At 38.0% G+C, this 288358-nt stretch overlaps 3 protein-coding genes across 15 annotated transcripts; 1 reads left to right on the top strand and 2 right to left on the bottom strand.

The window, feature by feature from the left end:
* Positions 1-94879: 94879 nt before the first annotated feature.
* On the bottom strand, positions 94880-109000 carry SLC66A1L (solute carrier family 66 member 1 like). The gene is made up of 9 exons (XM_032225619.1): positions 108826-109000; positions 107225-107324; positions 102185-102510; positions 101091-101220; positions 100796-100886; positions 99373-99497; positions 98786-98881; positions 97728-97913; positions 94880-95360 (listed from the first exon to the last, which is right to left on the bottom strand). The coding sequence occupies exons 3-9, from the start codon at positions 102364-102366 to the stop codon at positions 95265-95267; spliced, it is 906 nt and encodes a 301-aa protein (XP_032081510.1). The 5' UTR covers positions 102367-102510; positions 107225-107324; positions 108826-109000; the 3' UTR covers positions 94880-95264.
* Positions 109001-116420: 7420 nt separating this feature from the next.
* Positions 116421-260649, top strand: VEPH1 (ventricular zone expressed PH domain containing 1). 13 transcript variants are annotated; one of them, XM_032225405.1, is made up of 14 exons: positions 119493-119554; positions 120075-120141; positions 126083-126358; positions 136114-136329; positions 141144-141318; positions 158737-158903; positions 166041-166250; positions 185477-185697; positions 197201-197595; positions 227920-228059; positions 231662-231796; positions 242907-243024; positions 254429-254565; positions 259496-260649. In XM_032225405.1, the coding sequence occupies exons 4-14, from the start codon at positions 136312-136314 to the stop codon at positions 259730-259732; spliced, it is 1953 nt and encodes a 650-aa protein (XP_032081296.1). In that variant the 5' UTR covers positions 119493-119554; positions 120075-120141; positions 126083-126358; positions 136114-136311; the 3' UTR covers positions 259733-260649. The 13 variants fall into 13 exon arrangements, with proteins under 13 accessions (XP_032081294.1, XP_032081295.1, XP_032081296.1 ...); XM_032225401.1 differs by lacking the exons at positions 119493-119554; positions 120075-120141 and adding exons at positions 127430-127540; positions 136479-136619 and having other exon boundaries at positions 126173-126358; XM_032225397.1 differs by lacking the exons at positions 119493-119554; positions 120075-120141 and adding exons at positions 127368-127540; positions 136479-136619 and having other exon boundaries at positions 126270-126358.
* On the bottom strand, positions 143544-152881 carry PTX3 (pentraxin 3). The gene is made up of 3 exons (XM_032225412.1): positions 152152-152881; positions 151305-151844; positions 143544-147271 (listed from the first exon to the last, which is right to left on the bottom strand). Exons 1-3 carry the CDS (start codon positions 152282-152284, stop codon positions 146652-146654), a joined length of 1293 nt encoding a protein of 430 aa, XP_032081303.1. The 5' UTR covers positions 152285-152881; the 3' UTR covers positions 143544-146651.
* Positions 260650-288358: the final 27709 nt, after the last annotated feature.

Raw genomic sequence — 288358 nt, 5'->3', positions numbered from 1 at the left:
CCAAATCCTCCCCACTCCAGGGGTAGGATACTATGAAATCCCCCAAATCCTCCCCACTCCAGGGGTAGGATACTATGAAATCCCCCAAATCCTCCCCACTCCAGGGGTAGGATACTATGAAATCCCCCAAATCCTCCCCACTCCAGGGGTAGGATACTATGAAATCCCCCAAATCCTCCCCACTCCAGGGATAGGATACTATGAAAGCCACATTCCCTCCCCACTACAGGGGTAGGATACTGCAAAATCCCCAATTCCTCACCACTCCAGGGGAAGGATACTATGAAATCCCCAATTCCTCCCCACTCCAGGGGAGGAAATAAATATTCAAAAACATTATTGGTATCTATTTTTATTTTTGAAATTTACCTGTAGCTGCTGCATTTCCCATCCTAGGCTTATACTCGAGTCAATAACTTTTCCAGGTTTTTGTGGTAAAATTAGGTGCCTCGGCTTATATTCGGGTCGGCCTATACTCGAGTATATACGGTAATTTAAAGGAAAGAAATAAGGAAAAAGGATATCTTCTCCTCCTCTGGGGAAATGATCAGTAAAACAGAACAAACAATTGTTTTCTTTGATGATAAAGAAACAATATGTGATAAAGAACAAGAGATGTTGTCTCACTCTAGTATGTGAATTCAAGAAGGTTTTAGTTGACCATCAGATGATTAGGCTAAAACAAATGGTTACAGGAATTGGGTTTGTCTAGTTTAATGAAAAGAAGGACAATGAATGACATGATTGCTATGTTCCAATATTTGAGGGCACTACAAAGAAGAGGGACTCAAGCTATTCTCAAGAGCACCTGAAGGCAGGACAAGAAGCAATGGAGGAAACTAATCAAAGAGAGAACCAACCTAGAACTAAGGATAAATTTCCTATCAGAAAGAACAATTAATCAGTGAAATGACTTGCCTCCAGAAGTTGTGGGTGCTCCAACACTGGAGGTTTTTATGAAAAGATTGGACAACCATTTGTCTGAAATTGTATAGGGTTTCTGCTTGAACAGGGAGTTGGCTAGAAGACCTCCAAGGTCCCTTCCAATTCTTTTATTTTATTATTTATTTGAGCAATTTGTATAGTTGCCCATATTACATGGATGACTCTGGATTGTCTTCCCAGATACAAATCAAAAACTACACAAATGATCAAATAACAAAAGACATTTAAAGCATTAAAACACTAAAAACATAATTGTAGGAGTATGACATTCATTTGACATGAAATGTTGTAATTAATATGGTAGAATTAATATACCGTACACTATACGATAAGATACAATACTATACTACAGTACACCACACTATACTATACTATTTAATATAAGATAATATACTCATGTATTTTATAATCTATTAATTATGAACCAATATCCAAATATGACAATGCACCAGTTTTTTTTCTCTCTTGTGGGCTGCCATATAGTGATAATGAGGTGGGCTCATTTAAAATTTGTGACTTTTCTAGAGAGAAATTCTGAATTGGCCAAAAACAAACAAACATTGATGGTAAAATGACAATAGAAAAAGAAGTTGTATTTTGCTCTTTTCATGTGCTACATAATTCTTCTCTGTGATTCTTACTGCAATAAATCTCAAAGCTGTGATACTGTATTTCCCCCTACAACATTGAATGGAAGCTTGGTTGATCATTCAATAAATTTCCACTATTAAAGGGTAGATTTGAAGCTGAGTTTCCCTAATCCTAGATCAACTTTTTCATTAATACAACATTGGTTTTCCTAAAGAAAGAGCAGAGTTTTGTTCTTTTGTATGTTTTGGCAGATATGGGAGCTGTCTGTTTTGTACTACTCTCAGCACTGAATTGTATATGACAATTGTCATTCATGTCTAGTTATTACATAGAAATCCTGCCTTATCTCGTGGAGCTTACAGAATCTGTTCCAAGTGGGCCATTTCATCTAAGATTTGGAATTTGGCCCAATTCAACTCATACCACTAATGGCTGGTTTTGCATGTTCAGCTGAGTGATTGACAGCACCCTATTCAGGAAGCATGGCCTTAAATTTAGTCTTCTTCTGATAAGTTAATAAGCCCTTTTATCCATATGAAAAATAATTTCCAAGCCTGTCTCAGAAAATAACCTTATAAGCACCAAATAAATGTCACAAAGCAAGGAATGGGGCTGGCAGTGGCTTCCTATGATAGGTGCTAGAGAATGAAGTACTTAAAAAAACTGTAGACAGAATGTTTCCTACAGACTATTCTGGAATAAGTAACCCAGAGGACTTCCATGTATTAAGAATTCTCCCCTGGTTTGAATCATTTTCCCTGCAGCCAATTCTCCCTTCCCCAAATTCTGCTATGCTGCTTCATCAACAAATTGTAAACCACCCAGATGCACTGGGAGTCAGACAGAAAATACATTTAATAAATTATTATTAATCTTTTATTTGGTCATAACTATGTAATTATCTATTACATCAACTGAATTGTGCATCTGTGTTAAACTGTTTCAGTCAGCCATCCTGGGCTATATAATAGAATACTGATAGTCCTTGACTTACAACAATTCATTCAGCGACTGTTTAAAGTTATAACGGTCCTGAAAAAAATGACTTATGACTGTTTTTCACACTTATGACCATTGCACTATCCCCAAGGTCACACGATCAAAATTCAGATGCTTGGCAACTGGTTTATATTTATGAAAGTTGGAGTGTCTCGAGGTCATGTGATCAACTTTTGCCATCTTCTGACAAGCGAAGTCAATGGGCAAGTCAGATTCACTTAACAACTGTGTTACTAACTTAATAACTACAATGATTCACTTAGCAACTGTGGCAAGAAGGGTCATAAAATGGGACAGAACTCCCTTAACAAATTTTTCACATAGCAGCATGAAGTGTGATTGTACGCTGAGGACTACCCGTACTCAGAATCAAAATAATTCCATTTGTGCAAATTACTAATTCCTACTATTATAGTTTAATTATTGAAGCATTGAATTGGTTTATTTGGTATGTTATTATATTATTAATATATTTATTTTTTTGTTCAGGTAATATATTTTTGTCTTTAGTTTATAGCACTTTTTCCTTCCATAGAAGTATCTCTGAAGTATCTCTCCAGATTCTCAGTCATCCAGGTCAGGATTGTCCCAAAGTTGCTTTTGTTCTAGAGGCAACTGGATGGTCTTGGGTGTTTGTTTGTTTGTTTTTTGAAGATGGTTCCCTTCTCATCCAAGAAGCTTCTTCATACAGCTGATGGAAATGACCAGCTGTCTGCAAGGAATATAAATCCTTCTATTCCCTACCATCCAGTCAGAGCTGAAGAAGATTCTTGGATGAGAAGCGAAACGTCTTCAAAGAAAAAACAAGAAAGTTCAGTTGCCTTCTCTGTGGCTGCTCCAGCCCTCTGGAATGATCTCCCCGTGGAGATTCAGACCCTCACCACCCTTCAGGCTTTCCGCAAAGCCGTTAAGACCTGGCTGTTCCGGCAGATGAGTTCCCAGCCCCACTCGAATTGTTGCGGCTGCTGATGAGTTTTTTAATCTGTTTTTTGTATTTTGTTTTGTCTTGTCTGTTTGCTTTGTATTGCCCCTTCCCTATTTGGTTTGTTAGCCGCCCTGAGTCCCCTCGGGAGTAGGGCGGCATACAAGTTTAATAAACTAACTAACTAACTAACTGGCCTCTAGAAAAAGCACCTTTGGGATATCTCTGAAGTAGAATGCAGAGAGAAAGAAAAAAATTGGTCCAAAATCACCCATTAAGGTTTCATGGCTGACTTGAAGGACATTATTGAAGGGTAGTTGCCTAGCTTGTGCATATTTTAAACCATATATGCTTATATTTTTAATGGAGGCAAATATTGCACTTGAAACTGCATTACACTGAAACAAACCATTGGTGCATCTAGTTCAGTATCTCTTCCCATAACTGTCAACTGATAAATCTCCATGTAAGTCTTTGCTAGCGCTATTACATAATTGTTCATTTGGATGCACTGGCTGCTGATTGAATCCGGAACCTTCTACATGAAAGAAAATACTTTATATGTGAGTGATGGGCTTTCTCAAATGCATGTTGATTTTGATTCCCACAAATAACTCCAAAGACATATCTCATATCTTGATAGTTGCTTAACTGTAATAGCCATTTTGGAGACAACTTGAGCAGAGCATTCTGGGAACTTTCTGCTCTATGAGCTGTATTCTAAAAAGCAGTTTTCTAAGGACAAGCAAATGATTTATGTCACTGTGTGACATTTTGCTATCTAATTCTTGTAAACTCTGTGATTATAGAAGGAGAAAGTGACAGTTAAGTAGGAGGTGGGTGGGATTTATTTTCACATTATGTACTTTACGGCACATTTGGTTCACAATAAATCTCACTAAACTGACCAGAATAGAGACATACAGGTGATGAACTACCAATGGAGCTAGATGAAACAGATTATGTAGACTGAGTAGTTTTAAAAACTATTGCTCATCCCTCACATCTAGCCCTGAACATTTAATGAGATCAAAAGAAGTCCATTCAACAGAATACTTTTTGCTAATTCTTTCTTTTTCCTTCCCTCTCTAATATTCACAAATATTCATTAATGCCTCATAAATATATTGGATATAAAATAGAGGATATAGGATAGCAGATATCTTAATGTTGCAACAGAGCTACAACCTCTTACTAGCTATTGTCAATTAATATTCTTTGTGATGTTTTGTACAACTGAATTTGTGTAAATAAAATGTTGATACAATCTTACACTGTCATATAGCACTATAGCATTAGCACTTAGACTTATATACCACTTCAGAGTGCTTTACAGCCCTCTCTAAGCAGTTTACAGAGTCAGCATATTTTCCCCAACAATCTGGGTCCTCATTTACCCACCTGGGAAGGATGGAAGGCTGAGTCAACCTTGAGCCTGGTGAGATTTGAACTGCCAAATTGCAGTCAGCCGATAGTCAGCAGAAGTGGCCTGCAGTACTGCACTCTAACCACTGCACCACCACAACTCATATAATCATCAATTCCCACATTGAGCAAAAACCCCAACTCTTAAAACTATGATTCCATGGAGAAACAATTTTATTCAAGGTACTGTTCCCAGTTCCCACACAGGTGTGAGTAGAACCAAGCTGAATTCATCACCACTATGGGCTGGTCCTGCGAACTTTAATTCCACTCCATGAAAACAGAAAGTACAGCAGAAAATGCTGCAGTATGGGCTTTCACCATGATTGCTGAAGGGAATGGGATATGTCTGACCTAGAGATATGCTGAAGAGAGCTATTGAGATAACAATCTTTTAGGACCACAAGGATACTGTCTCTGTTATGTAATAGATGGGAGTTGGTTGTCTGATTCTCTAGGTAGTCAGATATCTTGAATTGCTTCTTCCTTCAGAGTATTGAGCTTTTAACATCTTTCCTTCATGAATCCTTGAAGGCAGGTATAAAAATACAAAGGCTTAGCCCATATGGGGCTGTGTTTAGAAACACTGCCCATGTTCTACTCTACCATCTTCTTTATAGAGATGATAATAGAATCTTGATATCCCCCAATATAAAAAGTATCATTTGCTCGGGATGAATTATATGACAGTTATCCACCTATAAATACGATTCTAATATTTCACAGTAGCAGAAAAATTGTGTCTGGTAACATGTTGAACATAACAGATACAAGGAACAGCACAAAATATAGTAAGGTGGGACTTATGGGAATTTATATTGTTCTGTGCAATATTATATTGGCCTGTGATTGTAATAAAATGACTGATCGTATAAATGATAACGAGGTTTATATCTTAAGTATTCTGATATTTTTATACCTTATGAATTCAGTACTTTTATAACATTTTTACTACAAGTTTTAATTACAGTAATAAAAGTTAATTCCCATTTAAAGAAAAGAAAAATGGAAAGGGAGAATAAAACATAGAAGAATGCAAATTAGAAAGAAAAAGAGCAATTTTACTATATCTTCCTATCTTTACTGCCACTTCATAGTAATGTATGTATGTATGTATGTATGTATGTATGTATGTATGTATGTATGTGTATGCATGTTGATCCTAGGTTGGAAAAGATGTTGTGTGCATATGGGAGGGCTTTCCTGCCTGGAAGTCTCCTAGGATGGAGCTGAAAGGCAAAATGGAAGCAGTATGCTCCCTCCCATATTTGAGCATACCAGGTGCTTTGACATAATACTTACTTACCGTGTTTTTCAGACTATAAGACACACATTTTTTCCCTCAAAAAAGAGGGTGAAAATCTGGGTGCATCTTATACATGGAATACAGCATTTTTGGCCTCCTGAAACCCTGCCCCCTTCACCAAAATGGCCATGCAGACCCTTTAAGAGGCTTCCAGAGTGCTCCTGGGGGCTGGAGCGGGCAAAAATGAGCAAAATGCAGACTGTTTTTTGCTTGTTTTGCCACACACCCCCCCCCCAGGCCCCAGGAACACTCTATAAGCTTCCTAAAGGCTATGCATGTCCTTTTTTTGTCAAAAAATGGACCCATTTTCAGGAGTTCTGCAGAGTGCAAAAACGTTGTTGTTGTTTTTTTTAAAGCCTCTTGAAAATCTTGGTGCATCTTATACTCAGAAAAATACGGTATTTCCATTGCTCAGCTGATAAGAGAGGAGAACATGTGGCTTAGTGGCTAATACAACTTCCTAACATGTAAAAACAGCCAGGTTCAAATCCCAGTAAGGGTATGGCTAGCTGTTAAGAGCTAAATAGCTTGAAATAGATCTATACTAGTCTTCCTTTATTTATTTATCAGCACAAATGCAACACAAAAAATGGTTTCCTGCCTGGAAGACTCCTAGGGTGGAGTTGAAAGGCAAAAGGGAAGCAGTATGCTCCCTCCCATATTTGGGCATACCAGGTGCTTTGACATAACACACACACACACACACATCTTTTCCAACCTAGGATCAGTAGAAAGTTCAAATAGAGCAAAAATAACTTATTAAGAGATTTAAAACTCATAATTCCATATCTTGACTCAGAACCACCAACAAAACCAGTACACAGTGTCTTTTCAATTCAGATGTCAGCACGTCTAGAAAGAAACCCCCTCAAAGCACAACCTATCCCATTTTGTCCCTGAGCAAATAATCCAAGTTTATGTTCTTTTTTTTACAAAAAAAATACATCTTGCTCTTAATCCATTCAAATGATCTTCATCACTTGTCTCAAATTTCTTCAAAACTTTAAGAAACCTCTTTTGTAATTTCAACCCTGAGCTACATAAATTCTCCTTGATTGGTACCTCCTTTGTCCAATATGAAGAAATTATTCAAATTACTCTCTTGAATTGGCACATTTATTTCCTTCTTAAGTTTTAGACCCTCATCTGATTTTTTAAATGAATATTCAGTGATAAATTATTGCTGTTCTCCAGAAACATGTCAGTCAGATTTTGTTCCAAATTGTTTTTTGTAACAACACCTTCTGGTGTAACAGTTTCTTCTGGGAATAGAATATTCATAAAAATATGCAAAATTGTTGATATTGTTGATTCAAAATCCCATTGTCATTTCTCCACAATATCTTTGATGTTATTTATCTTGTTACGTCTCCAATATCAAAAACATTTCTTCTTTCCCTGAAAATGCACTTCTTCTTAAAAACTAGTTTCAAAATTTTAATATTCAAAATCAAATTTTCTGAGCCCTTAATTGGTTTAAACATTTCTATAGCCAAATCCTTGTCTTACTTTTTGCTTTTTATTTTTTGAGTTCTTAAAACTGGTAAAGGCACAGTTTTATTTTCTTATATGAAGAACTGAAGGCATTCACCTGGTATTTTTCTTTTGCAGGTGTCTAACTTTTTTAAGCAGTTTATAGGCAATTTCTGAAGGTGTTAGCAAAAGAAATGTGAATTGAGTTTCCGTTAAAGGCTGTAACAATGGCTGGAGCAAAAAGGTAAACTGCCTCATCTCCCACTTATCTCACCCTCTGGAGATCCTGTCTCCTCGTGAGGAACAACCCTTTCACCTTGTGTCAAGTCACTAACCTGCATTGCAGTGTTGTTCCTTGAGAATCAGTTTTATTTTCACAACTTTGTCCTGAATTATAGACCTCCTACCCTTAATATATTTGTTCAAATAACTGTTTTCTACTAAGTACAATAGCATATTTTATTTCAAAAAGCTTTCATTTTTTTAAAAAAAAATATTGAAATGGAAGATTTTTACCTTGAAGCATCATAATGAGTAGCAATCTCTCTGACTGTTGTCTGCTTTAATATGTGTGTGTGTTTTGTGTGTGTGCTCTTATCAACAATAAAATAACAATGTATAAATAGTTCTCTCAGCCACACTGTCAACGTTCCAAATATCATCCAAAATTAAATCAGAGTCCAAGGAAGAACTTTCCTCAAACTTCCAATTTCTTAAGAGAGACATGTTGGTACATCTGTGAAAACCCAAATCTGAAAGCTTCCTGGGTTTTCCACCCAGTTGCAAGTTCATGATCTTGTCCCCACACCCACAATCCCATCACATGGTCCAATCTTCCTCTGCCACGCTGGCATTTCCACCCATCCACTTCCGGTCAGGTGCAGAGGTGCAGAGACAAAGAATGACCTTGATTTCTAGAAAGGACTTTTTTATTTTGAAAACAACACATTCTACACCTTACTATTCCCCTTCCCAATTCCCCACTAATGAAACAGCATAGTAAAGAAAGAGAGAGTGTGCAGCAGGCCAAAGATACTAAAAGGAACCAGCTGCAGGCTTGACACACAGATGCACAGCTTCCCAGAGTCATTTTGTGGTTGAAATGGGTGGCAAATGCATTTAATAAATAAATAAAATCCCATCCACAGGAAGGGCAAGAAGATGGAATGATAGAGGTACACAAGAAACAAAGTAAGAAAATTATCCAGCCATGTTCTTGAGGTGGCCAGCAGTCTGGACTGAAGACTTTAATGTTATTAGCAAATAATTTTAGTTAAGGCAGATTTTTCTAAAATCCATTTAAGCTTGTTAGTATAGATGTACAGGACAGGAGCAACTTAAGCTTGAAGTACATATAAAGGGAGGAACAAAGAAACACCTTGTTTATTATCACTACTACTAGTGCTTTTGGTGATCAGGATGATAAGAGGCATAGAGATGATTCTTCTAGAGTTGCAATTCCAGACTTCACTCAAGAGTAGGGCAACTAGGAGTTTGTGGAGTTTGTTTCTCCAGAAGAATAGAATTTAGGGCTATTGAAGCAATATAAAAATGTTTGTTGACATAATATTATATGTGTGTGTGTGTGTGTGTGTGTGTGTGTGTGTGTGTGTGTGTGTGTGTGTGTGTTTTCTGAGGTTTTTGCGGGTGTTAGTATGTAGGTCTCTAGTTATTCGGGTTTTCTCCCACATAAAATTGGAGATGTCTTGGTGACATTTCGACGAAGTCTCATTCGTCATCTTCAGGCTACTTCAGGCTTGGTGCTTCCAGGAGCAATGTGAGGGAGGAAAAAGGAAGAAACAGCCGAGATCTCACATTGCTCCTGGAAGCACCAAGCCTGAAGTAGCCTGAAGATGACGAATGAGATTTTGTTGAAACGTCACCAAGACATCTCCAATTTTACGCGGGATAAAACCCGAATAACTAGACACACACACACACACACACACACACACACACACACACAAATAACATACAAAAAAAGTATATTTACTTTTCTGGAAATATAGTTCAACAGATATCAAGGCTTATCAGATATCAACCAGATAAAATGTACTTGCTACCTTCCCATTCTAAACAGTTTTATAATTCTATAAATTTAGGCCCAACACATCAGGTACAAGAAAGTACTAGTTAGGGGAAGAATGCTTGATTAGCCCTAAATTAATTCTTCACGAAATATTTTGTTGTTCCTTCAGATTCTTTCTCAATGGACGCCTACATTTTTCAGATCTTGTGTGGCTATTCCATGGTAATTTATCTTCTGCTTTCCATCCTGTCTGAGATGGCAAACCTCTTTCTTATCCAGGTCCTAAATCCTTAAAAATACTGTCTTATGGGTTGCCTGCCAGAGGTTTCACAGCCTAATAAGGCTCTGGACTAGTCATAAATCAAATCTACGTACAATCATAGTTGCTTGTGAAGTCATAAATCAGACTATAATGTCTGAGTTGTGAAGAGCCAGGTAATGACAGTGTCTAAGACAATTTGAGTGCAAACTCCAACAAGCAGTCAAATGAAGTCAGGAAATTTTCACAAGTAAGCCTCTTATAATTGCTAGCTTCAGTCTAAGGGTCCACAAAGCCAGGTACCAACTAGACCAGAACATATATGCCAGTCAGGCCAGGTCTGAACTGATTACAAATCTGAACTGATCACTGATGGGAAAATGTAAAAACGAACGGCTTCCAAGGACTTTCTATGACTGAGTTGAGGATATATGCACCCCTTAGAACAGTTTGCTCATGCCCTAAATATCTTCTGTGTATTGCAGCTCACATGCATCCCACGGAATATGCATTTACCTTCTTGGAAAGCTATAGACTTCTGAAGACCTTCTTGAAAAGCTAATTTTGCAAAATTTTGGGAAAGATGCTTTGCCTGGCCTCTTTTCATGCTACTCAAAGCAATAAGGCAACCACATTCCCCCAAGCAATAGCCCAACATGGTTCCTCCAAGCTTTCTCTGATTGACTTTCTATGTGCATGTTCATATAGTCATGTATTATGTAGAGTTTCAGAGAAAGCATTGTCTGGGCATAAATCTTTAACAGAGTCTTTAACAGAGGCTCATGAACCTCCCAAAAGATATGGCTCCTTTAATACTAAGGAGAAGTGCTTCTCTTCTGCCAATAAACTTTGTAAAGCACCTCTTTCGAATGTATTCTGTAGTGTTGAAATCTATAGTTAAATGAATATTTTCATGATGATTTCTATAAAGATTTAATATTGGCATTTTCCATTTAATTTCTTTAAAAAATCAACAATATGTTAATATTATGAATTTTTTCTACAGCAATTGTGAACTTCTGTAGCTGTAAAGTAAACTATCTCAAGTTATGCTGTTACAATATGTACTCTTTTGTGTATCTTTGTGTTGAATCAACAGTTAAGATGTCTAAAGCAAAGGTCACCAACTCCCAGTCGGTGAAGAAACTGGACTGTGCAAAAAAGCGAAGGAAGCCCCATCTGTGGGATGCAAGAAGCATGCAAAACCATGCTCCCTCCAGTCCGTGGAAAAACCTCCCCCCATGGAACTGGTCCCTGGTGCCCAAAAGGGGCACCGCTACTTTAAGTATGCCAAAGATATGCAAACTAAAAATGCCTAAAATGGTTGTTACACAGAAAATGCCTAACTGATTGTTCATCTAGAAAACTGGTATCTAGTGCTTTTCGTGAAACTTGTTTCTCTTTGTCAGGCCTTGTTGAATCCTTATCCCACCTCAATCCAGAAGAAGAAAATAGCTGTCATTCTGTATCTCTGGATGTTGGTTTGTCTTATGTCATTTTGGGCACAAGATGTCCCAGTGATTTGTCTCTGCCCCATGACAGACTTGTAAACTTATTGGAACCCCTGAGTCAACAGTGTTCATGATTGTGTGACTCAACATGTCTTATAATGTTAGGACTTAAATACAGATAATAGAAATGTAGTTTTTGGGAGCTCTGTGATGTGAATTAGTTCATCATGGTCCGCTAATGAACTAAAATTAAATATATATGTAGTGAGGAAGACATATTTCCAATGCTTATGTAAAGTGAATTGAATGAAAATGATAATGTTCCATTATTGCAAATATAATACAATATTCTTTTTCCCCCTGTAGGTAAAAGAAAACAAGGTTTGATATTTTTACAGAGATAGAAGCAAAGTAATTTCATTTATTTTCAGACAGGAAGGCTTTCCCTCTAGAAAATGTATGAAAAGATAAAATTAAATGGTAATAAAGATTGTCATTCCTTAAGTACATTTTATCAGATTCTTTGCTCATTCCTTTTTTAAAAAGCCAGTGTCTTGATACAACAATGTTAAAATAAACACTTGCCAGTTTATGACAATTCCATACATTTTTGTAGTTCTATCAGATATGAACAGAAGGATCTTGACAAACTTGAACATTGGGCACTATCTAATAAAATGAAAATCAATGGTGAAAATGGGTATGTCTAGTTTAATGAAAAGAAGGACTAGCGGAGACATGATAGCAGTGTTCCAATACCTCAGGGGTTGCCACAAAGAAGAGGGAGTCAAACTATTCTCCAAGGCACCTGAGAGTAGAACACAAAGCAATGGGTGGAAACTAATCAAGGAGAGAAGCAACTTAGAATTGAGGAGAAATTTCTTGACAGTTAGAACAATTAATCAGTGGAACGGCTTGCCTCCAGAAGTTGTGAATGCCCCAACACTGGAAGTCTTTAAGAAGATGTTGGATAGCCATTTGTCTGAAATGGTATAGAGTTTCCTGCCTAAGCAGGGGGTTGGACTAGAAGACCTCTAAGGTCCCTTCCAACTCTGCTATTGTATTATATTATTGTATTGTGTTGTATTGAAAAGCCTCTTTCGGTCTAAATGAACTCAACGTTGGTGCTTTTATAAAGTAGAATTTAGTTTGGGTTTGATAAGACTTCTTTGAACAGTTCCCAGGCTCATGTCACAAACACATAGACACACAAAGAGGCAAAATAAGAGGATAGTGTGTATGTGTGTGGTTAGGTATGTATGTATATGTCCTAACATAATACACTCACAAAGAGAGAAAGAGAGAGACAGAGAGAGTACACTGAAGGCTCATTTAATTAATGTGTCTAATTAACCACAGGAAAATTAATGTTATTTTGTAGCTGCTCCATTGGTTAACAATAGCAGAATGAAATGTCAGATGCATTACATATGAGCTATGACTACTGCTTTTCCAGAACAGAAGGTTATCTCAGTCTTGTTTTAGCTGAACATGAAATTTGATGTCTCTGTCAATTTTGGGCCAGCAATCTATGTGATTCTATAATTACTTTTGCCACTTTGCTTTGGTGTAATCATTCATTATGAGGCCATGCTTATCTTGTCATACCTTTGTGTCATTAGCAATGCTCTAATGCATTAGTGACCAAACGCAGGTTTCCCAGACAAGTGATTAGAGCCGCTGCATTGCCAGCTGAGTGAGTGATGCTTGAAATATCAGAATTGTTCTACTAATTTCCATCAAAATAATAACAGCGAGATGTCAGCATGAAAAACTAGCGTAGATCAAGGAAGGTACAATGTCTGGATATGGTGTTGATATTGACATTGTAATGTCTCCCTTCTGGTACAGCTTAAATGAATTAAGAACTCCTTGCCTGTTTCCTTCCATATATAACCTCACACCTTTGTTTAAAAATATAGTAGTGCTACATTGTTGTGGACAATATCTAAAATACATAATTACATTATAGTTTCCTGGGGTCAGGAGGAATCTACCAAACTGTTACATGGACCTGTGCACATGCACACACAAAAACTTACACAATTGTTATCAAATGTTTTTATTATGCTGTTATCACTTATGCTGCCCATGCATTTAGCCCCCAAAATGGCACTGGAGTAACAGATGGCATAACACCGATGAAGCTGAACAAGTCTAGTCTCAGAATGCCTCCAGATGGATGGCTGCCAATAAAATTATTTGTCCTGCCTTTCTTCTTTTCCTCCTTAATGAATTTTGTGCAATAAGGGAAAAGAAAGAAAGAAAGAAAAGAAAGATAGGAAAATCCAGGAAGGTTGCAAGTGGAATATTATAAGACTAGCCGATAATGCGATGTTGCCCGGGTATTTATTTATAGGGGGAAAATGTCTGGACCAAACATAATTTCTAATGTTGGATTTTCCCCCTTACCAGATGGAGCCCCCTTGAGGAGTACTGTGAAGCCATTACCATGGCAACTCCGTGGCACTGTACAGTAGAAGCCATTCTATGGCAGTCAGTAGAAGCCATTTAAAGGCACAAGAGGCTGCATTTTAACAGATCACACACTCCAAGGGGTGTTAGGGATGTCTTACCCCCCACAGTATTTGTTTCCAGAGAGTATGTCATCTGTGTGCCAAGTTTGGTTGAAATTGCTTGAGGCGTTCCAGAGTTATGCTGGAACACAAACAAACACACACACACACACACACACACACACACACACACACACACACACGTTTTATATATATATAAAGATAATAAAAGCTCATTCTGGATACACTAATAATAAACATTTGTATTGATACTATTCTGAGCTAGGATAGATTTTACCAATATCTATAACAGGCTTTCCATAATAGCATCTTGAAAAAGAAAAAATGGACAGTGCGTGGATGGTCAGTTGTTGCCCTAATTTAGTCATTCCTAATGATTAAAAAAGGTTTCATGTATGAGTGGAAATAATAATAATTAACCCTTTCCTTCCTTTTGTTTACTATCTGCTCTGTTGCTTTGGCATTAAGCAGCCTCACTAATACCCAGCTTTATTTCTCTATCCTATGCCCAATAGGAAGTGTAGTAAGTACCTGATGACCATGAAGGAGTGGATGGACCAGAAAGGCCAGCTGAATTTGAACAATATAGAGTTATCATCCTCTGGTTTTCTGGATATTCGTAACTTGTCATGTCATTTCTGGATAGGGTGGTACTTGTAGGAGAAAAGCAGGCTGAACTGGATGGTGGGGTTAAATGTGTCATCAGTTTGGAGAGATCACATTGCAACAAGAAACATAAATGTGATCCCCTGTGAATTCCATTGACCCCTATCTAGTGCCAATTTAGCCTTGACAGTTAGTTGACTAGATTCTTGCATATAGGTAGTAATAATAAACTTTTGTACTGTGAACTCAGTGACAGTACTCCCCTGAAGGCGCATGTATTTTATTAGGGATTCATGGTTGTAGTACATTATTTCTGGAATATTTGTAATGCTGTTTATCATGGTAAATGTCAAGCACCAACGAAATCAGAAGATCCAGGAAGTTCAAATGGGTATAAAGATTTATTCCAAACTTAAGCTCTCTACAAGAATCTGAACTACTAACAGTCAAAGCAATTTGGAATTCAAGGTGGGCTGAGTTTAGATTGAGGATGCAAATGGACTCATGATTGATGATGCATTTGAGCCTTCCCTTTGGCTCAGCTTGGTTATCTCCTACACTAAATTGATGTTGTAAAGTAATCCAGATATTAAAATTAATTGAAAAGCATGCATCTGCATAGCAAGATCCCCACTGATATAACTTAACTATGACACAATATCCTTAATTTCCCATGCTTGCAAAATAATGCTTAGGATCACTGTGAATGCAGGTTAGAACTATACATGGAAAAGGAAATTCTAAAAGTTCAATCTGGTTTTAGAAAAAGCTGTGGAACAAGAAGCATTATTGCTGATGAATGCTGAAAAATTAAGAAAGCCAAAGCAGGAAGTCAAAAAGGCCTTCAGTTGAGTCAATCATGTCCACATTTAGAATGTACCTCCAAAAATGGAACTCTAAAACATCTCATTGTCCCCTTGTGAAACCTATATAGGTTTGGAAACCTCTGAGAGACTTTCGTTTTTAGCTCTTTATTGAAGTTTTATGTTGGCTTCTATATTCCTTACTCATCAGAGCTCTTAGCCATCGTGCTAAGGATAGCACATCCTGAACTTCTTCTCCCATTAGTTCCTTGTGACTTGGGATCCTCATCATTGATTATGCTCAGTTTTAGTTTTCTTTACTCCAGAAGAGTGGAAATTACATAGAGTTTCTCCTAACATTCCTCCTAATCACTCTTTCTCAACAAGCCTTCCCCCTCTTATGCCAGGAATTTGTGAATTTCTAACATTGTTGATGTCCATCCTGCATCTCTTCGCTGTGGAAAGAAATAGCACTATCTGTTTAAGCAAATTTCATGCAAGGTCCTTGTATCAGATCTTCAGATCAGATAACTGTGCTGCTGTACTAAAAATCTTCATCTAATCCTGCCTGTTTATGCACTGAAACCACAAGAAAAAAGTATTTTAATTCTTATGTTCTGCGCAGCATTACAGAAATGAAAAGCAAAACAAAACAAACAAAACCATATTAAAATGCCATTTATCCAGTGTGCATTTTCAACCTCCTACACAAAAATGAAGACAGAAATGTATAAATGTAAATTGAAGACACACCAAGTTGCATAATTAAATAAATAAGGTGTGCATAATTTATGCACCAGATAAACTTTTGCTGAATTGCATTATTTTCCCCTTAATGCATTTCCCTTATTGTTGTAATAGGAATTCAGTTGATGCAGTACAATATATGGATGCATAATTACGTTGCATAAGATTATTTTATGGGGATGTATTTTCATTGGTAAGCAATACATACAAAACATAGCCGAATCCATTTACCATTATCTACATTTCAACTATGCTCACCAATATCTGCCCTTTCTTCCAAGGTTCACTTTTCTAGCAGCATGATTATCTTATACTTTCTCCATCCCATTGCTTCAGCACATGGCACATAACCCTTAAAGTCTTTTGTTAAAGAAGCAAATGTTAGTGAGATTATTCTAGTTCTGTTACTCTGCTCTCAAGTAATTGCAGGCATCTGCTTTTACAACTACCTTTCTTACTACATCTTGTAATATAATATCTACATAAGCAGTCCTTGATTCCTGCTTAGCTCCCTTCCTGTCCTTCACATCATCCATGTTCAGCTCTGTCCTACTCATTCCCCAAAACAGACTTTCCCTCTTTTCATTGTGGGCCAAAATGTCAGCCCAGTGGTAACAAGAAACCATCAAAAGAGGGCTTCTTCATCCATCATTGTGGTTTTTTCTATCACACAGACTAAAAAGTAACTAAAGCATTGTTTTTTAAGTCTAAAACACAGATTAAAATACAATGTCATTTAATTTCTAAAAGGCTATAGAAAGGAACACAGCTACATCCTGCAACATCTTATAAATACAATTAACATAGAAGAGAGAAAAGCTAGTTTTGCATAGTTATACTACAGTTTGAACACTGTAAATCCAAATTATATGAGTTTATACAATGAGCTAACACTAGATGTGTTACTTGTAAACCAAGTTGTGCTGTTGCCTACTGTTTCCCTCCCTCCATTCCTTCCTTCCTTCTTCCCTTCCACATGACCACTATTCAGCATACAATTCTGGATGCAAAACAGCTTTAAAAAGTAACAGGAAAACAACAAAAAAGCAGTTAAAACATATCAGATTCAGCTCATATAACCATAAGGCTGACTGCTGAAAACTAACAGTATATTTTTCTTCCATTTTGAGGTGGAGACAGATGAAAGTTGTTGCTTGACTGTTATAACAAGTATGACAGCACTCAATATCTCACCAAAATATATTCTATCTATGTATGATGTGGCCTCACTCCTCTGTAGTTCTCCTAAAGTTATATGTGATTGTTCCTGATCAAAAGACTGCTCGTGCTTTCTGTGCGCCATTACCTGCAACTATATAATGGCTGTGTTGCTACAAAATGCTAAGTCAACCCCAGCCCTCAATTTTACACACTCTATATTATAAGTTAATGCAAAGTGTTTGGGAGGTGGTTGCAGTGGAAAAGGTTTGGGTGATGTGGGCATTTCCAAACAACAATTTATCTCTTTTTGAGGGAGGATTTTGATGTCGCTGTGAAACAGACAGACAATCTTGGGGCTCCAAGATTGCTACCAAATTCCAGCCGCTGGACGGTCCAACTTGGACCTAAACCGTCCCGAAGAGACGGTGACAGGAGGGGGCACATCCTGTCAATCCTGGAGACACCCGCAAAGTCTCTGGTGATTCAGGAAAAGCTCGTGTTGCTGGCGGTAATGAAGCAGCCATAAAAGTCGCTGAAACTTCTGACAGCTCCATAAGTAAAAGAGCAGGAGACAAGCATGCCATTTTTGGTGAGAGTTTTACATTTTTTCCTATTTGAGAGAACACCCTAATGAAGAGTCTTAAGTTAAATGAAGACTGATGAGAGAGTAAGCGGCGGATTTTAAGGGATAGTCAAAGTGAAAGTTTCCTCTTTTTTCCCTCCTTTTTATTGCTGGAAGCTTGACTGGACTTTCTATGTAGTGCAGTTTTAAATGGAATTGGCTTATTTTCTTCCTTTTTTCCTTTCCATTTGGACTCTTTGACAACTAAACCTTACTATTTGAGAAACTCTTTTTCTGTTTAGTGTATTATTGCATTTTTTTTCTTTCTTACCATTTGGCTTTTTATTTTATTTATTTATTTTTTTACCCAAGGCAGAGAATGCAATACAGAGAGGGAAAGTGGGAAATAAGTAACACTGCCATCTAGAGACTTTGAAACATTATTTCCATTTTTTTATGGATGTTTGGAGAAAGGCTATTCTTTCCAAAGCCATGGTGATTAGCCAGGGATTGATAGGAGATGAGCACAGTTATTTATACAGGTGCCCACTTTAAAATCCTTAGTGTTCGAAACTTTGCCTGGAAAGTATAAATAACAATTTTTGGAAAAGCTTTCATTTTTTAAAAGTTCTGAAACTTTTTTTTTCTGGTGGCAGTGTGTACCCCTCTCTGTTGTGAAAACTGTGTTTCCTCTATGGTTGTTTTAATTTTTTGCCCTTCTCTCATCCTTTGGAGACACTTGCAATCTTGTTTTGGTTGAATTGGACTGTGGGAGAATTTAAATATTTTTTCTTCACAATCCTTGCTTTTACACATTGCGATACTTTTACCTTGGGATTGTTTCTCTTTCTCTTTTTCCTCTTTTTCTTTTTTCCTCTCTCTGCCTTCCTTTTTTATTTTTTTAAGTGGATCTAATTGGACAAGGGCATAGAAGAGGTCAAAGATTTTTATCTTTACCTTGTTTTCTCTTTTTCTTTTCTTTTTTCTCTTTTTTGATTTTCACAGTAGGTCTGCTCTCCTTTTCCCTTTTGTTTTTCTTTTAGGCTTTTTCCTTTTTTTTTGGCCCAACTCTTCTTTTTATTTTTTCTTATTTTTGACCACCCCATGGTCACATTGGATTACAATTAATTCCCACATTAAATGGAATATAATATAGAAGAAATTGAAGATGAGTAGAAAAATAACAACCACTGGTTCAGCAACAACAACACCCTCCTCCTCACCAGTAGGAGGCCAAAGATCAATTCAAACAACGTTGCAGCAGGAGAAAGAAAAGGGTGTTAAATTAGAGATGATTATGCAGGGAATCCAGAAGTTACAAGTAAAGACAGATATCATTGAGAAGAGAAAAGAGAACATGAAAAAAAGGATTGAGACAATAGAACAACGAACGAGAAACATTGAACAACAAATGGAAAACATTGAACAAAAGCACTCAAAACTGATGAAAAAAATGATAGCATTCAACAGATGATATTGAAATATGAAGACAGATTACAGAAAATTGAAGAAAAAGGTGACCAAAGAGAGAAGAAAATTGAGGAGATTGATAGTAGACTGAGCGTGGTGGAAAAAGACAACTGGGTTGAGAGGTTGAAAGGTCAGAATTTTTTTAAGATTTCAAAACATAGAAGAAGAAAAAGGAGAGAACTTGTTACAAATAATGACAGAAATTCTGAAAGATGTCCTCGAGATAACCCAGGAGAAGATGGCGGATGCTATAGACGAGGCATTTTGAGTTTATACAAGATATGCAGTGAGAAAGGATCTCCCAAGGGAAGTTCATGTAAGATTTACTAAGAAAGCAATTAAGATGCAAATACTTCAAAAAGCAAGAGACAGAAAATTTGAGTACAAAGGCAAGGAGATTGTAGTCTTGAAGCAAATTCCAAGAAAATTGAGAGAGTCGAGAAAAGAATATCAATTTCTGACTAAAATTCTACTCAAAAAAGACATTAACTACAGATAGCTGATGCCAGAAGGTTTAATGTTTGTATGGCAAGGACAAAGATACAGAATAGACTCAACTGAAAAAGCAGAAGCATTTTTTTGCAGAACATTTGAGAGGGAAGGCTGAAAATGAAGAAATTGTGAAAGAACTCCAAGTGGTGTCTCCAGCTGTGACCGAGAAAGAAGAAGGAGCTGTAGGTGGGATTGAGATAGAAAAAGGTGCCGCAGGTGGTGTGGACTTTAGAGAACTATGAGAACCGAGATCCACTAGAGCAATAAATCCTACGTATAAAACAAACATGAAAGAGAAAAAAATGATCTCAATTAATATAAATGGACTTAATACAGCAAATAAAAGAAGGAAAATATTCCACAAACTAGGAAAACTATAATCAGATATAATTTGTCTACAAGAAGTGCATATTCAGAAGCAACATGAACATTTATTAATGCAACCAAAACTTGGGAAAATATTTACTTCATTGGCAAGTTGCAAGAAAAGAGGAGTGATCCTTTATATGAAAGACACAATCCCAGTGGAACAAATCTATACAGATGATGATGGAAGAATTTTAATGGTGGAAATTACAGATAATAATAAGAAAATACTTTTAATAGCAATTTATGCGCCTAATGATGAACAAGATGAATTTTACAGAAAACTACACAGGAAAATAATTGATTTGGACTACACAAGTTTTTGCATGATGGGAGATTTCAATGGAATTGTAGATAAGAATATGGACTACACTACACAAAAAACAACAAAGTTAAATAGAAAGTTACTCCCCAAATCTTTTTTAAAAATTATCGATGAAATAGGTCTAAAAGATATTTGGAGAGAGAGAAAACTTACTAAAAAACAATATACTTTTTTATTCAAATAGACATTTATCCCATTCCAGAATCGATATGATATGGGTAACAACTGAATTGGTTCGTAATATACAGGAAATTGAGATTGAAACAAGTACTTGGGCTGACCACAATCCAATGACAATTAAATGGAAAGGACAAAGAAAAAGATCTAGGTGGACGTTAAATAATTCTATATTAAAAGAGAAAGACTTTGTACAGAAAATGGAAAAGGAATTGAGCTTCTTCTAAGAAAATAGAAAAGAAGATACATCAATGCAAAATCCCTGGGATACAATGAAGGCCTATACCAGAGGCTTGATAATTGACTATACAAGGAAGAGAAACATAAAGAAAAGACAAATAATTAAAGGGCTAGACAATGACCATAAGGGTCTTGAAAAAGAATTACGGAAATCCCCACAAAAGAAGGATATTAAAGTAAAAATGGACATGATTAAACACAGAATGGAACTAATGGAAAAGGAGGAATTAGCTCAAAAATTAGGGGTGCTAAACAGAATTATTTTGAAAATGCAAATAAACCAGGTAGACGGCTGGCATATAAACTGAGAAAAGAGAGAGAATCAAAGAAAAGACTGCAGTGAACAGATGACCAAGGGCAAACCTGTTATGGGAATGAAGAGAAGAAAAAGATTATACAAGACTACTTACATACATACATACATACATACATACATACATACACACACACACACACACACATAAACACACATATGTAACAGACACAGATCATCGCAGATACAGGTCACATCATTCAATACCTTGATAAATATTTAGTTCATTTCATAAAATGAAAACAACATCTTCGTTTTATTTTTTTAATGATCGATCTTCTATCCACTAAAGACCATCTTTGTTTGCTCAGTCTGCCTACTGAACGAAGATTCAGTGGCTTCATAAATGATATTAAAATTCTAGATTTTGCAAGTAACAAGCAATTTCCTTTAAAGTCTACAATGCACAAGCACGAATGGAGAGAGGAGGGGAGATCTAATTTAGCCATTGTCCACAACCTACCTCTTGAAGCACCTTCCCAGGGCAAACTCAGGGCAATGCCACAACAGATGTCTCTTTTTTTGAAAGTGGGTCCTTGTGGGCAATTGGTACACTTCCAGATTCTAGCAGGAATGTAAATATGGAATGAATAAACTTTTTCCACATTTTGTTTTGCAGCCCTTTAATAAAGAACAGATTTTCCGTAGAGGAAATTAAATATATATATATAATACTGAGAAACTAGAGACGGAGACAGCTTTTTCCCTCGTACCATCACTCTGCTGAACACCTAATTCCCACAGTAGTGTCTGATGTATAAGTATATTTACCCATGTAGTATGGCTATGTTATTATCCTTCTCATCTTCTCTACTACCTTCTCTTATTGGTATCATTATTATGATTATTGTTACTCTGTTGTTTTGCAGGTAAACTGAGAGCTTCTGCATTGGAGACAAATTCCTTGTGTATCTAATCATTCTTGGCCAAATAAAGTATTCTACTATTCTGCTAATGTTGCAACCATTTTTGCTATAAATAACTGGTATTTTCCCCCTGTAATGCAGTGCAACTTTTTTCTCCCAATTACTTCTAGTTTTCTTTGAGAAACAATTATCACAGAGCCCTAAAATAACTTTTCCCCAAAGAGATGTGTATCATTATGATGAAAATCTTTTATGTCGGTTCTTGAAATTGTACTTCCTTGTAAAAAAATGGCTAAGCATTGATTTAATAAATACACTTGATTTGTGTATATTGTTTAAATTAGAAAAAGGCACTGCATAACTTTGGTTTCCTGTAAAATTGTGGATTTTTGTTCTTGTTTCATTTGCAGTTGGAATGATCTTTAACAAAATAGAAAAGGGGGGGTGACGTACATTAGCATTTGGTTCGCATTTCTTTTTTTGGATGGCATTCTTTTGAGTGATTTCTAAAATAATCTTTCTTCTCAGGGCATCTGTAAACATCTAAAAACAATGATGTTTGATTAAGACCAACTGCAATGACTGGCTTAAAAGAAAAAGAATCCCAAAACTTTAGGCAAAATGGTTGCTGCATTGCCATCCAAACGTAAACCACATGGAAAGCAGATGTTGTAAATATGCATCGAGACAAACATCTATTGATCGTTTAGAACAGTAAAAACATTTCCTCCAGTTAACAGGCCTTTTCTACAGGCATTCAGAGGATTCTTTCGCATTTGCAATGTTGACCCTGGGTATTTGTACAGATCCTTTCCTTTTCTGCCCTGACACCAAAGGCAGAACCTTTTTGTGATTAGTCTCTCTGCTGAATTTTCTAACACCAGATGAGTGGGGATTTATCGTAATAGCATGTGTTTTGTTTCCTTTATTTCTCCCTCAGGAGAAGCGGTTGTCAGGTCAGCTCCTATTTTGGAGCCTGGAGCCATGCAGAGAAGGGATATCGTGTTTGCCTTGTTCTGAGGGAAGCTTTTCCTGCCGACGGCATTGATCACATATATACCTACAGGCCAGTGCCTCTGAGTCATCTGTGGGTGACCTCACTGACAATCCACAGCCGCAAAAATGCAGCTTATGAAGTTCCCACTAAAGCAGTCAGGCCAAATTGAAGCAGTGCAATGTCAATAAACAAAAATGGACACGGTCCAAGCTGAACATTTCCAGAAGAGCATGTAACTAATTTCGAAGAATAATGGTGGTATAAAGCTCCTTGAGGTACGTTCAGAACACCATTACCTGAAGCACTTTTCAATAAAATCCAAGGTACTTAATGGAATTTTCTCTTCAGGGCTCTTTCATCTTTTAATCTGTAATAATAATGGCTAGGAACAATGTAAAATTTAACAAGCAAATGCATTTTGTACTTTTTCATTGACAGCCGATATCCCAAGAGACGTTTTGAATATGTTCTTCATATTCAAACCCAGAAAAGCAAGACTCTGAGCATTATTTTCTAGAGCTTTTCTTTCTTTCTTTCTTCCTTTCTTCCTTTCTTCCTTCCTTTCTTTCTTTCTTTCTTTCTTTCTTCCTTCCTTCCTTCCTTTCTTTCTAAATCTCCCTGAATCCCTTTCATTTGAAAGGTAAATACTAGTCGGCATTTCTCTTATTTACGTGTTATTTAACATAGTACCTGAATATTCAAGTATACCAACATGCATATTTCTGCAATAACCAGAATATTTCTTGGAGCCAGCCAAGCAGTTATACTGTTTTAAAAAGAATGTCAGGTTTTGCTAAAATATAAAAATAGATCAGAATTGCATTTTATTTTATTATTTAATATTTTTAACATTAAAAGGACATTATTTGCTTATACCATGTCCCAGCCATGCTAATTACCTAGTAATACAATGCAATCTTAATCCAATATATTGTGGGACAGGTTTTACTACTATTTTGTATTGCTTTTATCTCAAAATACCAAAAATATGCACCCAAAGATACGTTTAGAAGACACTCTATATAGCATCTTGGTCTAAATAATTTAGTCCCTTCTGCCACTAAGCTCTTCTTTTTTAATCTGATATCTTCCAGATGTATTAGGATCACAAATCCCAAAGCTTCCCTAAATTATAATTCAAGACTAGAAATTGAGCGCTCTAGGCACAACTAATACCAGATAAGTTGCTCGAGACACCGAGCTGCTTATTTTTAACCTAGCAGTGAGGTTATTGGGAAAATATAATCATTGACATTTGCTATATCTACAGCCAGAACCCAGGAAAATGAAATTTATTACAGAAATTAGCCATTCAGCACACAGCTAGCCATGTGATGGATCATAGGACTTTCATTGTCTCTTCAAATTTTTAATAGGACTCATTTTCCATATGACATCAAATTATGTAATAAACTCTTAATGTGACAGAGAAAACTTGAAACTAAAAATTGAGGGAAGGTGGTTATCTAAACATTTTAAGAAATAGCATGGTAAGAAGAAGGTTGATATAATTGAATCTTTCTTGTGCCAGGACCCCCCCCCAATAAGTGTCAAAACAACGATGGAAGTGGTTTTCCGTTTCCTTTTTCTATAAATCTATGGAGACTCTTAGTCATCCAGATCATGGTTGTCTCAAAAGTGCTTTTTCAAAAGGCAACTGGACTTTGTTTTTCATTGAAAATATTTCACTTCTCATTCAAGAAACTTCTTTAGTTCTGATTGAATGGTGGTGGATGGAAGGATTTATATTCCTTACAATCATTTGATGATTGGCACTTATTCAGAGATTCGTTGAGGCCACTTGGAGGTTTATCTGTGCCCTCAGGGTCACATGAATAGTGCAAGTGTCTGTGAAACCTTCTTGGAACTGCTGAAAGAAGGTTCCCCACCTATTGACACTATTCAGGTGACCCTGAGAGCACAGGTAAACCTCCACGTCGCTTGAATGAATCTCTGAATGAGTACCAATCATCAAATGATTGTAAGGAATATAAATCCTTCCATCCACCACCATTCAGTCCAGTGGTGGGATTCAATTTTTTTTACTATGGTTATGTGGGCTTAGCTTGGTGGGCATGACAGGGGAAGGTTACTGCAAAATCCCCATTCCCAGCTGGGACTCCAGAGGCAGAGAGTAGATGGGACGGGGTCAGTCAGAGGTGGTATTTCCCGGTTCTCCGAACTACTCAAAATTTCCACTACCGGTTCTCCAGAACCGGTCAGAACCTGCTGAAAACCACCTCTGATTCAATCAGAACTGAAGAAGCTTCTTGGATCAGAAGTGAAATGACTTCAAGGACAAACAAAGTCCAGTTGCCTTTTGAAAAAGCACAGTTGGGACTTTTTCTATAATAATAAGCAATTTGGTGGTCTTCCAAAAAAGCATTACCATTTCTATTTCAGATGACACCTCCAAGCCAAAACAAACAAACAAACAATAGCAATAGCAGTTAGACTTATATACCGCTTCATAGGGCTTTCAGCCCTCTCAAAGCAGTTTACAGAGTCAGCATATCGCCCCCACAGTCTGGGTCCTCATTTCACCCACCTCGGAAGGATGGAAGGCTGAGTCAACCTTGAGCCAGTGAGATTAGAACCACTGAACTGCAGATAACAGACAGCTGAAGTGGCCTGCAGTACTGCACCAAACAAACAAATAAATACTGAAGGGCCAGACTATGCAGTGATTTAATGAATGGATTTGGTTTGTGCAGGCTTAAAATCTTACTCTCTACAAAGAGATTTAGATTAAAGGAAATCTTAGCAATATAGTTTATTCTATATTTTCTTTCTACATCCCATACAATTGAGAGGAGTTACGTGATGGCTCATATACAATCCACGTTACTGCTGCCTGCAATTCAAAATGCTCAGTATGTATTTCTCTTTCTCTAATACAAAACAAAAAAAAATGTTGTGCCACATTTTAATGATTGTAACGATTGAATATTTGCTGCTTTTGGGCTCAATGAAAGAGCAGAATCATAAGTGCAATGATAATCAGCCCTTACCATGTCCTAATGAACATCCCAGGTATTGAAAAATAAAACACACAGACTATTTAAAACTAATTATATGCAAGCTATGGTAACAGATTTATGTTACAAGCACTGAACTATGATCCTCATTTATAATAACATGCTTAAAGGAGGGGGGGGGCATCTTAACAAGACAGATAGCCCAGGACTACAAGAGGAAAAACAAGCTTTTGTTTTGAAATGCTGGTAACTGTTTAGTTATTTATAAATAGCTTGAACAAGAAGAAAAGGAATGGAATTAAAGATTGATTGGAGCATCATATGAAAACCTCCATCCTCATTTAAGTTCTTCTGCTGTAGGACATCTTAAAAGGGAAATTAGAAGCTACCTTAGGACACAATTATATATTTCTAGACTTTTCTGGAGTTGTTTTCTTTATTGCTTATAATGATCCCACTAATTTAGTTCTGAGACTGTAGTCATTCTGGAAATTTAAGCACTCGTTCATTTAGAAACAAAACATTTTTCTGGTGCATTTTTCCAATCTGTGACATCTAAAAAAACTCAAATTCTGGGACGTATTCTCAAAACATACACTATATTGCCAAAAGTATTCACTCACCTGCCTTTACTCGCATATGAATTTACTGTAAGTGACATCCCATTCCTAATCCATAGGGTTCAATATGACGTCGGCCCACCCTCTGCAGCTATAACAGCTTCAACTCTTCTGGAAAGGTTGTCCACAAGGTTTAGGAGTGTGTTTATGGGAATTTTTGACCATTCTTCACACACTGATGTTGGACAAGTTTACGTGGCCTACCACTTCGTGGCTGAGTTACTATCGTTCCCAAACACTTCCACATTCTTATAATATAGCTGACAGTTGACTGTGGAATATTTAGGAGTGAGGAAATTTCACTACTGGATTTGTTACACAGATGGCACCCTATCACAGTTCCACACTAGAATTCATTGAGCTCCTGAGAGCGACCCATTCTTTCACAAATGTTTGTAAAAAAAGTCTGCATGCCTAGGTACTTGATTTTATACACCTGTGGCCATGGAAGGAACACCAGATTCTGATTATTTGGATGGGTGAACGAATACTTTTGGCAATATAGTGTATATAGAACACAAGATTGGACAATGATGGTTTAGCATATTAGAACATAAACACTGACAGCCATCAAAACATCTTCACTGCCTCTTCTCTGCCCAACTGCTTCATATTCCTGTTCTACCGGCAAACCTTCATTGTTGAGCTCTACAGAGATATAGAAACCACTTATAGGAATTCATAAATATTACTTTGATTTTTCTATAGGTTAGAATGGGCTCCCTTATATAAACTGAAGATGTATAAAAGTAATAACTCACAATGGGCAACTGTAAACATTCCAGAATTTTAAAATGTTTTTTGTACTCTTAAGCAGAGGTGGGTTGTTCCTGGTTCGGCCCAGATTGGGCAAACCGGTAGTGGCGGTGGCAGGAGGTTCAACCCACCTGCCCGGATGCTTCTGTACATGCAATAGTAAACTGGTAGTAAAAAAATGGAAACCCAGCACTGGTCTTAAAATTACATCAACAGAAAGATTGGTGTAAGTCTACAAGGAGCTGAAAATGAGATCAAGCATTTTATACAACAAAGCTACATAGACATCCTATCCATAGAGATGTGGGACACCAGATTTTGTTGGAAGACAACTGCTTCATCCCTAGCCATAGGCTACGCTGCTGGTTGCTGATAGGAATTAAAGTCCAACAATATGAAAAGATCTGAAGGTCCCTATGAACTCTATTTTTTTCTGTTTCTGTCATGCTATATTTTTGAATTCTGAATTTCTTTTCCTCACTTCTCAGCCCCATCATTCTACGTCTCAGATCATTTGCTGGGATGTCTTTAGGGAGCTAACCATATGGCTTGGCTTCATCTCACATTTAGATTACTCAACCTATGGGGACAGTCATGAGATAGCTCACTGCATATTTAATATATATAGAAGCAGCAAGTAAGAGAGAGAGATGCAATTTGTGAGATTCTCCAGTGTTCACAAAAGGAAGCTACAGGGGGATAAAAACAGTTTTCTGACAGCCTTTTGCACACAGTTAAGTAAATTAAATTAACTAATTAAGTATCCTTTGGGAACAATCCAGTTAACGAATGCTTGGCTTAATAATTATTTCTGAATACAGTTAGAACAGGCACAAAAGTAAACAAAATGTGGTTCTGTCTCCTTATTAATCTAATGAGTCATTTACTAAGCATGCCGGTTAAAATACCACTAAAATTACATTTTGTTTTGTACTGGTGATGAAAACCATAAAATACTGTTATATTTTCTGACAGATGGACTCTGGATGTTAATATCAGAATATGGCAGCTGGGGAGAAATGGATGAAGTTGTGAATAAGACCAAACCAGTAGTGTTCCATGAACTCCTTATAAATCCACTGACACTGGCTTGACTTGTCCTCCTCAGACATGTTTTGAATTCAGCAATATTTGCAAAAGACACACTCATACGAAAATGTTAATATGTGGACACTGACATTATGATACACTAACATTTTGCTCTCTGACACAAGTACTCCTTGCCCTCTGCACAGATCTCCAAACATAGGCTGTCTTGGTCTGGATGGTGAAAACTGGTAAAATGTTTATTAGCCTTTAAAACAAGGTTTTTTTTAAGTGACAAAAGTGATGGGCAAAATTATTACTTGCTAAATACATTTGACTCATAATAATTAAGATAGAAAGTGCATTGAACAACTTCTTTGCCTTTTCAGTAACAGAGAAATTGCCTGGGGCCAGGGGTATGAGCAGCAAGTTGAGATTTTGTTACAAGGAACACAAATTGTGATGCCACAATAAGCTCTTCTGTATTGGAATGCAGGTACAAAAGGGGTGAAGATGAGTTATGGTATCACAATGTACATTTCCTTATTTGTCTCCCTTGTTCTCCCCTGCTTAGCAGATGCATAGGATAGGGTCCCCCCCCTTTCAGAGCAAGAAGGGCTGGGATCCTCTGAGCCGGGGTGAAATCAACTTAACTTTACTACCGGTTTGCAAATGTGAGTGCATGCGCCACCTTCCATGCATGGGCAGGACCTTTTGCGCATGCACAGAGCATAAAAACAGGATGTGATAATGTCCGGGTGGATGGACAGAGCCACCTGCCGCTGTTGCTACTGGTTTGCCTGAACCGGATAGAACCGGCTGAATTTCACCATTGCTCTGAGCCCATAGCAAGTCATGACATCTGCCAATGGACTATCTCAGATTGACTGGAATAAACATTTCTTTATATTACTTATGTCTATGTTAGTGTGGGAAGCCTCGCCCCTCCTAAACGAATGAAATATTTTGAAGAATATTTTTAAAAGGCAGAATATTATATTTCCCTAAATGAGAAAGGGAGAAACATTTTTTTTAGAGACAGAAAGCAGACTCAGTCTTTCTTAATAGCCCCAGCAGATACTTTGTGCCCATTAAGAAAGATTGGGCCAGCCTATTCAGAAACCAGACCCAGTTTCCCTGCCCCAAGCAGAAACTGAGAAAGTCAACTTTTAGAAATGCAGATTTGGTAATCCATTCAAGACGAAAGTCATTAGGCACAATAGGAATTGCCCAACACCATTTCAGAACACAAGCTCCTTCATTGCACCATCCCAGAGCACTCCAAATTTCACCTCAAACACAAAGCCCAAAAGAAGGTATAACACCCCTAACACCCCTCCCCAACTTCATTTGGTCAGCTGCCCAGAACCAAAAACCAATGTGGTTCGGCTTCATCATTAAACCATCTTTTCAATCAGCTTCCATGTTTCCAGTGTCTTTGTCCCAGCTTTGAACTGAACCAGATGGATATTTCTTCCAACATTAGTTCAATAGAATAGAATAGAATAGAATAGAATAGAATAGAATAGAATAGAATAGAATAGAATAGAATAGAATAGAATAGAATTCTTTATTGGCCAAGTGTGATTGGACACACAAGGAATTTGGCTTTGGTGCATATGCTCTCAGTGTACATAAAAAGACAAGATACATTCATCAATAATCATAAGGTACAGCACTTAATGATAGTCATAGGGTACAAATAAGCAATTAGGAAACAATCAATATCAATATAAATCATAAGGATACAAGCAGCAAAGTTACAGTCCTGCAGTCATTAGTGGGAGGAGATGGGGGGGGTCGCAAGTGATGATCAAACAGGTGGACCTAAGTGGCTTATTGGTTCAACAAATTCTTCATCACACCTTTACAGTGATAATAAAACCCTAACGCCATAGTACTGCTCATTAACACATTGGAGTTTTCCTTGTCTCTTCTGTCCCCAAAGGCTCCATGAAACAACCCAATCATTACTAATTTATGGAATATTAAAAGAGAGGGAGCTGCTCTCAACTCAGGAGACCCAATATTCCACAAGGGAGAAGACCATTCAGGAACAGCCCACTTCTGAATTCCATCCCTCTGCACCTCATCAAGGATGGAAAGTGAGCATCCATGCTTTGCATGAAAATCTCGCTTGCACATATCCTACTTGGGCTAGACAAGTTTAAGGAAAAAAGACATACACCCAATACTACAAAATTTAAAAGAGGAGAAATTACTACTGTTCGTAACATTTTAAAATATAACATGTTGTCTTAGGGATCCTATTCTGTAGATGGTGGATAGATTAATGATAGATGTTGTGTCCTCCCTGCTCATCCTACTCCCTCCTTCCTCATCTTTTAATTATAGCTGGTAATTTTTAATTTTTATTTGATAGTATTTTAATTTTATTATATGCATGTTTTTGCATTCTTTTATTCTTTTTTTTTAAACATTATAGGCTGCCCAGGGACACTTCTTGGTGAGAGAGGGGGGCAAACAAATTTAATACACACATAACCTGAGATGTAATATGCAGTTCAAGGTTCAAAATACATACTAGAGAGAAAATAGAGATGTGGTCCAGTGGTGGATTGCTCTTACCGTCGCTACTGGTATGCTGCTCACGGGGCTGTATGTCCTGTTCGCACTGCGCACACATGCGCAATCCATTGCCCTTGTGACACCCAGCTGCTTGTTGGGGCTTGCGCAGGGACCACATGTTGTGCGCATATGCACAATTGGCCAGTTGCTTTAAAAACAGGTATAGAACATGGGCAGGTGGGTCAGCCAAACAAGCCACCATACTGGTACACTGTTGCTCCTGGCTACTACCGATAAGGCCGGACTGGACCGGGCTGAACAGGGAGGAACCCACCACTGTCCCAAATAAGAAGAAAATCAATTGGTTTTTCCTCAAATTTATATGCCACTATATCTTTTCCAATGAAATTCTCCAGTTTTTCCTCATCGTTTTGTTATCAGAGCGTCTTACTCCTGCTTCTTCATTGGGTATTACTTATAAAAAGCATTTGTGAAGCTTTAAGTAGGGTTAAGAGAAAAAAAAACACGTGAAAATGCAATACGTCTAATAGAACAGCAGCAGCAATTAGGCAAAAGAGGAAACTTACTTCCACACTCTAAATCTCTTACGTGGGATCACACAATCTCCTTAACCACTAATTTTGCATCCATCTTTAAATTACATTTAATGCACAAAATGTTGGTTTTCCTTTTCTTATCATGCCTGGATGGTTGTGTGGCACAGTAGTTGGCAAGTGAAAATGAGCCCTCAATCCATAAGAAGATGGCCTTGTGGTTAGACAAGTAAGATTCCCATAAATATTTGAGGCAGGGTCTTAATCCCTTTTTACTTTTGTAAAGACAAGCATAAGGTTGTAAGGGGTTCTTATGACACTACATTTCAACCTTTTGTTGAAGAGTGTTAGTTCAGGTTCTGCTTAATTCATACAGCCGTTTCTTACCATCCCTGCACACACACAAACGCACACACACACACAGAGTATATATAAAATTAAATTTGAATTATTGATTAAAGGATAAAAAAATCATAGAAGGCCAGTAGCGTGATTGGAATTAAACTGTCCTCAGATACGCTTGGGATTAAAATGTGGCAACCCCTTTTTTTTTTACTTCAAAAGAGGGAGAACAGACAAGGGATTCTGGGTAACTTTGAATTATTTCAAACCTCAGTCAATCATTTCCAGTTCTATTTGCAATGAGGAAAGTGTAAAAAAAAAATCAATTAGGAAACTCTTCCCAAATGCTAAAATCAAGTCTTTGTCCAATTTCAAAATTTATTCCGTACAAAGTATGGAATAAAGAAACAGGGAATTGGTGGAGTTGTGCTTTTATGAAATGGATTTTGAATTAAACATTGTCTCATGTTCAAGAGTTCGAGTCGTTTAAATTCATTTACCCTCGCCAACCCACCGTGGTTTTTGTTTTTTTGCTTCCTTAGCTCCTATCCAGCACCAGTTAGAACCCAGACTATAATTATCATGCAAAACAGTATCTCCCAGGCTCATTAATGCATTTCAGACTTTAAGTTCCTTGAAGTTCTGACGATTTTAAAATATTGATACTCATTCATGGAATGACTTCCTATGACATAGTGATATTTTATGGACTTGAACATGGTTGAAACAGCTAAAAAAAAGAGAGACCATGTCATAAGTGTTTACTCTTGTGAAAAACGATACCATGTTAATATATGCCAATTTCTTAAATTCTGTTAGCAGTTGTAAGGCAGTCAGATACCACCCATGGGATTGTGTGCCCTCATGAAACACAATTACAATGAGAATATCTCATTATCTCATTGGCTTTAGCTTACTGTTCTGTTACCATGGTTTCAAATACACTGAGGAGTCTGAAACTAAGAGTGCTGCTAACAAAGAACATATCCTTGTACAATGACATCAGATCATGTTAGACAGAATAGACTTAATTAAATACCCCCTGATGTAGCCCAAAATATAGAAGTTATGTATACCTTGTTTCCTCCCAAAAAGAAGCATGCTATTAAATGCAGCTGGGAAATACACACATACACACACAGAGAGAGGGAGAGAGACCCACAAATAAATAGAAAAAGAAAACTCTTGTGGTTATTGAAAGTTAAATGTATTGCAACCATTTATCGCAAGAAATCTATCACAAGTGAGGAAATAGAAACATAACGGAGGGATCAGATAAATTGAATGATGTATATTTCCTTGGTGAATGTAACTTGCTGTGGATGAAACGTGCACCACTTTTATTCTGGTAATTTAGATACTGGCATTCAAAATGGAAGTATAGGGACATGCCTGATTCATTATAATTTAAAAATAATTTAAAAAGACATACTTCTTGGACTATAAGTAAAAAGCGTATATATAGCCTATTTAAGGAAGAGTGTAATCTTTTGTCTTTATATTCATCTCTTAAAACTGTGCACTTTTTAAAAACTCAGTGAAACCAGCAGTACATAAGTACATGCATAAAAGTACTTGATTGTGGCCAAGGGTGGGGTTTTTTTCTTAATTTGGAAGAAGCCAATTTTGGGTGAACTGTGTGTCATTCCATATAGTTCATGCTATATGTCAGTTTTCCCTTGTCTTGTGCTCCACCAGATGTACTTGGCATGATGGCTTGAAATTCTAGTAGCCCTTATTGGTTCATAACCCTGAAAGAAGTGGTGCTTTGATTTATCTGTCTAATCCGGTAAGTTACCCTTGCAATGTTTTAAATACGGCCCATAATATTGTTTACAAATTTGGCTGTGCAAATGGATTGGGAAAAATACAAATGCAAAGCTGCCATGTAAGCCTGGAAAAAGATGGGAGTGCTTTTTAATGTTTCCAAAAGAGGTGCTTTGAAAAGAAGCCCATATCTTCCAAAGTACCTTTTTTGAAGGACTTGCATCAGATTATGAAGTCTTTACTAAAATTATTTGGGGGGGGGGGTCATTTCTGGAGGCAGAACAACTCATGGATATTTATTTCTTGCACAGATTAGTTTGTCTCAAGACTAAAACAGAGGTAGGTTGCCCAAAATCTATGATACATCATCTTCATCATCTGGAAACAGACACAGAGAGAATGCAACATGCATAATTCAGCCAAATCTCCAATGTTTTTGTTTCAGAGTCATGGCATTAAAAATTCCACAAATCATTTATTTACCCTGGAGGATATCATGTGACATAATGTGACAATAATGACTTCCCTTGTGGTGTTAATTGATTTTGTCCTGGTAGAGAAGGCAATTTGGCATCCATAGCAGCTTCCAGATCATGGACTTACTGATTGTCTGTCTAGGTAGTATTACTGTTAATGAAGAGAAAACACACTTTCCCCTTTAAACACAGTATGCTAATTAAGACAGACAATAGTGAGCCAGAGGTCATTTATTATTTTTAAAGTGAGCGTTAATTATAAACGATGGGCACCGAAATGCAAAATGATTGTAAATTAGTAAGTGTGATTCTGAACTCATAAAATCCAGTGTCATATTCTAACCATCTTAACATTTTAACATGTGAATAATTAACAGTCTGAAGTTGAACAATTGCCAGCTTGTAAAAGGTCTGATTGAAAGCAGCATTTATCATCTGCCAAATGAACACAGCTCATTAGGTCAACAATTTTTAATTAATGGCTTTCTGGTAATCTAACATATTTTTAGCATCATGGCTTTAAAAGCTTGTAGTTGTTTTTATATTTAATCTGCACAATAATTAAAAACTGTGCCGAAGCTTAAAGGATTTTCATAGCATTTGAATAACTGTTAGAAAGGATATGTCGTTCCATTCAATTTAATTTTAGTATATTTAGAAATTTTGTCCCAGCTCTCTAAGCAACCATGGCAGTGAACATGCATGGGGGAGAGACTTATTTAAGTGGCCCTTCCCAAATTAAAAGCTTCCCTCCCATCAAAAAATAGACAAAAAACATAGTCTAGTTTTCTAATTGCACAGTCATCTTAGAATAGAATATAGAATAACTGAGTTGGAAGGGACCTTGGAGGTCTTCTAGTCCAACCCCCTGCCAAGACAGAAAACCCTATACCGTTCCAGACAAATGGCTATCCAACATCTTCTTAAAGACTTCCAATGTTGGGGCATTCACAACTTCTGGAGGCAAGTTGTTCCACTGATTAATTGTTCTAATGGTCAGAAAATTTCTCCTCAGTTCAAAGTTGCTTCTCTCTTTGATTAGTTTAATCTTTTAATTAACATTTGATTAATAAGATCTCCTTGATCTTATTTGGTGTTATTATTATTTTTCATGAAAATTAGAGATGGTTAAATGTGATTATCTGCCCTATGTAGTATATCGTGAAGAAAACATGACCAGACAAGCTAATTCTACTTGATTGTAAAGTTAGGGTTAAGCAGAATCTTGCAAGTCTGAAAGTATATTTCTACTCTCCCCCACCCCACCGGTCACCCTCTCTTTTCAGCCCAAGAAAGTAAGGAGAGTCTGTTCTTAGCCTCTTTCACATTCTTGCTGCAAACTAAGCTGCCATTTTCCTGCATATTCCCTTTTTGCTCCATCTCCCAAGGACATCCCCACATAGCCCCCCCACATACCCCCCACATTCATTTGTCTGAAGTGGTGTAGGGTTTCCTGCCTTAGCAGGGGGTTGGACTAGAAGACCTCCAAGGTCCCTTCTCTGTTATTCTATTCTAGTCTATCATTATGTTTAGAAAATGTCCCATCAGACTGTCTGAATACTTCAGATGTGGGAAAGTTTCATTTAGATCTTTATGAATTCTGGGTTTTGGAGCTTCGGTTCAACTGTGGGACTTTAGAAAAACATAAAAACAAGGCAAATAAAACACATATGATAAAGATATCCAGAAAAATGTTAAAATATTCACATCAAGAAGTGGTCAAAATCTTGCCAGATAAAAAGAATCTTTACCAAAGTTAGTGAGTGTAAAAAAAATATTATTATACATATTTTTATGGAATCTGTTGTGAGAGTAGGAGAGGGCTTTGATGTCGTCCAAGCTTGTCTTTCAGCAATAATCTTCTGAATTATAGTCATGCTAATAAGTCTATTGCAAAATTTATTATAGTAAGAATTCAACCAAAACAACCCCACACAAAAATAATTGCAACAGATCATAAGGAAAGACTTCAGTAACAAATAAATGGATGATTGGTGTGTAAATCATCAGAGATCTGATGAAACAACACAGAGAATGCTAGATGTTTCGTGCCATAATCAAAACTAGGGTCCTCCAAAGGAATAATTTTTTAATGGTTTCCTTCTTTTCAGATTTATAATCTGTGATGTTATAACTATTAGATTGACCTGATGAGTCAATACTGAGGTGGACTGGGATTTTGATGCTTAGGTATAGCTTTGCTGCAGACAGAATGAGGCATATGTACCCATGCAGCTTTTGTCATGGTGTGTGTGTGTGATGGAGATGTGGAGGTGGGGCTAGGCTTTAATGATACGGATTCATAATTTATCAATAGAGTGTGTAAGTGATCATTTGCAATTTTAGGTGCACATTTTCCTTTTGAAGCTCCCACATTAATGTTAATAGGAACAGGGCTTACATTAAAAGGAGACCATCCCCCTTAGGTGTTTAACAACTGATTTATCGAGGCCTTAAACTGCATTGTGAATGTGACTTCTTTCACTTATCAAGATGCCTTTTTTTAATGCTTCTTTTATTTTAGCTGCAGAGCAAAAAGAGAAAGCAGAATAGGAGAAGCAAATACTTAATAATGTGAGAAAACATCATAGTTTAAATCTAGTTTTGGATTAAACTAAAAATAGGTCAGTAACCAAACCAACCAGTATATAGAGTCTTATAGCAGTGGTGGGTTTCTATTTTTTTTACTACCGGTTCACTCGTGCATGTGCAGAAGCGTCTGGGCAGGTGGGCGGAGCCTCCTGCCGCTGCCACTACCGGTTCGCCCGAACCAGGCTGAACCGGGAGCAACCTACCTCTGCCTTAGAGCCACAGAAGGAGTAACTTCTCAGATTACTGTTTTTCCATCTTTAACTTTGAAATCTACCTCCTCCCCGTGTTCTGTTGAAATGAATTTTGAATCTCTTCTCAATTCCATACTTTCAGTCAAATACATTTTAAAATAACTGTTCGAGAAAAACAAATTTCCCGACTCTTGACTGGAATTCATGACTTTGACTTCCTTATTTGCAATATTATATGTGGCCTTCAGTATTGCAATAGCAGATATGAAGCAGAAGGGGAGCTCAAAATGCCGCTCTCCACCTTTACCCAAGAGATATTTTAGCTAGCAAATCAAATTTCAAAATCCACTTGGCAAAATTGTTTTTGTAACAACACTATTAAAAGATGGTGCAAATGAAGATCATTTCTGTTTTCAAATTTTACATTTGAACCCGTCTATTGGATATGAAAATAAATAAATAAATAAATGGATTTTTTAGACATTCAGGTGAGAATCAGTTTTGGGATGGGGGGAGGCTCTACAAGTTTAAAAGTGGTGACCCTCAGATGCTACTGTTTCTCCTATTCTTCCCATCACAGCCCTTCACCACCAGCCATTGTTCTCACACAGGATAAGAAAGAGTAAGTCCAGGGCACAAAGGTATAGAGAGGAATAGTCAATGGTTTTGGTAAATATATCCATGTTTCCTTTACATTTTCTTATCTCGTGCCTTTAATTTCATTGTCTTACTATTTCTTACTCCTTTTCTATACTTTTTTATATAACATAGCTTCTCTAAAAAGGCATTTCATCAGGGGCGGGTTTACTACGCAAACCAGTACCGGTTCGTGCACGCGCATGTTTTGCTCAGTTCACTGTTAATGGTTGTGTGCATGCATGAAGAGCTAATAAACAAGATGCCAGCAATGGCAACGGAGCCCAGGGAACCGGTTCGGGGGTGTGGCCAGCCTGGGTTGCCTCCGGTTCTGCAACCCAGGCCAGATTACCACTCCGGTTCAGCCGAAGCGGACTGAACCAGGAGCAACCCACTTCTGGATTTTATGATGGGTACTTTAAACTGAATTTGGAAACAGATGAATTGTCTTATTATGATAGTAGTAGTCTAAAGGGGTAGTATTAAAGTCCCAATTAATAATCTGTCACACAGTTTCAAACTGCTTGCAGTTTCTGGGACATTTTCAAAGGCAGGACCTTATATCCCACACTCTAGTCTAGTTAATCCACAGTTGCATGCAACCTAGGGTATTAAGTATTATTATTGATTTTTTTAAAAATTGCTCCAAGTGCACATCAATGTTTGGTTCAGTGCAAAGCTAAATCTTTCCCCCCAGAGAATGTTGAAGATTGAGCTTAACATTCAGTGAGAAAACCTTCACAAAACTGCAAAGATTTTTTTCTCCAAAATGTGTACTGGAGAAGCCAAAGTAGCTAAATCAACATTAGCCCAATATAACATTGCAATATAATTGTGCTCTTATACTCAATTAGGGAATTATATATTCAAAGTTCTGGACTATGTCTTATCAATATAGAATGTTATTACTTTGGTGGATCCCTCTAACTCTTTTTATTTGTTTTATTTTTATTTATTATTTTATTCATCAAACTGGTATGCTGTCCATCTCTCTCCGAGGCAACTCTTTTCCTCCAACAAAGGAACTAACAAAGTGCATTTGAAAATATCTACTTTTACTGGAAGTTTGCACAATTCATTATGTAACAGTTTCCCTAATTTTTATTTGCTAAATGCAAGCTATAAAGCGTTGTCTTCTCTTGTTCATGTGTACCAAAGACAGCAATACGTGCAGTGTGGCTGAGATAAGTATACTGTGGAGGCCTGACCCAGGCTCATTCAATCTCACAATCACAATATTGCCTTAATGATAAAAGTTTGGAAGTGGCAGAGGTGGCTGGGTGTTGGAAGATAGCCTTCAAAAAAGCTGTGCAATTTCCTACAACACATCTGAGCATTTGGCATTCATCTCCATAAGTTTCTATGCTAGTTCCGACATTCCCAGCAAAAGAGAAATGTATTCTTCCCATGTTAATCATGCAAGAGGCAGAGTGGTCAGAATGCGGCTGTGCAATGAATTATGCATTTCAGCCCATCTGGGAGTTGATATTTACCATATCACACTGAAATCCATTATGTAGAACAAACATTCTATTTATACAACAAGTTGCAGAACTATTCATTTGACTAGCTCTGGGTTGGAAGACAGCCCCATCACATCCCCTGCAAAATATATATATATATTACCGTACATTGCAGCATCATTTTCTCAGAGCATAGGACAGTGTAGTCATTTCAAACAACAAACGGGCATGTTCTAATTACAGACGGTGGCCGATTGAACACTGTTTTCCTGGGAAAGGGCATATTAAACTGGGAGTGCTCAGTCCATCATGGCTGACAGAAAGGCGGAGTATAAATCTGACAAACAAATGATGGTAGAAAGAAGCTACCAGAAGACCACAATGCAATGATTGTGTTACCAAAGTTCCTTTTTTTCAATAGAATTACATTGCTGTAATAATCACAATTCCCATTTTTCTTATCAATGGAATAACATTAATATGAAAAAAAATGTCACTTATAAACTAACAGGCAGCCAGAAAGGGAGAGAGAGAAAAGAAATATGAAACCCCATTAACTCCTGGTTTATTGCTACCAATAAGACTAGAATTTAATTAATCTGTTAATCTGAATATCTTGAAAATGTCATAGCTTTGGGAGCAGAGCACTAAGCACATGCAGAAAAAATATATACTTGGCTGTATCAGAAGGAAATATCATTGTGTCTGAGGTTCTCAATTTCTGTCATTGACAGATACTTTCTCTACTGGGTTTGAGCGGGGATTAGAAAATGGCAGGGATTGTTCATTATCACCCAAAATGATTTGTTGACTTTTAAGGATTTTTTTTCTTAACAGTTTATTGGCAATAGAAAGCAAACCAAACAAGCCACGTTCACAGGTGTAGAAGAGTCAAATTCACCATAAAATTAAAACATAAACTTGGATGAGCAGAAGTCTAGTTTAATGCACAACAGGATTGGTTAATGTAAATTCTCAGTGTGAAAAACTATCTTAAATTTATTTAAAATTTTATAGTACAGATTTTTCCGAAGAAAATAAGATGTTGTTTGAGCCCCAGAGGAACAGGATAGCTATGCATATCTGTACCTCATTGCTGATTAGCCTTAGACAATGGCAGCCTTTACCCAATGCAAGGGAGGGAGAGAGAGAGAGAGGGAGGGAGGATATATATAAGAATTAAAGAGGCTAACTTCAGTCTAAACATCTGGATGACTGTGATAATAATAATAATAATAATAATAATAACAACAACAACAACAACAACAACAACAACTCCGCCGTTGCCAGTCCCAAGCCCGGATGAGAAAGGAAGAGGGTTGGGATCAGGTTGGCAACCTGGCCTCATAAAAAAAACCCGCCAACCCATACAATATGGTGAAAGAAACGAATAAAAATTTTATACCGCATCGGTCGTCGCGCAGGTTAACAAGGGCCACGGCAGATGTTGGGGTCCCTGGACATCCGTCGACAAGTGGGCTACAGGTGGACCAGCCAACAAAATGACAAAAATATAGTGCAGATGAAAACCGTGCCATAATGGCCTGTTACTACAACTCAGAGCCAAAAAAAAGAGGTTATTTAAAGCGAATGTATGAATTATGGAAACAACAATATCTAGATTCAAATGTTAGTGAACAATGACTAGCAGATCAAAGGCGATTTATTATACAGAATAAAGTGTTTAGTGAAGTTGAACTTGAGGAAATTCAGGCAAATTGCAAAACCAAAAAAACAATATCACAAGCGGAAATAACTGATATTCAAGACACAACTAAAGACATTATAGTAGAACTCCCAGAAGAAGTTCTCGGGGAGGAAATAATACCACCACCACTAGAACCAGTTATCACTGAACCAACTGATGAACTAACTCAAAAACAAAAAGAATTGAAGGATAAGATCATGGAGCATTTTCTGCTTAATGTGGAAAGGCAACGTTTACCATCACTAAAAACTGTGCGTAAAAATTTTTTGGCCCCCATCATGAAAAATGGTTAATGCAGTGTTTTCAACAATTGAATCGGGATCCATCTTGGAAACGAACCAGTTAATGTACAGTGCAGCAGTAATAGTCACTAATGAACTAGGCATTAAAATCAAAGTACCTAGTCACACAACAGAAAAAGCATCAAAGCCAAAGTGGAAAATCTGATTAGAACAAAAAGTCAAAAAATTAAGGGCAGATGCTAGTAACTTAAAGAACATGCATGAGCAATGGCTTAAAAACAACAAAATCATAGATCAGCTAATCAGAAGATATAGATTGGATACAAGAAACATCAATGAAGCTGTAGAGATTGTAAAACAGCAGATAACAGCAACAGCTAGAAAAATTGAAAGATATGAGGCACGAATCATCCAATATAAACAAAATCAGCAATTTCGATCAGACCAATGGCATTTTTATCAAAGTCTTAATGTGAATGGTGACACCAAAAGTGAAAAACCAGAAAAACAGGCCACAGTTGAATTCTGGAAAGAATTGTGGGAAAATGCAAAGGACTACAACAAGGAAGCAAAGTGGAGACATGACTTTGAGAAAAGCGTTGGCAACAAACAAATGCAAGTATTAGAAATAACAACTGAGATGGTCAAAAGTCGAGTTAAAAAGGTAAAGAATTGGACATCACCTGGAAAGGACCAATTACATGGTTTCTGGCTCAAATATCTGACCAGTTTACATGCAATATTGGCCAGGCAACTGAATGAAATTTTACAAAAGGGCCAAATTGATGAATGGTTGACAACTGGAAAAACATACTTGATTCAGAAAGATGCAACTAAAGGAACAACACCTGAAAACTACAGACCAATAACATGCTTGCCAACAACCTTCAAATTACTCACAGGCATTATGGCAGATAACATTATGGATTATTTGGAAACAAACAACATCTTGCCAGTAGAGCAAAAAGGCAACAAAAGAAGTAGCAGGGGCACAAAAGATCAGCTCATAATTGATAAAATGATATTAGAAAATTGTAAGAACAGAGAAACGAACTTGAATATGGTCTGGATTGATTACAAAAAGGCATTTGACTCACTGCCACATAGTTGGATCATAAAATGCTTAGAAACAACTGGCATTAGCAAAAATATTGCATCCTTTACTGAAAAGACAATGAAACAATGGAGAACTGAGTTGGCAGTAGGGAATGAGATCTACGGAATGGTTAATATCAAGCAAGGAATTTTCATGGGTGATTCACTTTCACCTCTTCTCTTCATCATCGCAATGATCCCACTATCAGTAATCTTAAAAAAAATGAAATTAGGCTACCAAACAGCCAAAGAAGCTGAAAAAAAATTCACATTTATTATATATGGATGATTTGAAACTCTATGGAAAGTCAGAAATAGAAATCCAATCATTGATAAACACAGTCCGAGTATTCAGCACCGATATTTCAATGCAGTTTGGCATGGAAAAATGTGCCACTGTATCCATAAAAAGGGGCAAAATCACTGCATGTGAGGGAATTGAAATGCCCAATGGCCAACTAATTAAATGCAACGAAAATGAAGCCTACAAATATTTAGGCATTCTGCAGTTGGATAACATCAAGCATGGAGAAGTAAAAACTATTGTCAGGCGAGAGTACACCAACAGAGTTAGGAAAATTTTGAAATCTAAATTGAATGGTGGAAATACAATGGCCATAAATACCTGGGCAATGCCAGTTATAAGATACACAGCTGGTATAGTTAACTGGACACAAGCTGATTTGGACATTTTGGACCTAAAAACCAGGAAACTAATGACAATGCACTACAGTTTACATCCATGTGGTGATACTGATACACTCTACCTGCCCCAAAAATCAGGTGGCAGAGGATTATTACAAGTGAAGCAAACAGTTGAAGAAGAAAAACATGCACTGGCTGATTATTTAAAAGAAAGTCAAGAACATCTATTAATCGAAGTAAAGAACAAAAATCTTCTGAAGGCCCAACAGACGAAACAAGAATACAGAAAAGATGTGATAAAATCAAGAATGGAGAGTTGGCAGAACAAAGCACTGCATGGCCAATTTCTGGAAAAAATAAAAGATAAAGTGGACAGTGAACAAACTTGGTTATGGTTAACAACAGATACATTAAAGAAAGAAACAGAGTCACTAATCCTGGCTGCGCAAGAACAAGCTATCCGCACAAATGCCATTAAGGCCAAAATCGAAAAATCCTCTGATGATGCCAAATACAGACTTTGCAAAGAAGCTGATGAAACTGTTGATCACATACTCAGCTGCTGTAAAAAAATCACGCAGACTGATTATAAATTGCGGCACAATTCAGTAGCACAAATGATCCATTGGAATTTGTGCAAAAAATATAATATTAAAAGAGCAACAAACTGGTGGGAACATCAGCCTGAAAAAGTCACCAAAAATCAGATGGTCAAGATGAAAAAGTCTGGATAATGGACATGGTAGTACCTGGAGATAGCAAAATAGAAGAGGAAGAACTGGAGAAAATAGCAAATTACAAAGATTAGCAAATAGAAATGGAACAATTGTGGCAAAAGAAAGCAAAGGTAGTACCAATAACAGTAGTCTCCTTGGGTACAATCCACAAACAACAGAGCAACATTTGAATACTATCAGCATTGACAAAATCACCATCAATCAATTGTAAAAGGCAGTTTCACTTGGAATACTTTATATCCTGTGACAATACCTTTAACACCATCAAACATCAACATCTCCCTATCCCAGGTCCTTGAGGAAGGACCTGATAGGTGGATAAAAAGCCAAATCGAGTTTGAACATCTGGCCGACTATGCAATGAGCCATAACTCAGATGTTACCTCAAGATCAGATGTTACCTTAGGTCCTTGATTACAGGACCTGAATTATTAGGCTTCTACCAGACTATGAATTGTAGATTACCAATAATAATAACAACAATAATCCAATAGCAGCCAGATACTAATTTCATGAAGTGTCAAATCAATCAGCAAGGCAATCAAGTGATAGACAAGTGGATAATACTGATTTAATAAATATGATCTCTGCCCTCTATAAATGCCTATTAATGTTGATTTGGTTCAGCTAGCTTCAAGCAGGTGCATTCATGATGAAGAGTGACAGCCAGGCCAAAATGGATGGAAGCGTTTGGAAAACAAATGCTATTCTTGGCATATTCACAAAACACTAATTGGTTAACAAGCTGGAGCTAATGCATTGCCAGCAACAGGGCTTTGTTTTCCAGAAGTAGTATGTTTGGTACATGTAAGTCCCAGCAGCAGTAAGCTGAGAAGTTCACTCACCTATGACAGTATTTCCCCAAATGCTCATGTTCTTTTTCCAGTTAATATTTGACAAGATTATGAGGGAAAATACATTCCATTCATAAGGTGCTTTATAGTAGCCTTTCACTTGGTTGATAATTTAAATCTTCTCTCAAATAACATTCTCTCTCCCTCTCTCTTTCTCTGCATGCAATGTGTGTGTAGATGTAACTCAAGAGAGATATTTAAGTGCAAGTTCCTAATTTATATTCCCATTAACAGAAATTTTCAATCTTCAAAATATACAAGCGCTTTGGGGATTATGTTCACAATGTAATTTTTGCTAAAACAGACATACCGACTCAACCTCAGTCAAACAGCAATTCCCAACTCAATTTTCCGACAGTTGTTGCTATAAAAGAGAGGACATACTGAGTAATGTCTATCAACTGTAGACCTACCTAATGAACATTTGCCCACATGCTACAAGATGAAATTTAGCTCCTTCAAGATTATGTAAACTCTAGCAGGTAAATTAGTACAGGTAATCTCAATTTACAACCACAATTGTGGCCAGAATTCCTGTTGCTAAGCAAGATGCTCAAATTTGCAACCTTTTTGCCATGGTTATTAAGTAAATTGTTGTTAAACGAATCTGGCTTCCCTGACTGACTACACTTATTGGAAGATGACTGGGAAGACCACATATGATAATCACATGATCCCAAGTTGCTGCAACCATCAAAAATGCATACCAATTGCCAATGGTTGTGAGTCAATGTCTACTTGTACCAGTGGTGGGTTTCAAAAAATTTTAGAACCTCTTATGTAGATGCGGACTGATTTGTGGGAGCGGCTTGCCGGCCCATGTGACTGGGTGGGAGAGGCTTGGCAGTCATGTGATCAAGTGGGAGTGGCTTGACAGTCATGTGACTGGGTGGGCGTGGCCAACTTGTAAAATGTGGTGAAACTCACTTAACAACGCTCTTGCTTAGCAACCAAAATGTTGACTCAGAAACTCTGGCATTTGAAGCATGCAAGTCTTAAAGCTGTCAAGTTACAAGACCCTTGCACCCCTAACCTTTTAGAAAAAAAACCCCCAGGGATGTTCAAACTTGACAGCTTTAAGACTTGTGGACTTCAACTCCCAGAATTCTTCCTCCAGTCATGTTGGCTCAGGAACTCTGCCATTGAAGCGTGCAAGTCTTAAAGCTGTCAAGTTACAATACCCTTGCACCCCTAACCCTTTAGGAAAAAAAAACCAAGGGTGTTCGAATTTGAAAGCTTTAAGAGTTTTGGACTTCAATTCCCAGAATTCCTCCTCTCGCTCTTCATCTTGATGATGTGCAGATGGGCAGGGGGGAGGGAACTGGAACCGGTTCTAAATGGCACTGTAGATTTGTGGAACCTCTTCTATAGAAGAGGTTAGAACTGGCAGGAACCTGCCCATGACTTGTACTTAAAGAGAATTTCTTCCATGTACTCCAGCAACACTAGGACTTTATACCAACTGTTATAGATATATGTCAATGTCAATACAAAGTTATATTCAATAGATTATATTCAAGCCAAATCTTGAAAGCAAAATTTTAGGAAATGAATTCTATAACGTTTGGGCGCTTTCTATACTCAATGAAGTGAAGGTCTGCATTACCAGAGGGACTTTGTGGGTTCCAAGGGCATTATCCAATTTTTAGGATGTAATCTTGTGAATTTTGTTTTTCCTTTATTAGCACAGAAGAATTTCATTTCCAGACATGGAGAAAACTACTAAAATCCCGTTTCCCCAACTTTTTTAAAGAAAAGCTGTAGGGCACAGCTGTCAAACTCCTGACCCGCAGGCTGGATGTATCACATGCCTGGTTTAGCGAAGGGGGGGATATGTCACGTGACACCACCATGATGACATGAGTTTGACACCACTGCTGTAAGGTAAGCATTTAAAAGTTAACTCTCCTATTGGCGATGTGAGTAAACTAAAATTGTGGCTTAAGTTATACTTATGCCTTGATATTTCTATAGTTCATATTCTTATGCCATATTTTGTATCTTTCTTTTTCAAACTTCCCTCACAAAAAGGGGAAAGAAGCAATTACTCTTGCTAAGGGTCTAAATGACTTCTTGCAAAAGACTTTGAAAGTAGGCCAAGAGCTGAATGAATTTAGGTTAAGGCTTCAGGCTGCAATCCCTAATATTGAGCAAATGAGATTCCTAGAAAGTTGGTCTTCCGAATCTGACTGCAAATCCATTGTACTTATCCAGGTTTCTTCCTTTCTTCCCATTGCTTAAGTTTCCTGGGTCACCTTGCGAAGGTCTTCATATTAGTTTCTGCATGCAAGAATTACAGAAGGAGAATTTTCACAGCAAACAGTTCTGTTGAAAGGTATATGTAACATCATAGCCATGTTTATGTGGTATGCACTAGGAATGTTTTTGAAGAGTTTCTCTCTTTAAGAATTTGTACCAATTAGAAGTCACCTAAATTTAACTATGACATTGCTATTAACATGGAAGCACATTAAATGTCACCAAAAGAAGAGAATATTTGTAGCTCAGGGTTGAACTGTGGAATCCTTGGTTCAATCTGAGCTTGATAGTTTTCTTGCAGACATTTCATTACCCAGCTAGGTAATCTAATCAGTGCTAACACATTAAATGTACTTATGAACGGAATAAAAACATTTTGGAAGTTCATTAAAGTATTTTTAAAATACTATTCACTCTCTCTCCCTCCTTCCTCCGTCTCTCCCATTCCCTCTCCCTGTCCCCCTCCCTCTCCCTCTCCTTCCCCCCTCCCTCTCCCTCTCCCTCTCTTTCCCCCCTCCCTCTCCCTCTTCCTCTTCTTCCCTCCCTCCCTCTTCTAGAGTTACCTGAGGCTTTCTAAGGAAGATCTTACACACTACGTCATATGTAAAAAAACAAAAGAAAACAAAATTGAAAAGATTTTTTATCTTTTTACACTATACATGCCAAACTGATTTGCCATATTTTTCAGAGTATAAGACACACCTTTTCCCCTTAAAATTTGCTTAAAATTTGAGTGCATCTTATACACTGAATACAGCATTTTTTTGCCTCCCAATACCCTGCCCCTTCACCAAAATGGCTGTGCACAGCTTGTAGGAGGCTTTCAGAAAGCTCCTGGGGGCTGGAGAGGGCAGAAATGAGCAAAACATGGGCCATTTGTTTGCTCAATTACCCCCCCAGCCCCCGAGAGCACTCTCTAAGCTTCCTAATGCCCCTTTTTGACAAAAAACGGACCATTTTTTGCTCATCCCCCTCCCCCCGCCAGAACACTCTACAAGCCTCTTAAGGGCTGTTCATGCTCTTTCCTTGAAAAAAAATGGGCCCATTTTTGCAAAAAAAAACAGGCTGTTTTGGGGAGGTTTGCACAGTGCAAAAACTTTTTTTTTAAATTTGCCTCTTCAAAACCTTGGTGCATCTTATACTCCAAAAAATATGGTATTTGTTCACAAGGATTATGAATCAGTCATACATTCCTATTTAGAATACTTTTAGCAAGCAAAAATTAAATGCAAGAAGACCAGCTGATGAAAATGCTTCCCATTTCAAATGAACTGTAAAATATTTACATGTACTAAAATATATATTTTAAAATCCCTGGTCATACTTGGACTTGCGATCTTGCAGGATTTGAATTTATCTCGGTGTTTTCATTGCGAAGTATACAGTTCAGTTTTAGGTAAAGATTAAAAATGTTTAAAATATCCTTTCCTACCAGTATAAAAAGACCCAGATTACAGGCAAAAAATAGATAGGAATAGGAGATGTTTACATTATTTAAAAAGTGGTACAGTCACAAATGAAAAAACTACATTTATCTAATTTCTGCCCTGAAAAATTGTCATTACAAAATTGTACAGCTAATATAGATTTCATTATATGAATGAAATTCCAATTGTTACATTGGAGAACCTCTTATTCATTCTGAGATTTGATCACACTTTACCTGGAGAGTAGAGGATAAAATAAAATCAATGAGAGTTTATTAGTTTTCCTAATAAGGCGATGCCCCATAAATTTATTCATATATTCTAATGATGATCAATAGTTTAGTGTGATACAGTGGTGGGATTCAATTTTTTTTTACTACTGGTTCTGTGGGCGTGACTTGGTGGGTGTGGCAGGAGAAGGACATCCCATTCCAGGGGAAGGATACTATAAAATCCCCATTCCCTCCCGATCAGCTGGGACTCGGGAGGGAGAGAATAGATGGGGGTGGGGCCAGTCAGAGGTAGTTGTTATAGCCCAGCAACAGCCAGTATTGTAACTTAAGAATGAAGACAGAGGCTCTGGTTCGGTAACGCTGTAACCAATTTAATATAACAGTAACTATTAACAAATTATCTAAGGAAGACCGGCTGTGAGCACGGTAGAAACAATTGTAACAAAGATTAGACCGGTAGTCTGTGGAGAAGAAGCAGCGAAGCAGTTCCAGGTAGACTGGTATGTTCGGCTGCCAGTTGAAGAATCAGTTGACAGTTGGAAGAGCCTGCCTTTTATATACCAGCAGCTCGGCAACTGACAGGCGCGTCTGATTGGCTAAGACGCATCTGGCTGCTACCGAGCTGTCATTCGTAACTGTGAGGACTTTCTATTCAGTATACAACAGTAGTATTTACTGGTTCTCTGAACTACTCAAAATTTCCACTACCGGTTCTCCAAAACTGGTCAGAACCTGCTGAATACACCTCTGATGTGATGTCAAATTTCTCCCACACCTTGGGTTATATCCCAAGTAGAAAACTCTGCAAGGTACATAAAGAAAGAAGCAACAATGGTTTAAAAAAACCGCTCCCTAAATCTTCCGGCTTTACTTTGTTAATATCATATGATCTCTCTCTCTCTCTCTCCTTCCCTAGAGCAGACCTTATTTCTTATAATAGGAACAGGCTCTAATGCTTTGTTTTATATGATATTTAAAAGGTCTTTGTAAGAAATAGAAGTCTTATGAGAGATTCCTTGCTGAAAATACCTTTCTGGGCCTTCTAAGTATAATCTTTATTGCCATTGTACTTAAATACAACGAAATTGGTTATAGCCGATTCCTATCATTACACTTGTCTCCAAGCTAGGAAGCATTAACAAAGTTATTCTCTTTCATTCTTTATGTCACTGAAGTGCTGGTAAATGGAAGTGGTACGTGGCATGTGTGAATACTGACTTAGTATAAAATTTAAGTAAATGTCAGGTCGAGTCAGACTAAAAAAAAAAAAATCTCTTGGGCTACAAATTAGTGATGAACCAGAATAAAAGATGCCCCAGATGCTTAGAACTGTTGATATCTGTTAACTTCTCATTGTATCAAAAGTTGAGCAGAAACTTTGGGCTGTGTGGAACATAGTTGAACTTTTCAATTATCTCCTTAAAATGTTAGAGATAATTAAGGAAGAGAGCAATACATGTTTCAAGATGTTAATGTGACTGTATCAAGCTTGGGAAAAGAAATGCTCTAGTCAGGGTAGAGTGGCAAAAAATTCTTCACACATACAAAATGGCCTTATCTCTGTGGTGCCAGGGTTTAAAGTCTGACGCTTTCTGAAGCTGTCAGGGAAAGTAATCCTTCAGTTTTGGATTAGATATCATTTAATATACTGATGATATCTAGTTGTACGCCTTCATCCCATTCCGATCCCTGTAGCTGAGGTCTTGTATCAGCATCTGGAGTCTGGAATGATCTATATGGGGAGGAGCGAGCTCAAGTTCATTCCTGATAAATGGTGTGGAGTTTTTGGACAACCTGGGTTTGGTTTAATCTTTGGTGGGGTTGCATTTCTCACTTAGGACTGATATGCAATTGGGAGGTCTTCCTAGAAGCCCAGCTCCTTCTGTGGTAGCTATGGCCAATGAGATCCCTACACAATCTACTGTACCCATTTTCTCCCTGTCTAAACCAAGATGTCCTTAACATAGTGTGCAACTTACAAAACACCCACCCACAGTTCCCAGTGCCCATCTGTGTCACTCCCCCATATCTCCATATTCTTTATCTAGGATCCCCATCTCTGGCCACCCAACTCTTCTAACTCCAGTTAGAACCGAAGAATGGATGAGAAGTGAAACATTTTCAAAGAAAAAACCCCAAGAAAGTCCAGTTACCTTTTGGAAAAAGCACCTTTGGGATACGCAGGGAACCTTGCTATTATTCATTTGCTGAAAGTTTTGCCTTCTTATTTGCTCCCAAATGTTTCTGGCTAGATTTACTTCTCGGGGATTGTCACACTCAGCAAGAAATCTTCTTCTGTCCTTCTTGGTTGCGTTCCTCAGAGGATGTCATGATGGATCTTTACATGGTTTATCCAGATTAATTTATGGTTACTGTGAATAATTTTTTTTTGTTTTATGTATTGCCTTTTCTCACAACATTCTGAGACAATCCTTTGATTGCATTTCTTTTTAGTCATGGTATCTTACCTATAGGTTGGTCTGTCGTTGCAAAGGGAGTTATGGTATCTGTACAGGCTTTATTGGCTTTGATGGATTAATTTTGATTTGTCTGTGAACTGATCAGTCATTTCCAGGAGTTTGGTGTTTGTTTCTGCAGGGATTATGTACTTGTTCCTATTATTTTCTTGTCTCTGCCAATTATTCTCCCCTGACCTTTCTGTTTCAGACTCTTGTCAGCCTTACGCTGGCCTTGTTTCAGCTTATTTCAGACTTTCCACTCATTGTTTCGGTTACGCAGAAAATGAGGACCATAACAGGTAGTCCTGGATGTTCTACAGTTCAATTAGTGACCATTCAAAGTTACAGTGTTACAATTGTAAAAAAGGACTCCTCACCATTTTTCACACTGACAAGTGTTGCAGCATCTTCATGGTCATATGATCAAAATTCCGATGTTTGCCAACTGGTTCCTATTTATGACAGTTGCAGTGTCCCAGGGTCATTTGCAATCTTCTGACAAGCAAGGTCAATGGGGAAGTCAGATTCACTTAACAACCCTTTTACTAACCTAACAACTGCAGTGATTTACTGCAAGTTGTTGTGGCAAGAAACGTCATAAAGTGGGGCGAATCTCAGTTAAAACTGTCTTACTTAGCAACAGAAAGTTTGGACTCAGTTATGTTCCTAAGTTGAGAACTACCTATAGTTAACCTACATTTCCATATTATACAGAGCTGAACCTAAGTTAAATGCAACGTATGATACTTCAGGACTGTGCAATACAGTATGCAGAATAGGTTAAAAGCACAACATCAATACCGTTTGTCCTAATATGTCAGTTATCTAGTTAATGAATTACAAACCCTTGAGTTAAGAACAGCCACTGGTTGGTAAAGACCAACAAATGTTTGCCAACATGAGCTACCTCTGTATCTCTTCCAAAGACATTCTTACCTGACTATTCTACTTCAGCAATCTGGCCAGGCACAATTATTGCTTGAAATCAAGGATTCTTCCCTGGGCAATGGGGGAATCTTATGAAACAACATCTCAGATGTTAGCCTTCTACATGCTAGTGGAACTGAAATGATCTAAGGCAGGGGTGTCCAAACTTGGGAGCTTTAAGACTTGTGGACTTCAACTCCCAGAATTCCCCAGCCATCCAGGCTGGCTGGGGAATTCTGGAGTTGAAGTCCACAGGTCTTAAAGCTCCCAAGTTTGGGCATCCCTGATCTAAGGACTTCTAATGCACCTGAAACAGAAAGTCTGCATCTCCTGTGTCTTAGAAAGACATAATCTTTTCACATGACCTAATCTCTGATACTAACATTGTATTTGAGACATTAAGAGGAACAATAAATATATCTGAACAGAACATTTCACACTGTGCTGCCTTTAACGCCATGAAGATGCTACCTAGAACAGAATAAATATGGAGCTAAGAAGACTACTGTATCAACATATCAACCATATCAACTTAGTGGCGATGTGCCCTGCAAAGTTAAAATCTATATACTACTAAAACTCTTGTTTTGTTTGTTTGTACCTTCAGTTACAAACCGAGGTGGCGCAGTGGTTAAATGCAGCACTGCAGGCTACTTCAGCTGACTGCAGTTCTGCAGTTTGGCTGTTCAAATCTCACCGGCTCAGGGTTGACTCAGCCTTCCATCCTTCCGAGGTGGGTAAAATGAGATTGTTGTTGGAGGCAATATGCTGACTCTGTAAACGGCTTAGAGAGGGCTGAAAGCCCTATGAAGCGGTATATAAGTCTAACTGCTATTGCTATTACTAGTTGGACAAAATTGGAACATATTGGGGAGCAATTATTGAACCAAAGTAATTCAAATGGACTAGTTTGTAGTATGCCAGGTTCCTTGACTCTTATGGCAATGCAATTTGGGGAAGCTGGGGCTGTTTTAGTATCACCAGGCTTTCCAATTGCACTTCCCAGAAAACCATGATTTGCATGGTGCAAAGGACTATGGGAAGGGGGTATATCTCCACCTATCTCTTCCCCCCTCCTTCTTTCCCCCTGTCCCTCTGACCACTGCATCCAATTGGTTCGTACTAAGGTCCAATGGTTGAGTGGCTATTGGATGCTTTGGAACCAAGGGTGAAATTTGAAATCTCTTCACAGTGGTGGCTTGTGAGGGAAGGATGAGGGAGCGACTTGAATGCCTATTGGTGAGATAGGGCAGACTGAGGGGCATCAGAAGTGAGCCTTCTTTCTTCTTCTTCCTGGAGACAGGAGGCCTTTGGGGACATGCTGGAATGGGAAGTGAGGGTGCAATTTGCCTTGCAGTTTGGGAGTCCCTTTGTTTCTCCCCCCCCCCCCCCCCAGTAAAGTGGTAGCCAGTTCCACAGGGCAGCAAAGGAGGAGGAAGTTTCATTGTAGCTCGCCTGAGGATCATGAGTGGAAGGCAAATAGTGCAAGTCTACATTATATGTAGAAAAGAAAATCACCCAACTGATCCTGGGCTCTTTAGTAAATAATAATACGGAAGAATGTTTAGATTTTTTTTGGAGGTACAACTCGTTTGGTAATTCCCTTTCTTTGTGTTAATAAAAAGTGATTTGTTATGATCTTTTGTTAAAAGATTGCACTGAGTTATCCTGTAGTTAAATTTTCCTTGTGCCTCATTTCCCCTTAAGGTCAGTCTATGTTTCTATTTTAAAGTCTTTTTACTTGGAATGACATGCTTTCAAAAGTAGGGGTGGGGGACAGAGAGCAAAACTTGCTATTTGGATCTGTTCATTATTCAACAACATTACTTATCAAACACATTAGCCTATTTAGTACTTTTCTGATTGATCCTGTAATTACGAAAAATTTGTTTAAAGTTGTTATACTACCTCCTTATTTGACACAATATGGCACAATTTTGTTAAAATATTGAAAACCAAATAAGACAACTGCAGCTGGTAACATTTCAAAGAGATACCCCCTTTAAGATGAAATCAATCCTGTTTCAAGTTTATTCCCCTGCTTTATGATGGAGGCTCTAGGGGTATATTTTGCTGGGAAAAAAAATGTCTTTTTGATTTTTGAGAAAGTCTTTGGATTAATATGCAGCTGTCATGGCCAGGCAAATCTAGATCTCCTTTCATGTGGCTCCCCTTTCCCGAGGCTGCAGCTACTGTCTACCTCTGCTGGAGAAGCACCCATTCATTTGCAACCGTAGCCCTTCCGAGCAGGTCATCATCACGAAAGGATTCATCAACTCATATTCATTTGAAATGTGTCGCCCGAGCCCTATTTACGTTAACTGAATCCACCGCATTTGCTTACAAGGTTCAGCATTAATCCTTTAGCAGGGACTTCAGCTCATTTTAAATGCAATGTTATGCCTGGGCAGGAAACCAAATGCAAAGTATATTTTATCCCTTTTATCCTTTGTATTACTGTTATTTCAAACATATCTTTTGAAAACACATTTAACTTGCAGACCATATACAGTTTTCTTTCTAGGGGCATACCGCTGAATAAATAAGCACGGGTGGCTGTATGTGGTGTTTACATTTATATACTCTACCGGTTTTTTCCTATAATTTGGAAACACGCAGTAAATACACACAGGAAAATGATGAGTTCCCCAAATTGTGAGGATAAGGACAAAGCAACCTGGGTTTTGTTTCTTTGGGAGAAGAAGGCATCAGGTATGCTCTGCTATGACCATTTTGGGAAATTTATTTCCTAGATTCAGTACCAGTAGTACAGTTTGGCAATTTCAAAAACTTAACACTGGATTTTTTTATTTGTTATACATCAGTCCCATTGTGCTTAAGAGCCCTGCTATTCTTCCACTGAGTGAGCTTCAGGAAGGATGTTTAGGAAATGGTCAAGATATTATTAAAGATTATGTTATTTGAGAGCAGGAAGCGGCACTTTGGTGTATTGGTTATAGAAACCAGGAGACTGTGAATTCAAGTCTTGTCTTAGAAGAAAGCCAGCTGCATGACTTAGGGTCAATTATTTTGTCTAAGACTGGGAAGGAAGGAAGGAAGGAAGGAAGGAAGGAAGGAAGGAAGGAAGGAAGGAAGGAAGGAAGGAAGGGGAAACTATTTCTGAAAAACCTGGCCAATAAAATTGCAGGGATTTGTCCTGGCAGTTGCCAAGAATCAACACAAGAGAGATGTGAAGAGATGTGCATGTGGGCACACACACATACATCTATGTATACAAAAATTCATGTATTGAAATGTCTGTGTACATATACATACATGCACACACACGGACAAAAACACATCTATATATCCTTTATACATACATATATTGTACATAAATATATTGTACATACATATACTATACATCTAGATATACACATGCACACGCACACACACACACACACACACATATAACCTATATCTGCAGACATATATGTATGTAAAAATGTGTATGTCCAGAACAGCATAAATGGAACAATGTCAAAAAATTCACTCAAGCTAACTCACAGTGCCCCAATATTTATATTCAAATTGTATTGTTAACACTTCTAGGCATTTCTAGTAATACAGATTACTCTTTAAACTAAGGTACTATGCTAAATTAGATCTAAGTTAGGAACATGTAATTTTCCAGCAATACTCCCAATTCATCAACTTACTATTGGTGAAACCTCTAGGAATTGTGGTTCAGAAAATATCTGGAGGACATAGATTTCCTCATTTGAACTCAGAGTGGGATTCAAATAAATAAATAACGGGGGAAATAGCAGGGGGAAACCCCTCTGTTTTTCAGGGGTATACAAGAATTTGTAGGTTTAATTTGATAATCAAATGCATGCAGATATTGGTTGTGATTCATAGAATATGCAATGCTTTCTGTCCCTATATAGTGGAAGGATACAATCTCTTCATAAAGTTCAAGATTGTCATTGAATTACTCCCCTTTAATATATGATTCTTTTTATATTTCTTATCAAGAGAACTGTGCCGGTTTCTTTTCTTTTTTTTTTTTTTGAAAGATGATTTTGAACTGGCCTCTGAAATGCTTATTTAACATTGAATTTTTAAAAAATAAATAAAAACCCCATGTTCTTCTAGATATTTCTAAATGAAAGATCTGTTATACAAATATTATTCTTTCATGAAATTTTAAGGACAAGAGGATATGATATTTTCTGTCCTCCATTTCAATTCACGAATGTTTTACTACTTCAGTCTTCTTTTAATCAAGATCCATCATAGGGGAAACCATGGCAGAATTTCATTGTTTTGATGGGCAATGCTGCCTTTCTCATTCGCATGTTTGTTAAACAAACTCTCTAAATTTTAAGTATAGACAGAGATTTTTCTGGCTGGAATCTTACTCAGACATTGGGGAGGATTTCCCAATTTTATTTTCCATTCTAGACAGTCAACAATCTCCCTTTAAATGTTGGGACAAATATTATTTCTAAGGTATTATAAATTATGGTTTGATTTTTTTAAAAGACTGGATTCAAGTCTCAGTTTACTTTAATTAAATAAAAGAAGTAAAGACTGAGATTCATATCTTGAATTGATGGTCATACCCTCATTCCTCAAAGATATGGAAATTAATATTTAAATATTAATTACATAGATTTATATTATAATATAAATAAGTGATGGTATAGGTTCCCCTCACACATATGTGTTAGTCGTTCCTGACTCTAGGGGGAGGTGCTCATCTCCTTTTCAAAGCTGAAGAGCAAGCACTTCAGCAAGCGTCTGAAGACATCTCTGTGGTCATGTGGCTGGCACGACTAAACGCCAGAGGCGCACACAAAGCTGTTACCTTCCCACCAAGGTGGTTCCTATTTTTCTACTTGCATTTTTACATGCTTTTGAACTGCTAGGTTGGCAGAAGTTGGGAGAAATAACAGGAGCTCACTCCGTTACGCAGCGCTAGGTATTCGAATTGCCAAACTGCCAACCTTTCTGATCGACAAGCTTAGCAGCTACTGGGCCACTGCATCCCTACATATTATAACATACTTACAAGATAAATATGTTAATAGCAAACTTCACAGAAGGGAAGTATGGAGGATTGCTGCAATGCAGAGTAATGTCTTCTGTCCAAGGCTGGGTTACTCAGACTTGGGAATAGGCCAAAATTACCTGGCAGCCAATAATAATGAGCCTCTAAAACAGATTTGCGCTCTCAAAAAGATATACAGAAGGTTGTCCAATCAGCTGGCTGGTATAAATAAAACAAGATACAGGAATTAGGACTCTACTGTAACTGATGCAAAAAAAAAGCCATACTAACTGAGACAAAGAAAAGGCATAAATTCTCAAGCACTCATCATAAATAGAGAGGAAAGCATAGAAATATTGATAATTGGTAAATTTGTATCATCATTTACGTTGCATAGCAGGTATCCTTAGCTGAGAGTCATTCTTACACACAGCTAATTGAACTAGGTTATTATGAAAAAAAATAAATGGATGCTTATAATTTATTATTGAACATAATGTAGCGTCCATATAGATGCACCATAGCAGGGTAATATGTTGTGAAAAAAATCATCACAGATAAATTTAAACTCCAACTGACTTGTGAATCAGTCTCATATGAGATGAAGCTTAAAGTAGTTTACATCAGTAATAAAAAATGAATTACTATCTGGTACTAAGTAGGCAATCTATGTTTTCTAGCAACATCTGAGCCATTAAAAGTCCAAATACTGTACCAGAGGTATGCGTAATTGGAAAATCTGAATTTCTGCACTACAAAGTGATTTCCAACATGGGTTTTCATCCAGATGGGCATATTATTCCAATATCTCTCCACAGCTTGAATGAGTGATATTATTTGAATTTAACTGGATAAGATACTATATGTAAATAATTAAAACTGAATTGGAGGGTAGCATTATAGCAATAGCAATAGCAGTTCGACTTATATACCACTTCATAGGGCTTTCAGCCCTCTCTAAGCGGTTTACAGAGTCAGCATATCACCCCCACAGTCTGGGTCCTCATTTCACCCATCTCGGAAGGATAGAAGGCTGAGTCAACCTTGAGCCGGTGAGATTAGAACCGCTGAACTGCAGATAACAGTCAGCTGAAGTGGCCTGCAGTACTGCACCCTAACCACTGCGCCACCTCATATTAGAGTTTCTGATACATCTGAGTACAAAGTAGTGGGAACAGGAGCGACCTCTAACTTCCTATTGGCTTCTCCATTGAGTTTCCTTGTGGGAAGATGGCAGGAAATGTCAGAAACCTTCCTTCCTCCCTTCTTTCCTCCCTTTCAAGCAGGCAAGTAAATGGCTGTTGCTGGGTTGGGTTGAGCTGGGAGGGAGCAAAATTGGCTTTGAAACTGTCACAGAATGTTGAAAATAAAGGTCATGTGACCCAGAGGGGGATTCCGGCAGGCATTACTGCTGCCGGTTCCAGCGATCCAGGCCCCCAAACCACTACTGGTTTGGCCGAATGGTCCAAACCGGTAGGAACCCACCACTGATATGACTTCAGCAGCAACGCAGCAGTGAAGCAGCTACAACTTTGCCAAGTTTCATACTCTTGTGAGTCATGGATTCTGGATTTGGGACAAATTCTGTAAATTAGCCCATATCTTGATTCAAAAAATGTTGCCTTATGATGCATTGTATTGCCCAAGTAAAGAACATAAAAACAAGATTTTTAGTACCATATAGATTTAAAGCATGTTTAAGCCATAATTTAAGTTAAAATTAATCCCTTATCCATCTTCAACACATATATAAAGCAAACCAATAACAAAATTATTAAAGCACAAAAACCAACATTTCAAGATATTGAACTGCACAACAGTCTACATTTAACCATGTAGGTCTTCAGTCATTTGAAACACTATTCTGGGATGTAATCTTATAAATAACTAGGAAAAGAGTTCCACAATTGGAACTCTTGCATGGACCATGCATCTTTTGGCTATATTTAGAGGGGGGCATGGTGGCTCAACGGCTAAGATCGGTAATTCAGCGGTCGGCAGTTCAGCGGTTCAAATCCCTAGTGCCGCGTAACTGAGTGAGCTCCTGTTACTTGTCCTAGCTTCTGCCAACGTAGTAGTTCGAAAGCACATAAAAATGCAAGTAGAAAAATAGGGACCAGCTTGGTGGGAAGGTAACAGCGTTCCGTGTGCCTTTGGCATTTAGTCATGCTGGCCACATGACCACTGAATTGTCATCAGTCAGGGCTGGCTCCCCTAGAGTCAGGAACGACTAGCACGTATGTGCAAGGGGAACCTTTACCTTTATATATTTAGATAATATAGTTTAAAGTTATTTTAAACCATTTGCTGAAAAGCAATTACTCTGTTGCTAAATGGTAAGGACCATTAGCCATTGCTATAGGCAGAAAGAGCTAGAATTGTATGCAGATTCCCTTCTGCATAAAGAATTAAGCCATGGCTTTTACTATTACTTTGGTCTCATTCTGTGCTCTTTTTCTGATATGGGGAATATATCCCTGAAAACAAATAAGGAGAATTTCTTTAAATATATTAACATAATATATTATAATAGAAAAGAGAAGTATTTATTGTTACTGCCACTAATTGTATTTATTTATTTGTATAGCTTACCCAAGTGATTCAATGTCTCAATAGATTTGGCTCAGCCCACCTAATGACCTAAAAGCCATAATTTGTCATCTATTTGTCCATCTTGCATATATTAACAGTCATACAGTTAGCATTGCCATTTATAAATGTTATTCTTGGCTGTGTTTCAGGGCTGTCAGCTTTTTGTAATGTAATGTGTGAATTTTGATCTCTGACATGTGGCTGGATGAACTACTAATCAGATGCAAGTAGTGTTTATAATGTTGTGCATTAATACATATTGTGAGTTTGTTATGCTGCTTATTAAGACAGAAGGAATTACATTACTTTACTGTTATCAAGGAGTTAAAGAGATTCCTGAGGGTTTCAAAGAGCATGTTCCAGCAACATTAAGCACATTGTTCTCCAATATTCCTTTGAAAAGATTGCACTTCCTAATATCTCTAAACAATGTACAATGTAAAATGATTCCCATTTATTTCATACAATAGATAACTGTGTCATTTAATTAATTTAAACTAAAGAGGAATGATCAGCATTCACTAACCACCTTTCCTTTGGGGATGGGCATGAAAAATCCTTGTTTTATTTGACAAGCAGAGAAAGAAAAAGACTTAGTAAGATATCACTTGCCTGGGGAGAAAAATATTTCAGTTTGCATAAGTTGTTCATGTGTCACAGTATTTAAAGATATGAAGGAAGAGGAGGTTCAAAGCCAAAGTGGCATAGCAATTAGAGTGTTGAACTAAAATTAGAAGAAAGCAATGTAGTCATGGCTAAGAATTCTGAAAGCTGAAGTCCACAAATCTAGACAGTACTATATCCAGATTTATGGACTTCATCTTCCAGAATTTTTAGCAATGATCACATTGCTTTTTTGTAATCTTAGTTCAACACTCTAATTACTATGTCACTTTGGCTTTGGGGGGAAATTGATGAGAGAATCTGGATTCCAATTTCTTTGGGTAACCTTTAGCCAGGGCTCAATTTTTATTCTAACTTAGCATTCTAACTTGTACCCTTTGTACAAGATTCCAGCCATTTTTTAACATTTCAATTTTTATTCAAACTAATACAATGCTACTAAATCTTATCTTTGCTCTAGTAGTTGTACATTTTATGAATCTTGCTTTAGGTTTCAGTATTATGTAAAAACAGCATGTATGGAAGGACAGACAGTTTCCAGGTTAAGTTCTGTTCCAAAGTCTGTCTTTAATTTGAATTTGTATGTTAAGTCAGAATTTACAAACTACAAACTCGCTAAAAAAATCTTTGCTGGGGATTGATGAACTGCTGAAGCTGTGCAACGTTTTCATGAACCACTAAAAAGTGCCTGTATTAAAATTGAGTGGCTTCAGCAGTTCATTGGTCCTGGTGACACATTGGTTAGAATGCAGTATTGCAGACAAACTCTCCCCACAGCCTCAAGTTCAATCCTGACAGGACTCCAAGTTGACTCAGTCTTGAAACCATAATTTTGGCCCCAAATCCCTTAAATGCGGGTAAGCTTCACTTAGCAACTGTTGAAAATTATGACAGTTCCCCCCCACCCCCAATTAAGTACTTATATCGTATCCAGCTCAAGATTGATTCAGGCTTCCATCCTTCCAAGGTGGGTAAAATGAGGACCCAGATTGATGGGGGCAATATGCCGACTCTGTAAACTGCTTAGAGAGGGCTGTAAAGCACTATAAAGTGGTATATAAGCCTAAGTGCTATTGCTATTGCTACAACCTGGTTCTGAAGTTCCGCCAGCTGCATACCCCTGCAGTCAGATGACCATAATTTGGGCACTTGGCAGTTGACTCACCTTTACAGTCAGTTGCAGCATTTTGTGGTCATATGACCATAATTTACAATTTCTTTGTCAGTTTCTGCCCTTTTCGGCCATTTTCCGAGAAAAGAACATCCATAGAAATACTGTCACATTCCAGCGTTCACGTTGCATACAAACAGAGATTCAGTTTGTTTGGTGAAAAACTTTTTATCTCTATCTAAGAAACTACGTGATAACCAGCACTAAATGACAATGATACAAAGGTAATCAAATCCAAGTTAATCAAGTTAACACCATCATCCATATATATATATATACCATTACCCCACCCAGCTCCATCCACAATTCCACCCAGATGACACCCACCCACCCACCCACCATCACCAATCACCACGACCCACACCCTCAGCCACACCCCCACTCAGTGTCATCATAGCCTCTTTCCTGGTTAGCTGCATCTGAGCAAAAGAGTTACATCAGAGTAGGCAATTGCACCTGAGTAGAAGAGCCACATGCAGCTACAGGCTCAATCAACACCCGAGAGGCAACATCAAAGTGGCAGCATTAGTGGCGTGGCCAAGCATGGCCAAGCAGGCATGGTGATGGACAGGTTCCCCCTGGATGGCAGCCTGAGGGCTGACAAATACATTGACTTGCTTAACAACCACAGTGTTTACTGTGTTTGCTTAGTGCAGTGGTTCCCAAACTTGGCAACTTTAAGACTTGTGGACTTCAACTCCCAGAATTCTCCAGCTAGCTCTTCTGGCTGGAGAACTCTGGGAGTTGAAGTCCACAAGTCTTAAAGTTGCCAAGTTTGGGAACCACTGGCTTAGTGTAAGATTAGTTCTGGTCATGTAGGTGCCTCGATTTATAACTTACATGACTTATAATGGAAATTCCAGGTTCCATTACAATTGTAAGTCAAGGAGTCATCTTTGTTGCCTTTATTTGGTTCTTTTTCAAAAAAACTTGGTGATTCTTGGCTATTTCTTTCAGATTTCTTTCTTCTGTAAGATAAGCATGCCATTCTGGCTTTGTTTGCTCCAACAATGTCCAAGTTTTGATGAAGCCTATCTGGCATTCTCAAAAGGTTTGACACACAGGTACTTCCTCTTCATTTTATATAGATTTATTAGCATAACAGCAATATATTCATTTTATCCACTTGATTTTATTTTCCTTAGTGAGGAGAAAGAAGCAAAGTTTTGACCTTCTTTCCAAGATGGCTGCCACCCCTTCAAAAGGATTTTCTATATATTTCTTAATTCTTGTGGGTCCTATCGGCAAATGAGATACTTGGTAAGTCTGCCAAGAACATTAAGGTATCTTCCTATATCCATTAAATTTCTCCTATTTAGACCTCCAATAACATTACAAAAGCATAAATGTTGTTATTCATATTATTCATTTTTCATCATCAGGACTTATTCATCCTTGATAATGAAAGATATCAAATAATTTAGAATGTTACTCCTAATAGAGCATTCTAATAAATTAGAACAGGCAAAACATTGAAAGAAACAATTTTTGTAGGTTAAACAGTGTTAGCATAACAGTGACAACAAAGGGAAGGGGGAAGTATACTTGCCCTGAACCTTACATTGTAGAAAGTCCACCCTGAGGAATAGTGACAATTGATGTCTTTTATTAGAAATCCAGTTTTCCCATGTGCATCTTCTTGAATTCAGGTGTCTTCTGATGATTCCCTTGGAGTTAAGATGGGTTATGACCAAGATAAATCTTTCCACAAAGGTCTTGCATTGCTAACTTTGCTGTCTTTTTCATACTCTCAGCCTTTTACTTACTATCAGTACAAGATGTGTTTTTATCTCATTCCTGCTGGCTTTATGAGATCTTAACATACATCCTTGTTAAAATGAATGGTTTTAAATAGATTGTTAACCATTTAGAATTTAGCCTCACTTCTCAGGCCTGAGAATAGTAATATGTATTGTCTAGAAATACGTAAGGCAAAGATACGCATTAGGAATTTAATTCTGTCTATATAAAATCTGAGACTTTTCTCACACTAAATCTTGAAATAGTGTTTAATGTCTATTGTACTGTATTTCTAATGAGTGTATTATATGTAAACCTCATAGCCGTCTTCCAGCGTGCAACTCTATTCTCCGATAAAAATGTCCAGTTTTATAGCTGAAGTTTTATGTAAAGACTCTTGTAATAAAGATTGTGTTTATTTTTCCTCTAAGAAAATCCTCTTTTGAAAAAAGGCAATCCTTAGAAAGGTTTACAGCACACATGGCAACCTAATACCCAGCAGCCTGGAGGAATCTGTAGCCTTGGCTTACTCGTCCCAGTAGAATCCATTTTTATATTATGGAAATTTCTCCAGACCTTAGGCTACGAGTATTGAACAACTTTCACCTTTTGTGGCTTCTCACTGACCTACGGAGCAATATAGGGGATTGTGAACATAAAAGAATAATTGACAACCATTATATTATTCCATGAGATTGCTTACCCATGTGGTAAGGAAAAAAAAACTTTCAAATTTACAATTAATTAGGAGTATGTTATTGAAGATATACCTTTGGTGCATTAGAGAGGCTCAGAAAGATGAATATACTTTCTCTGTCAATTCTTATTTTGATCTTTCTCATCAAAAGATGTTTTGTTTCCACATTAATACCACAATCTCATTTGCAATGTTTTTGTCTACCACAAAAGTTAAAGTCAGGCCAACTATTTCTGTAGGCAACCTTGCATTATAGATGATATTATATATGAATGATATATTTTCTACTTGAACCCAAAATATAAGCTTTCTAAAGCTTCTTTGCATGGCCTTTCACTCATTAAATGGAAGACAGTATTCTTAGAATGATTTTTCTTCATTTTTTATCTTATTAAATCTGCCATGTGAATTAGGAATTCAGGCTAGTCTAAGAATGTTCATAGAACTGAATTTATTTATTTATTTATTCATTAAATGTATTGGCCACCCATCTTCTTATCACAGGGAAACTCCTATTTGACAATAGCATCTTATTTCATATTAATAATATCTTATTTTAATTATTTGATATGGTTTAGTATATTATTAACCGATGATTGCTGTTCCAAAACTCATAGACATTTCATACATCAACAGGTATGCTTTAAGTAACAGTAGAACTTTAATGAAAAAATGGGAATCACAGAAGGAGCAATGAAATTCAAGAAATACTGGATTGGGATTTAAATTCTGTAAAGAAATGTGGATACAACATTGAGCTAGAATGCAAACTTTATTATTTTTACTTAAAATAACTCCGGGGATCTATTTAGCTCTAGATAGTTCTTCTGAACTTATCTGAAAACATTTATTTGCAAGATTCTCTCCCCCTCTCTCCCTCCCTCCCTCCCTCCATTTGTGTGTGTGTGTGTGTGTGTGTGTGTGTGTGTGTGTGTGTGTGTGTGTGTTAGAGCCAGGCTGAAGGTACCTATGCTTCTTCCATACCTTTTCATTTGAGACTTTTCCTCAGTGTCAGAGTTGCCAATAAAACAGCAACTTTGACATAGGCGTGGGAGGAGAAGGGAAGAGGGAAGAGAAGACATTGGTGTTTGAAGCTCTGCAGGCACCAGAAAACAGAGCAGTATAGCAGTAAAATGTCAGAAGGTGTGTGGGTTTTCTCTTTCAGATGAAGTGGACTTTACATAGAAAACAAAAGTATAAAGGCCAAGCAAGAAAAAAGACAACTTGGAAAGGTACAAGAGCTCTACCCGCTGGCTGTAAAAAGTGACAACAGAGAAGAAAAAATTGGAAGAAATCCCAAAGAGAGAGGGGGAGAACAGAATTAAAAAATAGTAATAGAATCTAGTACGGAGTAATAGGAATCACTCATATTAGGTAAATATGTATATTCATGTTATATGTGTGCATGTATGTTTGTTTTAGAAAATTAAAAGTTTCCCAATCCTTTATAGGGAGAAACTACCTGGTCCAAGGCCCAATGCTTTTGTGTAGTTTTTTTGAGTCTGGGTGAGTCTAATTGGGTATATGTTCAAAAAGAACCCATCGGGTGTTGGGGGTAATAATGGATGCAATGATTCTGTAAGGTTCCACACATTAGTTTTTATTTTAGTAAATCCATGCCCTCTTCCCTCTGACAGGCTTTCAAGTATTGGAAGACTGTTCTTGTATCTCCTCTCTCCTTCACCTTCTCTTCTTTAGACTAAACCTATCAAAACCTGTGCCAAGAGAAGACCTCACTTTAAGAATGGAACAACAATGTAACTCTCAGGATTGTCTCAATAGCAGGTTGAGAGTGAGATAGAAATGACACCATAAGCATATATTCTTTAGAAGTGTTTATCCAGGCAGCCTTGGGTCACAGTAAGTGGAATGTGAGGGTAAGTCTTTTTTCTTTCATATAACAGAAATAGCATTAGCGCTTGGACTTATATACCTCTTCACAAAGCTTTACAGCCCCCCTAAGCGGTTTACAGAGTCAGAATATTGTCCCCAACAATATTCATTCATAATGGCATCCATAGTTGGGGAGTTACAATGTTATGCACATAGTAGAAGTCCTGGCGGCTGACAGTCATTAGTCCACTGGTGTTGCACAGGTGCCCCACAAGAGGGAGAACTAGCTTCACACCAATTAGTTTGCAGCACTCTTAGAGGAAGTCACCTCATCCAGGATTTTGCTCCGCTGCTCCTCCATTGATTGTGTCGGGGTAGATTCAGCGCCGGTTCCAGCTCCCCGTGCAGAATGCAGCCAGCAGTTTCCCATCACCAAAATGGTGGTACCTATCTATCTACTTGCAAACAATGCTTTTGAATTGCTAGCTGGGCAGGAAGTAGGAACAAGAGATGGGAGCTCACCCCATCCCGCAGAGCTGGATTCAAACCACCAGTGCGGGCAATTGCTCAGCACATCCAGCATGATTAAGCCTCTGCACAGTCACAAATCTAGTATCGTTCACTAATTCTTTCCATTTCTTATAATAAAGTCAAATAGCTTTGCTTTTTAAAAAAACTTGGTCATGTGTATGGAAAGAGACTCACTGAGTCATTCAGTGTCACTCTTTCTCAGGCACACTATGGATGTTACTTTGAGCTCCCGAATGAAAGGCCGGATATAAATCTAAGAAAGAACAAAAGGGTGTCTCAGAAAGCATTCCTTTTTCCTCAGCTGATATTCATTCATTTTTGTATCTCCAAAACTGCCCAATCATTCTTTTCTGTATCGTCTCATTTTAATCCAAGTGTTCGAATTTCTTTTACTATTTTTCCTTTACACGTGTGCTTTTTTCTAAAGGCCAAAATTTGTAACTACTAAAACCTGGTTATCCCATATTCAGAACTTCTCATTTTACCAACCACAAGTAAAAAAACACATGTAATATATTCACTTAACGAAGGACATGCCTCAAATTAAGGCAATCATTTTCAGCATTCTTACTCTATCATTACTTCAGTACTGCAAGCTTCATAAATGATGCAAACCAGAGATTGGTATGTATACCAAGTAAACTTTAAGAATTTATGACATGCCTTTCAGCATCAAACTCTAGAAGAGTATGCAATTTAAAGCAATAATTCAATGAACAGAGTGAGCTTATACAGGTGGGGTATACAGCTAAATAAATACATGCAAAGAAAAATAAAATGATTACAACCAATGTATTAAAATGCATAACAACACAACTCAAATTTCTTTTTAAGAGGTATCTATTGGCATCTACTACTAACAATTCTTCTTCCCAACAGACCAATACAATATTTTGCATACAGATAGTCCTTGATTTACAACAGTTCATTTAGTGACTGTTCAAAGTTACAATGGCACTGAAAAAAGTGACTTATGACCATTTTTCACACTTACATTCATTGCAGCATCCCTGTGATCATGTGGCAACTAACTCATATTTATGATGGTTGTAGCATCCCAGGATCTTATGATCACCTTTTGAGAACTTCTAATAAACAAACCAATGAAAACCCAGATTCACTTAACTATGTTACTAACATTGGGCACTATCTAATAAAATGAAATTCAATGGTGAAAAGAGTAAAGTTCTACCTTTAGGCAAGAAAAATGAAATGCACAGATACAGTATAGGTGGGACCTTGCTGAATAGTAGTAACTGTGAGAGGGATCTTGGAGTCCTAGTGGACAACCATTTAAATATGAGCCAGCAGTGTGCAGCAGCTGCCAAAAAAGCCAACACGGTTCTAGGCTGCATAAACAGAGGAATAGAAACACTTTTACCTTCCCTATTTTTCTACTTGCATTTTTACATGGTTTTGAACTACTGGGTTGGCAGGAGCTGGGACAAGTAACGGGAGTTCACTCCATTATGCAGCGCTAGGGATTTGAACTGCCGAACTGCTGACCTTTCTGATTGACAAGCTCAGCATCTTAGCCACAGCCACCACATCCCTTAAACTTAAATTAATTCTAGATTTTAAAAATGGAATATTATGTTTATTTTATTTATTTTCTTTGAAAATGCTTCCTATTGTTGATTTCAATCTCTATGTTATGTTCAAACAGCACATGCATGTTCTGATATGGGTCAGGTTAATTGCCCTAGACTATGTGTAATTAATAGTAATATTTATGTTTTAAAGGATCAATATACGTACTTGACCTCAACGTATAATATAAGCTATTACTACATCACTAAATATGAAATGAACTATAATACATTTGAGAGACAAACCACTTATATCGAACCCAGTTAATACAGACGATGATATTTTATTATACCAAATGAAAGCAGTGTGGTTCCATTTAAATATTACAAATAAATGAATGGTATATTGAAAGATTTTTCCATCTTTAATTTACTGAAAGCACTGAGGAGGTTAATCAGTGCCCTCAGTATGCATTACCTTCCTGAAGAAGAAAAGCAAAAGTTTATGAGTGAAGCTCCTAGGCAAGCTGAACTTAGAATAAAAATAGTGTATTAATGTAGTCCTATTACAGAGTGTGTGTGAATGTGTGTGTTTGTGTATGTATGTGTGCATGCACGTGGGCATAATAGTACATGTAAGAAAATATAAACTATAAAGCAGAATAAAGGTAGGTAGATTTCACTTTTAAGATGCTACCTCATATATCTTTTTATAGGCTTTGGAAACATTAATAGTGAACCCACAGAATATTCAAAACCACCCTTTTCCTCAAGGCTACAAGATAACCTTTTGACTTACAGAATTTTTCCCATATGTACTAACATAAAGCATGTGTGCTTTTATTTACTAGACAAGAAAAACTTATCAGAAGATTTTCATTAGTTAAAAAATTAAACTAAACCAGTAAAAATCAGAATTACGTTCATCTGATATATTAGTTCCTACTGAGTAGACAAAGACAACTAACTGTACATGGTAGGCCAACTTGGGGGGGGGGGGTTAGGCCTCTAACAGCTGTACATTGTAAATCTTCTTTGACTTTTTATACATTTTCATCAATGTACAGAGTGACTTTTGAAAAGGAGAAATTATTCTATATCATTATAATGTATTTGTTGCTTTCCATTATTCAATTGCAATTGTAATTCCATTACTTTTATTGGCTCCACTGTGTTCAAATTCAACATTTTTGAAATGAGGTGTTTTAAACCAGCAAAGGCAGTTCCAAAGCATAGTCTGTAGAGAAACAGACGGAAACTAACTCAGAATCATATTAATGTTCCTGAAGAGTTGAAAAATGATGTACAGTCCATTCCTAAGGTCAAGCAAATCTTTGAATCCTAAACACATTCAACAGGATATGAGAACAAGAGAAGAACTCTCCTCACCCCTGAAGCCATTTCCTCTTGCCTCTGAGACAAGGCTTTCTTCTGCCACAGAGTTATTATGCAAGAATAAAGAATACTATTAAAAAGTGAAATGAGGATTTATGGATTGAAAAACATGAGAATTTAATAAGGGATTGAAAGGATTTCTGTAAGATATAATAGGGAGGGTAACAATGGCTTTGTCAATATCTGTTGATGAGAAGGTCAAAAGCAATTTTTTTTAGCTTTAGTTTTTTCCCCATAACATTTTCTTCTCTTTTTTTTCTATCTTTTTCTTTAGATTTGTCTTTTACTTAATGAAAAATGTTCAATAAATATAAATAAATAAAGAAGCAGATACTACTAAATCACCAGTATGATTAACTAAAAAAAACCTTCATTTTTGGGGGAATGGGAAACTTACCCCCCCAAAAAACGGAATAGATGATAGATAGATAGATAGATAGATAGATAGATAGATAGATAGATAGATAGATAGATAGATAGATAGATAGGTAGATGGCGCTTGCTATTAATATTAATAAAATTGACAACAAAACACCACTATTATATGAACAGTTTAGGAGTAGAAAATCAGCTAAACTGTATAGGGTTACAGATTCCTAAGCAAAAAGGGTCTTTGGAGGACCTATAGTTTTTGCCTAATATTATGCATCCACCAAGTAAAACAAGAAATAATTTGCTTTGTATGCACATTCTGTTATGTATGTGTCGTTGCAAATTTTGTCCTTGAATCTCTTGTCTGCATAGCCCTAATAAAGAGGGAATGGTAAGGTTGGACGATAATAAATTTAAAGCACTTCTGGTGCAGAATTATGGCAGGTTGGTGATGCTCTTCAAAGGAGTGGAGAGGCATTGCAGCTAAGAGCTTCAGCTGGAAAAGAGCTTTTGAATGGCAGAATCTCCCTGGATCGAAAAGAGATCATGAGATAAACCACATGCATTCTGGATGTTCCTTGTTAGTAAGCTGCAAAAATGGAAAGGTGGCTTGAGAGTTGAGCAGCTCAGAATCTCAGGATTCCATCCATGCTTAGAACTGTAGTGTAGCCTATAAAGACATTAAAATCTGCCTTCTTCATTTCTTAATCACTTTTGCAAGGAGCTCAGAGATATTTCTTCAGTAGTAAAGATAAAATTCCTTACAGTCAGTCAAATCTTCTTTTGGAATTGCAGAGCAAAAAGCTTAATAAAGAGGTTTATGAAAATTGTAAACTCCCCCCCCCTTTATTTCTATTATTTTTACTTTTAATGAAAGTGCTTTGGTATAAATTTGTACTGAACAGATCTTCATTGGAATGCTTTTTGTTTATTGTTAAAGATTGCATCTAACTGGCAGACTCTACATTACAAAAGATATAGTAATGAACTAGACTGTGATGTTTTGTTGCCATAGAGACATGGCATGTGTTTTGGTTTGAAGTTAAGAAGAGCCATTACACTGAAAGTATTAAAGTACAGAAAGATAAAAAGAATAAAAAAAGGCTTGCCTGTCCCCTTTGCCAGCTTGAGATACTTTCACTTTTGGATTATAATATACAATGGCAACTATGAGGAAAAATGGAAACAGAGGCTAGATGTCACTAGAGCAACAGGCAGAAAAATAGTTACAACAGATTTGCTTCAGAAATTATTTGAACAAATGGGAAATAAATGGGGGGAAATGAATGAAGGACTTGTAAAGTTGAGAGAGTGAAAGCAGATATTAAAAAGATGGAAAGTTCTATAAAGCAAACATCTGGAGATGTAAAACACATCAATGAGAAAGTGGAAATTTTAGAGAATAAGATAGAAGTTATGAATAGAAAATTGGAAAAAGAATTAGATGAAGTGGCCTTATAGGAACTGAGAGAAAAAGAATTTTGAAATTCAGAGCTATTCCAGAGGTTTCAAACAACAATATTATGGAGACAGAAATTGATAAATTCTATAGGATAAACTCTAGATTTGCAAGAACAAAAAATGCCCCAAGGGATATTTTGGTGCATTATTTTTTTTGCAAAAATACAAGGGATCAGACTCTGCAGCAGTATTTTAATAGAAGATTAAAAATGGATAATAGAAATATAATTGTTTTGAAAGAGATTATCAGAATTTTACGTAAAAGAATATTATTTTGCAGCTGAAAGAATGAAACAAAAGGATTCTATTGCAGTGTAATAAATTGGAAAGTGTGGTTTTTATTATTTGTAAACAGCAGAACTTTAGATTGAATTCTGTTCAGAAGGCAAGAGAATTCTTAGAAAGATTCAAAGGAGAAATACAGAAGATAAAAACAGAAGGCTCAGAGGAAATCACAATGGCTACAACAGGAACTAGAAATATATGATACTAAATTAAAGCTATTGGTTTTATCTTACTTATGTATTGTGATTTCTGTGTACCAGTGTAGCACACAATTAAAATTAGAACTTGTATCTGATTGATCAACATGGCAGGAAGTTGACACCAATGGATTTGTGAGGCAGCTATTAGATAATAGATACTATCTAATTAGATAGGGTATGTAGCAGAGGATTGAAAAGGCAATGTCATTCAAATTGTGTTTTATTTGCTTGTTTGTGTTTTAAGAAAGAGGAATTCAAGATGGTCCAGAAATTTGTCAACTAATGTACTAGCATCTGTTCCTGGGTAAACTGATAGAAAATGTTGAGAGTAAAATTATGCAACAGTACAAAACTAAGGTTTATTGGAAAAGGGAACTCATCTTCTCTGAAGATAACATCTTTCATTTTTTTAAAAAGTTTCAGGAGATCAACTGTAATGTTTGTTTACACTTTCAAAAAGTTTTTGGGCGATACCATTCATGGAAGACTCCTGAGAAATCACACCACAAAACAGCAATACTGTAGATATTGTCAAGAGCTGGATCACATCTATTGGTAAAGGTAAAGGTTCCCCTCGCACATACATGCTAGTTTTTCACAACTCTAGGGGGTGGTGCTCATCTCCATTTCAAAGCCAAAGAGCCAGCACTGTGAGTCGTCTCTGTGGCAATGTAGTCAGCATGACTAAATGCTGAGGGCGCACAGAACATTGCATTTTTATATGCTTTTGAACTGCTAGGTTGGCAGAAGCTGGGACAAGTAATGGTAGCTCACTCCATTATGCTGTGCTAGGGTTTTGAACCGCCAAACTGCTGACTTTCTGATCAACAAGCTCAGCATCTTAGCCACTGAGCGACATCTATAGATTCTATCTAAAAGGTCACATCTCTAATGATTGTGTACTCAGCAATAATATAAAAGAAAATCTATAAGCATACAGCTAGGCATCAAATGGCTCGTTGTTGTCTCTGGAGAAGCTGCTCCATTTCAAATGGGTGACTGAGAAACAATTAATAGGCTCAGTGCAGCAGATATGAATAATAGAAGATATGGGACTTGGAGTGGCAGACAGATCCATTCATTTCTTAAACCTTCTTCCATCCTTCCTTTCTTAATGCCATGGACAACCAAATGGCTTGCTTAACACAGCACAATCATTCAAGGCCAGTTTAAAAACAGAAACCCTTGAGAAAGAATGTTGCCCAGAAGTAATGTTCAGCACCTGGACAGCACTCTCGGCAGGAACATACTTCAGTTTGCCAACTTAATGGTATTGTAATTCTATATACAGATTTCATGAGAATCCATGAGCTTTCTAGTAAAGTAATTAACTGGAGATCCTTTGTAAGAAATGAGGCAGTAATGAACCTCTTTGAATTTCTGGGGTCTTTCTATCCTTTATTTGTGCCAACCAGGAATATGTGGATAGTTTTTAGGATGTCTTGGACATATATGTATATTCCAACTCTCCACTCCCTTCAAAGTGTATGCTAATAATAATTAAACAGGAACATATTTATCTACATCACAAGAAGATATGTGCTCTAAGTTTCCAATAAACAGTCGAGTAGCTTTCTTCTCATAGAAACTATCCTGAGAACAGCCCCAAAGTGAGGCAAGGCTGTCCATTCTTCTCCAAGTTCTGAAGTAGCAGATAATCAATGTTAACAGTCCAAATTGGAAATAGTAGCCTCTTAAGCCAGAATTTTTTTCATGTTATGCCTCAGACAAAATTACTCAGGGTGAGGAGAGTGGCGGGGGGGGGGAATGTTAAGTTACAAGAGAATCAGTTTGGCTTTCAAAGAATAAGTGTAGCCCCAAGTGAAAAACCTGACATAAATTCAGCAAGATGGCAAAATAAACAATGCCTGCTATTCTGAAGTTTCAGAGGGTATTCATCATTGTCAAGACTTTCTGTACAGTAGAACCATTACAGCACTTCAGAAAAATGGCAGGTCATCTCAGTTTTTCTATGTTTCTATATCTTCAGGTTATCCTTTTCAGACTTGGGGGAAGGGAGCCAAGAGTACACAGAGAGAAAGCTAAAGCATTTATTCCCCTCTTTGAAAAGCAACTTCTCCCCCTCCCCTTAAATCTGATGTCTTAAAATAGGAAAATATTGATACCCACAGGACAGCAGGAAGGAGGTAATGTCAATGTTAGCAACATCAAAATGGGCCCCCAAATACTGGTTCTTTGTCCTCATTAAAGGATCAGAATTACCTGATATATTTCAGCTCTTTCCCCAGGTAACATAACAAAATGGCCATTATTTGAGTAAAGAAATTTCTGAGGAGTAATCAAATTAATCTCTTGCTGCTGGAAATGCAAGTAATATAAAGATATGTTGTCAATAAGTAAAATATACCTAGATTCACCAATGAGTGAATAGTCAAATTCACCAGAATTATCAAGAACTGTAGACCTTGAGAGAGATGCCTAAAGTAAAATCACTTTAATTTTGATAGGATGGGGAACTCTGGAGAGGATTTAGATATTTTTGGAGGAATGTCAAGGACCAACAGAGGAGGAACAGACTAAAATTCCTTGGAGAGAGAGAAAGACAGAGATGATTGATTTCCAAAGTCTTGGTATTGCCCTTCAATAAAACCCCATCTTAGCTAGTCCCCACCTAATATTTTATATTGTGAAAGGATATGAAAAAGAATTTCTAAGGGAGAACTTCAACCAAAGGTAAGTTGATTGTGAACAGACAATTCTTAAGTCACTTGGAACCACACAATTTAAAGGGACCTTTCTCAAACTAGCGCTAACCAAATATATGGGACTTCATCTTCAATAAACTCATGTCAGCAGAGCCAACATCTAAGATTCATAGGATTTGAAATTCCTTATATATAAAGAGTACCAATTCACTGAGTCATCTTTCAGTACCACCTTCTTCACATGATTGATCAAATTGGAGAAGACCATTCCATATGCATTGCCTTGAGTTGCTAGAAGAAACACAAGATATATTTCAAATAAATGGAATTAAACAAAATTTAATTTAATATCTATGGTGTGGATAGGTACTTAGAGCTTACCTAACTTCTTGTTCTTCTGAATAAAAGCATCTGCTGAAAGACAACCTCAGTCCTTCTCTTTTCTAATGTGGCACTAATGAAGTGGTGTTACAATTCATTCTTGATTGGATCACCAGTGAGATTCAGGTTATTGGAAACTGTGCAATTGAGCGAGGTTGCAAAGATCATTATTCCCTTCTGTATATTAATATTGATAATAGAATTCTATTATTATTTGGGTTATCGCTCCCATGCTATTTTCCCTGCTGTATAAATACTTTGCACCAATTAACTTGAAATATGTGTGCTCCCTCTATAGCTGCTGTATAGCTACAGTTCTATAAAAAAAGGAAGTATCAACATTAGAGCAGTTGCACCACCAAACTCCTGCATTGAGAAAAGCACCTGTAACAAAATGAATGCACGTATCTAAAGACGAATACAAAAATATCTATAGCTCTTACATCCAAACTGTTAGCATATTTTAGATCTGGAGACAATTGTACAAGAGTCAAAATACTGCATCATCAATTCTTACACCCAAACATTTTTTATTTAATTAGGTATAAGACACCCAGGTGCAACGTGTATTTGAATGTGTAATAACCATTAAAGCAGTGGTGAAATTCAACTTTTTTTACTACCAGTTCTGTGGGCGTGGTTCAGTGGACGTGGCAGGGGAAGGATATTGCAAAATCTCCGTTCCCACCCCACTCTGGGGCCAGCCAGAGGTGGTATTTGCCGGTTCTGCAAACTACTCAAATTTCCACTAGCAGTTCTCCAGAACCTGTCAGAACCTGCAGAATTTCCTCCCTGCATTAAAGGTTCTTGATCTGCAGTGAATAACTCCTGAAAAAAGGAGATATTGTTTTAAGAAAATCTATTCTACTGCATTACGGTCAATTGATGTAACCATCAGCAATCCAGAAAATTTCTGAAACCCTTTTCTGGGGACAAAGAAACTGTACTGCTAGTCATTACATCCCCCTATAATCTCACCTAGTCTTCCACCAATTAGGACACAACGATCCCTGATGGTGTATAATATGTAGCTTTTCTTTCACCAAACTGAGTTAATGTAATTATTTCTGATCCCTAGAAATAATCCACCTCCTTTTTATAAGAAGTATCCCTTTTCTCTTTGATTCACTAAAAATCTCCAATTCGAGCAATTGCGAATTGTCGTAGGTGGGTGTTTGTCAAGCTTCACAACTTTTAAGACAAGTGGACCTCAAGTCCCAGAATTCTCCAGCCAGCATGCCTGAAGTCTACACAAAGTAAGGTTGACAAGTTTGAAAAACACTGCCCTAATTCATATATATCTTTCCTTTAACAGCTTTGCATTCATGGAAGGGCAATTTACATCTTCCACAAGAATGTTATGTGAGATAAATTAGATAAATTAGAACAAGAAATCTCTTGTTCAATTTTTTTGACTTACTTGTAATCTTATGTAAAAATTCTTTCTCAAGATATTGCAGAATATAGGTATAGAATAATAGAGTTGGAAGGGACCTTGGAAGTCTTCTAGTCCAATCTCCTGCCTAGGCAGAAAACTAGTTATTATTATAGATAGATGATTATAGAACCGAGAGCCTCGGTAACGTAGTGGTTAGAGTGCAGTACTGCAGGCTACTTCTGCTGCCTGCAATTTGCCAATTAAAATCCCACCAGGCTCAAGGTTGACTAAGATGAGGTCACAGCAGAAAAGATTTTTCTCCTTGACCCCAACTGCCAGAATTCCTTAGCAAATTCCATAACAGGCCTCTTCCACTAGGGCAAATGGAATAGGCTTGTCCCATTGGGGAGAGATGGCTTCACAGATAGCCTGGATCCATGTGATATAAGGCTTTAAAGGTAACAAAAGGGTAAGGGTAAAGCAGTGGTGGGTTTCAAAATTTTTTAGAACCTCTTCTGTAGATGTGGCCTGCTTTGTGGGAGTGGCTTGCCGGACATGTGACTGGGTGAGAGTGGCTTGGAAGTCATGTAACTGGGTGGGCGTGGCCAACTTGTAAAATGTGGTGAAACTCACTTAACAACACTCTTGCTTAGCAACCAAAATGTTGGCTCAGAAACTCTGGCATTTGAAGCATGCAAGTCTTAAAGCTATCAAGTTACAAGACCCTTGCACCCCTAACCCTTTAGAGAAAAAAAACAGGAATGTTCAAACTTGACAGCTTTAAGACTTTAAGGTTTAGATAGGACTCTTAGAGGCGGGCGGGGTGATTGGTGAGCCAGCCAATCAGTGAGCGATGGATAGGGCAAGCACAGTGCGGGCAGTCGGGGGGGGAGCTGGAACCGGTTCTAAACAGCACGGTAGATTTGTGGAACCTTTTCTATAGAAGAGGTTAGAACTGGCAGGGACCCACCCCTGGGATAAAGGTTCCCCATATGTGCTGGTCGCTGCCGACTCTAGGGGGCAGTGCTCATCTCCATTTCAAAGCCAAAAAGCCAGCACTGTCTGAAGACGTCTCTGTGGTCATGTGGCCCGCATGACTGAATGCCGAAGGCTCACGGAACACTGTTACCTTCCCACCAAAAGTGGTCCCTATTTTTCTACTTGCATTTTTACATGCTTTCGAATTGCTAGGTTGGCAGAAGCTGGGACAAGTAATGGGAGCTCACTTTGTTACGCGGTGTTAGAGATTCGAACTGCTGAATTGCCGACCTTTCTGATTGACAAGCTCAGTGTCTTATCCACTGAATCACCGTGTCCCTGAATTGGATCTGAAAGCTAAGCAACCAAGCCAGCTCACGCAACAGCAGTGTTATTTGTGCCATCCTACAGGCTCACAGAAATATGTGTTCGCTGCATTCTGCACTAGGTATACCTTCTAAATACTGTCCAAGGTTGGTTGTTCTCTTTATTTTCTCTGTGTTTCTAAGAGTGCTTCTATATAATGCCTTCTTATGAAAACTTTGCATAGAGTATTGAAGGCCACTGTAAAGATTAGTGAACTGGCATGTATAGACATATTATGACTGCAGCTCCCAGAATTCCTAGCCAAGACTCCAAACACAGAATTTTGGAAATTTCCAAAACCCATGAAGCATTCCAGGCTGAGGATGACCATGGTAAGCTGTTATAAATAATATTTACAGTGCAAATCTGTCTACCTTATCAGGTATACAAGTCCCAGTAAAATAAATTTAATTGTGGCACCACTAGTCCCATAAATTATATTATTCAAACATTAATTGCATGTCATAACACATTTAGCTCTTTCTGGTATTTGATCTCAGTTATTACAAACACAAACAGGATATTATAAGGCCATCTTTCCATTCAAATGACTTATTCATTGACACACTGAAACTCAATTTCATTTTAACTAATAGTTTGAAAGCTAAGCTATCAGTGTCAATTAGACCCTCAGTCTCTGAATAATTACACTGCAATTGGCAAGGGTTAATTACTACTATTGTAAATGAAATGCTACATGCAGGTCTGAGATGTACTTGAATTGTTTGGTAAGGTAAGTTCTGAAATTGTGGCTCTTTTTCACATATTCGAAATAATATAGAATGTCTGACAGTCCATCGTTTCTGTGGATACTAGAGATTTCTATCTTAGTTACCAATTCCTTCCTTCTAGTAATCAAGAAACAACAAGAACAGAAACACAACAACAGTAATAGTATCCATTTTTAAACCACTTAAACCTAATCCCCAGTATGACCCAAATGAAGCTGTTTCTTCCTTGAATATGTTATCTTTATTTATTTTTTAAAAACACAACAATATGTTCAAATGTTAGGAACAACATACTGTCACTTAGGTGTGAGTGAAAATAAGATTAAGGTTTAAATCATTTGACAAAGGTTTTCTAGGCAAATCCAAATGTCTCTGCTGCATAACACATCCTATGACAAATCATCTGTTGTTTTGGTAAAGTTGCTATAGAAATTAATTATTGCATTCTTTGGCAGCTGGCATTTCCCAATATACAGGAGGTGCTGTGAAAGCAGATATTTCCAGTGTCAAAAATGTATTGCTAGAGTTCTCCGTCTGTATGTGCCCACACTGCCTCTTTGCTGGGCTTTTTCCCATCAAAGTGAAGTGGGTGTGTAGAGACATGTGTGCAAACAGATAAGGTGTCAGACGCAAGAAATAGAGAGTCAAGGACAGGACAAAATGAGTGCAAGTTTATTTCATGCTATGTCTAAACAAGAACCTGAACTACTAATGGTCAAAGCAAATCGGCGATAGATAAGAGTCAACGGAATTCAAGGAGGGCTGATTTTAAAAAAAAGCTTCTTCCAACATGTTAAAAACAAGAAAAGGGTTAAGGAAACAATTGGTCCATTTCTGGGAGAAAGTGGCAAGAAGGTGACAAGCAACGGGGAGAAAGCAGAACTATTTAACTCGTGTTTTGCATCCGTCTTTACACAAAGGGATAAAACAGTCCAACCTATCAAAAACAGCACCACAAAAATCAGATTAGGAACACAAGTTGAAATAGGGAAGAAAATGGTAAGTGAGCACCTGTCTACCATAGACAAGTTCAAATCACCAGGACCGGATGGATTACACCCCAGGGTTCTGAAGGAACTGGCAGACGAGATCTCAGAACCACTGAACTATATCTTTCCGAGATCCTGGAGCACCAGGGAACTGCCAGAGGACTGGAAAAGAGCTGATGTGGTTCCCATCTTCAAAAAAGGGGGGGGAAATAGATCCAGGAAACTATAGACCTATCAGCCTGACCTCAATACCAGGAAAGATTCTGGAAAAGATAATTAGTAATGAATTAGTGAATACCTAGAAGTAAACAAAATAATAGCCAAAAGCCAACATGGGTTTGTCAAAAACATATTATGCCACACTAATCTTATTGCATTCTTTGACGAAGTGACAAAATTAGTGGACCAGAGGAATGTCATCGATATAGTTTACTTGGACTTCAGTAAGGCATATGATAAGGTAGACCATAACCTACTACTAGATAAAGTAGAAGAATGTGGGTTTGACAGCATCACCACCAGATGGATTCGTAACTGGCTGACCAACCGCACTCAATGTATAGTCCTCAATGGAACTGCATCTACATGGAGGGAAGTATGCAGTGGAGTACCCCAAGGCTCTGTTTTAGGCCCAGTACTCTTCAACATCTTCATCAATGATTTGAATGAGAGAATAAATGGGAAATTCATCAAATTTGCAGATGACACCAAGCTGGCAGGGATAGCCAACACTCCAGAAGATAAGCTTAAGATACAGAAGGATCTTGGCAAGCTTGAACATTGGGCACTATCTAATAAAATGAAATTCAATGGTGAAAAGAGTAAAGTTCTACATTTAGGCAAGAAAAATGAAATGTACAGGTACAGTATATGTGGTACCTTGCTCAACAGTAGTAACTGTGAGAGGGATCTTGGAGTCCTAGTGGACAATTATTTAAATATGAGCCAGCTGTGTGCAGCAGCTGCCAAAAAAGCCAACACAGTTCTAGGCTACATAAACAGAGGGATAGAATCAAGATGACATGAAGTGTTAATACCACTTTATAATGCCTTGATAAGGCCACACTTAGAATACTGCATTCAGTTTTGGTCGCTACAATGTAGAAAAGATGTGGAGACTCTAGAAAGAGTGCAGAGAAGAGCAACAAAGATGATTAGGGAACTGGAGACTAAAACATATGAAGAATGGTTGCAGGAACTGGATATGTCTAGTTTAATGAAAAGAAGGACTAGGGGAGACATGATAGCAGTGTTCCAATATCTCAAGGGTTGCCACAAAGAAGAGGGAGTCAAACTGTTCTGACGGTAGAACAAGAAGCAATGGGTGGAAACTAATCAAGGAGAGAAGCAACTTAGAACTGAGGAAAAATTTCCTGACAGTTAGAACAATTAATCAGTGGAACAGCTTGCCTCCAGAAATCGTTAATGCTCCAACACTGGAAGTCTTTAAGAAGATGTTGGATAGCCATTTGTTTGAAACGGTATAGGGTTTCCTGCCTAGGCAGGGGGGTGGACTAGAAGACCTCCAAGGTCCCTTCCAACTCTGCTATTGTATTGTATTGATCTCTTGTGGGCATGAAGGGACTCCAAACTGATTACATGCTTGGCCCCTCCCTTGGGTTCAGCACAGTCATCTTCAACACAAGGCTGGCTTCTGAAGCAGCCAACGGAAGTGCTACAAAAACTACAGCTGCTCTAGCAGGCTAAAAGGAAATCCTTCATAGCTATTTGTCCAGCTCTACTGAATGCTTATACCTCTACTTCTCAATATTTTGTTAAGGTTTGGGTAATCTCTACAGACTTGGCCCAAAGGTTAGAAATTTCCAGTGCCTGTTCTTGGATATAATCCAATTGTTTCTTCCCATTCCCCAGTCAATGAGAAAAGCTGAGTATGAAGATTTGGTACAATGACATCACAAAGTATATAGGCATAGCTAGTTGTAACTTGCATAACTGATAACCTGCTGCCTTCCATGGGATTACGGCACTTGATCTCAAGTTTTCTAAATGTTGATGACCCTGATCATTTTTTGCACCTGGAAAAGGTGGGGGGGGAATCACAAACTAAAACAATATCATTTGGTGTGTAAAAGAAGATTTTTTGAAAAAAAAATCATTGAAATCTTTAAAGCAAGCTGCAACAATATCCATGTCATAAAAGGAAAGCCTTTTAAAATAAGTAAATTTCAGCTTCTTTCTCTGCACAAGTTACCATTCATAAGTATGATTTATCTGATTTCCACATGAAGTTTTCTTTTTTAATTTTAAAAAAGTTTGCAGTTACATTTAAATGTATTATTGTGAACATTTATTCAAACATACACAAATTTGATCATATTTATTTAAAATATTTGTATGGCTGTTCCTCTTAAACACATATTCTTGCTTAATGTTTTTATGTTTTTGACAATTTTAAAACGCGAAAAACACTTGTACATTATTTTCAAGGATCTAAGGATCCTGGCCAATCCTTTTGCCTAAATTATTTTCTTCGTTTAAAAATAATGTATTTGTTTTTGTAAAATTCAGAAAATTGTGCTCTCAGGATAACTAGGTTTCTGCTTGGGTCAGAATTCAAAAATAACTTTAGGCTTGAATGCAAACTGGATTTATTGCCCTCCTCCCACGTTTTCTAAGTAAATTCCTAATGAGAATGAAATGTTCTCTAGTAGTTGAATAGAAGTGGTTGTCTCTTTTGGGGGATACTGAGTGGTGAGATTCAAATAATTTAAAACTGGTTCTCTGCCCTAATGACCAGATGGATAGGCATGGCTCGGTGGCCATATGACTGGGTGGGCATGGCCAACTCAATGTCATTCATGTCGATGGGCGTTTCACCTTAGCTCTTACAATGTAATAAGGGTTAACTAGAAACTACATCAGAATGTTTCCTTCTTCCTGCCTTCCTTACAGGATTAGCCCTGTAAAGTGGTTTAAAAAAAAAACCAAAATGAGATTTCTTCCAACAACCGGTTCTCTGAATTGCTTAGAAAGTTAATAACCGGTTCCCCCGAATAGGTGAGAACTGGCTGAATCTCACCACTGGGGATACTGCCCAAGATGTAAATGGATTTTCTTTCCGAAGCTCCACAATTGCAACGAAGATTATATTTCAGAGAAGGGATGGAGGGCTTGCAAGAGAGACCAATGCAATAGCTTTTGGTGGAGGTCATGTCAAGGGTGATGTTCATCTTTTCCATAACCTGTTCACTGCATACTAGCTCAATTCATTATGATGATGTGATCGGTCTCATTTAAGCACTAAGCACTAACCTGGGAGATTTAGTTAACAAAAATTTGCTGAACATTGTGGACAAAAATATGACCAACTGACAGACAGTCAGCATCTTTCCATGTGTGTGGCATGGCATAGCTGTCTGACTTTTCTCAACAGAACAAGAGAAATATATCTCTTTTATTAATGTAGTGGAGGATTTATAGGCAGAATTGCTTTTCTCGGGACTAAATAGCTTGAATCACTTCATAAGCAAACTTACCATTTCAGAATCACAAGTGCACCATCTAGTGGTCCACTAGTTTCTTTACCGACCTTTCAGTCTGCTGTTTCTTAGTAATGTTTTACAATGCTTCTCCATTAAATCACTGAAGGCGTTGTTTGTTTGTTTAATAAAAAGCAATCTTGATTTTACATTTGTAAAGAGCTTCAGGAAAAATACAGTTTATCCCTTCATCTTTCATATTATCATTAAAATGTCTTGAGTTTCCTACTTCACTTGCTTTACTTGACCAATAGGAATTATATTTATTGCCTCACAAAACAGCCAAAACATTACCTACACAATTATGAAAAGTTTAATATTCACCAATAGGATAGATTACAATTAGCATTCAAACTATTCAAATATGAATAAGCAAACCATTATGTCCCTCTAAGGAGCAAACAGCTTGTTGCCTAATTTCCACAATCTAAAACATAGTAAAAATCTCTCTCTCTCTCTCTCTCTCTCTCTCTCTCTCTCTCTCTCTCTCTCTCTCTCTCACACACACACACACACACACACACACACACAGACACACACACACACACACGAGCAGAAAGGAAAGCACATGCTGCTGCATGGATCAGAATGGCAGGAAATAAAACTAGCCTTGTGCAGTATAAAATATGGGTTTCTGTATGCATAATAACTATAAATGTATACTCCATAATAAGTGTAAAAGAAGAGAGTTGGCTGTCCAGAGACACACATCTGATTCAGTCATAATGGAGTGTTGGTTGAATCAGCCAATGCTAGTTAGTAAAATAATTAAATCCAAGCAATAGTATTTGCATAAAATAATTTCTGAGTAAAAAGAATCTGTTGTTTCTTCTTCCCAGCAACTTTTATGGAGAACAACACTACACGGGTATGCTAAAGTGTCACATATACTAGGACCACCAATTATAGGCCACCCAATCCTGGAGGACTCTGGGCGGCTTACAGAAATAAGAAATATTAAAAAGGATTAAAACAAATAAGACATAACAAATTAAAAGAAACATAACATGCACCCAGTCTAAGCGTTCTATTTCTCTGGCTTGTCAGTAAAACAGTCATTTTGGCATGTAGTCCTATATAGACTATTTATACAGGTCTGGTGTCAGCTTCTCTCCCTCTCTCTCTCTCTCTCTCTCTCTCTCTCTCTCCTCTCTCTCTCTCTCTCTCTCTCTCCAACCCCCTCCCTTCCCATCTCTCTCTCTCTTAGAAAATGTTATTTAGCCTAACCATACTTCAGTCTGTTTATCTTCCTCCCTATAGATTTGTCTATTTTTATAAAACTGGATTCTAATTTTAGTTTGCCTCTTCTATTCACTCTTAATCAAAATACTTTTTTCCCTGCACCCAACAGATACAGATCCTGGATGGGAAACTATGCTCCAATCCTTTTAAATCCCTAATGTTTGCAGTAAGAACACTGCCCTATTCTCTAAGGATCCAGCACCAGGGGGCATCCACCAAGGATTTGGGATAGTTTTCATTTATAGTTTGCAAAGGGGGAAAAAAACATGCTATCAACATCTATCAATTCTAAGAATGTACAAATTATTACATAATTTAATAATTTTTTTTGTGTATTTATTAGACATTTATAGGCCGCCCTTTTCCCTGAGGGGACTCAGGGCGGCTTACAGTCAAAAAGGAAAGGGAGTGTAGGACAATACAAAAAGAAATGTGCACAAAAGTAAATTAAATAGTAAAACTCAACATTCACTCAACATTCGGGAGGGGCAAAAGTAAACTTATCCCCAGGCCTGACGGGCTAGCCAGTTCTTGAGGGCTGTGCGGAAGGCCTGGACGGTGGTGAGGGTACGAATCTCCACGGGGAGATTGTTCCATAGTGTCGGAGCCGCAACAGAGAAGGCTCTCCTCCGAGTAGTCGCCAGTCGGCACTGACTGGCGGATGGAATATGGAGGAGGCCAACTCTATGCGATCTGATGGGACGCAGGGAGGTAATTGGCAGAAGGCGGTCTCTCATAATTTAATAATGATGGCAGACATTAAAAATAACTGTCCAGAAGGAAGTGTCAGAAGGCAGAGTTTTAATTCCAAAGTGCAGAACTGAGAACTTTTGCCTTGCTACTTCAAAAGTGAGATTAACTTTCTAGGTAAAATAAGATTAGTGTAAAAGGAACAGACACAAAATGAGCCATTTTTATTAGCTGAAGTAATTCCCCTATACCTCAAAAAGGAGACATTTTTAAGCAGCAATCAGTTTTTACCAAGAAAGAGATATTTTAAGACTGCATCACATATTCACCTATTTTAATTGTTAGGGCAAAAACAAAAGTTGCAGGGAGAAGAAGCTAAATTTTATTTTTTTTAGATGCTGCCTATTTCACCTAGAGGCAACTCTGGGTGGCTTAAACTATCACTCAGACCCATCATGATTTATCTCTACATCTTTGTTTAAAATTGTAATTCATTTTTTCTCAGCCTCCATTGGGGTTTATTTCTCCTTTGCCAAGTAATCTCAGCCAACCAGCAGTGAATAAAAAGACTTTTTGTGGCATTTGACTGCTGGTCAGATTTGTCTGTGTAACAACGTCAAGGGAGGACAAATGAAGTCAACTGAGATCAAAGGAGTGACCTCATGATCTCAGCTGCTTAGATGGTGTCACTCAATTCCTCAAGTTTATCAAAAGCTGGATTGCTTCTTCCTATGGTTAGAAATAGTTAGGAAGATGTTTTATCTTAGCCCTCTATTCCCACAGAAACCACTGGCAGATGAATAGACTACAAAATGTCCTGATGAATGCAGCTTAGAAAAACATGGTCTACTACTAAATATTTCAGATTACACCAATCCCTTCTGGCTAAGCAAGGCTAAAATAAGAAAGACTGACCTCCAGACTGAGTAAGGCTAAAATAGAATATTATGGGAATTGAGAGAACAAGAACCTTAACTTTTCTAGGTTTTTTTTTCTTTTAGAAGTTATCCTGTCTTGCCATTATACAATGCTATTTCAAACAAGTTTTTCCTTCCTACAAATGTATACAGGTATTTTACTTTTTGGTTGCCAAAATTTAGCAGTATTAAGAAAAGAACTGTGAATATTCCCCAGAAATATTCTCAGATACAAATTCTACTCAATAGCTTATGTATCTTATATTCAACACTTTTTTTTCATGTAAAATGAAAGAAATGCCTATCTATATAGCAGAAGCTTCAGCAGTTGCAGTAGTTACATTACAAACAGAAAATTAATAGCTGTTGACATTATTGTAGCAAGGTATTTATGTAATTTCTTTAAATATATAAAAATATTAATTTCTTCTTATCTGTAATTCTTATCTGTAATTTTCTGTAATCCTTAGTGCTACATTTTAATGTACATGTCACATAAGTAAAATCGTATGATAATCCTGCTGATTTACCAGCACTTAATATAACGGCAACAAATATATAATAATACAATAGCCTTATGCTGTTGCAATTCAGAATATCTCATTCGATATTCACATAAAACTGGAGAATTTGTTTTTGAAAGGGGAGGATTTGATGACCTAAATTGTGGCCTGCCACAAAGTTGCACAATGCATTTGGATGACACAAAACCCTAAGTAAACAAGTACAGCATAACCCTAATTGGTTTTGGTAGAGAAGGTCTGCCAATGTGCAATTCATGTTAAGAAGTCTGGTAAATAAAGGAACGTGCAGTTATTGTAACTACCTTATCAAACGCGGTCCCAGGAGTGGAACTGAAGTGGGGGAAAGCTTCACCAGTTACACTGATAAGCTTCCTAAGTGAATGAACAATGAAATTTTGAGCAGGAGACAGCTTACCCTGATTTAGTCCAATTAAGTTCAGTAGGATTAGAGCCATCTAAGGTGTCTGAGAATTACCCTAGAGATCCTCCCTGGGCTTACTTGAAAGGGTCAAGTAATGCAAGCTGTTTTAAAGACATTATCAAAACAGACATTTCCATTTCTGAAAAGTTCATCTTCTCCAAATTTCAAAAAGTCTGCCTTAGCAATGCACGGAAATCTTTTCAATATGTCAGGTGACAAGATCTGCTGATGAGACAAAAAAAAAAAAGAACCCTTACATTTTTTTTTCTACTTTAAATGATGATTTTTGCCTTTCAGAAATCAAATGGAATGTAGAGAACTTGAAAAATATTGATTTACTGACAGTTGTTGAACCAAGCCGCAGGGTTGGGAAAGGCTTTGTTTATTTCCATTACTATTGGATGCACTGTTTTTATTTGCCTTTCATGAATTCAGACAACAATCTTCAAGCATTTGAATATGCATTTGCTGTTTCATTTCCTGTTAGTACAGTGCGGAGGGCCAAAGTCTGAGTTACCTCATCAAATGTTTCTGTCCAACTTGAAGTGTTTGCAAGGAAAAATAAACTGATGTTTGCAGATAGGATGGAAAATAATCCTTGCCCTTCTATCAGAGGTGGTTTTTCAGCAGGTTCTGACTGGTTTTGGAGAACTGGTAGCAGAAATATTGAGTAGTTCGGAGAACCGGCAAATACCACCTCTAGCTGATTCAGCCCCCATCTATTTGCTGCCTCCCGAGTCCCAGCTGATCGACTGGGTCTTCTTTTGCTGTCCTGCACAGGAGAACATAGCTGGAAAGCAAGTTAGTGGGGTGGGGAGGGAATGGGGATTTTACAGTATCCTTCCCCTGGAGTTGGGTGGAAATGGAGATTTGCAGTATCCTTACCCCAGGAGTGGGGAGCGAATAGAGATTTTACAACATCCCCTGCCACGTCCCACCAAGCCATGCCACACCCATCAAGCAAGAACCAGTAGTAAAAAAAAATGAAGTAGAGTAGAAAATGATGGAGGGAAGAAAGGATGTAGAAAGGGGGAGGAGAGAGGGGGAAGAAAGTGTCAGATAAGGTATAAATATGGTGTATGGAGAGCAGAAGAGCCAATAACTGGTTTTTTTTTTCTCCCTTTGGTAGTTGATGGTAAGATGAATTGATGTAATTACTTAATAATACAAGATGATATTGACTATGTAATAGTGTACATGTGATTATATGCTATGAAAAAGGAAAATGAAAAAAAATTTCTATATAGAAAAAAAAATGAATCCCACCACTGCCTTCTACCATCTGATTCTGCCTTGCAAATGCTTTCTTCTCACTTCTGCCTTCTGAATGTAACCCCCCAGTGGAGCCATGCAAACCCCATGAACTTACCCATGACCAGTCTGTAGCCCACGGGACCACTCCCCCAATCATGAAACATGCAGTGCCAAACTTTCAGTCCATGTTTTTTTTTTTTCTCCAAAGCACCCTAAAGAGCAATAATAGCTGCCCAGAGGTATCCATTCGTAAGGCACCCATTATTTCCTTTAAAAATAACACACACACACACCGCCGGATAACTGGTCCCCAAATTTGGAGTCAGTCACACCAATGATGTCATAATGTTGCTGACAGCACATCTTAACAGCCTTCAGAATCCTTTTTTTTAAAGGGAAGGTTCCAGTTATAAGAACATTTTGTATCATTGGGTAGAAATGCTGCCTAAGCACAATTTCACCGAGAATGTACACAATCATTCAATTTTAAGTCCCAAAGGTGTTTTACTGGACAGCCAGCTAAACATGAACCAGCAGTGTGCAGTGGCAGCCAAAAAAGCCAATGCAATCCTAAATTGCATTAACAGAGGGATACAATCAAGATCAAGTGAGGTACTAATACCACTCTATAAAGCCCTAGTAAGACCACTCTTAGAGTACTGCATCCAGTTTTGATCACCACATAATTTTTAAAAAATGATGTTGAGACTCTAGAAAAAGTGCAGAGAAGAGCAACCAGGATGATTGGGGGACTGGCGACTAAAGCATATGAAGAACGGTTACAGGAACTGGCCATGGCTAGTCTAGTGAAGAGGAGGACCAGGGGAGACATGATAGCAGTGCTCTAATATTTGAGGGGCTCCCAGAGAGAGTAGTGGGGGAGGGGGAGGCTATTTTCCAAAGCACCAGAAGGCCAGACAAGGAATAATGGATGGAAACTGACCAAGGAGAGATTCAATCTAGAAATAAGGAGGAACTTTCTGTCAATGGGAGCAATCAACCAGTGGAATACCTTGCCTTTGGAAGTTGTGGGGGCTTCATCGCTTGAGACTTTCAATTTTTCAGAACTGGTGTAGGGTCCCCTGCTTGAGCAGAGGGTTGGACTAGATGACCTATAAGGTCCCTTCCAACTCTGTTAATCTGTAATAAGTGAAACATTTTCTAAGAGAAAACAGAAAGTCCAGTTGCCTGTTGAAAAAGCACCTTTGGAGCAACCATGACCTGAATAACTGAGAATCTCCATAGACATTCAATTTTCAGGTTACTGTTGTTGCACTATTACCTGAGGATAAGTGCAACTGAACACAATAGGGACTTATTCCTAAATAAACATACCTTGGATTGTTATTCTACAAAATTCTTCTTATATTCGGAGGTATTGATGATTGTATTCCTCTTGGTTACTTTTTCCCTGCTAATCTTCTCCTGCCCTGAAGTTCTATTTTATTATACAGGCACTTTTCCCAATATTTACTACCAATGACCTTTTCTTTAAGGAATTTATAGATGGGGATATTGTATGGTTTTTACCTCCCTATCCCCAGACCTGCAGGTAGGGAGCAGAAGGCCCAGGTGTCAGCCCTCAGGCTGCCATCCAGGGGGAACCTGTCCATCACCATGCCCGCTCGGCCATGCTTACACGCCACTAACGCTGCCACGTTGATGTCGCCTCTCTGATGTCAATTGAGCCTGTAGCTGCATGTGGCTCTTCTACTCGGTTGCAACTGCCTACTCTGAAGTAACTCTTTTGCTCGGATGGGGCTAACCAGGAAAGAGGCTATGATGACACTGTGTGGGTGTGTGGCTAAGAGTGTGGGTCATGGTGATTGGTGATGGTGGGTGGGTGTCATCTGGGTGAAGTTGTGAGTGGAGCTGGGTGGGGTAATGGTATATATATGTGTGTGTGTATATATATATATGTATATGTGATGGTGTTAACCTGGTTAGAACTGACTTGATTTGATTACCTTTGTAATGGTCCCCTAGCTCAAGTCTGATTTTCTCTGTAATCTGGGTAGCTGGTGCCCCACCCAGCACTGACCCATCTACTTGTTCAAACCGTAGGGAACGGGACAGGATTCGAACTTTTATCCACAAAACTCCCTCACCGTGCTTAGACTTATGAGGCAACGAGTACTCCCAGAATCAATTAAGACGTCATACGTCCGACGCCTCTGAGCATTGAGGATAACAGGCACCCAGAAGGGTTTTATTGGCCTACTCACCATAGGGTCATTTTCACCCTCATCAGTTTTGCACCCTTCCGCTGGAGGACTTGCATATGCTAGATCTCGAGAGTCATCAACCCCCACTGTGGAGTTTTCAGTGGCAGCTTGCTGAATGCCCCAAGATGTCTCTGGCATTTTCCTCATGGTTTTCCAGGCCGTACTAGGTGGAACTGGACTCGCCTGGACTGGCTTAGGCTGTGCGGCATTGTGGTCTCTTTCTGGATGCCCTCTGAGAGTGTATTAGCAGTATCTTCTATAGGTTTATCCGGGTATTGACGATGGAACAGGGCGATCAGGCGTAGTGTGTGCACCTCAGTTGACCTCACCCACGATGCGTCTGTAAACAGGTATCCCTTCCAAACTACTAAATACTGTAAAGTACCATGATGACAACGAGAATCTACTATCTGTTTGATTTCATAGTGACTTCACCATCAACCTGCACCGGAGATGGTGTTGGTGGTGTTGGAAGATTACGCAGCCCAGCAGTGGTCACCGGTTTGAGTAAACTGCTGTGAAACACCGGATGGGTTTTCCCCAACATGGGAGGCAGCTTTAATTCTACCGTGACTGGATTAATTACTCTGACTCCAGGCAGAATATTTGGAAGCCTTGCTGAAGCGTATGAATCTTTCTGTAGCCATATTGCATGTCCGTATTTTATGAAATTGACATTTTTGCAAGTGTTGCAATTTATATTCATTAACAATTGTGCTTGCATTAAATTGACTTTTTTTTTTTTGCACTGGATTGTCTGCACACAAACACACAACAAAAAATAACTTTTTGAAAGTGGATCTATACTACTTTTCCTTTGCTGCTTGGTCTGTTTCACCCCAAAAATAATCCTAACCTTAATCCCATCTGCTTCCTTGCCATCAAAACATTCAATTGCTTTGTCTAGCATCTTGTCTTCTGGATTTAATGTCCACATCCTCCCCCCCCCCCAAAAAAAAACAAATAGTTCCATGACAAACAGATATAAGGAATTATTTAGGCACTCCTGACAAACTAAAAGTTTCAGTGAATTCCTAAATAAACAAGTAGCTCACAACTCTCCATACAATATGACAACTGCAAATCTACAAGTATATTTACTATTTGCATGTTCATAAGAAAATGAGACAAGAATGCATTACATTACTATGTGGACCAGATTTAATGTTAAGCTTTATTGAGTAAATGCCATACATGTGTTTGGGGGAGGGGTGTGAATATTTCAAATATATATGAAGATTGGTTGCAAGTGATATCAGTAAAGTTTACATGAGTTGAATGAAATGAGTTTTGTCTGAAATGGTATAGGGTTTTCTGCTTAGGCAGGGGGTTGGATTAGAAGACCTCCAAGGTCCCTTCCAACTCTGCTATTGTATTGTATTGTATTGTATTGTATTGTATTGTATTGTATGGTATGGTATGGTATGGTATGGTATGGTATGGTATGGTATGGTATGGTATGGTAAGGTATGGTATGGTATGGTATGGTATGGTATGGTATGGTATGGTATGGTATGGCATGGCATGGCATGGCATGGCATGGCATTGAAATGCTTAGTGAATGATTCAACATATCCAGGGAGAACATGTAGTGCCCCCTTGTGGTGTCAGAAAAGATAAATTGGTTGCAATGTGAATGCATCCCAACAAATCTTCACATTTGTTTCCTGTCAACCCAAATGATCTGCATCAAGTACTGGATGAATAACACAACAAAGAGACTGGATCTAAATATTAGTTTATCAGAAACTAAAACTCTGTGTTAGTGGAGGTAGATGGCACAATCCTCCATTTACATTCAAATAACTAGTAAATGCTTCTCTGACACACAAAACTTTCAAAATACTTTTTCTCTCCTCCCTTTTCTAAATCTCTCCCTTTATTTATAAATCCACATTAGTTCTGTGTGACTGCTAGCAGTTCTGGACTACAAGAATCTGGACCAGGTTTTGCATTTCTTGGCTGCCCTCTACTGGTCCTCCAGAATGGAGATGTATATGATAGTTCTAGCTTCTACATTGCTATTGCTATTGCTACATAGGTTTTCAGAAAACTCCCACTGGACTGCAGTAGACACAGGAGAACACACCTTCTCCCCGAGACAGATTGAAGCGAATTGTCTTTCTCTGAAATTCCTCCTTCCCTTTCCACTGTCTGCCTTCCCTTGTGCATTTAGGGAAGAAGCAAGAACAGTTGCTAGCTAAGCCAGTGAGAAAATGACATGTGCAGAAATAGACTTTTCTGGAGTCCAATGCAGCCACATGGGTCCAATTTGAGCAAAACAGCTTAGTCAGATGCTCATTCTTTGCTCACTATCAGTATTATGTTTACTCTCAGAAACTGGGAAGATTGGAGACCAGGCAGTGGATACTTAATGTTTTTGGTTCTAGCAAGTCTCTGTTAAGATGCACCATGATCTCCTTTAAGGCCGTGGGCAATGTCTCCTTCTGCAGCAAGGCATTAGCAATCTCCCAGATCCAGGAACCAATTGTTTTCCCAGGAAGGGCAAAGATCCAGCCCACTGATGAGAAAGCACCCTCTCCACTGTCAGAATAGACCAAAATGCATCCCAGATGACATCACCAAACAAGGCCTTACCCTAAGCCTGGGGTCTCCAACTTTGGCAACTTTAAGACTGGGGACTTCAACTCCCAGAATTCCTCAGCCAGCTCTGCCAAGGTTGGAGAGCCCCTGCCCAGGTTTTGCCCATGTAAAGTCACAACTCAAGTGAATCTGAGTGATTGTATCAGTAAAAAAACAACTAATTAGTGGCCAAGTAGGAATGAGAAGTTAGTCATTATAAATACATCTGCTGAGCAGCAACCACTGACATATAAGAAAATGTGTTTTATGGAATAGGTCTGAATCTGCATCTGAAACTATGCTGAAATCAGATTTATTTTTTACTTTTTCCAGTGATGGTCCAGACATCACTTGTACTATTACATCTCCTAGATCCCTCAGTAAACCAAGAAACCATTCAGAATCTGAAGCCTTGGCATGGGATGGGATGGGACGGAACAGATTTTTCTGTCCACTTAGGACAGAAGTGGGAAGAGTTTGGTGCAGTTTGAGGAACTATTTTTGCCAGCTGTTTTGAAGTAATTCCTTTTCTGGAACTTCCCTCTCCTTACAATCATGTACTCAGCCATTTTGACAATATGTCACATACATTTGACAAACGTTAAATCATCTCCCATTTCCAATTGACTATATTTATTAAAGAACCAAGGAAAAAGTCAGATGCTTTAAGATTAAACTAAAACATAGAAGTAGCTAAAATAATCAAACTTACTAGGAATTTGAAACCTGGCTAAAACAGGTTTCAGAGTTGCCCTGGGTATGTTCTTGACTTTGCCAACAGCTGAAGGATAAAGGAAGACCTCATAGTTTCTGCAGGGATGGGTAATATTAACTTCCAGAAAAAGACTGAAAGGGCCTACCTAATCAATACTTGGAATGTCATGGTGATGTTGATGTTCCTTCAGGTGATTTCTATTTACATTTAACATAAAGTTGAGGTTTGGGAAATAAGGAAGAAATCAGTTTTCAACATGTAGTAATGATCTTTTTTAGTCTGGTACAACTGGGTTGGAAACCTGCAAGCATATTCTTTGACTGAAGACAGAGACTAGTAAGAGACAAGGAAAGGTTGTGTTTGTCACAAAACCTTGCGTAGCATGATGACGAAATACTGACCTTATAAAAACAGGATTTATGTAAGTTAAATACAAATGATATTTAACTTAAATGAACATGGACAGAACAATTTTTAAATATTTTTGGATATTAATTTACTAAGAAAATAACGTACTTCTACTGTTTTGATTAGACAGCTGTTCTGACCCCTCTTCTCCGTCCAGGAATGAAAGCCAAAAACCACGTAACTAAAAAGGTTTCTTTTAATCAGTCCAAGCTCTTGTTGGCTGCAAGCTCAAATAAACAAAGATAATAGCTCCGGCAGAAAGTCCTATAACTCATACCCCAATGCAAACCCGGCTTCTCTTATCTCAAACCACTTATCCAAGTTGGCTTCTCTTGGTTTGTGAACGCGAACAAGAACAATCACTAGAACAGGAACGGAACGTTGACTTCTGCAACCAGGGTGTGGCACCAGCAGTCTCTTTATACTCAGGAGAGGATCCCAATGAGCAACAGCTGCTCGCAATCATCTCCTGTAAGTACTCAGTTGTTCCTTCCGTTGAGTAACCCTTCAACGGGGTGCATCCTGCAACAACTCCCAAGTGCTTCCCTGAACACTCGCTCTGATCCAATGCTCTGCCGCCACCTGGTGGCCAACGGCTCCTGCCAGGCCACAACAGAAAGCCAAGGTAAACAAAGATAAACTCTGCAACGTAAAGACTTCTGCTATTATTTTGTCCAAAAGGGTTTTATAACAAATCTAAATATAAAGTCCAACAAATGAGGAACAATTCAGTTGAAAAACCCAATATCAAGTGAAAATAAAAAGTCTAATATGCACCTGAATAAGTTATTAAAAAGATCTTTTCCCATTAGAGCAGAGGTGTCCAAAGGCAAGTTAGTCAAACTCTCCTTTTCCCTCTACCTGCCATCCTAGACTCTGCTCTTCAAGTATGTAGACGTGCTTAGTTAATGTATTAAATTAAAGTTCAATATTAATTAAAAGAAACAATGTTTTTGTGCACACATGCACATAGAAACATAAAATTTGGCAGTATGACCAAATTCTAGGCTGCTCAATTAATTAATTCTTTTAAAAAGTTGACTCAAACATCGCTCTGTACTTAATTCCACCCTCATCAGCAATACATAATAAAAACCTAAGTCTCATTAGATTAGAAGCATGGCAACCATCCAGAGGGACCAGCTGCAGCAAACCACAGTTCAAAACTTGCTAAGCTTTTACGGCAACTGATAACAGTTAGCAAATTTTGAAATTAAAACTCAAGAGAAAGAGTACACTTTTTTCAACGCGATGCTGCTGGGATGTGCTCCAAAGCACATTGTAATTCTTTTAGTGGGCTTTAAAATGAGTACATGTGGAACTAAAATTGATATTTGCACTAAAAAATATGGATTCAAGCTGCAAGTCTCATTTCAAAATACTGAGCACAGCATCTTTATTCCCATTGTTCAGATATTGGCAGGAGAATCCAAAAGTGTTAGGAATAAGTACTGACAGAAATGGAGCGCATGGAGTTCTTCAGCCTTGCTGCCTGCCAGCATGTGGCTTCCAAAACATTCTCCATGGATGGATGTTGCCGTAAGCCTCAACAGAAAGGTTTTCTATTCTTGCGGTAAGCTGTTCTTACTTTCATGGGAGATTTGGACTTTCAGTGCACTATTACTGTGAAATGTGGTTATCCATCTAAAAATCATTATGAAATGCTAACTCCAAAAGGAGTTATCATGATGGTTTCTTTCCCTTCTTCCTATGTTTCGTTGTTCAGCAAAACAAGGGGGGGGCGGAATACAGTATTGGAAGCATTTTAGCGAACGATATTACATTGACCATGTTTATTATGCATTACATTGTATAAATTGTCAAGAAATATATATATATATATATATATATATATATATATATATATATATATATATATATATATATATATATATATGCAACTGTAAATTTGTTTAACAATTAATAACAAGAAAAAAGGAAGTTACAATAACTGGTATCCAATATTCCAAAAATTGGATAATATCTAAGAATTACAATTCTTATAATCCAAACAATGTATTCATCCTGAAACTTTTAGTTTTGGCTTCGTTACTTGTTACAATAATTTAAGAGTAATCATAAATCAGCTTTAAGACTAATGTTAAGAATGTGGCAATAGTTTAAGAATCTAATTAGCACCATTCTCTGCTTACAAGAAAAAAACCTTTTAAAGCTTTAGAATGAACATATTGGCAGGGATCCAGAATTGATCTATTCTATGCAAGTCAACAAGATAGTTAACTACAGATGCAAGTTATTCTAAAAGAATGAGAGACCAAAGAAATGTGCACATTAAGAATCTTCATTTATGAGCAGGGGTTCCACCTCCAGGGCCACTGAATCAAGTCTCTTGGTTTGTGGTCTGTATATAATAAATTGTGCAGTGATCTGGATGTACAGTTAAGAGAAATATTATTGAGGTCAAACAAAAACAACTTGAAAATGAATAGGGCATAATTTAAACAATCAAACAATTACTCTTACCACTTATTTATCGATGATTTATTGAGTTTGTTGCAAAACACTGTAGAAACATTATGAACACATAAGATATACATGAGTATTAATATTTTAAAAAAGAAATTCAATCTCATGTGTGTATAAATACAATAGGTATAGGTCCATGATGGCAAACTTATGCCACACGTGCCACTGGCACACAGAACCGTATCTGAGGGCACGCGGGGTGTTGCCCTATGTCAGCTCCAGCACGCATGTGTGTGCTGGCCAGCTGATTTTTGGCCTTCCAGAAGGCGTGGGGAGGCCATTTTCACCATCCCCAGGCTTCAGGAAAGCCTCCTAAAGCCTATGGATGGTGAAAAATGGGCCCAACAGTAGTAGGTTTCTACTGGTTTGGCTGAACCGGTGGTGGAATGGCGGTTCCCTGGTCTCTTTTGCAGTCACCGGCATGTTTCTGTGCATGCGCAAAACATTTTCAGTCAACAGCGCATGTGCAGCAACATGTGGCGGGCGCGGATGACAGCAAAGAACATGAAGAGAAGACGCAAAACACCCTCAGTGCGAACCAGTAGTAAACCCGTTAGGAACCTACCACTGCCAATGGGCCCACCGAAAGCTAGAAACGAACTTCCGGTAGGCCCATTTTTCGTCCTCCCCAGGCTTCAGGAGGCTTTCCAGAAAAGGCTTTGGAGCACAGAGAGAGCAAAAAACGGTCCTACCGGGCCTACTGGAAGTCAGGATATGGGCCATTTCCAGCCTCCGGGGGGCCTCCGGGAGGCCGTTTTTGCCCTCCCCAGCTCCAACCACAATTGAGCCCAAAATTTCTGTTGCTAAGTGAGACTGTGAGTTCTGCCCCATTTTATGACCTTTCTTGCCACAGCTATTAAGTGAATCCCTGCAGTTGTTAAGTTAGTAACACAATTGTTAAGTGAATCTGGCTTTCCCATTAACTTGGCTTGGCTGAAGGTAGCAAAAGGGAATCACATGACCCTGGGACACTGCAACGGTCATAAATATGAATCAGTTGCCAAGGCTCTGAATTTTGATCACATGAACCATGGGGATGCTGCAATGGTCATAAATGTGAAAAATGATCCTGTCATTGTTTTCAGTGCCATTGTGACTTTGAATGGTCACTAAACAAACACAAGTTTGTTGTGAGAACTACCTATATAGCTTCATGACTTTTTGATTCTTGCTTAAACATAGCCACTTAATTTCTATATTAACAATTTCCAAAATAGCCTAGGGGAGGGAAGGATATGATACTTCAGTAAACTTCTTTGCATTAAGTGGGATAGGATTTTTTTGCAAAATGAAAGAATAAACTCTTTTTATTGCCTTGCTATGAGAAAGAAATTATTGCAACAAGAAGGATGAACTGAACAAAATTACCTGCTACCAGCTGCTAGAATATAACAATTACAGTGTGGACTACAAGAAAAATGCATTGAGTTATACAACCCATTAAATATAATTTATCAATAAGCTATTGATAGTTATTTTATGAAGTGTTAAGACAATGGGAAAGGGGAAAAAACAGTTTGAATATTCAATTATGTTTTAAACATTTTACTTATAAATTACAAGCTAGGGATTCAGCACTCAAGACCTTAGTTTTTTGCATTATGCTAGATTTATGTAATAAGGGAGTTTAAATCTGAGGATATAAATGTTAGAATAAAGCTAATTTGCAGAACCACGCTATATTATTAAATGTTCATTCAGAAATTGTTCAGGTAAGGCTTTCCAAGTAAATACAGGACTATTTGTGGATAAACCCTAAATAACGAAATGTTATTAAGAGTTCCTAAGGAGATGTGGAAATAATCACCAAAGTCAAATAAACATTTATTATAAGAATTTTTTTAGGTCCTTGTTAAAGTAAAGAGACAATGAAAATATGTGAACATGAAAATGAATTCACCCAGATTTTATAATTTAATAAGAATTTAGGCTTACTTCCCAATAAATGTTCTTTTTTATTTTATAGCTATAGGATACAAACATTTTTTTAACTCAAAGATTAGCAGATTCAAACTATATATAAAAACAAGTTCTTGTCTTAACTAAAATGTCTACATACATATTCTGTTCTGCAACAACAATAAAGCTTATGCCAACTGGTCAGAAATCTGATAAAGAAAACCAGCAGCCCTCCTTATCAATTACTATTACATATAAAACCCTGAAAATATTTCAGATAAGTAACTATTACTTTATCATTTGTCAACAAAGTCCTATTAATTTAATTAAGAATTAGCAAGACTATCAATTTTCAATAGAAAAGGATACAAAAATATCTAGTAACAATACTCCAAAGCTCCCAATAAACCAAGGAAGATGATGCCAGAAATAAAGACTTATAAGATATTGTGTTGCAGGCATCTTTAAGACAAGACTCAGACCATATGTGCCATTGCCTATCATGGCTAATGCAAACAAAAGATAAGATGTCCCATCTGTCGATCGTCTTTGGAACTAAAGGATAATATAGCAAAGCAGTGTTATAAGTAATTCATCATATATCTGAAATAACTGTTTCATGACCATTGCAAGCTTTTGAGTTCATGTTCAGTTCCACAAAAATAAGAACACAGGAAGCTATATTAATCAAATATGGTGAAACTGGACAAAGATGAAGTTGGAGTCTAGTGTATCCTCTCTTAAAACATACAAAATTAAAAAGGAACCACCAATTGGAATTATCTTTATTATTCAATATTTAGTGGCAATAAATTGGTGTTCATTAAAAGAATGGAAAATTGGGGTAGTATTGAAAAATGACTGAGAAACTTGAATCCTGAATAAAAGCACTCAACATTGCAATGTTTTTTTAAAAGACTCCATTTTGTATTAAAAAAACATTTAAGATTAATCTCAAATGCAGATCTAGAGTCTTACATCTTTAATCTCAGGAATTTTTTAATGACTCAGCACAAATAATGAGTTGTATTAAAACTATCAGGTTTTTTGGATACTGAAGAAATTACTTTCATTATTCCAATCCTGTTTCTTCTTAATCAGTGAAATCTAGGCTTGTTCTCAATAAACTGAATCTACATGCAATAGAAGTCCCATTAAAACCAAAAGCAATTAGAAAATTCAGCTTATTTTAAACATAATTCAACCAATATTTCCATGCCAATTGCTTTGTTTCCTGATCATTTTCACAACTTTTAAAAGTATATCAACTGCAAATGGATGAAGTCATAAGTTTGGATATGTATTTTCTAGCTGATAATATGTGTGACATACTCCTTTTTGATTTTAGAAGTGAGATTGCAATTGATTATTCACTTTATCTATGAATGTTATAGGTAGGCACATTATCTTCAGAACCAATAACTTACATTTTTATAGAGCTGAGGAATTCTAGATCCCAAGTAAAACACACACGATAAATAGCCACAAACAAAGCCTGATATTTCAACCATGCCATGAGACTTCTGAAGAGTTTAAAAAAATAGAAAACTATTAACATTTGCAGAAGGCAATTCTAAAATAACTTGTGAATAGCATTCTATGTACTAAAACATGGAAATCCTTGTGAAAATTGAAAACTGAGTATTCTAAATATTGGGGATAGTATATGTTTTCTATATAATTTGAGTTTGTTACAATCTTTAGAAATATTTTATAGTTTATAAATATTAAGATAAGAACTCCCTCAGGTAGAGCTCATCTTCTGAGGACTATATTGATATATCTGCATGGTTTTCTTGGCAAAATATAAAAAGGGTTTGCTGCTGTCTTCTTCCAGAATGTTTTTTTTCAACTTCCATTGTAGCTTACATTATGGGATATCCCATCTGAGTACTAACTAGCTCCATTTCTGTATAGGGTTTTGTTTCTGCTTTCATTTGGGGAGATCAGTCAAGGTCAGCTTGCCTAAGGTATCTACATGGAAATTTGCCAGTAATTTAAAACAAGGATTTACCTCATTGGATCCCAAAATAGTATTCTGGACTTTATTTCTCATCAACATCTGAGTAGGTAATATTAAACAGAGTAGTAAGCATATCATGATCCAGGCTACACAAGAATACTTCATATTCATTCCGCCTTGAAAGACAAATGAAAAATAGGGCAAAGAAGTATTTGATTGCTTTAAAAAACTGTTTGCAATATAAATGGTACTATTCTAATACACGTGAGCAGCATGGGGTTTCTATATTGACTCAATTGTTTTATCATCAATGATCTTGCAGGATAAATCTTGCAATAACCCTATGTAGTACCAGTAATGTTTATTTTGTCAATGTCTATAACATTTTAAAATATATAACACAAAAGTAAATCCGAATGGATGAAATAAAATACCAACATAACAAGGAGGTTGAACAGATATAAGAAAAGCTACTATAATTATATGTTAATTAACTGTGCAGATGTAAATCTAAAATACTGCAATATATGAAATAAAAACACGTCACCTAAAAGTTGTAAATAAAATAAAGGCAGCTATCCCAGGGACCAGTTTTGCTTTATTTTCACTGTGGAACTCAAAATTTGTCTACTGATCAAATAATCAAGGATTTTGAATCATCCAGATGATTCAGATACAAATTATTTGGCCTTCCTTGTAATTTAAATATTAGGGGAAGAATATAAGGAGGCCTGAACTCCCTACAGAATTTACAGTGTAATAATACATGAAAAATAGGTTTGAATTCCTTGTCAATCAAATGGGCAGATTATGCTTGGCTAACGGGGTTTGAAGTATCTGTCTAGCACCAATGTGGATGGTAAAATATTATGCCTGGCTTGGAAAAATGCTATTCTCAACCTGGGGAAAGCTAAGCTTTTGTAAATAGTTTGCTTCTTCCCACACCTCTTTGTTGCACCCAATTTATGTCATATTGGGGCAACCTATGAATTTTAGTTTCTTCATACCCTTTATCCTTTACTTGGTCACATACTAAAGAAATTAGGAATACTCTGGAAAACCTGCACAATGCCAACCTCTGCTCCGCAACCTATTTCCAGGATTAAGGAAAATTATTCATTTTAAAGTAGGTGGATCAGTCCAACTCACTCCATTACGTGGCGCTAGGGATTTGAACCGCCAAGCTGCCAACCTTTCTGATCAAAACGCTCAGCATCTTAGCCACTGAGCCACCGTGTTCCTATGCAACCAGGTTACTGATCTGTTATTCAAGCTTTTAGCTTCATCTTTTTTTCTGCTGATGTTTCATGTACGCTATTCTAAAATTACAGAATTCTAAATGCAACAATCTTAACCTTACTCTGTAACTCCATCGTGCCATTTAATTTTGCATAGTTTGGGCAGTTTTAAATGTCACATATAAATATTCAAGAAATTACACATTACTACGAAGATCTCAACTGAAAATACTTACATTTTGTTATCTTCTGATTTTTTAACTTATAGTAGAGAAACTGAGATATCACAATTATGTCCGTGTTAATATAAAAAATTGCAGTTACAGTCTGGAAAAGAGTAAAAAGAATCAAGCCTAATTTTCTATATCAATTTATAGAATATATAATAATATGCATGTCAAAAGTTTTTCTCACTCAATCTTGTTCTTTTCTTTTAGAGAAGATTCAATAGAAAGAACATTCCAAAGTGCATATTGATATATATATTAGCCACTGTAAAGTGTTTAAAACTAAAACTCTAGTACAACTTACCTGTATTGGAAGTTGATTTGTCAAATAGCACCCAATAAAATTGGTGAGGTCTCCTGCAAGCCAGCACAGCAGAAATCCCAAGGAGAGTGCTTGCTCTACTTTTCCATTCTGGTAGGCTACATAGAGTTGACTGAAGGAGGAGGCGGGGGGGGAGGGGGGAGAAACAATTGAACTGTCCAGCAACTCAGAGTTCATAAAATGCATGTCAGTCAACTTAGATAAAAGATATACAGAAGGAAAGGAACGAGTTCTCTTAAATAGAACTGAACAGAACCATATAATGACTGTAATTATTTTCAGAGCACAAGAAAAACCTTCTCTGGCAGCTTATTAATTAATCTGTGAAGACAATTAGTAGTACAGGTAAGTCCTTGACTTACGACCATTCATTTAAGAACCATTCAAACTTATGGCACTGGAAAAGAAGTGACTTATGACTGGTCTTCCCACTTATGACCATCACAATGTCACATAATCAAAAATTGAGCACTTGACAGCTGGTGATTTGCTTAACAACTGTGCAAAAAAAAAGGATGTAGAATCAAGTACTGCTCATTTAATTGCTTAGCGACAGAAGTTTCAATTCCAACTGTGGCCCTATGTTGAGGACTACCTGTATTCCGATAGTACAAGCAAGAAATGGATTTGTTCCTCATGGAATCTGTCTTGTTTGGTGGCTAAGTCCACTTGATTTGTGTCCATAAAGAGCTTCAGGGAATACAGAGCAATGCATCCCCACATATGCTAAGAATGGTTATTTCTTGATTTTTCAAAGAAACAGTTGTGTATCCATTTTTCCTCCAAGATAAAGCAGGAGGAAACATTGCACCCACTACCCTTGTAGGAAAGAACTTCAGATGACATAGATTGGTGTTTGCAAGACACCACCACAATAGAATATAGCCAACTAATTTATCAACCATCACAGAATACTTTAAACAGAAGAAACATGCTGCTCTGGCTTATCTATTTATAATATGTAGAAAGGAACAGAAATCCATCAAAGAATAAACCAAACTGGCAATGTCTGAGTAAAGCCTCAGGCAAGATTGCTCATGTATGAAGCTGAAAAATACTTAAAGGTTTAAACTCACGGCAGCGCAGCAAACAGAAAGCAGGCAATGGAGATCAGTCCCAGCAGAATGCTCCAGTATTCCCATGCATTCCTGACACATTCTTCAAGAAGATGCCAAATCCAGGGTGTTCCATTCAGACACAGTTTTTTAGCTTCTATTGGAGAAATATTTAAAGCAGGGGGATGAAGCTGAAGAGCCATCTATTCAGGTTCAGGGATATTACTTCAAATTTGGCTCCGCTTCGAACCCCATACAAATCCTTTTATCAATTTTGAATACGTTCCTTCCCTTGTCCAAGCTCTCACACAGAGATGGATAATTTGCTTCCAACCTCACAGATGGCCCTGCAATTCAAACAAAATAACACACCCAGCATGAACACATCAATTTAAAAAGACAGATCCAAATTATTCTATTTGGACACATATGAAAGGCAAACTCAAAGCAAGGGAAAATTTGTAGACATTAACTGACAGTGCTGAAACATGTTTACAGATTGAAGTTGGACATTTTTGTACCGTTATTGTTCATTTTTAAGTACAGCACAAAGGTTTAAAAGGAGTTTAAAGCTCATAAAGCAGACGTCCCCAACTCCTGGTCCATGGACCGGCACTGGGCCGTGGCACGACAAAAACCGGACTGCAGAAACAAGCGAAGCCCTATAAACAGAATACAGGCAGCACACAAAACCACGTCCCCTCTGGCCCACAGAAAAACCTCTCTCCACAGAACCTGTCCCTGGTGCCCAAAAGGTTGGGGGCCACTGTCTTAAAGCATTCTCTCTGACCCCCAAAAAACCTGTATTGTTTCATGGTTAATGTGTGTGTGTGTGTGTGTGTGTGTGTGTGTGTGTGTGTGTGTGTGTGTAAAGGAAGTCAATCAAACAGACATTGTGGTTGTAGACAAGAACCAGAAGACAGCAATGGTGAAAAACTGGAGAAGTACTAGCGCCTGAAGGACGAACTAGAGAAGATGTGAAAAGTAAAGGCCAAGGAGGTCCCAGTGTAGGGGCGGGTTGCTTCGCACATGCGCAGAACGATTTACAGTGAACTGTGCATGCGCAGTCACTAAAATCCAAAATGGTGTCAGTCAAGTGGCAGCGAGGGAACCGATTCAGAGGCGTGTCAGGCCTGGGTCGCTGTCGGTTCTGCAACCCAGGCCTGAATTCCACTACTGGTTCAGCTGAACCAGTAGCAACCCACCTCTGTCCCAGTGGTGGTAGGATCATTTGGGCTGTGACACCAAAAGTGGTTCTAACGGATCCCAGGAACAACATCAAAGCTCTCTGTCCAGAAGAGTGCAGTTAGGAACAGCTAAAATAATTGTGTAGAACTCTCAACTCTTCAGCCTCAGGGAGAAATTTGAGATTGAGGAAGACATATACTACCCATATGGGTGGGAAGAGAATTTTTTAGAAAAACAGGAATATTACCAAATAGACATAATCTAAGAAATGAACAAAAAATTATCACATATTTTAATTTTTTTACAATAATTTGCCATTTTCACATTATAAGAATGGATGCCTGTTACTAATACATTTAAATGTATGGAATCAAATGACTGAGCTTTTTAAACAGATTTGCCACAGTTCTCCTGAGTTTAATTTACTACATTTGTTGTGTATGCGTATCATGTTGTATCCTTTTGACCATTATCCAAATGTTAATGGCATTTGGAAGGGGAAAGAGCGGAGGGAGAAAATTGTTATTTTCCTGACAGAAAGAGTTTGTAATTTCTTACTTCCTTCAATTCTTCTTTCCAACTAAGATCTTCCAATATAAAACAGCACAGCTAAGTAGTTTTCAGCATAAATACAGTGTTGTTTCTTGTACAAGCCTGGTTTATTTCATGCAAACCATTTTCAAGGAGTTTTATCCTTTGTAAAAATTGTATTCAGATGAAGTATCTTATTTTTTTTTAAAAAATATTATCATTTGTGAGCTGGCATTTGTAAAGTTGTTTTGGAATAATTTCCGGATAGGTAGTTACTCTGGAAAAATACTTTAAAATAAATAAATAACTCAAATAATTTTGTTTAGCTCATTTTTTGTCTTTATGGTGCTACAAAACTCTTCATACTAATATATTTAACTTAATATAATTTAACTTATATTTAATTTAATTTTTAATGCAAAAGAACTGATTTTTGACACACAGAAAAATACTTATCTCAAGGAAAAATAACACAGAGATATTTAGGAACAAATATGCATTAGAATGAAAGTAAAATTAAAACCCTTTATTTAAGATATGTTTATATTCTGTGTTTTAAAAATATGGAATCATTAGGTTCCACTAGGTTATATATTTACAATGATTATTATGGCTTAAAATTCTAGTTCTTGTATCCTGTTTTGTTGTCATATATTTTACCTAAAATATAAATAAGAGTAGCTAAGGGATTTTAAAAGCAATTCTCCATATTATATGAATATACATCCTATGTAACTAATTTTATTGAAAATTGAAAGATTGAATGAAACTTCCTAAAATTGAGACATTAAACTAATGAAATATGATTGCAATATATTTTGTACAGAAACTTTCCAAAATTCATTTGTATATTCAGTGTTATGAAACCAGAGCAAAGATTACAATAATGACCTAAATCTGACCTGACCCTCCTGCCCAATCTAGTGGGATGTGTAGAAATGCTATGAGTAAGATGGTTCCTCAAATACCATGACTACATGTCATGTAGGGTTTTTTAGGTAATAACCAACTCCTTGAATTACACGTGGAAGCAAACTGGAAATTAATGCAGCTTGCGGAGCAAAGATATAACACGGGCAAAGAAGGTACATCCCTAATTTTCCATAACCATCTCCAGGCTAGGAATCATCCAGAAGCCTACTCACCTGCCCCATCAAGGGGTAGCTACTCAGAATACCTTCTGCCTACAGCACTCAGCAGATCTCCTGACCTATCTGCTTTGCTCACCAGGCACTTATCTAAACAGAAGGATGATCAGAGACAAGTGCTTTTCCCTCTCCAGGATCCCACTGAGGCAGTGGATTTGTTCTCAGTAAGGTGGATGAACATGTACAGGTAGCTTCTGAAGCATCCATATAAGCTTTGTAAAAGATCCCACTATTCTAACAATTTTAGAAAATACGCTTTCACACATCTGCTTTCTTCTGAATACTTGCCTAGTGCAAAGTACATATCCCAAATATTTATATAAGTTACTGTATGAGTCACTAAATCTATTATCCTATATTCAATATTTAATAAAACATTATCTGAACCTGAGCATGAAACTGCATCAGCAAAAGTTTGATTCCTATGCTAAAATAGCACTAACTATGCTAGACTACTTTTTCCCAGTTAATAATTGTGAAAGACAGAGAGAAATATGGGATATTTGAGAAACAGTGAGATGGATTGATTTCAGAAAAAGTGGGATTTTTTGCACCTGCAATTTAGGTAGTACCTGTTATCTGTAAAAGATAGGATGTACAAGTATTAAATAGTAGACCTAGGACAGTGATGGCGAATCTTTTTGGCACTGAGTGCCAAAAAGGGAGTGCATGCTCGTCTGAGCCGCAACCTGAAAGAGGAGCTGCCCAGGGGGCATGCACACGCCAGAAAATGAACTTCCGGTTTCCAGCACAGGCCTGGGCACCGGGCAGCTAGTCTTCCCGTTACTGGTGTGCATGCGCACGACAATCAGCTGGGCGGCATGCATGCTCATGTTGGAAAACAGAAGACCAGCTCTTCCAGTTTCTGGCACTGCCGCACACATGAAGATCGCTGTGTGCGCATGCGTGCCATAAACCCAGAAGAGGAGCTGGTGATGCCACACGTGCCAGGTAACATGGCTCCGTGTGCCACTTTGGGCACATATGCCATAGGTTTGCCATCACGGATCTAGGATGTTGCTTCATTTTATCCTCACAATACCAGCTCTGTGAGATAATTTGGCTTGAAAAAGAATGTCTGGTCTAGAATCACTGAGTGAGTGACTTTATACAGCAGAAGCCAAACTTGACACAGATCTCCCCAGTCTTTCTTCAATACCTCAATATAATTTGATTTACTGAAGATGAGATTTTGTTTTTGGAATATATCTGTTTTTACTAGAATGCAGAGATTACCAGATGTGACTCAATTAATCACCTTTAAATTGGTTAAGTTTGTATCCTGTATTGGATAAATATTGGAAAATACTGCTTATACAGATATCAGATTAAATTTTATTTTACTTTTGGAAATTTAAACAATAGAAAACTTTTTCCTTTACAATTATTATTTTTTCTTTTAAAAATCTATAGAAGCTCAGGGAATTTCACATCTGTATGTGAAGATGTGTAGAGCCAAGGTGGCGCAGTGGTTAAATGCAGCACTGCAGGCTACTGCTAGATCAGCAGTTCAGCGGTTCAAATCCCACCGGCTCAGGGTTGACTCAGCCTTCCATCCTTCCGAGGTGGGTAAAATGAGGACCCAGATTGTTGGGGGCAATATGCTGACTCTCTGTAAACCGCTTAGAGAGGGCTGAAAGCCCTATGAAGCGGTATATAAGTCTACTGCTATTGCTATTGCTATTGTATATACATCATAGTATATGGCTCAATGATGTCACAGATTATTGCTGATTTATTATACTAATAGAAAGAGATTGCATTTTCCCCTAGATTGGAAAAAAAAGAATTTGAAAGCCATAGTAACATACTATACACTTTATTGCTGGTTATTTAACTAAATTTATCTGAGCTCCCTTCATTATTCAAAGTTGTATTGTTAATTTAATTAATTTGTCTTGCACTGCAATCTTCACATATAAATTCAGAATCAAAGCCTTTTGAGTTTGGTGGGGACCTTGTGTTAGAAAATTAGTACTTTTTCTTAAGTTCATTGTCTTAGTTCCAATGTCAACTCTGACAAGCACCTTTAAAAAAAGACTATATTTTATCACTTTTTTACAGTTTGAAATGAGACAAAGAATGTGAGATTGGGGGGGGAAATCAAAGTAAACAGCTGTAAAACTAAACCAGTAATACAGTGAGGGGAAAAAATCAATGCAATGCATTATTAAAGTAGAATACACTTCATTACCTCAGGGCCTGCATGTTCCTGAGAAGCCTCTGAGACAACTCAAACAACACAGTGAACATCAAACTGGCAGTGAATATTGGTAGAAATTAACATCTTGTATCTTTTAAGAAAAACAAAATAATTTGCTTCAGTCAAACAAATATTTTGATTATGATATCATATCTTTCCTCTTTTTCTTCTAGGAAGATGCCCAAATTTATTCAGCGATACTTATACCTTATTTTTGAAATTTAACTGAACATCTATAAAGCTTAGCTATAAGCAGTATTAGAGAAAGCAAGCAATACTGTTTATAAGGTAAGCCTTCTTATGAAAGTCTGGCCTTTGGCTTTCTGCCTTTACAATATTCTCCTTAGATTCCTATTATTCTGCTGTATGTTGCTAATTGATGTTTAGGCCATAGCAGCAACTGTCAAAAAATGATCTTACTATCACAAAAGTTTCATAGAAAACCTGTCAGGTGTGCTCATAACCAAGGTTGGCAGATACTTTTAACCCAAGTCTGCACCCTGACCTTTGGAGATTAACCATTAAAAACAATGGTTCATATTTCAGGCAAGAAGATTCAAAAATAATCTCCAAAGTAAACAATTTCCTACAATATAATTAACAGAAAAGAACTAGCCATTTCTCACCAGATATACACATGCAAAGAGAATGATCTGGTTCAGGCGTTGTTTTACACCATAATTTTGGGTTTTACAAACCACAGTGAATAATGTATATAAAACATTATGCCAAACCCACATCAGCCACATTATGATGTAATGTCATGTGTGAACATATCTCACAATCCCACTTTGCAAACAGGGAGCCTTCACAGGAGCTATTATACAATAATCACAGATTAATAGAGAAACTGGCCCACTCGCATCTTTCCACTGCTTCGTCATTTGTTATTGTTAGGTAATGCTACAGTTGCCAAATAAAGGTAAGTCCCATCAATTCCAGTTGAGCCTTTTTTCAAACACCCATGGAAAGCAAGAAAGAACTGTGGAAGGAGAAAATGCCTGCTATCTCAAATCTGGAGCTTCACATAAAGATTTGATTTTTGAAATGGTGCCTATAAGTTTAGGAACAGGACTAATGCACGGAGGGATGACATTCTGCACATTCACCAGCCCTTGGACACTGAAAAATTATTCCAAATATGTCAAAGGAAGAGTTATAACCAAATTCTCCTCTCCCTTTTCAGCTGGGTGCCCTCCAGAAGTGTTGGGTTCCCATGGAGAGCAATAATAAAAAGATGCTAAATTTCATGTTTCTATTTCACATTCTCTCTCTCCCCTCCCACCCTGTCTGGTGCCTTCCGGGTATGTTGGCCATCAATTCTCATAACTCTCACCCTAGCCTACCCTTCATCATCCTTAATGGGTGGGAACTCCGGAAACTGGAGTCCAAAATATCCGAAAGCTACCAAGGGTGAAGAATGGTGGCTTAAAAACCATCCTTAAACCAAGCTAGGCTGATGAAACGCTGGGAAGAACCAGGCAGATTGGTTGGCTCAAGGCTTTTGGGTCAGTGTTTGGAGAGGTCAGGGATGGTTCTTATCTGACCCGGGAGAAACCTCCCAAGGGCTGTCTCGAGTGGGAAGAGGGTACCCTGGTTTCCCAAATCGGTCTTCACTTCGGTCCCGCTGGCTGCTTTCTTCTACCGCTTGCCCTGCTTCCAGCCGCGGTCGAAACCCCCTCTGTCTCCTTCGAGTCGCCCAACAAAAGCAGGAGGACGGCGAAGCGCATCCCCGTGGCACCGAGCGCCGAGCGGCCGTTTCCTTCCTTCGGCCGCAGCGGAGGAAGAGAGAAAGGAGGCTGAGGGTTTGCAGCTCCCTCTGCTGCCCGCCAGCCGCCTTTTCGTAGGCGATCCTCCAGGAGAGGAGAATAGTTTCTCTCGTGTTTGTGTGTGTGTGTGTGTGTGTGTGTGTGTGTGTGTGTGTGTGTGTGTGTGTTTCTTGGTTTGTGTGTCTGTGTGTCTGTGTGTGTTCCAGATAAGTGGGGACATCCTGGGGGGAAAAATATCCATGTTATTATTTTATCTCCCCACCCCACCCCAGATCTCAATTTAAACCTGAATTTGCTTTAAAATGTGGCTCTCTCATACACACACATCCCTTGAGTATTCTATGAAATAAAAAAATGGGGTATAAATCAAACTTCCTGACAATTCATTATGGTTTCAATGCATATTTCCATCCTGTCCTTATTCTTTTTCTCATGATAAAACGGCTGCTCATGACCAAGGAAATGAGATACTGCTTTGCCTTTGGGGTTTTTTTTAGAACATAAGGCATCCCTATCAGTTACCTTGCGTGGTACCCTAGGCATGTACAAGTGCCACCCCACCCCCCTCTTTTACAGGATAATATGCAATTCAGCGAATACTGTATTAGATTCAGCACAAAAAAGTAATGAAATTTTTAAAAAGGCATTGCTTCTAAATGTTAGGCCTCTTACCGGAAATTATCTTCCACCAATAAGACCAAACAAACATATGTCTGCGTTTTATTTAAGAGTACCAAATAAACATTGTAGAATTGTAGAAAATTGTAGAAAAAAATAAAGAGGCCTGCAGGGAGTGATCAAGATGGCAGCTACAAGCATGGGATCAAAACCTGGCCTCATGATGGAAGCAAAAAGGGGCAGGACTTCAATCGCATGGAGGTAGCCACCATTATTACCATATACCATTACTTTGTTTGTTTGTTTGTTTATTACTTTATTTATTTATTACTTTATTTATTTCTCAAATTCATCTAGTTGACCATCACACCAAAGGTGACTATGAATAGCATACAGTAAATATTTGTTACTGTTACATTGGTAAATTAAACTATTACTTTTTGATTACTATTTTTGTTTCCCTGATTAACTGAACTTGTATTTCTATTTGTATTTATTAGTTTGTCAAAAATGTACAAGATAACAGGTATAAATATAAACATGGATATAAACGAAATAAATGAATACAAATAGATGGGGACAGTAGGACAAGGACGTTAGACAGTCTGGTGCACTTATGCACTCCACCTTTACGGATCTCTTAGGAATGGGGTAATGTCCACAGTAGACAGTTTAAGGTTTAAACTTTAAACCAGTTTAATTTTAATTTTTTACTTTTAATTTTTTAAATTTAAAATTTAAACCACTTTCTGATGTTACTTTTATTTGTAACTTCGTAGGACTAATGGCAGCAATTATTACGTGTGCATCTGTAGTATGTTCTCCATTATTAGTCTACCAGCGGCATTGACCACTTGCTTTAATTGATAATTAAAATGACCTTAAAATTCATGGTACAATGACTCTAGCTGTGATGATCAGTTAAGATATCAAGAGAGACATTCATGTTGAGATACACTTTCATATACCAGATGCTGGTAAAGAAAATAAGGGTTGGTAAAATTTTCATAGTCTTTGGCTGTGTATAGTAGCAACAGTATGTTTTGTGCTGTAACAAAGCAATTATTACTATATATGCTTCAAAATAATTTGGAAAATGCTTCACATCCTGAATGAGCTATAAAATCTTGTTCATTAAAACTTTATTTTTCCAAGCTTCCACATGAACTTGGAAAAAAAGAGTCAAGATAATTACATATAATTGAATCAGGTTTTACTTATAATAAATGCATGAATAAATGCTCAAAATCTTGAAGAAGCCAATCTTTGGATGTTTCAGTCCAAAAACAGAAAGATGCTTCAGAGTAGGCACATATGCTGTATCTTTCTTCATTAAAGAATTTTTCTTTCTGAAATACTAAATAATTTCTCTCATATTCATTTCTTCTTTTAAAAAGCTGCATCTGGTGGTAATTAGGCTCCTCTCCAGACTATAAAAGGACTGCTTGTGCACACGCCCCTCTTGCAGAAGTCAACGCAGGAACTAATGTTGAAGAACATTATTGTGAGCTTGCTGCCAAGCCTTATCTGTGCTGGATTGCTGCCCAAGCTTGTCATTGCTGGTTTGCTGCCAAGGACCTGTCTGTCTGTTAATGAAATGCCGTAACTTATCTTTGGCTTGGAGTGTGTGTTGGTGTGGGACGAGGGGGGTCAGAACAAACACCTATGTTTTCTTTAAAAATCTATTTTCAATATGATGTTTGTACAAACTTTCAACTCTGAAGTAACTGTTCACCCACCTCAAATTAGAACCCTTTAACATTCACGTCTTTTCCCGCCAGCAGCTTTAAGATGTAATACCAATCTTTAGAATTAGAGCGATAGCTGCACCAAGCTAAAGTGAGGAGTGAAGAAATGGGAAAGGAACTGTTGGTGGTGCAGTGTTGCAGACTAACTCTTCCCACAGCCCGGAGTTTGATCCTGACCGGCTCAAGGTTGTTTCAGCTTTCCATCCTTCTAAGGTCAGTAAAACGAGGATCCAGATGGTTAAAAGCAAACTGCTGACATTTGTAAATTGCTCAGAGAGTGCTGTGGAGTGATATTTGCTATTGCTATAGCCAATACAAACCATAAAACGACCTGGTATTTTCAAAAACTAAAATAAGAATCTGAATCTTGCTTAGTATGGCACTTTTTATTAGAATAAGATGATTCTTTCAGAATGATCTGGACCCCTATTTTAACGTGTATGGTCAAAATTCATATTCTGAAGCTTCATATGTATTGTTAACAAGTACAATACATGCAGAGAACTAGATTGTGAGTGCCACCTTGTGAGTGAAAAGGTGTGTGAGAGAGAAAGAGGATATGCAAAAAGGCTTGAATCTGCTCTGAATTGTGTGGTATGCTTCCCTAAACATCTGGAGCCACAATGTGTGTACACCCAAGCTACTTTTTACATTAATGTTAATCAAAATAACACACTCAGTATTGACAAGACTATTGCTAACATTAATTCTAGAAAATAGAATTACTAGAAAAATTACTGCCATAAGAAGAAACATTTCTTCACCTTTTTTTTATAAAGTTCTCTGAAGTAGAAAAAATAGCCTTTCAATAGAACAAGGAGTTGTTTTTGCCTTCTCATGGACAGATACATAGATGCATCAAGAGGAAGGTTGATATGTTAGGTCAGAACATTAGCTTTACTATTAAGTGTTAAATGCAAATAAAATTCAGTAACCATGTTAGATAAAACAATCACGAGTCTAGAAAGAAAAAATGCATTGTACATACATAACTAATACAGACAATTATTTTCCCTCTTAAAAATATTGTAAATATTTTAACTGTAAGACTATCTGCAGTTGTGATTAGAATATTAAATGAGTAAGGATACACAATATTACCTCTATGATCATTTTTATGCCGAAGAAAAGGGCAGGCAAATTCAATTCACTGCATTAGATCTCTAAATAATTCCTTCTTAGCACATAAATATGAAATGTTCATGTATTCTTTAAAAAAACTACGTTCAAAGTTCTCTTGGTTTTATGTACCATTATTTTTAAAATGCATCTGGTTTTTTTTTTTTTATCTTGTGCACAGAAGAGCAGTTCAGCCATTGCTCAGTCTAGGTCATTCAGCATTCAGCATCCCACAGTTGCTAACCAGATTTCTTTGTAAAGCACACAAATAAAGCAGAAAGGAAATAGCCCTACCAAAAAATACTCCAAAGCACATTCTATTTGAATCTGGAAGTGTGGTTTATAATAGAGTCATAATAGCAAGTGCAATTGATAAACATTTCCATCATGTTCTCATCTAGCCTGCCTCAGTGGACCAGGGGTGAAATTCAGCAGGTTCTGAGCGATGCTGGAGAACCAGTAGCGGAAATTTTGAATAGTTCAGTGAACTGGCAAATACCACCTCTGGCTGGCCCCAGAGTGGGATAGGAATGAAGATTTTGCAATATCCTTCCCCCAGGAGTGGGGTGGGAATGGAGATTTTGCAGTGTCCTTCCCCTGCCATGCTCACCAAGCCATGCCCACAGAATTGATAGTAAAAAAAAAAATGAATTTCACCACTGAATTGGACCAAAAGTGGTTTGTTTTTTTCAAGAGGCAACTGGACTTTCTGGTTTTTCTTTGAAAATGTTTCCCTTCTTATCCAAAAAGCTTCTTCACTCTGACTGGATGGTGGGGAATGGAAGGATTTATACTCCTTGCAGATAGCTGGTCATTTGCATTCTTTTAGCAAGTTGTTGAGGCTGTCTGGAGGTTTATGTTTGTCGTTGGGGTCACCTGAGTAGCGCAAATGGGTGTGGAGCCTTCTTGGAACTGTTGAAAGGAATGTGTTATAGAGTAGAGATAGATGATGTATCCTCTCTGTTGAGAGAGTTTATGGTAGTTCAGTTTTGACATAGATGGCCTTTTTGAGCGAAACATCTTCAAAGAAAAACCAGAAAGTCCAGTTGCCTCTTGAAAAAAGCACCTTTGGGACAACCATGACCTGGATGACTGAGAATCTCCATAGACTTCCAGTTTGACTGGATTTTCACGTCCATTTCTTAGATCAAGATAACTAATGTCTACACAGTGTGCTATGGAATTGGGTGGAGACATTATTAACCTGATTGAAGAAAGTTTATGAAGGTCCCATAATGAATTTCAGAGTGCAGTATCATGTATTTGATGTACAGTAAAGGCTTTTGATGAGTTTGCACATTTCAAAAATAAAATTAAATTTGGCTGAAATACCATTTATCTTTTAAAGTGTTAATCTGATTTATCTCTGTTTTGTGATCTTTCTCCCTAATGTACTTGACAGCAAAATTCAATCGCTTTTACTACTGAGCTGGGCCTGAAAGGCCAATGCTCAATTTTCTGTTTCTCAGTTTTTATGCAATGTGTAAACTTGGGCACTTGATAAATTCAGACCTCAGGGACAATGCTAGAAAGCTATATTGTGAATATGAGGAACCATTTCTTTGGTTTATATAATAGAGATTATTGGTTTATTTTTTTTAAACTTTATGAGAAAAATTGATTCTCTACAATATAGTGGAAATTTAGTTTGCTTTATTTCTGTTCAAGAAGTTTTGTATCATTTTAAAATAATGGCAATTTCAGAGAATAATAGTGAACTAACAATGTTTTTATCAAAAAGGAGTGTAATGAGATAGGGTTAAGATGGCAAGGGACAATTTTAAGACAGCAAGGGACAAATGTGGCTAAAATCTATATATCTGCAGTAGCCATTTTTTATTGGGCACCTTGTTTCTTAGGTAGATTTTGTTCTACAAGAGTAAATGTTTTTGAGAAGATGTTTGTTGCTCTACCCATTACTCTGAGATACTTTTGATAATGTCAGGTTGTCTGTCAATCTAGTTTAACACCTATGTTCTCCAAATGACACATTCTGTTTTTTATTTGAACCTTTTAACCATGATGTTGAGGTTTGAACTACGATTACAGGGGGTCTCAATTTACAACAGTTGGACTACAATTGAGTCTAAAATTTCCATTGCTATCTGAGACAGTTGTTAAGTGAGTTTTGCCCCATTTTACGACCCACCTTGCCACAGTTATTAAGTGAATCACTGCAATTATTAAGTCATTCATAGAGCTGTAAAGTGAATCTGGTTTCCCCATTGACTTTGCAAAAAATGAACATATGACCCCGAGACAGTGCAACCGTCATAAATCTGAGTCAATTTCCAAGGGTCTGAATCTTGATCACATGACCATAGGGACACTGGCAATGTTGTAAGTGTGAAAAACAGTCATAACTCACTTTTTTCAGCACTGTTGTAAATTTGAACGGTTACTAAATGAATTGTTGCAAGTCGAGGATTCTGTATAAAGCATGCAAAACATGCAATCTACTCCCGAGTTACAGGTTGTCATCTTAAACTGCTTGTTAATGGTTACCCATTTGAGATATTGTGGAAATAATATTTCACTTTTTCAGAAACCCTGCAGAAATTCTATAGAATATTCTGAAGTGGTAATATTAAGTGTCATCAACATACCTATAGTAGCAGCTACCTCTCGTATTTTCTACTATTTCTCTGTTTTTGAGCTCCATGCAGGGAGGGAAACATTCCAATTCCATATGAAGATATGGTATACCCATAGAAAATATTTATTTCTTCATCTTTGTCCTTTTTATTTTACTACAGTACTTAATACATACACATTGCGTGGGCTTTTATTTCAAAATGTTCATATGTATTCTAGCCATTTTTTTTCTTTCCAACATTTAGTAAAATTCATCAGTTTTCCTTAAAAAATTGTTTTCTATTCTCAATCTTCTTGAATTAAAAAAAATCTCAAACTCTTAATGACACCATCGGCTTCTAGAATTTAAACTCATATCATCCAAAAGTTGTTAATGTTATTCAATTTAGGCATTTTAACGACGTATATGCTTTTTTTCAATGTCATCCTTGAGTTTTTGTCTTAAGCATTACTTTTCAGGATCTGCTTTTTTTTTACATTTCATTTTTTTTAACCACAAAAAGTAAGAAATCAGTCAGATCAAGCTGTTTATTTGTCAACTTCATTTTTTTTAACCACAAAAAGTAAGAAATCAACCAGATCAAGCTGTTTATTTGTCTAGCCTAGTGTTAATTTTTCCAAAAGTTTTTGCTTGCTCCTTTAAACTGGGGACACTGGGGACTGAACCCATTATAAAGAGCTTGAAGCTATCTAGATCAGTGGTTCTCAACCTGTGGCTGTGGACCCCTAGGGGGCTGCAATGTCATCACAGAGGGTCCATGAAGTTTTGCAGAAATGTTATGATTTAAGTCGAGTTAACTCTTGGTGTGTGGCCACAAAAGGTATTTGTCAGTGGTGAAGAAAAGGTTCAGAACCACTGATCTAGATCACCTACCCCACAAATCAATAAGTCAGCTGTACAGCAGAAATAGCATTCTCTTAATACTTAAATTTTACTACTAACCTTAAGAGTATTTGTAAATGTTTGTTCAAAGCAGGTAGCCATAATGTAATTCCTGAAGTTTTTGGTTTTTTTTTACATCTATTAAGAAAAGTAAGCAACATTTTCATTTGTGAAGAATGCAGCAGAACTAGTCAAACATTCTGGTACTAAAGCATATATTTCAAGTGACAGAAAAGTTCAGCCTCTCCTCACAACCAGTTCCTTCTTAGCAGCCTAAGAATTCAGCAATCAAAAATGTAGTTTGGCTCAGTTAGCCCAAGAGTGCTCAAAAGATCAAGTATGCAGTTCAATTAACAACACTCTCTGGATTGGTAACACAAGCAAGATAAAGGGTGTTTCTCTTGGCCAATAGAATATGCAGCCTCAATTAGCTCCCCGTGCAGGTAGATAATTTCAGTATGTAACTTGATCTTGCAACCAGAAGACAGCTGACCAGCCATGCTTTCAGTTTGTTAGGAACATTTATAATTCTATGCTTATAGTTTTAATTGTTTGATATAATTTGATGTTACATGCACACTGAAAATTAGTGCTGTTTAACCCCATATTCCTGTCTAATTCAGAATTGGATCTACAATTTATATGGAGTCATCTGATAGACTTCTGATTTCAGATTGCAGGTGGGAACAATACTTTAAAATTATAGGGGCATGCTATGTTTTTAATGTGTTTTTTACTTATGATTTATTATAAATGCATATGTTATTTCCTGCTTTAAGTACTGTTAGGTAAAGAGAGAAACTAAGAATAACCAATCACTAAACACTTTTTTTTAAATCTGAAAAACAATGTTGTTAATCTTAGATTACTTTGTCCAGGGAGCATTTTTAATTATTTATTTTTAAATTGTAACCACCTTCTGAAATAGTATAAGCCAAAACTGCTCAGTGAAAATATTGCTCCTCTTATTGTATTTGTCACTTTTACCTCAGAACTTTCTACTCAAAACTTGAAGTTTAAATTTTAAAATGTCAAAAGATTATTGCTTAACAATGCATAAATAAAATTAACTTGGGCATGATTTGCCAGCAAGGTCTTATTTATAATCTTTACTTCTGTTTTCATTTTAATGTACTTACAGTAGTTACTATGAATTGTCTGAAATATTCTTCTGAGTAAATCTGGATTCTACTGAAAGAGTTTTTTCCCTATTTGAACAAATTCTGGTATGAATTCTGGTACATGTACTCTCATTGATAAATTGTAAAGATCCTTTGTGATAAACTCATTGGTCTATCTAGTTCAGAAAATTGGCAAATATTCCTCAGCATTTCTACAAGCTTCTTTCAAAGATGTGAGACATAGAATCTGGGACCTTCCATCCATAGAATGTGAATTTTAATACTCTGCTTTAGCCCTTCCTGTCCTACTAAAGTATTCAACCAATTTGACTAGCCTGGTAAGGAATTAATATATAGTTGAACATATTTGGATTTGGATTTTATTGGGTTTGTATGCCGCCCTATTCCCGAGGGACTCAGGGCGGCTCACAATAAGAAAGGGGAAGGGATACAAAAAAATAAAATAAAATAAACAACAATTTAAAATTATACAACAGCCGTAACCTCGAATGGGGCTGGATGACTCAATAGCCCCAGGCCTGCCGGAACAGCCAGATCTTAACTGCTTTGCGGAAGGCCAGGAGGGTAGTAAGGGTCCTGATCTCCACGGGGAGATCATTCCAGGGGGCCGGAGCAGCCACAGAGAAGGCCCTCCCCCGAGGAGTCGCCAGCCGACATTGGCCGGCAGATGGAATTCGGAGGAGGCCTAGTATATATAGCTTACCCCATAGGAATCTTGGTAATTTGCCTACTAAGGTGTATTTTATTATCTAAAAAATAGAAGCAAATAATCAAGAAGTGGGGCTAAAAGATTATTTTCTATATATAGGGTAAGTGGGTACCAATAACACTAGGGAAATTAACAATTTTAATATGTCCACCTTACAAAAATTATATCTTCTCTCAAGTATTTTTAAAGTATTTTATGTTAACCAATTAATTTCAATTTTGGGAAGAAACCTTTTCCAACTGTCTTTGGAGTCACTAGCTTCCCTTTCCAACCAAAACAATACATAAGAATGCATTGTTTTTACCCAATACTAAGCATTTAGAAAAAAAACAGTGGGTAAGTTCACCAATCATACAAAGTTTGAATGTTATGTTCTAGTACAGCGTGTTGACATATCCAATAGGGTGGAATGAGAATAAGTAATGCTGCCCCCACCCCACCCCGTCCATTCAATTGAGTTCAATTTGAAGAACAAGTTTTCTTGGCAAGTTTTTTCAAAAGTGCTTTGCCTTTACCTTACCTTCCTAAGGCTGAGAGAAAGTGATTGGCCCAAGGTGACTTTGTGCCTAACGCAGGATTAGAACTCACCATCTCCCGATTTCTAGCCTGATGCTTTAACCACTACTCAAACTGGGTAGTCATGCTTTAGTCCCACTGAAATCACTTAGATTTAAGTTGATAATGACAGCTTGGTCTAGTAATTTTATAAGGTTTAGGTTAATTTAGCTATATTTTATGTTGAAATGCATTCTTTGATCACACAGTAAGTACCGTATATCAATTAACAAGTATATAAACTTACTGTGTGGGCCAAGATAATACGAAGCAGTGAAATAGGATTTTAGAAAGTCCCTACAAAGATTTAAGAGTGTATCAGCACATTTGATGTAAAGGCAAATGTAAAGGTTCCCCTCATACATATGTGCTAGTTGTTCCCGACTCTAGGAGGTGGTGCTCATCTCCATTTCAAAGCCAAAAACCCAGTACTGTCCAAAGATGTCTCCATGGCCATGTAGCCGGCATGACTAAATGTTGAAGGCGCACGGAACGCTGTTACCTTCAAAGTAGTCCCTATTTTTCTACTTGCATTTTTTATGTGCTTTTGAATTGCTAGGTTGGCAGAAGCTGAGACAAGTAACGAAAGCTCACTCAGTTATGTGGTCCTAGGGATTCGAACCGCCCAACTGCCGACCTTTCTGATAGACAAGCTCAGTGTCTTAGTCACTGAGCCACTGTGTCCTTCTGCATCTGATGTACACCTCTTCAAAGAAATAGTCCCTCCTTATTGTGCTTCTAATGTTCTATGTGAATTTTCTCATGTGTTTTGACCTACTGAGTCTCTCAAGATTATTACCTTTTGGAATCAGGGCCATTGTAACAATAGACTTTATCATATTAAAGAATGTAAGGTTTCTAGACCTGTTTTTATTTTGAAATGCAGATTTGGCACAATTTCAAACAGTAATTTTGTGGGCTCTGTACCTTCCTTTTCTTTTAGCCTCACATATTTGTATTACCTATTTTTAACTTGTTTTGCTATTCCTAATAGCAAGCTCTGTGACTTATATTAACCTCTAAATGATCTTTGTTATGGTTAAAGGTTTATTCATTAACTGAATTGAGAACCTCTCATCTCCTTTTAGAAGGGGGAAAATAAAACTCCTAACAGTATCCCTAAAGTATTGCAACCACGTTAATTCATACTTGCAAATCAACTTCAGTGCTTGATTCATTTCAGGTACAAGTTTTGCAATCTGGTTTTTAAATAGAGGAATTAGGGAGAAATGTGGGAGAGGGTATTTATTTGCTTGATTCCACATGACAATGCCAGAATAATTGAATAGACTGTATAGTTAGTTTGACAAGGCAGAATATGAAATCAGCAGCCTCGCATACCAGAGGAAGGAGGTAGGCTCAGAGTCTCTGACAGTTATAATGAATTTTATCAGAATTTCTCCAAAGGCTGACTATTGTATGTTGAATTATTAAACCTTCCCTCCCCCCTTTCTGTGAGGTAATGAACAACTGTAAACCAACATGCATTTGTATTAGCTTTTTCAAGAATAAATAATTAATTGTGGGCCTGACATAGGAGATGTTTGGCTTCAAATGGCTGCATGTCAAAACCCATAAGCTGATCTCTGAGGCAGCCAAAAATCTAACTATAGTAATGGAGACTTGAGAGTTTTCATAGGATGGGATGTGCTATGGATACTTAAATGTGAACTTGCTGTATAGATGCTATTATGTTTTTATAGGTGGTGTCTGTAAGCAGTAAATTTTGGAAACACTATTAGAAGGTGAAGCAGGTTCTGATATTTCATCGTAAGTAGAGATAAATTGTGCCGAATTTTCCTTCAAGGCTTCAGGGTGCTATATTTATCTTTCACCATTTCCTGTCCAAAGTACTGAAATATGAGATTTTTAATACAGGGACAACTTTTGTTTAGGAGACCAAAAATTGTATTGTCTTATAATGAAGTTTCTGCAGTAGAAGCCCAGCTGGCTATGGACAATAGAACTGAGAGATTGCTATGAAACTGAACTCAAAGTAAACTCTGATGGGTAGAGTCGTACTCTTTTGAGTCACTCTCAAAATCTTCAGTATTAAAGCTTTTCTGGTATGCAAGGCTGTCTACAGATCTGGAACCTCCTCACCGTTCCTAATGAGCAAACATAAACTTAAGAGGTAATATCATCATATGCATTCTATTATTCTGGTCACAAGATTCAAGAATTTCATCACTAACATATATGAGGTTTGCTAGATATTATCCCAAAGATCTGTGATCTGCATGGTGGTATACTGTTATGACTGCAACATGTGGTTCAACATCCCATTTTTTAAATAGAAGAATGAACATTGAGTGATGTGCAACATACAAAAGTAGTGCAAAATTTAACATTTGTGATTCTTCTACCATTTCTCCAAATCTACCCTCATATGTACACTTGTTATTTAGTTGTCTGACTACTTTTAAGGAGCTACAGTAATATAACTTTAAGTCTAAAGCATCACTAGTGTCTATTTTTATTTAACACTTGATATTAAGCTTGATATTAATTGTAATATTTTAAGTAGAGTAACTGCATGAAAAAAAACCATGAGTACGACACTTTTAATTGGTGAGCTATAACTGCTGCAAAGATCTGATTTATCTAGCTAACAAAGATGCAAGAACCAAGTTCAGTGACCCCAAGTCAGTTGGGGTCAGGATTTAGTCAGTTCAAACTAGAAGTTCTAACATTTTTGTTTTTTAGGACATACTTTTGTTTTATTACATATTATTACATCTTATTGCATTCTTTGCGTTCTTAGTAGACTAGAAAAATGCTGTAGATATAATTTATTTTGACTTCAGTAAGGCATTTGATAAAGTAGACCACCACCTACTACTTATAAAACAGAAAAGTGTGGGTTAGACAACCACCACTCCTTCTCCCATTGATATAGTTATATATCTATATATTTTAACCAAAATTCTTGGACCATTTTATTACATACTGTTTAACTTGTTCTTCTTTTATTTCTAATTTCTGTAAAAGGTTGTACATTTTAAGAATCACTAAAATACTAAGCAATCTGTATTCCACAAAGATATGCATTATTTATTTATTTATTTATTTCTAAAGCACTTTAACAAAAACATTTCTCCCCTTAATCAATTCAAAAACTTTCTGAAGTTAAATTCTAATCCAGTGTTTTGCCATTCTTAAATTCTTTAAATTGTTGTTTTACTCTTCTCTTTTTTCTACAATGAAGTGTCTTTCGTCGGCAGTTTGTTATTCTTTTACAGAATTTTTAAGGGTGTTTAGGCCAAGATACTGTATAATTAAGGGTTTTGGTTTTTGCATGACTAGGATTCAATAATGAATCAAAGATTTGTAAGAGTTTACAGGTTAACTTTGCTTTTCATCTACATTTGTAGAAGACTCACAGACATATCTGTCCTAGATGATAGTCTTTATTGTAGACAAGAATGAAGCCTTACATAATAGTTGATTACCTGCTATCAGTGAGAAGATTACATGAACTTTATTGCCTTTACTTGGGGCTTCTTGATTACTGTTACAATATCCAGATATTGTGCTTTGTGTCCTTGGAGCCAAGAAGTTGTATCTATACATAATGGTAAACTCCAGCATGGGACTTGTTGGTTACTACTTTAGTCTTCACATGATGGCAAGTGTATTATCTTCTAAAAGGCACTAATAATAGACATAAGGAAATCAATCAGGAAATGCCTTCTTACAATAGACTGGCAGTCTTTCGTTCGATGAGTTAGGCAAAACATAAATTCTGATGACACTCTGCTCTCAGAAAATATATAAAACTGTATGTTTCACATCTGTGTCTTGAGTAACATAACATACACAAAGTAGGATTCCCCAATCCATGACTTATAATTTTATTATAGAGCACTCAAGAATTAATTTGGAAATCCTAAGTAAAATTGGGTACTTAGGACCACAGAGCTATATAATGAACACCAGGCAATATACTGAATGCTGGAAGAAGGAATAACACAACAAGAATGAGGGAGAATTCATCATTCCTTACTGTGACTTGGAACCTTAATTCTGACTGCCACACTGGTGAGGAAATCAGTCCATTCTCTGATACAACTTTACATGAAGTTGCCCATGCAGACATAGAACAAAAGGTTCCTTCAAGACAGATAAAGTGAATGTGTTCTCCTTAAGGCAAAAAAATAAAAATAAAAAATCAACAGACCAGCAAGTTAAAGAATGCATTAAAAAAAACTATCGTGATGTCGCAAAGGGAGATAAAATTCTTGTTCAGTTAATAAGAGGAGTTATTTTTGTTGCAAAAATAGGTACAAGTTAAGTATTAGGGGGAAGTTTGCATAAACCACATTTGGCAATGCATTATAATTCTGGAATGTTCACCTTTGACTTCTTATGAAACAGCCTAGTGCAGACACATTTTTGTTGCTATAACTGCAAAAAAAAAAATTTTTTTTTCCCCTGCCCTATTACCTTGGGCAAAACCTTTCAGGAAGAATGAAGCTGGTATATGAAATAATGTTCTCTCTGCTCTGAAGTTATAAGAGACGGAGAAACAAAACAAAACAAAATAAAATAAAAGCAAATAATTAAAATTTGGAATGTGGATTTTCATGCAAACGGCCCTATCCTTTTCACAGCCTGAAACCTATCATAATGGCCGTAACAAATCATTTTTACTTTATCAGTTTCCTTTTTCTAGTTTTAAGTGAGTGCCATATAGCTACAGGGGAATTAAGCTGGAAAAAATAAAACACAATAGATCACATCTAGCATCCCTAGCCATAAAAAGAAACACAATCTAGGTTTTGCTTTTGAATGTCCTCCCTTTTTTGATTTAGATTCCTGCTTCTTCTTATCCAATGTGTTATTTGATAGACACAAAAAAGCATACACATACACAAATGTATATTTATCTAAAAATATAGAATGATTTCACAGTGTACAAAACATTTATTATTAATGTCATTAATTTCAGGATCTTATTTATACATGTTCATAAGGAAAGGGTATGAGTAACTTCAGGCACACTTTGAATTTCTAGCAAAATTATTCTTTGGAGAAAATGGTCTTCTCCACAGTAGTTTCATTCATTTGGTTTCTTTAAAAGAACAATAAAAACTCATTGGGGTGTCTCCCCAGGAGAGGATAGTTTTTCACCAACAGAGAGCACTCTTTCATCCACATAAAAACAAAATGCTCACGTTGAAGACCTTTTGTAAAATTTTGTTGCAGGAACAAAGGCGTTCATTCAGATATAAGGCTTCTCTGCTTTTAGTTCTTTCTGGTCACCTGATCAAGCTCTTGGTAATTTTTAGGCTACTTTAGTCTGCATTCCTCAAATTCTTTATACTTGGCCCTGTAATTAAGTGCTTCAGGTTCACTGCCTAAAACGTTGATTCTATAACTTTCCACTTCTTGTGCCCTCAAACGCAAGACTAATGCAACGGTCAAAGCTGCACTCAACTCTGAGTCTCAAAACCAACCTCTTGAAGCTACAAAAAAAGCAAAAAAAAAGTCTTCATGTGAACGCTGTGGAGTCATAATCAGGTAAAACGGAGGCTTGCCATTTGTGTATATTTGCACAAGATTATTTTCTAAAGGATGCTTGGCAATATAAACAAAGCACTTCTATTTTGAATGTGATTTTTTTTTCATTCCACATAAATTGTATGGTTTCTGATTTTGGTGACCGTTAAACTAATCTATTATTATGTATTGTATTTATTATAAAATTGTGCTTGTTCCAAGCAAGTTGTATCATCATTTGTGGATGACTATTTGGTATAAAAGTGGGGATAAGGATGGCAGATGCCAAATTACGACATAGTAAATGATAACTTGTTGGTAATGGCATTTCTAGCCACTATAAGCATTACTACTGAGCATTTAAAATATTCTTGTACAAACAGCAAGTGAAACTAATGAAAGAAACCGTATAACCATATTACCTTTACACTTTCGCAGTCAAACTCAGGTGAAATACTATTTGGAGATTTGTAATGTGATCAACAGAAAAAGGCTCTTGATGTGCCATCTGGAACCCAAGGATTACTTACTGTAACTTTATGGCATTGATGGGGAATATGTGGCAGAATCTTTTTATACAGCAGGTCTACCAAAAAGCCTTGTTTGCCTTTTTTAAATGATGGTAAATTATGAACACTATCTATCTTGTGCACAAAAAGGAAGGTGCAAAGTGGGGATAGACTTTTTAATTTTTTTAAAAAATTAAAAATTCATTTTATTCTTAATTAAACTTTCTTGATAAGCTTGAAAAAGAAGTATAGAAGCTAAGTTATTACAGTTATTCTGGTCCTGGGCTACCACTGTTGTGCGTGTTTCAGAAATCTTTACAAAGCTTTTACCCACTTGAGAGTAGGCAAACATGTTAATTAATAATGAAATACACAACACAATACAATTTATTGCATCTATTGCTTCCTAAATGGGCACAAGCCAAATGTAAAATAAGAGATAATACAGTTCTAGCGTACATTATACATACATCTGGACGTGGGTACAATTGGAGGGCTGATCACTTTATAATACCGAGCCCTATGGCACATATGCCACATGGCAAGAAATAGTTTTGCAAGGATTCAATCCAGTCCACAGAACACCCCTACTATTTTATGTTACATTAAACACATTGCATCCTCCTATTTATTTTCCTGCACTTTTATCTCACCCATGACTAAATATATGTCATCCCTTTGAGGGTTGTTGTTATTTTAGACTAAAGTATAGGCTACTTTGCGGATATAGGGTAGAATAACAGAAACTTGCAACCTGCAGTGTTTCCCTTTCTTTCTGTCTTATAGCAGAGAGAATCAAGGGAGGGCAAACTTACGTTTATTTCTTATGCTTTCTTATTTTCCTGGACTAACCCCATGTTTTGTCAAGGGCCTCCATGTAACTTCTCTAAAGCCATCTCTGTGTTAACCCATAGTTCCTATGAAACCTGAATGCATTACACCACGGGTGTCAAACTCGATATGTCATGTTGTCATCACGTGATGTATCACAACTTTTTCCCCTTCACTCAACCGGTGGTGGGCGTGGCCAGCATGTGACACATCCAGTTTGACACCCCTGCATTTGACTGTTGTTATTAGTGGAGGTTTCTTTGCTACACATAAGAGATATAATCCAATGGAGCTTACACACCTTCATTTACTCTCAAAGCATGGGGAATGTCTCTTGGACTACTACTGTGCTATGCTCACTTTTGTGCAAATCAGTGCTGCCACTACCTTATCCTCTGTTATTCAGGTGTGAATATTTCAGGTATGAAGTATAGTGAATTTACCGTTACTATTTACAGTTTTGATCCAAAACTTACTATAAATTCCCTTTCAAAAGTTACAGATTGTATAGCTAAGCATGTCTTCAAATGAGTTTGGCGATGGAATATTAAAATATTGTAGGGTGTAACTCATTTTCTTAAAAATAAAATGTAGCACAGGTAGTCCTCAACTTTCAACCACAATTGAGACCAGAATTTCTAACTAAGCAAGTTGCTAAGTAAGGTGGTTGTTAATGAGCCGCACCAAAGTTTATGACCTTTTGTGCTACAGTTGTTAAGTGAATCCCTGCAATTAAGTGAATCACTTTTTTCAGTGCTACTGTAACTTGGAATAATTGCTAATTGAATTATTGCACATTGAGGACTTCCTATAGTTTACAAGCCAGTATATCAACATGCATCGCTAATGAGGTCCTTTTTTTTCCTCAGCTCCTGGCCAAAAAGGTCTCAAGATTTGAAGAAACATTTATAGAAAAGGAATACCTGACGCATTATGGATTTATATGTCACTAGCCTTAACTGAAAGAAGTCCCGCATACCAGATTCAGTCTCATTGGCAGAATCAACTATGCACCACCTCTCAAACTTGTTTTGGAACAGAAAGATCTTTCACGTGCTGGGGAACTCTTTTCTTTGGACGATTCTGAAATAGAAGGATGCCTATCTGAAGCCCTTGAGCAAATCAAACTAATTAGTTCATCTCCTGTAAGTAGAACCCTTCGTACTCTTTGCAAAGCAGAATATGGGTTAGAAAATCCATGTAAGCCATCTTGAGTAACCATGTACGAGTAGGTGGCAATATAAATTTTCTAAAATAAATAAATAAAATGAGATTTACCCTGTTTCCATGAAAATAAGACCTCCCCAGATAAGTATAATCGGGCTTTTGAGTGCATGTGCTAAAATAAGCCCTCCCCCAAAAATAAGCCCTCCCCAAAAATATCACAAAACAGCAGCAGCCATGAGGTGACCACACTCGCCACCTCCTGCACCTCAAAAATAATAAGACCTCCCTGAAAATAAGGCCAAGCGCTTATTTTGGGGGTCAAAAGAAAATAAGACCCTGTTTTACTTTCGGGGAAACACGGTAGCTGCAGAAACTCAAGAAAATAAATTATAAATTTCCCCCTCAATAAAGTGGGAGCAGTTATTATTAAATTCAGAAAGACTGGGAAGGTAGCATGTCAGTGTGTCAGTGCCTGAAACTAAAGTCAGCAGGAAGCAAAATGATTTGAAAATGTTTTCTATTGTTTAAATCAGAGTCCCCTTGAACCATAAGAAAAGCAGCAAATCCTAAAGGTGCTTTTTCAAGAGGAAACTGTACTTTCTGGGTTTCCTTGAAGTCATTTCGCTTCTCATCCAAGAAGCTTCTTCGGCTCTGACTGGATGGTGGGGAAAAGAAGGATTTATATTCCGTGCATGCAGCTGGTCATTGGCATTCTTGTAAAGAGTCATTAAGGTCACCTGGAGATTTATAAGGGTCCTCAGGGTCACCTGAGTGGTGCAAATTGGTGTGGAGCCTTCTTGGAACGGTTGAAAGGACTGTGTTGTAGACTGGAGATAGATGATGTCATATCCCTCCCCCTCTGTAGAGAGAGGGCAGGCAATTTTGACATAGATGGCCTCTTTGACCCCTCTTTCAAACCAGAGTCCTCTTTCTCCAAATGTGGAGTTTGCTGTCTTCAAAAGAGTAGCCTTTATTTTTTAAATGCAGATGGATTGCTGAATCTAATCCAGATGGGTTTGTTCTTCTACACTGTTCCATGTGTTATGAAGTGGTTAATCCAGGCAGAGCTGCAGACCAGAAAATCCAGTTGCCTCTTGAAGAAGCTTTTTGGGACAACCATGACCTGGATGACTAAGAATTTCTATAGACAAAAGCAGCAAGTAAATGTGATAAATAATGTATAAATAAATCATTCTATAATTATTCTTTAGAACATTTTTATTAAAGTCATGAATGTAATAATAATAATAATTCCCTGTTTTTAGCCAACAAGTGAAAAGAAAAACAATATTGAATGATTGCAAGAATAGCAGAATGTGTCAGTAAAAGTTAGAAATCAGAAATCATACAAAGCATTTCATTGTTTAGGAATAATATTTTTCATACAAGTACCCTTGGTATCTGGCCTTTAAACGCAAACATTAAATACATCTTAATGTTTCTTGTGATAAAGGCATATGGCCCAAGTATATGCATCTGCTAGATGACACATGAATTATACCAGTCATCAGATTTGTGCATCTTTGAATTTACTATTATTGAGAAATTTGGCAGGCTGGCAAAAAGGATCATTGGCTTATTATCTAATATGAATCATTTACACCCAGGATTTGTATTTTTGATTGGATGGCTTACAACCTGACTTGAAAACAATATATCTTGAAGTAGAAGAAAACAATAAATTCTGCATTCCTGGCCAGTGTTAAAGAATATTAAATGATGCCCGTGATGAACATTTATTGATTTTCTTGAGAATCTTACAGGAGAATACATGTTCCAAAAATTACTTACCAAGCATCCTTGTTTTATACTTGTTTTGAATTTTTTCTTTCAAATGTATGCCCCACTCAAGTATGATGTATGTTTGTGTGGGTACCCATCAGGGGTGGGTTCCTGCCAGTTCTAACCTCTTTTATAGAAGAGATTCCACAAATCTACAGTGCCATTTAGAACCGGTTCCAGCTCCCTACCCCCACCCATCCGCATATCATCAAGATGAAGAGCGAGAGGAGGAATTCTAGGAGTTGAAGTCCACAAGTCAAAGCTGTCAAGGTTGAACACCCCTGGGTTTTTTTCTTCTAAAGGGTTAGGGGTGCAAGAGTCTTGTAACTTGACAGCTTTAAGACTTGCGTGCTTCAAATGTCAAAGTTTCTGAGCCAACATTTTGGTTGCTAAGCAAGAGCGTTGTTAAGTGAGTTTCACCACATTTTACAAGTTGGCCAGGCCCACCCAGTCACATGGCTGGCAAGCCACTCCCACCCGGTCACATGGTCGGCAAGCCACTCCCACAAAGCAGGTCACACCTACAGAAGAGGTTCTAAAAAATTTTGAAACCCACCACTGGTACTCATATACACACGCAAATACACCCTTTCAAATTTCAGAAGGAAACCTATGGTAACTTTTAAATATATGTGTGGAATAATGAATCCACCTACCGTATATACTCGAGTATAGGCCGACCCGAATATAAGCCGAGGCACCTAATTTTACCACAAAAAACTGGAAAAGTTATTGACTCGAGTATAAGCCTAGGGTGGGAAATGCAGCAGCTACCGGTAAATTTCAAAAATAAAATAGATACCATAATGTTTTTGAATATTTATTTCAAAGAAAAACAGTAAACTAGCGGTGTATTCAATGAAATACTTCACTCACCTCATGATGCTGATGTCCCGCTGTGATGATGATGTCCCGTGCAGCCGCGGGAACGATGTCCCGCCTCCTATGACACACGGCACAGTGATTCCTATCATTGGATCACTGTACCAGAGGAGGTGGGACATCGCTATGTGGCTGCTTGCCATAACCAAGGAGGAGGTGGGACATCGTTGCAGAGCGGCAGGAGGGGGAGGAAGGGGAATCGTAAGACAGCCCTGCATTACATTAGAACGTGAGGAGGGGGGATGGTGCGGTGCGCGCTGCGCGGCAAACTGACACAGAGGGAGGGGAAACTCACAGGGGCACTGGGCCATTCACGAGTGTCACCCAGCGGCATGGCCCCGCCCCTTTTCTCCTCCATTTCGGGCAAATTTTCACTGACTCGAGTATAAGCCGAGGCGGCTTTTTCAGCCAAAAAGTGGGCTGAAAAACTAGGCTATACTCGAGTATATACAGTAACTCACTGCCTTAGCTCACTGATACCACTGTTGAATTCAGTACTATTATAGAACATCGGACAATGTGGAGAAAACATTTGCCATTAGTTTCCACTTGAGGGCAGTAATAACGCATAACTGACCTAAAAGAACTTTAAGAATGATTTAAATGTTCAGAATGTGAAGGAGATAGGTCATTTTTCACAACTGAGAATGGAACGCAAACTTAATAGCAAATCTATGCATTCTTCAATATTTCACAACTAAGAAACATTTTTAGAAGGAATAGCACTCATATTGCTGACATAGAATAGAACAAATACAGCAATGAGTATTAAGGCTTACTGTTTCTAATAGGAATGTTGTGGTTTGGGTAGAAGGAAGGAGAGTAACTGGGCCATTCTTTAAGGCAAGTGGGGAAAAGCTAGGAAAACGTTGGAGAGTGAGCTTTGGGAACAGGAGCAATGTCAGTAGTAAGAGGGGAAAAAAAGGGAAAGAGAAGAGGGATTGTGAAAAAGTAAAAACTATTATTCTGTAATAAGCATGAGTTGTTGATATTCCTCCAACCAAAAAATAACTTGTACTAATTAATCTACTATATTGGGTTAGACAAGGTACTCCTTCACTTACTATAATAATTGAGCCTGGAATTATGGTCATAAATTGTTGCAGTTGTAAGTCACCCACTCAGTGGGAATAGTTTTCTGGCTGTTTTAATGGCAGTTGTTAAGCAAATGCTACTGTCCCATTAAGAAAATGTGGAGGTCATAAGGAAATGACATGATCATCAAGTGAACCATTCATGTGAATGGTTGTTTTTTTTTGCTGGATACTGGCAAAAAAAAACCCCAAATTGCAAGGATATGAACTATGGAACACCATGACAGTTTTGTAAAGCTGACCCACCCAACATGTGGTCATGTGACCATAGAGCAATGGTGGATTGCCAATTTTTCTACTACCGGTTCGGGCATGTGCAACACTTCCGCGCATGTGCAGAAGTGTCTGGGTGGGTAGGCGGTGCTTCCCACCGCTGCTACTACCAGTTTGCCCGATCCTGGCTAAACCGGAGCAACCCACCTCTGCCATAAAGGGTGCAGCATGATCACTTATGACGCTAGGGGTGCTTTATGGCCATAAAGCATCCATTACATGGATTTCATGTAATGGGTGTTTTCATATGAACAGTCATAAAATGGCCAGTCGCTAAGTGAGGAGTACCTGTTAAATTTAATTGTTTATAATCAATGAATTTAAAACAGAAACCATATGTGCCCCCTTAAATTCCAAAATACTATGCTAAGACCTTATTAAGAGAGAAGATAAAATCAGCAGCGAGATTTTAACTTAAATTTACGTAGCCCTATAGCAAATTGGAATAGAATTATACCATTTACAAATTAACAAATCTAGTTTCCTCATGGCATGATCAGTTATGATCAATGATGAATCAGATATGCTGCAGATAAATATCAAATATGATGTTCAGCCAAGGACGGGGGGATTCCTCTCTCCCATAGAGCAACTGAAAGAAATACTTTTTTCTACAGCAAAATTATATAATTCATTACTTCAGGATATTATGGTAGGTGCTGACTTAGGTTGGTTCTGAAACGATTAGATAGGTAACACTTCCAGATGTGACACACTTTTCTGGAATTGAGGCACTGTGATTGAGATTTGGGAATAGGGTCAGACTCAAGACAGAAGCAAAGGAAATCAAATAACTTTCTTTTTTTATGACTAGACATTTTACAAAATATAGCATTTGTCCAACAACTGAATATCCAGTTTTGTTTGTAGTTATATATTTTTTCTAAGCTTTAAAGTCTTTAAAATCACACCAGTAATCGAATTACTCTTCTAAAATTACATTTTTTTTCCTTTTTAAGATCTTATTGTATTTCTTCAGCAATCCCCCATACCTTAGACTAGTGGGTCTCAACCTTCCTAATGCAGTTCCTCATGTTGTGGTGACCCCCAACTATAAAATTATTTTATGTTTTTGGTATTTTTTTTAAAATATGGGTTTTCCTATGGTCTTAAGTGACCCTTGTGAAAGGGTCATTCGACCCCCAAAGGGGTCCTGACCCACAGGTTGAGAATCACTGCCTTAGACTAAGGTTCCTATCTCACAATATGAAATTTATTGCTGCTTTTCCCAGCAACCTTCCCCAAAGTCACTTGCAACCATGCAGAAGATGGAATGCATGATCTGGTGCTTGGGCCTGCTGTTGGATGGGATGTTGGAGAATGTAGTAGATCCCTTCCTACTGTTAATCCACTCTGGACTATATGCTATTTCTAAAGACCTACTTCTTGAGGCTGTTATCACTGGCCAATTTTCTGGATTAGCAAACTCCAGATTTCATTTCTGGGGAGACTGTCATTGTTCTGGACTTCTATAGTATGTCGTGTTTCCTCATTTTCTCGAGGTGTGCTTCTGTTGTGACATCATTCTCCGTTCTCCATTGCTTGTATACTCCTCAGACAGCTTTGGGGGTTCAGTTATCCCACACTTCTTCCTTCTTCAGCTATCTTATTTCATTTGTCTTCAAATGAAACAAAAGGACTGCTTTGTCTGACAATCCAGGGTACAAACCTTTAAAATGAAACAGACAGAGGGTACAGCCAGTGGTGGGATTCAGCCTGTTTACACCACTTTGTGATAACCGGTTGTTAAATTTCTGAGCAGTTTGGTGAACTGTTGTTCGAAGAAATCATTTGGGGAGAGAACCGGTTTGTTAAATTATTTTAATCCCACCACTGATTACAGCGAATTCTACTGTTGTTCAGTTTTTTAAGATATCAAGATATTTTAATTTATAAAGGTATTTAAGCTCAATTTAGGTTAATAAATACCATTTTTCACAAATAATCATAATGTCCCTTTGATAAGAATCTGTCTATTTTGGAAACTGAACATTGGAATTAGACTGCCCCTTGCATTCTGATTTAGCAATTGATTTACACAAACTTATCATAAATGACAAGCGATAAATTATGTTTTAGTACAGCAATAGAATCTTTAATTCTGTATAGTCCTTTGAACTTAATTCATTTTTTTGTATAAAAAAGTAATTATAAAAGTACAAGCACAGAAAGGAAGGACAAGGGAGTCAATTATTTGGTTCATTATTTCAATTTCAGTTGTCCAACACAAAATTTAGAGTTGGAAGGGTCCTCAGAGTCAGAGGTAATCCAATCCATACCTTTCATCCATGCAGGATCCACTTGAATATCTCTGATATCCACCCTGTCTAAAGGGCTCTAGTGAAGGAGAACACAAGAAGTCATGATGGAGAACACAGATGTCATGACACTAGTTTCTCTTCCTGTCATAGATAGTCTTTCTAATTACTTTTAGATCCGAATTGCCAGTGAGGTCAGGCCATAATAAAATTGGAAACTCCTCTGCTATGGCAGCCAAACAGTTGCCAAGTTTCTATATTGCTGCTAGTATTTTCTGTCCAGTTGGAAAATGTTCTCCACACTTAATACTTCAGGGTGTGGAGACCAGGGTGGTTTATATAATATTTACAAGTGGGGCTTCAGTTCTATCAAGACCAGCTGGACTGCTTTCACATTCAGAATGGCACGGTCTCTCACTGTTTAACGGGATTCACTTTTTCTCTCCCACAACACCATGAAAAATTCTGTGTCAGACCGCCTGATGGAAACCTTTAAACTAGATATGTTTCAGAGCCTGTTCTTGTAACATAATGGATGGAAAGATTTCTGGAGCAGAGATGGTACATGATTACTGTCAGCAATGGCCCAGGATCTGGATTAAGTCTCTTCAATAAAGAAATTTTGTCCTGCAGCAACATAGCTTTTGTAATGTCCACAGAACATCATAAATTAAACCATTAGTAGTAATTGATAACTAAGAGTACAATTTCTATGATTTGTTCCTTTTGTTCTTTAGAAAACGAATATACATAATCTCATAAATGTCTGTATAACAGTGATGGATCACCTTTTCTCCTTGTGTACCGAAATTGCATGTGCACACGTGACAGTGCGTGTCTGTGTGCCCACACTCATAATGCAATGCACCCCTCATCCTGTGCATGCACACCTACACCCCCCCCTGTGCTTCCTATGCACATGTACGTGATCCCCCCGTGGTCCCCCCCATGGCCCGTTTTGGGCCTAGCAGGCCTCCTGAAGCTGCCTGGGACCAAAAAATGGATTGCAGGGAGGGCATGCCGCACCCCCACACACATGCCAATAATCAAAATAACTCAGGGTGGTGCAGCAATTACTGATTTCCAAAATTTGGAATTATGGTACAATTTTGGTCTCTTTTCAACTATATATCTAGGATCAAAGCCAAAGAATAAAAATGCCTTTTTTCTCTAATTAACAAAGACGGTTTAATCACAGTAAGTGATGATCAGTCTGCAGGCACTTCAGCCTTCTGAGATGTATTATACATTATAGCCTTCTCTACTGAGGTACAGCTGACAATAGCAGAAATGGTTAGTGTTAGGATTAGAGAAAAACAACCAGCATCCACAGGGTAACTATAAGCAAAGGAATTGTGCATATAGTACCATCCAAAATGGAATTTAGCCTTAGGGAAATTTAGCCTCATCAGAAATCAAGCAAGACTGAACATATCCAAATAAAATCAGATCTCTAAAGCACTAATTACTTATTGCCCTTAGATATTTATATGGATTTCAGAAAGAATTACAGTTCGTAATCTTTGAGCTTCAGGTTTCTTTTCTGACATCCGTCTGTTCTGCTCCCAGGAAGATTCAATAATATAAAAATCTTCAGCAAACTCCTTCCTATATATTTTACCAATGTGGGAGAGGGCAACGGTGCTCTGGAGGGCCCACCTGGCCGCTCGAGCTCCTTACCTGTTTTTTAAAGCCTTCGGCGCTTTTGCACATGCGCATGGCACATACAGCACCCGCACAACGCTCCACCGAGCAGCTGGAGCATCGTGGTGGCTTGCAGAGGCGTCAATGGCAGTTACGACATACAAGTGCCACGCGTGTCCATGTGGGCGACGCCGGGCCTATTACAACCATGCCAGTTGGACCTGGATCCGTAACCCACCACTGATTCCCACCCTACTCTGGGGCCAGAGGTGACATTTGCCGGTTCTCGAAGTACTCTACATTTCCGCTACCAGTTCTCCAGAACCTGTCAGAACCTGCTGGATTCACCCCTGAAGTATAGTATTTAATGTTAAGACAGTGAAAGGATAAATAAACCCTCCCGACCTTCCATAAGAGCCTAAAACATGACTCTGTCTTGGGGTTCCAATGGGGCAGCATCACAATGGGGGTGGGTGGTTGATTAATTAACCACAGATCCCATCTTCCTTCCTAATCTTCTCCCACCTTCTTTTCTTTCGGTTGGGTCACTATATGTGACTGTGTTGTATCCTATTTATGTTTTTATCTCTGCAACATTTTTATTTTTATTATTGTAAACCACCCAGAGTTACCCTTGATAAGATGGGCAGTCAATAAATTTTATAACAAACAAACAAATAATATTCACCCTCAACAACAGCAGCTGAGATGACACTAAACATGCTAACATTAGTGCTCATCAGAGTTTAGGAAGAGTTATTTAAGTGTTTGGCCAATGTAAACAAAGGGGCATGGCTACTTAGGAACATAGCCCTGTTAGAACAAATTGATCCAATTGAGCAGGTTACTTCAATGCAGTAATTGCTCAAACATGGCCCATCATAAGAATGGCCAATTCTTGAAAGTCCATAATGTTGCAATAAAGCCTACACCTTAAACTAGTGGGCAATAATACATGTTTATGGCTTTCTTTCTCTTTACAACCATATTAAGTATACAAAAGGCCACTTGAAATATTGTCATTAAAAATTTGGAGGCAGCCCTGCCCAGACAGGTAAAGAAATTACATGGTCCAAACAGAACACCAAGAAAAGGTATGTATGTTATCCTATTTTGATAAAGTAGATATATTCTGGTTGTGTCAATGATTTTTGTGCCATTTGGATTACCTAGTTTCATTGTGAGCTGGGTTTGGCTGAGCTATGAAATATCATGGCCAAATGTCTGAAGTTTTAATATGTTTTAAAGTGTGCAAATTAAGATCTTGGTTTTAGTGTAGTCTAGTCAAGTGCTTTCAGTCACAATGAACCAAGGCTCCCTGCTAAAGGCTAGGCTCTTCATGGCGAACCTATGGCATGCGTGCCACAGGTGGCATACAGAGCCCTCTATGCAAGCACGCAAGCCATTGCCCCAGCTCAGTTCCACCACACATGCGTGCGGCCTCCTGCCAGTCAGCTGATTTTTGGGTCACGTGTGGGGGGTGGGGGGTCGTGTTGCATGCGTGGGGGTGGTGGTGTTGATACACCCCCTGCAGCCTGTTTTGGTTCCAAGATGCTGCAGGGGGCCTACTAGGCCCAAAATAGGGGACAAGGGGGTCATGCATGTATGCACTGGGGGCCGTGGGGAGCGTGGGATGTCACAAGCGCATGTGCAGGGAGTGTCCACACATGCCTTGTATTATAGATGAGACACGTGACAACAAAAAGGTTAGCCATCACTGTGCTAGTCAATGTCTAAGTATGAATAAACATCTTCCTCTAGGTATGGACTCCAACTGTTATCATATTTTATCTCAATCAGGACTACCAGACAAATGACAATGACCAAGCAGTTGTGGAGATTTGTGTCACTCGAATTACTTCAGCCATCAGGGAGACAGAATCCATCGAGAAGCATGGAAAAGCTCTTATTGATCTCTGGGAGTCATGTTTAGAGCACAATCTGAAACCCTTTTGTAAAGATGAAGACACACCGCATGCAAAGATTGCCTCTGATATTATGAGCTGCATTCTGCAGGTAGGGAATGTTTTGCCTGATGATGTACCTTTTTGAGGGTATGTTGATTGGTTCTTTTTTGTAATAGAACTAACATAAACAGTCTCCCCCAAATTTATAGTAGAAAAGGTGGGTGGATGACTTATTTAATTTTCAATTTTTTCCCCAAGGGACAGAGAAATTATCTAACAACTTATCATGGAGAAGATTCCTTTTGTGGTTACAGTAGTAAATATGTTGAAAAAGGAGGATGGGAGATCTTGATATATTTCCTTGAAACAGAAAGGAAGCATGGGAAAATCACACAAAAGGCAAGATCTTCACCTCAACCCATCTGGCCACCATATAGCAAAATAAATTCAAGGATGCTCCATCCATGAGAAATCCTCAGAAATGTTCATCTCCTTTGGAAGAATGTCTAAAATAGCCTGTCTTTAATCAGATTCCATGAAAAGTATTTTCTTGGAATGTGTTCTGCACTATAGTCTGAAGCTGGAAAAAAAGGGTTTTAGATGTGAAAATACACATTATACCTCTTGATTTCCCTTTAAAGACATTTTTCTGGGCTCATAGACTAGCCATGTGATTTCTGAAAAAAAATGTAGGTTGAGTTAAGGAACAATATTGGTACTACCTCAACTGAAATATGTATGTTTCTGAAATTGTGTGGCTACTGTGAAATCCTGGGGTGAAAATGCAGCTGATTCACTTCCTATCCATGCCTGCTTCTAAATACCTTGTGAATTTCAGAGCCAAAGCCCTGACATTCCTGCTCTTTAGAAAACATTCTGAATACAGGTAGTCCTCGACTTACAACAGTTCATTTAGTAACTATTCAAAGTTACAATGGTGCTGAAAAAAGTGACTTATGACAATTTTCACAGTTACAAACTTTGATCAGGTTATCAAAATTCAGATGATAGGCAATGGTTCATACTATGACTGTTGCAGCGTCCTGGGCAGAGGTGGTATTCAGCCGGTTCTCTCCAGTGTGGGCAAACTGGTAGTGGCGGCTGTGGGAGGCTCTGCCCACTTACCCCCATGTAATGCGCAAGCACTGCACATGCACAGAAAGTGGTGTCATACACAGACACTGCACAGGTGAACAAAGTGAGTGTGTGCACATGCATGCTCGCATTTGCTAACCGCTAGGGAAAGTAAGTGAATCCCACCACTGGTCCTGGGGTGTTGTGATCAATCTCCTTTTGTGACCTTCTGACAAGCAAAGTCAATGGGGAAGCCAGATTCACTGAACAACCAGGTTACTAATTTATCAACTCCAGTGATTCACTTAACAACTGTGGCGGGGAAATGTTTTAAAATGGGACAAATTCACAACAAATGTCTCACCTAACAACAGAAATTTGGGGCTCAATTGTGGTCATAAGTCAAGGATTACCTGTACTATTTTGTAAATATGTGTTCAAAATAATATCTATTTTAAGTGGTCAAATAGATTTCAATTAATAATTTTCTGCTATGTGTTAGAACACTCTGCTATGTGTTAGAAATTGGCAAGCAGAACTATATATGTGCCAATGAAAATGTCATCATACTGCTCAATTCTTCCAACGATGATGTATAATAAGTTTTTACCTATGACTTATATCATTAAATTGTGCATGGTTCCCTCTACGTTTCATAACATAAATACATAGCTTGATAACTAGCTTTGGAGTAAATTTTACTGCACATGTTGAAGGTTTAAGTTGGAATATTCCAGCACAGATGCACTGTTTTGATGGTATTTCAATTAAGATAAGTTTCTGGTGTCAATTATTCAATCACAGCTTCTAATTAAATTCTAGGATATAAGAAAGGAAGCAAATCCATACACCATGTTATGTAGATTTTTACACAAATTGATACATTTAAGATTACAAAACAGATAATTTGAAGAAAGACCAAATTCCACTACATATCACTAAAGATTAACAGTAAGTTGATATAATTAGAACCCAAATAATTTTTGTTCTTTTGAACAAGACATGAAACTGAATAAAAAATGCATGGTTTATGTGTTAATGTGAACATGTATTAACTAGAAAGTCTTTTTTCAGGCATTATATCTCCTAGTAATATTTAGTGTCCATCTAAATTGAGGCTAGAACTCTAGCTAAGTTAAAACTGTCATTACTAAAGTTTGTATTAGTAATGGGGTTTCTTAGGGAGGAAGAGCTCTGCTGGTTAGTTCAGAAGTCATACTAAAGGTTTATTTATCTTAAACTACTATGAATTTAATTAATATTGAAATCAATTAATCTATTTTTATTCAAAGCAAACACCATATAATTAGAACCTGGTTCATATCAATGGAATGCCATCTAAAACTCCTCAAGGCTCAATTATTTTTATTTCAGCTTCAGAACTCTAGGATCAGGTCCAAGTATGCATTTTAAACAAATGTTAAAATCTAGGTCCCAAACAGATGTTGATTTTTCAAAACAGTAGTTCTTTAATAAGTAGAACAAGACTCCATTGTCTTCATTTTACTCTAAGGACTCTTTTGAAGAGATATATTAACTACAATCAAATCAATTATACTTGATGAAAATATATGTGATCAAAAATTTATCTCAGTTTTTTAGGTTGTCTGTATTTATGTTATTGCTGGTATATTAAGTAGAACAAAGAAAACTCACGACCAGCTTGAAGTGTACTAAAAGAATAAGTCAGAGGAAACTCAAAAATCCAGGAAAGAGCAAAATAAAACCAGTAGCTTTAAGATGGTTTCACATATCAGGCTAGGCTACAGTTCAGTTTGTTTGTAGTCTAATCTTAGCATGTTGTACAAACTCAGCCAATGTTGAGCTTGTTAATCATGTTTTATGATTTGGTATTGTGTGAATCCAGACACACATTATCAATATTCTTATAATATTAATTATATCAATATTAATATTGATGTATATATTATATATATATAATATATACTCTCAGAGCCAAGGTGGCGCAGTGGTTAAATGCAGCACTGCAGGCTACTGCTAGATCAGCAGGTCAGCGGTTCAAATCTCACCGGCTCAGGGTTGACTCAGCCTTCCATCCTTCCGAGGTGGGTAAAATGAGGACCCAGATTGTTGGGGGCAATATGCTGACTCTCTGTAAACCACTTAGAGAGGACTGAAAGGCCTATGAAGCGGTATATAAGTCTACTGCTATTGCTATATTGCTATTGCTATATATATAGCATATATGTGTGTGTGTGTGTATTATATATCTATATATATATATATATATATATATATATATATACATATATACATATATATACATATATATACATATATATACATATATATACATATATATACATATATATACATATATATACATATATATACATATATACATATATATATATATATATATATATATATATATATATATATATATATATATAATATATACTAAAAGTCACAACCCTGGTATGCCCAAGTATGGGAGGAAGGTCACACTTCCACTCTCGTCATTAGGCTCATCACAAGAGACCATCCAGACAGAAACCCAATATTTTTTACCTGTTGCCTTATTGTTACATTTTGTTATATTTATGCTGATAAATAAATAAAGGGAGAATAGTATAGATCTATTTCAAGCTATTTAGCTCTCATCAGCTAGCCATACCCAAGTTGGGAATCGAACCTGTGCTCCATTGCCTCCCAGGCAGGGAGTTAACCATTTGAGCTACAGAGAACGACTCCTTATCAGCCAGCCAGGGTGGGAGGTATATACTTAAAGTCACAACCCCTGGTATGCCCAAGTATGGGAGGAACCTCCCACCCAGGCAATGGAGCACAGTTCGATTCCCAAACTTGGGTATGGCTAGCTGATGAGAGCTAAATAGCTTGAAATAGATCTATACTAGTCTCCCTTATTTATTTATCAGCATAAATATAACAAAATGTAACAAAAAGGCAACAGTAAAAAATATTGGGTTTCTGTCTGGATGGTCTCTTGTGACGAGCCTAATGACAGAGAGTGGAAGTGTGACCTTCCTCCCATACTTGGGCATACCAGGGGTTGTGACTTTAAGTATATACCTCCCACCCTGGCGGGCTGATAAGGAGTCGTTCTCTGTAGCTCAAATGGTTAACTCCCTGCCTGGGAGGCAATGGAGCACAGGTTCGATTCCCAAACTTGGGTATGGCTAGCTGATGAGAGCTAAATAGCTTGAAATAGATCTATACTAGTCTCCCTTTATTTATTTATCAGCATAAATATAACTATATATATACTATATATATATATATATATATATATATATATATAATATTAATATAGTTGGTTTTAAAAAATAAATAAACAGCCTTTCATTCGGCTGTTTAAAATCTTCCCAAAGAATTTCTTTTGATTTGGGAATTAAGGAATGAGGAAGAAATAGACAACCCAATTTCCTTCTCTGACATGCTGATGAGAGCTGCCTTCAAGAATCTTTCTCTTTTAGCACTCCTTTCCGTAACCACATTCCTTAAAGTATGTGTGGTCAACTCCTTTGTTAGGCTCCTTGTCAAATAAAAAACTTCATCCAACTGACCTGTTCACTATTGCAGTTAAAGACAGACTCTTTATTTATTTATTTATTACATTTATATGCCGCCCATCTCACTATCCAAAGTGACTCTGTGTAAATACAAAATTATATTTCATTATTTAAGAAATAGAACAACATGACATTCAACAGTACACCTTTACATTTATATTTCATTGTAGCAAAAGTAATTCAAAATAGTTTGTTTCTACACACCTGATGAAACTTAGCGACAATAAGAACATAGAAGTGAACGTGTGTGCAGTAATTTGTAACTCTATTTTTGTTCTTTTCCACCCCCTAAAAGAATTATAATCGCCCTCCCATCATAGCGTTGGCTGTCCCAGTGGCAGTGAAGTTTCTCCAGAGAGGTAACAAAGAATTGTGCAGGAATTTATCCAGTTATCTCTCACTTGCCGCAATCAGTAAAGCAGAGCTACTTGCTGAACACACAGAAAGTATTGTAAAAAGTATCCTGCAAGGTAAGAAATACCTATACAGTACATTTTGTGTTTGATTTATATGCTTCTACTTCATAAGAATTTCATACGTTTTTTTTAAATGTTGACTTCAAACATTGTATGCTACATGTGTCTTTTCAGGATAGGGGCCAATCAATGCTCTTGACATCTGTATGAGGTCAAGTGGTCCAGTTATAGTGACTTTCTATATAATTGGAATATTCCTTAGAAGTATTTAAAGGACAAGTAAGCAATACTTGTTCATTATATTGATTTAAGCAGTCAATCAAAAAATATTTATACCCGATGTTGATGATTGAAGTAAACTCAATTTTCACTAGTAACACTGTCCATCTCACTTATTATTTCAATCTAGGACCTGATAGATCATCAACATCATCATCTTATTCCATATGAAAACTTATAAATCTGCAAAACAGCTAAAGTTAACCTTAGTCCACCCCAATCATTTTTCTTAATTTTTCTGACTTTAATCCATTTAAACTTAATTGTTAATATGTACACTATTTATTACATCTTTAATTGTACCACTATAAATTATGGTGCTCATACAGGTGGTAAGAGCCCTATCTCTACTTGTAATATGTTCCCCGAATGAAAAATCCCAGGCAGTCATATTCAAGCAAGGTCCATTTATTAGGAACATATCAAATTTGCAAGGTCTTGGTGTAATGCCAATTCTGATCAAACCTTGGAATTACACCAAGTAAAGAGCAAAAGTTTGAAACTTTCTCCCAGTCACATTCTCCAATCAGCTCACAGTCCACTGTCTGGTGACTCCAAACTCCACCTTCAGCCATCTGCAGGCACATTCTCTATTCCCAGGGGAAAGAATGCAACCTAGCCATAACATCCCCATTATCTCTGCAACCCCCGCTTCCTACTGCTAGAATGTGGTGAGCCCAAAGCTGCTTTAGATCTCCTTACAGAATAGCACTGGCACTTAGAATTATATACTGCTTCATAGTGCTTTTTACAGCCCTTTCTAAGCAGTTTGTAGAGTCAGCATATTGCCCACAACAATCTGGGTCCTCATTTTACCCATCTCGGAAGGATAGAAGGCTGAGTCAACCTTAAACCTGATGAGATTTGAATTGCCGAACTGCAGCTAGCAGTCAGCTGAAGTAGCCTGCAGTCTGTGGAACCAGCTTCCCCCGGAAATCCGGACCATACCCACTCTCATGGCCTTCAGAAAAGCCGTAAAAACTTGGCTGTTCCAGCAGGCCTGGGGCTGTTGACCTCACTGCTGAGGTCCAGCCCCGACTAAAATGAATGTATGAGGGGTGTTTGTTGTTTTTAAATTGTTTTTATCATTATGTGTTTTTTCTATATATATATATATATTTTGTAAGCCGCCCGGAGTCCTTTGGGATTGGGCGGCATAGAAATATATTTAATAAATAAATAATAAATACTGCACTCTAACCACCGTGCCACCTCGGCTCTTATACATAGAATACCTAGAAAAAACTTAGGAAAAGAATAGGAAACGAGTACAATAAAACATGGCTACACATATGTCAGCTTCAGGGTCGACAATAATATTCAGAAGAAACCTGGGTTGGATTCTACCTGATTCCTTGGGTGGGCAATAAAGTACAGTACAATCAGACCTGAGAGGTTCTGTTATTATGGCCCATCTCAATAAAGTATAATTCTAGTCTTTTGGGGAATCTTTTTCCTGATGTAGTCAACCCAAAGGACTTTCACAGCATTTCTCTTTGAAACTTTCATCCTAAAGAAACAACAAAGAATTACTGTAGAGAGTCTGTTATCCATTGTAATGCTGGTTGAGAGATTATGAGAACTAAAATTGAATACATCTGGAGGCACCAGTGTGTTGGAGATGCCTGTATCATTTAACTATTAATCTATTCAGTAAAATGCTTTATCCATTCAGTTTGGAGATCTCGGTAATTTTGCAATAATCCTTTGATTGTTTTTTTAAAAAACTGGTATTTATTTTTGGTTCAACTCAAGGCAATGCAAATACCTAGTGTTGCCACTTCTATTTTCTCCACAATAAGAATCCTATATGGTTGATTGGGCAGAGGGGGTGACTGGTCTAAAGACACACAACCAACTTTCATACTTAAGAGAAGACTATTGTATTGTTTTCCAAGAATTGTATTTTTGTATTTTGTATTTATTACATTTCTATGCTGCCCTATTCCCGGAGGGACTCAGGGCGGTTTACAACCAAAGTAGGGAGGGGAATACAAACAGGAGGGAAAGACAACAGACAAACAACTACAAACATTTTAAAAGGCACTCAACAACCACACAATTCGAGCAGGGGAGGGGCACCCGTCAGCCCCAGTCCTGTCGGAACAACCAGGTTTTAAGGGCTTTGCGGAAAGCCTGAAGGGTGGTGAGGAATAACTTTTGAGACAACAAATGCTAAAATGCTACTGTAACTCCTTCATCATCTTTAGTGTTCCTGGCTCTGGGACCTATTTGGTTTGAGATTGTTCTGCTTTTAGAGACATGATTTTCATAGAAATTAAACAGAAAAGAGCCCTCTTACATTCTGACTTAGTGCTTGCATTGTATTCTGAACACCCTAAAGAAAATGATATGTAATATCAATCTGATAAAGTATTTTTTTTTATTTACAGCTCAATTTTATAAAAAAATAGTTTCAATAAAGTCAATACAAAATCAGTTTATTTTACAATATAATACAGCTATATTAATTTCAAATCAGAAAACTGAAGTCATCCTAAATGCAAGATAGTCTTCTGGTATTAAAAGTTCCTTGGACAAGTTGCTAACTTTATGAAGATGTACATACTAGTAATAAAAACAGAAAAAAGTTATTGCTTCATAATATTTAAATAGTTCAGTTGCAAAATTCACATTAAAAAAAAACTACAAACAAGAGGGTTCCATAAGACAGCACAGCTTCCTTCATCTTCACTTCTTCATTATTGATTGACAATATCTTTGTCTTAATATTAACATAAGCTTACATTGTACTCAATTCTTACAGTAGTTTCTTGCTCATTGTTGACCTAGAGCTCTTAGCACTTTAAATGTCTTTTTCTGCAGTTTTAATACAACTGCTTTTTCATTTGATACCTGGCTGATTGGCTCTCTTCATTAATTTCTAGAACAGTCAATTTTGAAATATATTCTACTCATATTTATGCCATTCTCTACTACCACTCTGTAATGCTATTACTAGTTTCTATCTTTTAATTTCCCTGTAGTCTCATTTGTTTCTTTTAGATCTCTTGAAAAGTTCTACTTTAACTGAGATTTATTACAGTTATTTTTCTGATCATCTTTTAAAAGGCTTTCGTTTTTCCTTGTTAATTTCCTCTATTACTGACTATGATATCTTTCCTCATCTTTTCTTCCTGAAAGTTTGTGTTTTAACTATAGTGCATCTTTCTTTTTGACCAATGCTTTCATCATTTATCTTTCCCTAGCTTATTATGGTAGTTGTTCGGAAAGCCACTCAAACTTTTCTGCCTAGAAATTTGGGGAAAAATTTTCTTTCACTTCAGTTTCCACAGTGTCTCTTATCTAGTTCCACAATTCCTCGGATACTCTCTTGCAAAAGTTAATTATATTGATTTGTTCTCTGTTTTGATTTTATATTCTGACTATATGTCTCCAAATCCAATCTTACTGTCACACCTATTTTTTTAAAATATATATATTTATGCCATGTATCTGACCATATGAATTTGACACACTATAATGTGTTCTATAATATACACTTGGAAGGAATCTAGCTGATTGGATTGAAATTCTTTTTCCTACATTATAACAAATTGTATTCTGATGTTATCTATCTAATTATGTCCATGCATTATTTGAAGCATGGATTGGCAATGAACAAAGAATTGTCTTTGCAAAAACTATATTGAACTACTTATTGTATCATTGTGTTTAACAAACTATGCACCAGACTTATTGCAGTCTTTTCTGCTGTGACATTTAGCACCTCTTGCAAATTACTATAGATTTACTTAATATCTTCATTTGTGTTTGAAATAGCAGCATACATTTGTACAATAATGATGTTCTCCCAATGAATATATGCTAATTCTAATAAATATGAACCTATTGTTTATTGGTTCACAGCCCGTACAAACTTAGTGATATTCTTTTGGGGTGTCATTGTCATTCCATCTCTTTGCATGAATTTATGCTCTGAATAATATATCACATTATCATCTGAACTGAGGTGATCTATTGTAGTCTACCAATGTTAACTGATTCAGAAAATATCTAATTTAGCATACTTCAATTTCATTTTAATAGTTTCAAGTTTTGTTTGGTTTGTAGTTATTACAATGTTTTATTTGTCTTTGTCAAAGATAAACTTGTTTTTCAGTTTTGACTTCAACAATGACCAGACTTTTTTGTCAATTTGGTTTCGCCATATCCTCATCTGTAGAGCTACTAGTGAGAATTCACCTTTCTTTCCAGTAGCTAGGTTTCCCCCCCACAAAAAAATCATATTGTCTAGCAACCAAAATTGCCTAAAGGATTTGACCCATCTTCATATAACAATCCATGGCAACAATCCAGAAATGATTTATTACTGCTTTCTTCTAGATTTCATTTTGACATTTTCTAACTTTCCTCAGATCTGCAGAACCTTTTCGACTCCATTATGGATTACTTATAGCTTCACATCTCTCCTTAAATTTTATCAACAAAGATAATCCTACCAGGAGCTCCTGCTAGCAACATTTTCAAAATCATTACAGCTGTTGAACCTTCTCATCATGATAGGTGCTAATCGTGTATAATTAAGAGTATATTCAAAAATAATTTTGGGATATGATTAAGATATGTGCTTAGAGAATGTTGGATCCATATAGCAGTCTAGACCAGCATGCTTACATGCTGACTCTTAACAAGATATATTTAAGAGCCTATATTTTAGCTTTCATATGGTAGCAATTTTAAATTATGCCCTACAACATGATTTCTCTATGAATGAGATTTCATGTGGATAAAATCCATCTTACTGGCTTAGCAAGTATTTGTTCTGAAAGCAGCTATACCCATTTGTGGAGAGCTATCTCCCACTTATGACAGCCCTGTTCTTTTTTACGGAATCTGGAGAGCAGAGATATTGGCTTATAGTAGTAACCATGGCAGTCATCCAAGGGCTTCTTGCCATGTGAAGCCTCATTCAGAGTTTCTTATGTGAAGCAGAGATAACTGGCTTCTGACTGTTCTTTATACCTCTGTTTTTCCTATGGAAACTGTATCATGGACCAATTCTAAATATATGTGTATATATATTCAGATTTTATAAGTTCTGTTTATTGGTTTGATTTTTATATAGAGTTTTGAAGAACATAAATTCAGGGGCTAAAAACATACTGAGCCCCTCCATGAGGCAAAATCTCTGTTACTCCCCAGCCCACTATGTTGCCACGGTTATTACAGGCATCTTCTTCAGTTTGTCTTTTTATCTCTTCGTCACTGAGGATTCGGTCCCAAATATTAAAGCCAGTTATTTTTCCAGAAAAAGCTAAAGATTCATTGAACCCGCCTCCAACACAGCAGCCATTCTTTTCCTGGCCAATCTGCAAAATTCCACCATCTGGGATGATGTGGTCTTCAGATATTTCAGAAGAGGTGACCACAACCTTTCCATTTATCGATAAAGATATGGTTCCATTGGCTGAACCCCAAGCACTGCAGATGTGAGTCCACTCTCCGGAAGAAATGACCTTTGGGGCAGATATTTTGTTGAAATTATTTTTTATGGCAAGAACCACCGAGTCATAGTTCAGATAAAGCTGAATTTCATAGGGATTGTTCTTTGTTCCATATGAGAATACAATAGTTTTGTCCAATGCTTCAGTTACCTTAACCCATGTGCAGGCAGTGAAGGAGAAGAGTGCCATCTCATCAGTTGGATGAACGCTCACGAAGATCTTTTTAGAACGCATTGGGAATAAAATAACTGTTTCACAACCTGTAAGAACAACATGACGTAATTGTTATCAATTATATTGAAGGCTCATGCATATTTGGGATAATCGTAATGTAATATAATTCTAAGTATCAGTTAAATTAGGTTATTTAATTAGGCAACTGTATTATGAGTAGCAATACTCATTTGGATTTTAAGCAAATATATTTTTTCACTTTTTCTAATATCTTTTCAGAGAGATATTGGTATAGTGGTTAAGACAACTGTGAGTTCTAGTTCTGCCTTGGGCATAAAGCCAATTGGATAATCTTAAGCAAGTCATTTTTTCTCAGCCCTAGTAAGAAGGCAATGGCAAACCATTTCTGGAATTTTGCAAAATAAACTGCAGGGACTAGTCTACGCAGTTGCCATGAGTCAACACTGATTTGAAGGGACAAAAAAATATTGCCCATATACTCCACAACTTTCGAAAAGGGAAGGGAGCACTAAGAATCTAAAATAATCTCATACTGAATTAGATAATCCTCTGTTCATCAAGAATTTATATTGTGATTCAGTAATTGAAAAATAATTTCAAATAATGTTACATGTAATCTCTTGCTGAAATCTCTTTCAGCAAACCCCCAGGTAGTTCCCATAGGTTTTCCTCATTTACTTTTCATAATTTTTTGGGAGATCCATCTTCATGTGGGGTGGGGTGGTAGAGAAACTCTTTGTCTCTCATTTTTACTCAGAAACATTTTTACACATGATGTGCAAAGATGTAAACATTTGGCCAATTCAAAAATTACATAAACATTTTTAGACTTACTATTTGGGAAATAACATGTTAAGAATTGAAGTTTTCCAAAACCTGTATATTTGTTTTCTGATTATATACTATCATAAGGATTAGATTTTTTTTTCTGATTAGGTTATGGCGGGACTTGAACTCAGTTGACAATTTCAAATATTTTAATAAATGTATGAGAGAGCAATTACAGGAAATTGAGATACAGTATGATGAATAATCAACAAACACCACATTTTAGATTCTTTGAACTTGAAGTGAGACGAATATTGAAATCACAGCTGCAATAATTAGTATACTTTTTCTATTTTCCCATGCTGTGCTGGTGTCATATGCTTTGAGTTCTAAGAATGTTAAAATGCTTTGACCACTGAGAATAGGGGCAATGGGTCATGAAAATCTGCAAGAATACTTCTTCAAAGGGCAAAGAGCTGTGTGTAGTGACATGGCTTTTTAATTATCAAAATTTCTAACTTTATTATCAAGGGTAGACAAAATGAAAACCAGCTTTATAAGTCACCAACAATAGTGTGATCACAAAAACCCTTAAGAATCAACCTGGCAGAAATCCAAATATGTGAGAAATCAAAACCAGTTGCTGAGAACTCTTTTGGAAAAAAAAAGGAAAGATTTCCAGAGGGATCTGTGGAACAGTTTTTATAAAGTCAGTCTTTTTGTTCTTAATCAAATTATGAATGTCCTCCCCCTTGTCAAAACAAATAGAACTGAGTGATATCATTGGCCAGAATGTGGTAAATTAAGAACAGGTCCTGCAAATTTGGTGGAGTTATGTTGGACTTAGCACTTCATAGATTAGTTCAATTGCACCATGGATTTTCCTTCAGATTTTAGAAAAGAGCAATCTTTCTGTCCTGCTCCTCCCTCTCTTCTGTAGCTGCTAGTAATGGGAAACACGTGTGACATCATTCCATTGTGATTCCCTCTCTCAGGCAGTAGCCAAAGTGAAGTGGGATTGGGAAGCTTACAACAATATGACAAAGCACACCACACATTTTTTTTTATCATGAAATTTTCTAAAGGGAAGGGAAGAGCAGATGGCTACTTATGCCACAGCTTTCTCATAGAAAACCAAGATAATTTTTAGCCTGATGGCTGCTAGCATTATCAAACAAAAGAAATTTAACTATTCCGTTCTTACCTCTCTGTGGACTTTTTGTGTGTGGGGGGGGAGGGGGGGTTAAAAAGTAAATATTAGAAAATTAGGATAGACATTCAAAGATAACATTCTCTGGACTTCCCATTAACACCATTTTCAAATTTTGAGAGCATAATGCAAAACATTGTGGGAAGCATCCAAGACTAAATAGTGCTAAAAGTGGGTACTTGCAAAAGAAATACTCAATGAATTACTTTGACATGAAAATAACAGAATAACACAATAACAAAGTTGGAAGGGAACTTGGAGGTCTTCTAGTCCAACCTCCCCCCACCCCCGCACCTAGTCAGGCAAAGACCCTATACCATTTCGGACTAATGGTTGTCCAATCTCTTCTTAAAAATTTCCCGTGTGGGAGCATTCACAACTTCTGTAGGCAAGTTGTTCCACTAATTAATTGTTCTAATTGTCAGGAAATTTATCGTTAGTTCTAGGTTTGTTTTCTCCTTGATTAGTTTTAATGTATAGTTATAGTATATAGTTTTACATATTATTTATCATAAGTAATAATGTATAGTTATTACAATTATTTAATGTATCAATTCTAGATATCTCAACAAAACAAATGGTTGATCAAGAAGTATATTGTTAGCAATTCCCTACCCTCCCCATTAAAATCTCTCAGGATCCATCATGAGTTTCTATAATTCCTTAGAGACAGAGGTGGCCTTTCAGAAAATAGGCAACAGTATTTTTAAGCACAGCTTTTTGATGTGACTTTACATTTGGAAAATTAATCAGTGTGAGCACTAGGGCATTTATCTATGTTATGCTTTTGCCCACGTGCTTATTCAAATGTATATATTCTTATCTTGTTCAAATTAAAGTAACATTTTTCTGGAACAGTTGTTAATTAATGGAACTTAAAATTACTACCAAAAATTAGGATGCTTATCAATATAGGACTTTCCTCTCTTCACATACATTTGAAAGGGCCTCTAGATAGTGACTGTGATTCTTACAAACCTTTTGGACTAATGAACAGACAATACATATCATGAGATATTTAACCATCTGCTTATTTCTCAATACCACTATATTTTTATAAAATAAAAGCAATGATTAGAAATCATTGGCAGCTGTTGCTTTAGAGATCACTAATCAGTGTATGGAATGTCACAGAATAGCAAACCTCTTGTAAGTGTGGCAAACTCTTCTTTTGTGTGGTTAAGTACATGAGACCTATGTCATTCTTTCTATATTATACCAATAGTTATTTAAAATCAGCCTCAGAGAATATATAGGTAGGAAGAAAAGAGCTACCTTAAAAATAACAAGTTAGACTTTAAATGGTGCGGGAGAATATGTTTCAAAGTTATCTAACATAAATAGTTTCATTATTTATCTTAGCATAAATCACGGCATGTTCAGATTGGGTATTAAAAGGCAACTGGAATGGTTCAGGGGAATCTTTGTGATATATGGCTGTGCAGTTGTGCTTCACAGAGTCTAAGCTATTCCACTTTCCTGAACCCCTGTGGAGAATCTGTTTATGCCCTGAAGCGTGAGAATTAAATTGATGAATAGTCTGTTGACATAATGAGTGAGCTCACAAGGTCAAATTGTGTTCAGAAGTAGCCCCTGAGGAATGCAGTGAAGGAATCAGCAGGTATGTTAGAAGAAGGCAGAGCAGAGGAACAGCCAGAAAACTGAATTGATTGGGACTGTCAATGAATTATTGTTGTTACTGGCTCCACAAAATAAAAACAACAATGGAAGAGAATAACTGCAGTGACTTAGCAAAACTTTACTAAAGTTGCTTTGCTAATCAGATAGATGTTTTTGGAGTTTCTATTGGCCAAGTGTAATTATTCAATGAACATATTTCAACATATTCACTGCTTCAGCTATGTTACAACATAGCTGAAGCAGTGAATACTTACAGTGACTTCCACATTATATTGTGAGTTTATATTGTTTGGCTGCTATACAATACAAGTCAAACATGCTCCCTTCCAGTTGTCTCCAAATTTATACTACCATAATAATGCCCCCTTCTCTATAAGCAAAGCATCAGGTAAGGTAGTTAAACAAACTTATGGTCAATGCGGTTGGTTGGGAATGAATGTGTAAGGCAATGGTAACACTAGAAAAAGAATCTGACTCACCAGCTGGCAAGGAAGGCTTCGTGGTCTTCTTCTGCGATTCTTTTAGTTCAGCTTTTGTTTCCTGCAGCTCTTGCCACAGTGACTTCACCATGAAATTGCTTCCATGCATTATGTAGTCGACTCTACCTTCCTCTGATGTAGGGCTCCGCTGATCACCCTCTTCTGTTCTCCACTGCCAGGCACGCTCAAGCTGGCTGAGTCGGTTGGAAAGGTTTTGGTTTAATTGCAAAATCTCTTGGAGAATCTTTTCTTGCTTGATCTCATGAAGCATCCCAGACCTACCTCCAGAAGCTCTGCTCTTTGTTATCATCTGGTCCATTTGGCTCCAGATCTGAGTGGTTGTTTTCTCGAGATATGTGGTGCACGTGCCAGCAAAGTTTTCCACAAACTGTAGCATTTCTGCTCTCAGCGTCTGCAGCTCCACCTTAAGGATTTCATCCAGAGACTCAAGCAGCATGTTTTCCTTCATCTGGGAATTCTCAAGCATAATGAAGAGCTTGTCCCATTCTGTGTGTTCTCGCTGGCAATCACATGAAATGGCTGAAACAGAGCACATAATAAACATTACTCTACGTTTGAACTTTATTCTCGCAAAAGAAGCTGTTTAAAGAAAGATGTATTCTAAGGCTATTTACACGCTTTCTCTAGGAAAGAAGGCAAGGGCATAAGTTAGAAATAAGAACAGAGAAATTTTCCTGCCTCCTTTCTTGGCTAAACATTCTGAAACATTGCTATTTTTAAGTTTGCTAACTGCAGATTTTGCAACAATAAGAATACTAATTTTGCTGTTAACGCAAAAGCAATTTGTTTGCAGTTAAAGACTAAGGAAGAACGGCAAAATACTTACTTTCTTCTGTTGCAGGAATTACGCTGTCTATTTCATTATCAAAATTCAGGAAGAAGAGATCATCATACTCATCTGTGTTCTGAGTAAATGAAGAATAACAGAGAGCAAAAAACAGAATCATAAAAGGAAACATTTTTGGATAGAATTTCCCAACTGCTTCAGTAAAATTCTCAGTGTCTTAATCTCTTGTAAGACTGGAGCAGAGATGATTCCTAGCCCTTAAATAATACTGGGGGAATGCCTGAGCTTGAATGAATGAGTAATTCTAGTCCTGGAGCTGTAAGAGGAGTGCTTCTGGTTATTATTAATTTTTTGGGATGGGAACTGTACGGAAGGGGGAGGTATGGAGATTGCACAATCCTGAACCTTGTTAAGTCTGAAATGGGAGTGGATTAGTAAGGAGTGAAAGGGGAGAAATGATGGAAAGTCTGTTCTTGCAAATTGCAGAGCTCTTTGGAGGTTAGGGTTTTTTTTTTAATGCCATGAATTTTAATGAAAAACAAAAATAAAACGTCCATTTTAAAGAAAGGTGAAGAAGAGAGATTCTATTGTTATAACTGAAAAGTACATAAACTCCTATTACTGTTTGCATTCATTTGTAAAATTTATTCATTATTATTGGATATACTGCTCCAGAACTTGGTTTTGAGAATCATTTGTATTATTAAAGCATGTACAATATTGGGATAGGAGACACATTCTGAAAAGGAAAAAAAAATATGTTACATTTTTAGCTTTGGTAAGCAACACACGCACACACACACACACACACACACACACACACACACACCTTACAAAATTTGACTGGATCAATCTCCCATTCTCCCAGAACAGTCTTTTTTATACATTGATCTTGAATATCTCTAGAAAGTATCCTATGCAAATAAAGACGCCCTTCTGTTTGAGTAATAATTTTTAATTCATATCCTGGATATAATTAGCCCCAAAATTGTATTTACTGGTACTATGCCTGGTCAAACTGGAGCTTAAGAAACAGAATTTCTAAATATATGACAGGCTCACCCACCATTTGCCTGCCCCGGTTTCCAATGGGCTGCAGGCTGATATTGGTCCACAGACCAACGATTGAGTTTTAAAAGAACTTTCTTCTGTAAATTATGTAAGAATCAGAATATTTTGTGAAATATGAAGTCACTTAATTATTTGAATTAACTATCTCTTCTTTTACTATCTACATTTCTGACTTTAGAGTTGAATATGATAAATGCTTTGTGGTTGCCTTTCAAAACTGCAATTCCATGTTTCATCCTTCTTTCTCTCCCAATCAATATTTAATAAAATAAAGTAGATGACACTGTGGCTGTAAACAACAGTCAATGAAATAAGGGGGAAGAATCGTGTTAACCACTTATTAAATATGTGTGGAAAGGAATACTTACAATAAAATAATCCTATTACTGCTTTTTAACAGTAGCCCAAGGAGTTACAACTTTGGCCCACCATGAATGCTTAGACAGTGATTGAGTTAATGTGTCAAAATTAATGGTGGGTGCACTGCACTAATACCCCTTTCAATTGCGGGGCTATTAATCTCCCCAAGTTGCGAGATGAACAGAACAGAACAAAATTAGTTATAAGGGACATTGGAGGTCTACTCTCCCAATCCCCTGCTCAAGCAGGAAACACTATACCAGTGATGGCTAACCTTTTTGTCACTGTGTGCTGAAAGTGTGCATGTGTGCGTGCTGTTGTGTGTCTGTGTGTGCTGTTTTGCGCATGTGTGCACTGTTGCATGAGCACACATCCATTATGCAGTGAATGCATGATACCCCCTGCATACCCCCCTGCATGCGTACATGACACCCCTGCATGTGCCCCACCCCCGTGTATGCACCCTGGCCCCCATACATGCACACTTGACCCTGTGCATGCACACATGACCTCTGCATGCACCCCACACATGTGCATGCGACCCCCATGCTCTGTACAAGCGCATGTCTCCCACACACATGCACACAGAGACCCAAAAATCAGCTGGTCTGTGGGACGCAAGTGTGCATGCGCGATGGAGCTGAGCTGCAGCGAAAGCTCGCATTCCCAAAGAGAGGGCTCTGCATGCCACCCATGGCACATGTGCCATAGGTTCGCCATCATGGCCCTATACCATTCGAGACAAGTGGCTGTCCAGTCTCTTAAAAGCCTCCAGTGATGGAGCACTTACAACTTCTGAAGGCATTCCATTCCACTGGTTTATTGTTCTCACTCTCAGAAAATTTCTCCTTAGTTTCTGCTTGAGTCTCTCCTTGATTAGTTTCCAAACATTGCCTCTTGTCTTGCCTTCGGGTGCTTTAGAAAATAGGTTCACCCCTCCTCTTCTTTGTGGCAGCCCCTTGAATATTGGAACACTGCTATCATGTCACCCTTAATCCTTTTCCTCCCTGCTAGGCTAGACATACCCAATTCCTGCAACCATTCTTCACATGTTTTAGCCTACAGCCCCCTGGAGAATGGGCAGCTATATGAATTTGATAAATAAATATGACAGGGTTTTAATAAAAGCAAGACTCAAATGGTCTTCTTTTGATAACAAAATGGTCCACTGGGAATTCATTCATCCATCCATTCATCCATTCATTCATTCATCCATTCATTTAATTTATATAGCCACCCAATCAGCAAACAACTCTGCGTGTGGCTCACAATTGAGAATGCTGATATGTCATTATATAACATCTTTCTTGCTGGTACAAATAGCCACTGCTCTGTGAAATAATGCCATTTGATTATTTTGCAACCTTTCCAGAAACACTTTTCCAGACTTATTTTTGATGTGTGGATGAAAAATGTGTGAATGAAATAACTTTCTACCTGAGTGCCTTCAACTCAACATTCCAAAGATGGGTTCAGCTCATAACTTCTTTGAACTCATAGCATGTTCTGTCACACTTTTATTTATGTAAATCCTGGATTAAAGAGTAGAAATGAAGTTACAGTAAGAGCTTCAGAGGAGCAAATTTTGTTAGGGTAGATGAGAGGACAATTACTTAGCATTATTTTTTTTCCCTTAACCCAGTTATTCCCAGGTAACTCAGGACTGGCCATGTCTGCTAGTTACCTAAGAGAATTTGCACATGTTAAACACATTGGCATGATTGATGCAATGTCTGTTCTGGTTTTGATTCATCATTCAAAATGCTGCTCATTTGTATTCTTAAGCTAGCATCACACAGTGCATGACCAGTAGTTGACCATATTCCAAAGGATAAAATATGATTTCAAAAGTTTAAACACTTCCCTGAAAAGGTTTGGCCCATATTTTATTTTACAAAATAAAGTTCCTTCCAGTTTTAGTCTTATGTTTCACAAATCAATAATACTGTACAGGTGACAACTTTACAAAAATATATCTAAGTTGGCCTGCCAGCCAGTAATTGATCATCATTGTGCCAAAATATACAAAGTATGAATTTGAAACCAATCCTGATGGTATGCTGGGTAAACAACATGGCAAATTTTGGTGGTATGAAAGTACCTCTTATGTGCTAATATCAATAGAAATTACCCAGCTTCAAGCAGCAGACTGAGGGTGCCTCATTCATAACTCATTTCACCAAAAATTTCCCTCTGGAATAATCTATTAGCCAACTTTTACTTCATACCTTTTAATTCATAAGGCCCAACTGTTTCCCAAGTTACATACAAAAAGACATCTCTTGTTTTAGGAGTGAACATCTGCTTAAATGCTGTAGAAATAGTAAAATTGGAAACCCCAGGATTTGCTTTTCTATTAGCAGTGGGAATGAAAAGCATCATTGATTTAAAAGCAATCTGGAGGTTTTGGTAACATGGCTGAATAATATCAAAGCTCTGATATGTTCCTTTTTAGTCTGACTTAAAAGATTCCTTATCTGGAGATTTAAAGCAGGAATGTATCTATTAGAGGCCTGGCAGCCAAATTCTTCTATTCAGAGCTTAATGTACAGGCGTGTTTAGTTCTGCCATGTGTCTGGAAGCTTCATCTTAACTTCATCAGAAAAATCCTGTATTTGGCCTAAGGTCAGTGTAGCTGACTTGTTCTGATGCAGAAAATCCTTGATTAGGCATATGAGGCAATCCAGCCCCGTCTTCTGCTGATTCAAGAACATTCTTAGACTAAATACTTTGATGATATCATGTCAGGCTATTGCAGAGAAACAATGTGGAAGAAAAAGGATGTGGGTTTAGAATGTATATTTTTATAGAATAGTTTAAAGAAAATTGTTTTAGTTTGTGCGGTTTACTTTAATGCTTGGATTTGGTTTTACTTTGGCTATTTCTGGCTTTTATTAGTTATATGTTTGTCGCACTGAATATATTATTATTGATATTTTATACATAGCCTTGAGAGGGCTCTTTTGCATCAGAAGGCCATCTGAAGCATCTGCAAATAAATATGTAAATATTTTTAAAGTGCTGCAAAACAGAAAATATTATCCTTAACGCCAGAGTGTATTAAAACAATGGCAATATAATGTAAATTACAGCCATCTCAATCCCAATCATAAGGAATGATAATCATAAAAGAAAGCCTGCTGAATCAGACTAAATCAGACTAAATCAGAGTCATTTAGTCCAACATTTGTTTTCCACTGGAATCTGTCCCTACGTTTCCAAGAAAATCATGAAGAAATCATGAGAATAATGCCCTTATTGATTATTCATTCTACAACTCTGCCAGCAATCAGTATTCAGAGACATATTAAACAGAATAACAGAGTTGGAAGGGACCTTGGAGGTCTTCTAGTCCAACCCCGTGCTCAGGCAGGAAACCCTACACCACTTCAGACAAATGGTTATCCAACATCTTCTTTAAAAATTCCAAAACTTTCTTGTATATGTGTGTATCATTCTGCAGGCCTCCCAGTTATGTGATATTTAACTGACATAGTTTAATGAATGTGCACTGTCAATATTTGTGAGCCAACATAAACTTAAAAAGAAACATTACTAATTCTTTTCATACCAGAAGGAAAGATTATGTTTCTGAATCTTGGTTACCTCCTTCAAACCTATTCCACAGTTTACAATTGCAAAAGCAGCTTAAGATAAAAATAAGACATTGAGGAACAAATCTCTCACTTGACATGGATGTTGGGATCCCACTAGTAAACAAAATGAAAAATTGTGAGTAAATCTACTGACATTACTAATGTCTACTGTCATTTTTAAGACCAAGATTAAAGTAAGCAGTATTTTATGTCAAAGATATGGTGAATAAGTATTGTTAGTTCCTATCTGTTTGATGAGAAATGCCGCATCTACATGATTCTTAGACAGGAGTGCTAATTAGAAAGTGACATCATCTAGAAGTAATGGTTTTAAATTTATTACAAGATGCTGATCTAGTATGTATGCATAAATATGTATTTGTGGATGTAAATATATATGCTTGTGTGTGAATGTGTGTACATACGTATATGTGTGCATATGTGTATGGGGGAGGAAGGAGGCATTCCAGGAATTTAGGTGGAAAGTGCAGTAACAACTGATGTTTCTATTAAAAAGGCTGAAATTTTGCTATCCTATAGCCCAGTGTTTTTCAACCACTGTACCGCGGCACACTAGTGTGCCGTGACATAGTGTAAGGTGTGCCGTGGGAAAAAGACTTTATATATAGTCAATATAGGCACAGAGTTACATTTTTTTAACATTTTCTAATGGTGGTGTGCCTCGTGATTTTTTTCATGAAAAAAGTGTGCCTTTGCACAAAAAAGGTTGAAAAACACTGCTATAGCCGATGAGTAACCTGGTTTAAAATAATAGAAAGTACAGAAGCCCAACATGAATATTTTTTTGCTAGAAAGTAAGTCCACAGAAGATTTCAGTTTGTTTTGAAGATTTAGAGAATGAAACCATGTAATATCATGATAGGCAGATGTTTTCCATATGTTGTCAGCATGGAACTTCAGTCATTCCAGAGCTAGCTTGTATGATGTTTCATGTTACAGATTTCTCTGTGAATTTGGCTTCAGTTCAGCTTGTGCATACACTTCGTCAAACATTCTTCCAAAATTGTAAAACTATTTTGTCTTGTTTATTCTCTCTACCTCTACTCCCCCCCCATACTTTATCAGCATCTGAGCAATTGTATCCTATGTAGTTATCAGTGTATCTTTGTGTTAAATGTATAGTTATAAAATATTGCTTCCAGATTTCTCTTTAGCATAGCTTGCTTAAGTATAACATAAGCTACTTAAATTGAAGCTGAGGTGGGATAGAGAATAGGTAGGTTACAATAGATTTTTTAAAAATTGTTCTTTAACAGTTAGCATAACCATATTGTTTAATATTCAATTTAAATAATATTTTAAAAATAATGTTGGTTTATAGACAAAGCCATATTGCCTTACTTAGTCACATTCCATATTAAATAATATTTGATTTCTGTTTTTCTCTTGTCCTGCCATATGTTTTGGTGCAAACATTCAGTTCCCACAGACATCGTTCCTAGAAAACATGGGAAATAAAATCCTGATTCTGTTTTGCTTTATCTCTTCAGCTTGAGACCATTCAGAATTAAAGCCTTGTTGACAGAGAAAATAGAATAGGCTCTTTGTTATGATTCTGTTCCAATATTCTTCACAGGGAATTCCACGTTGCTCCGTGTATTGCCTTCTTTGTATGAAAAGCAGCAAGAACCTTTAAGCAACCACCTGAGAGAATTGGTAGGACTGATGCCTCATCTGGAACCATCTGAACAGCAACATCTTCTACAGCTTTTGCTAACTGTGGCAAAGAAAAAGCAGCCCAAGGTAATTTTTGTTCATTTCACATTTAGTCAACTCAAAACATGTGGCTCTTGAGTCAAAGGAGCCTGTATTTTTGGTACATCCCAGAACAATTAAACTTCTCACTAGGCCAGGATCTAAAATTCTTACCCATAACTTTTCAAAAATTGCCTCTCCAATCATGAACTTTGTATTAAGATTTGCTGAGTCTGAAAACCAATTAGACATCAGCTCCGCAAAGAGGAAAGTTCAGCACAGGCTGAATCAGTTGGCTGAATGTAGAGGAGGGGTGGGAAACTATTCCCTCTTTATGACTTGTGGACTTCAACTCCCAGAGTTCCTAAGCCAGCCATGCTCAGGAGTGTAGAGTGTCCTCTCTTTGTGCTTCACTTTAGCCTAGTGAATAACTATTCACTACACATTTATTATTTAGTGAATTTATTCATTGATACACTTATTAATCTCTAATCAGGTATCTTAATTTAACATTGGTACTTTTTTAAAATGAAGCCAAAATGGGGAAAGACAAAGCTTCAATTTACAGAGTTGCAAACTCTAAAAGCCACTGAATTTCTTGTTTTAGTGATTTCAACAAAATATTTTCATTTCCCAATCTAATATTTAGAGTTTGGATTTTTGAGGGGGGGAGTGGCCCTACATCCAGTTACTAATCAGATATAATCCTCCCTGGTTTTTATATAGTTTGTTTTAGATTAGACACCAGTGACGTGTGGTGAGGTTTATGGCTGGTGAGGCAGCAATTTTTTTAGACTTGTGGACTTCAACTCCCAGAATTCCACAGCCAGGCATGCTCAGTTCTGATTTAAAGCGACAGCATTTGTTTTTCTCCTTTGCTAAATAAGTTTCCTTCTTTCTTTTTCTTCTCCCTTCCCCTCACCCTCTCTCAAACACACACACACACATACACACACACTCACACATATATATATACACACACACACACAGAGAAGTTGGATTGTAGTGTTTAATTCCATGTAGCTAATTTACAGTGCAAAGCAGGAGTTATTTTTGCCCTGTCCAATCAGCTTTTCTCTTGCATTTTCTTTGATAAAAGGGACAGAAAGATTGTCTTTGGGTTCCCTCTTTGAATGAGAGAATCGGTTTTAGTCAGAACGTTCAAATATAATAAAATGATCTTCCTGTCTCGATCTGTTTCATTGGAAAAGATGCCCGCCTGAGGAAAGAGCCTTTCACGTCTCTGAAAGCTAGCCCGGGGTAGGATCCCTCCAGGATGGGCGCAAGACTAATCCACGTTCACCAGCAAAGGACAAAACTCTCTTCCACGGCCTCATTTCCCACCCGAAGCTTCCCTGTTTCTTCTCCATTCTTTTGCTTTCCGCAAAAACGGACGTGCTTTGGGAAGGCGGGAGCCCGGAGGAGCCCACCGGCGCCCGCACTGCCCGCTCTGGAAGTCGAACTGACGGCCGGGACTCTCCAGCTCAGCTGCTTCCCGGGCCGGTGGCGCCTGCCAGACAGGGCAAAAGGAGCTGTGGGGGAGTGCTGTGCTCAGCAGAAGGGCTCCCAGGGCTCTGAGCTTCCACCTGCCACCATCCGCCTTTCGCTCCACAGAGAAGAGTCAGTGGCACCGGCCCAGCTCCGCCGACCGTGCCCTTGGCACCCGAGCCTTCCGGTCGGGGTCAACCAAGGCCGGTCTGGCTCAGGGGAGGCCAGCCACCCCGTGAAGGGTCCAGCCTGGCCTCCCTGCTGCCCTCCGCCCCGGGATTCAGCCACGGCACCGCCCACCAGAGCTGCGCGGCATCTGGGACGCGCACTTGTCGGGTGAGGACAATGCAGGTGGGACGCGAATGGAGCGGAGGAAGCTTTTCTCCCCCTTCTCCCGCCTGAAAGAACAAAGGGAACCTCTGCCACCACCCGGGCAAGGTGGTCTGGAGGAGCTGGTAGGGGCTGCAAGCACCGCAGGCTGGACTGAAGCCGGAGGCGATACCCCTCCGGCCGGGTAAGGTGGACTGCCCTCCCTGCCTCTCCTACCCCCTTCCAACTCTTCACTCAAACAAACTCTCTCTCAAACAAACAAACACACACACAAACACACAAAGTTGTACCAGGAGGATGAAGTTTGAATTCCTCCCCCTCCCTCTGACCCACACGTACCTTTTCCAGCTGTTTCAGAGAGGATTTCAACTCTGCTCTTGCCTTGTATCCTCTGAAGAAGCCCCGCCCAAACAAGCGCCCTCTACTATGAGGCAGGAGAACGACGTGCAACTAGCTCAGCCTGACCTCAGCTCTCGCCTTTTTCCTTTTACATTTTTTTTCTTTTCATGATGACAGTGGTGCGGCTGTGTGCCTCACCTGACTGCACGTCACTGTTAAACACCTTAAATGCAAAATTTTCACTCTGACTCATTGTTCATTAGAAAAATAATTATTAGGCCATGTCCAGTAAAAGGTGAATCATTCCTAACCACAATGACATGCTATAAATTTATGGGAGATCAAGATATACCCTTTGTTTCAAACTTCATTTGTCCATTAGTATCTGCTACATTGAACTCTGCATATAATAATTAGCTTTTTGGAGACTGCTGTAGAAAAAAGAGCCAATGCTTGTACATTTGTACATTCACAAATTCCCATTTTTATTGGATTATGGATTGGACATAGGTGGTTCAGTTTTAACTGCCCTCTCCATGTTCATATAGTAAGAGCATGTTGAATGAAAAAGACGAATGTCATCTCAAGTACAAAATGTTTCATTCATCTGAGAATAGTCAAGTGATGAAAACACCACCTGCTGATAGTCCTGGAAGGTTAGAAAATCAGAAACCTTCCAATCAGAAAGCAAAATGATTCTTTTTTTTCAGTCTATTTCAAATGAATATGGTCTATGAGCTTAACATTATTGAGTCTAAATTAATACAAATTTTCTTGCAAATACTGTGTTTCCCGAAAATAAGACAGGGTCTTATTTTCTTCTGCCCCCATGAAATATGGCCTTGGGCTTATTATAGCGGAGGGCTTATTATTTTCTGGGCAGGTGAGAAGCAAGGCGCACCTTTTACCTTTCCAGCTCCGTCGCATTCCTTGCCATTGTGCTCAGGGAAGCAGCTGGTAAAAAAAAAAAACCTTCTCGCAAGTTCAATCAAACTTCTTGAAGTCACAAGAAGGCTTCCCTGAACACAATGGCGAGGAACGCGACAGAGCTGGAAAGGTGAGAGGCATGCCTTGCAGCCCAATACCACCCACCTTGCCCCAATGGTAAAGGCAGCCTGCCTGGTTCCCTTCCCCGCCGTCCTTTTACCGAGGGGTGGCAGGTCGGGGGGGGGGGAGAGAAGCGAGGCGCGCCTCTTACCTTTCCAGGTCCGTTGCATTCCTTGCCCTTTCGCCCATTGAATCCCCTTGTAAAAAAAAACTCATGAATTCAACTCATGAGGTTTTTTTTTACAAGGGGCTTCAATGGATGAAAGGGTGAGGAATGCAGCAGAGCTGTCAGTCTCTGGTAGCACTAGGATGCGTGTCTCGCTTCTCCCCCCACCTGCCACCTCTCGTTAAAGGGACGGTGGGGAAGGGAACCAAGCAGGCTGCCTTTACCATTGGGGTGGTAGGCGGTGTTTTTTTGTGCGAGAAGGAACAGATGGGAGGGGGTGGAAGCACTTTGCTTTGCCTGCTGCTGTTTTTGCGGCGAGCCCCCTTTTTGCCCCGCAAGCTGTACCGGTAGGTGGTACAGTGGTAATGGCGGGGACCGGTTGTGCATGCACTTAAATAGTTGGGAGTGGGCTTATTTTCAGGGGAGGGCTTATTATGGCGCATGCTCTGAAAAGCCCGATTGGGCTTATTAGCAGGGCATGTCTTATTTTCGGGAAAACATGGTATATAAAAAAAACTCAGTTTCTCCATTCATAATATTGTGTGTAATAAAGTGTTAAAAGGAAATGACCCTGCTCTCAAATTATATTCACTGCACAAAGATAAGAGGTTTCCCAATACATTTGGCTTAATAAACCTATTATAACTCTTGCATAAATAAATACAATACATGCAAATTGCTGCAATGATAATTGACATTTTGCCACTTATTTTTCATGACTAGTAAGCAGGGAAGGGCGCCAAAGCTTGCAAAATGAGGCTAAGGGTTATTCTAACCCCTGAATTTCCCAATCTAATATTGGAAGTGATCTCACAAGCATCATAGAGCACATTGTTCTTCCAATGTTACCACATTCTTTATATTGAATCATGTCCTGTAAAGGGATATTTCCTTGGATCTCAAAGTTAGATTGGTTCAGATATGTCTTGTGCTAATGAAATGACATCCTTGTCTACAACCCCCAATATGTACCTCTAAAAAGATAAAGATGTTTTATGATTAAAGAAAAGCAAGTAATTTTATAAGAAAGAAGAAAAGAATAATATAGTATAAACATTTCATGTTTCATGTACAGCCAGTTCCGTTGTGTAGGTAGAAAGTGTGTGCTATCTCACATTAGACCATATAAAATACAATAGTACAAAATTATAAGATACATATATTTCAGTAGTCTTTGGAAAAAATAAAAAAGAGCACCAAGAATTTATAAATTACAGTCGAAGGAACTTTTACAAAATATATAGCAACAGAGGGACTATAATTTCTTCCATAATTCCATTCTGACAGGACCCATTTTAGCCTTTGTTTAAACTATAGGTCATATACTTCAACTTTCAGCATAAGTCCCATTTTTCTGTTAAAGATATTGGGGGGGGGGGGTCTTGGAGACTTCCTTTGTATATTGTGACCTGGCATTTCAAGACCTTAAAAGAGAGAAAGAGAGTCAGATCTGGTCATCCATTAACCTAATTGAGAAGACTTAATATAACTTATTGCCTTTCAGCAGAACTTATATTACAGAGCAGCTAACAGCATGAAATCAAATAATATAATCTGTAAATAGCCCAGTGTTGCCTTACAGGGGAGCAGCATACAAATTTAATTAATAAATAATATCACTATATACTGCTTTCAATAACTTGGGGGGGGGGAATCTGGATTCATATGTGACATATAGATTTAGTCTAGCCAAAATGTTATTTGGATATTGATGAAGTTATCACATTATGAACAGAAGTAGTTTGATATCCTGAATATCAGTTTGATCTAGGAAACCTATTTGATTTCTAGTTATTGATAGGAAAGCCATTAAAAGAAATAAGGCCAGCTGCCCTTCCTTCTACTAATGAGAATATAGAAGGACAAATTAGCCAGGTCAAGCTAGAGGCCTATGGAATATGATGTTCAATGCTACTTGCTCAGAAGAAAGAATGCAACTTATTTCTAGAGGAAATATTTTCCTGTATATCTGGCCAACCAGCAGCTATCCAAGGTTGGCATTGGCTGCTTTTTGAACAGGAAATTTCCAGATCAGATTGGGATGTTGAAAAATCGCACAGAACAAATCACCAACAAAACAGTTCTAGTTCTAATTAAGACAATTACATGGATATATACAGGAATGAAGACTCAAAATAGGCTTCACTTTTTAATATCTGAGGTACTCAGCTGGAATAAATATCTTGCATGCTACTGATAAGTGTCTCAAAATAGACAGGATTTTTTTAAAAATCGTCTTAGAAACCATCATAAGCACACAGCAAGAGCAGCATTTCCAAAGAGTGCCTTGCTGTAAATTTAGTTTAAGCAGATTTGTATTCCTTATGATCTGTAAGATGAGCTCAAAAAGGAAAAAGAGAAAATTTAGACTTTCTTGTAAGGGAAAGATATAAAGTTAAATCTTCCATACTTGTTTAGGTAGATTATATAATATAAATTAAGATAAACAGAAGCTTCAGAGTCAGATAATGGGTTAGAGTTAAATGAGCTACTTTCTCTGTTTTGTATAACTGAATGTAATTCTGTCTTAAACATCTTATTTTTCATTCTGGCTGGTGCATATGGATTTCTTGATTTAGGCATATTACACTATACATGGATTAAATGAATATCACTATCTAGTGATGTATATGTAACTGGTCCTAATTACAAGCAGGACTATTATTGTGATATTGAAGATTTTCTTATTAAGTTATATGTGTCTTCTGGAAAATTTATGCCTGTACATTTAGATTTACCATGTTCTGATGAATTCTTGCAGAGTCATGCAGATTATAATTTCAGTTTTTAATCATGATATTGCAAAAAGGGTACCTGGGGAATTCGTAAAATAGATTTTCAGCATAGTTCCATAAATCACATCCATGCATGTATGACTTCATTACCACCTTTTTCCTGTGATTGCAAAAATGCGCCTAGATTTCATTTGTTTCAATTAATGTACAGGGATGTATTTATAATTTGTCAGACTCTCAATGACCTGAATCCTAACTGCTGTAAATATGTAACTTTCCAATACAATACAGGTAGTCCTCGACTTACGACTATAATTGAGCGCAAAAATTCTTTTGCTAAGTTTGTTAAGTGAGTTTTGTCCCACTTTACAAATTTTCTTGACACAGTTGTTAAGTAATTTCTAAAGTTCTTAAGTTAATAACATGATTGTTAAGTGAATCTGGCTTCCTAATTGACTTTGCTTGCCAGCAGTTCATAAAAGGTGATCACACGACCTTTCAACTGTCATAAATATGAACCGGTTGCCAATCATCTGAATTTTGATCATGTGATCATGGGGATGCTGCAACAGTTGTAAGTGTGAAAAATGGCCATGTGATTTTTTGCAGTGCTGTTGGAACGTCGAATGGTCAATAAATAAACTGTTGTAAATGGAGGCTACTACCTCTATATAGAGGCTATGCTAACTTAAATACTAATTTAAATCATCTAAAAATCTGCCTATTAAATTCATTCTTCACTTTAGGCATAGAATGCGACATTTTAAGCATTTCTAACAAAACAGGAATTTCTGTTGCTTTTTCACAATAATTATCATCAGAGACTTTAACTGAATTTTTAAAAAGATCAATAAAACATATTAGTCTAAGAGGAGAATCTTGTAAATACTGTAGGATTTTTTTAAAAAATAATTTCCTTAATAATGAAATGCTAAACCAAATAATGTATAACTTCTAGCAGTAACCTGTCAGTATATGTTGAGAATAATTGAACTTGAATTGACTTATTTAAGAATTACAAGCAAATGGATGTTTCTTTACAAAAATCAGTCTGTAATTTATGTTTCACCTTTCTTTTAGGTTCTCAAAGAATGCATTTCTTCTCTAATTGATCATCTAAGAGATCCTCTTTATAACGACATCATCTTAGACATATTCATAGAAATATCAGATTATGAACCTGAACTGTTGGCCAATCTACTGCCTGTACTGAAAGAAACTGGGGAGACTTTTCCTAATTTGATAGGGCAAATGGCAAAGATTTTTGGAGCTGTTGGACAGGTTGATGAGGTATGCACTATTTTCTATTTTTAAAAGGAATTGATATTCTACTGTGTTCTTATTCTACTGTGTTCTGTGTTCTTACTGTGTTCTTGGAAATCTCCAATCAAAAGTAAGTCACATTAAGGTCTAAAAATGATAGCATTTTCACATTTTCCACAAAATATGCTATGACAAATCAATAACAAAAATAATAAATTATTGCACCTGAAAAATGTTTTATATATGTCTGATTATTTCATGTTTAAATTCGCAAGGAATTAATATCATCTCCACGTAACAAAATCTTGTTATATGCAACCTGATCACTTTCACTCAAAACAGAATGCAATCAGTTCATTTCTTGAATTTTCCTTAGGAGTTCCTGTTTTATATACAATAGCATGCCAAGCACTTTGCACTGTTAATAGATCATCCTTAGTTTAAGTGAATTTTGTTTGCCATGAAGATATTAAGTCTGTTAAGTTTATCAAGGCTTATATTAATTTTCCTCTGGATATATTAGTTGCTGTGAACTGAATTTGTGTAGAGATTTCACTCTTAAGAATTACATGCAGCTGAATTACAATGTCCTTCCTTAAATAACTGGAAGGAACCACACTTGATTATAGCCAGAAAACAAGTGGAACATATTAAATGCAAGCATTTCCCAAAATGTATCTCAATTTACTACAGTTTTTCCCCATATTGAAAATTCAAACAAGAAAGTGGCTTCATCTATCACATCATGAAACATTTTTCCTTGAATTTTATTGATGATGGTTGCCACACCTTAAATTTTAATGTTCATGAGAAATGTTCTATTTGTTCAATGGGTATAACTAAAGTCTATGTTTCAGGTTCAAAATAATTTATTCTAGGATGTGTTTACACGATAAAGTTTGAGTATTTGTGTCTGTCTGTGTGTGTGTATAAACTGTGTCTTGTATATAATTTGATATGCAATTTGTTTTTTTAGACTCACCAGTTTGCTTACTGGAAAAGCATGTTGTGACGGAGTCTGTTATAGCTGTCCATACTCTGAAAATAATTAGAAAGAAATCCTTCAGATCTCATACAATCCAAGCACCTCTATGAGCATAAGCCTGGGAAAATGTGGCTGTTTTAAGGAATTAACTCATTAAAGCCAACCTTGAATTAGCAATACTTTTTTTAGAACACTGAAAATTGATGTGGATACTTTAATTAAAAGGAGAAAAGTACTGTGCTTGTATGAGATCTGGTGCAGTTCTTGCTAATCCTTTTCAAAATGCAGAGTTCTTGTCTTCATTGCAACATTCACTATAGTGGTAACTATTTTTTCAAAAAATCTAAATATATCAAAGACTACAAAAGATTGGGCGAATCTCTGATTTATAAATCTATCATATCTCTATCTATCTATCTATCTATCTATCTATCTATCTATCTATCTATCTATCTATCTATCTATCTATCTATCATCTACCTATCTTACGTATGTAGACTCCCATCTCACAATAAAGTGACTTTATATGGCTTAAAATAAAAACAGTTATAAAATCCAAATGTTAAAAAAACCTACCATTAAAAGACTTTAACAATATTATTAATAACAGGATAATGGAGAGAATTGATGCTAAAAGCAATGTAGCCATCTCCTGAAGCAAATGTACCCATTTCCTTGAAATCCTGAAGCCTGATGACACAGCTATGTTTTAAAGGATTTCTGGAAGGATATCAAGGATGGAGCCAACCTCACATGGAAGGGGTGTGTGTGAGTTGGGGACAACGTTCCACCAGATGAAATTGTTTCACAGACAGGACTGGTGGCATATCTCTTCTACTGGATTTCACAGGATGGCAGATACATTTGGGAGAAAGTGATCTCTCAAATAACCCATCCTTGTGTGATGAAGGGCTTTAAAGGTCAAAACCAGCACCTTGAATTGGACCCAGAGAGAAACCGGCAACCAACGCAGCTTGTGGAGAAGAGATGTAATATATGCTGTTCTAGGGTCTCACATAGCTGCCTTGCAAAAGTGGGTGAATGTAACTCTGTCAAAGCCCCCACAACTTGGTTTCTTGTTAGTTTTTATTATAATATATAATATGTTACTCCATTTCACTGAAATATGAAACATTATTATTATTATTATTATTATTATTGTTGTTGTTGTTGTTGTACAATTGTATCACAGCGGCCAGTTGTTTCGCCGGATTTGGCATTGGTTACTAGTCGGGCCCCACCCAGGGGCCTAGGACGTCATAACGTATTTTCGTAATATGCGTGCAGATCCAAGCAGTGCGGCTTTTTGCATTTGACTGATGGTGATTTTGTCAATTTTTAACTGTTTTAAATGTAATTCCAGTGCTTTTGGAATAGCACCCAGTGTGCCAATTACCACTGGAATTACCACTGCTGGTTTGTGCCATAGTCGTTGAATTTCGATTTTTAAGTCCTGGTATCTTGCGATTTTTTCATGTTGCTTCTCGGCGACCCTGCTATCACCTGGTATTGCAATGTCTATGATTGTGACCTTATTTTTCTCAACCAGTGTGATGTCTGGTGTATTATGCGCCAGTATTTTGTCGGTTTGTATACGGAAATCCCACAAGATCTTGACCATCTGATTTTCTGTGACTTTTTCAGGCTGATGTTCCCACCAGTTTGTTGCTGTTTTAATATTATAATTTTTGCACAAATTCCAATGGATCATTTGTGCTACTGAATTGTGCCGCAATTTATAATCAGTCTGCGCGATTTTTTTACAGCAGCTGAGTATGTGATCAACAGTTTCGTCAGCTTCTTTGCAAAGTCTGCATTTGGCATCATCAGAGGATTTTTCGATTTTGGCCTTAATGGCATTTGTGCGGATAGCTTGTTCTTGCGCAGCCAGGATTAGTGACTCTGTTTCTTTCTTTAATGTACCTGTTTTTAACCATAACCAAGTTTGTTCCCTGTCCACTTTATCTTTTATTTTTTCCAGAAATTGACCATGCAGTGCTTTGTTCTGCCAACTCTCCATTCTTGATTTTATCACATCTTTTCTGTATTCTTGTTTTGTCTGTTGGGCCTTCAGTAGATTTTTGTTCTTTACTTCGATTAATAGATGTTCTTGACTTTCTTTTAAATAATCAGCCAGTGCATGTTTTTCTTCTTCAACTGTTTGCTTCACTTGTAATAATCCTCTGCCACCTGATTTTCGGGGCAGATATAGTCTATCAGTATCACCACGTGGATGTAAACTGTAGTGCATTGTCATTAGTTTCCTGGTTTTTCGGTCCAAAAGGTCCAAATCAGCTTGTGTCCAGTTAACTATGCCAGCTGTGTATCTTATAACTGGTATTGCCCAGGTATTTATGGCTTTGATTGTATTTCCACCATTCAATTTAGATTTCAAAATTTTCCTAACTCTGTTGGTGTACTCTCGTCTGACAATAGTTTTTACTTCTCCATGCTTGATGTTATCCAACTGCAGAATGCCTAAGTATTTGTAGGCTTCATTTTCTTTGCATTTAATTAGTTGGCCATTGGGCATTTCAACTCCCTCAGATGCAGTGATTTTGCCCCTTTTTATGGATACAGTGGCGCATTTTTCCATGCCAAACTGCATTGAAATATCGGTGCTGAATACTCGGACTGTATTTGTCAATGATTGGATTTCTATTTCTGACTTTCCATAGAGTTTCAAATCATCCATATATAGTAAATGCGAAATTTTTTCAGCTTTTTTGGCTGTTTGGTAGCCTAATTTCATTTTTTTTAAGATTACTGATAGTGGGATCATTGCGATGATGAAGAGAAGAGGTGAAAGTGAATCACCCTGGAAAATTCCTCGCTTGATATTAACCATTCCGTAGCTCTCATTCCCTACTGCCAACTCAGTTCTCCATTGTTTCATTGCCTTTTCAGTAAAGGATGTAATATTTTTGCTAATGCCAGTTGTTTCTAAGCATTTTATGATCCAACTATGTGGCAGTGAGTCAAATGCCTTTTTGTAATCAATCCAGACCATATTCAAGTTCGTTTTTCTGTTCTTACAATTTTCTAATATCATTTTATCAATTAGAAGCTGATCTTTTGTGCCCCTGCTCCTTCTTTTGTTGCCTTTTTGCTCTACTGGCAAGATGTTGTTTGTTTCCAAATAATCCATCATGTTATCTGCAATAATGCCTGTGAGTAATTTGAAGGTTGTTGGCAAGCATGTTATTGGTCTATAGTTTTCAGGGGTTGTTCCTTTAGTTGGATCTTTCTGAATCAAGTATGTTTTTCCAGTTGTCAACCATTCATCAATTTGGCCCTTTTGTAAAATTTCATTCAGTTGCCTGGCCAATATTGCATGTAAACTGGTCAGATATTTGAGCCAGAAACCATGTAATTGGTCCTTTCCAGGTGATGTCCAATTCTTTACCTTTTTAACTCGATTTTTGATCATCTCAGTTGTTATTTCTAATACTTGCATTTGTTTGTTGCCAATGCTTTTCTCAAAGTCATGTATCCACTTTGCTTCCTTGTTGTAGTCCTTTGCATTTTCCCACAATTCTTTCCAGAATTCAACTGTGGCCTGCTTTTCTGGTTTTTCACTTTTGGTGTCACCATTCACATTAAGACTTTGATAAAAACGCCGTTGGTCTGATCGAAATTGCTGATTTTGTTTATATTGGATGATTCGTGCCTCATATCTTTCAATTTTTCTAGCTGTTGCTGTTATCTGCTGTTTTACAATCTCTACAGCTTCATTGATGTTTCTTGTATCCAATCTATATCTTCTGATTAGCCGATCTATGATTTTGTTGTTTTTAAGTCGTTGCTCATGCATGTTCTTTAAGTTACTAGCATCTGCCCTTAATTTTTTGATTTTTTGTTCTAAACGGATTTTCCACTTTGGCTTTGGTGCTTTTTCTGTTGTGTGACTAGGTACTTTAATTTTAATGCCTAGTTCATTAGTGACTATTACAGCTGCACTGTACATTAACTGGTTTGTTTCCAAGATGGTTCCCGGTTCAATTGTTGAAAACACTGCATTAACCATTTTCATGATAGGGGCCAAAATTTTCTTAGGCACAGTTTTTAGTGATGGTAAACGTTGCCTTTCCTCATTAAGCAGAAAATGTTCCATGATCTTATCCTTCAATTATTATTATTATTATTATTATTATTATTATTATTATTATTATTATTATTTACTTTATTCATTAAACATGAAACTCAGCCAACTGAACATATAAATACCAGTGACTGGTGCTAATGGTTGATACAGTTTGCTGCCAGTGTCCTAGGTATCAACCAAGTACATTCTTAAAATATAAGATATTCCGAGTAGGGCAGTTTTTTGCAGTTCTGCTGGTGTTATTGCAGGAAGCTGCAATTTGTTGATGTATTTTGTAAAATTCTTGGGCATGGTGACAAGTATCCCGATGACAATGTGAATCACTGTTACATGCTTCATCCATAGCCGTGTAGTTTTGATGGCCAGGTCACGATATTTCATTATTTTTTCTAGTTCTTTTTCTTCGACCCTGGCATCTCCAGGAATAGCGATATCAATAAACTGTACACTTCGGCCATCTACAACCGTGATATCTGGTGTGTTGTGCTCCAAATGACGATCTGTTTGTATTTGAAAGTCCCACAAGATCTTCACCTTCTCATTTTCGATAACTTTTTCCACTGTTGTTGTTGTTGGTGGTGGTGGTCACACAGTCAGCCAGAGTATAAGAGCCATGGTGGTGCAGTGGTTAGAGTGCAGTATTGCATGCTACTTCTGCTGACTGCAGGCTGCCTGCGATTTGGCAGTTTAAATCTCACCAGGCTCAAGGTTGACACAGCCTTCCATCCTTCCAAGGTGGGTAAAATGAAAACCCAGATTGCTGGGGGCAATAGGATGACTCTGTAAACCGCTTAGGGAGGGCTGTAAAGCACTGTAAAGCGTTATATAAGTTTAAGTGCTATTGCTAGTGCTATTAGACTGGATTTGGGATTTTTGTCCAGCTATTGATCCTTCTCAAGGACCTGAAATAGGCAGATGTTGTTGTTTGATGGTGTTAAAAGTATTGTTGCAGGACATAAGCTGTTCCAAGTAAATGTCCCTTTTGCAGTTGACTGACGGTGATTTTGTTAATGCCAATAGCATTCAAATGGTGCTCCAGATGTTTTGGAATTATACCCAAGGCACTCATTACTATTGATACTATCTTTGCTTTCTTTTGCCTCAATCCTTCTACTTTTATTTGCAGATCCTTGTATTTTGTGATTTTCTCCAATTCTTTCTCTTCTATTTTGCTGTCTTCAAATACTGCAATATCCATTAGCCAGACTTTTTTCCCCTCTTTCATATTGACAATTGTTACATTTTGGGGTGTTGTGTAGCAGGTTCCTGTATGTTTGAATTCTGAAGTATTGTTGCCTTTTCACTTTCTACTAGTTTGTCTGTTATGTGGTCTCACCAGTTTTTGCTTGCAGGCTAAAGGATTTCCCCACCCCACCCCCCTGATATTCCAGTGCACCATTGTTACTACTTTGTCGTGCTGTTGTTTGTAGTTAGTCTTTGTGATCTATCTGCAGCGGTTAATTAGATGTTTCTTCAGTTTCTTTGCAGAAGCAGCATTTGCTGTTTGCTGTTGTCTTCTTAATTCTAGATTAATGTATGCATTTGTTATTAAGACTATGTCTCTAGAAATATTTGGGAATATTGTTTTTTGTTTGCATGAATATAGCTTTGAGTGATAATAGTTTTTTTTTGTTCTGTAGAATGAACTGCAATGGTTTAATCTGCAGATTGTCATGTGATAATAAATCTTTCTAGATGAGTAAGTAAATAATGAAGTAATAAATCTTTACTGTATGAAAATGTAGTCATTGGTAGAAGACAGGCGATTGGCTTTCTGATAAATGGCCTGCTTCCAAATTTGAAGGCCCACTTCATAGGACTAAACAAAAGTAATTTAGTAAAAATGTTACTATGCTTTGTATTAGATATGGTCCATAATATGGCAAGAAGTAACCAGTATCTAAGAGATCAGAAAAATGAAGGATCTTTTAATAAAAGTGCCTTTCCACGCGTATGAAGCTTAAAATGAGTGTGCATCGTTAAATATTCATTCATTCATTCATTCATTTTACTTGTATCCTCTGTAATTAAAGGAGACTCTTGGCAGTTTACATTCATTAATTAAAATTATTAAAAATGTCCTTATTATGAAGAAACATCCATTAGTTAAGCTTAATTATGCAAAACTAATCAATCATATTATAACTAATGATGTCATTTCAGTTCTCTGAAATAGTTACAAAATAGTATCATTTTTTAAATTACTTATAGAATTAAATTATAATTGGGGGTGGTGTGTGTGTGTGTGTGTGTGTGTGTGTGTGTGTGTGTGTGTGATCAAATTTCTGGATGGAATTATTCCAAATTGTACAGCAGCAACAGCAGAACCTTACAATCTTCATCACCTAATGGAAACCAAAAGTAGATTCTCCTAGGACATCTTGAGTTGGGCAGATTGAAATTGGTCAGAGAAGATGATCCTGCAAGTACTCCCAATACCAAAGCATCCCTTGTGGTTCTTCACTGGGGGCTGTTATCCCTAAGGAGATATAATAGACCAATTTGTAATTGCTTTTTGTTTGAGTTGAGTATCCAGAAAGTTTTTTTTTTTTTTGGAACTATTGACAGTATTTAAGACTGAGAAATTGATTTTTGGGCCAAGCAGTTTAAGAACCATTGGCGTATAGGGTTTTTAAAGTCAAAATCAGCATTTTGAAATGTACTTGGGGATTGACAAGAAGCCAATGTAGGGTCCAAAGCACAGAGGTAATTCATTTATGTCAGTAAGTATCCTCTACCAACAGGGCTGCTATACTTTGGACCAACTGAAGCTTCTGAGTAGTCTTCAAAATGCATTGTGGAAGTCTAGATGGGTGGTGATGAAGGCATGGTTTATCAATCCAAGATCTTAGCGCTCCGAGTAAGGTTGCATCTGGCCATAGCTGGGCAAAGTTTCCCTGGTTACAGCTTCTGTAAGGCCTGTATGAACAGTCATGGATCTGTTTCTTTAGGGGCAACCCCACTCTGTGAAAAGGCCACATTTTGAGTGGTGGTGGCACAGTGGTTAGATTGCAGTACTGCAGGCTACTTCTGCTGATCACCACCTGCCAGCAGTTTGGCAGATCAAATCTCATCAGGCTCAAGGTTGACTCAGCCTTCCATCCTTCAGAGGTGCCCCCAGATTGTTGGGGGCAATATGCTGACTCTTTAAACCGCTTAGAGAGGGCTCTAAAGCACTGTGAAGTGGTATATAAGTCTAAGTGCTATTGCTATTTTAGTGAGCACACAGTAACTGCATCTTGCATACTAATCTCTGGGCTTAGGTGTACTTAATTTGGATTGGATTTGTTTTCAGAGATTTTTAAACTTTCCTAAAGGACTGGAAGAAAGATTGTTTCTCCTATTTGTTTTATCTGTTGTTTAATGATGAGGTTAGTGGAATGGTATTTCTGTAGTTTATAGACTGGACTGTGTGCATATACTATATAAGTAGCTGTAGAAAAACTTTGCCTTTAATGCCATTAATATTGTTGAAACTGATTGCAAGTTTAAATAAACTAAAACTCTATTGCATTTCAATGTTCACATTATATCTGCTGTACTGTTTCCAGGAATATCCTGTGTGGTCTTCTGTTTAAGCTTTTTCGTAATAGTTATCCTGTTTAAACTGCTGTCATTTTCAAATGCTTTAGAATTTATCCTGGCTAATTAATATTCTCTGGAAATGTTTCTCACATCAAAACAATTTCTCCATTACAAAAAAATCAATTCCATTGTGCTTAATCACCAAGAAGAGGATACAGATTCATCCTTGCTATCTTCCCTTTCTTCTTCAAATCTGCCAAGAAGGGATAGATCAGAACCAAAATAAATCTTCCTCCCTCCTTCCCTTTTATCCATCCATGTTCATTTCATCATCTTCTCTTCCAAATGTTCTCCTTGTCAGATGTCAGAACTGATGGTGCTGGTTTTTATCTTTAACAGCCTATATGATGTGGGGATGGTTATTTGAGAGACCACCTATCTCTACTGGTTTTTGGTCATCCTACCTGGTGCACCAGAGTGGGTATGCTATGGGTTCCTACTGTGAAGCAATGTCAACTGATGGGACGAAGAAGATATGCCTTCTCTGTGAGGGTGTCCACTCTCTGGAACAAGACTCTTCCTAAGATGAGTCTGGTTCTGCTGGCTTTTGAAAGGACTTTCTTCCTTAGGTGTTAGGGTCAAAGGGTTGTAGAGCATTACACTGTTAGAAACACTTTAATAATGTCTCATTTATGTCTTTTATAAAAGAAACTATCAGGTTTCTTTTGTAATTTTTTTCAGTTATATTATATAGCATTTATGTTTCTCTTAGCTGCCCCAAGTATTTTGGTTAAAATGGGTGGCCATATAAATTTGACAAATAAACGAACAAGACAAAATAATTTATTGGAGAAGGTGTCCTTCCCAAGTTCTTCATAGCTCTACCATTTCTGTGTTTCTATCTATTCTTTCTTCTGCTTCTGTTCTTCTGGTAGAATTGGCTGAGATTGTTCATCTTGTTTCTTTGATAGTGCTGATGAAAATGCCCTGTACCTTCATGTATAGAGGGAAAAGAAGATTAAAGTTTGAACTTTTGTATATAGAAGAAATCAAAACTGACAGATTTATTCCTTACTACATTCGGAGCTTCCTTACCTTCTCTAAAGTGTTCTGCTTTGGGTGTTTGTTTGTTTTGGTGCCTTGATCTTGAATCAGTGTGGATTCTTGGTGATTGCCTGCTTCCTAGTCCCGAGAGAGTGACTGGCTTATGGGTACTCAGCAGGATTTGAGTCAAAGGCAAAACCAGAGCTTATGGTTTCCTGATTTTTAGGGTGGTGCCTTAAGCCCCACCACTGTCTATCTTTAAAATGATTATCAGGTCCATTTGAATTAACATTCAAATGACAGTTGAAACAGTCATTCACAAATATTAGTATGTATTTCCAGTGCGTAAGTACCTGATTCTCAGAGGCTCCATTACCAAGTAATGGTAATACATCCATCCCAGTGGTGGGTTTCAATTTTTTTTAGAACCTCTTCTGTAGGTGTGGCCTGCTTTGTGGGAGTGGCTTGCTGGCCATGTGACCAGGGGGGGTTGCTGGCCGGGTAGGCGTGGCCAACTTATAAAATGTGGTGAAACTCACTTAACAACGCTCTGGCTTAGCAACCAAAATGTTGACTCAGAAACTCTGGCATTTGAAGCACACAAGTCTTAAAGCTGTTAAGTTACAACACCCTTGCACCCCTAACGCTTTAGAAAAAAAAAACCCAGGGATGTTCAAACTTGACAGCTTTAAGACTTGTGGACTTCAACTCCCAGAATTCCTCCTCTCGCTCTTCATCTTGATGATGTGCGGACGGGTGGGGGGGAGGGAGCTGGAACCGGTTCTAAATGGCACTGTAGATTTGTGGAATCTCTTCTATAGAAGAGGTTAGAACTGGCTGGAACCCCCTGATCCATCCATGTATTTTAGACATGGTGTGAAATATCCCTTATTAATTCTAATTGTACTGATTCTGGCAACTATGACTTGCAACAGACGTCTATTGACCCAGTGGAGCGTCTTCCATCTCCCTCCTGCTGCATCCCCTTAATTCCTTCCAGGAATGGTACTAGATAAAATACTTGTAGAAATTTGAGACACCATATGCATAGAAAGAAAGAATGTCCATTCGTGCAAAGGACATTCTGGATCAAAGCCCGTAAATTGGGAGAGTAAGTTCCCTGTTCAGTTGATTAATTTATCCCTAAAAAGTCAAAATTATTATTTTCCAACATTCCAGATTGGCTCCTGTTCATTGTAGGAAATGGAAATAATCAACTAATGCATTAATTATTTATTTGTGTCCATCTGTACAGTATGTTCCTCCAATTTCCCTATAGCGAATTTTGTCTCTGAAGCCTAGAATCTATAGCTCTGGATATAATGAACTGTTTGCGTCATGCAGGATACTATTTCTAATCCAGTACATTCAGTATTTCGTTTGGTTACATTCCCATCATGATAACTTGCCAGTATGATCCCAAGCCAAGGATTCTGTCTGGCTTCCCCCAAATCTTAGGCAGCAGTTTTATTTGGAATAGTTGACAGTCAGTTGGCTGATTTCCAGCATCCCTGTTCATCTTGCTTGTTTTCCTCCCCAAAAAGAAGAGGAAAATGGGAGGAAAGGAGATCTGATCCAGGTGTTCTTCAGAGTTCCATTTGCTTGTGATCATTGGGGAGAGAAGAAGGAAGAGAGTGAGTGAGTTTCTCCTCTCTAAAAGCAGAAGGTTTACCTGAAGTAGCACCAACATGCTTCAATCTCTCGTTATTTCCAAAGGCAAAAGCATACACTAGCATTTAGTAGGGGAACAATGAAGGCCTTGGAAAAAGTATTCAGACGCCATTTATCTACAAATGCAAAAATCACGCAGGCAATTGTTTTCTCTGTGACACTATATGAATGTGAAAGCTGGACTTTGAAGAAGCAGGATAGAAAGAATATTGATGTTTTTGAATTTTGATGCTGGAAGGTAAAAGTAAAGGTTCCTCTCGCATATATGTGCTGGTAGTTCCCGATGCTAGGGGCAGTGCTCATCTCTGTTTCAAAGCCAAAGAACCAGTGCTGTCCGAAGACGTCTCCATGGTCATGTGGTCTGCTTGACTAAATGCCAAAGGTGCATGAACGCTGTTACCTTCCCACCAAAGTGGTCCCTATTTTTCCACTTGTGTTTTTACATGCTTTTGAACTGCTAAGTTAGCAGAAGCTGGGACAAGTAATGGGAGCTCACTCCAATACGTGGCAGTAGGGATTCGAACCACCAAACTGTCGACCTTTCTGATCAACAAGCTCAGCGTCTCAGCCACTGATCCATAAATAACCCCATAAATAGCCAAGAAAGTTAACAGATGCATGTTAAAATAAATCTATCTAGAATTCTCACTGGAGTACAAATAATGAAACACAAATTATTATATTCTGGACACATTTGGTAAAGACCAACTTCCTTGAGAAGTCCATAATGCTAGGGAATGTGCAAGGAAAGAGAAACAAAGACAACAACAAGGAAGATGGACTCAGTTACAGGAACAATAGGGGCAAGAGTTTAAAGAGTAGATCATTCTGGAGAAGGTCTATGTATCACAAAGAGTCAATACCTCAATCAATAAATCAGATCTCGAGCTTTCTTCAGCTCAACCAATACACTATTCTGACTAGTCTGCTTTTTTAAAATATGATATTTTTACTTCAATCACACTGATATATAACATAAAATTTTAATGCAAGCTGAAATCTTCTTCAAGAATGGTTGGACCATATTCACTTGAGAAACTGGACTTGGTATCAGAATTAGAAGGAAGAAATGGGATTTAGATTAAATGTTCCTCCATTGTTTTCAAATAGTTATCCAAAAATTCTAGTGGAAAGCACCAATTCCACAATGCTTTCAAGTTTTGTTTATAAGAATTAGTGAGGTCTGCATTCTCTTTAAATTATAACCATTTTCATGAAAATCCATTTTCATTCCGCTAATTCCTGAAAACCAAACCACGTCTACAGTCGGTGAAATAACTCTACCACGCCTGACCATCTTCATTTTTGTGGCAAATATTGTTCCATGAATATTTTTTAATTAAATTATGTCATCCTGCAAATAATTTCTTTTAAAACAGCTTGCAGTACTCCCACGCCATACCAATAACAATTAATTCAGAAAATAAAACAAATATTTATAAGCCTTTCATTTCTAATCAATCTAACAAGGGAAGTATATATTGAAGAAATATTAATTAAGGTGACAGAGTATCTTCTTTTATAGAAAACTGTTTTCTACTTGGCTGTTGAATGGCCCTCCTCATTTTAGAGTGCTCCCTACCGGGTGGGGCATGAAACAATTTCCAAACTCAAAAAAGAATAGAACTATTGAAATTGCAAAATGAACAACAGGATGCAAATCCCACTAATCACAATCTCCCTGGCTTCAGAGAGATACCAATATTTATTTTAGCTATAATAATGTTTCTAAATTTGCTTTTCAAGGCATGTTAGTTCGTGAGCATTTTGTGCAAATCCATGTCTTATTAAATGATGCATTTTGATTGGGAAGTGAGAAGTAACCAGTCTAAAAGTATTTCGCTTCATAATTTGACTGGATAAGACCAAGAAATTAAAATTTCTCCAATAGTTTCTGAAAATGACTTAATGGAAATTTCTCATCCATTTTTTTTACACGTACACACATACTGTACTTACATACATACATACATGTGTGTGTATGTATATACACATTAGGGGTGGGTTGCTGCCGGCGTTACTGCTGGCTCAGTGCAGGTGTGCTTTGCGCGCGCTCTGTGCGCATGTGCAGTTGCCTGTAAGTACGTCTGTGCATGCGCAGAACATGAAAAAATGCCAAAAAAAACCATGCCACAACAACCAGGGGACTGGTTTGGAGGTGTGGCAAGTCTGGTCACTGTCAGTTCTGCGACCCAGGCCAACATTCCACTACCGGTTCGCCCAAACCGGTGTGAAGCAGTAGCAACCCACCTCTTTTACACATACACATATGCAAAAGCTCTTTTATATGTGCGTAAGTAAAAAGTGACTTATCACCATTTTTTGCACTTATGACTGTTGCAGCATTCCCATGGTCATGTGATTTACATTTGGATGCTTGGCAACCGGTTCATATTTATGATGGTTGCCATATCCCGTGGTCATATGATCTTTTGCAACCTTCTGACAAAAATCAATGGGGAAGCCAGATTCACTTAACAATTGCATTACTAACTTAACAACTGCAATGATTCACTTAACAAATGTGGTAAGAAAAGTCATAAAATAGGGCAAACATCACTTAACAAATTTCTCACTTAGCAACATAAATTTTGGGCTCAACTGTGCTCATAAATGGAGGAGTACCTGTACTGTCTCCATCTATATCTATATCTATATCTATATCTATATCTATATCTATATCTATATCTATATCTATATCTATATCTATATCTATATCTATATCTATATCTATATCTATATCTATATCTATATCTATATCTATATCTATATCTATATCTATATCTATATCTATATCTATCTATATCTATATCTATATATCTATATCTATATCTATATCTATATCTATATCTATATCTATCTATCTATCTATCTATCTATCTATCTATCTATCTATCATATATATATATATATATATATATATATATATATATATATATATATATATATATATATATATTGTCTTTTTTTATTTGTGCTGATAAATAAATAAAGGGAGACTAGTATAGATCTATTTCAAGCTATTTAGCTCTCATCAGCTAGCCACACCCTTACTGGGATTCGAACCTGTTATTTTATTTATCAGCACAAATAAAAAAAGACAAATATAACAAAAGGCAACAGTAAAAATATTGGGTTTCTGTCGTGATGGACTCTTGTGACGAGCCGATTGACAGATGTTGGAAGCAGTTAGCTTCCTCCCATAATTGGGGCTTACCAGGGGTTGTGACACTAATATATGTATGTATGTATGTATGTATGTATGTATGTATGTATGTATGTATGTCTTTGTGGCCTTTCTTTTTTTTCTCATCAGTCCAGTGATATGGCTTATTTGGTGTCATGATCCTATCCAAAGAAGTCATACTAGTGGCTAACACTAAGATTTTTTTCACATACCACCTTGCATGATAAAACGAATGTAATCTCGGGATTAATCTCTGGAATGCAAAGGTGGGGGGAGATGATTCTCTACATTTTAAAGAAATTATGAGCAGTGATCATTCTATCCTCCCGAAGACGTCATTAAATTTTTTTACTAAAATTTCTGAAGTAGTGTTACCCTTGAAATGTAAACATGTGCACAAATTCTGCATTTCTAATTTGATATCTGGCTTTTTCAGAAACTTTTCCCAAGATGGTAAAATGCCAAATGTTAGCTAAGACTCACAAGACACACAATGGAACATACATCTGATCCTCCCTCCCCCCTCTCTCCTCCCTCTTTCCTTCCTTCCTTCCTTCCTTCCTTCCTTCCTTCCTTCCTTCCTTCCTTCTTTCCCACTCTCTCTCTCTATTTCTTTTTTCTTTCCTTTCTTTTTCCTTAAAAATTAAAAAATAGCAGTATATGCCTCATCTTGGCTGATCCAGAAAAGTAATTTGGATTAAATAGGTCAACATTCGGATATAATATTCAGAATTTAAGTTCCTCTCAAAAATGATTTTATTTTTTAAAGATGATGAAGCTCTTAAAATAGCTTTGCTTTGTAATTAAATGAACGGTTGCATCATCACCTGTCCACAACTTCTTGAATATATGAACTGTTATCTTTTATTTTTTTCAGGCAGAAGAAATAATATTCCTTTAAAAATGTTTTTCTCTACTTGTAGCATAATTATAACTTTTCACAGCGAGTATTAATATAAAAAATGTTCACTTTTTTTTTAGCAGCAAGCTAAAAATAGGCTGAGGAGGTATCTCAGAATCAACCACAGATATTTTCAGTCATATGTTTTAGAAAGTTATGAAACTTTGTTCTTGGTAATGGACACTGGCAGTGAGAACCCCAATTTCTCATCTTGCTAATTTGTAAATGCTGTTCTTTATATTGACTTTCTCTTTTATTTTGAAAGAAAATACTCGAGAAAAATAAATCAAGGAGCATTGTGTAGCACATTATACCCAGACAACAACCATAGCGGATATTACAAAATATTTATTCTATGTCACAGAACAATAATACATTGCTAGTTTGAAGTAATCAACTTCTGAGTATAGTAATATGCTAGTATTGTTGACATTGTATTGATAGTAAAATTGGATCCAAATTTAATCAGCCGTACTTCATCTCATTTAAATCACTGCACACACAAAAAATCACAGTCCCAAATATGGTGCCCTGCAGATGTATTTCTGCAACTACAGTTCCATTCCCATTAACTTCAACAGACCAACACAACACTAAATTAATTTAAATTTACTTCAGGGAGTTAAATATATCTGCTGAACTATAATTTAAATCTTTTTTGTAAGCTGACCTAGAACTTGCCCAAGACATTTTGCTGTTCTAAGCAGCTATTGTATGTTGGAAAGATGCACATCAGAAGCCTTTGAAATTCTCACCAGATGTATGTGGCCTTGGCAACTGACATTATTTGTTGCCTCTTCAGTCATTCCAACACTAGGCTCACCTTTAACAAGACAAATAAAGAGAGACGATAAAGAAGGGATCCTTTGTGCAGTTTTGGCTTCATTTCTATTATGTTGGTAAAAGCAGTTTTATTTAATGTTGGAAGGATCATTGTGCTGGAATTTTAACACAATGTCACGATTGTTTAATAACTTCTCTAAAGTAAAAATCAGCAGCCCTGATTATTTCACTCATATTTGCAATAAATTGTTTTTCCCCTCAAATGAAATGACAATACAGTAAATTTCCCAAGACTGAATTTAGGATTACCCTTCTTCTTTTCCTTCTGTTGTTTCCTAATATTTTTATACAGTACAACAAAATGAGACATTTTAATTAGTTTTTATGTTAACCTCATTTGCCAATAAACAAATGTATATACCGTGAAAATGGAAAATCTGCTTCCTATAAAGAATATAAACATATTCTTCCAGCCCCAAAAAATCAGCCTACAATAACAATGCTAAATAAAAATCCAAACATCACTTTTACCAGGAATTTTTCAATCGTAGTTATGCTAAAGAGGAAGACTCTCAAGTTGATGAGAGGAATGTGGAGATTTGAGTTTTCTTATTAATCGCATATCTTATAAAAGTGCAATTATTATTCTTTAACACCTGGAAATGATCAGCAGAATTTCAATGTTTATGGATTCCCGCTGGCTGGATCAAAGTAGAAGATCACTGATGGAACCTTTTCCTCCCACTTGGGTCAATTACAAATACTGTTGGGAAGTAGCTTTTTTTTTTAATGCTCACTACACTTTTATTTTCTTACTGATCTCTCTGATGGTATCATCTGCTGCTTGCAGTTGAGAGAGAGAACATAAAATCTTTACTTTTGATTCATATTTGTTAACTATTATTTAAATGCAAAGATTTTTAATTGGTGTCTATTCTAATGATTCTGTATCATTCTCTTTTTTAAAAAAATGATAGGAATAGTTTTCCATGCTGAAGATATGTTCCCCACTTAATTAGTATTTTTTGTTGCTGGATGGGATAGAACAGGATTCGATAAATTTAAGCACTCAAAGAGCCATTTGGACCCATTTCCCACAGAAAAGAAAACACAGGGAGCCACAAAGGTCCTAACTGGAAGCCCCCTGTTCAATTCTCGAGTTGACCGGAAGTTCAGTTCCCCCACCATAGAGTCTCCTCCTAGTGTGGCATACTTTTTCCTCTACCTGTCATAACCGAAATCCCTATCAATTGTGGAGACAACTAGAAAACCGTTCCCTTGCCATAGAGTCTTCTCCTGGTGCGCTGTGCTTCTCCCCACCACCACCACCACCGGAAGCTCCTCTCAAAATTGTGGCACCGACCAGTGACGGAGATGCAGCAGAGGGAGGAAAGAGCCACATGTGGCTCCAGAACCACAGTTTGCTGACCCCTGGGATAGAATGTTGGCTCATAGGAAAGGAAGAGACCTCGGCAGTATTCTTATCCAACCTCTGCTTAAGGCATGAGACCTTATATCAGTGATGGCACGCCTTTTAGACACCAAGTGCCCAAACTGCATGTTCAGATGTCCAAACTGAAAGGTGTGTGCATGTGCATGCATGAACATGCACAGACATGTGCACACATGCATGGACATGCGCACATGCGCAGCAGAGACCAAAGACCAGCTGGCCGGTGGGAGGTAGGGCATCCAAACATCGGTGGTGCAGCAAGAGGTAAGATCTTTTTTCTGTTTCATCATTTGCTGGGAAACAGAAGCTCATGAAAGAAACACAATGGAGATCTGACCTGGGGCGACGGCATGCGTGCCAGCAGAAGGGGCTCTGGATGCAATCTCTCGCACACGTGCCATAGGTTGACCATCACAACTTTATATCATCTCGGTTGCTCTGTCTTGGTGGTTCTATTTTTTAAAACCTCCAATGATGGACGACCCACAATTTCAGGACCCAAGCTATTTCATTAATTGTTCTCACTGTTCAAAAAGTTCTCCTTCCTTCTAGATTGACAGACTTCCATCTGTGGGTGTGCATGTGGGACACTGTTTCATATTTGCAGAAATCTGTATTTGTAAACTGTATTTGACATCCAGACTCTTATAGGACTTGATCTTCATTGTAACATGTTCCTTGACTACTGAATGTTTGAAGTAGCATATAGTTTTTGCTTCTACACTCATAATATCTAGCCTAGTTTATAAAGTCAAACTGTCAAACTACCAACTATTGTGACATGAAAATGTGCAAACTGTGTAACTGTTACAATTATGTTTTGTCAGTACTTCTGTAAGTACAGACAAAGAAGAAGCTGTAGTTCTTATAAACCTAACTATTGGCAGATGATGAAACATCAAAGCGACCTATTTGGGACTACCCTTGAAAACTACTCAAAAGCTGCATTTAGTCTAGAATGCAATTTACCTGCATTCCAAACTTGTTTTTCAGCTGTTGGATGAGATGTTTATTTACAGCAGTGATACTGTTACTCATATGATAAATATCTCTGCTTTGTATACCCAAAGAATGCAGTGGCACCTGTACTTGTGGGTGGACCTTGCTACATCCATGCAACACCACTACTACTTGAGCTGTACTGATTCCTATTAGAAATAACATTCAAGGTGCTAGTTGTTACCTACAGTACATCACCCTTCCTGGCACAGGGCAGGTTATCAGCTTTTCTCCAATTATTTGTATTTATCCCTGAAACCTGACATCCATCTTCCATAGTTCATCTTCTTCCATCTTTTTCTCATTCTATTTAGCTCCTGTACAATAAAGAAAAGATTAGGGGAAGCTCGTAAAAAACATCTATATTTTTAAAATCGTAAACAAGTTCTAAATGTATTATGTTTTTGTTATTTGGATAACAGTTTCCCTCTCTGTACAGCATGTTTATTTTACACAAGTCCATAATGATGTACCTTTTTAAAAGTGAACTGAAAACAATTCGCTCTGGATTCTCTCCACCCCCATTCCTTTCCTCAAACAAAGCTAACTCAAATTTTTAACAGTATCACCTATTTTAAACTCCTTTTTTTTTCTAAATAGGAACAAGCTCGGATCTGCCTGGTCTATTTGCTTAATCAGCTGGGAAACATGGAACATTCTTTCCACCATATCATTTTGTTGGAGATCAAATACATCACTGACCTCTTCTCCAACATCTTGGGTATCCAAAGCAGAGATATTTATCGTATGAGTAACAGTTTCACTGCTGTAGCTAAACATCTCATCCAACAGCTGAAAAACAACACGAGTTCGGAATGCAGGTAAAGTCAAACCTCTGATCTTTTTATCCTAAGGATGTCGCATTTTAATATTCGTGATAAGCTAAAAGTTGCCATGTTTATATTTAATATATTGGTCCAACTATCAGAGAAACCAGCCTAAAATATTTGGTTGTCAACCATAGGCTGGTGAGAATTTGTGTTTGTTGTATAAATGAGAGTGTGATGCAGCTGCCACCTCTGTCATCACTTTGCTTGCCAGAGTTAATTCAGCATGTCTGGGTGAGTGTGTCCCCTTCCTCCTTTATGGCTTCATGTGCACCAGTCTCAAAGGTTGGTAGAAGCAGGCATCCTAGTTGTTGAGAATACCATTCTTCAGTGAAAGATATTGGATAGTTGAACAATCCTACAAGAATCTTCCAACAAGCTTTCCCAAGTAGCCAACTGCTTCTCATGGCGAAGGCCTAAAGTTATTTCTTAGAGAGTTTTGAAAATGAGGTCAATGTATGCCTGAATTTGTGTTTATCACTATAGTCATGTTACAAAACCACCTATTTCCATCACTACTCACATATACAGAAAGGAGCATTTTTCCCAGATGATTCTTCGTGTGTAATTCTAATAAAAGCAGATAGTAGATAGTACAAGAATATGGGCATGCATATTTATATGTATAAGGGATGCAGTGGCTCAATGGCTAAGACGCAGAGTTTGTCGATCGGAAAGTTCAGTGGTTCAAATCCCTAGTGCCACGTAACGGAGTGAGCTCCATTGTACTTTGGTATTCATTGTTAATTGATTCCAGGAGGCACAATGAGTACCAAAAAAAATGAGTACCAAACAAATTTTTCCCATAAGGAATAATGTAATGAGTCATAATGCAGCCGACACACTGACAGGTTTTAGCTTGTGTATTGAGTACCAAACCAATGACGAGTAAGGGACAAAATGTTCACATCAAAATGCGTTGAGTACCAAATTTGATGGGATGTAGTGGCTCAGTGGCTAAAACGCTGAGCTTGTCGATCAGAAAGGTCAGCAGTCCAGGGGTTTGAATCCCTAGTGTCGCGTAACAGAGTGAGCTCCCATTACTTGTCCCAGCGTCTGCCAACCTAGCAGTTCGAAAGCATGTAAAAATGCAAGTAGAAAAATAGGAACCACCTTTGGTGGAAAGGTCACAGCGCTCCCTGCGCCTTCGGTGTTTAGTCATGTCGGCCCCATGACTATGGAGACATCTTCGGACAGCACTGGCTCTTTGGCTTTGAAACAGATGAGCACCACGCCCTAGAGTCAGGAACGACCAGCACATATATGCAAGGGAAACCTTTACCTTTACCAAATTTGTTGAGTTTCAAAGCAGTTGAGTACCAAGATATCACTGTATAATTGAAAGATCAAAAGCAAGATTTCACCCATAAATATACTCCACCATCAATAATTTTTTATCTTGACATAAACATTCAATGTCCAGATATAAATCATTGCCACTAAAAGGAAGCAACATAAAGAAAGAAAGCCATGTGATGCTATAGCATAAGGAAATCAATTTTATTATGATAATTTAAATTAGATTTTAAAATTAAATTAAGGACCTGTTTACTTAATAGGAATTTTCTTTTCAATCATGAGACATAGGAAAATAATGTTTTTGCATTATGTTGATTTGTTTAATAATTATTGATTCATTGGAATGAACTATTAACCATTATTGGCGAAGTATATAATCAAAGCATATTGAAATCATTTACCACTATTTTTTTACAGTATTTCAGTTTTTAAGCATTTGAGGCTGCAAGATCTGTTTAAGAGTATCAATGGAACAGCACTGGCTTATTATCAATACTATTAACATAATTATCTATCAGAATAGCAGATACTTTTCAGATTTATATTACTAAATCCATTAAACTTAGGTAAGGGAAAGCATTTGGATTGTAAGTCTCAAAAGAAGTGTATTCAAATTGATATGAGTATGGCAACAAGCCCAAGGCTTCCTGTTTAATATTTAATATCTTAAACTCCCAGAAAATATTTTATTTCACTTTACACTGAGGTTTATTATCATTAATGCAGACTACTAAGCTGTTACTAAGCATAGAGCTGTTCTGTTAGCTCTATGCAGCTTAACCTCATAAATACCTTGGTGAACTTACTCCCCGAAGCAACGTTAAATCATATTCAGAAATTCGACCCTTTAAATTATTACAGCTTATTGAACTTTTAAAAACGGTACTGTATATTTCAAACTCAGTGCATATAATTTCAAGAGCATGTTTATACCTGTTTTAACCATTTTCCTTACATCTGGTGGGATGTTCATACGAGAAGATAGTAGTAAAAAGTGATCTTGTCAAAATTAGAATTTTGATTCCCTTGAATTTATTAGAAAAAAAGATTTGGGCAACATGTTTTTTTAAAAAAAAAATAATATAGGGAAGACATATACTGGTGCTTTTCAAGCTTGGCAACTTTAAGATGTGTAGAAGTCAACATGCAGAATTCCCCAGTTGAAATCCATACATTTTAAAGTTGCCATGTTTGAAAAACACTGATATAGACTTTATGTCCAGCCTTAGCAGTGGTGGGTTTCAAAATTTTTTAGAACCTCTTCTGTAGGTGTGGCCTGCTTGGTAGGAGTGGCTTGCTAGCATGTGACTGGGTGGGAGTGGCTTCCAGCCATGTGCAGGTGGGAGTGGCTTGGCAGTCATGTGACTGGGTGGGCGTGGCCAACTTGTAAAATGTGGTGAAACTTACTTAACAACGCTCTTGCTTAGCAACCAAAATATTGGCTCAGAAACTCTGGCATTTGAAGCACACAAGCCTTAAAGCTGACAAGTTACAAGACACTTGCATCTCTAACCCTTTAGAAAAAAAACCCAGGAGTGTTCAAACTTAACAGCTTTAAGACTTGTGGACTTCAACTCCCAGAATTCCTCCTCTCGCTCTTCATCTTGATGATGTGCGGACGGGCGGGGGGAGAGAGCTGGAACCAGTTCTAAATGGCACTGTAGATTTGTGGAATCTATTCTATAGAAAAGGTTAGAACTGGCAGGAACCCACCCTGAGCCTTAGTCATATATGCTGAACATGCAACACTTTCTATTAGCATTTAGCAGATTTAGTTTGTAGTCCACAACAGCAAGCAAAGCCAATGAAGTCATGCATTAATCTGTGCAAAATAGTCTCTATAATCTACAAGAGGCTGTCTTGTAAATCATCATTCACCAATATGTGTAGAGTGCTAATAATCAGTCAGAATGTCAAGAATGGATCTTGGGGTTAAATGGATTTGGAAGAAGAGGGAATAACTGAAAACAGAAGAATGAAGGTATAACAACTGCAGGAATAGAAAACGCAACTATGAGCAACATTAGAAAGTAGATTGATCTCCAAATAGATTGGATGAAAAATGAATGTGGAGAAAGAGAATAGGGAAGCTGCTTGAATCAGAATGAAAAGAATTATGTTGCAGAGTGCTACAGAAATGTGAGAAGCTGACTTAATGAAAGTTTGAGAAAATGATATTTGTGGTATAGTGAAGTGAAAGAGGCTATATATGAGGAAAACATGCATATAACTGTTGTTGAAAAAATGAAAATGAAAGATTTTGTATGGAGTATAAAGACAGAACACAGTAGTTTGTGCGCACACACGCACACACACGTCAGAAAGAGAACCATTCAAATTAAAACAGACTGAGAAAATGCCCACACTTTTAATAGAAATAAGTAGTTTAGGAAGTGGGTAAAGAGGGCTGAACAAGGATCCATCAAAAGAATAGTTTTTCAGATGTTGATGAACTTTGAGTCCCAGAAACCCAAGTAATCTGTCCAATGGAGAGGAATTGTAGTACAGTAACCTCTGGTAGGTCATAGTTTGCTGCATATGGTTCAGGATTTCTCAAGCAAGTTTAACCTCATGTAAAAGAGTCCCTTTACCACAGGATCTCCTCCAGCTATTGCAGTGAGGTTTCTGAAGAAATGGAAAATGGAAACTACCATCTGCCTGTATTGGTGATTGCACCATTAGGTATAGGAACTGGTGCCATATTATTGCACTATTACGAATCAGAATTAATCCACAATGTCTCAACCATCCTCTGTGACAATTATTCTAAGTTTGGAAATGACAGAGTTCACCATATTAGATGTAGACATGGAGAGCTTGTTAGACCCAAAGAAGTACCTTCCATGTGGGCTTCCTGTTACACTTGAAGTAGACTGATTTTGATCAGATTCCAAGTTTTAAGTTAACAAATATGCTTTGAATATATGCATTTCCAGAATAATTTCATTCCTTTAGGAATATTTTTGTACCACAGGAAGTGAAGTTTTGTACAGTAATGTAGATCTGAATTGTTTGACATCAGGAATTTTATATATCTGATGTAATTAAAACCATGTTATAAATTAAAACCATTCGGCACTAAAATGCCCTGGCCTCTATTTATCTCAATGAGGCAGGTTATTCAGCTTGCAGACCTTACTTTTTAAAGAAAATGAACATGGATATATAATGATTTCATCTTAGAAATCAAGCATGGTCAACTTAACAACAAACAGAAAATGCTGATCTACTGAAACGTCCATATCTTGATGCTTGAGAATAACAAGGCATGCAGTGTTGATTGCTATCATTCCATTTTTGTGTTACTTAATCGTTAAATGATTTCTTTTTAAAGGAGAGGGTTGATCTGGCATATATAATTTGGCTCTTACAGTCCTTTTATTTTTACTTCCTTTGTCCCTAATTAGCATAGTAATTAAGAAATATTTGAACTGTTGGAAATGCACAATGATGAAGTTGTATTTTTTGGAAATAATCCCATACCAGATATTTTGCCGGACTAAAGCATTGTGCCTCTACGTTCTTAGCAAGATTCCTATTTGAATTCACCATGCGTGTTGGCTCAATAGCCATAGCTTGTCCAGAAGTATTAAAATCTCTGCACATGCATTTTTTAAAAAAAATGTGTTTTGTTTTAATGTAAATGGCTAGAGAGGTATAACATTAAAGAACAGATACCCACAAAATGCAATATAATGAACCCCAATTATATTAAGCCTTGGAGTGGGTGAACTTATGCAGATCCTGTGTGACTGTCTCTCCCGCATATCCAAATAGAAGTATTAAATACAGGTCCACCTTTCTGAATTTATGTTTGTGAAGTCCTCTGAGCATACCCAGGGATGATTGTGAAATCTATTCCAGATTCCACAATGCCCGAGTTTTGGCAGAGCAGACTGCATCCATTATAGTCTTTGCCAGAAATCTTTGGAATGGAGTCTATTCAGTCTTAATTTTTACCAGTAATTAATTTTATTAGTTTTTCATTTATGAGAGCAGCCAGTAGATGAGACATATCTCCCAGCTGTGCAAGTATAAAAAGTTAAGTAAAGCATTTCAGACTTGTTGGAGCAGCCGTGCTTTCAGGAGAAAGCTTGCCAAGAAAGCCATGTTGCTAAGAAGATCACCATGGGTATAGACCAGTCATAGATATTATTGTACCCCCTGAAGAATATCTCCAGGGATGATTTTTTTTTTTTTTTTGGCAAGAAAGTAAAGAATCATATATGCCGTAAATCCTGTGTGTATAACATTAGCCAAATAGCAGAGTGCAAGCCAAGTTCCATATTTTATTGACTGTTAAGCCACAAAGAACAGTGTAATGTATAGTGAAATGTAAAACAAAACGTTCTCTTTAAATCAGCCAGGTGTGACAAACATTTCCTCCTCTGATCTGAGGTGATTTAGGAGCTTCACGCAGCACACTTGCATTGGATTTCATTCAGGCTTTTGTTTCTTACAATAACTAAATCTAGAACTAGGATCTGGTAATGGACAACATTTGTGCCAAGGTTTCTTTTAAAGAGACTTTAAAGGCAGAAATGCAAATTAAGTAAAAATGCATGTATATCCATGTACACAAAGTGTGAAATGTTTGTTCAGCCTATTGCACATAATTTCAATCCAACCATCTGCTGTTTTTTTTTTTCTTCAGGGTCTGACTCTTTTATATTTATTTTTAAAAATTTATAAAAATTATATGGCTGTTCAATTCATCCTTACAAAGATAAATCCCCAATATAAAATATAAAACAAAATTTAAAAACAATTAAAAAACCTTCCTCCCCCCGCCCATAACAAAAATCAAGTAAGCCACCTGATGGGCTCCATCCCATTCTGTGGTTTCCAGACCCATTGTCAAAACCAGATCTTTAGGGCCTCATGAAAGAGTGGGGGCGCAATCTTATCTATGTGTGGATGATGTTCTGCAGAGAGGGAGCCACCACGGAGAAGGCTCTTCTTCTTGATCTGGCTAGATGGATCTCCTTAGGAGAAATAGCATTCCCTGCCTCCCCACTCTAGTAGGTCAGGTAGATGTGACTGGGGAAAGAAAGTCGTTCAAATAGCCTGGTTCCAAGCCATGTTAGGTCTTTGAAGATGACAACCCATGTCTTGAATTGGATGCAATTGGTTGGCAACCCACGTCTTGATGCAAATCTGCAGGCAGTGCAGTTCTCTTAGGAAACATGTGACATGTACATCTAGGCCTGTACAAAGCCATGTGGACCACTGTATTTTGAACCAATTGAAGTTTTTGGATATGTTTCAAGGGTAGCCACATGTAGAGCACATTGCAATAGTCAAGATTTATTTATTTATTTATTTATTTATTTATTTATTTATTTATTTATTTATTTATTTATTTATTTGTCTTGTATGCCGCCCACTCCCGGAGGACTCCGGGCGGCTCACAAAAGACAAGGGAAAGGGGGGAATGAGACAAAGACAACATATTAAAAACAAAACCAACATTCACAATTTCTGTGGAGGTAGATGCTTCTCAGCTCCCCCCAGCCTGCTGGAACAGCCAGGACTTGGTGGCTTTGCGGAAGGCCTGGAGGGTAGTAAGGGTCCAGATCTCAACAGGGAGCTCGTTCCAGAGGGCTGGAGCTGCAACAGAGAAGGCTCTCCCCTGGGGAGTCGCCAGCCGACATTGGCTGGCAGATGGAATCCGGAGGAGACCCAAGATAGGAGAAGAATAGAACTTGAGTGAACACTTCATGTAATCTACAATTGCACAAAGCTCTTCCTGGTTGCAACTGCCATCATACATCTATACATTTCCATACATATCTCCATATATTCACACATTTCTGTGTCTGTTTTCAAACACACTCATGGAGATTCAAAATCATTTCTTTCAGTCAGCCATTTAATTTTGTTTTTCTACATATGATAACAGGAATGATTTAAGCACACTTTCTAGTGTGCAGAGTTGAGGAATGCTGGGATTTTAAAAATAAGTTGCCACTGAAGAGTTTTGAGGTTTCAAACAAGGTGCACAATTAATTTGTGGAATTTGCTGCAACAAGATGGAGTATTAACATAGGCCATTTTCAGAGATTCTGGGTACATTTTAGACATTCCAGAGGCAGGAACAAATTAATATTTATGGAGCATGTAGAAGCCACAGCCTACTTGAACTGTACTTGTAATGTTATTTAGTATTAACTGTTCAGAGCACTATTTCTGATCATTTTAAACTAAAGAGCTGCAGCTATGAAATACCTATGTAAGATCTGGGGCTAAACAAGCTGTAATTTCAAGCTACTATTACATTATATTATTTATCTTTTTATATTAATTAATTTGTACTCTTTGCTGAAAATTATATAGTATGCAAAAGATATCCACTTGCAAGTAAATAATAAAGTTTAGGAAATACCTTTTAGATATAATGGACATTATTATAGTCAACAATTGCAGAATGCAAAAAGTATTTTTTTTCACTTTTCAAATAATTAATCATTCTTTGAAAGAACTTGGCCAAAGATGTGCTTGGAATGAAGTGCATGTCTGTGAGATTTAGACATGTTGGCATGTCTGTGAGATTTAGAGATTTTTATTTTTAAAAAATTCTATTTCCTACAAAAACATAACTCTTAATCCCCCCCAGATTTTTTCCCTCTTTAATAGAAGATATTGCTTGAAACAGAATCTCCTTCACAGGGGAAATCTATTAAAATCTATTATGATTGGGGATGGAAAGGATAAAAAACTTCAAGTTAAAATTACAACTTTAGAGAGAAAATAAACATTGCCAAGTACGTAGATATAGTTGCTTGGTTTCTAAAGAAGACTTGAGGTTTAACAAGTATAATAAATATACCTGGTTTAATGAAAACTATTAGCGCCGTTGCATGCCAATCAGGTTTTGTGTGTTTGTGTCTCTACATGTGTGTGTGTATAAAGTAACATTTCAATGAACAGCCAAGTTACATAGTACCAGTGGGCATCAGGCATTTAATTGTATCCAGACTTCTTGTCAGTAACTCAGATCTGGATAAGATCGGTTTGAGTTATTTGTTTAACCTATTTTACGTTCCAAAGTATTGAGAGAGAGTGAGAGTGGAAGAGCAAGAGAAATACAGAGGAAACAAGACCCTATGTGGATTTGAAGAAACAAAAAAAATTAGAAAATGTTGATTTGAGAATGTTCAGAACAAATATTACTTCTTTTAAACATTATAACAAGAACTGTTTCTCCAATGTGATGTGTTCAAAGAGGTTTTAAAGAAACAAGAACCCAGGAGAAAATTACCTTTTTTCTTTCTCTTTTCCTTAAAAAAAATAGCACATGTATACATAAAGATTAAAAATTGGGTATGTAATCACGCATATCAAAGAAAGTGCAAACCTATAGCATGACTGCATCCAATGATGATAAGAACTGACCATCCACGATATTGTCTTTATGAGTCCAGGAAATTGTATTAAATATATGAATGCATAACATAGAAAAGCAGAAGGGAAGGAAGAAAAATATTCTTGATTTTGTTGTTGTGAAGTAGTGTCCGAACGATCGTGACCCCATGGACAACGTTCCTCCAGGCCTTCCTGTCCTCTGCCATCCTTTGGAGTCCATTTAAACTCACACTTACTGCTTTGGTGCCTCCATCTAGTCACCTCATTTTCTGTCATATCAGTTAATTGTAAGGTTCTTCTCCTGGAGCTTGTCAGGCAACTCTCCTTATGGCACCTTCAGCACACCCTTTCTACTGGACAGTTACACACAATTAGACAGAAACAGTCTGATAAATGAATCGGTCCCAAGCCATGAAGGATTTTAAAGGTAGTTCTTGGCTTTGAGTTTGCCTTGAATTCTGCCTTGAATTGCACATGGAAGCATACTAGAAGACAATACAGCTCATGGTTCAATGATGTCACATAAGCAGAATAACCAGTGCAATTAACTGCCCATGTCACCTTATTCTGCACCAGCTGAAGCTTCTGAGTGATCTTCAGAGTGAGTCCTGTGTGGAATGCATTGCAGTAGTCCAATCTGAAAGTCATAAGGCATGAATGATCATAATACGAAGCCCTGATCCTAGAATAGTCTAAGTTATAAATCAATATATAAGGAATATCCATGGTGTGTTTTCTGGGACATGAATGTTTATGTATTTTGGTATGTGGATAATATTGTATTGTGATCTGAAAACATGAATGATTTGAGGCAAATGTCATATAGATCATGTAATATAACAGCAGCCTGAATCTGAAAATTAATGTATCAAAGACCAGGTACTATAAGCCCTCAATATAGGACTACAACTGGGACTGGGATTTTGGTCATACATCACTGCATTTCTAAGTTGAGGCATCCATGTGAGCAGACCCAATCTTCCCCACCATTTTTATGGCAGTTGTTAAGCAAAGGACACCGTCATAGGTCCAAATCTTGGAGTTGTTAAGTTAATCACATGGTCATTAAGCAAAGTCATTCTCCCAGTATTGTGCCAGGAACTGCAAAAAAAAAAAGAGGCAAAAAAATTGCAAATCGTAATCATGTGAACATGCAATGTTGCAATCAGACATAAATGCGTGCTGATTGCCAAGCATCTGAAATCTGATCATGTAATCATTGAAGGGCAATATTTGATGGCATCCAAAAGCAGTTTGTTGTTGTTAATTGCGAATTCGTGTCCGACCTATCGCAACCCCATGGATAACCCAGGCCTTTCTGTCCACTACCATCCTCTGGAGTCCATTTCAGCTCATGCCTACTGCTTCGGTGACTCCATCCAGTCATCTCATTCGCTGTCATCCCCTTCTTTTGCCCTCAATATTTCTCAGCATTAGGCTCTTCTCCAGTGAGTCCTTCCTTCTCATTAGGTGGCCAAAGTATTTAGGTTTCATCTTCAGGATCTGGAGAGATTTACAGACTGTAAAGCGCCATTCCCAAGACTGTGGTAATTTTGTTCTGAAGTGATTTACAGAACTGTAAAGTCCCATTCCCAAGACTGTGGTAATTTTGAAAGTTTGTTAAATGACCAATTGTAAATCGAGGACTACTGCAGCTACTATATCTTTGATAAGGAAAATGGAGTGAGTAATTGCAATTCCCACTTGGCAGTTTAATATATTTATGATGAAATGTGTAGGGAATAGTAGAGATACAGTATATTGGTTGGAAGCATAAATATATATGTTTATGTATTCACTTGACAATCATATAAAGTATTTAGATGAGAAATAGAATGAGGCAAATGTTATATTGGTTGTGAGCTGCAACAAGTAGTATAAAACTAGAGCAAATAAATGAATTTATGTATTTTGGATAGATGATTTCCTAAGATGGAAAAATTGAAAAAAATTAGGGTGTGCAAATTCTGATAGTAGGGAGTTAGTGAGTAGTATGGAATGTTTTGATAGGAATGAATATTTGATAAAAGTTTTTAAAGTCATTGTATATAAGAACATGTTTCTGCCTACTTTGTTAACATTTGAGAAACAAAATAAGTGAAGCACATCCCAGCTCAGTTCCCATGTAATCTGTAGTTTGAACTAAACTACCACTGATTACTCTGACATCTCTAGCTTTTACATGAGATCCCTCCCTCCTCTTTTTCATATCCCTCCAGCTGTTTTCACCTCTGCTTTCACTTTTCCTGTTATATTGCAAACCTTCAGACAGATTTAAAAAAATGTCCTTTTTAAATGAAAGGCAGAGCAGCTTCACAAATGCAATGGCAATAACATGAACAACAGGGCAACTGCAGGCATTTGCCCCTTCTGCATATAAAGCATAAGTGGAAATATAGTTCTTTACATATGAAGCAGATTCTGCACTTAAAGCTGTAGAGAAAGAGAAAAGGGGGTCAGATTTTAATCATTCTACTTTGTATTAAAAATATAACCCCATTTCTGGGCATAGAACAAGCAAGTCTTTAGAATAAGCGACTGCTCTTTCCCATGAAATAACCATTTTGGCCACAGATCTGAATTGGGTCCCTAGCAGGGGTGGAATTCACTTACCTTCCCTATTGGTTTGAAAATGTGATTGCGTCTGCGCATGCGCACTGCCTTCTGCACATACACAGTGCTTTCACATTAAGGGCGGGTGGGTGGAGCTTCCCGCAGCTGCCGCTACCGGTTTGCCTGAACCGGAGAGAACTGGCTGAACACCACCTCTGGTCCCTAGGCTATTTTGCCTCCATTCCCAAACCTTTAGTCCGTTCCTTTGTTTACACTGCAGGTCCCAAAGTTTAGTAGTGCATGCTGGTCATATGAAGGACATCCATACAGACAGCAAAGGAGAAGAGGAGAATGGAGATGTTACAGCCAGCATCTCTTTCACTGATCTATATTTGAGCCAAGAAACCGACAAATTGCCTTCCAGTGCAATCTCTGAAGAGTCCCAGCTGGAACAACCCTCACTTTCACGCCCAAGTATCAAATATTCAGAACCAGAGAATCTGCCAGAACCTGTTAAAGAAAACTGCCACGAAGAGAACCCAAAGATCATAAAGAATCCCATGGAGTATCAAGATAAGCTTTACTTTCACTTAAAAGAAAATCTCTCTAAAGTGAAAGCATATGTCATGGAGATGGGGAAGAAAATTCCATTCCCAGACGAGTGTCTTATAGAAGGTAAGTGATCTCAAATTTTGAAAAGAAAAAGAAAAACAAACCTGGTGTATTTCTTTTTTAAAGTATCTTAAGAGATTCAGCCAAGCCACTGGCCAGCCCCCTCTAAGCATCTTTTAAACTTGTTGAAACATGTTTTTACATATTAATCCCAGGATAATAAGTAGTTTCCACACTTCAGTGTCCTTAGCCTTACGGGCCAAGTGACATGTTACATTTGCCTGATTTATGAGGTCTCCCATCAATTCCTTAGAATGTTCCAGAGTATTCTAAATATCTTGGGGACATCTGTATGTTAAACTAGGGCTGGGAAAATTAAAAAAGGCATCATCCCCACTTTTGTCTCTTTGTTCAGAAAAGTTCTGTGCCAGGTCTCTACTTTATTCAAAAATTTGCAAGACTGGCTTCATGAGACTCCACATGAAATACAAAAAAACATGAGTGGTCTTTAGATTAAACTTCTAAGACTGGTGCTCTCCAAGTGACTTGATCTACAATTTCTGAGATTTCTAGCCATTGTGGTGACAGAGTATACCAACTGGAGATTATTTTACTTATTTATTTATTTTTATTTATTTTCCCGCTTTTCCATCACGGACTACAAAACACTCCCTCCTTTCATTTTCCCCAATATTAAAATCCTGGGAGATCATTTGAGCTGGAACAGTGTGACTATCCCAAATCAGCTAGGGCTTCCATGGCAGAGGATAGGATAGAAATGGTGAAATCCAAGGACTAGTCCACATTTAAACCACTACAACTGTTGTAGACTTGTTAGGTAAGCTCCCCATTGGGAGAGCGAGTACGTTCAGCAAAGCATTGTGAGAGTTGTGTTGGAGAACACACAAACCAGCATACAGAGACACTGCAGTTTAAATAGGCTTTTACTTTCGTGGAAATAGAGGTATCAGAGTCCATCAAACAGTCCAAGTCATACACGGATAATTCAGTCAGTCATCAACGCCTCTCAGTAAAGGGATAATACAAATAACATAGTCCAGTATCATATAATCAGTCCGGTACACAAGGTTTGTTAACAGTTGCAAAACTTACAATAGCTCACGGCACTTTCTAACAGTCAGCTTCCACAACACTCAGATCAGATCAGCCCAGCATCTAACGAACAGAGAGAGAGAGAGCTAACAGTCGTTCTGGCTCCCTCTTATGGCCGATTGAGGAAAACAGCAACCAATCACATTTTACAGTATGATTTAAAGAAACAGGTATAGCATTGTTACGTGATTTATATATTGCCAACCCAACTGTTAGATTATATTCCCAACAAGACTAATATATCTGGTATACAACAGGTTAGAGAAGGTTTATTTTATTTTTATTTATCAAATTTAGACACTCCCCATCTCATTACCTAAGTAATTCTGGGAGGCTTACTGGGGAAAAACAACATAAAACCATATAAGAATAAGAAACAAGAACAGAGATAAAAATGCTGATTAAAAGATCGAAGCAGCACTCTCGGAGCACTCAACTACCCCCAGAGTTACATGCCATTCTTCAATCCCAACTCTCTGAGTTGGCAGAGCCATATCTTCACACCCATCCCGAAGGCCAGGAGGGTAGGAGCCAACCTCACCTCTGGGGGTAAAATATTCCATGTGGCAGAGAAGTCTCTCATTCTGGATCCTTATAGTTAAAGGTCTTTAACTTACAGGGTTCATATCATGCCTTCTCTGCCTGATCTGGTGGGGTAGATCAATAAAACTGGGACAAGATGGTTCCTCAGGCAAGACATTTAAGACATTTAAGACATTTTATTAGGATTTATAGGCCGCCCTTTTCCCTGAGGGGACTCAGGGCGGCTTACAATCACAGGGAAGGGGGGTGCAATACCAAAAGACAAACAATATGTGAACAAAATAAAATAATAAAACACAACTTGCATTCAACAGTCAACACTCGGGCGGGTGAATTGGGAACCTATCCCCAGGCCTGATGGGAGAGCCAGGTCTTAAGGGCTGTGCGGAAGGTCTGGATGGTGGTAAGGGTACGGATCTCGACGGGGAGGTCGTTCCACAGGATCGGAGCTGCAACAGAAAAGGCTCTCCTCCGTGTAGTCGCCAGTCGACATTGATTGGCGGATGGGATTCGGAGGAGGCCCAGTCTGTGCGATCTAATCGGTCGGAGGGAGGTAATCGGCAGAAGGCGGTCTCTCAAGTACCCAGATCCACTACCATGGAGTGCTTTAAAGGTGGTCATCAGTACCCTGAAGCGCACCCGGAGATCGACAGGTAGCCAGTGCAGCTCGCGGAGGATGGGTGTAACGTGGGCGAACCGCGTTGCGCCCACTATCACTCGCGCGGCTGCATTCTGGACTAACTGCAGTCGCCGGATGCACTTCAAGGGCAACCCCATGTAGAGCCCATTGCAGTATTCCAGCCTAGAGATCACAAGGGCTCGAGTGACTGTTGCGAAAGCCTCCCGGTTCAGGTAGGGCCGCAACTGACGGACCAAGCGAACCTGGGCAAATGCCCCCCTGGTCACAACTGACAACTGGTGGTCAAAAGTCAGCTGTGGATCCAGGAGGACTCCTAAGTTGCGGACCCTATCTGAGGGGTATAAAATTTGACCCCCCAGCCTGAGTGTTGGAACATTTGCCAAATTATTGGGAGGGAAACACAACAGCCACTCGGTCTTGTCCAGGTTGAGTACCAGTTTGTTAGCGCTCATCCAGTTCTTAACGGCCTCAAGACCCTGGTTCATCACGTCCACCTGGTCCCATGCCATGAAGGGCTTTAAAGATTATAAGCAACATGTTGATTTGGGCCTGGAAGCATACAGCTCACAAAATAGAGGTGTGACATACAGTTCACAAAATAGAGGTGTGACATACAGTACACGGTACCTGGGACACCAAAATTGCTTGCACAGCTGCATTCTGCACCAGCTGCAGCTTCCAGATGCTTTTCAAGAATAGCCTCATATAGAGTGCATTGCAGTACTTCATATGGGAGATGAGTAGGACATGAGTGACTGAGAGAAGGGCCTCCTGATTCAGAAAAGGGCATACTTGACACACAACGTGGAGTGGATCAAAGGCATCCTAGACATGACTGCCACCTTCTCCTCAAACATAAATCGTGACTCCAGGAAGAGCCCCCAAATTATGCACTGGGTCCATTTGGGATGGTGCAAACCCATCTAAGACCAAGGATGGTAAATCTCTAGATACAGAGGAGACTCCTACCCACAGTAACTCCATTTTACCAGGATTCAGTTGAAGTCTTTTGTTCCCCATCAAGACCCCCCCTAGTCTCGAAGCAGCGTGAAAAACATGCACAGCATCACTAAGTTCATACAGCATGTAGATGTACAACTAGATATAATTGCATACTGATTATACTTTATCCTATGGTGATGGATGAACCAGCTGCTTCATGCTATGGTGAATGGAGTCAGATTAGGAACACCAGTTGAAATAGGGAAGAAAATGGTAAGTGAGCACCTGTCTACCCTAGATGAGTTCAAATCACCAGGATCGAATGGATTACACCCCAGGGTTCTGATGGAACTGGCAGACGAGATCTCAGAACCACTGAACTATATCTTTCAGAGATCCTGGAGCACCGGGGAACTACCAGAGGATTGGAAAATAGCTGATGTGGTTCCCATCTTCAAAAAAAGGGAAAAACAGATCCAGGAAACTACAGACCTATCAGCCTGAACTCAATACCAGGAAAGATTCTGGAAAAGATAATCAAGCAGCAAATTAGTGAACACCTAGAAGCAAACAAAATAATAGCCAAAAACCAACATGGGTTTGTCAAAAACAGATGATGCCAGACTAATCGTATTACATTCTTTGATAATGTGACAAAAATTAGTGGACCAGAGGAATGCCATTGCTATAGTTTACTTGGACTTCAGTAAGGCGTTTGATAAGGTAGACCATAACCTACTACTAGATAAAGTAGAAGAATGTGGGTTAGACAGCATCACCACCAGATGGATTTGTAACTGGCTGACCAACTGCACTCAACATGTAGTCCTCAATGGAGCTGCATCTTCATGGAGGAAAGTATGCAGTGGAGTACCCAAAGGCTCTGTTTTGGGCCCAGTACTCTTCAACATCTTCATCTTCATTAATGATTTGGATGAGGGAATAAATGGGGAACTCATCAAATTTGCAGATGACACCAAGCTGGTAGGAATAGCCAACACTCCAGAAGATAGGCTAAAGATACAGAAGGATCTTGACAAACTTGAACATTGGACACTATCTAATAAAATGAAATTCAATGGTGAAAAGAGTAAGGTTCTACATTTAGGCAACAAAAACGAAATCCACAGGTACAGTATGGGTGGTACCTTGCTCAACAGTAGTAACTGTGAAATGGATCTTGGAGTCCTAGTGGACAACCATTTAAATATGAGCCAGCAGTGTGCAGCAGCTGCCAAAAAAGCCAACACAGTTCTAGGCTGCATAAATAGAGGGATAGAATCAAGATCACGTGAAGTGTTAATACCACTACAATGCTTTGGTAAGGCCACACTTGGAATACTGCATTCAGTTTTGGTCGCCACGATGTAGAAAAGATGTGGAGACTCTAGAAAGAGTGCAGAGAAGAGCAACAAAGATGATTAGGGGACTGGAGACTAAAACATATGAAGAACGGTTGCAGGAACTGGGTATATCTAGTTTAAGAGAAAGAAGGACTAGGGGAGACATGATAGCAGTGTTCCAATATCTCAGGGATTGCCACAAAGAAGAGGGAGTCAAACTATTCTCCAAGGCACCTGAGGGTAGAACAAGAAGCAATGGGTGGAAACTAATCAAGGAGAGAAGCAACTTTAGAACTGAGGAGAAATTTCCTGACAGTTAGAACAATTAATCAGTGGAACAGCTTGCCTCCAGAAGTTGTGAATGCCCCAACACTGGAAGTCTTTAAGAAGATGTTGGATAGCCATTTGTCTGAAACGGTATAGGGTTTCCTGCCTAGGCAAGGGGTTGGACTAGAAGACCTCCAAAGTCCCTTCCAACTTTGTTATTGTATTGTATTGTATTATGTAGATGTTTAAAAAAGACACTGAGTCAGGACCCCACAAATAAGGGACTGAAGACTGGATCTCTCCCTCTCTATCAACAGTGATTGGGATCAGCCCAAGAGGAAGGACGTGAACTAAGATTGTTCCTCCCATCCCCAACTTTTGGAGCTGACTCAAAAGGATACCATGATCAATAATATCAAAAGACACTGAGAGGTCAAGAAGAGCAAGGATGAGTGTGCTACTCCATGCTCCTGCCTACCAGAGATCATACAAAATACTGTTTCCATCCCATCTGGGCTTGAAATCTGACTGAAAGGGAAACCATCTGTTTCATCCAGGATTCTCTGGAGCTCTAGTATCATCACTTTCTCAACACTTTTCCTAAAAAAGGGATGTGGGAGACTGAAGAAAATTATCCAGCATGGTAGGACCTAGCAATGGCTTCTCAAGGAGAGGGCACACCATGGCCTCTTTAAAGAATGTGAAGAACACCTCATCTCTCAAAGATGAATTAATCATACTTAGGACTCACCACATGTAAACCTCCTAGCTGGCTTTGGCCACGCAGGAGGAGCATGTATCTAATTCACAGGTGATTGCATTTATAGTTCCAAGGATCTTGTACATTTCCTCAGGTCCAACAAGATCAAATTTAACTTGAGTCACTTATGCTCACCTGCTGTATCCACTGCTCATTAAGGCTCTGGCCACTTACCTGCTCCAGCTGTTTGTCTGGCCACTTGTCACTTGTCTGGCTGTCTGTCCAGGTTCATTCCAAACACTTAAGCAGGCGGCTTGCATGGAAGAATCTGCTTGGGTGGCTTGACTAGTTGCTCCTCCAGGAAGTTCCAATCACCAGTTTGGGCCTACTTGACTGTCCACTCTTTGCCATCTGAATGCTGTGCACATCCTCCCCTCTGTCTCCTGCTGCTTGCCTGGGAGGTTCTAGCTCCAGTATGTGCCCATCCATTCATAACTGTTTGCTTCTCACTAACCATTAGGCTGTGTTTTGGGTCTTCAAGGAGGCCACCCAATGCCTCTTGGTTGCTCTGGCCCAGTGGTGAAATTCATTATTATTTTTTACTACTGGTTCTGTGGGTGTGGCTTGGTGGGTGTGGCAGGGAAGGATATTACAAAATCTCCATTCCCACCCCACTTTGGGGCCAGCCAGAGGTGGTATTTTCCAGTTGTCCAAATTACTCAAAATTTCCACTAGTGGTTCTCCAGAACCTGTCAGAACCTGCTGAATTTCACCTCTGTTCTGGCCACTCAAAGGGACTCTGGCTGTTCAGTTGCTTGTCACTTATCTGAAAGGCTCCAATTACCAGTGACGGCCTGTTTCCCTGTTGTCCACTCACCACTCACTTGCCACACAACTGTTGTTTGTCCCTTTAAGGAAGCTGCAGCTTGCCACAGCCACACAATCACTCTGACCACTTCCTATCATTGCCATACCATGAGCTGGTCAGGAAACCCACAAGGCTCCACAAGTCCAGAAGAGCTAGGCAAGGCTGGGAGACCACAAAGCCCCAAGTAAGAGCACTGCAACTCTGGGGAAGCCTCCCTCCTCAACTCCACAGCCATTCCTAAAACCACTTCATCTGTAGAGATCCTCAGTCATCCAAACCATGGTTGTCCCAAAGTTGCTTTTTCAGGAGGCAACCGGACTTCCTTATTTTTTCTTTTGAAGACATTTCTCTTCTTGGATGCGTGTGCTGGCCTGCTGGTCTTCGGGTTTCCGGCACTCCGGTACACACACATGCACACATTCACATGTGGTCCAATTTGGGACTCGGTACCAAAAAAGTTCGCCCTCACTGGTCTAGGAGAAGGAAAGACTCTCTGCAACTACTCTCCAACCTGTCTCCAGCTTCCGAACAGCTTTATATAAATATTTTAAATACATAAAACTGTACACATTGGGGCTTTTCAAAGGATCCTTTGTTGGCAGGATGTCAGCAGAAAAAAAGTGATTATTAATTACAGTAGTGGTTTTATACATATTTTCCTTGCAGTTGCCTGATATGAAAATATAATGGAAGGAAAATAATGTCTGGACCCCAAAAATGATGTTTTCATTATTACTGGCAGCAGAGTGTGAAGCCTGCTGAGATGTAAATAATCAGAAGATGAACCCCGTTTCTCAATTATGTTTTAGATCAGGCTCTGAATGGGATAACTGTATATTTTAATGGAGGGAGATATTCTTATACATACATACATACACACACACACACACACACACACACACACACACACAGGTCCTGGCATATTCGGGTCTTTTCCCATGTACGATTGAGAGTATCTTGGCGCTGTTTCGACGAGGTCCCACTCGCCAGCCTGAAGATGGCGAGTGGGACCTCGTCGAAACTTCGCCAAGATACTCTCAATCGTACATGGGAAAAGACCCGAATACACCAAGACCCGCATACCTGAAAACATATATGTGTGTGTGTGTGTGTGTGTGTTTTTGTGCTGATAAATAAATAAAGGGAGACTAGTATAGATCTATTTCAAGCTATTTAGCTCTCATCAGCTAGCCATACCCTTACTGGGATTTGAACCTGGGCTATATTACATACTAGGCAGACATCTTAGCCATTAGGCCACAGGCTCTTATCCGTTATCAGCGAAGCCAGGGTGAAAGGTATCTATTAGATTTTTACAACCCCTACTAAGCCCCAATTATGGGAGGAAGCTAACTGCTTCCATCATCTGTCAATCGGCTCGTCACAAGAGTCCATCACGACAGAAACCCAATATTTTTATATATATATAAATTTATATATGTGTATATGTGTATATATATATATCCTTAATCTGGCAGCAATCTCAAATACCTTTCTTTTTTCCATCCCCTCAGTATTAGAATGGCCATTCAGTAGTGAGCCACTGTAAGAAAAGATTGTTTGGCTAGATGGGGCCAAGAAGACAGAAGAGTTGACTACAACAGGGCACTTTCAGTGTTCTTATGATTCAACTCTTTTTCGGCAAATGTCCCTGTTAATCCAGGATAGCAACATAGTACAAGATAAACCTGTGCATTATATAGTAAACTGGTCTAGCCCAGGGCTAAAATTGCCACCATATAAGTATTCTCCAGCATCATACCTGATTGCAAATCATAATTGGTTGAAAATTTGAGCACTAACTCTTTTGAAGAGTGTCAATTTGGGGACGGCTATGCCTTTGCAGCCATATTATTAACAGCTTTGTTAAGCAACAACAAAGTGTATACATAATACTGATAGCAGCAAGGGAATAATGCTAGCCATAATGCAATGTGAGATATTAGCATGCAAAAAAATAAATTACATCATGAACAAATGCAGACAATTTAATTGGATTAATTAAAAAACCTTCCTTGTCCCTCAATTAAAAGACCACCTCAAATATTGTAAAAATGCACATTTTCTGCAATCTACTACTGCAAATAAAATATATATTATCTTACCAATTAAAGAGAATATTCGTGGCTCAGAGTTGAACTCCAGGGTCCTTGGTGTTCTCTGAGTTTAGCACTGATGATGTTAACCAGTTGGGTAATGAAAAGTCTGCAAGAAAACTACCAAGTTCGGAGAACACCAAAGATCTGAGATATTTTCTTTTCAGAATTATACAAGTTTTTTTGACATGCCCCAATACAAAAGTATCCCATTTTTAATGCATTGATAAATTCCAAAAATTGGAAATGTGGGCTAAGAAGATGTACATGCTTGACATGTAACAATGACAATCCTATTAAAAATCCTGGGTGTTTCAGATCCAAATGTCACAATTGACTAAGCCCAAGCCACATGAATTAATGTTCCAGCTCCTTAATTGCATTTCCAGCCACAAGTAGCCATAAAAAACCTTGCTAAATAGCGTCTAGGTTACCAGATATATATATATATATACACACACACACACACACACACAACAGTATTTTTGGTTGTATTTGTTACATTGTTAGATTAAAAGGAAGCTGTGATGACAATTTTCGTCAGTACTTTGAAAGAACAGGACATCTGAGCTTGTTATTCTAAAAGTCATAAATAATTAATACTGGCTTAATCTACTCCTTCAGCTTTATAAAAACAAGAGACTACTTTCAGAATCTCAGTACATTTTTCCAAGCTCTTTAACAAACATGGATCAGAATGTCCAAATAAACTTTCAAGAAAAGCTTTAAGGTGACTCAGCCTTCCTTTTTAAATTCAATCAAAGTTTAAATACTCTTAAATCAGCAGAGTTAAGCTGGTCCAAGTTAATAGCAGCGCTGTTATGTTTTCTATATTCCTTTGCAACTATAAAATGACTGTGATCATCCAGAAACAGAGTAATATTTCACATAAATTGTTCCATGTCACTTTATGTCCCACAGTGGCAATGTTCTGCCTTTGTAAAAATTAGTTTTTCCAGGAGCACAATTAGAAAATTGAATAGTTGGAACCAGCCACATTTTCTCACACCAGTGTTTCTTATAAGATTATATACTTGTACTGCTTGCTTATTTATTTATATATTTATATATTTATTTATCTTATTTATTTATATTCCTCCTTTTATTATATTTTATAAACAACTAAAGATGGCAAACATGCCTAATAGTCCTTCCTCCTATTTTCCTCATAACAACAACCCTGTGAGTTGGTCTCGCCCAGAATCACCTAGTCAGCTTTCATGCCTAAGAAGTGACTAGAATTCAGGACTCCCAGTTTCTAGCCTGGTGCCTTAACTACTAGATCAAACCAGCTCTTGGAGTCTCCACATTATCCTTCCATATTAGAAAATGGGGAAGATGGCACCACAGCATGTTAGAATAGAAATAGCACTTATATACCTCTTTACAGTGCTTTACAGCTCTCTCTAAGCAGTTTACAGAGTCATCCTATTATCCCCAACAATTTGGGTCCTCATTTTTTACCCACCTCAGAAGGATGGAAGGCTGAGTCAACCTTGAGCCTGGTGAGATTTGAACTATTAAATTGCAGGCAGCCAGCAGGCAGCAGAAATAGCCTGCAGTACTGCACTTTAACCACTGCACCACTGTGGCTCATAAACACTACTTATCTCTCTCTCCACACACATACACACACAAAAGAGCAGTAGATATGTGTCTGTTGGAACATGAAACATAAATGATCTCATTTCCAAATTTAATTTACTTATTATAAATTCCCCCAAAGGGGAACAATAGGCTAATTCTGCTTCTTTTCATTTTCCTACCTACTTCTCAAGATCACTGAAAATATAATGAAAACTCTGAACGTACTTGCTCTCCCAACGGGAATAATGATCCATGATACTCAAAACATAACGGGCACCTCCCAAACTGGGTTTTAAAGGTCCTATTAAATCAGCAAAAACAACCTCCAGAGGTTCCTTTGTTTTAAAACCATTCAGTCCGTTTGCTGGAGTAACTTTGCTCTTCTCCTGACTGCAAACATTGCAGTTTAAATATTTACTGCATGGTTTTAGTTTTACTCCCTTTGCCAACTTAACAGTTTGTTGCAGCATCTTGAAATTAATGTGCCCCATGCGTCTATGTAGTAAATGTATGCATTCATCATGGGGTTTAACATTATGATAAGCTGTGTTAGCCATCTGGCTGTCCGGTATAACATACACACCATTGTTTTTTTACTTTTTCTTTTTATAGTTTTCTTATTAAATGTGTTTTTATTTTCCATTTCATTTTCGTACAGTCACATATATACTGTGCATAACCGGGGCCATATAACATTAAACAATAAACACAGCCATTCCTCTTGTCGACAATACCCCCCAAAATAGAAACCCAATGTACCTCTTCGACCCTCCATACACCCTTTCCTTCACCCCCCTCCAACTTCCCTTCTTCCCTCCATCATTCCCCTCTACCCTACTTCCCCTCCCCCTCTACCACTCCTCTCTCCCGATACACTCCCTCCCTCCCTTCTCCCCCTCCCTCCAGTCCTCTCTCCCACTCTCGCTACCCCTCTTTCTTCTATCCCTCTACTCCTCCCTTCGGTGTATTTCTACAATCTATTAATATATTCAGCTTGTTCTATTTTTACAGTGGAATTAAAGAGCAACAGTATACAAGTGCCGTCATGTCACTTTAAAATCTAGCACATACTATATATTCCCCCTTCCCCCCTCCCCCCTAACACCCCACCTCCCTTCCCCCCCCCCCCGACTTCCCAGAGCCCGTAAACGGTATAGATTTTTAACAAACACAGTCTAAAATATATAGAGACAAAGGAAATAATAAAAAAAAGAAGTTAATAACATCTCTGCATTGAACTCAGCTTCTTCCTGTTACACTAACTTTGAGCAGTTTAGATTATTCCTAATCTTAAGCATAGGCTATCTGTAATTTCTTAGTCCCATATTTGTTTTGTATATAGTCAATCCATTTTTTCCAGTCTCATTTATATCTCTCATTTGAATGGTCTTTAAAATATGCCGATATTTTCGCCATCTCGGCTAGGTTTGTGACTTTCAATGTCCATTCTTGAGTTGTAGGCAAGTCTTCCTTCTTCCAGTATTGCGCCACCAACAGTCTTGCTGCCGTTATTAGGTGCATACACACCGTTTTTTAAAGTAGCAGTAACCCTGTTACCCTCCTTTTCAATTAAACAGATATCTCCCCTAAAGGTTACCACATAGCCAATGTTAACCAGAGCCCTAGCTGATAGTAAGTTGAATTTCAGGTTAGGTACATATAACATTGGTAACTGCTCATTTAGGAATGAACAACATGCATTACCTTCACCAAACGCCCTCACCTTCCATCCATTTGCCAAAAATACACGTTCCTTGCTCGTGGTCATTTTTACAAACCTTTTTCTATCTCTAGCAATGCACTGTGATGCTCCACTATCAACAACCCACAAATCATGGTTTACAGTTGCATTGCTAGACATATCCAAAGTAGACATAGCTAAGTTGACATTAGCATTTTTTCTAGCTCTTCTGGCATTCTGTGGTTTTGCCTTTTTACAGAATCTAGCTATATGTCCCTTAGCCCCACAAGAAAAACTTTTTAAAACAGTATAGGCAGTAGAAGGTGACTCCTCATGTTGTGGTGGTTTCTCTCTCAGTTGTTCCCTTTCCATCCTTCTTCTTGACTCTTCCAACAGTCGTGCAGTAATGTCAGTCAATGTTAGTTCATCTCAGGTTAGGACTTCAAGAGAAGACACAAAAACATCATAACTCTCATCCAGTGAGGAGAGTATGATATAAACTTGATGTAGCTCAGAAAAGATTAATTCTTTTTCATGTAGCTCCTGAAAAACCCCTTTCATGAAGGTTAAATGAGCTAACATATCTCCACCTTTCAGAAGACATGTCCTAAACAGTTTCCGTGTAAGATATATGTGTGCACCTACGGTGTCACGTACGTAAATACTCTTTAAATTCTCCCAACATCTTGCAGCAGAATTTTCCCCACGAATATGTATTAATTGTTGGTCATTCAGTGTTAGACCAATAATACACAATGCCCGTTCGTTGCATCGCTGAAAATCTGCTATCTTCTTGGCATCATCATCGTTATCTGGATTCCAAGCAGTTACATCCAGTGGATTGTATACCGCATCCCATAAACCTTCCCTACGCAGGAGGAGACTGCATTTCATAGACCAGGAAACATAGTTTGTTCCATCCAACCGGGTTATCATAGATAGGCTTGTTGATGGGTCGCTCGCCATCTTCTCCAGGATAGTGCAGTCACTAAATAAACAGCTGTCTGTATACGGTATTGCGTATCAACATCAACTCTCCTTTAGCTACGTCTGGTACACTCTGGGCCCATAACCAGTGTTAGGTAAGCTCCCCATTGGGAGAGTGAGTACGTTCAACGAAGTGTTGTGAGAGTGTTTTGGAGAACACACAAACCAGCATACAGAGACAGTGCATTTGAAATAGGCTTTTACTTTCGTGGAAATAGAGGTATCAGAGTCCATCAAACAGTCCAAGTCATACATGGATAAGACAGTCAGTCATCAACGTCTTTCAGTTAAGAGATAATCCAAATAACATAGTACAGTATCATATAATCAGTTCACTACTCAAAGTTTGCTAACAGTTGCAAAACTTACAATAGCTCACGGCACTCAGATCAGATCAGCCCAGCATCTAACAAACAGAGAGCTAACAGTCATTCTGGCTCCCTCTTATGGCCGATTGAGGAAAACAGCAACCAATCACATTTTACAGTATGATTTAAAGAAACAGGTATAGTATTGTTACATGATTTATATATTGCCAACCCAACCGTTACATTCCTAACAATCCAGAACTAAATAAATCTTTTAAAACAGACTAGACACTTGAGATTGAATTGTGCTTTCCCCAAACAGTTATTTCAGTGTATAAATCTGGAAAAACCAATATTTTGAAAATGAATTAATTCAAAGTCAACCATTGGGGCACGCTGTTATTGCTATTCTGAAAAAAAAACTATTTGCTGCATTACACCTCTTTATGACCATTATAATCACTGAGCCATGGTGATGAAGTGCTTAGAATCCAGTATTGCAGGCAGACTCTGTCCATAGCCAGGAGTTTGATCTTGACTGGTTCACTCAGCCTTCCATTCTTCTGTGGTCAGTAAAATGTGGATCCAGATTGTTGGGGGCAACATGTTGACTCTGTAAGCTACTCCAAGAGTGCTGTAAAGCACTATAAAGTGGTATATATCTAATTACTATTACTATTATTTGACATAATGTGCATTTTAATATTTACATACACCAGCAAAAGCTGGTTAACTTTAATCCTATGCACCAATGTGTATCTCTGATATACCTCTGATATACAGCTTCCTTCAACCTCCCCAACCAATAAACAACCCAGTTGCTATTCCTAAGGAAAAGCAACCACTTAATTATAAAAACACTTTTAAGAAGTATTATTTATCATGGAGTAAACGATTTCAAAAATAATACTTTTTGCTGACATCAGACCATTCGCTATAGATGCAAGCGGGTATGTATACTGCTGGTACATCTTACAGAGTAAGTCACCTGGAAAGCATGAGCAAAACCACGGAAACACTTTCCATTCAATGAACAGTTTATAAAAGGCACCTTCATTCCATTTCATTGCCAAAATCAACGATAGTTCCCAGTATAATAGCTTTTTAATGGCATCATTGTTGCAGACTTTATTTGACCATCATCATTTCCTGAAAATTCCTTAAGTAAGACTCTTGAGACAAAATGTTTCCAGAGTAAGAAAACTTGATGTGACTCATTTACTATATATTCACAAATAAACACTCATGCCGATTGCTTAAGGATATTCAGAGATAGCCCATTAATACATTTGGTCTCAAATTTGGCATTTAGGAGGTCTGCTATAATTTCTCCATTTCTGTTCTGAGAATTAAATGTCCGTTTCTAGTGTTTTTTAAAGAAACTGTTCAAAAATTATTACCATAAATAAAGGAAAAAATCAAACAATCGCTAAATAACAGCAAAGGGTTACGATTTTTTTAATCTCTTTGCTCCCATCTATTGAGTGTTCAGATTCTTGCAATTTAGAAATTGTATGGTTTCTACAATTACATATAAGGGTATTTTGAGATTATAGTTGTTTTTTAAACAAAGTCAAGATAATGGCTATGGCGCAGATAAAAAGTAGACAGACCATTGCATTGTTGCATCTTGACTTTTTTAAGTGAATAAAAAAGGATTTCATAGCATTTGCTGAGATTTCATTAATAATAATGTAAGGACCACTGTGGCGAAGCAGTGTAGGTCAAAACACTGAACACTTAACAACTGGTGGCATAGTGACCATTTGAAGTTACAATGGACCTCCCCAGGGCTACTTACAACCTGCTTTTGAAGTTCCAACAGCTGGATACACACACACAAACACACAAACACACACGTCTCATGTGGTCAACTGAACACATTCTGAGCACTTGGTAACTAGCTTGCATTTATGACCATTTGTAGCAGTCACATGACTACAATTTTTAGCACTTTTTGCCAAGTGCTGCAGAAGGCCAATCACCAGGAGTTGAGTGTGATGTGAAGACACACGTTTTCTTATCTTTCCTGCTGCTCCCACCATCATCACCAAGTAGCTGATCTTCCTATAAGCCTCAGTGACCTGACTCCAGACCCACCATTAGTTTCCTCACATCTTCTGCATCACCCTTCTTTTATTGATTGTACTCAAGGAATACAGTCGCCCCACTTCCTCCCTTGGTACTTCATTGGTTATAACATTGTAATACTCAAGTTCTGAAATTGCTGTTGCAGTGGGGCAATAACTATGAAATATTGTGGGAATGTTATATATTTGCTCCTAAAAAATTAATTTTGATAGAGTGTGTGCCAGTATACTTGCATGTACCTTAAAGCTAGTGAGAAGTGGGAAATGCTATGTTGGCTTGCAGGGTTAGAATCTCTAGAAACTCTGGCTTGCATAGAGTGGTATGAGTGCAGGTGAGTTAAAATGCGGCACAATGGTCAAATTGTGCCCAATGTGACCATGCCTGTCTTTATCTTTAGCAAGAATGCCACATATGGTATTGTTGTAAAGGTAACCCCCTCCCACCTTTTATCCCAAATGTCCAATACACAAATATGTATAAACATAGAGTTTATGCAGGTAACCCTTGACTTGAAATTGACTTGACTAGAATTGAGCCTGAAATTATGGTCATAATTTTTTGTGGTTGTATGTTTAGGCATCCATGTGACCAGAAGTAAAATCTTCTACTGCAAGAAAAAGACTAGAAAAAAATGGAATAGCCATCATTCTAACAAAATAGTGCTCAGATATAATCTAAACAACAGACACACAATCCACTGGCAAGAGTGACTGAAGAAAGCTTGATATTTGGAAAAACTAAAGGCAATTGGATGAGAGGCTGACAATAGGCAAAGTGGTTAAAGGTTTTTCACTAATGTCTCAAGCATGAGCTTACAATGACTCAAGCAGTTATTGTCAGACAGTCCTAGTAAAATTATTTCTATAAGGTTATGAAGAAAAGATTGAATGCAACTATGACAACACACAGAAAGCAGATAAGAGTTTTTGAATATGGTAAAAGGAGTCCCTGTGGATTTTATTCTACTAGTCGTTGACGACTCTAGGGGGCGATGCTCATCTCTGTTTCAAGGCCATTGAGCCAGCCCTGTCCAAAGACATTTCCACAGTCATGTGGCCTGCATGACATCACAGTGCACTGTTATTTCCCACTGAAGTGGTTCCTATTTATCTACTAGCATTTGCATGCTTTCAAACTGCTAGGTGAGCAGGAGCTGGGGCAAGGTATAGGAGGAGTTCAGCCAGGGGTGGGTTTCAACCGGTTCGCGGCGGTCCCTGCGAACCGGTTGGTCAGCGAACCCGGAAGTAAATAACTTCCGGGAACGGCGAAGGGCGCACCCGGCCGCCCGCGGTCCTTACCCAGTTTTGATGAATTCTGCGCTTCCACGCATGCGCAGGACGCATACAGCACCTGCGTGATCCTCCAGGAGCAGCTGGAGCATCGCGCAGACGCTAGTACGCAAGCGTGCACCGCGCACGTGCACGAGGACACCGCCAAACCGGTTGGAACGGGGCGAGAAACCCACCCCTGAGCTCAGCCCACCCCTTTACATGGCACTCAGTTCTCAAACCTGGGCTGCAGGGTTTCTAGTGGTCTTAACCACTGAGCCATTGCACTGCCCACCTGAATATATTTATTATCTAGTAGTGCCATATTGGGGGGAAAATGGACGTGGAAGAAAATCAAGGAAAGGAAAAGAAATTATGGTTAAAATAGAATGACGTCAGGAAAAGGAACCACAAACTTGTTTTAAAAATCTGTAACAGATTTTTTTTTCCAGCTTTATTACACTTGATCTTAGCCCAAAGGCCAAGAAGCAATTTTTTCGATTATTTTGCAGCAAAATGAAATTGTTTTTATTTATATTGGCAAAGGCTAACGTTTGTTTCTTCTGAAATGTTGTTTATTTTGAAAAATAAATTCCACAACAATTCGGTACTCTGATATTTATTTACGTATATTGGCAAATCCATGCATGTTAAATTGGAAATAAAGTTCTGTAGAATGTGTACATTCTAAAACTGGGCACTATAACTTGAAGTTCAGTTCTGTCCTTGGAAATGAACTGTGACTACATTGCTGGAAAAATATCGCCTTTCAAAAACAATACTTTTATTTTTACTACGTGACTTCTACTTTTTCAAGACTTTACATTGCACTATATGGTAGATTTTGTGATTTCCCAGTTTTTAAAAATGTGTTTAATTGAACTGTCAGCTAAATTTCTAGCTTATTCTTTTTCTGAATACATATCTGATAGAACATTATTGGTTTTCTATTATTACTATATAATGTTGCAAATATTGGTTATTTATCTTGAAAAAACTCCAACTCTTTAAACGTACAGGAAATCTAGGGAATCAGTCAGTATACAAATAGTCCTCAACGTATGACCACAGTTGAGCCCAAAATGTATGTGGTTCAGCAAGATATTTGTTAAGTGAGTTTTGCCTCATTTTTCATTTTTCTTGACACAGATGTTAAGCGAATCATTGTAGTTGTTAAGTTAGTTACACAGTTGTTATACGAATCTGGTTTACCTGTTGACTTTACTTGTCAGAAAGTTGAAAAAGCTGTTCACATGATCCTGGGACATTATAATCATCATAAATGTGAGTCAGTTGCCAAATGTCTGAATTTCGACCGTGTGACAATGGGGATGCTGCAACAGTTGTAAGTGTGAAAAATGGTCATAAGTTTTTTCAGTGATAGTGTAACTTTGAATCATCACTCATGAACTGTTGTAAGTGGAGCACTACCTGTAGTAATCTTTTAAAACGAGCAAGGGGCAAGTGAAAAGTTATTGCTACAGATGTGGTTTACACATCATAGTTTCTTTCCTAAGAGGCTTCTCACTTGTACAGTAGCAATTTTGTGATGTGTCTTTGAGCTGGGTCACATATGGATGAGGAGCAGTTGAAGATATAAATGAAAATTGGAAAATAGTTGAACAGAGGAGCATAAACCAAATTTCCATTAGTTGCCTCGGAGTGATGACAGCCCATTCAGACATGGAGACATCGAAATTTTGTATCAGCCGTGGACTTTTCATGAGTGATATTAACAGATAATTGTGCACACTGTCGAGATTACATTGAGAAAAGGACCTTGATTGTTAAAGCTTGTCTTAAGCTTCTTCATTCTACAAGATAAAATTATTTTAAACCAACCAAAATATTGATCGTATGACCTAAATCGCTTTAAAAATCAGGGCAGTGCTGTCCTGGATCTGCTGAGATTGTCTGGTGTTATGTTTTGTGCTGTAGTCTGAGATAATTGGTACCATATGATGAAATAGATGGAAAAGATCACCGCTCCCCTGCAATGCTTGCTTCTGGAACCTTTGATAAATTTAAGCATGGCATGAGCCAAAGTGTGATTGAAGACAGATGGTATTTGACTAGCTCCATATAACCACAAACTCACAGAGACACAGAGCAGCGTTTCTGAAGAGCTGTTGTATTTTCACTGTGCCAATTTCAAAGCACTAACCAACCAAAAAAAACAACCCAACCCCTGGTTTTCTATTATATTTGATATTAAGTTCCGTACATCAAATTTTGTGCCCATATTGTAGAAAGTCACAGGCTGACATAGATGCACACTTGCAAGTTGACTTTTGCAATAGGATTTTAAGAACCAAAATCAGTATAATTAAGGGAAGATTGATCTGCTATCCAAATAGCTAAATTCAGAAACCAGGAGCAAAGAGAGGATTTTTAATAAAGAGAAAATAAATTATTTAAGCCTGAATCACAGCTCCTTATTCGGGGCAATAGGGCATCTATGAGAATTTGTTCTCCTACAAACAATCTCCCATTGGAGTTTATCACTTTAAATACCGTTTATTTTAATATGGTAAAGATGACTTTCTTTTTTAAAAAGCATAAAATGGAAAGCGATTAGGAAACCATTTGAAAATGATTAAAAAGTATTATAGTATAATTATTTCTTGGCTTTTTAAAAATCTTTTGCATGCCACTAGAGTCACTTTGATGAGATGGGTGGCTGTATAAATTTTCTTTAAAAATTATATTAATTGTTATGTTTATATCGCACTAAGGGGTGGGTTCCGGCCACCATTACTACCGATTCGATAGTAAAAAAAAATGCTCTGTGCACGAGCGCATTTTCATTTAAAACAATCTGTTCATGTGGACAATATTAAAAAATGAATAAAAATTACATTTTTAATGAAGATTGTTCTGCGCATGTGCAGAAAAGAAAATCAAGATGGCACTGCCAATCATAGAACCGGTACGGTCACGTGTCCGCCGGAGTTACTACCTATTCGGCTGAACCGGACCAAATAGGTAGGAACCCACCTCTGTTCCCACTGCAAACGAAAAGGACCTAGAAGCTCACATATCCATAAGATAAACATCAGTAATTAAAAACCTAAAACAATATAAAATTTCCAACAAGAGCCAGTAGTTCAGTAACCATCTATATATAACACAACATTATATCCAAATGCCTTTCAGAAGAACATTGTTTTCATTTTTTTTCCAGAAAGCACTCAAAGTGGGGCCCCATCTAATTAATTATGGAAGGCCATTCCGGACGATTGATGTGCCTACTGAAAATATCAAATTGGTCAAGACACGGTTAGCAGGAAAACGGGTCCTAAAGATAACTTAGTGCTAAGTCATAGAAGCCTTTAAAAGTTGAAAACACCACTTTCATACGTTCCCCTAAGCCAGGGGTGTCAAACTCGCGGCCCGTAGGCCAGATGTGTCACATGCTGGCCATGCCCATCCCCACTTTAGCAAAGGAGAAAAAGTTGTGATACGTCACGTGATGAAAACATGTCATCACGAGTTTGATTTTTTAGGATTTTTTTTTTTTTTAGGATTTTATTAAACATTTATATGCCGCCCTTTTCCCTGAGGGGACTCAGGGCGGCTTACAACAATGGAGGGAAGGGAGTGCAAGATAAGACTTAAAAAGAAAAAGAAACGTGAATAAAAGAAATTAACCATAAAAACACACCATTCACTCAACATTCGGGCGGGGTGAGAGTAATCCTATCCCCAGGCCTGACGGGATAGCCAGTTCTTGAGGGCTGTGCGGAAGGCCTGGACGGTGGTGAGGGTACGGATCTCCACGGGGAGGTTGTTCCATAGTGTCGGAGCTGCAACTGAGAAGGCTCTCCTCCGCGTAGTCGCCAGTCGGCACTGACTGGCGGATGGAATTCGGAGGAGGCCTACTCTGTGCGATCTGATGGGACGCAGGGAGGTAATTGGCAGGAGGCGGTCTCTCAGATAGCCAGATCCACTACCATGGAGCGCTTTATAGGTGGTAAGTAAAACCTTGAAGTGCACCCGACGATCGACAGGTAGCCAGCGCAGCTCACGGAGGATCGGTGTTATATGGGCGAACCGTGGTGCGCCCATGATCACTCGCGCGGCCGCGTTCTGAACTAGCTGAAGTCGTCGGATGCTCTTCAAGGGCAGCCCCATGTAGAGCACATTGCAGTATTCCAGCCTAGAGATCACAAGGGCTCGAGTGACTGTTGTGAGAGCCTCCCGGTTCAGGTAGGGCCGCAACTGGCGCACCAGGCGAACCTGGGCAAATGCCCCCCTGGTCACAGCTGACAAGTGATAGTCGAAACTCAGCTGTGGGTCCAGGAGGACTCCCAAGTTGCGGACCCTGTCTGAGGGGTATAAATTTTGTCCCCCCAGCCTGATTGATGGAACGCTAGCCGAATTTTTGGGAGGAAAACTGGTTGAGCACCAGTTTGTTAGCTCTCATCCAGTCTTTAACAGCCTCAAGGCCCCGGTTCATCACGTCCACCGCTTCATTGAGTTGGCACGGGGCGGACAGATACAACTGCGTATCATCCGCATATTGGTGGTACTTAATCCCGTGCCTCCGAGTGATCTCGCCCAGCGGTTTCATGTATATGTTAAATAGCAGGGGGGACAGAACCGAGCCCTGCGGCACCCCATAGGTTAGGGGCCTCGGGGACGATCTCTCCCTCCCCACCAACACCGACTGCGACCTGTCCGAGAGGTAGGAGGAGAACCACTGTAAAACAGTGCCGCCCACCCCCACCTCCCGCAGTCGTCGCAGAAGGATACCATGGTCGATGGTATCGAAAGCCGCTGAGAGGTCAAGGAGAACCAGGATGGACGCGTGGCCTCCATCTCTGGCTCTCCAGAGATCATCGGTCAATGCGACCAAAGCGGTTTCAGTGCTGTAACCGGGCCTGAAGCCAGACTGGAAGGGGTCAAGATAGTTAGCTTCCTCCAAGGTACGCTGAAGCTGTAAGGCCACCACCTTCTCAACAACCTTCCCCGCAAAGGGGAGGTTGGAGACTGGACGATAGTTATTAAGAACTGCTGGATCCAAAGACGGTTTCTTCAGGAGGGGCCTCACCACCGCCGCCTTAAGCGCGGTGGGGAGGTGTCCCTCCCGAAGAGAGGCGGTAACAACCGCCTGGATCCAGCCTCGTGTCACCTCTCTGCTGTTGGCAGTCAGCCAAGAGGGACACGGGTCCAGTATGCAGGTGGAGGAACTCACAGCTCGCATAGCCTTGTCCACATCCCCGGAGGCAACATCCTGGAACTCAACCCAGAGATGGTCTACCAAGTTATTCCCCTGTGTCTCGGCTGGATCTGCGGGGGTGGAGTCCAGTTCCGATCGAAACCGAGCAACTTTGTCCGCCAAGAACTGACTATACTCCTCAGCCTTACCCTGCAGGGGGTTCCCCGTCTCCCTCCTATTTAGGAGGGAGCGGGTTATCCTGAACAGGGCGGCCGGGCGAGACTCGGCGGACGCTACCAAGGAGGCAATGTGTGATCTTTTGGCGGTTCTCAATGCCCAAATATACTCCTTGGTGCAAGCTGTCAACAGTGCCCGGTTCGATACGGACCTGTCGGACCTCCACAGGTGCTCTAGGCGTCTCCTCCGGCGCTTTATCTCGCGGAGCTCCTCGGTGAACCAAGGGGGCCTCCGCGAGCCGCTGACCCGGAGGGGCCGTAGTGGCGCAATTCAGTCCAGAGACTCCGATGCCGCCGAGTGCCAGGCCGCAGCAATAGTCTCCGCCGAACTGTGGGCGAGAGCATCTGGAATGACCCCAATCTCCGTCTGGAACCTAACAGGGTCCATCAGTCGCCTGGGGCGGAACCACCTGGTCGGTTCCTCCTCCCCACGGTGGGGGTTTGGCCTCCGGAAGTCTAGCCTCAGTAGGTAGTGGTCTGACCACGACAGGGGAATGATCTCATTTCCCCTCAGACCAAGATCATAACTCCACTGCTCCGAGAGGAATACGAGGTCGAGTGTGTGCCCCGCTGAGTGGGTAGGGCCTCGAATTACCTGGGTCAGGCCCATGGCTGTCATGGAAGCCATGAACTCCTGCGCTCCGTCAGAGTGTTCACCGAGCGAAGGCAGATTGAAGTCCCCCAGAACCATTAGTCTAGGGAACTCAATTGCTAGCTCGGCTACTGACTCGAGGAGCGCAGGGAGGGCCGCTGCAACGCAGTTGGGAGGCAGGTACGTTAGCAGCAAACCCGCTTGACCCTTGAGGTCCAACTTCACTAGTAGGGACTCACACCCGGCAAGCTCCGGAGCAGGGATCCTACGAGGAGCTAAAGACTCCCGGACTACAATAGCCACACCGCCACCCCTTCCCTGGGCTCTCGGCTGATGAAGCACCTGAAACCCGTCTGGGCACAGCTCTACGAGGGGGACTCCTCCCTCCGTGCCCAGCCATGTCTCAGTAATACATGCCAGGTCTGATGTTGACACCCCTGCCCTAAGCCAAGAGGTAACTGGTGCAGGCTTTGTAGCACAGGTGTAACAGCTAACACACAGGCTGCTCCACTTGGAACCAATTGTGGCTTTTGTATAGTCTTTAAAAACAACCCCGTATGGAGTACTTTGCAGTATCCAAATCAGTTGGTGATGAGAACATGAGTCACTGCAGCAACTTCTCTCACCCAAAGTAGGGTTACAACAGGAATATCGGCCAAAGCTAGTCATATTTCCATCCTGGGGGGAAAAACATTTTTGTGTATTTCCTTAAAATAAACTTTTTGTCTATTTTATAGGCTCCTTGACTCCCAAACAATTCTTGGAGGCTAAAAATAAAAAAATCAACATATAAAGAATGTATTCAACCAAAGAGCAAAATAACCACCATCACAACCCCTAAAAAACCCAAAGTCAATCTGATCACAACAAAACAAGACAGGGGCTCTGCAATTACCCTTACCCTACTGCCTAATAGAACAAGCAGGTCTTCAGTAGTTTCCTGAATTACATTAGGATGGAAGCCATACTAATCTGTTACTTAATATATGTGCAGAGTTATCTCCATATCAGAACATCTCCAATAATATTTCAACAAAATTGTGTACTGACACAAATGTATGTGTTTAGGGACTCCCGTCCTTATCAAAATACTAATTTGGGAGAGATTGTTTCTGTACAGTTACCTACGTAAGTATGTTTTGGTGAGGATAGTGGCAACTGTTGATAGGACTTCATGGAAATAGTATTAGCAGGGGAGTCAGTTCTGACCTTCCTCTGAATTTTTTTTAAAAAACTGTATTGTACATGATGTGACCCAGGCGCTAGTTCCAATCAATCAAAATTCTCCTTTTAAAGCAGCGGTGTCAAACTCGCGGCCCGCAGGTCGGATGCATCACATGCTGGCCATGCCCACCTGCATTTTAGTGAATGGGAAAAGTCGTGATACATCACATGATTACAACATGATGATGTAAGTTTGACACCCCCGTTCTAGAATGTTGCATATGAGAAATTCAATTAGCCCAACATGCTACAGTGGAATTACTGATTGCAGCAAGTTAGAATTACATTTCATTTATATTGGCTACTCAGACTGTGCTCTGCAAAAACTGTTTTGTAAATGAGCAACCACAAAAGACTCTTCTCTACATCCCAGGAAAACATTAGGACATTTTCTCTCGTGAAAAATTGACCTTTATAATTTGTTACTAACATTCTTTGAGAAAGCAAGCAGACTATATTTTGACCTTATTTTTATTCTAGCAGTTAGCTGATTTAACTCAGATGTTTTTATATACACTGTGGGTTATCAATATGCTCTGTGTGGGCTTTGTTTGGCATGCTTTTCATTCGACGTTATACTAATTGATTCATGCTCTGGAAGTTGAATGAGTTATTTTTACTCTAATTTCCCTGAACAATATTATTTTTATTAAATGTTAATCCCATCTCTTATTGAGAAATATAAGATCACATGCATAGTGCTCTCTTCTCCAGCTATTCCCATATCAATCCTGTTAGATCATTTAAGGGGAGAGAATGGGTCACCCAATCAGGTTTCATGGCTGAGAGTGGAGTTAAACACAACTACTGTGTTAAACCATTTTTTTTCTTGGACGTCCCTATTTGGAGTGTTCTCGGTATGCTGTTGCTATGCAAGTGCCATAAACTCTTCCTGCATCCATGCCACCACCATTAGTATCAATATGCCAAAGCCAAAGAACAAATTAGATGGAATTAAGCCCTGTTTAGTCTTAAATTTTACAAGTCAGTTTCTTTTCTTCTTTCCCATCATGCACCAACATACCTTTAAACTGTGACTTTTAGCTGGATTCTATGCCAAAATGAAACTTGTTAATTGCAAGCTTCAGAGCAGTTAGTTGTAAAGTATGTACTGTAAGATTAGCAGACCGAATGGTTATGGGTTTTGGGATCACCTGGTTCCAAGACTAGTTCACCTTTGACATTGAATGTGGTTGTATTTCCCCTTTTGGTGGTGGCAGTGGTGAAATTCATTTTTTTTTATTACCGGTTATGTGGGTGGCTTGGTGGCCGTGGCAGAGGAAGGATACTACAAAATCCCCATTCCCCCCCCACTCCTGGGGGAGGGATATTGCAAAATCTCCATTCCTTCCTACTCCTGGGGGAAGGATATTGCAAAATCTCCATTCCCACCCCACTCTAGGGGAATGATACCACACAATTCCCATTCCCTCCCACTCCTGGGAGAAGGCTATTGCAAAATCTCTATTCCCACCCCACTCTTGGGGGAAGGATATTGCAAAATCTCCATTCCCACCCCACTCCAGGGGAAGTATACTACAAAATTCCCATTCCCTCCCATTCCTGGGGGAAGGAGATTGCAAAATCTTTGTTCCCACCTCACTCTGGGGCCAGCCAGAGATGGTATTTGCTGCTTCTCTGAACTACTCAAAATTTGCGCTTCCAGTTCTCCAGAACCTGTCAGAACCTGCTGAATCTCACCCCTAGGTGGTGAGCAATCTGGGACTTTCCTGAACTCACAACTCCTGCTCAGTGAGTTGGCAGGGTAAGGCCAGGAAGGCTTTGCCACAGTTTCATCTGATGCTTCAGTTGCACCCTTTCCTGGATTAGGAAGCCTCTCAGTCCCACATGTACTTGTCACTTCCATGGCTCCACTACTGCAAAGCGATCTACATGGACCACTTGGAAACTTCAACGGATCCAGAATACAGTGCTGTAGAAAGTTATGGACATGCTTTGCTATGACTATGTGGTATCATTTCCCCAGTAGCTGCACCGGTTGCCAGTTTGCTTCCAGTACTATTCCAGATGCTGGTTATAACCTCTAAAGCTCTTCATGGTATCAGGATCCAATTTGAGAGACTGCCTATCTCCTGTGGTATCTATCCCAGGCAATGCAAATTGACAAAGTTGGCACCTTTGAGGATCCTTCAAATAAAAATGCTGTCTATCAAGACACAGGAAGTTTGCCTTCTCTTATCCCAGTGCTTGCTCTCTGGAATGAGATTCCCCCTGAAATCCTGTTTTTTTTCTCTTCTTGTTGGCATTTTGAAGAGCCATAGAGAACTGGCTGTTCTTCCAAGACTTGGGCTGGAGTAGCTGGTTGTCAGTTGTTGATGGAATGTTTGGTTTTTTTTTTGGCTTCAACAGTTTTACTTTTCTTTGTCTGAGTTTGATTTTATTGTTTGTTTCTCTCGGTTCTACTGGTTTTTTTTATTATTGTTTTATGTATTGTGAGATGCCCAGAGTGGTTTGGAGTCAAGCAGCATCAAATCAATCAGTGCATATGTGTAAACATAATGATGCATTTCTCATGTGAATGGTATATCCTTCAACTCCCTTGTTTTTTTTTAAAAAAAAAAAATCCTGACTCCTGTTCTTTATATAATATATTGTGCTTTTGAATATTACATATAAAATAAATATTAAATGCAATCTGGACACAGTTAGAACTGAGATTCTGGTCAAGCCGCAAAGAATTAAAATGGAGGAAGACTGCAGGCCCAATTAAACACATGAGAAATAAATAAGTGAATATGTCAGCAATTGTAGCAGCAGCATAAAAGTACTGACAGTGTATTAAAAAGAAATATGTCATCATTTAATATTATATTCCCCTCATAATCCCTGTTCTCCTCACTTTTTTCCATAGAATGTTCTTTCTAACATTGAATGTTATTTTGATGTTCAAGTATCCACATGACCAAATTATATCCCTGCAACCTGCAACTCTTCAAAGTGATATTTAAAAAGCCTACCACATGTTGTTGATTTAAAAAAAATATTTCAGAGCATGATGGGGTCTTTTATTATGTGTATATTTCCTACTGCTTAATATATGGTTTATCATAAGGATTCATCACTAGCCATATGGCTTCCATTATTTATTATGTTCCCCTTATTATTAAACAAATAGATGTGCCTTCCATTGATCCTAAAATATTCTGTGATAATGTTCATAGTACTTCCAGCTGGTACTGGACACATCACTACAAACACAAATGACAATTTTTTTTGGTGTGTTTGTTATTGAAATAATAATATTGAGATTCCTCTCTAAAGTTTAATTTAAATGTGAATAATTCTGGTTCATAGGTTCTGAGTCTTATGTGATCAATTAGGGTCTTTTATTAATAATGTAATTAATACTTTGATTAATATGAGGCTCAGTGCCTTAAAAACATGATCATTCCTATCTTTTATTTCTGTACACTTTTATGTAAGAGCATCTCATTATACTTTTGTTTATATATTCTAAATATATATTTTCCTATCAGCGATAGGTTTATTTCACTGTTACTAAATGCACAAATAAAACTTCAATTCCTAATAATGGCAGTATATTATGTTTGAATCGAATAATATATTTACACCATAAAAGTCCATTCAATTAGCATAATTTAGAAAGCTTTTTACTTACAGAATACACCAGTTAATTACAACCAGTAACAAGCGGTAATATAGCCTTAATAAAAATGTGAAAATAAACTGAACATATTAAAATATTTTAACAAGCAACAGATGGAAAACTTTAAAAGGAGCCACCTTCTAGACTTCCAGAAATACATATTTCATTACCCAGAATTCCCCCAGCCACTATGGCCACTGCTTAGAATTCTTGGAATTAAAATTACATATCTGGAAATAACCAGTTTAGATAAGACTACAGTAAAAGCTAAATTTTCCATGATATAATTTATTTGGTCAAAAATGAGATGAGTCACCCAAAATTTTCTAGGGATAAAGATGTTTTTTATTGACAACACTAGTCATTAGAATAGAATTGGAACCTTGGAGGTCTTCTAGTCCAACACCCTGCTTAGGCAGGAAACCCTGTAACATGGTTCCTCAAACAATGGCCCGTGGCTCATGTGGCCTGCCGAAGCCATTAATCCAGCCCGCACAGGACCACAAGGCTGCCCCTCCCACATCGCCCCTCCCACTCTTCAGCTGAGTGCAGGACTTACCTTCATGAGCCCGGTGGGCTGGAACTGAAAGGTAAGGCCAACAATTTTGGCCTGCAGAGACATTCGGGGTGGGTGGGTGTGAAAAGCAGGGTACACAGAAACCCCAGGAGGTCAAAAAATGGGCAAAAATGGCCCATTTTTCACCTCTCCCATCTCCAGATGATAGATAAAGAGAGATAGATAAACAGAGGGAGAGAGAAAAAGACAGAAAGAGACAGAAAGAGAGAGAGACAGAGGGAGAGAGAGATTTCTCAAGCTCCTTGGGGTGAGAAAAATTGCTGAAAAACTGAAGTGGACCACTAGACTCCTAAACAACTGAAAAAATGATCTAGTGAAAAGAAAAGGCAATCAAAAGCAAAGAAAACAACCCCAGGAGCAAAACAAGTTAAAATTTAATCTGTGTGCATTGCTCAATGGACTGTTAAGTTGGCCATGCCCACCTAGTCACATGCCCACCCAGCTGGTCCATCCTCTCAACAGTATGAGGAACCGTGAATTGGCCCCCTGTTTAAAACGTTTGAGGACCCCTGCCCTACACCATTTCAGACAATTGGTTATCCAATCTCTTCTTTAAAACTTCTGGTATTGCAGGATTTACAAATTCTGGAAGCAAGTTGTTCCACTGATTAATTGTTCTAACTGTCAGGAAATTTCGCCTTAGTTCTAGGTTGTTGTTTTTCTTGATTAGTTTCCACCCATTGCTTCTTGTCCTACCCTCAGGTACTTTGGAGAATAACTTTACTCCCTCTTCTTTGTGGCAGTCCCTGAGATATTGGAACACTGCTATCATGTCAACGCTAGTCCTTTTTGTCATTAAACTAGACATACCCAGTTCCAGCAACCATTCTTTATATGTTTTAGCCTCCAGTCCCCTAATCATCTTTGTTGCTCTTCTCTGCACTCTTTCTGGAGTCTCAAAATCATTGAAATGTAAGATCTATAATTTAGTGCAATATGGGGATGAGACCTTATCTTCACACACAACTCTAGTCTTAAAATATAGTTGATGTTGGACGTGTATTCTTTGGCACAATGGCAATTAAAAAAGCATGCTATGTTCCATCAACCACAGACATATTATTTGGCATTCAGCATAGAACAGCTACTGCGATGGGAGAATAGCTGAATAAATAAATTCTTCTTCCCACTCCAAAAAGAAAAAGAAAGGAAATGGAAAACATCTCATTTTCTCACTATGGTAGCAAAGTCCTAACATTATTGTTCTGTATTTTGGCCCATTTACTTAATTCTGCTGACTGGCCATTATGTTTAGAAACTGGAGATAGTCTTTAGCTTACGACCACAATTGAGGCCAAAATTTCTATTGCTTAGCAAGATGTTGTTAAGTGAAATTTGTCCCGTTTTACCACCTTCCTTGCCATAGTTGTTAAGTGAATCACTGCAGTTATGAAATTAGTACCGTAACACGGTTGTTAAGTGGATCTGACTTCCCTATTGATTTTGCTTGTCAGTGGGTCGCAAGAGATGATCACATGCCCCCAGATGCTGCAACCATCATAAATATGAGTCAGCGCCTCAATTTTGAATATGTGATCACTGGGATGCCGCAACAGTCAAAAATGTAAAAAAAAAACAGTGCTGTTCTAACTTTGAACAGTTACTGAACGGACTGTTTTAAATCGAAGACTACCTGTATACAGTGAAAGGCAGGATAAGTCAGATGCCCCATATAACCCAATGGAGCAAAACACAGGAGGGGGAAAAAAAAGTTGCTGCTCATTTTTATTGCAAGTGAAATTTTCCATTTGCAAAGTACCTAACAGAAAGAAGAGGGAAGTGAAGAGGGCATGTCAATATCACTGTCGGGTTGCTGGAGACTCCAGGCATTCTATAAGCAATAAGATGGATCCCACATTTGATAATGCCATATTCTTCTGCTGTGTACCACTTACACTACATCTCCATCAGGGATGAAATCCAGCAGGTTCTGACAGATACTGGAGAAATTTTGAGTATTTCGGAGAACCGGCAAATGCCACCGCTGGATGGCCCAGGAGTGGGGTGGGAATTGAGATTTTGCAGTGTCCTTCCCCTGCCACACCCACCAAGCCAAGCCCACAGAACCAGTAGTAAAAAAAATGAGTTTCACCATTGAGCTGCAGCTTAAAAAGTGGAAGTACATTTTTTTAAAAAAAATATTTACTTTTGTTGACTTATACTAGCTTGTAAGAAATTCCTTTTGATTAGAACCTTGAGTTGCGCTACTTCCTTAGAATTAAAACCATTCTGAGGTCAGGAATTTGTTTTGAATATTAAAACTGAATGACCCTCATTGTCATTTCATCCAACAATCACTTCCTGATTATCTGAAGTGTTCTTCATAATTTAGACCATGACTATAGTTTAAAACAAGAAACCCAGAAATGCTGCAAATCACCCACTGGTTTATAATTAGATGAATTTTACTTTGGTTCCTTTCTGTTATAAGTTATGTTGCAGTAAAATACAACTATTAAAATAGTAATGTTTAGTCAGACTTATAGTGTATCTTTATTTATTGTTGATATTAACAATGTGTATATTTGTTCCTAGATACAGTTAAAAGTTGTGTAGCAAAGTTGTCCTTCAGCTGTCCCCTGAAAGGTCACTACTGCCTGTACAGTAAATCCGGTTTTACTCTCATCAGTCACCAGCCTCAACTATGGATCCATATCATGTTTCTCTTTCAACAGGTGTGTGCAATATGAATATAAATATCAAAATAATCATTAAAGTAGCTGTCAATTAAAATCAGTGTTAGCTGTAACCCCTTGAGATGTATTGATATAAATCAATGTTGTTTGAAGATACTCACCTCCCACTCGGAAGGTTTGAGAGTTCAATCCTAGGCAGCAAAAGATGTTTCTCTATCAGGGTACAAAGAGAAAATATCTACTATGAGCTCCACATAAGCATCAGGAAGGGCACCCATCGAGCAAATGCTCAGCTCCATTCTGTCAGCTCAAATCCACCCAATAAAAAGGACTATAGGGTTGTAAGAGTTAAAAGAACAGAAAATGTGAGATTGGATGGATGGATGGATGGATGGATGGATGGATGGATGGATGGGTAGATAGATGGATGGGTAGATAGATGGATGGAGATGATAGATGATAGATAGATAGATAGATAGATAGATAGATAGATAGATAGATAGATAGATAGATAGAAGATAGATAGATAGATAGATAGATAGATAGATAGATAGATAGATAGATAGATAGATAGATAGATAGATAGATAGATCTTCCAATTTTCCTCTTGGCAGTTATACATATACGGTAATATTGATCAGATCTCTCTCCAAGATTTCATCATAATTCCTTTCTTTCTGTAATATATTCTTTCTACTATCAAACCATAAGTCACAAAGCATCAGGACTGTGATGTTTATATTTATTCATTTAATAGAGGAAAGGGAAATGTTCAACTACCAAGCAACACTGCAACAAATTCTTCAGATCATTTAATTAAGGTGATAGCAGATCTTAATACTTCTTACAATTAGTATAAAGGTGTTAAAAGTCTGGATAGTTATCTCATTTTTTTTCAAAGTATTTGAAAAAAATTCCTTTGTCTTAGAAAATAAATATGACCCCACTGTCATAACCATTCTCTGGAGAAAGATGTTTTTAATTAGTATTGTGGTCTCATCCATCTTGCCCCTCCTTGGCTATTAAGTGGTAATGCTGCTTATTGGTGGCTCCGCAACCATTGTTCAGCTATGGTCCTTGCCTGATACAACTTTCCTATCACCTCACATAGGGAAGCCAAATTAACTTGAATATTCTGCTCTTTGTTCCTTAAAAAAAGGAATATATACACTCACTGAAAATTGTGTTTTATTTCAATTGAAGGTGCTGCCAATTACCAAGCAAATAAGAAAATGGAAACAAGTTTGGGGTATCCTGTGTAGCAGCCTTTTAACATGAACTTCTGGCAGAGAATAGCAGCTTCAGGTTTTGACCATAGCTTCAGGTCCCATTCACAGTATGGGAGAGTCACTCTCCTGTGATGAGTTCCAATATTAGTGAATATGGTTTGATATTATAATCACACCTTTTGGATCAATCTTATTGCCCTGTTGCCCCTCTGCATTTTCAGTAAACTCACAGTGTGTTCCAAATTTACTGGTGTGTAAGCCTGGTTATGTTTTGGTCTCTGCTGGTAATAATGTGTATGGTAGTAAATTAAACTTAATTAGATGTAAAGAGAATATTTATTTGCATTCAGCCACAAGCAGTTACTCTAGTCCATAATTGTTCCCTTTTAACAAGCTTCCCCTTCTGCTGATGGAGCTAGGTGGAAATTCTGGGAACTGGGGAATGCTATAATAATTTTCATTTTTAAAAATGTAATTCTCCTTCTCTCCTTAGTTCATGAGGAAACTCTGTACATGCATCAAATAATTTTTTGCTCTGATTACTGTTATGCTTTCATTGGATGATCATTCTAGAGAATCCTAGCGTCTGGGCAACTCAAGTTTTTGTTATTTTCATTATACTGTAATTACACACAAACACACCATTTTATTATGGGCTGGCATTTAAATTAAGATGCTGATAATTTCCATGTAGCTGAACTGAACATACCCATCTAGGAGTGGTCATCTCTTAATACAATGAACTTTACCTATTAACAATCATGTGTCAGCTTATATTATTGATCAGTTTAATTTGAAAATACATAATTGGAAGTATTAAAATATTTTTTTCTAATGTCAAGCATAATATGTCAGCTGGATATAAATGATTTTTTTTTCTCTGAGACTGCTGTAATTTGAAAGAAGGGAGTCAGTCCCAAACTTTTTCTCTTTGCTCGTTTTAATAGTTTCAAATCTTTGTAAATCCTGTCTATGGAGTTTCAATGAAGATATTTGTAAATACCGTTTAAACATAAGTTTGAGTTTGAAAAAATAGGAAAGAAACAATTGTGTTGAATCAGTTTGGTCGTGGCTCTGAGATGCTTGGGTTGTGTTTTGCTGAAAAGCTGATTATAGTGTTGATAAGATCTTTTATAAACACAGTCTATAAAATTGCATGACCACAATTACACCATGATTTGCATTACCTTACACTAATGCTCAAAGATGGATTTGTCAAAATCATGAAAGCCTTTAAATTTATTTAAACATCAAAAATATGTTGATAGTTTTATTCTAATGTAAGCCATTTATCCAAATATCTGTTTGTTAGTCAAGTTTATGTTAATAATTACATAATCTCCCAAAGAAGCTATGTCACCATTGAAGCAACAGCAGTACCAACTTCATTTGAGAACAACTTTCTAGATATTCTCTCTCACATTCACTTCAAATATTGTACTCTGAACTTAGTTACTATCAATATCTTATATAGTTAAAATATAGTTTAAAAATATCAGGCCCAAATCATTGTTTGTCCATTGGTTATTGATTATGTACCATCAACTTGTTGTTAACTCTTAATGACCACATACTAGATTTTCTCCATGATGATCTACTTCTAATCTAGTGTTTTACATCTTATAAAGGAGCACTCATCAGTGTAGTAACTGAATCCATCCTCTTTTCTGCTGGCCAACCTCTTTTTCCTTCCTACTTTCCCAACATTGGACACCCTTCCCAACCTATCCAGACAGCTAGGTCCAAAGTTTTGCCTTTAGTGACAACTCTGAGTTGATTTGTTTGATGATACCTTTAATAGTTTTCTTGGATGGCCATGGTGTATAACAGAATAACAATTAGAAGGGACCTTGGATTTCTTCTCAGGTGTCGTCCCCAACATTAAAATTGAAAAAACAACAACAACATGAATACATTTCCTATCCTGCTTTTTCAAAGCCTAGCTTTCATTTCCATAGAGTGTCACAGGAAATTCCAAATCTTGCATAATTCTGAGGTTGTGCATCATCACAGCAATTTAATATTATTTCCAAGGCCTTCATGGCTATTCTACTAAATGCTAATTTGTGGCATATTTCTTAAGTTTTCCCAATATTTTTAGAACACTCATTTAATTATCAATTGCAAAAACATGTTTTCTTGTAATGCCCAATTTCATCTAGAGGTGCACAGGCATTTAACCTGATACAGTATATGATTCTTGCAAATGGAAAAATAATACCCAAAAAGGTATGTTTTTATTAGCTCTTTGGTGCTTTCTGAGCTTGGTGGTTTTCTTGCAGTTTGTTACCTAATTTGATAATGAAATTTTTCTGCAAGGAAACCTCCAAGCTCAGAAAGCACCAAGGACCTCACAACCTTGAGGTACAAATATTTTTTTCAATCAGTATTGTTTTTCTTTTTGTCTATCAGGGCTTGTTCCCAGAACCATTGTCCATGCAGAATAATTATTTGCAAATCCTGAAGATCTTGTGGGGAAAAACCCAGCTTAAGGGAACACATAGTTTTGAAACTGCAATGGTGCAATCTACATTTCCACACAAGAAGGTATTTTTTTCTGATGGGCCTTTAAAGGGGTGGGGTTTGTATGTGTTGTCTTTATTTATTGCAAGAAAAATCACAACCATATCTCTGAATCTGCATAGAGATAGCAATAGCAATAGCAGTAGACTTATATACCGCTTCATAGGCCTTTCAGGCCTCTCTAAGCGGTTTACAGAGAGTCAGCATATTGCCCCCAACAATCTGGGTCCTCAGTTAAATAGTTGGAATTTTTAAGGTGATGTTTATTGTTTGATATGTGAGGCCTTCAAATGAAAAATGATAAAAAATGATTACAGAGGATTATCTCCATCTCATTTATCTTTGTTATATGTATGATAATCCCAGAGGTGTTTTTTTCAAGAGGCAACTGGACTTTCTGGTTTTCTTTGCTTCTCATCCAAGAAGCTTCTTCAATTCTGACTGGATGGTGAGGAATGGAAGGATTTATACTCCTTGCTTCTTGGAACTATTGAAAGCACTGTGTCGTCTTCAAAATCTATATCAAAATTGAACAGGCCTCTCTCAACAGAGGGGGGGGGATATGACATCATCTATCTCCCATCTACAACACAATCCTTTCAATAGTTCCAAGAAGGTTCCACACCAATTTGCACCACTCAGATGACCCTGATGACACAGATAAACCTTTAGGTGACCTTAACAACCCGCTAAAAGAATACAAATGACCAGCTGTCTGCAAGGAGTATAAATCCTTCCATTCCCCACCATCCAGTCAGAGGTGAAGAAGCTTCTTGGCTGAGAAGCAAAACGTCTTCAAACAAAGGAAAAGCAGAAAGTCCAGTTGCCTCTTGAAAAAAGCACCTTAGGGACAACCATGACCTGGATGACTGAGAATCTCCATAGACATGTATAATAATCATACATAGCTGGCCAATTATATGAATAATTTATAATATTGTACTTTCTGGTTAGTAAAGCTTTGAGTGCTCTGGCCTCGAAAATGTTAAGCTTGTTGTAATATCCAATATCTTTTTAATCCCTTTCTTTTATATACATTGTTTTAATTTATTGCATCTCACTCTGTGTTCAATCAGTAAGTATAAGGAAATATTCTGCTCAATTCTTGTTGTTATCCTGACAATAACCATACTGTTTCTTGGCTACAGTCTGGTCTGCTTTCTGTTGCCTTTTTATCTATTGCCCAGTCTGGTCTACGGCCCTGAAATTCTCTTGTGGTCTCCCACCCAATTCCTAGTCATAAATAACACTGATTAGTAGCCCAGCCCACCCCTACTAAGATGGGTTAGAAATGTCATTGCATTAATAAAATAAGCATATTTTGTCTCTGAAGATCAGGAACAAAAGAACAATATCCTTTAATTTTTTTTTCCATGATGCAGCATTTCTACATGTGATTGCTATATGACAGCACTAAAATATATGATCATAGAATACAGAATAACAGAAGGAACTGTGGAGGTCTTTTCAAGCAGGAGACCCTATATACCATTTCAGACAAATTGGCTGTCCAATCTTTTCTCCACCAATGGAGCACCCACTGCTTCTGGAGGAAAGCAATTCTACTAATTAATTCTCACTGTCAGAAAAGTTCTCCTTAATTCTAGGCTGGGTCTGAAGTTGAAGCAGACTGACCTTGGCCTATAATTCTTCAAATTCTTTTAAGAATAGTCTGTTGGATGACATTTGGAACCATCTTATTCAGAAACCATCTGCCAGATACCTTTAGGAAGTGCTAATTTCTTTCTCCCATTGTAGCTCTTCAGCAACTGTTATTCAGAAATACACACTGTCTCTGAAAATCCTACCAATCTGCCACAGGTAACATTCATTGTCTTTCATGACTAGAGGACAGTGGCAAAGCAATGCAGAGGAATTCAGGTTCTGATCTTTGCAATGTTTCCATTTATGCCATCTGTTTGTAGAAATGTCTGAGTTTTCTCACTAATCTCTTCCACATGCTGTTGATATATGAACGGAAAATGCAAATAAGCTTTTTTCTTATTTACAAAGAGAAAGGAGGAAACTCATTTCAAATAGCAGAGAAACTATCATAATGAATTGTTTAGTTCCCTTTTGCAAAGTCACATAGTTGTGGGTTATGGCAAGGACTCCAGAAGAGTAATTATTTGCGCAGGCTCTGTCGTGTCAACCTTTGCCCTTTGAAAAGATTACTGTTTCAAAGCAATTGCATTTTCAAAGATTGTAAATAATACTGTTTCAAAGTCAGCAAGGAATTTCTGGTCAAATCTATTAATCTTTAATTGGGTTCAATTGAATCTCCAGCATGGAATCTGTTTAAAACAAAAACATATTTGAGGTAAGCCTTGACGGCCTACAATTTTTCTTTTTTATAACAAGAAGAAATATATTTGCAACCCTAACTTTAAATTGCATAATTGAAACCAAGCAATGAGAAATCCTTTCTCAATCCTTAAGTGATGCCTCGCTTAAAAAAAAATCTAGAAAACTTTTAGACTAGAAAAATGCTACTTCAGTCACGTAAAAAACCCCAAATGATGACTTCTTCATCAAGAAATGTTATCATTTCCTGCTTTGATTACCAAAGGTAACCCAGAGCAAATCATCAAATACTTTTTAAAGGCTCCTTGTTTTTCTTTTTCTTTTCTTTTTTTTTTTTTGCCACCCATCTTGCAAAAGCACTAGAGAATTCCTGGAAGCCTGGCACTCTGATAAATTGGCCATCATTAGGCACACAGACATAAGTAACATCTACCTATTGTGCAAAAGAGACCATCAGCAAGCCAAAAAGGGAATCTAAAAACCAAAACACCTTTTCACCAGCAATCAACACCCAGATGAGTATAGATTAACGCCAAGATTAACATCAGACCAACAATTAAGTAAACAATACTACAATGGTTTATTGGTGCAGTGGTTACAGTGCAGTACTGGAGGCTACATCTGCTGACTGCAATTTGGCAGTTCAAATCTCACCATGCTCAAGGTTGACTCAGCCTTCCATCCTTCCAAGGTGGGTAAAATGAGGACCAAGTTTGTTGGAAGCAATATGCTGAATCTGTAAAGCACTTAGAGAGGGCTGTAAAGCACTGTAATGCGGTATATAAGTCTTCAGTACTAAGTGCTACCAAGGAACTGCCAAACAAGGCAACAGTAAGCAGCCCATCAAAGAACCTGTAAGATTACCCCCACTAACATTGACAGACAATCCATTAAAATATAAACGAAGAGCAAACCCATTCCTTACTAGCGCTGGTTATGTTACCTAATTAGGATAATGAAATGTCTACAAGAAAACAACCAAGTTCAGAGAGCATCAAAGCACCTCATTTCAACCCTGAGCTACAAATACTGTCCTTTATTGATATTATCTTAGTACATACAATTATAATGTGAAAGGTCTGTTATCATCCCTGTCCTCATATCCACCTGGTTCACAGAATTTTCCAGATTCCCACACATAATCTTTGCCTATATGTAATCTTCATTTTCTGCTACTTCTGTTATTTTCTTACCAAGAAAGAAAAAGGAATAGATGGGAAAATAGTGGAGTAGCCCAAGATTTTTTTTTTCTACCTTGGTAGCATTAGATGAGTTTCTCGAAAGAAGGCTACAAAGTCAATCTGGAAACATTGCACTTGCTTCCAAGAAAGTAAGCTTCTGATTGTGCCTTAAACTTATTTAATTCTAAAATTAAGGTACTCTATTTGGCATTGGTTTTTTGTACGTACAACTATGATAGCTATCCTGCTGAATCCCAGCATGATGAAGAGAAGAATTGCAATTTTACTTTCAGCTCTATGGCAACACATCTGGATTGTATCCAACAAGATCTGTATCCATTCCCTTCAGATATGAATTCCATCAGCATGCTTGACTGCATGCATTGCAAGCATGAGGGCAAGCATAGAACTAGTTTGACATTTTCAAACTACATGTAACTATTATTGCTGTGAGTATGAAGTTATTCCATACCACATTATTTTTGCTTCCTTTGTAAAGCTGGAAACATATTAGCCTCAATTGCTGATGTAAACACATTTTAACAGGCCATATAGCCTCCTTTGGCAGCAGGCCACTTAAACTGCCCTGCAACATAAATCTGTCGGTCTCCACTGGTTTCAAGACAAGAATCTCCCTTTGCAGTCAAAGATCTAGCTTAAACAATTTTCCCTGAGAAAATACTTCTAACAGAAAAGTGAACGTAAAGAGGTAAATTGATGAACAGCAAGGAAAAGCTAAATAAATCTGATTGGGGTAGAATGGGGTGTTGTTTTAATTTACAGCTGGCCAATTTTAACATAATAAAGCACATCAACTATATCACTCTGCTACACTTAATCAGAAAGAGCCAGATGTTTTATATCAGTCAAATAATTTTGAAATGCCTGGCATTCTGAACATCGCTAAAAACTCTTCACTGGGGATTCTTTTAAAAAATGTTTTAAATATTTCCTTTTTTCTCCCTAGTTGATTGAAATAGCTCTTTTAAACATTTGTCATAATTACCCAGGAGGTAGGGGATAGGAAAACCTTATCCTTCACTATCTGGCATGATTTCCTCAACCTGGATAAATGTCAGTCTTTGCTGGAGACCATGAATATATTTGATTAAATTGTATTGTGCTTTGTAGAAATTATTGTCAGGTATTTTCATGTAGTTACTATTATATCCTACAGCAGTGTCTATCAACCTTGGCATGTTGAAGATATGTGGATTTCAACTCCAAAAATTTCACAGTAAGCATGCTGCCTGGGGAATTCTGGAAGTTGAAGGCCACATATCTTCAAGATGCCAAGATGGTGAATTACTGTGCTAGAGTCCTCTTACATATCTTTGTTGCAGTGACAGGGGGAAAAAAAGATTCCTTTACAATTTTTAAATCTACCTGTTTTGATTCTGACAGATATACAAAAAATACCCTGCATGCAAATGTTTAACCAAACACATACTTTCCAGGAGTTTGCACCATAGTTCAATATCTAGCAATAGATGTAGAATGGGACAACTTACCACAGCTGACTCTCCCTAACCAACTCGCTGTGATCAACTCAACATGGGTCAACTCTCCGCAGGACAATTCAATGTGAGATAATTCAAGAGAGGGACAAGTGAATTGCAGCAGGCCTCGCCTTGCTTTGGGTTTGAACCTTATCAAGTTAAAGATCCTCGAGGCTGCAGTGAACCAGAGCATGGAGTCCAAGCAGTGGAGCAAGAGTAGCATGCTCAGATACTCCCTGCACAGAGCCAGGTCGAGGGCATGGGTGCATTTGCGAGAGGTTGCTCGCCGCCACCACTTCTTCCTGGCATGCCAGCTGCAAGGGCCAGCTACTCTGCTGATTCAGATACTGGTTCTCCACCTCCGGCTTCCCCAAATGCAAAGGGAGGGAGGGGGAAGTGGTTGGCTTGGGGTTAAGTTCAGTTAAGGTTTGCTTTCATGGAAAGGAAAAGGGCAGATTTGGAGCTGAGATTGAGAGAGGGGAGAAGGGGGGCATTGGGGAGAGAAAAAGCAGACGTGCTGAGAAAGATGAAAAAAGTAACAAGCTCAACCATGCTCCGAACCATTTCTACTGGGGAGTCAACTTTTAAGTAAACTTATTGTTCACTCCAGAAGTAGGCATACAAAATTAGCCTCAAAATCTCAGCAGCTTATTCGCCACCATTTTACTGTTTCCTAATTTTGTTAATACGGTGGAACTAAGCAGATTGAAGTTGGATATGTTGCTTGATTGGAAAAACCTTGGATTGGACAAGGTATCGCAGTTGAATGGTCAATTTGCCCCCCAAAAAATGAGTTTAGGAGCCTACAGAGGTTTATTCCAGCTCTGGTGTGCTTTCTCTCTCTGTTTTTAAGACAAAAAGAACGGTTTTCAGGGATGGCAGATATGGCAGACACTCAACCTGAAGGCTGCTGTTGTCAACCCATTTTTTCCACGTTTAGGTCCCTGTGGTGGAATGGGAATAAATGGCCTGATCCCATGAATCCCCAAGGAATTCTTCATTGATCAGCTGGGGAAATGCCCCTGGACCAATTGAACCGAAAGAATGCTTTCTGGCTGAGGAAATAGCCCCAGAGAAATCTGGGACTCCTTTTAAATTGAAGCCGCTGAAGAACTCCAAACCCTTCACTTCCTCTTCCAGCCCTGCACATTTGGTGAGTCCAGAGGCCAGTCCCTAGATGTCAGCAGAGCAGCTGGCCCTCGCAGTGGGCATGCAAGGAAGACAGCAGTGGCAACAGGCTTACTCTCACACGTGCACCACAGCCTCGGCCTGGATCAGCACAAGGACTATCTGGGTGTGCTGCACTTGCTCCGTGGCTGATGGAGCATACACCTTGGCTGATAGGTAACTGGGACTTCATGCTCTGGTCTGCCTCCAGTTTCAAGGACTTCTAACTTAGGAAGATTCAAACCAATGGTGAAATTCAATTTTTTTTACTACCAGTTCTGTGAGCATGGCTTGGTGGGCATGGTGTGGCTTAGTAGGCGTGACTTGGTGGGCATGACAGGAGAAGGATACTGTAAAATCCCCATTCCCTCCCGATCAGCTGGGACTCAGAAGGCAAAGAATAGATGGGGGTGGGGCCAGCCAGAGGTGGCATTTACCGGTTCTCTGAACTATTCAAAATTTCCATTACTGGTCCTCCGAACTACTCAAAATTTCTGCTACTGGTTCTCCAGAACCTGTCAGAACCTGCTGGATTTCACCCTTTGTTTAAACTTAAAGCAAGACAAGGCCTGTGCAATTCATTGGTCTCTCTCTTGAGATATCCCACATTGAATTGTCCCATGGTGAGTTGACTGTGGTGGGTCAACTTATCTTACAGCAGAATGTTGTAAGTGACAAATCAGCTGTGGCAAGCTGTCTTGAACCTAATAGATGATGGTAGAAAAATGGCTTGCAAAAGTTATAGATACTGGGTAAATTGCCTAGAAAAATATATATACTTATAGGAAGTGTGAGATATTAAAACCCAATTTTTATGCTCACAATTCAAAAGACAAGTCTGGTTCACAATTCAAAAGTTTTTATTGCAAAGAAATTGAAAAAGCGGTTGCAAGCGCGGCTGCCCAATGGCTTGAGTACAAGGAGCACAAGGACAGACTTCAAGTAATACAATTTATATCTTTCTAATCATTACGCGTGAAGCCTAAGAAGACGCCCTCCCCATTTCCAAAATCATTCTTTGAGGTTAATTGGCATTTCAAGAGGACAGCATGACTTTTCCTGCAGACCCCTTTATCTTATCTGTGCCACTTTGTTATTTCATTCTAGGCGGGGATGTTATCATCCCACCAATTGGTGTCCTTGTCTGTATTTAAATAGTAAAGGAATTTTAGCAAGTCATCCTGTATTGACTTTACTGCTTTGTGCTTAATTTACAATCTAGAAAAACAGCGCCAAGAGTCTTACACCTTTTTGTTACATTTTACCCTTTATATGAAAGAGTAGCTTATTATTTATTTATTTCCTTCAGAAGGTCACATAAATATGTGAATAAGGATTAATCCACTTATCTGCCAAATATCAGAATTCAACATTCTCTTATAAGATGAGATATTAAATGCAAATTAAATTGACAGAACCATCCAGGTTCAACTCCTTGAGCAGGGGAGGGGGTTGGACTAGAAGACCTCCAGGGTCCCTTCCAACTCTGTTATTCTGTTATCTGTTATGTCTGAGTCACTCAGAAGTAGAATCTGTTATCATCACAAAAAAAATGTGTTCCTTCTGTGCAATCCTGTGAATACTTCCTTAACTTCCACTGAATTTAATGGGATTTCTTTCTAAATGCACTTGCACAAAGTTGAGCATTGCACATATAATTGTGTGAGTTATTAATATTTTAATACTAAACTATTAATACTAATTGTTAAAATTGTTGCTAAAACCCGGTGTGTTTACCTTCCACTGGTATAATTTTAAATTTATCCCATAAGCAAATTCGTGTAAATTATTTCAATGATTTAAGTATGTAATTATTATTGATTGCTGCATATGACCAAATCCATGTATGTCAACCAAATCGGTCTGTATGTCTTTTTTAAAATAAACTTGCACAAAGGATTGTGTTTTAATTTTCAGTTATGTACATGTCACAGAAAATATTTTTATAGTGTAATTCAAATTTGTTAGTGCATAAATTGTTTCCAGGTGTTTTATATCCTTACAGATTTCCGGTCCATTGCTTCATGGATATTTTCAAAGGACAGCAGTTATGTTGCTTTTAGAACAAACATTGCAACATTTTCTCAATCCATTGCAAAATCATTTGTATTGGCTTATAATGTCACTTGTCAGGGAGAAATTACTCATCCCTGTACTTTGGGAGATCCACAAAAGCTAAGTAGGGCAGCTACTTTTATCATTCACATTTACCATTCAGTGGGGGGGGGGGGGAGAGAGATTTCAGTAGAACAGTGCCACAGTTCATTATAGGACATCTTAAAAGGACATGCAAAACAGAAAGAGAAAACTTCTGTGAACAAGAAAATATATTTCCACAAAAATATAGTGATGTCTTTATTAGAGTACAAAGCTGGACATTGATTTTGTCTCAATGTTCTGTAGATATTGTCAAATGAGGGACAATATCTACATGCACAATCAAACATGTGATGTCAAAGGGTTAAATTTTTTTCATAGAATCATGGAGATGACTAATTACAGTTGAAATTATGCAGAGTTTCAAGTCTTTTTCTGCTTGGAAGAGGACAGAACCTTCTTCATACAAATAGACAAAAAACTATGGTGCTTCCACTCCACTGTAGATCCATATAGTGGATACAAAGAAATATAAATGATCTGGGAACAGGATTTCTGGATAGGATGAAGTCATCCTTTGTTTACAGTTCCTATTGCTGTTATCAAGACTGGAACAGCAGTCTTTTCTTCAACAAAATAATGGCTGGACCATAAAGAAAAAAATGGATGGCCTCATTTTAGTGTTGATTGCCACAATGTACTCCCTGAGCTGTGATCACTCTAGTGGGGTATTACCATTAAAACCCATATAAATCCAGATTCCAACATGTTGACGAGAACATGATTTTTCTTCTCCATTTTTTACAGCGCCTACAATTGCACTCAATAATTTGCAGGTGGTTTATGTGTTATCTTTTTAATTAGAAATGACTTGGAAAGCAGTTAACATGTACAGATATTCATACCGTTGCGATGTCATAGTATTTTTCAGCTTCTTAATCTATTAATGAAACAAATTTCTCTAGGCTTTTATGACAGTTTCTCCACAATTAACATTTTAGACTGATGCACAAGAAGAATCTCTCTAAGAAAGATTTGCTGTGGGAAGGCTGCTTGGTTATTATTGTTATTGTTGTTGTTGTTATTGTTATTATTTTATTTGGCTAAACTGAGTACCTTATGCCATAATCACTTGAAAATAAGTGCTGTGATTTCATATCACTTTGGATGTGTGAAGAATCTAAACAGGGATAAAAAGCCTTAACTTACTAACACATCTTGCCATCATTTTGCCTATCTCTGTGTTCCCATGATGGTTGCAGTATCACATTGGTTATTAAAGAGAGATCACTCTTTGGTATGCTTTTTTTAGTATGAAATATATTTTTAGTATGTAATATTTTTTTAAATATGATCAGAAATGTCAACAGTTTGGTGGTTCGAATCCCTAATACAGATCTCCTTTGTGAGCAGGGGATTGGACTAGATGACCTCCAAAGTCCCTTTCAACTCTGTTACTGTTACTTTGGGCAGTGTTGGGCTTCAGGATTTAGTGGCTATGGTCTACACAACAGATTTCCTGATATTTTGTCAGCAACTCTGTCTGCATCCTTGGGGTAACATAGGATGCCAGCCACAGTTGCCAGTCAATCATCAGAAAATCTGTTATCTGAACCACAGTCACTAAATCTTGAAGCCCAGCAGTATCCAGCAGATACCCACTATAAGATTACACCATGGAGATATTGTTTGCTTCTTAGAAGCAGAGGGAAGCCATGATATTTTTCATTTTCCTACCATTATTAAGACTGCATGGTTACATGTTCATGCCGTATTATACTAAATATGCATAGAACATGGGAAACAAATGGGAAGTCATAGCGTAAGAGAAGGGATGTGGAATTAGAGTAAGATGAACCAAGGGAAGCAGATAAGGACAGCCACATTATGCTGTCACAATGAATTTCCACCCTTTTGCACTCAGCTTGCATACAAATACAAAAAGGGCTAAACTTGCATGATGCTTCATACTGTTTCTATCATTTTAATGAAAGCCTCCAATTTTGCAGACGTCTCTGATTACAGAAGTTCTTACCTCACTTACAAATTCATAGAATAGAGCAGAGCAGAGCAGAACAGAACAGAACAGCTGGAAGAGATCTTGGAGGTCTTGTACCCCAACCCCCTGCTCAAGCAGGAGACTCTACCATTTCATACAAGTGACTGTCCAGTCTTTTCTTTAAAACCTCCAGTGATGGAGCACCCAGAACGTCTGAAGCCAAACTGTTCCACTGGTTAATTGTTCTCACTGCTAGGAAGTTTCTCTTAATTTCAGGTTGCTTCTCTCCTTGATTAGTTTCCACTCATTATTTCTTGTCCTGTCCTCTGGTGCTTTGGAATACTGAATGATAGTTCCTTTACTCCCCCTTATGCATGTACACTCCTCTCAAATAATAATAATATCACTTGTCCATTAAGAAAATGCAACAGAAAGGGTGAATTGGGGGGTGGGGTGTCACAAAGCCCAGAGAATGCCTTTTTGGACACAAACCTCACTAGAGGTGGGTTGGATTTTGATTCCATACAAATGATACATACGTACAACTGGGTGACAAATTGCCTAGAGTCTGGGACAAAAAGACTTTTGCCTGAAACAGTAGAAAATACCCACCAAAATTCTCAGTTAGTTCAAAGCTTATATTATCTTATTGTATATTTAATATTTTTAGCTAAAACTAAAGATGTTTGCAAAACACCATGAGAAGAGTTTCACCATACATCTTATATAGAGATAAAAGGATGAACTCGGTGCTTATAAATGTTTAATTCACATTCCAATCACTGTAAGGAATTTAACTTTATTGCTTTACTTATGCAGGCATCAGTTGCACAACAGTCCTATCCATTCTTATTTTCCCTCATTTTTTTAAAAAAAAACTTGCTTAGGATCTGGACCACGTACAATCACACCTGGAGGAAGTGAGGTTCTTTGATTTATTCGGTTACAATGAAGAAGCGGGGGCTTGGCAATGTTTCATGTGTAACAATCCTGACAAGGCAACAGGTAAGAGATTTTTCTGCAGAAGAACTGAGTGATATAAACAATACAGATTCAGAATCTAATAAAGGGTGTTCTGCATAAAATATCTGAATTATGCAATCATGTTATTAACAGTGAGCCTCTTTGGTATAATTAAGGTTGACCATTTTGTCTGAAATGGTATAGGGTTTCCTGCCTGAACAGGGCTTAGACTAGAAGACTTCCAAGATCCCTTCCAACTCTGTTATTCTGTCGTCTCCTGTCCTATCTTATCCTATTCTATTCTGTTCCTTTGTCTTGCTTGGAAAATGTGGTTCTACTTGACCTAAGCCAAGGTTAGGTCATTATCATCATCATAAAAAAATAACAAATTAAGTTAAATGTGACATTGAAAATGAAATCTTTTTGGATAGTCTCTTAATATTCACAGTCTGCCAGATCACTTCTAAACTTGCATGTTTACCTGTGATTTCAGTAGTGAAGTTTGGCCATTTCCATAGGGCAGATTTCAATTGTTGACAAGTTTTGTTATTTTACAGATCAGTAAAGGGTATGCCATGCGGTTGAGTAAATGAAACATATAAATTAGAATGCTTCATTATTGCCAACTGAACAGAATTAGAGATGGTTGGTTATTTTGGGATTCTGTCCATTTCACTTCTCCTAATGACAGAAAAGAACAGTTTCTACAAGCAGAATCAGAAGAGTGCAATTCTCTTTCCCTCCCATAGCCTTTTCAATGCCTCCATAAGATTAGGATGGAGGGTATTATTGTAATGAGAGAAGTTATGTCATAGTATTCAATACACAATAAATAGAATTCTGTATTGAATACTAATATAATTATGAAGTTTCAGGATTTACAGAGTGTGAAAATATAATGGCCCATTCAAACATCAAATCTAAAATTTGAGATTCCATATTTGACAAATTTGATGGCTAAGGCAATTCCACCACACTGGAAGAAATGCAGTAAATGCCCTGGTACTGTCCTTTAAATAAACATGTAAGACGTGTTTATTTTAACATTCTTGATGCTGCTATTTTACTTTTTAAAAAATTGATAGTATATCGTTTACATAAACTTAATACATTTTTGCCAAGCAAATCAAGAATTTTTGTTTCGTTCTGTAGTTTTTTTAAGCGATTAGTTTCCTTGTCGATTTCTGTGTCTTCTGCATAAGACCTCAGTAAAATGGAATTGTACTAATTATTCTTTGGGGCCAGTATGTTTGTGCTGGAAACAATTCACTGTTTTGGGCAGATGGAGTTATGAGAAGTAAAACAGTTGCCAGTTAAAATGACTTGCCATCTGAAGATGTGAAGCCATTGAAATTATTCAGCAGGATGGAAACAGCTGGCAATTAAGGAGTTTGGACAACTTTTTAATGCTGACTGTTGGCTATCATCTAGAGATGAAAACTTTTTTAAAAAATTCCACTAATGTCATACAGCCTTGTATCTGTTAAGTGCTTTTTATTGTATTTCAACTGGCTCAGTTTTGCTTCAGAATTTATTCTATGACATTTCCAAAGGCAAATTTATTCATTTTCCTCAGTAGCACATCTGTTTAAGACTATGATCTAGACAGAGTTATTATTTGGTTAAAGTGTTGGTTTTTGCAACGCCTAAACAAAGTAAATTAAAACTAAAATCATAACCACACCAACCAGAAGAATGTATTATTGATATTAATAAGATTAATAAGAATATAAAGAGTTACAGTAAAAGTAGTGATGTTATTCTTTTGTTCTGAAACATATAATACGTTCAAACGTTATAATATTATGGCATATTTTGATCCTATTGCCCTTTCTTTACGATATATACTAAAAGTTCTTAAGAGTCTGCACAATCAAATTCACTTTAAATCTTTTTCCTTCTATTTCTTTTCTCTCTGCCCCCCCCCAATTCTACATGGTACATCCCAATTCTAAATTTTTGTATGCTTACAGATTTATTTTATTCCTTTATATTTTATTCTTCTGCTGATATTTTACCCAGAGTAGAATAGCTAAAAATACATGTAGGAAGCAGTAGAAAACTGGTATGTACAGTATTGGTCCTACATGCTTAATTAAGTTCTGCTTCATTGATCAGTGAAATGTTTGTTGACATAACTGCCGACAATATTCACAGTTACACCAATTTTATTTATGCCCCCTGTTGTTTCTATGCATTACGAATTTAGGTTTCCATTCAACTGCACCAGCTTTTTTGAAATGTTCTGTAGCTAATCGCTTTTGGCAGTCTATGGAAGCAACATAGTATGCTTTGTACATGCTCATAGGAAATATTAACTGTGATGTCTTTGGTGCTTTCTGACCTTGATGGTTTTCTTGTGGATGTTTCATTACCAAATTAAGTAGCATGAACAGTGTGAGAAAGCAGTGTGGTTTGGAGTCAAGGAATACGGTATTTCCATAGACACTGACAGGGCCAGCCACTAGTTTACAAAAATAAGAGCAAACCCACTGACTTTTAGCACTGACGATATAAGTAATGAAACATCTGCAAGAAAACCATCAAAATCAGAGAGCATCAAGGACCACACAGTTCAACCCTGAGTTACAAATATTCTGTTCTATTGGTAATTGATCAACTGCTTCTCGGTAACTGTGGTTCTTTGAATGTGATCAGAAAAATCATCCCTGTTTAAGTAACTATTCTTGGAATATTTTGGTTTCATGGGTGCATGCCCATAAAAAAGGTGGCCTCCCCTATTTTTCCCAAAACTATTCAGCCCTAGATAATCTGATGGTGACCATGAAGATACAGGAATGCCCACATGGAGGCAAGCACAAATGAATGGAGAAGGAGGGTCAGTGATAAGCAACATATTCTTTTTTCTGCAGTTCAAATGCCTTAATATATTGATTGTATATTAAAGTCCTAATATTGCTTTTGCTTTTGCAGATCTGGATTCTTAACTTCTTAGTAGGTTGTCAACATCATGAATTTCCTAAAGAGTATGTGGCGGCTGCTTTTAATAGTTCTTAGGAACAAAGTTCAGCTAAAAAGCCATTTAAGAGATCTAAATGTATATAGTTTTATCAATACCTGTCTCCCTCTGTTATTTAAAAGTAACCAATGAGAGATAGAGATAGCAGAAAACACTCTAATGTAGAACATACTGAATCAAATGTTTGACATAAGAAAACAGACTATATCAGGAGTTTTCTTTGCTCATTTCCTGCTGTCATAGCCAAAAATGAAATAGATTTATTTTCTGAATAGTCATCTATGGAGAACTTTTTTTTTTTTTTTGCAATCAACTAGAATCCTTGCTCTTAAAATATATTTTAGAGACCATGCATATTCGTCAACATGAGTCTTTCTGGATATGTTGTACTACAATTCCCATTATTGCTAGCCAGGACATCTGGAAGGGCCTGATAAGACTTTGATCTTCAGCTAATAGTTTATTATTCAACTTACACCACCAGCATATCTTTTATTTGTTTATACTACATATCTCATTCTCATAAGTACAAAAATGCTATGTAATATCTGTTTAAAAATAGCTTATCTATTTAGTTATGTATCTTTTGCTATGGACATTAGAGCAGGGATAAGAAGGAGAGAACATGAGATTCCATTTCTGGTGACAGTTTCTTTTGATATCTATTTAAAAGAAGTTTTTTTTTTAATAAAACACACACACACTATTAGAATCTTACATCCTGTTTCATCAGTTTAATTATGAGATAACCTGAAGACAATTTGGACATTCCATTTACACATACAATTCCATTCATACCATCTATGCATTAAATACACATCCCATTCATATTCCTTTTCCTCAATCAGAAGCACAGATTTCCCATTATTTATAAGGATTAACAAGGTTACTGTGCCTTCTCTGCTTTTCCTCCCATCCCTACATTTTCCCTCATACCTATTACAACTGAAAGAATTAATTAGGGTTTTCTAATGAATACTGGGGGGGGGGGGAGGACTTTATAGTTGACCATTAAATACTTTTAGAAAATCCGATAATGTAATTTCTGTCTAATGTGAGTTTGGGTGGAGCCTTGCAACAATTTACATTTCAGCATTTTCTTTACCTAAACCTATAACTATATAGTGGTACCAATGAAGGCTAATATTTGTAGCTCAGGGTTGAAATCAGGGGTCCTTAGTGCTCTCTGAGCTTGATTGTTTTCTTGCAGACGTTTCATTACTAAAACTAGGTAACGTCATCAATGTTAGACTAACATTGGTGATGTTGCCTTATTGGGTAATGAAACATCTGCAAGAAAACAACCAAGCTCAGAGGGCACCAAGGACCCGTCAATATATAATGGCTTAGTAAACATATTTTAAATGTGAAAATAAGTAAAAACTATGTGATCTAAGTTAATTATACAATTCAATCCAAAGTTGGGTTGGGGGCAACAGAAGAATGGAATAGAATAGAATAGAATAGAATAGAATAGAATAGAATAGAATAGAATAGAATAGAATAGAATAGAATAGTTGGAAGGGACCTTGGAGGTCTTCTAGTTCAAACCCCTGCTTAGGCAGGAAATCCAGGCCACTTCAGACAAATGGTTATCCAATCTCTTCTTAAAAACTTCCAATGTTGGAGCATTCACAACTTCTGGAGGCAAGTTGTTCCACTGGTTAATTGTCCTAACTGTCAGGAAAGTTCACCTGAGTTCTAGGTTGCTTCTCTCCTTGATTAGTTTCCATCCATTGCTTCTTGTTCTACCCTCAGGTGCTTTGGAAAATAGTTTGACTCCCTCTTCTTTGTGGCAGCCCCCAAGATATTGGAACATGCTATCATGTCTCCCCTAGTCCTTCTTTCCATCAAAAAAAATAATCTTAAGCAGGTTCAGAACAAGAGGAGAGTCCACCAGAAACATCAAGATCATGCTCTAGATTGAGAAGTGAAACAGGGTCATCCTTGATGAAGGCTATGGCAAAATTCTTCCAAATTTTTACCAAGAACTCTGCCTGGATATCTGCTTAGTGACCATGAGCCAAGACTCATTCAAAGAAAACTTCACGGGGTTTTTTTAAACTACAAAACATGCTTTCCAGGACTGAAGTAGCTTTGAACAGTGGACTGCCCAAACATGATTTGTAATATTTTAAGCAGCATTTTTTTATTCCTAAAAACCTCTTCTCGTGTAATCTTATCATTAGAAGAGAGTATATGTAGCTCAGTGTTGAACTGTGGAGTCTTTGGTGCTTTCTAAGTTAGTCAGGTAAGGAAACATCTGCAAACAAATCACCAAGCTTAACATTAAGGACTCCATAATCTCATCGTACAGAATGCTTTAATTTGCAGTGAGTTCAAATCAATCACGTGACATGATGTGACAAAATTGATTGATTTCAAGAAGTAAAGGAAAGTTGGACGAAATTAGCATTGGATGGAAGACCATGCAGAAATGTTACGGCTATAACCTGTTTGGGGGGGGGGGGGGTTAAACCACCAGAAGGCAGCAAAAGGAAGCTCTTTCTATATTGTTGCCAAGAAAACTACATGGACTCTTATCTACATGGACTCTACAGTACAAGAGCCAGGATGAACTTAAGATTTTATTTTTATCTTACAATCAGGCCTAAAGAAAGGAATGATGGCTCCAAGAGAGCAGAGTCAATAATCACAGAATGTATTTGCAGGGGTAATGGATTTCTTTTCCATCTTTCATCCATTTGTTGTGTAGACAGCAATGCATGAGTCATGGTAGTTTCCTGCAAGTCTATTTTCTGAAATAGCCTTATGGATATATCTGCCATGGGATTAAAGCACAGGCAGCCAAGAACTGATATTGCTTTCATTAATGCTAGTTCTACCTTCCAATAAATCCACTGATGCTATTCTACCTAATTTGTAAAAGCTTAAAGGGAAAGAATTGGTTCAGTGAAATTGTGAAGCTGGAGGCTTTATGGGAATGGTGTCAAGAATTACAGAACTGATTAAAAAAATGTTTCAGGACATTGTGTTTCTTTGATCGTTTCTTCAGGCACCTTTTAAAATGCTGGGCTCCTTGCTCAATGTCTCCTGCATTTTGGAGAAGATACAAAAGGTATTTTAAGATGGTCAAAAAGATATTCCCTGTTCTCTATAATTTTCTTCCCGTACAAATCAGGACTATCAGATCTCAACTACAAAAGTCCAGATAACCACTAAGTAAAGAAAAGAATTAAAATTGTCAACAATTCTGATCATCTGGACTTTGTTTTAATAGGTCTGTTACAAATACAATGGTTCATGCAGCTCATAATAATATCTGGGATCAGTCCTATAAGAGTAGAGTAGAACTCACTTCTTTCTCTATCCATTTAAATGTATAAATACTTTGTAAAAGTTTTGAATGTTTCAATATCTCCCACAATTTGTGTGATATTTTTTTAAGAACACTAGCTTGGAAACTAATAGTCCTGTTATACAAACTTAAGTTTATTGTTATATCATAATTTCAGGCTGGCCTACAGTAACCACTAAAACTAAAAGACAATGCATTATGTTCTGTCTATTGTTTCAGATTTGTATTTATAGAGAGCAACTCAACTTTAGGCTAAATTCATACATACATACATACATACATACATAATTAAATCCAATTTTGTTGTCCTTATTCAACATTTAAGCCAGATTTCTCCATGATTGCTGAGAGTTTAAAAGATGCCATTTTTTTATTGTGGAAACTTTAGGTTGATATGACTGATCAAGACACCTTTTAAGATTACAGATATAATTTATGAAAGCTTTTCATTTTAAAAATCCTTACAAATAGAAATGTTGAAGAGATGAAAATTTCTTTCCTCATATGCTTGCTTCAGTTTCTGTCAATTTCAGTTGAAGAACATTTAAAAATTTCTCAAATCTGGATTCATTTGCAGTCTGAAATGGTATAGTACATTCTGCCATGTCAGCTTTTCATCACAAGAGTGTTAATTTTCTGTGCTTTACATACCCAAATCCTGATGAATGAAGGACCTTTGGCAAGGGTGTGGTACATGAAAAGTCACTATATTTCGATTTTTGTTGACATTTCTGATATTGCAGAAAGATTCCCCCAAAAGTAATATATGTGGGGGAAATGTTTATGTCGAGTTAGACAAATATTTAAACATTTACTCTCCTTAATCCTTTCCACATAAACATGAGTATGTATGTATATGTATATATGTATATATGTATATATGTATATATGTATATATGTATATATGTATATATGTATATATGTATATATGTATATATATGTATATATATGTATATATGTATATATATGTATGTATATATATGTGTATGTATGTATGTATATATATATATATATATATATATATATATGTGTGTGTGTGTGTGTGTGTGTGTGTGTGTGTGTGTATATACACACATACATACATATATATATGCTGGTCTTGTTGTATTCAAGTCTTTTCCCATGTAAGATTGAGATTGTCTTGGCAACGTTTCAGCAAGGTCTCACTCGCCATCATCAGGCTGGGTTTTGGGTTTAAAGTGTGATCGGAGCTGCCGTCTTTCTATAAATCTTGGCGGGGGTGTGTGGAACGCTGGCTTTGTTTCAGTAAGTGGAATGATTGATTGTGTGGTTGTATCATGATTGGTGCTGATTGGTACTGGCTGTATGTCTATTGTTGTTTTGTGTTGTAACGGCCTGGTGGTGGGTGGGGCTCGTTTTCTCCTCATCTGGAAACCAGCCCTAGTCAACAAACGAGCCCCACCCACCACCCAGGCCTTTATAACACGAAACAACAATAAACACACAGCCAACACCAATCAGCACCAATCTACCAATCATGATACAACCACACAACCAATCATTTCACTTACTGAAACAAAGCCAGCACTCCACACACCCCAACCAAGATTTATAGAAAGACAGCAGCTCCGACCACACTTTAAGCCCAAAATCCAGCCTGAAGATGGCAAGTGAGACCTCGCTGAAACGTTGCCAAGACAATCTCAATCTTACACGGCAAAAGACCCGAATATAACAAGATCAGCATATCTACACCCGTGAAAATCTACAAATATGTATGTATATATATATGTATGCATGTATGTATATATGTATGTATGCATGCATGCATGCATGCATACATACATACATACATACATACATACATACATACATACAGTCAGTTTACGTTCATACAGAAGAGGTTCCAAGTACTTTGAAAACCAGTTGAAGTGATGATAGAGCAAAAGTAAACCTGCACCTCTTTGGGAGTTATTGTACATTATCAAGAGTTTCTGATTTCAAACTGTTTAATAGTAATGAGGTGTGATCTTAATTTGTAATTGCATTTAATATTTTTCAATACAACTTACAATCACAATGGAGCCCAAAACCTCTGTGGCTAAGTGAAACAGCAGGTAAGCAAGTTTTGCTCCATTTTTTGTTGCCACACTTATGAAGTGAATCACTGCAGGTGTTAAGTTAGTAACACGGTTGTTAAGTGAATCTGGCTTCCCCAATGATTTTGCTTGTCAGAAGGTCGCAAAAGGTGATCCTGGTCATAAATATGAGCGTTATGACCATCATAAATATGAGTCAGTTGCCGAGTGTCTGAATTTTGATCGTGTGACCATGACAGCGGCACAATGGTCGTAAGTGTGGAAATGGTCATGTCACTTTTTTCAGTGCCATTGACATTTTGCACAGTCACTAAATGAACTGTTGTAAGTCAAAGACAACCTGTACATTTTCCTAAATAATGGCTGCTAAAAGGGCCAATACAATGGGAACTCCAGCTCATGAGTGTGGTTAATTCTTCCTTTCTGCTCATGGGTATCCAAAAGAGAAAGGGGTTAAAAAAAATCAACCTGGCAGCTGTGACTGAAGAGTAGATGCCCCACTCCTTTCTTAGGCGCATCTCGGAAATAGGGCATCCACTGCACAATTACAATCACATATTGGCTTTTTTGATGCACGTACAGCTTGTGGACACCCCCGTTTTTGGTACAGCCTCAATTAAAATACCCTCCAAATTGTAATTGGCCCAGGAGTTAAGATGGGAAGGCCTGGGAAAAAGACTAAAAAAAATGGGGGGAAACAGAGTTTTTTTCTGTTTTTTTCCAGGCCTTCCCATCCCTACAGAGGTGGAAATCTTCCACTGGTATGAAATAAACATAACCAGAAACTATTCCAGGGTTGGCAATACAGTAATTATAGGCATTACAGAATCCAAAATTAAATTTTAGAAAAGAAAAAAGAATTGGCTAAATCTTATGACAGTCCCACGCCGCAGTCACCTCCAAGGTCCGATGTTGGCACTTTTAAAGACTGCTGCTCCAGAACCTACAGTATCCGAAGACTCCTCTTGCTTGAGCAAACAAGGGTTGGGGAGCCTGGCTGTTCTTGATCCAGCTAAGCAGTGCTGGACTTGGATGGAGACTTTCAGGAAATCCCTGTATTCTAACCTAAATCAGGAAGTTGAAAAATATCCCAAAGCAAGCAGTGACAGCACTTCCGTACTGTTGCTAAGACGCAACATGGATGTAACCTGGCCAGCCTTCACTGTACTTACAAGCTAAGCAGAATTAAGTCTGTTTATTTTTTGGATAAGACACTACTAGGAAATCTCAGAACTGTCTGTTAGGCTGAGAAATTTAAAAAAAAGAAAAGAAATCCTGGCAAACTATTAGAAGTAGTAAACCACCACTCCACTTGTGCCAAGTACATTTTTCTTTTGCCAAGAAAATTGCAGGATGATGTTCCAGAGCAAAGTGTGATTCAAGATTTATTTATTTTTCTTTTTGTTGATCTGATAATGCAGTTTCTATTGCAGTTTGATATGTATATATAAATTGAAGGGACACAGTGGCTCAGTGGCTAAGATGCTCAGCTTGTTGATCAGAAAGGTCGGCAGTTCAGCAGTTTGAATCCCTAGCACTGCGTAAGGAGGTGAGCTCCCATTACTAATCCCAGCTTCTGCCAACCTAGCAGCTCGAAAGCACATAAAAATGCTCCTAGAAAAATAGGAACCACCTTTGGTGGGAAGGTATCAGCGTTCCGTGCGCCTTCGGCGTTTAGTCATGCTGGCTACATGACCACAGAGATGTCTTTGGACAACACTGGATCTTCGGCTTTGAAATGGAGATGAGCATTGCCCCCTAGAGTCGGGAATGACTAGCACATATGTGCCAGGGGAACCTTTACCTTATATATAGATATAATAACTATGCACTTATTTGACATTACTGCATGGACTTTTCCAGGTGACAAAAATTGCCCTGGCCATCAAATAAATAATAAATTCTGACATAGCTAAAATATCTTGATGCCTCGTTAAGGCTCGCTGTCATAACGGACCTAACAATTCAAAGTGAGTGAAATTGTTAAATTGATTTGTTTTTACATAATGCGTTTAAAGTACATAACTTTTTGTATAGTCAGAAGCTTTTGCATCCCTATTGACAATACAATACTTTGCTGAAGGAATATATCTGGATATCATTTTTGCTTTTATCTGCGTAATGAAATGTAGTGCCAGTAACTTTAATCTTCAGATAGGAAGCACACTTATAGCTCTGAACCGAAGTCTTCACCTGGTGTCTGAAATCCTGTAAAAAAGAGGCTGTTTCCATTTAAGAAATGAACTTCTACAACAGAGAGGTTACAGGGTTAGTGTACAAAACTCTACATGTTTAGACAGCTTAATTGCAAAGAAAATAAGAATTCCTTCAGAAAGAAATATTTGGAATACTCATAGTATTGTGTTTGTGACCTTTAAACTTTTCTATTTTAATTAGTGCCACATACTTTCGGGCATGTTATCTAGCTTTTGAAGTCAGCATCACTACTCAACCTTGTATTTATCTAACTATGCACCCTGAAAGTTTAAAAAAAATTAGAACTCTGGGGCGTCCTCAGTTCTTTGTGATATACTAACGGTTTGCAGAAGAATAGTAAGTATTATTCAAGAAAATGCACTTGGACCTCATTACAATGAACCTCTTTTCAAAGCTCTGACTAAATTCAACTGTATGTCCTGCTGCAAATCTCCTCCTCTATCTGTTCTTGCACAAGATTGGCTGGAAACAATCAGCTTTTGCCAAAGTAAAGGAAATAAAAGTACAAATTTTACCCATTTCTTGGAATTATTTCTTTTGAATGTAAAAAGAAATGCTAGAGTAAATGTACATATCTACATGTCCAAACCAATTCTCAGTATTTCTTCTCTATTCCCCTATTGAGAGATGAATGGCAATCAGTAAATGTAAACAAGAGTGGAATTTATTACAACTTGTCTCCAGAGTTGTCATAAACTTTATAAAAAAATGATGAATACGTACTCCTGACTTGATTTTTTTTTTTAGAAGGAGTAACAGTTTTTTTGTGATTCCAATTTATTAAGGGGAAATTGAATCTGTGTCTTACAAAGATGCCGCGGGAGCGGGGACAACTTATTGCTAAAATAGGACGTTTTTAACTATCCACAGTTGTGAACCAAGATGGCCAGCCACTGATTGAAGGCAGGTTGAAGGAAAAGCAAATCCGATGGAAATTCATTAAAAAATGGAAGACTCGCTATTTTACACTTGCTGGCAATCAACTTCTCTTTCACAAAGGAAAATCTGTAAGTTGAAGAGGGGGGAAAAAAACACCACTTTTTAAAAACTGTCTACATTCCCCAACTCTGAAAAATGGTGATGATTCTTTAGCATGCACTACAAATTTAAGACATAAGAAGATTTCCTAAGTGAAATCCATCCATCCATCAGTATTGTTTCATAGCTGTGGATCCAATTGGTCCTTAAAAATTTATACTGCTTTGTTTTCCAAAGCCATTTTTTAAAAAAGAGTAAAGATAATCTGGGTTACCAATCTTAGCAGTAGCTCCATCTTTATATGATAAGGACAGAACTTTTCAGTTTTGGCACATTTAGGGCAAAATGTTACAAGCAAAACCCAATCTTAATCCAAATGTGCAGTATTCTTTTTTTTCTAGCCAAGGTAGATTTCTAACTGGGAGTCTAGCTTGCAAGTTAACATATGGTTCCTTGCATCCCTGCCAGTTAGATTTATGTAGCGTACTGAAATCTATTCAGCTGGTATCACCTAATCAAAAAGATATGATTTTATGAGTTTAGAATATTAAGGCCACAAAAGTTACTTTGTTCCCAAATGTGTGCATCAACATCTTCTGCAGCTGTGCTATTTATTATCGTTAATTTATTTGTAAATTATAAAACATATTAACAGTTTTTCCTAAGATTTCTGAGTCAGGTAATACAATGAGGCTTCATTAATCTGCTTTTACATATATTGTGATCCTATTGGGGTTCAAAAGCAGTTTTGTCTTTTGAGATTTAAGATCCTCTTTGGTCTTACATTTTAGTTTTGGATCAAATGTTTTGCCTTTCAGCCTCTCCTATTTTATATATATATATATAAATAGAGACTGGGACACATCCACTGTGGCAATCATTTTATGACTATGTGCGCTCCTCAGCAGCCAATTTGGTAATGGCATCCATGACATTTTTCAAAAGAGAGTCACTAGTCATCAATGGAGAGAGCTTTGCTCTATGATGCTACATGCAGAAGCTACTCCCTCTAATACAGGGCTGTCAAACTCCCGGCCGACGGGTCAGATGCGTCACGCGCAGGCCAAACCCACGCCTGGTTTAGGAAAGGGGGAAAGTCTTGATACGTCGCTGTGACGACATGAGTTTGACACCTCTGTTCCAATATATTGGCTTCTGCAGAATGAACAGTAGTTATATTCCTAAGTAGCTTCTCTCATAAAATTTGCATTATCATTTGTTCTCACCTTCTGTAAGGCAACTGGTTCAGCATGTGACAGCCCATATACTTATGGGCATGTCTAGCTTTGCCTATATGATATTTGGGGGGGCTCCATTAGCTGCCAGTTACCATCTGGTTGCAATTTAAGGTGCCTTTGTTACATTTTAGGCCCTACATAGCATAATGTCTGGACATCTCCAATATCATTGATAATAGGTAGAATCTGCCCATCCAGTTAGATCAGAAAGGAAAAATAGAATCCTGCCACCGAAAGAATATCATCTTCATGAACACTGATGTTGAGTCTTCTTGATGATGGCTTCCCTATTCTGGACTAGCAATCCCAAGATAGAAGTTTTTAAAGAGCCCTGAAGATCTGACTTTTGTCAGGCTTTTGGGGTGGAAAGAAAGGTTGAACTAACTCCTCGCCACATTGATGTGATGGAATAGGAACAATTGACATATCCTTGGCTTATATTACTTAACCTGGTTGGTGGGTACCAGAAGTGGTATTCAACAGGTTCTGACCAGTTCTGGAGAACTGGTAGTGGAAATATTGAGTTCGGAGAACCGGTAAATACCACCTCTGACTGGCCCCGCCCCCATCTATTCTCTGCCTTCCGAGTCCCAGCTGATTGGGAGGAAATGGGAATTTCCCCTGAAGTGGGGTGGGAATGGAGATTTTACAGTATCCTTCCCCTGCTACGCCCACAAAGCCACGCCCACAAAGCCATGCCACACCCACAGAACCGGTAGTAAAAAAAATTGAATCCCACCACTGGTGGGTACACTATTTTAAGTTGCTGGGAGTCTTCTGAACGAATTGGCATAAAAGACTAAGGAAAATAAGCTACAGCTAGAGGAGTAGCAAGTGAGGAGATATCTCACTAGTAGTTTGTCTTCAATCTTCTATGGCTGTATGGGGAAAAGAGAATGAGTAGGCAAGGATCAGAAAAGCAGATGACCTGTGGTGGTGGCTAGAGAAGGACAGCAGTAGATATAGAAATCAGAGTGGGTGGGCTCTGTACGTTCTGTCTAAATTGGAACTTGGAACACTGCCAATTTCATTCCCTCCCTCTCTCCTCTCCTTCTTCTCTTTTATACAACCACTGGTTAAAGGAAAATATGTCGCCAGTGTAATGAAATCTTGTCAGTGTTGCTGTAGTGAAAAAGCTAATGAGGCTCCAGGCAGACCTAAAAGACAATGACTTTGTTTTTTCTTGAAACTGTAGCTTTTGACCCAGATAGTGTGTTTGTGCACTAGCAAGCATGACTGACAAGGAGGGTTTGCTGGATTAATAAGAACTATGGGTAAAATAGCAGGAACATCCATAGAGGAGGAAAAAGTAGGATGCCCGTCTTACATAAAATTCATTGCATGGAGCATTAAGACGTTGGTAAATTAACACTGAATCGCAGTTCTTCTCCCTGCTTGCTTCTCTACCAACATTTATTTGGTAAAATATGGAGCTGTAATGGCACAATGGTTAGAATGCAGTGGTGCAGGCTGACTCTGTGCAGGCTGACTCTGCCCAGAGTCTGGAGTTCGATCCTGGCTGGCTCAAGATTGATTCAGCTTTCCATCCTTCTGAGGTCATAAAATGAGGACCCAGCTTGTTGGGGACAATACGCTGACTGCTTAGGGAGTGCTGTAAAGCACTATGAAGTGGTATATAGGTCTAAGTGCTATTGTTAGTGTTATTGCCATTTATTTTAACAGCGTTAAATGACAATGAGGAATGAGCCCATTACAGGTGGCTGGAATTAGAGCCAGCTGAATATGTTTCTGTGCCAGACTGACTATGAGAACAAACAGAACACTTCTTAGTTCAGGATTATCAGATGGGCATCTTTCACATGCATTAAAAGTATTTAAAACCTAGTGGGAAAATTGGCCAAATCCTACATCTCTGGCTTCATTTAGAAGAGTATTGTAACATGTGCACTAATACTGAAAGAGGGGGGGAAACCATACATATTGATATCTTAGTAAGCACCAATTCCTAAAGAAAACCCCAGCTCCAGTGAAACGAATTGTTTCAGAGATTTTTTTCATACATGGTAAATTGAGCCTATACTGTAGTACCATTATTTTATGTATTCATTGGATCTAAGCTACACAGACAGCATTTTTACTTTCAGAGACAGGCAGTGACCACTCCTAAATCAGCCTAGTTAAATTCCAGAGATGAAGGTCAACCTCAACCTGATACTCACAACAGTCCCAGTACCACAATACATTGGTTTCTCTTTGTTCTTGCTCGTGGAGAAGTATAAAGAGCATTGCAGAAACTAATATTAACTAATGTTTAATATGAATACTGAAATTTCTGTTTCATATTACACCTAAGCATCTTGGGCAGTGGTGGGTTTCAAAAATGTTTAGAACCTCTTCTGTAGGTGTGGCCTGCTTTGTGGGAGTGCCGGCCATGTGACTAGGTGGGAGTGGCTTGCCAGCCATGTGACTGGGTGGGCACAGCCAACTTGTAAAATGTGGTGAAACTCACTTAACAATGCTCTTGCTTAGCAACCAAAATGTTGGCTCAGGAACTCTGGCATTGAAATGTGCAAGTCTTAAAGCTGTCAAGTTACAAGACCCTTGCACCCTAACTCTTTAGAAAAAAAAACCCAGGAGCGTTCAAACTTAACAGCTTTAAGACTTGTGGACTTCAACTCCCAGAATTCCACCTCTCGCTCTTCAACTTGATGATGTGCGGATGGGCGGGGGGAGGGAGCTGGAATTGGTTCTAAACGGCACTGTAGATTTGTGGAACCTCTTCTATAGAAGAGGTTAGAACTGGCAGGAACCCACCCGATCTTGGAGCATAGATAGTGAGGACAAGTAAGGACAAGATGAGGAGGGGGACAAATTATTAATTGTGCATCACGATGTCATGTGCTCTGACCTGGCTGACCAGGCTCCCAAACACGACAAACCTTCTATAGTTAAATAAATGATTCCTTTATTAGAAGCACTAGCAACCCCGGCAAAAAGTCTCTCTCCCTCTCACAGTAGGCTACTGTCTTTCTGTCAGGAAGATGAATAGTTCTCTGTGATACCTATTCATCTTCACCCGCTGCCTTTTATCCCCAGAGCTAGGGTCAGGCTTCGCTAGAAGCAGTGGCTCTTCTGTCCCAAGGATCGGCCCATAGATTTCCACTGCTTTCCTCTCCTCTGCCTTCTGCACATCTGCATGTCAGGCACTGGACCCATCTCTTCCTTTTCTTCCTCATCAGCCACCTCCAGACCTGGGGGCTGTTGACTCTCCATCTGAGGGCTGATGGACAGGCCAGGCTCTGCTTCTGTCTCTCTCTCTCTGCCAGTTCCATTCCCTCTTCTGTCTCTCTCTCTCTGCCAGTTCCATTCCCTCTTCCCCCTTGTAGCTCTCAGGCTGCCTTGATGCTAGCCCTGACTCCCATGCCTTCTCCTCATCTGATTCGGCTGCTAGAGGGGCCGGCGGATAACAGGCCACAACATCATGGCACAAATACTGAAAAGTATATATTTGCATCAGACATCGGGAAGTAAGTGCACTTTGGTAGAATTTCAATCATGGCAACACTGAACATGAGTGATTATTTTAGCATAATCTGTTGCTGTGGATATCTCAGAGCCTGAATGGCAGTTGAACTAGCTTCTTATCTACATGAAGCTGGGATGATGGCACTTAAACAGAACAAAAGGATTAATAACTAGTAACAATGCATTTTTTCTGAAGAGATATTAATCTCTGTTTCCTTCTCCATTGCTCTTTCAGAAAGATGATCCAGATGATTGTCCCATTGAACTGAGTAAAGTCCAGAGTGTCAAAGTGGTAGCCAAGAAACGCCGAGATCGCAGTCTTCCTCGGGCCTTTGAAATCTTCACAGACAATAAGACGTATGTCTTCAAGGCCAAAGATGAAAAAAATGCCGAGGAGTGGCTACAGTGCATTAATGTGGCAGTGGCACAAGCTAAAGAACGAGAAAGCAGAGAAGCAACTACTTATTTGTAGCAACTATAGATTTGTTTATGTTTTCCTGAAGATCATTTTCAGTCATAGATAACTTCGCGGAGTATCTCAATGTTTGAATTGCAAAAGATATTATACAGGCTGGGTAATGTGTTTTGCACTGAGAAATGACACCACTGAGATCTTTCCCACGATATTCCATCGTCATGATCTTTGGATATCTCATAGACTAGTTCTGTGTGTTCATAGAGCTGAGACCATCACAACCAGAAATGCCTATCCAGGGGATGGTGCCCTGCTGAAGAGAAGGAAGATATGTACTTAAATATTTAACTAATTGCAGTTATTGAGAAGCAACTTAGGACTGATTAGCAAGTTGCTTTCAGTTCATCTTGGCTGTACTTATAGTGCATGCTTATATCACATTTCTTTGGAGTCACATACATGAATTCCAGATATGACAGCTGCTCTATTTTGTCCTGACTGACTCCCATTTTTTGAGTATCCAAATCTGCCATTGTATGGTACTTTCCCTGAACCCCAGATCAAGGCAGTTGGCTGGCCATCATTGGATGGGATAAAGTTTAAAAGAATCTTCCCACTCTGAGATGATAGGCCATAGTTTGTAGGTTAAAGGTTCAGTGATTTAATGCTAGTCATGAGTACATTTTCAACAGAGGTAAAGATATGTTTGAGATTATGAAAGAAATCAAACCTGACTAGTTCATACTTTTTGCTATTCCACCTGCCACTTAGCAGATATATGAATCCATTCAAATCAGTGTAATTCATACATGACAACTGAAGCATATGGTTTCTTGAATCTGTTCCCATATGTTATATTCTAATTGTCTAGTTGCAAATTAACCATTTCTGGAGGGAGGCATGAGTTGAAAAAAATGCTGCCATCAGTAATGACTGTACAGCCTCATGTTCATTAAACATACTTACAAATCTTATCAGCTTTGACATTATGAATTATGAATTGAAGTCTTTGTTAGTCCGCATGATCTCAGAAATGTTATGTCTGGAGTTAGTTCCTGTTGCATTTAGATAAGGAAATCAGTTGATAACAGTAGAAGAAAAAGCATTGATAATATAGGTTCATACACAGATGGCCTTATCTGGAGAAACTCTTCACAGTCCAGAGAAACATTTATTTTAATCAAGCAAATGTTCTGATCATATTATGTTACATAAATGTTCATCATCAATCCCCCTAAGATATATATATCCATCTCTATAGCTTCCCTACCATCGTTTATCTGGACAGGAACATAAAACAACTTAATCATTAATATGTGACTCAATATGTTTTTTTTAGTAAAAATCCTGTTTTACTTCACTTAAAAAAAATTCAAAATCAGATGAGTAATCGTGCATGTAAATGAAAATGAAAAAAATTATTCAGAAGTTATTGTTGAATGTCAATGAATGCCTTCTGATCCGAAGCTACGCACCACTGACCTTGTCTGATATTGTGGGTCTCCGATTCAAATTAATTCTTTTCTCTAAATGAGAAACAGAATTATCACATAAATTGAGCCACTTTAAATCCCAGTTCATTTGCGTATGGAATTGAGGCACGTATGAATTCTTCCACATAAAGAAAAGGATCCTTTGTAGTAAGTCTAAGGACTGAGGATTACCACAACAGTAATGCAAGTGAGCGATATTAGTGCTTACATTTTATTTCCTACATGGCAATGTTTTGACCTGTGTAATACAATCATTGTTTTCTTTTGCTTCACTAGAATGTGTCTGAAATCATATAGCTTAAGACATTATTTTACTTAAGTTATCACCAGCCATCTTAGATCCTCCTTTTCACTTTAAGGACTATTGAAACAATGTGGAATATAACACTGTGAAACTGAAGACACCTCTGGGGTTGGAGCCAAACCTAATTGCATAAAATCAGCCTAGGTTTGGTCCCCCTGTAGATGATTATACTTTGGAATATTATAAAAGGAACCTCACTGCCATCAAGCTTTCCAGTTGCCCTTCTAGAAAAAAAAACTTAAGCAAAGCAAAAGCCATCAATCAGAATACAGGGGAAGGAGTCAAAAATATCTGTATCCCACCGCTGCAGGTTTTCTTTTTCTTTAGCTGCCAAATAAACTTTATAGGTTTTGTTTTTCACTGTGACACTCAGAGTAATGTCTGCATTTAGCTAAAAGCTGTGGAGCTCATATGGTTGCTGAAATGCAGGATGTATTCGCTTACTTTCGTTGCTTCCATAAGTGTTTAGTCTGGAATAAAATTTTCATTATTTTTTTTAGCCAAAGATCTGGATGATATTGCCAACCCACTGCATTCCTTTTTTTGGCTCTAATGAACACAATTGTGGTTAAATTTTATGTCCATTGCGCTATTCAGTCAAAAAGATTCACATGTTGCCAATCGCTTATTTTATTCAGCAGAACATTAGAGGGCCCAGTTCACTTCTGAACATTTGCCCAAAAGGATGATAGGTGGGATTAACCTAAATTTAAATAGCATTTTAATCCCTTGGCAGCATGTATTGTTTACATACATTCATCGAGGTTCAGTCCTCAACTTCTTCAACCACTGGAATGTAAAGCAGATAATGAGGAAACTTTTGACTAAGAATTATTGCCACAGAGCAGAAATAAAATGGATCAGATCTGATCTGGTATAAGGCATATTAAACAATATTAAAACCATAAAATACATTGCCCTATAATTACATAGAGAGATCTGGAGATAGTGCTGATAAACTATACAAGTCCATAATGAAAATAATGGCATTTCCTGAAAACTGGTGGCTTATATCAACTAAGGGCTTGCTGTGGTTTTCTTCCCCCTGCCTCTTGCTATTGCTTCCAAAGAAAAGGAATTAATTCTACTACTTCTTGAATCAAAATCACTGGGACACATGTCTTGGCTAATATTGTTTAGCTAATTGGGAAACTCTCTGGGATGGGACCATTCATCACATATTGTCCTAGTTTATCAAGAAGGATTCTGTGGTCAATTTTTTTATCAAAGGCCTTTCTAAAATCAGTTTGCTACATCTACATTTCCTTTGTCCATCAATCTAGCTACATTGTCAAAGAAAGTGGTAAGATTTGTCTGGCATGATCTGTATTCAACAAACCATGCTAGCTTCTGGTAATCACCCTATTTGTCTATAAATGCTTGCAAACCCATTTCTTGATTATTTTTCTAGGGTTTTTCCCAAGTATTAATGCCTATCTGATAGATTTGTAATTGGGTGCAGTTCTCCGCTGTTTAAAATATTAAAACAATGTTGACTCTCTTTTGGTGTTTCTACTATACTCCAGGATTTCTCAAACTTTTCAGTCACTGCCTCTAAGAAGACATTCACCATTTCCTTATTAAAAGGAATGTAATCCATCTGGCCCAGAAGATTAAATTGTCTCAGACAACCAAGGTTCCCCTTACCAATTCCTTATTATTTTGATCTGCATTTTTTGTTTTTCATTTTTGCTTCTGATCTGTCCAAATACTTTTTCCTTTTGAGAAGTAGCAGGGGCAAAATAGAAATTAAGCATTTCAGCTTTCTTCCTGTTACTCTTTACCATCTTTCCATATTTTCCAACTAATGAAGCAACCATTTCCTTGACTTTCCTCTAGTTCCAGATATATCAAAATAACCCTTTTGCCCTTTTTTTTTTTGCATCCCTAGAAAGCCTTAATTCATCTGAGCCTTAGCCTTCCTGATTTCCCTTCTGCATATTTTTGTATATTAGTGAGTACCAGAGGTGGGTTCCTACCAGTTCGCACCTATTCGGTAGAACCGGTTCGTCAAATCTACCGAACCGGTTAGAAGAGGTCCCACCAGTGGACCCGGAAAGCAGGCCACACCTACAGAAGAGGTTCCAAAAAATTTTGAAACCCACCACTGGTCCTTGGATATGATTATTCTACACTATCATGCTCATATTTATAAAACTCAGTGCCTCTGTGAAAGGTAAGGATGACTACTGTGTTTGTGGTGCAATCAGAACATTGCGTGTGTTGAAGTTGTTTTAACGCAAACCAAAGATGCCTTTTAAAAAACAAGTTTACATCATATTCTTATGCATGCCAGTGCTGTGTGTGAAGTAATTTAAGGTGGTTCTGACAAGTGTCATCGGCATCTTCATATCTGGTCACATGGGCAGCAAGCCACTCCCACAAAGGAGGCCACACCCACAGAGTAGGTTCGAACAATTTTTGAAACCCACCACTGGTGAGTACTCCTTTCTTCCTGCTTTGGTGGTTTGGATATAGTGATGTTGTATGAATGATGCAATCGATTTTCCCTTGGGGTAGCGACAACCAACATGTCACAAGAGAAGCTGCCTAAGAACTTTATTTAGGTGAGCACAAATGCACTGTAGCGAACATGAATAGCAGAAAAAGGAAACAGAACATCTATACAACATCTTCCAACAAAATGGATATCTGCACAACTTTATCAAAAAGTGCCTGACCACTCAACCCAATACAGCACAACAAGTACAAGTCCTAAAAAGAACAATACCGCCATACATTAAGAACATGTCAGAAACCACCAACAGACTCCTACAACCACCTGGAATCATCACAGCACATAAGCCATCTAAAAAGCACTTCAACCAAACCATTAGATTCAGCGGTCATGGGGGCGGGGACCCAGGAGTCATTTACAACATGTGTAATGACTGCAACAGCCACTATGTGGAACAAACAGGCAGAAGACTGGCAAAACACATCCACGAACACCAACTAATAATCAGAAGACATGATGAAAGCTCTTTAATTTCACAACATGTGGATAGATGTAACCATAGTGTCAGCGTTCCAAATACCATGTAGAATTAAATCAGAGTCGAAGGCAAAACTATGCTTAAAGTTCCAATTTAATAAAGCAGGCATGTTGGCACATAGCTGTGGGGATTCCAACTCTGGAAGTTACATCAGAATCCCACCCAGTTAAAAGTTCATGATCTTGTCCCCACACCCACAGTCCATCACATGGTCCAATCTCCTTCTTCCATGCTGGCATCCATGCCCAGCTTCTTCCGGTCAGGTGTGAAAGTGTGGAGACAAAGGATGACCTTGGCTTCTAGCAAAGAATGAAAAACAATACATTCCAAAATCCTACTCCTTCTAATCCCCCCTCCCATTGACTATACTTAAAGAAACAGCATAATGAAATAAGAGAAAGTGTGGCAGGCCAAAATTCTAAAAGGAATATAAATGCAGGCCTGACAGATAGTTTCAACTGAGAAACTACAGTATAACCAACCTAAACCAAGCCAAAGCTAAAAATGCTGGGGAATTACTAGAAGCCTGGCACTCTTGACAAATTAGCCATCAATAGACATATAGACATAAACAACATCTACATATTGTGCAAAAGAGACAATCAACAAGTCAAAAAGGGAACAAAAAGACCAAAACACCTCCCCACAGGCATCCAGATGAGCATAAATTAATGCCAAGATTAACATCAGACCAACAATCCAGTAAACAATACCCCAATCAAGGAACTGCCAAAAAAAGTCAAAAGTAAACAACCTCTAAGAACCTCTAAGATTACACCCACCAACACTGAGAGGGCAAGCCATTGGAATATAAACTGAGAACAAACCTCACTCCTTACTAGCACTGATGGTTTGGGTAATGAAATGTCTGCAAGAAAACAACCAAGCTCAGAGAGTACCAAGCACCCCTCATTTCAACCCTGAGCTACAAATATTCTCCTTTATTGACAGCCTTGTAATTTTAGAGACTTGGACTTAATTATTCTTTTGGACAATGTGGGGGGGGAGGGAAGAGGCTAATCTATTTAAATTGTGTAATATGCTATATAGGAATAAATATAATTTATCCTACAAAAGAGTGATGCATTTCAACATAAAATAAAATAACATAAGTGTAATTATGTGTATACTTTTAAGTAAGGAAAGATAATTGAACAGGATTCTGACATGGCCAGTTCAGTCTAGGAATTCACGCTCTTCATTTATGTGGTCCTAACATCTGCCACTCTGTAATCGTTTTCAGATTCATGGTGTCAACCTAGGTGATAAACATTCCATAAATTGCCATAAACATTCCAGGTTTGACCTCACACTATCAGGGTCATAGAACCAGACCTTTTGTAAGTAAGGAAGTAAGAAGAATGGTTTTTCTTCTATGCCAGAGAAGGGATGGCCATTAATCCCTTGATTAGCCTTGCTGGACATGCAACATCTTTTAGTAAGAATTATTTGGAGAAAAAAAAAGGATTAAAATAAAGGCCACACTGGCAAATTGTGAGGAGGAGGAGGAATGCACATTTAATGTTCCACATTTTAAATTTATTGTGTTCGCCTCCCAAGCAGAAGACCAGTTCCGGGATATGTAATGGATAAGGCTGTGAGAAAGTACAGCCTCCAAGTTCACTGGACTGGAACAGTTTTTATGAAGACTTATGTTATATGTTGACATTTCTTTTTTTTTTCCTCCTCCATTATTGGTCCCCTCCTAGCTCACACTGATGCTAGCAACCATTTCGTAGTCTGGGATTGGACCCCCTGGGTTTTTGGTTTTTTTGGCTATACAAAAGCAATGTTCTTCTATTCCAGGAAAGCATTCCTCAGCTAGCTTGCACAACTTATAATTGAAAAGGAATTGGTAATGCAATTTAACTTTTCACCAAAATTACATATGCAATTATTTTAATGCAAAATGAAATGGAGGATTATTATGTTCATTTAAAGTGTAAAATATTTCTCTCTTTTTAAAAAAAAAAAAAAAAAGGATCAGTTTGTGGCATCAACCCCTCTACCAACTCCCCACTCCTCCCTCAACAACACAAAATGAATTTGCAGGCATCTATAAAATGCCTACAGTTTTCCCAGAACAAAATCAGTGGGAAGTCAAGAAATCAAGGCTATCAGCTTTTCTGTCAGACTTCTGAAGTATTCGATCTTCAAACGAATATATGTAGCTCAAGCATGACATTAGGTTTCTTATGCTGAACAAAATCTTACTTCTTAAGAGTAGGAAAGAGGGGAGGAATGGGAAGAAGAGGGGAAGGGTAAAGGGGAGGAAGGAGAGAAGGGAAAGGAGAGGAGAAAGGAAGGAGAGAAGAAAGAGAAGAAAGGGGGTAGGAAGGAGGGAGGGAAGCAAGGAGGGAAGGAAGGAGAGAAGGAGAGAAGAAAGGAGGGAAGGAAGGAGGGAAGGAAGGAGAGAAGGAGAGAAGAAAGGAGCGAAGGAAGGAGGGAATGTAGGAGAGAAGGAAGGGGGAAGGAAGGAGGAAAGGAAGGGGGAAAGGAAGGAGAGAAGGAGAGAAGGAAGGAGGGAAGGAAGGAAGGAGGGAAGGAAGGAGAAAAGGAGAGAAGGAGGGAACGGGGAAGGAGGGAGGGAAGGAAGGAGGGAAGGAAGGAGAGTAGAAGAGAAGAAACGAGGGAAGGAAAGAGGGAGGGAGGGAAAAAGAAGTAGGACCGTTGTAAGATAAGATGGATCTATGGGATGGTAAGAAAGCAATTTTCAAGTATATTGTCAACTGTAGGGAAAAATTGTTATAAATACATATTATTAATAACAGTTATGAGATCATATAATTGTGAATGTATATATGAAATTGATAAAATAAATTTTTTTTTTTTTAAAAAAATCTTGCTTCTTATGGCATTTCCTCTAAGAAAAAGAAATGACTGACTCCATCAATATGCATCAGGAACTCACTGGGCTTTAACGCTGTCAATTCAAGATGCCATACTGTATACAAAAATTGTCAAAAGGATACCACTCTCCCCTTGATTTCTCAGTGGCTTTCAATATCATCAACAATGGTAGCCTTTTGTACCAGCTCCAGGGGTTGGAACTTGGAGACCACATTTTTAGTGGCTCCTCTGTCTCCTTCTTTCTTCAAGTCAGCATTAGTAGGGTTGAATGTGATTGTTGGGGTACTTCAAGGTACAACCCTTTCCTCATTCCTATTTAACAAGCAAAGTCACCAGTTGTCATGCTGACAATACTCAGTTATACATCTTAACTTGGGCTGCCAAATGGTGCTGTCAATGCTCACAAATGTCTAGAGACTGGGAAGATTTGGATGTCAAGGAATAAACTCTGACTCAATCTTAGCAAGACAAGTGGGTTTCAGAGCTTCCTGGATCTGGAGCAGTGGTGGGATTCAGCCAGTTCGCACCTATTCGGGAGAACCTGTTGGTAAGTTTCTAAGCAGTTCGGAGAACCGGTTGTTGGAAGAAATCTTTTGTTTTTTTCCCACTTTACAGGGCTAATCCTGTAAGGAAGGAAGGAAGGAAGGAAACATTCTGGTATTGTTTCTAGCCTAATCTTTATTGCCCTGCTTACAGAAACTGCCTCTCCAGTTAACCCTTATTACCATTGTAGCAACTAAGACAAAGTGCCCATCAACCTGAGTGACATTGACTTAGCCACGCCCACATGATCACATAACCACCGAGCCCCGCCTACCCAGCTGGTCATTAGGGCAGAGAACTGGTTGGTAAATTATTTGAATCCCACCACTGATCTGGAGAGTTGGTGTGCAATCTGGAAGTCCATCTGGACTCCTGTCTCCTGCTCAAGGAGCAGGTTGGAGCTATGATCTAGAGTATCTTTGCACAAATCCATTTTGGGCAGCAGTTGTGGTCGCACTTCAAGGTGCTAGTTATCATCTATAAAGCCTCACACAGCATACAGCCTGGAATATAGTATGAGACTACCTGCCTCTGAGGATTTCCACCCATCCTATCAGATCCCACAGGGTGAGCATGTTCAAGATCCCTTGGATAAACCTGTCATGCTTTCTTTGTCATGATGGCATGTCTGCCCCTCCCCTTGATTTTGGATATCCTAAACCCCGGTGGCCTTTCAGAAGGCCAGAATGTTAATGGAACCTGTTTTGTGGTTGTGGTGGTGGTGGTTGTTGTTTACTTTGGTTGATAAAGACATTTTTTTACCCAGCATCTTTTGCTGAGTTTTTCTATTGTTTTCATAAATATGTTTCTGATTTTATGCTTGATAGCTACCCAAAGTTATTTGATTAAGATGGGAAGTCATATAAATTTGCATAATAAACAAACAAATAAGGAGCTCAAGGCAGGCCAGCTTATCTCTTCCTAACTGCATTCCCACAATAATGTTTCTGTAATGTATACCGGGATGTCACATTTTGACTGATCCACAACCATCCAAAGCACATCTAGGTTTTTCAGTTCAAACTCAATGCCCTCACCGTTAGCTAGTTCCTTTTCTCATCTGTTTGGTCAACCTTCCAAAAACAAAGCTTACAGGAAACTTAGAACAGAAAATAGCATTGTCTGAAGAATTGGCTTCTTCGATTTGTATTCAAAACTGAATCTTTCAACTGTGCTAAGAGGAGGAGTTGTGGGTCATAGACTAGGCAATTAAAAGCCCATCCAATTACAATAGCTTATCCCATTTCATCCCTCTTTCCCCCCCAGAAAATAGATCATCCAGAAATTCCTGAGTGTTGTTTGCACTCAAATGCTTTAAGCAACTTATGTTCATGTCTGTGGAGAATGTGCAAATCAAATCCCACTAAGGTGCCATCAGCATTTTTCTTCTACCAAAGCACATGTTTTTCTGATCCTTCTTCCTCTCTCAAGTGATAAATGGGAGTGACAATCCCATCTGGCCAAGCTAACTTGTTGCAGTGAGAACAAAATGGAAACATATGAGAGATCTGGCAGGATTTGCACTGGTTCACTCAGCTCTTTAGATTCCTCCCTTACCCTGGCAAATGGACTACAGCATGGATGGAACATAATCCCATGAGATGCCTCTAGGTCACAAACCCCCCATAACTATGGCAGAAATAGGCTAGTTTGAAAAGAGAGAGAAGAAATCCCATAGCAGGAGTCAAAATATTGCAACAGACCCATTGGCAGGCCGAAGTTCCAGGAAACATTGAAACATAAGGCTCATCCAGGACCTTGTGATTCAGGTATTTTTTGCTGTCTACTGTATCACTCCTTTGGGGAACATTCAGTAACCCCTTTCACATGAGATACTTAATTCAGACACGGAGAGGGAAGAACGACCCATGTGTGTCAATTAGCCAACAGAATTGAGCCAGCAAATTAACAAAGTTTTAGGCTTATATCCAAACAGAGGAGGAGAAAATAAAGTAGCCAGGAGGTGGGAAGGAAATCATATCATCCCAGTCAGTTTTGATGCATCTGAAAAGTATTTTAAAAGTGCTTGAAGGGTCTTGCAATCCAACACTGTGTGCTCGGAGAAGGAATGGGTGGAAATCAGTGGTGAGTTTCAAAAAAATTTAGAACCTCTTCTGTAGGTGTGGCCTGCTTTGTGAGAGTGGCTTGCCGGCCATGTGACCGTGTGGGAGTAGTTTCCAGCCATGTGATCGGGTGGGAGTGGCTTGGCAGTCATGTGACTAGGTGGGTGTGGCCAACTTGTAAAATGTGGTGAAACTCACTTAACAACGCTCTTGCTTAGCAACCAAAATGTTGGCTCAGAAACTGGCATTTGAAGCACGCAAGTCTTAAAGCTGTCAAGTTACAAGACCCTTGCACCCTTAACCCTTTAGGAAAAAAAATCCAGGAGTGTTCAAACTTGACAGCTTTAAGACTTGTGGACTTCAACTCCCAGAATTCCTCCTCTCACTCTTCATCTTGATGATCTGCGGACGGGCAGCGGGAGGGAGCTGGAACCGGTTCTAAATGGCACTGTAGATTTGTGGAACCTCTTCTATAGAAGAGGTTAGAACTGGCAGGAACCCACCCCTGGTGGAAATGTCTTCTTTTTCACTTGGGATTTTAGATTTACAAGGTCAAGGTAGCCCTGATAGTCAGCCATCTTTGCTTTTGCATCAAACACATCAAAATAAGAACTTGTGGATTAAGACATGGTCTCTCCAGCAAGGCATTTTGTTCCAAATAGATCAGAGATAATACCACTATGGAAACTCACACTTGATGGACCCAATTATCTGATATATCTCTGCTACGAGACTTTGCAGATATTGCTAAAGTAAAATTTTCCTCATTTCTGACCATTAGTAATGGTTAAAAGTGATGAGACTTATAACTCCAAATATCAGGAGTATTAGATTCTATATCCATCCACATTGCTTTGAAGCTAAAAGTTTGCATTTAAGTATTGCAGCCAAATTTAGTTCATTCCTAGAGTTGACTTAATTGGTTTATTCAATCTTTTTAGAAGCCCTGTAACCAATGCCCAAGAACCAAGTTTATGGAAATCCATATGAAAAAATAAGTCATTTGGAATAGATACTGCAGACTCCAACTTATCACCCTAAGCTATTTTTTTTGTATTCCAAGTATTCCTCCATTTGAAGAGGTAAAATTTTCATATAATAAACATTTCTAAAACATGTTGAAAATTAGGAGCAAGTGGCTGTTCTGATCAAGAATGCCTTTGAACAGGTGCAGCTTGTATGACCCATTCCCAGATTGATGGTCACTTATGCCTTGGTCACCTTCAAGGTTGATTACACTCTATATGGAGATACCTTTCAAGATTACTCAGAAGCTATAGCTGCTCCATAATGTGGTAGCACATGTCTCAAGCCTTGCTATGCTCATCTAGCCCACATGCTATATGGCCTGCACTGCACTGATTACCTGTTGGGTTCCAGGCACAATTCAAGGTGTAATATAGTGGTTAAGGCACCATGCCAGAATGTTGGAGACTGTAAACTCAAGTCTTGCTTCAGCCATGACAGCCAGCTGGATGACTTTGGGCCAGTCATTCTCTTTCACCCCAACCCCTACACTCACAGGGTAGTTATTGTGGGGGAAATAGGAGGAAGGTGTTGTGTTGGATATATTTGCTGTAGGAAGTTAGCACCCACCCCTCTCCTAGAAAAAGGAAATATTTTAGGAAATATTAAAATGGCAGAATATTTTCCTTAAAAGGAAGGCAGAAACTCACACACACACACACCCCTTTGTCAATGGATCATTAAGGCCTGGGCCAGTCTATTCTACATAACAAAGATCTACCGTCTTCAGGCAGAGCCATAATAGGAACCCCAAAGCCCTTTCATCACATCATCACCCAGCAAGGCTCAACCAAACTTGGGACTCAAGACAGCCTACAGAGTTGCCCCTGCATGGTCCCATGGGAGTCTGACAACCAATCAGAATACAAGCTCAAATTCAAAAGCCCAGAGAAGGCATAAAACCCAGGCACTCTGAGCATCTCTTTCCCCCCCTTTTTTTTTGCCCAGCATCTCAAGCCATGTGATCCTGTTCATCAATAAACCTTCTTTCCAAGCAACTTCCATGAATCCAGTGTATTTTTCCCCACTTGGAACTGAACCCAGAAGGATATTTCTTCCAACATTGCCACCTTGAATTATTTCTAAAACTAATAAAAAGTAGTTTTTTAAAAAAATACATGTAAAAATAGCCATGTATGGTGTAGGGCCTAGCAATCTGAGGGACCACTGCTCTCCTATATTGTCTCTCCATCCTGTGTGTTCCATCTTGTGTACAGAGTTGGTTAACGTTGAGTCCCATCCAGAGGTGGGTTCCTATGAGTTCGCACCAGTTCGGTAGAACCGGTTCGTCAAATCTACCGAACCGGTTAGAAGAGGTTCCACCAGAAAGCAGGCCACACATACAGAAGAAGTTCCAAACATTTTTGAAACCCATGACTGACTGACTCACACACACACACACACACACACACACACACACACACAAAGGGAAAGAAAGGAAGAAAGAAAAAAAGAAAAAAAGAAAGAAAAAGTGAGAGATGAAAGAAAAAAAGGAAAAAGGGACAGAGAGACAAAAGGAAGGAGAAAGAGAGAGAGAGAGAGAGAGAGAGAGAGAGAGAGAGAACACATGTTGTCTTTGTCTATTTATCCCCCTTCCCTTGTCTGTTGTGAGCCGCCCGGAGTCCTCCGGGAGTGGGCGGCATACAAGACAAACAAAATGAAAATGAAATGAAATGGCCAGCAAGCCACTCCCACCAGGTCACATGGCCGGCAAGCCACTCCCACAAAGGAGGCCACACCCACAGAGTAGGTTCGAAAAATTTTTGAAACCCACCACTGGTCCCATCAATTAACCAATGTTCTCTGGTGGACCTTCTCTGTTACTGTATCTGCTTTTTGGAGTGACTCCCCCCCTTCTCCAGAGGATTACATACAGGCTACATTTGGCCTGTCCTCCTTAAAAATCTGGCTTTTCTCTCAGGTTTGTAGTCAAATGGATGTGCAGGCCTGTCTGAACTGCAGGGGTGTGTGAAAGGATAGCTTGTTCCCTTGAACAGTCATTGTATGGATGTTTGTTGATTTTGTGGGATTGTACTTCTTTTGACTTTGTGAAGCCATCCAGAATCATCTGGAGTTGGGCAGCCTAGAAATTTAAACAAACAAACTCTACAGATGTAGATGAGCACATGAAGACATGGAAGATATGCAGGCAGCATGACATCAGCATCATGTAATCTAGTAATGAGTTGCCTTCTTGCTAAATTGAAATGTACTCCTAAAAAACCATATGTATAGATATTGTATGATGCATTGTTCTCAAGGATCAAATAAGGATGGGGGAGAATGTATACAATATATCCTGACACATCCAAAGCCTCCTACACAGCCAGAATTGAAACAAGACTTCATGTTTCCTTTTCCGTTGTGTGTTATTTCTAGATTTTCCCTCCCACTGGTTTCAATGGAAAGGGAATGAAGTGTGTTAGTTGCAGAAAAGACATGTTATTTTCCCCATTCCATATGTATGTCAAGGGAATGAAGCAAAAGGTGTGGAATTCAGTGAGTAGATTCAAACAGTTGCTAAACAAATAGTTGTAAGTCAAGAACGAGCTATATAAGAAAACAGTATTATAATCCCACAAAAGGCTTAACTTCCTTTAAAACGAACAAGGAAAATTTCCCATTCCTTCAAAAAAAATATAGGAACACTTATCCTGAAAATCTTTGTTCCCACCATATGTAACACATAATCACCTCTGTTCTTTTTGTACCAGAATTAAATCACCCATTGTAGCTCTTGGCATCCCACCCAAAATTTCGGTTTGGACATCAACCACCAAAGCACTGTCTAATCTTAGCTTAAATAAGTTTGGCTAAGCGATTGTCCCTGTACTTTAAACAACTATTATGTGAAGCTGAGTGAGTGCTATCCAGGAAAAACAAATGCATAAAAATATAATCCAAATCACTCTTAATCGATTGGAACATTATTAGAATTTATCTCAAACCTATTTTACTGTATAACTTAAAAAGGGTAGGTTGTGATGGATATATAGTAAATGTACTGCTAATAAGAAAATGATGTACATCAGTTTAAAAAATGCATTTAAATTACACCTATGGAGGCACCAGGCTTTGATGAATTGGATGTCAAATTAGAGAAAATGTTTAATGGACTCTATTACATCATAAATCTCCCAGTTGCCTAGTTAGGGAAGGATGTTCTGCTCAGATCACAGAGCTCAGAGAATGTTTTGAAATGTTCCTTGACAATTATTAATGTCAGACTTCTCCAGTTTTAGCATCAAAAAGTACTATAATTTCCTGAATTCGGTAATCTGTGTAGATGGTAATACTTTCAGGTTTTACATGGAATTCTGATATGTAGCCTGCCTCTCCAAAAGACAATTTAAAACCTGCAGGGCCAAAGGTCTGTCCACTCGCACTTAATTCTTCAGCATCGCCTTAACTTAGAGTAGTACAAGTGCCTTGGTTTCAACTACAGCAGATGAAAGCACAAAAAGAACCCTGCTGAGTTAGACCAAGAGTCTTTTCTTAATCCAACAACTTATTTCCCACAAGCGCCAACTAGACGCTTCTGGGAAGCCCACAAACAAGACATAGAATCATAGAATTATAGAGCTGTAGAAACCACTTTTATCCATCGTGTCTGTATCACTACTTAGGGCAGGAATCTAAATTAACACATTCCTAACCAATGGTTGTCCAGTCTCTGCTTGAAGACACTCAGTGAATGGGAGTTTACCTCTTTGGGTTCCACTGTCAGACTGTTAGGAAGTAAGAAATCTTCCTTTCCATAATGTGAATCTATTACACCATAGCTTATACTCAGTGGTGGCATTCAAATAATTTAACAACCGGTTCTCTGCCCTAATGACCAGATGGGTAGGTGGGTCTGGGTTGTCATGTGACTGGGTGAGTGTGACCAACTTGACATCACTCACATCAAAGGACACCTCACCTTGACCAGCCTCTCCTCACTACGCCCAGCCATGCCTCACCCCTCCCTTCCCAGCCACTCCTTATCATGCCCAGCTACTGGCCCTGCTGCCCAGCCGGATGACTGGCTGGGTGGCCAGGTGAGCACCTGGGCCGCGTGGTGAGGAATGGCTGGGAGGGGAAGGGCGAGGTGGGGCTGGGCATGAGGAAGCACGGTATTCAGCCAGTCCACCGAACTACACAAAAAGTTAGCTATTGGTTCTACCAAACCTGTGAGAACTGGCTGAATCCCACCACTGCTTATACTTCAGAACAATACCTAAGTTTTCTTCTGGATGACATCATCACAGGTATTTGAAGAGATCATATCCTGCCTTAGTCCTTTCTTCTCCAGTCTGTTCCCAGATCCTTCAAAATTTCTTCAAATGACTTCTTATCTCAATTCCTTTTTTGACATCCTAATTTCTCTAAAATGTGATAAATGTAGATACACATCGCGGGGGGGGGGGGATTTGAAAATTAGACTTTCACTGACACAGCCTAAAATGGTGTTATCCTTTTCTTTTTTTTGCAATCACAGCAATGATCCATCTCTAGTTTGTAATAAACTATTTCAAGGTCTTTTCAGCAAATGCTGTTACAAGGCAGGGATTTCTCCATTCATTTCTACACATTTTGTTTTTTGTGTTCTAAGTGAAGAACACCCAGTCCTACATGTGACATCTAGAAAATCTTGGCTGATCTCATAAAGCAAGCTAAGAGTGCATCTGGCTGGTATTGGATGGGAGTTCACCAGACAATTTCAAGATCACATTGGAGAGTCAAGAAACAAGTCAAAGATAATAGCTACTTCTCTGTTGTTGCCAAAATCAGATGACAATGAAGACACAAGGAATTGAATTTGAATAGAAGTCATCTTACATTTAAAAAAAACACCTTTGCATGCATTTGTAATAAAGATAGTTTGGTGATCTTGAGCACGTTTTAATTTTGTATCAGTCTTTTAGGGTATTTAACAGGGGCATCTGGCTTCAAAATGGCAGGCATGATTAGATTAATAAATCCCCACCCATTTTAATAATATATATTAGAAATGAGAGTGCTTTGATGGTCAACCTATCATTTTGAAACCAGTGATTATCACTACAGATACTTTTCTTTATGTCATCTGTAAATTTGATAAGCATCATCTTTTCATCCAAATAATTAGTAAAAATGTTGACATAAGCCAAAGACTAAAACTTCTGGTTCTCCATCTTTGGTTTAAAAAAAAATCAACATTGATAAGTAGCATCAGAATAATATTTAGGTTTCCACCTCGAGCCGGGGTTACACAAGAATAAATAAAAATGAGATCCAGACAGCTGCGAGGAGAGAGAAAAACATGTATTCCTATGTTGGAAGAAATGTCCTTCTGGGCTCAGTTCCAAGTGGGGAAGAAGACACTGGAAACATGGAGGCTGCTTAGAAAGATGGTTTAATGGTGGACAGGACCACATGGCTTGAGATCCTGGGGGAAAAGGTGATCACATGCTTCCAGGTGAAGAAGAAGAAGAGAGTGAGAGGAGGGGCTTGCTGGGTTTTTAATACTCTGTTCGGCCCCGCCTCTGTTTCTTGTTCCTGTGTAAGAAATATATTCTGATTGGGTGTCAGACTCCCATGGGACCATGCAGGGGCAACTCTGTAGGCTGTGTTTTGAATCCCAAGTTTGGTTGAGTTCTCAGATGCCATGTGGTGAGTTGAGTAAAGGGCTAATGCCTTGATTCCATTACCTGGAGCTGAAGGGGAGGGGTCTTTGTTATGTAAATAGACTGGCTTGGGCTTCTTAATGGCCCATTGACAAAATGGGGGTGGGCAGGGAGCTGCAGAAATTTGTGTTTAAAACGTGTTTCTCCCTTTTCACATCCAGGAAAATATAATATTCTGCCTTTTCAATATTTCCTATGATATTTCATTTTTTCTAGGAAAGGAATGGGTTTTAACTTCCTACACCTAAAAGCAAATTGTTTGCCTTTAGGGCAGCTGCAGAAAAAGGGGGTACACCAACAGACATTTATAGGGGAGCTTGTCCTGGTATGTCTGTTTGTGTGTGTGTGTGTGTGTGTGTTTGTGTGTGTAGGTAAGTATCTCTATGGTGTTTATTCTTGTGAATTGCATTTCTGCTGGGAAACCTGATTTAATTAACTCTATTTATGTTTGAAGAACTTATCCTTTCATACATGGATTAGGTCTGTTTGAAGAAGTTTGGGTAAAAGATTTTCCTGTTTGCTATTTTTACTTGAATAATTTAGTTTCAGCTTGACTGTCAATTATGGTATCTAGTTGAGATGCTGATTCTTAGACCATTGTGGATTCTCTTAATGTTTAGGGAAGATGGAAACAGTATAAAGAATCAAATATATTTTGATATCAAACTTCTCACAGTAGTTTTTTAACATAGTAACTGAGCCAGCTGTATTAATTTTTGAGTTATCTAATCCATATTTAACTAGCTCACTACTCAGAATTCCATGAGATAGTCAAATGTTTGCTAAAGTCAGGGTTGTAGCATGCTCACAATCTACTAATTCACGTCTTCATAAAATAAGGTCAACAAGACATATTATTTTAAAAAAAATCATGCTAACTTTTGACAAGTTGAACAATATACAACTTGTATACAACTTGATGACATGAATTAAAGTGTTTCCTAATAAATGTTTCCTTTCAGTTCATGTTGGACTTTAAGATCATTTCAAAAGATCCTCCTTTCCATTTTTTTTATTATTAAAAAAAAGACTAGAAACCAGGAAACTGAGTTCTAAGCCTGCCTTAGAGGATTCTTGTGGAGAAAATAGGAGGAAGGGCTATTAGGTATGTTTGCCATCTTGAGTTATTTAGAGAGAGAGAGGGAGGGAGGGAGAGGGAGTGGGGGGACATACAAACTATACCAGTTGTCCGATGTTTCCTGGTTTCTAGAATTTCTCAAAGATAGTAAATGTTTGGCAGCACCCAACAACAGAGTCATTTAGCAAGATACTAATCATCTGGTGGTCTAAGAAATTAAACTCACTTATGATCAATTTAAATTTATCCTCTGCCCATGTTTCCATTCATCTTACATTTCAATCCTGCTTCCTCATTTTGTTCTTTCTGATTGCCTGGTGGAACTTTTACCTTCTTATTTAAGGAGACTCAGCCAAATTGTTCTGCTGGAAGCCAACCTGAATGTTCCATAAACAAGAAGAATACAAATAAATAAATGCCTGTTAGATTTTTTTTTCCCCGTCTGCATTTAGTAATCCAATTATTTTCCCTTCCTTTTTATTTAGAACAGTACTGAAGGTTCCCTTTTGGCTATTCTTAGCTTTGTTTTGCCAATCTTAACTCATTTTACCTTTAGCCTCTTGGTTACTATCTCTGTAATTTTATAGTTTCTGTAATATCTTTACCATGTGCTCTATTGTAAATTTGTAAATTCCTTTTCTCTGTAGTTTAAATTTTATATTTGTGTTTTATTGGTGTTTCTGTATTTTTGATTTTTTATTATAGTGTTTTTTTATCTGAGACTATAAATAAATCGTCTACTGTAGCTTTCTTTTTCTTCTGTATCATTCCAGCTTCTGTTTCTATATATTTTTTATGTTCATGTCTTCATGAAGTGCTTTGTGCAAATACGTTTCCTTGTTATGAGATCTTGGTTTTTTGGGGGGTGGGTGGGGGAATTGTTTACAATTGTGTTTTTATTATCTTCCTTATTGGAACCTCCAATAGCTTCTATTTCTATTGAATTTCTCAATGTGGAAATCTACTTATTATTGTTCTGAGTATATTTAAACATCCCCTTCTTGAAGTCTATTAAATGTATTCAACAACACTCAATTTTAGTTTCTTGTAAAATCAAAAAGGGACACGGTGTTACAGTGGCTAAGACACTGAGTTTGTTGATCAGAAAGGTCAGCAATCCAGCGATTTTAATCTCTAGCGCTGCATAACAGAGTGAGCTCCTGTTACTTGTCCCAGCTTCTGCCAACCTAGCAGTTCGAAAGCACATAAAAAATGCAAGTAGAAAAATAGGGACCATCTTTGGTGGGAAGGTAACAGCATTCCGTATGCCTTCTGTGTTTAATCATGCTGGCCACGTGACCATGGAGACGTCTTTGGAAAGCACTGGATCTTTGGCTTAGAAATGGAGATGAGCACTGCCCCCTAGAGCCAGAAATGACTAGCACGCATCTGTGGGGGACCCTTTACCTTTACCTAAAATCAACAATATTACAAAATTTCCCTTCCTCCCCAAATTCCTGTTACTTCTCCTGTTCAGCCAACAGTTTCTTATTAACTAGCCCTTGCAAAGATCTTGCTGTACTACCCTCCATCCTCTCAATGAGGAGGAGTTTAGCAAGGCTAGTCAGAAACATCTTTTTGGAACCACTCTAAATAAAAAAAAAAAAATCCATATTCCAACAGATGCTGGGGGTAATTAAACTCACACATTATTGCTACTTTGGGCCCCTTTCAATGATCTATTATTTTTTTTAAAAGCATTGTCTCCATCTGGTCCTTGGTTGGGCAGGCAACTCAAAACACTCTGCTGACATCTCTGCTCTAAAAGTTGCCCGTATACAAAACCTCTCCATGTTTTGCCATCACTCGGCTGAAGTAGTTTCATATCCCTGGCATGCTCTTCCCATCCTTTTTCCCCCCCCAAAGCAGCAGTTGCTGACTTATAAGAGTTATTCATCTTTGGAATTCCTCTGGATTGTCACCCTCCTCTTTCACCTTAATGAACTGGTTTTAAAAAACTCTTTAGAGGTCAGAGTTCACAGACTGTCTGGCTGGTCACTACTGATACCATTAATCTCTACAAGCTCTTGGGATGCCAGCAGAGTGTTCTGTACAGCTCCCTGAAATACTCTGAATTATTCATCAAATAATAAATGTTTCCGCAGCTTTGCTGTCAAAAGTCTTGCATGGAGCATAAAAAAATAAGTACACAAGTTTCATTTGGATGTTCTGCCTTTATGTTGATATCTTCCAAGCTGTCTCTCATTTTCTCATCTTGGACGACATATACATTTTACAGCCTCACATTATGTTTGCATTCATATACCCCATGTGTATGGCTGACGATGGACTTTGCTAAATCTTCCATATTTCTGATCTCTTTCTTTACCTATTAATTCTCTTGCAAAAACCAAAACAGTGTACATTATTTATAATTAGAAGGAAACTGCCCTGTGATGTGTGTTAAATATTTCAGGTTAGATGGGCCTCAGAATAACATGATGAATACTAATATTGCTATTGCTTGTTGAAAAAGCTGGAGTTAACTTACAGTGTATTTACATGTGAGATTGAACCACAAACCACAATCCAAACTTTACGAATTAGAATAACTACATTAAAGTTGAACAAATCTGTCAATTTCGGTTTCTTTCAGTTTTTCATTTTTACACATTTTCAGCTTAACTATTCAAACTTCAGTTTAGTGCATAAAATACACACTCCATACACACATTCACATTTATAGCAATGTACATTTTTGCAAACGTATTCTATGCGGTTGTAATATGGATATAATATAATATTCAATAAATATATTCAATGGAATAACAAATAATATTCAATCATTTCTCTGGCTACTTAAAATAGCTAGAAAAATAATTAGTCAGAAAAAATAGTCAGAGAAATTTTTAAGGTCAGTCAACAGAAGTGCTGATTTACCACCAGCTTATCAAGTACTTAGGAGCTGACAGCATGGCAGCACAGGGAAACAACAATCCGTAACTCAATAGCTGACCATCAACACCACATTTAAAAATTAAAAGCCACACACAACCAGGCATCACATAAATACTATGCATAGGACCCCTTGCTGCACACCTTCTGGAGAGAGAGATGTTCCCTGAGGATGGGCTCCAGCACGAGTCCAAAAGCTTGGAAAAATAGACTTCTGAACCTGGTGTCCGACTCAGATCGGTTCTACTGATCATCTTGCTTAGCTAACTGTTCATAGTTAGAACAGTGTTGAAAAAATAACTTGATGACCAGTCCTTGCATTTACAACTTTCCAGGTCTATAAAGCAAAGGAAATATGAATTAAGATCGTAAACACAGACATGGTTCCGTTTAGTGACCACTTCGCTTTACAGCTGAGTGCAATGGTGGGCGTTAAATGAGGACTACCACCATATACATATTTCAATTTGCCAATTCATTGCATAAAGCAAAAACCAAAAACACTTTTCTTAACAGAATCATTAAAAAAAAAAGTTTTGGGAGAAGGTGAGTTGATTTGAAGGCGGTGGTTATTTAGGAAAATCTAAGCAAAAGTATGGCTGAAATAACCTCTCTCCATAAAATATTTATAGATAGATGCGACAGAATACTGAAGTGAACAAAAAAGGCAGCAAGAAAACAGGTGAACAATTGCATCAGTGATAGCAAACTATTGGTCCAATGTGTGAACATCCAGCATAGCAAATACTAGACTAGAAAGATCCATCTTATTTACATGTTCCATCAGATCTGGCAGGAGGGGCATGTTGCAATTTCCATTGGCTAAGGAGCTTTCTTTGTTTATTTACTTATTTATTTATCTATTTAGTTAGTTAGTTAGTTAGTTAGTTATTTTATTTGTCAACAAGGAAACAAGTATGAAAACCCATGAAAAAATGGCACAAATAAATGGATATACATAAGCAAAACATAGCGATAACACATAAAAAGAGTACATATAAATGGGATAGTAGGAGAGGGACGATAGGCACGCTGGTGAGCTTATGCACGCCTCTTTAGGGACCTCTTAAGAAATGCGTAAGGTCCACGGTAGAAAGCTTAAGGTAGGCATGTCCAAAGTCCGGCCCGGGGGCCAATTGTGGCCCGTTTTCAAATTTTGAGCAGTCCGCAGCCTCTTCTCCCCACTATAGTGTTATTTGTTTAGTCTTTCATAAAATAGTTCATTTGCATTTAATGTTAATGGTTCAAAGAATGTCAGGCTGAATGGTCGGCCCCACACATTTTCACCTCACCGAATCTGGCCCTCCTTGCAAAAAGTTTGGACATCCTTGGGTTAAGTTAAAAGGTATGGGGGTTAGAGGAATTAACAACAGGAGGAGACCCTTTTGTGCTGTGGCCCCCACCCTTTGAAATATCATTCCTCCCAAGATAAGATTCGCCCCAACATTATTGGCCTTCTTTTAAAACTTGGTTTTGTTTATGGACCTGGAGATCCTATGGGAGAGTAGAGCCAATAAGTTATGGATGGGAAGATAGTTCAAAATAGGCATCACATTGTCATGCATCTCAACGGTGCTGGGATTTGGGGAAAGTTGCTTTTCATTTTAAGGAGTGTGAGGTTTCTTTGTTTTTTAAACTGTGATAGCAGTGTTCCGATATCACAGGGGTTGCCACAAAGAAAAGAGACTCAAACTATGCTCCAAGAAGCAATGGGCGGAAACTAATGAAGGAAGTTGTGAATGCCCCAGCACTGGATGTTTTTAAAGAATATGTTGGATAACTATTTGCCTGAAGTGGTGTAGGGTTTCCTGCCTAAGCAAGGGGTTGGACTAGAAGACCTCCAAGGTCCCTTTCAACTCTTTATTCTATTATATTCTAAACTTATTTTTATGGATTATAACAAAGTTGAAGTTTCCTTATTGTAGGAAATTGAATGATACGTTTTCTGCAATTTTTCTAAACATTGTTTAAGTTTATGTACCATCTTGGGGCCATTGGTTATCTAACCCTACATTAGAGTAAGCATAGGATGGTTCAAATTAAGAACACCATATGAAAAAGTAGGAAATTTAGTTCTCCCTTTCAGCTCTATTATGTAGAAGGAAATTAATTCCCTGAGCATGCTTGGATTTATTCTTTAAGACCCCAGGGGCACTAATGGATTAAAATGTAAAGGGGAGAGGAGGGTGGAGATAAATTTTCTGAAAAAAGAAAAAGAAAGAGACCTAAGAAGGATTAAAGGTTTTTCCAAATGCATTTGTCCTGACAAGAACCAGAACTTGCACATTTGTTCTACTAAAGGATATGCAAATATACATTTCTACCTGTTTATAGGGAAAGGAGAGAAGAGAGCAAGCAAGAGAAACTATGTACATTGCCCATGTTGCAAATATTCATTTGATCATGTTTGCATCATCACTCCTCGCCTGTTGTACCTTTAGTATCACTTCTGTTGTCAAAATTTGTCTTAAAACCCAAAGGTTGCAGTACAGAATAACTGAAGTATTGAATTAAATTAAATGCATAGTTAACATAGCAATCATGCTTATAATATGGGTTACTAAACAAAGCATGTATTTTGATACACATGACTGGGAAATAGAGACAAACCGATTCTTGTCAAAATGATGGTTTGTGGGGTTTTCCTATTCTGGGTTCCTCTCTTCCCATAAAAACTGGACTTTCTGGATCAGAACAGAAAGCTAACATTCAAATTTCCAACAATGCCCTAGTTTAATGCTTTGGTGGAACATATTGGAGCATAATGAAAGTTAAATTATACATTCCTTTTCTTAGTCATGGCTCAGGAAAGTTCAAACCAGGCTGAATAAACCCAATCACTTTTCCTGCAGAATATACAACTGTTGGATTGCTGAATTAGTCTTGTTATTGTTGTCGTTGTTGCTGTTAGTTGCAAAGTTGTTTCCGACCCATTGCGACCCCAGGGGCAACATTCCTCAAGGCCTTTTTTGCCTTTTGGTACCGTCCATGGCAAAGATACTGGAGTGGGTTGCCATTTCCTTCTCCAGTGGACCATGTTTTGTCAGAGCTCTTTGCTATGACCTGTCTGTCTTGTGTGGCCCTGCACGCCATAGCTCACAGCTTCATTGAGCTATGCAAGCCCCTTCTCCATGACAAGGCAGTAATCCATGAAGGCGTGAAATACCTTATGACAGCCTATTATTTTCAGTTTTGATACTAAATATCCCTCACCTTAATACTCTGTCAATGGGCTCTGAAGACTTGGTTTGACAGTGGGCCTGGGTCTCTAGAATGATACAAAGGCCATCGAGTGGGTTTGTTACAGTGGTGGGATATGACACGTATGCCCCAGTAGGGTTGTACCGGTGCCTGCTGGAAGCACCAGGTACCGTTCCGGTATGGTGCTCCGGAAGGCTCGCTCGCCCTCCCTCTTTACCTGTATTTGAGCCAATCGGGGCTTTCGTGCATACGCAGAGCATATGGCGCCTGCGCAACGCTCTGCCGAGCACCTGGAGCATCACAGATGGTACATATGCGTGCGCGTGCTGCGCTCGTGCACATGGTGGACACCCAGCCCCCTTACAGCGTACCGGTTGCAACGGGATCCAGAATCCACCCCTGGTTTGTTAGAATGTTGTTGCCTGAGGAGTGGGGGCTTATTGAGTGTTGTTTTATTTCTTTGAGCTTCCTGATAAACAAAAGTCTCTGTAGATTTTGCTCTGCTAGACGTTGCCATCTCTAGAGCTCCTCTCCATTTCAAGGCCATTGAGTCAGCGTTGTCAGAAGACATTTCCACATTTTTCATTTTTTTTCATTGAAAATGAAAATGGAAAATAAAAAACACATTTACATTAGAAGACATTTCCACAGTCATGCGGCCAGCGTGACATCACAGAGCACTGTTGCTTTCCCACCAAAGTGATACCTATTTATCTACTCACACATATGCGTGCTTTCAAATTGCTGGTTGGCAGGAGTTGAGGGGTGGACAGGAGCTCACCCCATCATGTGGTGCTTGGGTCTCGAACCTCATCTGTGGTTTTTCCAGCCAACAAGCCCAGTATTTTAACTGCTGAGCCACCACGCCTCCTCAAGTCCCCTGGGCGGCCATATAAATTTGCTTAATAAATAAACCAATCTGTGTATGAATTGGCAATAACTGGTGAAAGAGAGGCAAACATTAGTTTCCATTTCCCAGCTAAGAGGCCATTTTAGGCTTTGCTAATCCATCTCCATTAGATTATCAATGAGAGGTAAGGGAGGGGTGGGGAGAGAGACGAAAAAAATGTGTTCTTGTGAGTTCAACTTGAGTTGTTGAGAGTTCTCTCCTGGCGAGAATGTGTTCAAGCAGTCTCGTTGTAGCCAGTTTGGCGAAATATGCTGAGCCTCCTATGTTGGATGTTGTAAATCAGCGAAGACATTAATTCATCCGCACACAAGAATTATTTACAGTGCATATGGGTCTTTTGTACAGGTGAAAGTAAACATTCTTGATAGACAGGAATTCTCCTTGGACCGAAAGTGCAGGGCTCACCCAGTTTAGAAGATATAATTTCTATCCTAACTTCCCAAATGCCTTCACATGTGGGCTTCCTGACATGTTCTAATGAAACTTTGCCAAGATTAGTTGTGCTTCCAAACTGTGCTTTGCAAACCTCGAAGCATGCTTTCAGTTCATAGCTATCAACATGACAATATATCTACCTTTTTTTCATCTGAATGCCGTTGCCAATTGTGATGACAGAAGACTGAGAAATAGAAGCAAGGAAGGGAAAAGATAGAGCCAGTCAGCTTGGGGAATATCCCTGTACTTCCAAACATAATTTGTGGGGTTGGATTTCTGCCATGAAGTTGAACTAATCATAGTAGAAAAACAGTGTTGCACCCGACTCCTTGTACACCACTTGCGCTGAATTGCTCATTTAGTGACTGTTCAAAGTTACAACGGCCACTGAAAACAGTGACCTATGACCATTCTTCACACTTATGACCATTGCCACATCCCCATGGTCACATGATCAAAATTCAGATGCTTGGCAACTGGCTCACATTTATGAGTCTCGCTTAGCAATAGAAACATAGAGCTTAACTGTGGTCCCAAATTAAGGACTACCTGTATATGGTTTGAAAATGAAGTAGAATGAAAAGTCCTCTGTCCAAGTTATTTTTAGAACCTAAACATAATGGACTTCTCACTAAGCTCACTTTGGGCCACGGGCTTTAATAAGCGTTATTTTATGAAAGAAGGAGGGAGGACAAGATAATATTTTATGTTTTTAAAATTAATTAATTTATTAGCTATTAAAAAAAAGAATTGAAAAGTAAGAAAAAGCTGCACTGACAAGCAGCATCAATTCCACTCTCTCCCCAAATGCCCATTTCAGCTCAGGAATGGACCTGGCCTGTCCCATCATCTGCAACCCTTGCATTGTCATTTGGAAAACCCCAAGCAGTCATTTGCCCTCACTTCCAGACCAGCTGTAATTGCATTGCTGTGACCAAATAAAGAAATCAGGAACATAAATTCAGTTCATCAAGGCAAAGAATTCTTTCCTTGGATTTAACATAGAATAAAAAAGTTGGAAGGGACCTTGGAGATAATCTAGTCCAAACCCCTGCTTGAGAAGGAGACGTTATACCATTTCAGACAGGTGGCTGCCCAGTCTCCCCTTAAAAGCCTCCAGCGATGGGGCGCCCACAACTTCTGAGGGCAAAGCATTCCACTGGTTAATTGTTCTCACTGTCAGGAAATTTCTCCTTAGTTTTAGGTTGCTTCTCTCCTTGATTCGCTTCCATCCATTGTTTCTTGTCCAGCCTTCAGATGCTTTGCAGAATAGGTTGACCCCCTCCCTTCTTTGTGGGAGCCCCTTAAATATTGGAACACTGCTCTCATGTCTCCCCTAGTCCTTCTTTCACCAGATTAGACATACCCAAATCTTGCAACCGTTCTTCATAAGTTTATTTATAAACATATAAATTTAATTTATAATATATACATTAATTTATAAATATATATTTATTGAAATCCTTAATTGAAATCATTATTCATTCATCCATTTCCTTCCCAGCAAATTCTTTAGCTATATTTCTTCTCCACTTGTTTCCTGGGTTATTCTAGTTCTTAATTTTATCAACACCTTGTGCACTGTAGCTTATGTCCCTAGTGGTTGATTCGTTTCTGGCAGAAAGTTCTCAGAACTGCTCAGCTCGTTTCATGAGATAAATTTAAAACCACACTGTTTAAAAATCTTGGAATTCTGGAACAAGCATTTCCCCACTAATGTCACAAAAAGACTAATTAATCTGATAACTTTAAAGGGAACATAGACCCCTTTTGATGTCACAGAACAACAGGCCGATATCACTAAGAAAGGATGGGAAAACAGGGTGGGGGGGATTATAAAATAATACTGAAACAAAATGAAAGGGATTGAAAAATTAGCAAAGCAGATTGACAACTTTCACCAAATAGCTAATATAAGATTTTTTTTTCTTAATTTTCACTGGTATTTCAGTGAACAAATATCAGTTATTTGTTTACTGAAGGAATCAAGTGGGTGAAGCCATAGCTTTGAATCTTACTGGTCTTATTCTACACCACCTACTTGGATTCCTTAGGATTCATGTGTTCTGATCACTAAAAACATTATGTAATCAAATATTTTTCCACAATAGTCTTTTGTTCAAGAAAAGCAAAACGTTGGGCAATTCAAGGAAAAGGTTCATAGGTTCATAAATTTTCTTCTAACTGAATTTGTTTTGTTTGCCTGTTTTTAAAGTTGGAATGAGCTGGATTTTCTTTTGGCTTTCATTGGTATAAGCCCCATAATTCTAGTGATAGTGTTTTTATACCTTGTCCCTTGCAGCATAGTAATGTGCTGAGATAATGTTTCCACCCCTTCAGTAACATCTTAAGATGGCTCCCAGCAGAGCAATTTTTGCAGGTCTTATTCAGAAAGACTAGAGTATTATTAAAGACTATATAGTCAACATTCTAAAAGATAAGATGCTTCATCTATTTTCTACAAAATCCTGTCTTTTAATTATTTGTTCACAAATGTAGTAATTACTGCCAATAATGAAAAAGAGCATTTAAGTAGATTAACAATCCTTTATCTACTGTATAAGGGCATCTACTGTATTCAAATACCCATTTAAGCCAGAGACGTCTCTTTTAGCTATCATGTTGCACAATATTGTAGGTGTTTGTAAAGAAGGTGAATCTGTCACTGGCTTGTATCATTTTTGTATCGCTCTTTTTTATGAATTACAGTAATCTAAGGTTGTTCTCAAAGACACATTTAAATGTGTGTTTTTCTCACAAGTGTATTTAAAATTTGTGTATTCCCTTTAAGATAGCTATTTACATATAGGCTTTGATTTGTGTAAATTGCCAAGAATTGCTTTGCAAGTGTGAAACTGAGGATTCAATTTTTATCTGCCCATTAATCAGGAAGACCCCACTCCTGATTTATGTTTAGGATCTCCTTTTTTATAATTTTATCTAAAATATCTGTGCTCGGCAATTGAATTGATAGGAAGAGCCAATTAGGCTCTTAAGAGCCGAGGTGGCGCAGTGGTTAGAGTGCAGCACTGCAGGCTACTTCAGCTGACTTTTAGCTGCAGTTCGACGGTTCAAATCTTACCGGCTCAGAGTTGACTCAGCCTTCCATCCTTCCGAGGTGAGTAAAATGAGGACCCAGATTGTTGGGGGCGATATGCTGACTCTGTAAACCGCTTAGAGAGGGCTGAAAGCCCTATGAAGCGGTATATAAGTCTAACCGCCATTGCTATTGCTATTGTTA

Source organism: Thamnophis elegans, chromosome 10 (assembly GCF_009769535.1).
Source record: "Thamnophis elegans isolate rThaEle1 chromosome 10, rThaEle1.pri, whole genome shotgun sequence".
Classification (NCBI taxonomy): domain Eukaryota; kingdom Metazoa; phylum Chordata; class Lepidosauria; order Squamata; family Colubridae; genus Thamnophis; species Thamnophis elegans.
This window is presented reverse-complemented; position numbering and strand designations above follow the sequence as displayed.

Coding starts and splice junctions, on each gene's coding strand:
- SLC66A1L (XM_032225619.1), bottom strand. CDS start 102,366: ATGGCTCTTCAGCTTCATCCCCCTGCTTTAAATATTTCTCCAATAGAA. Junction 99,498..100,795: donor AAATCAGAAGATAACAAAAT/GTAAGTATTTTC, acceptor TTGTCTTTCAAG/GCGGAATGAATATGAAGTAT. Junction 95,361..97,727: donor TATTGTTACTAGATATTTTT/GTATCCTTTTCT, acceptor CTGTACATCCAG/ATCACTGCACAATTTATTAT.
- VEPH1 (XM_032225397.1), top strand. CDS start 127,391: ATGGGTTTGTTCTTCTACACTGTTCCATGTGTTATGAAGTGGTTAATC. Junction 231,797..242,906: donor CTACATTTCCACACAAGAAG/GTATTTTTTTCT, acceptor AAACTTGCTTAG/GATCTGGACCACGTACAATC. Junction 254,566..259,495: donor TCTTTCACAAAGGAAAATCT/GTAAGTTGAAGA, acceptor TTGCTCTTTCAG/AAAGATGATCCAGATGATTG.
- PTX3 (XM_032225412.1), bottom strand. CDS start 152,284: ATGTTTCCTTTTATGATTCTGTTTTTTGCTCTCTGTTATTCTTCATTT. Junction 151,845..152,151: donor AATTCCTGCAACAGAAGAAA/GTAAGTATTTTG, acceptor GCTCTGTTTCAG/CCATTTCATGTGATTGCCAG. Junction 147,272..151,304: donor GAAGCCTTCCTTGCCAGCTG/GTGAGTCAGATT, acceptor TTGTTCTTACAG/GTTGTGAAACAGTTATTTTA.